At 38.2% G+C, this 288,358-nt stretch overlaps 1 protein-coding gene across 1 annotated transcript; it reads right to left on the reverse strand.

The window, feature by feature from the left end:
• Positions 1 to 13,202: 13,202 nt before the first annotated feature.
• HCN1 (hyperpolarization activated cyclic nucleotide gated potassium channel 1) lies at positions 13,203 to 217,347 on the reverse strand. Its single transcript, XM_062018655.1, has 8 exons — positions 216,965 to 217,347; positions 195,438 to 195,861; positions 108,722 to 108,883; positions 83,752 to 83,970; positions 54,387 to 54,533; positions 31,519 to 31,759; positions 15,709 to 15,873; positions 13,203 to 14,020 (listed from the first exon to the last, which is right to left on the reverse strand). The coding sequence occupies exons 1-8, from the start codon at positions 217,345 to 217,347 to the stop codon at positions 13,203 to 13,205; spliced, it is 2,559 nt and encodes an 852-aa protein (XP_061874639.1).
• Positions 217,348 to 288,358: the final 71,011 nt, after the last annotated feature.

Raw genomic sequence — 288,358 nt, forward strand, 5'->3', positions numbered from 1 at the left:
CAGAAAGTGTACTTTATCCTATAAAATGAAACAAAGGTGATAACCAAAAGCTGTTTTGAAGTGTAATTTAAGTCATTGTCTGAATGAAGAGCAATGGCTCTAACACAATCCAGGCACACCTGAAAGAAAGACTTGCCTCCTCATATAACCATATTTGCAGGTATTATCTCTTCTTCCTGCTGGTAATTTTTCAGTATTGTTCGGTCATGAACAATCATTGCACATGCACACTATCAGATTAATTTGTAGCTGAACAAAATGACTTATTGCCTTCAACACAGCATGATCATGTGGGGCTGTATTCAGCTTGTGTGAAAACACTGACAATGCATACCACATAAGTAATCGTTGGTTTCTGTATTACAGGTGAGAATGCTGGGCTATAGTCCACATGGAAGCACATCTTTACCCCTTTAACTAGAGGAATGATTTAATGAAACTCCAACTCAAAGTTCCGTGTGAAAGGGCTGCTTTACAACTTTTATACAAGGAAAAGGCTCGATATTAACAACAAAGACATGTGGGCTGCAACTTGATGTTGACATTGAAATCATACAGTCATAGAATAATTTAGGTTGGAAGCGATGTCTGAGGTCTATTCAGTACAATAACCTGCTCAAAACAGGTCTAATCAGATCAAGTTGCTCAGGGCCATGCCCAGCTGAGTCTTGAACATTTTCAAATATGAAAATTATACAGCCTCACACAGCTCCTATTCCAGTGCTTGTCTGCCCTATTAGTGAAAAATATTTTTCCTTTGTATCTAGTCAGAATTTCCTATGTTCCAACTTACGTTAACCACCTCTCAATCTATTGCTATTCACCAGCAAGAAAAGTCTGGCTTCACCTCATCTGTATTCTCCAGTCAGGTATCCATAGACCATCAGCTTTCCCAAGCCAACCCAACTACATCTTAAGGCTAAACAAGCCCAGCTCCCTCACTCTCATCTCATACAACACTTACTCCAGGTCCCTGGCTATCTTACCAATTGTTTGCTATACTTCCTCCAGTTCGTAAGTCCTTGCACTGGGAAGCCCAAAGCTCAACACAATGCTCCTGATTCAGTCCCATAACGGAGGGGAAATATTACTTCTCTCAGACCACCAGTTGCTGCCTTGCTAATACAGTCTGTTATATGATTGCTGCTTTGACTCATGTTCACCCTGTACTTCATACAATTCCCAGTCTCTTAGTTTTTCTGCAAGGCCTTTTGCTACATAGCCATCTCCCCACCTGCATTGAATAAGGCTATTCCATTCCTAATGCAAGGTTTTGCACTTGCTTTGTTGATCTTTGTGAGACTGTTTCTCCATCTTTTTGAAGGCTCATTCAAAACTTTTTCTCCACTGTATTAACTGCTTCCACCCACCTCACACCCCATCATTTCCAGTCAATTGTTATTGTTTGCAAACTTGCTGAGAGGACACTGTCCCAACATCGGTGTTAATGAAGACATTAAACAGTATCAGCCTGAATAGTGACCCCAGAGGGGTCCTGCTAGTTACTGACTGTCAGCTGGTCTGTGCACCAGGACCTTAACCCATGCAAGAGGTGTATGCACGATTTAAGAAGCCTTAAAAGTCTGTTAGTCAATGTAAATGGCCTCTTTTTCGGCCTGGAGAAAAGAGGAAAAATTCAGTCTGGACTTGGGAGGACCAGAAAAAAGGCTAGTGGATGAACTAGTAAATGAACAATCTCAAGCAGAACAGATGCACAAAAGCTGAAGGGCTGGTAGCAACAGGTACTCTAATGAAACTGTGGGAGCAGAGCTGAATAAATTTTGGTCATAGTGCTTTGTAGAATGTTAGACTTCTTTACTCCTGCCTTTAAAGAAATCCTTTTGTTCAGTGCCTTTAGGTTAAGGGTTTTCTGTTGCATTCAAACACTGTTCTCTAGAGCCAACTGGAAGTTCAAGAAATAAATGTAATAATCAAAACTTATGTCTACTGATAGAATTTCAATCATTGTATATAGTACCTTGATATATGATAAAAATGAGAATTCCAAATACATTACTAAACTATTACATTTAATAATTTAATAAGTGGTTAATTTTGCCAAAACATTTCCTTTCACCTAAAGTTTGTAAGCAATCGCTTTGATTCCTTACATTTTTCTGCTGGCTGAAAAACTGTCCCATAAGCCACTGTTAATGGCATCGCATCCACTTAGCAGTTACTGGAGATCACAGATGTTTGTAACCAACTTAAATTCCAATGTGTGTTCTTTGGATTCAAGATGGCTGAGGTGCGCTGTTGTCTGCATAAAAGTCCAGCAGGAGATATGGATATATGTAGGTAACTGAATACATTTCAGTTAGTTACATTCTCCACTATTTAGTTGATTTTTGTTAGTTTGTACACTACTGAATATCTTCCTGTAAGATGTATCTTCAAACTTCTAGTACCAAAAATCTTTTTACATGATGTTTATTGAGATAAGATGTTCCATCCCAAAATACAATTTCTATCTTTAAGCATTAACAGTCTTAAATATTAATGGTTAAATTTCACACCTCGTTTCCTCCCAATTTTCATTTGTTGTAGAGTGATAAGCATAGTCACTAGCTAGTACATCTAGTATCCAAGACTTCCTGATACTGCCTATCATGAACTCACCTTTTCCCAGCTGTACTGTTAAAACAAAACTTCATATACAAATAGATAGAATTCAGTCATATTCTGAATATTTTCATCAAGATGGACTTTGAAATAACCTATATCTCTATTACCTCAAATGTTTACAAGACACACTATGAAGCAAACAAGCAACCTTTTCTGATTATAGTCTCTGGCTGACAAAGACAAGTTTATCAGAGTTTTGTGGAGTACTGTCACAATTTTTAGCCTTTCACCAGTACAGTGATATTTTGGTTTCACTCCCAGATACCAACAAAATCTTGTATTTGTGACAGTATTCTCCTTTTCTTTCTGATTTCTCAGTACCCTCATGACAGGGCTGCTTGTCAGCCTTAAATAGGACATGACGTATTGTCATTTTTTGTCCCCTAACTCTTTCCTATCCTTCAGAGAATTGCAACACAAACACCTTATTTCAAGGAAATAATTTTCTTCTGCCTTGGGCACTACTCTTTTTCTTTCTTCTACTCACTGCTATTGTCACTCCTGCTCTTTTCACTGCTCCTGGCAATGACATCAGTACGCCCTATTACTATTGAGAAGCTTCCCCAAATTTCTGAGAAAAAAAATCTCAAAAAACAGAACAATCATTCCACTTGACACAATGTATTTTATCATCCATGACAGCTGAAATTATTAAAAAGTTCTTCTAGAAGACAGAGAAATTTCAGTATGTTCCAAATATTCTGTATCTCTGTCTTGCGCAGAACTAATAGGGACAGGATAAGAGAGCAAAAAGTGACTCAGAAGAGTATGGCAACAAAAAATATGTGACTGCATTGACAATCATGGGTTTAAAACAGTGAGTGTAACTTGGACCATGACATATGGTACTCTGTGCTCAGCGCCATCTCCTCTAATAACACTGCCTGCACTATAGATGTTCATTCAAGATACATCAGGTTTTGTGAGTTATTAACAATGCAAACATTTGTTTTCTTAGCAAACTCTACAATAAATGAAAGAACAGTTAAAAACATATCTCCTCTTTCACAGAACACTTGACTATCATAGACTCAAGTGAAAACATAAAGTTTTAATTTTCCCAAACTCCAAATCTGAAGTAAGTCTTATATGAGACATTTTCTTTCAGATAATTCAGTTCTCATGGAAAGTGGAAAAACAGTGGATGTCATCTCCCTGCACTTCAGAAAGGCTTTGGATATAGTCTCCCACAACATCCTCATAGGAGAGCTCAGTCAGTGTGGCTTTGATGAGTGGATAGTGAGGTGGAAGAAGAACTGTCTGAATGATAGAAGCTAGAAGCGGTTCTGTCCCCTGGATGAGGGGACAGAGTGTACTCTCAGCAAGTTCGCTGACACCAAACTGGGAGGACTGGCTGATTCCCCAGAGGCTGTGCTGCCATTCAGTGGGATCTCAACCAGCTTGAGGGTTGGGCAGAGAGGAACCTCACAAGGATCAAAAAGGGCAAGTGCAGAATCCTGCACCTGGGAACAAACAACACCATGCACCAGGACAGGCTGGGAGTGTCCTACTGGAAAGCAGCTTTGCAGAGAGAGACCTGGGAGCCCTGGTTGACAATAAACTGAACATGAGCCAGCACTGTGCCCTCGTGGCCGAGAAGGCCAATGGCATCCTGGGATGCATCAAGAAGAGTGTGGCCAGCAGGTCAAGGGAGGTTCTTCTCCCCCTCTACTCTGCCTTGGTGAAGCCTCATGTGGAGCCCTGTGTCCAGTTCCGGGCTCCCCAGGTTCCTGAGGAACAGGGAACTTCTGGAGAGAGAGTCCAGCACAGGGCCAGCAAGATGATCGGGGGACTGGAGCATCCTTCTGATGAAGAAAGGCTGTGGGATCTGGGGCTATTTAGCCTAGAGGAGAGGAGATTGAAGTGGGACCTCATTAAAAGTATTTGAAAAGTGTATTTCAAGAGGATGGAGTGACACTTTTTTCTGTAGTGTCCAGTGATAGGACAAGGGGTAATGGACAAAAGCTGGAACACAAAAAGCTTTTTAAGGAAAAACTTCATTACTGAAATGGTGATGGAGCCCTAGCACAGGCTGCCCAGAGCGGATGTGGAGTCTCCTTCTCTGGATGTTTTCAAAACCTGCCTGGACATGTTCCTGTGTGATCTGATCTAGGCAGACGCCTTGAGCAGGTATTTTAACTAGATGATATTTAGAAGTCCTTTCCAACCCCTACTGTTCTATGACACTATGAATACTTATTCACAGAGGATCAAAACCTAAGGGATTCATATTTATCTATTTTTTAAAATTTTCATTTGGGTATGTTATTCTGGGAGATTTAAATGTATATAAATAAAACAGGAAATTAAAAACCAAAATATGTAGTTTCTCACTTTCCTGCTTAGAGGTTATCTGTGATCTAACCCACACAGATTACACAGTGTTTAGAGGCACATACTGTTTTCAGTGATGTATACAGTGGTGAACATTTTTTTTCCCCACTGTCTAAAAGCTTACTTTCTGATGTGCTAGTTGACACAATATTATCATTCCAACTCCCACCATTCTATGATTCTCTGATTCTATGATGTGCTCTATGAAGAAGTTTATTTCTCTATACATATTAGTTGTCAGGATTTTGACAAGGAGTTCTGAATTTTGTCCACCTCTTTTTGTCTTGCAAAGCAAAAAAGCAAAAGCCTTGAGCTGTCTCATCTAGAATGTGATTTGTCTGGTAGATATTTTGAACATCTTGTAACTGAAGAAAAGAAAGATGTCTAAATCTCTATGTTGGATTTTTCCACAGCATTCACCATTTCTGCCCAGGACAGCACTATCTGTTATATAATACCAAGGGTCCAAGTGAGTTATTAAAATTACTTGAGTCCTTCCTGCAGGAAGGCATTAGCATAATAAACAGCAGGTAAAGTGCACACAGTGCACTTCCTCCATCATGGTGGTCTGGTTTTTTTTGGTTTTGTTTTTTTTTTTAATTTTTATAATGTATATCAACAGACAGGTAACAGCTAAATTGAAATACACTTCTGATACAGCACTGACTCCAAATATTGGCATACCTTTCTGTTGCCAAGATGACTCAGCAAAGAATGAAGACAAATCATAGGCAGAAAGGATATTGATTAGCCCATTAAAAAAAAACCAGAAAGCAAGGTTTGTAATGACACTATAATCTACTTTATCATAGAGGACTTAGATGTGAATTGGTCAACCCAGGTGATATCTAGGAATACTTACGGTTCTTTGTAGAGCACCTCTAATATTATTGCGCATCTCCTCTCCCTACCTTGGAAACTGTCTGTTACAGTGGACAACCATCTGGCATTAGTTATTGCTCAGACTGCCTCTTGGCTGGACTGGTGAAAATATATCACTGGATGTAAATCCTTCATCACTTAGAAGAAACTAATGCATAATGCTGCAGGGTTAATGTGATGAAGGCCATAGAAACACCTGAAAAAGGTTGTGTGGAGACCAAGACACCTCTCCAAAAGATGGCCAGATTGGTCACCTATCTGAGGGGCACCTACACCAATGCACGCAGCATGGGTAACAAACAGGAGGAGATGGGAATCATTGTGCACCCAGGGAAGTGTGACATCATTGCTATTACAGAAACGTGGTGGGATGAGTCACAGGACTGGAGTGGTGTGCTGGATGGCTACAGACTGCAGATAGGCAAGAGAGGAGAGGCCAAGGGGTAGCCCTCTATGTTAGGCACAGTCTTGACTGGTAAGGATAGGGCTGAGTTGTTTATGGGTAACAAATGGGGAAAGAAAATAAGGCTGATGTCGTGGTAGAAATATGTTATAGATCACCCAATCAGGATGAGGAAGTAGACAAAATGTTCTTATGGGGGATTTCAAATTACCAGATGTCTGCTGGGAATATAGCACAGCAGAGAGGAGACAGCCAAGGAGGTTCCTGGATTGTGCGGAAGACAACTTACTCATGCAGCTGGTGAGAGAGCCAATGAGGGAAGACACCTTGCTGGACCTTGTGTTTTTGAACAGAGGTCTTATGGGCATGTGATGGCTGGAGACTGCCTAGGGCAGAGTGACCATGAAATGATTGAGTTCCTGATCCTCAGAGAAGCAAGGAGGGGGGTCAGCAGAACTGCTACCTTTGATTTGCAGAGGGCAGACTTTGACCTGTTTAGGAAGCTGGTTGCCAGGACTCCCTTGGGAGGCAGTCCTGAAAGGCAAAGGAGCCCAGGACGGCTGCACATTCTTCAAGAAGGAAATCTTAAAGACACAGAATAAAGCTGTTCCCATGTACAGGAAGATAAGCTGGTAGGGCCTAAGACACTTCTGGTTGAACACGGAACTTCTGCTGGAGCTCAGGAGGCAAAAAAGAATTTATGATCTTTGGAAGAAAGGTCAGACAGCCAAGAGGACTACAAGGACGTTCTCTCAAGGGAGAAAATTAATAGCGCTAAGGCACAGTTAGAACTTAAACTGTCCACTGCTGTAAAAGACAAAATGAAAAGTTCAATAGATTAGCAATGAAAGGAGTGCTAAGGAGAATATTCATTCTTTAATAGACACAGAGGGTAGCACAGTGACAAGGATGAGGAAAAAGCTGAGGATGATGAGGAAAATGCCTCCTACACCTCAGTCTGGAATTGTAAAAACATCTGTTCTCTCACTGAGCTGGAAGACAGAGGCAGGGGACAGAATGAAGCCCTATTAGTACAGGGGGAAGTGGTGTGTGACCTACTGCTGTATCTTGATGCACACAGGTTTATGGGGCCGGAGGGAGTCCATCCGTGGGTGCTGAGAGAGTTGGCAGCAGTGCTCGCCATGCCACTTTTTACCATCTACCAGCAGTCCTGGCTCACTGGGGAAGTCTCAGTGTACTGGAGATTAGCAAATTTGACACTTGTCTACGAGAAGGGCCAGAAGGAGGATCCGGGGAAATACAGGCCTGTCGATATGTTACAGAACAGATCATCCTGAGTATAATTATGAGACACTTACAGGAGAACCAAGGCTTCAGTCCCAGCCAATACAGCTTCATGAAGACCAGATCTTGCTTGACTAACCTGATCTATGACAAGGAGACCTGCTTAGTGGATCAGGGAAAGGCTGTGGATGTGGTCTTCCTGGACTTCAGTATTCAACACAGTCTTCCACAGCAACCTCCTGGAGAAACTGGCTGCCCATGACTTGGATGGACTTACTCTGCTATAAGTGAAAAATTAGCTGGATGTCTGGGCCCAGAGAATGGTGGAAATGGAGTTAAATCCAATTGGCAGCCAGTTACCAGTGGTGTTCACTAGGGCTCAGTGCTGGGGCCTGTTTAACATCTTTATCAGTTATCTCAATGAGGGGATCGAGTACACCCTCAGTAGGTTTGCAGATAACACAAAGCTGGGTGAGGGCAGGATCTGCATAGATCTGCTTGAGCGCAGCAAGGCTCTTCAGAAGGCTCTTCAGAGGGACTTGAAGAGGTTGGATCAATGGGATGAGGCGAGCTGTACAAGTTTGAAGAAGGCCAGGTGCTGAGTGCTGGACTTGAGCCACAACAACCCTGTGCAATGCTACAAGCTTGGGGCAGACCGACTGGAAAGCTACCTGGAAGAAAGGGACCTCGGGGTGCAAATAGACAGCTGGCTGAACATAAGCTAGCAGTGTGCCCAGGTGGCCAAGAGAGTCAATGGCATCCTGGCTTGTATCAGACATAGTGTGACCAGCAGGACCAAGGAAGAGACTGTTGCCCTGTACTGGGCACTGGTGGGGCCCCACCTCAATTGCTGTATTCAGTTTTGGATCCCTCACTACAAGAGCATTACACTGAGGTTCTGGAGCATGTCCAGAGATAAGCAATGAAGCTGGTGAAGGGTTTCGAAAGCAAGTGTGATAAAGAGCGACTGAGGAATCTGGGGATGTTCAGTCTGAAGAAAAGGCGGCTGAGAGGAGACTTTCTCACTCTGAAAGGAGGTTGTAGTGAGGTAGGGGTTGGTCTCTTCTTCCAAGGAAAGAGTGATAGAACAAGAGGAAATGAAGGTTTAGACGAGATTAGGGAGAATCTTTTCACTGAGAGGGTTGTTAAACAGTAGATGGAGTGGTGGAGCCACTAGCCCTGGAGATATTTCAAAGAAGCATAGATGAGGTGCTGAGGGACAGGGTTTAGTGACAGGCTTGACAGTTAGGTGAGTGGTTAGACTTGATCTTAAAGGTCTCTTCCAACAAAAACTATGATTCTGTGAAATGTAACCATTAACCAAAAATCATGCCATCTGCTCATATGATCCCCTATACCAATCAAAAAGGTGACTCGAGTTGCTAAATACTGAGAAATTAGTTAAAATGTATAGACTCAAGATTCACAGGATGTATTTATCAGAGGACACAGTCCAGGGAAATTTTAATGCTCTTATTTTTCCCTGCTTAATCATGAGAACAAAGGCTAAATCCACTAAACAAGTTTGCACATCCAATTCTTATGATGTGTTCTAAACTGTACTAGATAAGTTTTTGTAGCTCAGACCCATGATTTCTAAACAAGCACTTTCTGTTCCTATTCTGTTCATAACTTATTTTTTGCTTTTTTTTTTTGAACCCCAGGACTTCAGAGCAACAGATATTACTAATGTCACTGCATACACCCAGAGCACCTTAATTGTAGATTTGTTTAAACATAAAACACCTTATTTTTAAAACAAAACATTTTTCTTCATTGGACAATATCACCAATAACTTAGAAAGTACCTGGGTAGAGATACTGAAGCCAGTGTGAGAACTTGTAAATTTTGAAAACAGTAATATTAAACTTAACTCTCAATGGCATAAGATATTTAAAATTAAAATAAAATTTTAAATATACATTTAAACACCATTTACTTTGTTTCCAGTTCTGCTGCTGCTTTTTATATGAAAACTAAGGTAAGGTGGGAAGTGAGCTGAGGTAGATATAGATATTAGAAATGGACATATTTTTAAAATAGATACGTAGATGTGTACCATACATAGTGATACGAAACATCACATTTAAAAGCCCTTTTGCTTCTTTTGATTCTATATACAAACATGTATGAAATGAGAAGACTGGACTAAACAGCTAAGTATACCCTGTTTGGTGGTCAAATGTAGACAGGAGAACTGAATATCGCTGCTAAATAGGAATTTTCTAGTATAATGCTGGTTCATTTGGAAATTGTTTAATTGACTAGAATTGAACTGCAGCCACATCTTAGTAACATAAAATAAATTAAAATAAAAATTAAATACCACTGAAAAGAATTTATAATACACTTTGGGGTGTAATTTGAAAATACAACTACACATGCTTGCTAAAACTCAACAGTTTATTGATCTAGGATTATGCTGATCCTACTAAGTTATTGAAAAAAAAAAAGTCTACTAATGTTTTGAACAGACTATCCTTTTGCATTTACAATGACCTAAAATGTAATTAATGAATGGTACTTCTACATAAATGTGCCACTGAAATCTCAACTATTACACACATGTTCAGAGGTACATTGTCTGGGACTGGCACACAGAGTAAGACAAAGTGAAAATATGATAAAATTTCAGTTTCCTTAAGTTACACGACAACTGCTTGGGGTTCTTCCCCAGGATATTTAAAATTTTATACAAAAGGAAGCTCCAGTTTCAACTATTTGTACTCAAGAAATATTACAGGTTAGTGGTAATGGCTGAAGCAAGAGTTTTGTGGGGAAAATGTTTTTAGCACAACAAATTCCTCCAATCTACAGTGGAAATACAGGTTAGGAATTGTTGAGTAAATCATGCAATATCCTCAAGTTTCTAAGGCTTCTTCTTCCTACAATGAATATATATCATCAAGCAATGTTTCCCCCACCTCCCCATACATATAATCTCTAGACTTAGAACAAAGAAAAGAGAAAAGGAAACAGTCCTTCTTCCATGTTAAAGCAAAATTTGATCAGTTATAAAGATATTGTAACAAAAAAAATTCATTTTTTATAGATTATTTTCAATTTATTAATAATCGTTCATATATATTTATTTATGGCTTTGAGCAAAGACAAAAGAAAAAATCTAACTCATCCCCAATGATATAATTATTGTAAGAATCAGCTCTATAGTCTTCCCAGCAGCAGTAAGATCCAACCTTTTTCATTAATACATTTCATCCTGTACAGATGCGAGATTTCATACTTATGGGCTTACTTATGTACAGAGAAAATAGGTCATGTCTGAAACTAGCAATAGACCTTTATATTACAGGAATGTGAGTCATTTGTTTCTTAATCTAAGTATATATACATTCATACATACATATATATACGTATATAATTTTATACCCTGTACCATTTTTTTTTAAATTAACATACAAATCCTAGATATTGTCCACTCTATTACAAAGTCATTAAAAATTATTTATGGTTTCACTGAAAGACCATGTGAATTAATATTTCTTCATAGTGCTTAAAATAAAATAAAAATATATATATAAAAATATTTTGCTACTAACCCCATTTCTCCTATTAAATGTAAACCTTAAACAGTTTGAAAGATCAGTATATGATCTTAATTAACTGACAGAATTTGTTAGTATTAAAGTAATATAACGGGTATTGTACTGATAAATAAATGGTCTTGCAGCGTATCCATAATATTCCAAACAGTTTTAAACAATCATATCCCCATATACTACTCTGGGACACTTAAATTAATGGCAGCAGCATGTTAATGGGTTAATTACATCAGTTTTTACCGGTGAGTGGGAGTCAGCAAAAACTGGAATATTTTTAAAACTTTTTATTTGATGTATCGCTTTAGTAAAAGGCATAACAGGCAGCATGAGTTTGAGCTCTGTTAGCTTTAGAATATTTACTTGACTCTCAAGTACATCTGGATTCACTGCATTACATAGTTTGTGATGTTATTAAATTTTTCCATGCATCGTTAAACAGCAATAATGTTAAAAGAACCATTTTGCATTCCCTCCCTTAACATGAGTCAGCTGGGTTTTAAGGAACACAATATATGTTTGTACCACATCTATAATGCTGATTTCTCAATTATGTTAAATTATGACACATTTAGTTTCAATTTCTATTTAATGTGATAAATCAGGCACAAATGATTATGAAATAACTCTTCTTTGTGGATAAGGTGAAGGTTTGAGCAAACAAAACACAACATTCACAAAACAGTATGCTTTAACCCTGCTTTCTGTCATCATTTCCTTTCTGTTTTGAAGACATAAAAATAATAAACCTTGTACCTATGGGCTATGTTTGACACTACATGCTTTAGGATATACTATCCATTTAGTTACAATATACACAGAGCAAATCGTGCATTTCCAGACAGACTTGATGCTATATTATATTTATTTTTGTAAATTAACACCACAGTCAACTACAAAACTACAGTGAAGACACAGAAAGCACCTGAAAGCCTAAATCAAGCTGTGGTTTACAAAGAATTCTTTAAATGAAAAACCTCACTTCTAGAATTAAACCAGAGATTCAAAGTCAGCATTATAGGAATTTTAAGGTAGACACAATTAATGAATGGTTATTATTTTCTAAGATACTGTAAAGCCTTTTCCTACAATGGCTGACTGAACTTATTTTTATCATCTTTATTTTTTCTTTTTTCTTTTTTTCCAAAGCATGCATGGAATATTCTCAGATGCTATTGAGGGCAAGCAGAAGAAAAGTGACGGGATTGGTGAAGTACAAGTGGTTTGCAGGATCAAGCGTACAATTTTGCATAAAACATTGCATGTAAAAGTAACATTGTAGGTTTTAAGCCATTGCATTACAATTTAACAGTTGTGTTGCACTTAGCTTTAACACATTTTAAAACTGTAAATTTTCAAGTGAAGAGCAGAACCTAAATTCCTAAACAAAGACCTTGCAATGGTACACCACACAGTAGCTACTTTAGTTTGGGACTAAGGAGTTATTTACAATGGCAATATTCATAGTCTTTGTAAAAGTCTTTAGCAACGTGGAGATCGAGGTCCACCCAGTTTTCGGAAACAACAGAAGGGTTGACATGTTGTGAGGTTACAACATATCCAGAGGAGTGCTAGTGGCAGCCTTTGGATTGCAGGTGCTTGCAATTTACTTTTCCAATCTAATTCCTAATGGGAAGTGCTAACATATGAAGTAAAATTGAAGATAAGAACTGAATTCTACAAGAAATTGAGAACGTGTATGCAATAAACGAAATAATAAGGGTGTCAGAATATTACTTGGTCAGTGCTATGTGTTAGCTGGTTTGATATTTCTGGGGTTTTTTTATATACTTGTTTGAAATTGTGGTGTTGACAATTTTCCCATGAAAATAGCAAATCTCATAAACAGATGAATCTGTTAGACTGATTTTAAAGTTGACATGTTAAAAATAAGTAGTATTATAGCTGAATTTAGACTGCTTTAATGATTGCAAGAAAGGAAGACATTAATTTAAATGTTTTTTTAATTCCTTTTTAATATATATATATATGTTATATATATATATATATTTTTACATTCGTTATGTAGGGAAAAGCTGTCTAAAGTATTTCTCTCATAGTAGACTGCTGGGATAAATTAGGAAACAGGCTAAAACAGTTCTGGGAACGGTGCTTAGTTTGTTTCAAGTCTATTGCTCACAGTTACCAGGGTTCATAAGTTTGACGCAAACCGCGGCTTGTCTCCCTCAGGCTCTGTGCTTAAGACTGTGGAAGGATCCCTTTGCAGGGAAGCTGGGGGTGGCACAGCCCCCCGGTTTGGGGGGATGGCTCCTGAGGACATCTGTCGAAAGAGTGAAACACGCTGGGGAACGGTGGCCCGGGTGGCCGGGGGCATGCTGGGACCAGGGGCAGGCTGTGGAAGGGAGGCGAGGGACTCCCCCACAGTGGGGTGAGGCCTGGCAATCAGGGTGGAGATCTCATGGGGCAGGGATGGCTGTGAGGCGGAGAGGGGCCGCACCTCTCGGGTCAGGTTGGTGTTGTGCAAGGCCTGGCTGCTCTTGTGGACCTCGTTCTTCTGTGCAGCCCCAGTGGGCTGTTGGGGTGCCTGTGCTGGCTGCTGCTGCTGCTGCATGAGGGAGAGCTGTGAGGCAGTGGGTGAGGAGTACTGGAAAGTTCGGCCGGCCAGAGGGCTCTGCACAGGTGGGCTGCAGACTGCGGTGGTGTAGGAGCAAGGCGAGAGGATGGCAGCTTGCTGGGGTGTCTGTGTGCTGGGTGAGGGAGAGTGCAGGCTTCCATGAGACAGGCTGCTGGCGGTGTACACAGGAGGAGACTGCATCCTGATGCGTGATGATGAAGCAGAGGTGCTGGAGTTCAGGGCAGACATCTGCTGCAAGCTCACAGGTGCGATGGTCTGCACCATCTCCCTGTCATGCTTCACAATCTGCTTTAAGATCTCATTCTCTTGGTTGTTGAAAACCCCAGTGTTGAGGTCCTTCTGGAATTTCTGCAGGAGGATTGAGTTCTTCTTTCCTTCACAGAGAGGCAGAAGAGTTAGCAAGCCTAACATGCAGGGAAAGACCCCTGCTCTGACTTTGTGTTCCAGTACCCATCCCCAGGATGTATATATGCAGCTCCTGATGGCTGGCCTTCACACACACCTTGTACTAATAGCAGTCTGTGCTCAGACACCCAGACTTTCTGTGCCTCTTCTATTACTACAATTTTTCTGAAAATGTAACCATGGTAATTTACTGAATTAGAGGTTGGAAAAAGCCATAGGGCTCTGCATGTATAAGGACTTTCTCTCTCATTGCAAAAACTGTCCTAATTTCCAATAAACTGTTACATAAGTTATAAATACATCTGCCGTTTAGTACTTTCCCTGGAACTAATTATTAGACATTAGTAACTAGTGACTGCTAGCTTGCAAGAGATCACCTTTCTAAATGTTTATGAACTAATACAAACTCATGGATAACGCAACACCTGTTTGTACAATAGACTGCTGTACATTGTGTCCTGATGTCTGATTGATGGCTCTCACTGTCTGCAGGATGTAGACACTACATCATTAGATGCACAGGAACACAATTGCACTTGATCCTTTTTTGCTAAAGCACAGCACTTCAGATGGCATTGCTAATCAAAAAGCAGATTGGACTTTGCTACTAATATTATTTAAGCACGTATTTCCAGAGATTTCCAGAGAGATAAATGGTAAGAATCTGAAGTCTTGATAAGACTTGATAAGAAAAACTAATCACTCACAATCTACTAAATACTAGGTCTATTAAATATTAGAAATCTGTATACCTATGTTTGACTTCTTTACTCTTGCTATATTGAAGAAAATATGCTTTCTTCAAAATCACATCTTCAGCTTAAAACAGACAACATAGCAATACTGCCCGTCAATTCTTACTGTATTCACTTTGAAGAAACTGCCATGAAGTTGAGGAAACGTCATCAAACTGAATAAATGCTTTGTTATGCATTGCTGTATTTTATAACCAGTGACAATACTGATGATCAGAATGAAATTCTCCTAACCAAAGACCCTATACTTTATGCAATGTGTCCTATTGGAGGGGTTGAGAATGTCCGCAGACTTCACACTCCATGTTTTGATAATCTGACACAACCTTCTACCTTTACTTGGATATTGTTGACCTGCTTTCTTCTGACTGCAAGCAGACCTGAGTAATGCTAGTGTGCTGCCATCAAAGCTAGCAGTGCCCATGTTGTGAGTAGAATGAAAGCCCTGCTGCAAAGGACTCATTTACTCAACAAACATGGGTTTTGTGAGTGCTAAGAGGCTGCAGTTCTTCCCAGCATTAGAGATTTCATCTGTAAGCAATTTATGTAGGAAAATTTCATCTACTGCTCATGAAACAGCACAAAATCTACCAAGTGCTGAAGGCAGCAAAAGAAGCACACAGGATTAATAAATAATACTAATGATAATTAAAGTACTCCAAATAATTCTCAGAGGAGTATGAGAGCTTTCTAAAACTCAAATTTTTTTATTATTTAGAAGTGACATTGCAGAATTTCTTGTCTGGACACATATCTTATTCATAGAGCAACAGAACATTTACTGCAGTGTAAGGGATACAAGACTTTTAAGAAAGGTTTAATCTGAGTACTTTATCCTGCAACTCAAGGAAAAGAAAAGGTAGAAAGAATTTAAGAATTCCTAATGTGAAAAAACACAATACCTATCCTGTCAAGTCTATCGATTGCCACTGTTTCGAAGGCTCGTCTCATCATGGGGTACTCTTCTAGAACCTCGTTGAAGTTGTCCACTGAGAGGGAATACAAGCGGCAGTATGTGTCTGCTCGTACACTGGCAGTTCGGCGGCCCTTGGTCAATAGACAAATCTCTGGGGAGAGAAAAATTCAGCACACACAGAGAACAAGTTAGCAAACCATAGGAAACTTAAAAGCTAGGAAGTGACGCAGTGCTAACAAAGTAATAATTCGGTATTCAACAGCAATTTTTCCATTGTTGTTTACAGAAGGTTGCAGGGAAAATTCTGAAGGTGATTCTATTTTTGCTGCTCTGAAGAAATAACTAACATCCTTTAAGAGCCCTGCTTACAGGGTTGGGGTTTTTTTCAGTCTGGGCTCTGATTTTATTAAGACTTTTAAAAAAAAACAACTTCACATTGTAAGAAACGATTCATCAGCTGTCAAACATAGCTTGCTGACTCAATTAACCCAAGTGATTGCATTGATTTTTTTGACACAGAGGACAAATTCCTTTAATCATTCACCAGACTTACCAATTAATTTAATACAAGATATAATGATATTTGAATATAAAAGCTGTCCTAAGAAAAAAACATTCAAACATGAAAATGATTTCTGTCTACTTGGGTTATTTGCCCAAGGTATTCTGGGAGAGTAAGATTACACTTTCAGACTTTTTTTTTTTTTTTTCTCATTAGGCTAAAAACCAGAACCATTTTAACCTCTGCTTACTCTTTTTGCTTAGTCTAGTAGCCTTTCTCTGCAAGTGCCTCAAAACAGAAATTCATCATTCTGGAACAGAGGAGACAAAAGTCACAAGCAGAGTCATAAGAAACAGCTCTAAACTTGTAACTATGGATTCCCACAACTACAGGAAGATTTATTTTATTAAAATATAAAAAAAAATTAAAAGTTAAATGCAAAAATAAGTGTTTTCAGTCTGAGGAATAAGAACACACTTAGAAATCACAACAATTCTTGAGTTCAGGCAGGATGAGATAGTTTCCTTACGTAGTTTTAGGAGTCAAGAGTAGTGAGTTCATAATTCATATTTAAATACTAGCTAGGAAACTGTCTCCTGTCCTCCTTGTGTGTCTACCACAAATGTTCGTTCTCAACTTCAATGAAGCTATCATTCTCAAGTGTGGAAAACCAAATAATCTTCATTAACAAAAATAAAGAATTCTACAGGCTTTACTTCAGATCTATAGAGTGCTATTATAGTTCTTTCTTTTTTTTCATGTATGTCTTTAACAAAATACATTTTTTTTTAATTAATCCAAAATGTAAACAACTTTGATGGTTTTCCAACTTTTTGTTGAAGAATTTCTTCATGACACATAACCCTGAACGCTTAGGGGCTAAGAGGCTTAAATAATAGTGGAAAAATTCTAACTAAATTAACATGGGAGCAGTACTAGCACAGAATGTACTTAAACCCCAAGAGCTCTCGGGAGAATTTATAAAGACTAATGGGTATTGTAAAAGTCTTGACCTAATGTCCCTCACAAAATCTGATCCCAATGAAATAACGAGAGTTTACTGTAAAGAGTCAACTAGGTCAAACAGAAGTTAGCCTTTTCTTTTTTTATCCCTCAGCATAACCTGACCTCTTCTCCTTTGATTCAACCCACTGCACTTCAGTTAGAAGACTGAGAAGGATATTTTGCCCAAAGGGAGAAGTTAAATGTAGTGAATGCCTGCTCCATTTCCTAAGATATTCTTTAGATCTCATGCAGAATAAAGTTTTACAATACATGGTTGACTTTAGACATAACTAGATGGAAAATCTGTGTGACTAATAATCACCTCTTCATTTTCATTTTTCCTCACTTAAAATTGCTGCAAACAACATTCGAGGTTCAAGGAGGTGTCTTCTGCTACACACAACAAATAAAAGTACTTGATTTCAATAAGCATGACATGCCCAAACCAAAGCAAGCCTTGACTATGGATCTCAACCATTCTGAAGAGTGCAAAGAAAAAAAAAATGGAGAAAGTACTTTTCTATCACTGTAAATTTAGAACACTGTATTTTAAATTACTTCAATGAGAAGTATGGAGAGAAAACATAAGACACAATTTTACATTTTGTCACAGGACAATGGGACCGTGGAATTCATGGATATTACTGCAACAAACGTAATTATTTTTTCCCCTTCTTTCATCTTCTATTATTGTTTTTGAGTACAGGGAATGGAAAGCATCTCTGAAAATAATACATTATATTCTGCAAACCTTGTCAGCCCACAACTTCTGATTGGAGAGCATAATATTTAGAAGGCTCTTAATAATAAAAATAGACTTCCAGTTAGGTAAGACAACAAAGGATGGGTAAAAACAAGATGTCTCAGTGCCTAGAAACTGATGAGGAAGTGCCACCATGGAGTCCACCTGGTTGGAAGCAGAGAAAGCTTTGTGTTCTCAGCTTCAGTTTAATGGTCTCTTTCACAAGATGGAACTACAGCCTTCTGACAGAAAAGGTATAACATTTCCCACAATGTTTCTTGACTGAATAAAGTTGTATTATAGTCAATGATGTCATCTCTATTGCTTTATTATTTGTATCAGTAACATCATTTGTACTCTGGCCACAAGTCTAATGTGATCGTTAATTTTCTGTGTTCTGCATTTAAGTTAATTTCATCTTTTAGCTATTTGTTTGGAACAAAGTCTCAAGCATAGTGAGACATGATATAAGAAATCTCATTTACTTGTGCCAGAGAGGAAGAACACAGAATGTCAAAATGTGTTCCCATCAAACACTTGTGTTCTTTTCAAAGCAATTATTTATTTATTTACAAGTGAATAAACAACACATTTCATAACACAGAGTAATTAAAATATCTATGACATATTTAAAATTAGTCTAGTTGCATCAAATATACCTGATGTCCTCAACAATTATGCTCTCCTTGATGTTCAACTGGTTTAAACAGATGATAAAACACAAACAATAGCACAGGAGTGTGCAGTGAAACACAAAGGGCAAGGTTCTCTATTAGCCTAAAAAGTGGCAGCAGTACATTACTCACTAATATTCACATCTGCAGCTGGCATGGTGTGTTGCCTTCATGCTGACACTTTCAAAGTGTCAAATACTTCTACCTTTCCTTTCCAAAAAAGAATATCTTCAGTTTCAATTAACAGTTATATCTTAGGCTACGATGAACTTGTAATTCAACTCTTAATGCAAGTTTTCTTTTCATTATTTAATCTCTTTGGACAACTGTTCCCCAGAACATTCTGAAACAAATGCCAGTCACTGCATTAATGAAAACTGACTATTTGAATGTGCTGAATGATGGTAAAAACCATTAATTCATTCTAACAGTCCATATTCAATACAAATGTAATTAATTTGTGAAAATCACAATGTACGTTCTACTAGCACCAGGTCTTTCCCACAGAACAATGCAGCTCTCGAGAACATGGAAAAGGATTCAAATACAATGTACTTTTTACTGTCTATATATAGATTAAAAAGCACAAAAGTTTAAAGCTAAGCCTGTTCTGGATGTTCTAACAAAACTGATAGCCAATGTATCAGTTGCACACATATGTGGGACATGGTTTACTGCGACTTGACAGTGTTAGGTTTACAGTTGAACTCCATGATATTAAAGCTCTTTTCCAACCCAATTGATTCTATGATTCTACAGAAGTATTTCAAAAAGAGCATAAGGTTCTACTTTTGGAACACATGATCTTCTATAGAAGCTTGTCTGTATCTGTATCTCATAAAACAGAGGATGTATAGATAATATTTTATTATTGCATAAGTGTGACAGAACGCTCTGGATAGGAAACTCTACATAAGTGAAAGACAGCACAAAGAGTAATTCTGAGACAAGCTGAATGAATTAAGGTCAATGATACAACCCATAGGATAGCCTTTAAAAACATTAGGATCAATAGGACTTTTGCAAGGGCCATAGTTTTGCTTCTGTGATCAGATTCATCGTTCTTGTGAGCTCTACAGATATGACAATGTAGGTGACAATTTTCCCTCTGCCCTGTTGCTATGTGATTACTAACACTTTTTTCTCCAAGAAAATAATTGCTGGGAATGTGAGAGTAGTTCATTTTAGCAGCATTTGTGATGTTGCTCTACTTTATTAGTCTTTGCTGGATGGGTACATAGAACGTCTTCCCTAGAAATAATTTCTTTTTTCCACTTTATATAGACCTAGAAAGTAGTACTTCAGAAAAGTAGTAGAATTTATCTGACAGTGTGGCATCAACTATCATTCGTTTTCCATGTACATTACACTTCAGAGGTAACTATGTTACTTTCTATGTCACATTAACATTTGACTTGAGACTGAAAAATTTTAAACATCAAAACCACAATATAAAATTGCCTTGGAAACAAAATGTATCTACCAACTGTGAAACTGTGTGGATAAAGGAGACATTTTTGAGTCCAGTATTTAGACAGTTCATTAAAGGATAACAACCTAGTCCTGTCTCCATGGAGTATAGTTCTTATCTTAGGATAGTATATAGTAATACAATTATCACTGTATGCACAGCTTTGTTTCGTAAAGATGCAAAGACAAGAACCGAAGAAAGACTTCATTTTACTAAGTGCAGGAATTAATTTTTCTTAGTAATGAATAAACAAGTTAAGTAGTATTTTAGCCACTTGATGGTCTTTATCCATGTGTTCCTGAACTACAGAAGTGTATTAAGTGCTCTGTCCCATTGCAAAGCTGTAACAGGTTTTCCATCAACTGTCAGATTCAGCATTAGAGGTTCTAATGAAGTGTCCTTACAGCTGAGGATAGCTGAGTATTGCTTCAGTTTCTCAGCAGGAAACTTGTTTCATCTTGTATCAGGCATATACAGTGCTGTGCAAACAGGCAACCATCTGGTTACTTTCAGCAGCATCAGAAAGATGGAAAATCAAAGCAATTCAATGGCTTGAGTCAGTTGAGCTAACTTATCTGGGAATGTTTTATGAGGATGGGACAGTAGATTAGAACATTGTTTATTTTAAGGAGAGCATTCAGTTACTAAGCTATCACAAACAAAACTGAGAAGTACAAAAGCTCTTTCCATCCATCTATTTTGCAAGTCTTCAGAATAAGTTTCCCAGAACTTCCAGGGTAAGGTTATTCTTCTTTTCTAACGTAACTGTTCTTAACAGCAACTCTGTGACGTGGTGAAAGATCAATAGTTCTTGATTTCCTTCAAGCTACTGAAGCTGTTCACTTATCAGAAACAAGCTAATAGGTATTTTCTTTATGTGCTAGTCCCAGGAAAGAACCTTCAACTTGGGGTGCTCTGCTCTCAGGTTTACAAGAGGTTATTTTGAGTGAAGATTTTTTTGGTTGGTTGGTTTTTTTTCTTTAGGAAATTCAAGCAATTTAAAAAAAAAAAAAAAGAGTAAGCTTTTAGACACCCCATTACTTCAGAAATAGAGCAATTTCCCTGTTCCATGTGGACTTTGCCATCTTTTAATACAGAAAAGATTCCAGTCGGGGACTGGAACATCTTTCATGTGAGGAAAGGCTGCGGGAACTGGGGCTGTTTAGTCTGGAGAAGAGGAGATTGAGGGGTGATCTTATTAACATTTACAAATATGGAAAGGGTGGGTGTCAGGAGGTTGGGACATCCCATTTTTCTACAGTAGATAGTACCAGGACAAGGGGTAATGGGATGAAGCTGGAACACTAAAAGTTCCACTTAAATATAAGAAAAAATTGTTTCACTGTGAGGGTGAGGGAGCCCTGGCACAGGCTGCTCAGAGGGGTTGTGGAGTCTCCTTCCTTGGAGGTCTTCAAGACCCGCCTGGACATGTTCATATGTGACTTGATCTAGGTACACCTGCCTCTGCAGGGGGCTTGGACTAGATGATCTCTAAAGGCTCCTTCCAACCCCAACCATTCTATGATTCTATGAAAACAGGGAGAAGCTGTTTCATGTGATAAAAATGTGCATGCTTTAACACATATGTCTGCATTTCTCTCTCCTTTTTCTTTATGAAATTCTGGAAAACATTAAATACATCTATCCATTTTTTTTTTCATTCAATGTATTATCACTAGTGCACAAAATCCCAGGGATATGTTGCTCTTTTGTTAAAGATACTAAGATGACCAGCACGAAGCCTTATGATTAATCAGAATAGTCCATAACAATCTGTAGTAAAACTCATATGAAATGCTACGCCACATAGTTATGCACATTTGATTTTGCAGATGTTTTGTGGAACAGTACTTAAATTCACATCAGTCATGACTTTGGAGGGAAAAAGGAAATTAAATCCTCCAAATCTAGATCTATAGAGTGGATGGAAATGAAAAGTCTCAGGTAACATTTAGCTCTGAATTCAGTCCTATATTTAAGAAACCTTAAAATACAGTCACTGGTCAACAGGAACATTCCTGCTGCAAAGGAGAGGATTTACATTCTGCCTTTTAACAGCCAGGTTTGTAATCTAGACTTTCCAAAATAAAGCTTCACAAAAATTACACCTCTTCCCACCTTTTTTACACTAAATACGAAACTGCAGACAAGACAGTTTGAGTTTATCAGAGTGAGCAATAGCAGATACCATCTGTATGACCTGTTCATCTAAAATATGCCAACAATTATTTGTAAGTTGCTTTCAGAAATCTAGGTTTATCAGCTGGTGAGAGGGCTCGTGAAGAAAGCCTGGATACACTGTTGTTTATTTACTATTTTGAAGAGAGAGTGAAAACAGCCAGTTTCAATTAAGGGTCCAAACCAACTTCCTCAATGCCTTGATTTCCTATCACTTTTTAAAATTATTTACCTAAACTTAATTTAAATGCATGTATTTTTGATATCTTGCTGTTGCCCTTACATGGTTATCCTATTTTAAAAAACCCACAAAATCAAACAAAAAATTCAGTAAGTTACTTTATTTTCTATTTTATATATTTTTAGTAATTTTAAATTTCCGACAGAAGATCCTGACACATGAGCTGTCAGCACGTTAATAGTTTAATTTATTTTATTTATGAAACAGAATGAATAAAATAAATAGAAAATATGTTCTAACCAGCAACGTTGAAACTGTCAATTTTTAAAACATAAAAAGATTACAAAAAGGTGCATTACACCTCTCTTAATATAGTAACTACAAATGCAATAATATTGTCATTCAGTAAGCTAGAGATTCATGCTTACTGACTTACAGAATTGTCCCCTCATTGCAAGTTAGGATCATGATTCTTTTCAGCAAATATCTTGTTACTGCTTGCAAGCACTCTTACTGGCTGAGACAATTTCTCCATCACTTAGATAGTCTTGTAATTTTTTACAAGCTTGGGTGTTTTAATTCTTTAATTTAACTGGATGTTTTTAATTCCTCATATTTTCTCTAAAGTTAATGCTGACACACTATCAAGTATATTCCAGTGTAACCTACTGAATATATAGACAGTATAATTTAATAATTTTCTAAAGGTTTTCTACTCATAATTACTTTTACATTATGAAAGACAGACAAATATACATTATTAGAACAAAACTGCCTTCATAAAAAGTGGCCTGCTCTCTTATCAGAGACATTTTATGTTGCATCCTGATCTCTCTTTTCTTTTTTCTATCTGAAGGTACTGAAAATAACTGTAGCCAAGTTTTCATGACTAAAGCAAACAGGCCAGTAACATTTCTTATATCCTGTTTATTTTCTGCTGTTAACTGAAATTATTTCAGAAAGCACTTTTTGATAGAACAGAAACCTAGGATCATTGCATAAAACAGACCTGTAAGCCCTTATCTTATCTTCAATGCTATTTATAAGACAGCATCTTTACATTCTACTGTAATGGTATTCTTTTCTACCATAGGAGATGAAGATTTTATTTATTATCTTACAAAAGCTAATAATTTGATTGCTGTTAATTTTTCCTTTTTTTTTTAAAAAAAAAAAAAATCTTAGATTCTAAGATAATGTGCATAAATATAGATTTAGCTTTTCCATTGGCTGAGTCAAAGACCAAAAGTGTGTAACTCATGGATGCCTATTCCCTGTTGAAAAAAAGCCACTTCATTCCTTATGTAGACTGTGTTGTCTCATTTCCATTTGAATTTGGCATTTGAACAAATTTGAACATTTCCATTTGAACAAATGATCACAGACTGTCAATTGTAAATGAAAGATTTAGATTAAATCTTTAATCTAAACTCAAATATTTAGTTTTAATTCTACTGCATAAAATTGAGGGTACATACAAAATCATCTTCTGGTTTATCTGTGTCAGGCAACTTCAGATTTCAAAGCTATACTAATCTGATAGTTCCCTTGTGTCTAGTTCTTTCCATATAATTTAAGAATTGATACCGTTTGTGAATTCACAGAATTATCATTAAAATTATTATTAATATTGTCATATTTATACATACATTTGAAAAATAAATAAAATACCTAAACACTTCTACCTTTTAGGATGATAGAGTTATTTTAATTCTGTCTTCTAAAAGAGCTTTAGACTTTGAAAAACAATATTCTGTTTGAATAATAATTAATTCTTCTGCAGAGTATTTTCTATATAAAATATGGTGTCAAAAAAAGAACACAATATAGAACAAGAAATTCTGCTATATAATGAGAAAATGCTCCCTCAAAATCTGTACCAAAAAGACATTTAATTTTTAGGGCCTCTTGCAGATAATACCTCTAGAAATATGTCCTATATTGCTCACCTGAAAAGTATTTTACGAATGAATTAGTATGGAGTTCTGGAGATGTTGCTCCTTTAAAGCATTTAATTGTGTACTTGCCATTAAGAATGTGAATAGTCATACCTCAGGGAGGCTTCTTATAATTAATTCTTTGGATTTGAGTATGAGTACTGAGAGATTTAACTCACTATTACCTTGAATAAGGAGTAGCCACACATTATTTTTGCAAAATGTAAAACTGTGTATCATGTCATATTGTCCAATGTAAAGCAGTAAGCGGACAGGCACTTAAATGCCATTTTCTCTATTTATAATCAGTATTACAAGGTAAATCTTTAAAAGTAGTCTACCAAAAAGAAGTACTTAAGAGTATATCCAGGAAAAGAAAAAAAAAAGTGGCAAAACATGATCTAAAGTGACTCAACATTTCCCATGGCATTATTTTCTACTGCATTGGTCTAAAATATACTGGTAGGTGCTGTTCTGAAATGGAGAAAAGCTCCATAAATAATTAAGTCAAAGAAGTTCTGTCTAATTGGTCTTCTTACAAGCAGAAGCAAATGCAAGATAGAATTTATTAAAATTTCAAGTGTGGAAGGATAACTGTTAAAACACAGTAACTCTCATACACACATATCGCAAAAAAATTTTTGAAGTCACATGCATTTCTTCAACATACCTGGAAGTTCATAGAAAAAAAAATATTTTTAAGCAATGTGAATTTTAGATAGGCTACAAATTGATTTATTGAATGACCCCAAGTCTCATGATACCATAGGGATTCTCATGGACTCATCTCAAATTAGGTACCATGAATTATTTCATCCTTGACTCTTAGAATTAGGAAACTCCTTTCAACTGCAAACACAATGAAACCTCCATGAGGCCCCCAGACCTACTTCATAAAAAGATACCTACACTTCCTACACATCCAATTCAGATTTCCCTAGCAATATACTCCTTCAGTTGTAACACAGTATCTGTTAAAACCAAAAAAAAAGGGGGTTAAATTTCCTGTAACATAAGTCTGGATTGCTGAATGAAAGAAAACCTTTGTAAACACAGGTGGGAAAACAGATGGAGAAAGGAAAAGATAGCAAGGAGACAAGTCTTATCTTTTGTCCTCTGAGGCTGAGAGGAATTTTGCCAGTGACTACATCTCGAACAGTATGAGACTGTGGTGAACAATCAGTTCTCCATTGCACCATGAAGACAGCAAACAAAATAATTGCAGTCTTGAATGCTCCCCGAAATCCTACTTTTAGTAAGTTGTGCAGAGCCTTATTGGTTAGGTGGTGCTGGATTTACTCCTTCCTTTTTTCTGTCAACTCCACTCTAACGCACCAGTTAAGCACAAAGGCAGTTCTGCCTATGCTTAGCTAGATGGGAACAGCACGCTGAGTACTTCCTCTGACTTCACAGGGCTGGCATCTGGAGTGGAACAGGACATCACGAAACCACTTATCAAAGCACATCCTGCTTATCAAAGTGTTCTGCAGTAGCTTTGGGACAGCTTTAACTTTTATGTTTGTAGGGATAGCAATCTGAGATGAGTTATAAAATGGCAAAATAACTCATTTTCTCCTTTGCTTTCCAAGTAGCAGCTTGTGCCTGTAGCTGAATGCATGTTAACAACAGTCAGCTGGGGTTAGGGACACAGAGAAGTGAAGGGTTACAAAGCATCAGGGAGTAATAGGCCTTTGCTGGAGCACAAGAGAAACTGAAGAGCCAGATCTTATTATAGTCACAACAGGAGCCCTAAGAGCCACATGTAGAACCAATTGAGTAAAAGGAAGGAAACTTGGAAAGGAGTTATTTTACTAAAAGAAATTTCTCTCTAGTTTATTACACTCCTACATGTTTGTTGTTGTAATTAACCATGAGACATTTTGAATCATCAACAGATACAATACTATTATGGAGTGATTCTTATTTTGCTTGGTAAAAATCAAAATTGCCTCATAGCAATGGTCTAACAACAGTTTACATTGTTGTTATCAGTTATATCACAGAACCACAGAATCTTAAGTGTTGGAAGGGACCTAGAAAGATGATCTAGTCCAAATCCCCTGCCAGCGTAGAACTACCTAGATATCAATAGAATGTAAATTAGAATAGTATTGGGCTCATTAGAAATGTCATTATTTCTGCTCAGTAAAGCCTCAGTAAACGACAACCCAAGCTTCTCTACAAGCAAGAGATTCACATTTTTGTGCTTCATTTGTAAAGATTTCAAAATCTTTGCATTTAACCAATTCTGTGTGTATAGTGAAGAATTTATATACAATCTATTCAATTAATTCCTCCTCTCACACAAAGCCGTTGAGTAAATTCTAATACAATCACCTGATATTCTGAAGAAAAGATTCAGTAGGACTGAAATCTGGCAATTTCACCCCTAACATTTACTACTGGTATTACAGCACAAGTGAGTTTGAATTATCAATGTCTTAAAGAAGGGAAATAAATATGAACTGAGACAAAAAATTCAGGAGCTCCTAGTCTCTACTGCTGTGTACTTAACAAGACTACATTTTTAGTTCTTTAAACTGCAGATACTCAAAACTATGGAAAATATGTAAAAAATTTAAATAATTTAGCTATCACAACTTCCTCAACATACAATTGCTTACATTTTTCATTTATCTCTTCATTTTTATTCTCCATTCCAGGAAAACTAAAATCAAATATGTTCACCTCAAAGTTGCAATTCAACTTAGCTGCAAACAAACAAGCAGACATGTTTTCCTACTTACTGTTCAAAAGAGATAGGTTTAAGCACCTTCTCACTCCTTTCCACCTTCTGAAGGTTTTCTTAGTCTTGCTCAGATGTTCTCTTTGCCCTTGCATCCTCTTCATCTTCCCACCAAAATCAGGCCCTGGACATTACCCTGCACTTGCAGTTCCCGTGTATCGTGTTTCTTTTCATCACTGACAACCTGACTCCTGCTTGCACAGTCTTCTCTCTGTTGACCTCCATCTCACTCTTCAGGCTCTTCTGATGTCTCCTACGGCTTTGTTCAATGTGTTAACAAAACCCTAACTGTAAACTCTCTTCTGACCTCCTTCATTCATGTTTCACTCTCTCTACAGAAGCAGCTAGAAGGTGGTCATAAAGCTAGAAGGTGGTCATAATTTCCACTGAGACCAACCTTTTTTCCTCTTATACAAAAACTGTGTCAGTCTCAGTTGGAGAAATTTTGCTTTTATTTGTAAAGAGAAAAGATGCATTCACTGCTTTGCTGAAAGTAGCAGTAATCCTGTTCCTTATAACAGGAAACTGAGTGACATTTTAGAAAACAGAGGGGAAAAAGTGAAGGAAGACATAAAAATATACATAGATGTTTAGGAATAATGAGCATTGCTGTATTTCCTCAAAAATAACAAGATATGGTCCTGCAGAATCCTATTAAAGCAGCTACAGAATGTCATTGCTAATTGTGTTTACATCATTGCATTGATATTGTAGTGACTGTATTACAGTTCAATCTACTGAAAATTTACTTCACGTATTCTTCATTGCTTAGTTTCTGTTTCTTTAAGGCAAAAGAAAGTTACTGGGTTTTCTAAATGCCAGAAAAAGGCAAAAGAAAATTGATTGCCCTGTATCTTTATAAAGCAATCCTTCCACTGATCCATGTCTGTTCAAGACATAATTAATGGTACTCTCCTTAAAACATAGCCTCTGTGGTCATAACTGAAAGGTTTGAGAGAACACAGTCAACCTCAAATCATACTTTTTTTCTGAACTTATAATCTAATAATTGGAGGATAATGGGGCTTTGTGTGTTGGCTACAGATCTCAGGGTGCATAGATTGGCCAGTATTTTTTCATGCATTCCTTTACACGTTTTGTGTATTAGTGAGTCAAGGGTAGGCATGCCCTCAGGAAAAGGATAACAACAGAAATCACTTTCAAATTTCTACTAGCACTTGGGAGTAGATAGTAAGATTATTATTCAATAAGCAGTCTGAAAAAATCTTACTGGGATGAAAATTAGCATCCTACACACCACTTGGCTACGTAATTCTCCTGTACACAAAGTTCAAGTACGTTAGACTTATTAATACACATGAAGGATATGGGATAGGATGCTCTTCCCACAAGGACACCAATGAACAAACTACAAGTTCTCTGCAGTTACTGTCTTGTGCTTAGTTCTTCCCTCCAGAAAGGAGAAATCAGTGAGCACACATGAGGAAAGAGACAGAGAGTAAACAAGCCCAGATCTATGGAGGGCTCTCTAGAAACATCACTCTGCACCTCATTCAAAAATTAACAAAGAATATAAAGCAAAAAAGTGTAGTCTGATTAATCGATTCCATTGGCCATTGTCCAGAACCATTCTTTTTGAGAAGAATTTCCAAGCAATTATAAGGATTATCTAGTATCTTATAGTATCTATTCTAGTATTTAGAACTTATAATTCCTAGATCCATAAGGAAGCCTGTTTTTTAATTAAGAGAAAAGATCAGGCAGGAGAATTTAAATGTTCAACATCATCTCAGCCTTCAAACCTCCAAATACTTCTTCTCATTATTGCCGCAACTTTTAATTTTCCTGGCTCTCACTTTCCCAACAGCCTCTTTTCAAGCCTGAGCCAAATACTGGTGACACTTCTCTGGTTGTTCTTAAACTTTGGCTTTCACATGAACCTCCAGTTCTCCAACAATTCCAGGGCATCCCAAGTTTCCTACTAATACAATGTTGTCGATAATCAAACATTTTACATGTTGTAAGCCTGATAAACATTTTTCAAATCCAAGGCAGGATGTTGGTGAAATTCTCTATGACTTCCAGAGACATGCTTGCCTCTCCAGGAACATTTCTTGAATCTCCACAGAGCCAGTGCTCTTGTGAAACTCAGCTCTGGGATATTCCTGACACTGAGCTGAGACTGGGACCTTTCATTTCTAAGACACCTAAAAATTGAAAAAAGATCTATTTAGATATGACACACCCACCTGTGTGTCCTTTGCTTGCTTGGGGAAGCACAAGTGTTGATATTGATTTACTGTGTCAGACCTGTGAGCTATAAAGTTCAAGCTGAAGTTTTAAGTTGCAGCTTCTTAAATGGTATCTCAGACTCAGACTATGTGTGTCTCCGTTAGGCAAAAAAAGGGTTATTGATCCTAGGATTTGTACACTTCCAGCTTGCCATTTTATCACTGTGCAACACTTCTTGTGTCTGCTTTGGTCAGGAAGCCTTACTCAGATTCTAATACACATTTAAGGGAAAAGGTGTCTTCTTGTGAGAGACAAGACCACTGTAAATATATTTGCTTTGACAAACCCAGTCTTTTCAATTCACAGTTACTCTATGTGCAGTTTGTTTTCTCCCTTTTCAGTTGCAGTTGAATAGATCTTTCTTCTCCAGGGTCTGAACCCACCCTCTGGGAATTCACAATGCTATACGAAATGTAAATCACACTGCTTTGGATCTTACTGCTCGTTCCAGCAGCTGTCAGGCTTTGAATGTATTTGCCCCAATTTTTGCACCCCTTGTCTCATCCCAGCTGCAGTTTGGATGAGCAAAACTGCTTTAGTATGCAATGTAATAAGTTCTTGTGGTGCCTGGATATTGCAAATAGCTTATTTTTTTGTCTGCATTCCTGCTAAGAAGGGTATTCGGTGAAGAGGGTGAGCTAAGCAGTCATTTGCCCTGCAACAACAGGCTGACAGTTATGTAAAATACTTCCATGTGCAATCTCCTCTGATCCTCTGCGGGTTCAGAGGAGTATTATGGTCAGATCCAGTATGCAGGCTCTTACAAACTCATTTTCATAAACTGGGACACTGCTTAGCATAGAGAAGACCACGACCAATGTTGCTCTGTTTCTTCAACCTCAGCATTTACCTTTTCTTTCTCCTTAATCTCCTGACTTCAGCACCTACAGTTTAAGCCCTTGGGATAAGACAAGACCTATTTACTGAAGTGCTTCTACAAATACTGGTACGAATCACCTTGCAGGGGTTACTGCAGAGTGACAAGGCCTTTTGGACAGACCAACAGGAGTTGCTTTAGCATATTATTCTAAAATGAGATCAGTTAAGTAACTCTACAATTTAGTTCAAACACTGAACTGAATTCACTTTTTTAAGCTTCCTACTTCCATATACCAGCGAAATGGCACAGATTAGGCTTTCAATTGAACATTTTCTGAAAGCCTTTTGACTCAGTTCTGGGATGATTCATGGGATTCAACAGAAAATTAATACAGTGACCAACTAACTGTAACCATCATGAGCACCAGTGGTACACACAAATGTGCAATCAGTTTCTGGAAACCAGCCTTGCTGCTACTCATAGAATCAGACACCTATTCTTTTGCATAAAAACAATTTAGAGTTGCAAGGAACAAAATTTTCATACCAATTATTTATTATATGTAATAAAAGAGATTGCTTTCATCTAAATAAAAATATTCAGATGCGTTCATCTAAAGGAAAGCCTATTTTTTGTTACAATTACCAGATGAATTTAATTTATATTAAAATTCACGTCTGGTTTTTATCAATATACATCTGTTGGAGAGCTATCTAGTCAGTCAGGGAGTCTAGTTTCTCCTAGCATGTACTGAAAGGATAAACACCACTGTGTGCTAAAACTCTGTGAAAAAGCACTAATAACAGCTTGAAATATTCATGAATACAAAAATATCAACAATAAATAACAGTGTTTTATCTACTGACTAATTTTGTAATTCTTACAGTGGTTTCTACCTTTCAGAAGTACTTTACATTCATGACTCAAAAACTGTATCATTTTCCAAAGAAGAGGAATCTTGTTTATTTTACCTATTAATAGTTATAAAATTACTATACAAATTATTATATTATTATTTAAATAATGTCTATTAAATAACAGTGCTCTTAATTTAAAATAACTTCAAAATTCAGAAAGGTCATTCTGCATCTTTAATATCTGTCCTCACAATAGCAAGCAGACTCTGAATACCTTACCCAGAAATATTGTGTGCACTCCTCATTGCAGCTGGCATTGTCTAGACAAGAGATTGTACACTTACTATGATGTCTCTATGTGTCTGATACCTGAACACGTTTTGTTGTAGTGTGCTCACTCCAGTGTTATCATTCATTTTCTCCTACTCACCTCCAAAGTAAGAGCCATCTGTCAGCTTCAGTTCCTTGTTGGATTTGGTGATGACACCAGCAACACCATGCTGAATGAAATACATCTTTTTACCCACAGCCCCTTCTCGGATAATATAATCTCCAGGTTGAAACACCTCAAATCGCAATTTGCTTAGCATGGCAGTCACAAAATTTGGATCTGCATTAGCAAAAAGAGGCATAGTAGCAACCAGCTTCCGACAGTTGAAGTTGACAATCTCCTAAATGGGAAAGAAACATAATGATAATAATGGTCAGCAAATACATACAACACGATGGACATAGAAAAAAAGACTTTCAGGTTTCTCCACAAAAAATATCTTCGTGCTCATACTGGACTTTTCTCCATCTCTGTGCATAATTTTTCAATTTTTTCCATCTGTTTCTAGTGAATAATAAGTGATTGAAACAACACACCTGATCTGTATTTCTGAGGTGAAAGATTGTGTTCTTCAGGCAATTTTTATATGTTATTTATTACTCCCCTTGGATTTTAGGGGAAAATATGACAGAAATATAAAAAGTAAATAGGATTTACAGTGTCTGACACCCAGATTAGCTGTTGCAGCAATTGTATTAAGCCTAGTGTTTTCAAATATTATAGCAGTAATATCTTTCTGATCAGAACAACTCCAGTGGTAATATAAATGTACATTACAGTTAGCTGCAAGGCTAGCTGAAATCAACAGGAAAATTGCTTGCCCAGAATTTAATTCATATTACAAATATAGGAACATACATTCCTGCCCTTCAAAGAAATGCATCTATAGTAGATCCTTATATGCATAAAGCCCTGGTGTTTTCCTAAGACTGGTACAGGGCATTTCCCACAAAGAATATTTATGTTTACAGAGACAACCATGAGCACATCTACATGAAAACATTAGTAGCAAAAATCTACAAATGTCTTATTTGCTTTAGGTTAATTTTAAAAAAGATTAATTTCTGAAATATTTTCAAGCTTAATCTTGCAGACCTTACTTTGTCTTTGGAAAATTAACGTGGTCAGTTTTCATACAGACACAACAGGGTATTGAAGAGCTAAGAATAATCAGTATTACACGTGGTGAGGGTTTCAGGCAGGCAATATCTGAGTTAGCAATCCAAACATAACAGGAAGAGCACATATGATAACCTGTATATAAGTGCACAGGGAGCAAAAAGAAAGGAAAATACAACCAGCAGTCACCGAATAAAACTAAATATAACTTCATTGTCAGACGAGTGTCTCTAACATTTTTTACACCAAGCCAAAGCTTTATAGTCGATATAAAGGAAACTTCCTACCCATCAGTGCTCTGACTCCCTTGACTGAGGTTCACTGCATTCCTGCTGGAATTTGCGTTTTCAACTTCCCATGCATCTGCTGTCTCATACATCTCATACATCCCATGCAGTGATCTCTCTGATCAACAAGCTCAGATATATTTGTTCACAGCTCAGATAAATTCTTTTCCTCTTCTCCAGTTCCCAACATGTGATATCCTAGTTTCGGACATGATGAGTAATTTCAGCTAATTCTACTCTATAAACAAGAAAACAATTTCTTCAAATCAATTCCCTTGCATCTGGGAAGGAGGTGCTGATCTCCCTTTGAAGGGAAGCTATTGGCTACCGGGGGAACTAAGAAACATTGACATGATCTGAAAAAGAAGAAACAACCACATTTATCCAAGAAATTATGTCCTTTCAAAATAAATCCAGTGGAGCTTGGAAAGATAATGTGAAACTAAATGTCTCACCAGACACCTGGGAGGAAGAAATATATTTTTGTTTTCCAGAAAGATCTTATTTTCTATTAAAGAAATAAAAAACTGGACAAAATTACTTCCTAATGCTACTCTTAGGACATATTATCTATTGATAACCCTGCGAGTTATGTGTCATTACATAATAGCAAGATGAAAAGAGCAGTGTCTCTAACCAGAAATGAACATTTATTGTTCACAAAGAGAAACACAGCAATTCTTTTTAACCTTGGTCTCAATAGCATCACATCTATTTACTTAGATAAACACTATTGTACCTGTCTCCTTTTTTTCCTTAAGGAGATGAAAAAAAAAAAAAAAAATTCAAAATGTAATGCACATTTAATTCCAGAATTATTGAGTTAAAGGTTGAGTTAATGAAGGGTAGGAATAAGTACTACATAGAATCATAGAATGGTAGGGGTTGGAAGGGATCTTTAGAGATCATCTAGTCCAACCCCCTTGCAGAAGCAGGTTCACCTAGATCAGGTCACATAGGAACATGTCCAGGCAAGTCTTGAAGACGTCCAAGGACTGAGACTCCACAATCCCTCTGGGCAGCCTGTGCCAGCGCTCCCTCACCCTCACAATGAAATAGTTTTTTCTTATGTATAAATGGAGCTTTTTGTGTTCCAGCTTCATCCCATTACCCCTTGTCCTGTTGCTAGATACTATAGAAAAAAGAGATGTCCCAATCTCCTGACATCCACCCTTTAGATATTTGTAAATGTTAATAAGATCTCCCCTCAGTCTCCTCTTCTCCAGACTAAACAGCCACAATTTCTGCAGCCTTTCCTCATAAGAAAGATGCTCCAGTCCCCTGATCATCTTGGTGGCCCTGCGCTGGACTCTCTCCAGGAGTTCTCTGTCCCTCTTGAGCTGAGGAGCCCAGAACTGGACATGGGACTCCAGATGAGGCCTCTCCAAGGCAGAGTAGAGGTGGAGCAGAACCTCCCTTGACCTGCTGGCCACACTCTTCTTGATGCATCCCAGGATGCCATTGGCCTTCTTGGCCACGAGGGCACATTGCTGGCTCATGGTTAGTTTATTATCAACCAGGACTCCCAGGTCTCTCTCTGCAGAGCTGCTCTCCAGCAGGTCAATCCCCAGTCTGTACTGGTGCACGGGGTTGTTCCTACCCAGATTGCAAGACTCTGCACTTGTCCTGTTGAACCTCATGAGGTTCTTCTCTGCCCAACTCTCAAGCCGGTTGAGATCCCACTGAATGGCAGCACAGCTTTCTGGGGAATCAGCCAGTCCTCCCAGCTTGGTGTCATCAGCCAACTTGCTGAGGGTACACTCTGTCCCCTCATCCAGGTTGTTGATGAAGAATTTGAACAAGATTGGCCTCAGAACTGACCCCTGTGGAACTCCACTGGCCACAGGCCTCCATCTTTGAAGCCAGTCACTAAACTCCATTTGAATTCATCGGGCATATGCTTTCACCATGAATGTTTTATCTGAGAATTATTTATATGTGATGGAGAAAGAACAACACTGCTCTTCTGTCACTTTTCACTGTACAGCCTCATTCTCCCTCATCCTCTCTGATTGCCATAACTTCCCTTATTATGAGTGTTCTGGCATGCCTGAAACACTGCACCATGTATGGACTTCACAGTTAAGCATAAATGGGATGGATTAAGAGCAGAAGAGACAAGATTTGAGACCGAGAGAAGATTTCTTTATGGTTGCACAGAACTTGAAAGGTGTAGGAATACACGACAGGAATCAAAACACAAAAGATGTAAAGAAAAAGAGCACTGAGATTTATAGAAACTGTGAGATTCTTACTTACAGAAAGACAGAGCAGTTTGACTATGAGTCCCACCCAGGGCAGGTAAAGACATGGATGGTACTGGTGCAACACTACAGGACAATACTACCTGTGCACATGACATCAGAATCAGAGCTTAAATAAACCCCAAAAACTAGTCTTGCTTGTAAAAATACATGGAAAATTTTATATAAGATCTGTATTGTTTGCCTGAATCTAAATATTATCTCAAGCAACAGCACTACAAGGTGTGAATTACCATAGCTGCCTTGGTATTCACGATCCTGCCTGACAAGTCATTAAGTCAAGAGGAGTAATCACAAGCTAACCCTTCAAGTATAGTCTGTATAAGGGTATAAATATAATAACAAGATTCCAGCTGACCGTCTTTCTAAAGGATGAGGAAAAGTTCTTTTTTCTTCTTGTCTAAACACTCCATTTCTCAGTAAAACTTCAGCCACCACCTCCAAAGTAAAGGAAAGCTATTCTCTGGTCCTGCTGTTTCGCAGAACACTGACATCACATGAGGAACTCCAGATTACATTGTCAGCTCTGTATGAGACTGTCTTACTGCTGGCTTGGCTGATGCTGGAAAGATGGCCATAACTATTACTTGCATGGGGACTTTTCAGTAGACTGGCTACTTGTTTTCTGTTTCTGAAAGTGAATAGCTTCTCTTGCATGGCCAGGAGGCAGAGAAAGGAAATTATTAAAGAAAGTGAAAATTGATTGGAAACTATATGGAAGCTGGTGGGGAAGCACAGAAAAGGCTGGGAGAGTAAAAGTTCAACTTTTCACAATCAGGAAGAAAGAGTAAAGCAGACCTAGGTGGAGTAGCAGTAATAAAGAGAGAATGCTGGGAAAATAAAAAGAAGGAACACAAAGACCTAGAAGAAAGAGAAAAAAGAAGGCAAGACGGCTGACTTTAAAAACAGATCAAGAAATGAAATTCCTGAAAAAGTGAGGGCAACTGGAGCACAAAACCTGGAGAAAACATGCCTAGAACAAAAAGTGAGCTGTAGGGCTGATAAAACAGACAAAAGGGAAGTTGTTTTAAAAAAAGCCAACAGAAAAGTGATCACTAACATAACTTAATAGCACCACAGGAAGGCATGATACAGAGGAAAAGAATTCAGATCTCCATTATTCCTTTTCATAGACCCAGTCCAGCCCAACCAGAAAGAAATCATTCTTGGGAATCACAGCAAAATATACATTTCTTACAGGATTTGTACCGTTGGAATCTCATGTCCTCTCACGGCTCTATCTTCTGCCCAACTTTCTCTCTCGATATGAAATCTATATCTGGGTATACCCATGTACATACACATTACCTGCTCAGTCTGAGTTGCCTAATGACAGTACTAACACAGCTACAAAACCACCCTGCTGTGGTAATTTCAGCTGTTACATACTAGTTATGCATTCTTTTTGTTGATTAGTTTCTGTGAAAGTTTATGTTAAAGAACAAACTTTCCTTATTTAAGATATTAGAAGGTGGAAAATTACTGGGGGAGAAAGAAATGTGTCATTTTTAAGTGCTTTGTTTTTCTTTAAGTGTTCTTTTATTTAAATATGAGATCATTCAGAGCATGTAAAACACATTTCCCTGCATCTTAATAATAGGCAGTGCTGTAATTTCAGATTCTTGCGTATTACTTTAAATATCATCTTGAGGGGAAAGAAACAGTAAAGACTATGAATGTGGTTTATGTAACTCACAAAGTACTAGGAGAAATAGTTCTGTGTTTTCAAAGTAAAATAATAAAAGAACAAACTGCTAAATTAAAAGTCGATATTTTGTGCAGAGAAAAATCTTTCACTTGTACTTTCTTTGAGTTAATTCTTTGGATCCAGAGTAGAACCAGATTATGCTGCCCAATATGGTACCTTAGTTAAATAAACTCATAATGATTTTGTCTCGCCTCTACATTAAGAAAATAACAAGTTAAGCCTGAGGAAACAATTAGCAGTGTATTATATAGCTGAAGTGGTTAAAGGGCAAGAGTCATTCAGACTACATGGAGCAAGTGCCAATCTAGTTCAAGAAGTACGTCAGAGGTGCAAGGGTCTGCTTTATATAGGAGATTGGTTAGTTAATTGCACTGCCTCCTGCTGCCTTATAGTGTACTGCTGCTACTACTCATGTTGGCCTTCCTGGCTATTTTTTTCCAGCTAACATTACAGCATCATATATTACCATTTTGTGTGGGTTCAATAGTTCTGGACAATTGCTCCAATGCATCTCAAAATGTCACATTTAGTCTCAAGGCCATCCTAGCTGTGATTAGGGCATGGTGGCATCCAGCTTCTCTGATTGCATCTGTAAGAGCTATTTAGGATTTTTCTTCAGGAGAAGATTTTTAGATAGAGGTAGTTCTTTCAGTTACACTGACTGCAAAAAGCAGACGAAGTTCTTGAAAGATTTTTGCTTTTTCCCACTAATCCAGTTGAGCTAATGAAAAGTATTACTTCCATAGACAAACTCTGTCCTTATGTGTTCACCATCAAAGTCTACTCATGAATATGTTGAAAAATAGATTAGTACCATTAGGTTGCTTCTGCATACTATTGTAAAAATCTAGTACATAATTTTATCAATTAATTTATTTTTCTCTGAGTGGCCCTTCTTTACACTCTGCTTTTGAAGGAGGAGAAACTACATCAGTCTTAATTTCCTGGCCATTTAAAGGAAGAAATCACTATATTGAGAAAGGTATTTTTCTTTTAGAAATAACTCACAGAAGAAAAATAACTGAGCAAGTGACTATGGGAGAACTTTAGGGAAAAAAAGCATGCTATTTAGGGATTTGGGGCTGTTTATTCAGGTTATATAAAAGCAAATATATTTGCTTTTAAGGAGTCATATTCTGTACATGTTCATGATTTCCTGTAATTTTTTAACCTATTGTGCAATTATAGCTGACTTTTGGACTAGGCTTAGTACCCCACTGAGCGAATGACTACATCATCAACCTGTTTGATGCCAGAAAATCTACATGTGGCAACAGGATGCAATATTCTTCCTTTCTAGTGCACCTGAAATTGTTCAAATTGCCCTGACACATTCTGCTTATTCATCTATGGACAGTGTAAGACTTACAAATAAATTTTGCTCAGGGACTTCCATATAACTCATAAAGACTATGTAAATTTTTCTCTTTAAATGGGATTTATGTAGTTTTCCATTTTTTAAATACATTGATCAATTTTGACACAGTGACTTGGCCTAAATTGTGTTTACAAATAGAGTAATCCTTGGTTAGCATCTTTTATGTCCACAGGTGTATCAAGAAACATAATTCTTTTTTCTATAAGCCTTTTTAGAAAATATCACTGCCTAGCCCCTTTGGCTATGTATTTCAAATCCCAAGGATCCTCTGATCTGAGACAACTTGCAGACAAAGCACAAAATCTGAAAAATCTCAGAGCTCTAAGGCAAAGACAGTCCACATGATCTCAGCTGCTCTGAAAACCAGTAGCCCTTAGGTTCCCAAGACCTTCAGTGTATCTGTATATAGATTGCCCAGATGCAGAAAATTTTCAAACCAGCTGTGAGACAAGAGAAAGAAAAGAAAGAGATGAATAAATAGGCTTTCCAGTCATATGATGAATGAAATCCCCTGCTTGGATTCTACCACGACTGAGTTGAAGAAGGTGGATTTTTTGTTTCTAGCTTTCTTCGACTCAATTTAAGACAAGTCAATATTAATGAGAGTATAAAGTAGCTATTATTGCTGTCTCCTAAGAGAAATATTTTTAATGCATTTGAAAACAAAAGAGATAGATATTTGACCAATTATATTTTCTTGTTTTCATTAATTAATGTTAGCCTGCACACTTTTCTGCATTCCTTACTTGATTAGAATTTTCTATTCAACTCCTCATATGCATTTTTTATCCTTCAGAATTATTACTGCACTAAATTCAAATGTAGACAAGATAATCCTTTTGAGAATATATGGTTCAACCAAACCTCCAAAATAGTCTGAAGGATATCCATCTTTTTCCCAGGTTGTTAATTGATTTAATGGTGCTTAAGGGAAAGTAGTTCTGTGTATCTCATGCTTCTCTTCTCTGGATTTTCCATTATAATTAGACAATTTAAAAAGAGAAAAAGAAAGAAGTGACAGTGAGTTTCACCAAAGCAGCCTGAGTTCCATTTGTGTGATCTCTTGGGTAAAATATTTTGCTTTGAGTGCTTTCTTGTTTAAAATATGCAAGTCAGAATGCAGAACAGCATGTTCTGAAAAATACAGTATCACTGAAGAAACAGAAGGCCATGAAGAAAGTAACTTCTTTGTGGAAGCAGGGAGAAAAAAAAAAAAAAAATCTGTGTTTGAAGCTAGCAGGGGGCTGACTGGGAGCTAAAAAAAAAAAAGTATTGAAGCAAAATTAATTGGCAGGAAAAATATCAACATGCCTTAGCAGAACAGAAAGCTGCAGCTTGGATATAAATTTTTGTGTTGCCTAATTTCTGATTTGCATTTGGTCAGAAATTGAAGCTAGGAATGTTCCCATGGAGAATTTATTGTGAGCTCTGCAACAGGCAAGAAATTCCTTCTGCCATTATATCTCTCTCTCTTTGTCCCCTCCTCCCTTCTCCAGTCTTCAGTCAGAAAAGAGGTAGTTCTCAAGAGAAAGTGCTTTCTCTGCACCCTATGTATATAGTTTAGCTGAAACAGTAACAACAACTGCAAAAACAGTTATTTAAAAATCACTAGTGATTTGTTCACTGAATTATTTTAAAGCTCTCCAAGAGCTCTGGATCAGAAATACTGTTATCTTGTTAATTGCTAGGTTAACACTTACTTCTTATTATGAATTAAAAGCCCATTGGTTCAAAGCCTCTCTCTGTAGAATTATTAAGTGGCTTAAATGAAATCTTACTGATTATAGTGGGTAAATCCCAGTTAGCTGAGCTTGAAATAACCACACTGAAATTACATTTAGAGTTTGTAAGTACATTCCTGTTTGTATCTAATTTGATTTGTAACTATTTAGTGAAGGTCTACTCCATATTATGATTTGGGAGAAACAGTAAACTCCCAACTTTAATACATAAAATCTAAACATTGCTACATTATGTATAATTCAGATCTTAAAGTGGTGAAAAAGTGCATTTGTAAATAATAGGAAGATTTATATAGGTTTCTTAAATGTGTGACAGAATGCCTGTGTGTGTATGTACTATAATATTTACAACGTCAACTATAGAGATACACATCCATATATATATCTCCATATATAACAGATGGATATATATATCTATATATAACAGAAGGCTATAAAAAGAAAGATTAGGAGGATGCACAGTCCTTTTCTAATTCTGAACCAGCCTTCGTCACTGCTTTGCTATGTGAACTGGGACAAGCTAATTATGAGACCATTTGAATTTGCCTTCCAAAGGAAACCATTGAAGAGGGTGCTGGAGTGGGATCTGGTGCAAGGGACCAGGGATGCTTTGTTGTGAGTAGCAACTTGCAACGTCAGTGTAAGGAGCTCATCACCCACATTCAGGCTGCTGCACCAAGGCACAAGCACATGGAAGCAGAAAAATACTGGAAGTGCTGATTCTAGAGCCCAGTTTTACAGTGAAACATGCGGATGGTTCTTAGTTGTTAATGGTGAGACATGAGGAGCTGGCTCCACAAGAAAGATCATTGGACAGTAAAAATGAAGCCTCTGGGAAGAGTTTAGCAGAGTGATGGCCAGACAGCCCTGGAGATAGAATTTTGCTTGAGAGTGCCACTTTGGTTAATACAGGTAGCTGCCAGGGAAACAGATGGATAAATGGCAAGGAAGATGTAAGGAGTGGAAGAAATTCTGAGGAGTGCAAGTAGGCATAGTGACAGCAAGAACAGTGTCCATTGCAGATCACATGGAGGAAAAAGCAGGCAAACTGTCAAGAGTAGAAATAGTAACAGCTAGAGTAAAAGTAATGCATCAGACTCTTTAAACATGCAGCAGTCAGACATGCTTAATGGCATGGTATCAGAGTAACAAAGAGTCATATCACAACTACAGGCCAAATCATTGCCAAGACTTGTCGGATCAAGGATGCATAGGTCATTGTCACATTTGTACACCCTAAAAATTTTTGTTCTAGGGAGCATGGAGAATAAGCAGCTACATGAACAATAAAAAAGAAACCAGGGGAGATACCTGTAGCCTTCTGTTATCTATATCTAGTAATTATGCGGTGTTTGCTCTCTACTCACAATCACTAAGGCCTTAGGTATTTGTGCTTGTGTTTTCTCTCCAGGACTAGACATGCCCTAAAAGTAAAGGGGCCTGATGATGCAAAGCACTTGGGAACTGCCATTAGCATCTCTGCATGAGGCCAGGAAGCCACAGGATGCAGGCTCATAGGCAATGCCATGGTCTTCACGTCAGTTAAATATTCCTTTTCAAGACAATTTCAGTTCATTTGCTTGCTCAAACTTTTACATTTATTTAACCATTAATAGCACTTAAGTATAACTACATTACTGACTTCATGAATGAAATGTGGGCTGAGGAATATTTCTGTAAGAAATATGTTCATATAATTTATTCAGAAAGACTTAAAAATGATTTTAAGACAATACCTTAATGTCTACTTTTAAGAACAGAATTATCTATATTGATTTTGTCTCATAGGAGAGTCTTTAAAATCCCTGTCATTACAGTTTCTTTTAAGGTAGTATATTATAAACACAGACTGGTAGCATATGGAATATTTGTAAAGATACACTGTAACAGTAAGAAACATAAAGACCATATTGGAGTACATAATGAAATGTATGTACCTAGTACCATGCAACGATATCACAGAGTATTATATAATACTCTTCTCAGACATACATCTTGGACACATGTATTTGTACGTATGTGCCTGAAAGTCTGTGTATATGGCTATATATATGCATATGTGTGCTCTCCCACACAGAGATTTCTATGTATACATGGACATATCTATAGATGTACAAATGCATATATTTGCACATCTAATGTATGTAAATTTAACTAATTAATGTGTCCCATTAGAACCATATTTCAAATTCAGTTTAGTTAAATATTTAGAGGCTAATGTAATTCATGTAAGAGTGTGTGCTTATATAACTGAAGTTATAATCTACAAGCAAAAAGGCAAGAGGAAAGAAGATTCTACTCCCAGTCTCAATTATGTTCTTTGGAAATGAAATGTCCTGATGTTCTATATTCTGCAAGGACACATGATCTGTATCTATTTTCAACGAACATCTCCTCACATGGTGGTCTAAAAATAGGCCAGCCATGAACTTTAAATAATGGCTCAGGAAGGGTATTAACCTCTTTCTCACATTCTAAGTTTGTCCCATTGCTGTAAGTATCAATATTATGCAGCACATATCTGGTGTTAAGAAAATGATGAAGCAAACTACATACACCTCCATTTCTGCTTCCCCAGAGATGTCACTGCCTCTTAATTCATTTCAAGGTCTGTTACTTACTAAGCTGTCCACACATAGCATTGACAGAATTTCTCTTCCCTTCGGTGTTCAATCTATTTTGTGCCAGATGGTAAATCATGACCTATTTAATTTCCAGCCCCTACTTATAGTAGACTTCCTACTCTTGGTAAAATGTGAATGATCAGGAAAACTGTATTTACATAAACACACAAGGTTTTACACAATATCTGACAATGACTAGTACAATGACTAGCTAGATTTTTGTTTTGGGGGCTGTGGACTAGCCACTGTATTTCCCAAATACTCCAATAGTATAATGCTCATATCAGGTACATTTTAAAAATGATTCTTAGTAGTTCTACTTTTTTCTCACTTTTAAATACACACAGACCCATCTTTGCTTCCTAATTTTCTATTTAGAACAAGAAAAAAATGCTCACTATGAAATAAACTTATTTTTAATATATATGATATTCATGAGATCAAAGGTATAAATAATAGTTTTCAGTTGCACAGCTAACTAATTACTGCAATCCAGGCTAAAATGAAAACTGTCAATTACAAAGAATGTGCCTTTTCTTTAAAATGTATATAAACACATTGGTATCTATTTTATCTACAAAATAGTTTAGCCTTCTAGCAACGTACCATCCATTGCTTCAAAAGTACTGTAATGATTAAAGTGTGCAAACATGCAATGATCAGATCATAAAACTTGTAACTGTATGTGCTTTAGGGCACCTTATTAGTGTCCTCTCAGCCAACCACAGAGTTTTTGCTTCCACAAATGAGGGAGAAGAAAAATGGATTTGTTCAGGAGAAACTGAACAGACATAGACTTCACTGAACATGCTGGGAGAAGAAAATCCTCTTTGGGGAACTCCTTGCCAGTCAGCAGTGTACTTCTAGGGCCAATATGGAATCTAGTACTACTGTTAAGCAAGACTGTGTGAAGGTAACATGAAACAGACTGAGACAGCAGATGAAAAACATTGCCTTGAACTCAGCTCAGGAGCTACTGGGAAGTCTGTATCTGTGCTCAGTGCGATACTTTTTACCAGCTTTTTAACTCCACTCCCAAAATCTTAATGATTTCAGTGGGAAGAGTCCAGCTTCTGTCCCAACCCTATCAACCACTAGACCATTTCCCTAAGTGCAACATCCAACTGACTCTTAGACACCTCCAGGTACGGTGACTCCATCACCTCCCTGGGCAAGTTATTCCAATACCTAACAACTCTTTCAGTAAAGAAATTCCTCTTAATATCCTCTTAATATTGTCTTGTAGGAGAAGGAAGTATAATTCAACACCTTGTGCATCCATAACTATACTAAATTTCCTTATCTGTCCACTTACAAGTAAATTCAAAATGTTTTTGTAATTCTCACTTCACAGGATCACAGCGTCACAGAAACATAAAGGATTGGAAGGGACCTTGAAAGATCATCTAGTCCAACCCCCTGCCAGAGCAGGATCACCTAGAGTAGGTCACACAGGAACTCATCCAAGTGAGTTTTTATAGAGACTCACATCAAAAGGGATCACACATTCAAAAGATTTAAACCGAGGAGGAGACACTTGAGAAAAATAAACAGTATTTCACTTTTGGCTTACCTACAAGACAATTTTTGAAGAAAAGATTGTGTTTGCTTATTGTGTTTGCTAGACAACAGCAACAGCTCAAAACTACAGATTAGACAGGTTTGTGCAGGTGGTTTTATTTTAATTGAATTAGCATCAGAAAAACAATTATCTACCATTGCCATGATGTGCAGAGTTGATATCTCCCACAGGTTTAATAAGATTTGTTGTCTTAAATCACTAGTGTACCAATTGGAAATCAAGTTAATAAATGTGCATTCAGGACAGATTTTGAGTTCTGTTGTTTTCTGTTCTCTTTGCCTGTGAGATCACATGCTTTTAAAAGAAAACTCAAATTTTTGCATGGGGAATACTATGTACCTTTCTGTATCCTTTTACTAACATAATCACGTGCAACTGAGTGCCTAAAAATCCGCATATGCATTTGTTTCTGCATCTGATAGTTCACAGCATATTTATCTCCACTTCCAGGTGGTGAGACATAACTCTTAATCTTTATTTTTTGTGACTTTCATGTACACTGGCGTCTTTAAAGGATGCCTACTCAAGACAGAAACTTTTCTATTTCACGGCCCCACAGCATTTCTACTGATTCCAAACAAATATGCTTCAAAGGACTTTATCCTGCTCCTGGATCCAGAAGTGTTATTACAGTCTTCAAAGACAGAGAGAAAGAGGACCTGGAAAACTACAGCCTGGTCAGCCTCACCTCCATCCCTGGAAGGTGACGGAACAGCTCAACCTGGATGTCATCTCTAAACACATGAAGAAAAAGATGGTTTTCAAGGGCAGTCAACACAGATTCACCACACTGAAATCCTGCTTGACCAACCTGCTATTCCTCTGTGACAGTATTACTGGCTGGCTAGATGAGGGGAGAGCAGTGGATGTCATCCACCTTGACTTCAGCAAGACTTTTGACACTGTCTCCCAAAACATCCTCATCAGAAAGATCAAGCAGTGTGGCTTGGATGAGTGGACGGTGAGGTGGATTGAGAGCTCGCTGAATGACAGAGCCCAGGGGGTGGTGATCAACAGAGCCAAGTCAAGTGGCCAGTGGGGTTCCACAAGGATCAGTTCTGGGGCCAGTCTTGTTCAATATCTTCATCAACGACCTGGATGATGGGACTGAGGGTACCCTCAGCAAGTTCCCTGATGACACCAACCTGGGAGGACTGGCTGATTCCCCAGAAGGCTGTACTGCCATTCAGTGGGATCTTGACTGGCTTGAGAGTTGGGCAGAGAAGAACCTCACGAGGTTCAACAAGGACAAGTGCAGAGTCCTGCAACTGGGGAGGAACAACCCCATGTACAAGTACAGGCTGGGGATTGATCTGCTGGAGAGTAGCTCAGGGAGAGGGACCTGCAAGTTCTGGTAGACAGCAAACTAAACATGAGCCAGCAATGGTCTCATGGCCAAAAAGGCCAATGGTATTCTGTGATGCACTAGGAACGGTGGGGCCAGTAAGTCAAGGGAAATTCTCTTCCCCCTCTCCTCTGCCCTGGTGAGGCCTCATCTGGAGTCCTGTGTCCCGTTCTGGGCTCCCCAGCTTCCTGAGAGACAGAGACAGCTTCCTCAGAGACAGGGAACTTCTGGACAGAGTCTAGTGCAGAGACACGGAGATGATCAGGGGACTGGAACATCTTTCTTATGAAGAAAGGCTGTGGGATCTGGGACTGTTCAGCCTGCAGATGAGAATACTAAGAGGGGATCTCATTAACACATCCAAATATTTAAAAGGTGTATGTCAAGAGGAAGGTGAGATGTGATGGCAATTCTTCTCTTCTCTCAAGTGGAAGGACCAGTGGTAAAGGACAAAAGCTGGAATACAAAAAAGTTCCACTTAAACATAAGGAAAATCTTATTTGCTGTGACAGTGAGGGTGCCTTGGTACAGGCTGCCCAGGGAGGTTGCGGAGTCTCCTTCTCTGGAGGTTTCCAAACATGCCTGGACATGTTCCTGTGTGACCTGATAGAGGTGGATCTGCTTTAGCAAGGGGGTTGCACTAGGTGATCTCTAGAGGCCCCTTCCAACACCTAACATTCTATGATTCTATAAATTTAAATTCCACAGTTTAAACTGAAGGAAAATATGTTCCTTCTCACCACCTCCAAGGATGAGATATACTGGAAAGGGATGTGTGCACATCCATACCATGCATTCCTATCTTGTCTACACCGCATTTTCTACTGGAATGAGCTTCCTCCTCTCTGATTTTCCCCTTCAATTTCACAAGCTCCTCTTAAAGAAGTGCCATGATTTTTACTGGAGAAGTGGATGAGGCAGAAATAGAGAACCCTGTCAGGTACTAGGAAAACAATAGACAGATCTTGCATCTCTCAATCTTCAATCAAAAACAGATGTGCAGCTTCCAACTCAAGAACATCCGCTTATTTATTTTGTTTGTTTACAATTATTCTCTAAAGGGTTTAATTGGCTGTTTTAATGTAATGGAGTCACAATCACAATTCAGAGATTAGGGAAAAAAAAAAATCAGTTTTAGCCAAGTAAATCAAAACTTTCCAAATCCTACCAGCAGGAACACTAGCTAAGTCAAAGCAAGTACAACGTTAAAAGAATGTGTTTCTAAAAGGAGAACTCAGAAGTCATCTAACGTTCTTTGTTATTATTTTTAACCTAAAAATCAGCAATGCCATTTATACTTGCAATAGCATATTCAGACACAATCGGAAGGAACATGCTGTGGTAAGCATTGCCTAATATGTAGTAATCTTTCCTCAGTTTCAGCAGAAACTGCATGAAGTAAAAAAAAACCCAATAAAAAAGCTTGCCTTTTTCATCCACTGCCCCTTGAACTGCCTGTGTGTCAGCTAGCTGAATGCTTCTTCAGTCCATTAAAAACTGAGACATAACAGACACTTGGAAGCATGATCTTGGATTGAATAAGGCAGTGATTTGAAACTCTCCTCTGCAGGACAGCACTCCTGTTGCATTAGCTGTTGTTCTCTCAATGCATCAGAGTTGGTGCCCACAAAAACATTTCTGTTTCTGCTCTTCAGAAGCCTGAATAGCAGTTTAGACAGGTGAAGGTACAGACTGGATTTACTTTTCTGTAATAGGATTTGACATCTCCCCACAGCGCTTAGTTTGCATCTAAACAGTCTGGTGCTTTCCTCAAACTATGAAAACCTTTCTATGAATAACAACTACTGCACTAAGATTTGAGGATCCTATTTGGATTAGTGTCTTTGAAGAGCTCATGAAAGAACTGTTATATCTGAACTGTTTATTAAATAATTAGGACAAAGGATTTTCATAGGTTCAGTAACAAGCCTTCAAAATCGTGACTATGTGAACTGCTGTTGTATTATTATACGTAGCCCATATTTGTGGTTGGGATTGCCCCAACTCATCTGCAGGACCTTGCACTCAGCCTTGTTGAACTTCACGAGGTTCACACAGGTCTACCTCTCAGGCCTGTCCAAGTCTATCTGGGTGCCATCCCTTCCCGCCTATGTGTCAATCACACTCCACAGCTCGGTGTCATCTCCAAATTTGCACTTCATCCACTGTCTGTGTCATCAACTAAATTGTTAAATAACACCAGTCCAAACACTGACTCCAGAGGAACGCCACTTATCACTCTCTCCATTTGGATGTCAAGCCCTTGACTGCAACTCTGAGTTTGACCATCCAGCCAATTCCTTACCCACAAAGTGGTCCATCTGTCAAATCCACGTATCTCCAATTTAGAGATGCAGATGTTGTTCAGGACAGTATCCAACACTTTGCAGAAGTCCAGGTAGATGTTGCCAGTTGCTCTCTCCTTATTCATCAATGCTGTAACCCTGTTATAGACTGAGGTCAAAGTTTCCAGACTACATGAAATTGCAATGCGAGTGGTTGACAATCCAAAAGCTGTGTCTCAACTGTATCATATACAGTCAGGTATGTGAGTACACCAAGGAGCACAGACACTCTTCATGCTCCAGAAAATCAAACTACATTGTCTAATGTCTCTGGGAAATAGATTTGAGTGTGCATAAAGTTTGTTACTATTTTACACCTGCGGGGGCAAGCCATTTTAAAACACAAGAATCGAATCACCTGGTGATTGTTTACTCATTTCCAACATTAGAATGGCCCATTTGTTACTATTTGCAATTTTAAAACCTTCATTTTAGTCTTTTCTAAGAGGTTTTCAAGGCTTTGCTTAAGCCTGTATACTTGGACTACTATTTAAGCCCACCTTACGCAGGTTTCTGAAAAATACCAATACTTTCTCAGCATTTGTGAAGTAAACAACATGATATATCAGCATTTCTTACTCAAGATTGACATGCTGCATAATTCATTCACGACTGCAGTCCTCCACAGTATGAATTAAAGATATGTCTTATCTGGATCTACTTGAAAAAAGTAGAAAAAACAAAAACTGCAAGGTTGGGGCTGGTGTATTTAAAAAAAAAAAAAAAAAGAAAGAAAAAAAGAATACTTCAAAATTATTTATGTCTGCTGAAGAGACAGAGATGATACTTAGAGAACGGGCTGCCCAGATGGGTTATTGAGTCTCCTTCTCTGGAGACATTCAAAACCCACTTGGATGAGTTCCTGTGTCACCTACTCTAGGTTACCCTGCTCTGGCAGGGGGGCTGGACTAGATGATCTTTCAAGGTCCCTTCCAACACTTAAGATTCTGTGAAGAGAAACATGGTAATTGCTACCAATTGCTGATTACTACCTCAAGAAGTGAGGGAGATAATTCAAATGCTATTAAAGGCAGAATTTATTTCACATTAACTTCTGTTTGAAGATGTAGCCTTTTTTTTCCAAGCTAGTCACCTAAGTTTTCTTTACAGTAAGAGGGTGGGGTGGTATGTACAAAAAGAGACTAATGATTAGCTCAGATATTGCAGAACTTGTAGGGAACTACAGAGTTGATGAATCCAACTGTGCATGTCCTGGAAGGACCAATTTAAAACCTTCAGTGTCTACTGAAATTGTAACTGTCAGTATTCTCCTGACTAATTTGATTCTCAAGAAGGATGTACAGTTACTGTTGGATAAGTCTAACTGGGAAAAAGTGGATCTGATTTTTGGAAACAGCAAAAATTCTGTGTGTAATAAAAGAAGGCTTTAATTCTTTAGTTTCATTCTTTACTTTTATCAGAGGTAAGCAAGGTAGTAGCACACCACATATGGTGACACACAGTTAATTCAGTTTGAGAGTGTAGAGCTGAAGATATTCAATTAACTATATTACTATAGGACTAAGATACCCAGGTTCAGCAACTAACCTAGCCATTGAGAAGATAAAGTTTTTAAATCGCGCTTTCTAATGTGCCTTAGTTTTCAGTCATTGAATGGAATCTCTTTACAATACAAATTTATCATTGAATGATACACAGCTATTGATTGCTTTACTTAACTAGAGTGTGTCTTATATAATTTAAAAATTTTCAGGCTTATCTTTTTACTTTTCTTATTAAGCCCTAGTTAATTCCACACAAAAATCAAAGCTAGCCACTCACACATATGCAACAAAACCTTTTCTTAGTACTTCATTGTTTTAATCATTCATTCTCCATAAAATAAGCATCTATCCTTATATGCAAAAGGTCTTACTTCTAGTATAAGCATACACAGTTTCATTAGTAGTATTTTTAAAGATTGAGTGACCATATTTATATAATACATTATTACTTTCCTGCTAAAAAAGAGTCAAAATTTTAAAACATGGATGAAAAAAATGTCATCACTCACAAAGAGAATCTAGCTGTGAAAACTTTCAGCCCATACAGTAAACTTGAATGGCTAAAAACAAGGAGAGAACTGAAAACATCGTAACTTTTTAATAATATTTGATGATATTTGTACTATAATTGTGCAGCAATTTGTGTAGTTTCTTTTGTTCTGCTTATTCTAAGTGAGGAAATAATGGCTTCAGTTGAATATCTTCATGAGAATCTACTTTTATTAAGCTAATTATGCCTTATGGAGACTGTTTAATTCTTAGTCTATGCCAAACTAAAAGTACAATAACAGGCATGATTCCCTAAAAACTTAAGAAATCCTTCAGTCTTTATGGCCAAGGCCGACCCTCGGGAAGCCCAGTCAGGCAAGGATTATAGAATGGCCAGGACAGCAGAGGACTTGCCCTGGGTGGAAGAGGAAGAGGTTAAAGACTTGTTGGCCAAGCTTTAGGCTCATAAGTCAGTGAGTCCTGATGGGATGCACCCTAGAGTACTGAGGAAGCTGGCTGATTTGATTGCTGAGCCTCTCTCTATCATTTTTTAACAATCAGAGAGGACAGGTGAGGTGCCTGAGGACTGGAGAAAGGCCAATGTGATTCCAGTCTTCAAAAAGGTCAACAAGAATGACCCAGCAAACTACAGGCTGGTCAGCCTCACCTCCATACCTGGAAAAGCGATGGAACAACTCATCCTGAATGTTATCACTGAACATATGAAGGATAAGATGGTTATCAGGGGGAGTCAACATGGCTTCACCAAGGGGAAATTCTGTTTCACCAACCTGATATCCTTCTATGAGTGCATAACTGGCTGGCTTGATGAGGGGAGAGCAGTGGATATCATCTTCCTTGACTTCAGCAAGGCTTTTGACACTGTCTCCCATAACATCCTCATCAGAAAGCTGAGGCAGTGTGGCTTGGATGAGTGGACAGTGAGGTGGATTGAGAACTGGGTGAATGACAGAGCCCAAAGGGTGGTGATCAATGGCACAGAATCAAGTTAGGGGCCTGTGGCCAGTGGAGTTCCACAGGGATCAATTCTGGGGCCAGTCTTGTTCAATATCTTCATCAACAACCTGGATGAGGGGACAGAGTGTTCCCTCAGCAAGTTGGCTGATGACACCAAGCTGGGAGGACTGGCTGATTCCCCAGAAGGCTGTGCTGCCATTCAGTGGGATCTCAACCGGCTTGAGAGTTGGGCAGAGAAGAACCTCATGAGGTTCAACAAGGACAAGTGCAGAGTCTTGCAATCTGGGAAGGAACAATCCCATGCACTAGTACAGGCTGAGGGTCGAACGGCTGAAGAGCAGCTCTACAGAGAGAGACCTGGGAGTCCTGATTGATAATAAACTAAACATGAGCCAGCAATGTGCCCTCGTGGCCAAGAAGGCCAATGGCATCCTGGGATGCATCAAGAAGAGTGTGGCCAGCAGGTCAAGGGAGGTTCTTCTCCACCTCTACTCTGCTCTGGTGAGGCCTCATCTGGAGTCCTGTGGCCAGTTCTGGGCTTCTCAGCTCAAGAGGGACAGGGAAGTGCTGGAGACAGTCCAGCACAGGGCCACCAAGATGATCAGGGGTATGGAACGTCTTTCATACGAGAAAAGGCTACGGGAACTGAGGCTGTTTAGTCTGGAGAAGAGGAGATTGAGGGGAGATCTTATTAACATTTATAAATATTTAAAGGGTGAGTGTCAGGAGGTTGGGACATCCCTTTTTTCTGTAGTAGATAGTAACAGGACAAGGGGTAATGGGATGAAGCTGGAACACTAAAAGTTCCACTTAAACATAAGAAAAAACTATTTCACCGTGAGGGTGATGGAGCAGTGGCACAGGCTGCCCAGAGGGGTTGTGGAGTCTCCTTCCTTGGAGATCTTCAAGACCCTCCTGGACATGTTCATATGTGATTTGATCTAGGTGAACCTGCTTCTGCAGGGGTTTTGGACTAGATGATCTCTAAAGGTCCCTCCCAACCCCTACCATTCTACGATTCTATCATAAATAATTATTCTTTAATGAAGTAGCTAGAGCAACAGTGCTATCATCTGGGTTTTAGAGACTTGTGCAGTTATTGGTACATAAAATGGTATATCCCATCGTATATACAAACAATTGTGTTCTTCCTTGAAACAGCTCTAATTTATTACCTATTAGTAACCTCAAATTGACACTACCTCTACTGCAAACTGCACATGCTGAAGCAGTAGCTAATACAGAATTTGAAACCGCTAAACTATGCACAAACAGTATTTTCAGGCGCAGTGCATTAAATAACACCAAAAATTGCACAAAGTCATTGTGAAAACTGTTCTGGTATTCACAATGTCCAGTTCTTGCTTCTTCTTTAGTTTTTAAAAAATCTTTTTCTAGAATAACTACTTCCTTGTCATTCAGGCAGAGTGCAACCTGTGTGTGGCTGAGTAAATAAATGTTTCTTATATAATAAAAAGAAGAAAAAGGACATGCTAAGTACAATGTGATCATAGCAAAATAAGAAGCCACTCTTTCTGTGAAAGTCTGTTCTTTCCCCATGTTTTTAGCTGCTCATTAATTTTTGAAATTTTCCATACTTGATCTCTCCCTAGAAATGCTTTTTTGTTTTTTTTATGCTTGACCAAATTTGCCTTGCTGCTTTTAAGCAACAAGAAAGAAGGGAAGGGGATTGGACTAGAGAGGAGAGAGAGGAAGGGAAGAAACATGTAGGGAGGAAACAAGACAGACAATTAGAGCTCCATAACTGCAAATTGTTAATAAATGAAGGGTTTGCAATGGATGGGTATTAGACTTCATTTATGGAGAAATTTCTTCTTTCTTAAAAGAAGAAACAGATTAAACTGTTTCTGATGTTACTGACTGATGTGTCTGTATATGCTTCTGTTTTTTTAATAAAACAGAAGCTCCACACTGATCAAGATTCATGTTTTGACTGTCATTGTACTCTAGGGATAAGTTCCACACTTTTCCTGTATTATATGGTTTTTGTAGCATGTTTTGTTCTTGACATTTCAGAAGCTACCAAAGGGAGCTACAAGGTAAACTGGCAGAGGCAGTGCAGAAGCCAGACTCCTCCACCTGCCCTCCAAAACACAAATTCACCATACAATGAAAACACTCAGGCTACATTTCTGCTAGGGACTTAATGGGTGCAAGCACTGGAATTTAGTAATTTGTACTGTTCATTTGTTAGAAAAATCATGGTTTGGCCAGATTTTTACTTCAACTGTCTAGCAATGACTCAGCAATTTTGGGCATCATTCACCATTCCCAGTAGTCAGTTTGTAAGGAAGGAGGTCACTATCATAACACAGAGGTGGTTAATATGTGCCAGCTGCCCACAGAGCCCATTCAATGGCAAGGCACTATTTTAAACACAGAACATGATTGATTTTGGCAATGGATTGTATGGCATGTTTACCCCGCCCCATAACAAAGAGTAGGATGGAAAAAAAGTGCAATTTCCAAAAGTTTAGATCTCATCCTGTGCTCTATTGGGTTTTACATGTACATTATGCATATACATATACATATATATATATATACACATACACAGACATATATTCAGCACCACACCTCCCATGGTAGAGGATACCAAAAGGCACCGCTTTGTATCACTAAAAATTACACAGCTTTCATCAGATATTAGACTACTCCTTTATTCTCCCCTTTTCTTGTTTCTTTTCTCTTTCCCTTGTTCTTTCTTCTCTTTGAATTTTTCAACTGTGTTCTTGTCTTCTGGGTGTTGTTTTCCTCCTTTCAGTAGAGGATGTCAGCCAACCATTAATACAAACATCCTAGAGTATGTCAGGCATGAGCACATCCAACCAAAGACAGTCAGACTGATATTCCCATTAAGTAGCTACCTCTGTTAACAGCAAAATGAACCCTGCCTTCCTCACACAGAAGAGCACCTTTCCAAAGAAAATTCCAAATGCTTCCACATGTAACATAACGTAAAATAAATAACATAACATAACATAACATAACATAACATAACATAACATAACATAACATAACATAACATAACACACATAACATAACTAACATAGCATAACATTACATAACTGGAATACAGACTAGAGTTGTACTGAAAGAGATTTTTTTTTTAATGGCTTGTACATAATAATCCAGCTTCCTCATTTCAAGTAAAGGATGCTCCTCCACAAAATGAAACAGAACGGGTCTCCTTTACCTTCACTGTTGGCTTTAAGCGGTTTTATCTGCACAGATGTGTGGGTAGCAAGCAGGGAGAGCAGAAAAAAATCCCTTTCATCCAGGACCACTCTAGTATAGCCCCTCTCTATTGTAAAGAATGTCAGAAAATCTTGAGTTTCCTTCAACAACTCTTGGATGTCCTTGTGCGGCAGTGACTCTGACAGACTAGTACAGAATAGAGTGTAAATCTATTTTCTTTGTGTTGATCTAATACAAATTTCATTCTCTTGGTCATTTATTGACTAGGTCAAACGAAATTAAATATTACAAAATAGGATCAGAAGCAGTATTTCAACACAGAAACAGCAGACATGATTGTTTTTACATACCATGAACAACTGCTCAAATACTTTAATCTTACCTCCCTGAGGGGATCATTGAGCTCATTCAAAATATTTTCTTCATCAAAGATCTTGCCTTGGTAGCGGTGCTCGTAATAATCATGGATCTTCTGGCGCATTTCAGCAGGTAACTTGTGGAATGACATGTACTGTTCCACTTGTTTGTACTGTCAGGACAATAAAAGGAAGAATCAGGAAAAGTCACTTATTTACTATCTTTTTTTACTACTATGACAATTAATTCATGTATCCACTTAAGCTTTATGTATTCTATAAAGATAACATTTTGTTCATACACCAGATAGCCCTCACACAAATATTTCTTAATGTAGTATTACTCATGTGACAGAACAACCATAAATTACAGAAACCATCTGTAGTGGTGATGCTAACATCCACATAAACAAGTTTTAGGAGCAAAATCCTCACACTTGTCATGTGTTCCCTAAATTCCGAGCTACACAGAAGTGAAATTATACCAACAGAACTCAGAGAGATTTTAAGGTATGAAATTTCAAAAACTTGCTATGTTGTGTTAGTACGCAACATATTAATGTTGTGTATGCTTATAAAGTGACTGAAGAACGAAGTTAAAATCTGTGGAGATAATGAAGTAAAAAGCATTCCTCAGGAATGAAGCGAGAAGTTAACTAGAAAAATAAGCATGGCATCAGGAAATAAAAAAGTGGGGGAAGAGAGTAATGTCAGGATTCAGAACACTGAGAGGTCTTAATTTGATTTATCTTGTGCATTTTGTTTCCTTGTTTGCGCTAGTCCTCTGCCCTGTTTTGTGCTTTGTTTGCTTCCCTTCTTCAGAAGCCTTTTGGATAGCATAACTTTCAGAAAAGAAAATCCTGAACTAAAATACTCAGAGTTATACTGTTCTAACTGTATGATACGACTCAAATATACAAAAGAAACTGATTAAACAGCAAATGGACAAGTACTGCCTGATCAAGGCTTTTGCCACTGAGAACACCCTTCTTTCTCTCAGTTGAGGAGGCTAAAGCACTGAGATATAGAGGGATAAAACCCCTCCCAGGCTTACAGGTAACATAAATCTTAGCAGAAACTTGGTTTATTTATGTGAAGTCTCATTTTTTTTTTTTATTCAGCTTTTCATGCTTATTTAGGCAATTTTAACCATTTTCAATGAAAAAGCCAATGAAGTCTTAATTAGGACCAACATCTCTGTAAAGTAATTAAATTAATTTATAATGTACACTTACTTCTTACAACTTGTAGCACATATCCTTTAACTTGCATAATTGAAAGCTGCTCCATCCTCTGGAATTGAAATTAGTTCTTGCTTTGCAAAGGGGCAAAACATTAGATGAAGCCATGTGTACAACATGCATTCCACAAACAAGAAGATAGTAATTTTGCATGGCACTATTTAATAATGAATATGTAAGTCTGATTTAGCCACTATATTGCTATTTTGCACCTCTGAAGCAAGAATTCCTCACTCCCTCTTTTCCGAGTGAGATTTAAATTTGTGTGCTCATTGGTTTCTGGTGTGACATGGGGAAATTGATCCATATACTGTTGGTTTGAATCAGCATTCCAGGTCACCAGAAGACAGACATCCTCTACTATAAACAATGTATGGCTTCTAAAATTACACTCCTAAACAGTTACAGCTAATCTAGGCATAGATTTCCTCAGAGGGAAGGGACATGAGATTGCCTAATGCTCTGTATATCTCACCAAGGTGTTCACACTGTTCCAGATGCCATGCAGTGCTCCAGCCTTTCTGCAGCATAGTCAAGGAGATGTTGCACTGCATTTTTCCCTGTGTATCTTGGGTCCAGCCTTCCATTGCTGCAGTCTCATATAAGGATAGACATTATAGCACACATGGACAGGGAAAGGACTTTGTTGTGCTCCCTAGCACAGAGGCTGCACAAATCCTACCCAATCTTACAGACAAATGTGCTTGCACTACACTAATAGAGTAATCACTGCTAATAAAAAGTATATATTCATTGAGATGTATAATGCAAGAGAGCTAGAAAGGACTTTTATACCAGAATAACCTCAATGAAGAGAACATTTACACTAAAAGCAATTTGCTTTGCCAGTGGTTTACACTGTCTCCTCTCACAGGTACTTTCTTCCACACAAGCAAGTTCTTTTTTTCTACCAGGGCTTATGTGGATAATTTTAGACAAACAGAAAAAATAAAATAAGTAGGAATGTAGTGCTTATCACTGGCGTGTCTCAAAATGTTTCAAATTAATAGCAGAATTGTAGTGACAGCCATGTATTAGAACATTTTCTTGACAAGAATCTACAGCCAAGGAAGTTAAAGTTTCCCATGATTCTCAGATATATTTAGCTATGTGAAATACTATCAAGGTCTCTTTCCATGTCAAAATGTTCAACCCTTTGAATGTTCAGTATACTACCACTATCATCCTGTAATAAATATTTTCCTAATTCTTTCTCACTGTGATTTTGATTCATATTGTGTATCGTTCTTCATAGTTCTATTATCTTCTTGACATTCTGTCATAGCATTCACGTAGTGTTCCCTCAAAGCTTTTATTCTTTTCTCCAGAAACTGATATCTTTCACTAAGTCAAAGTAATGTCTGATTTTTTATTTCTCAGAAATGCAAGTCAAATTTTTCATCCTCCTATATGTTATTGTCAATATTGAGGGTTTCCCAGATTAGTTCTCATTTTGGTGTGTAACAGCCCTGATGCAAAATTAATATGGTCATGTTAATTTTGTGTAATAAACCACTAATTTTTCCAAATAATTTTTGAAGACTGTTTTCTCTGTGCGCATCAGAGAAAACAATAATGGTTATAAATTGAGATATTTTTCACTTTTAAACAATTATACTGATTTTTGTTAAGTTTTTTGTTGTTTTTTTACTCATGAAAAAAATTTGCAAGAGAGACTAATGATTTTCTGGGACAAAATTATATGTCAAAAAGGTTTTAAAAATTCTCATTAGCACTGTGAATCCTTTAAATATGAAAATTCTGTAGCTTCATTCCCTGATTTTTCTAAGTGAGGCTTAACATATGAAGTTTATAAAATTGACAGTGAAGTCAAATTTTGTGAAAACTTCAGTTTTTAATAATATTTAAAAGAACTGTAGCTAATCCTGCGTCATCCATCAAACCTGACACTTGAACTTGCATCTTTCTTCCATATGAATGGAATAATTTCTCTCTAATAACTATTCTCATCACACCTTTCCCATCTAGATTGAAAATTTTGGCATACTTGGGGTAGGTTTTTCTGCTTGTTTGTTGTGTTATTCAGAAACAAGATGTCTCAATTCCATATTCACAAGAGCAGCTCCAGTGCTCGTCTTACATCTGTGTGAAATAACTTGCAGAGCCACAGTAAATTCCCTCAAAATTGACATTAACTTCTTTGTCTTTCCTTTTTTTTTTTAGCCTTCTTATGCAATACAAGAGGCACCAGATTATTCTAAATGTAAGTAACTGCATTACAATTATCTTTTTTTAATTAGAAGTTGCCTTTCCATCCTTGCTCCTGCTGAACACTAAGGAATATTTGATTTTACAGGGAAGATTATCTACTAAGAGGTTTTACATATACACATCTAAAGGCATGTCAGATGGCAAACTAACTCTGATTCCACAGTTCTGAGGAGAGAAAGAGGCATCCCAGCAATTCATCAGAGCAAGTACCAGATGAAGACGCAGCAAAAGAAGGGAAAGCTAAGATAAACTTTCTAAAATGAGAATGTTGTTTTGTCTAATACTACTATACACAAGTTTACTTCCATAAAAATCTGAACACAGTCTAGCTACCCTCAATTTCCTTTCTGGTAATCAAATGCTTTCAGATTGCTTTAAAAAATTTACTAATGCAGAATGATGTACCTGACTGCAATTAAATAAAAAAGATTGTAATTTGTTTTTTTCTTTACCTGGATCAGTTGGTTTATACTCAGAAATACAGACATCACAAGCCTTCTAATTGCACTTGATGAAATTTTAAATGCTTTTATTATCCACACAAATGCAAATGTTCTTTTTATCCCTTTGTACTTTATACTATGTACACTGATTTTTGCACTTTAATCTTCCTCTCTCTGAATTTCATTACATGTTGTCTTCTATTTTCACTAAAATAAACAATAATTTTGAATGATGATGCTGTTTTTCATATCTGTTACAACTATGTATTCCCGCTCTTTTACTGAAAGGAAGAAATACCGTGCTCTTGACCACTTCACATCTTTCTTTTTTAAGATGAATATTGACTTTTTTCATCCTAAAATTAGTATGCATATGAATATGACGTATATATGGCACTGCCATATCCCAGAGTTTTATATTCATCACTGAAATGATAATGCTCACAAATGCTAAACAAATAAACAAAATTGCTGAAATAGGCAAGAGCTAAGTGGATTTCCATGTTAAGTAATATTTCACAGATTTTTACTGCAAAGCACAATTCAGTAAAAGCTGTGTTGTTTCAGCCATAATCATGGCAATAATTCATGGGCTCTGTGTACACAGCAAAATTTTGTTATTGTGTTCCTCCAGCAAAAGGTGAGCAGTATGACATTCACCGTATCAGGACCTTAGTAGAGTTGGTTAAGAAACTACAGTTATCAAAAAAAAAAAAAAGGCAAATAAGTGAGATCTTTTTCATACTGATTTGAAAATGAAGCAGGGAAAATATTGTAAAATTAAGATAGTATCTCAGTACATGCAATATCCCCATGAAACCAGTAAAATAGGAACTTCAATGTTGAGCTCTCACAAGACATTTTATATCCAAATTGAGGCTACTAAGTCCTTTCCTCACTACATTTCATAACTATCAAGTCTCTTTCAGCTGCAATAATTCTCAGAGTCCTAATAATATTTACAGCTCATAATTCAGTTCTTGATACCATAAATCATGAAATACACATGAAATGCATTAACAGTTAAGAAATGTGAAACTAATGACACTTGTGTATTGTACCTGACCTAGACCTGGACCTTGCTGCAGTCCAGCTACCAGAGTAACTTTCAGGAACAAGTGCCAATGTCAGACTTTTCCAAATATATTCAATAACTGACCAGTTTTTCAAAGGACCTAGTTCCTCGTACCTTCACTTAAAAATCTAGATTGAACAATACACCTTGTGTGATATTTACATACAATGATTTTTACCTTGGCAACAGAATCTCACTTCTAAGAAAGTTCCCTCCAAAAATTATAGGCATTTGAAAAATGTTTATATTCTCTTTCCTTTTACCAAAAGTGTCATCCTGGTCCTTGAAGTACGTTAATGGAATGTTTTATTTTTAACATCCTGTATCAGATGTCAATATAAGATGAATTGCATAGAGACAGGCTAGAAAAAAGAGAGAAAATAGCACTTCACTTTATACTAGAGGTTTCTGACAAGTCAAAGTCACAGCCTTAGAATTCAAACCTTTCAATGGGATCATTTAAAAAGTCCTATATGCTGATTACAATTAGAAAGCAGAAATCAATTGTAAAATCCTTCTGCTGAATTAAGGAAGATCTGTCCCAGGATTTAGATGCAATACATTCATCTGTATTCTTAAAATGGTTTAAAATGCTTGCTTGTCATGTATAAAAAAAGAACCTAAGCTGCATTGTAATATGCAGGAGATTTAACTCAATGAGAACAAGAAAGGTGAGAGGAGGGAATTTAATCAAGATGAAGCGTTTCTAAGTAATGAATATCAGACGAAGAGTCGTCATAATTCTGAATGGTTTCTCAGCTACATTAGGAAACATTGATCCCTTGAGTTATTTAAGTTATTCCTCTACTATTCCAAAATCTGGCACGATATAACTCCGTATAAACAAAACAAGCTATTTCAAAAAGTTAGACTTTCTCTCTTTCACCAGTCCTTTACGAATATTGTTTCAAGAAGCTCAGTCATATATAGCTTTGAACCTTATTTTAAATTTCAGTCTCAATGAGTGCAGATGCAGTTTAAATTAACTAATGCTCAGTATAAAATTACCTATAATCTCCAAAAGTGTCTATCCTTTTGCTGTTTCTATCTGGAACATTTGCAGACTACTAATTCAAGTAGTCTATTCTAATTTTTGGTCAGAAAACAGTATACTGTCTCTCTTCCTTTTTGATCCATTCAAATGAGCTTGAGCTCATTTTTGTCCAACTGCAATTACTAATGCACATAATATTTTAGAGGAAATGTCATTGTTTCATAGTTCACACTATTATTTCTTTCCCATCTAGTGGAAAATCAAGATGCATTGAAGCATTTGTTGCAGTAATTCTGCTTCTGCTGAGCAGCTTCATTACTCACATTCCTTATTTTCTCCTTGCTACTTTCACTTGCTGTGCTCCTCATCTTCCAGTTTATAGCACCTACTTGTAGTAGTACATGACTCTTTGAATTCTCAATTTCTGAACATCATCATCTCAAAACTCAGCTTCTTCCTTCTGTAAGGTACTTTGACCTTACTACAATACCAGCATCCAAAGCTTTATACAATCCTAAACTTCATACTGTAATTAAACCCATCAGCATGCTCCTGAAAGTATTATGCAAGCCTAGTGTCAACGTCACGTCTTTAGGTGTATTTCTACTAAGCTATCTTAATATCTGGAAAACTTGCAATGGGATCACAACCATTCTGCTTGTGATAGCAGAATGAGGTCTACATAATCTAAAGCAAACCAGTTTTGTACAGATGACATGTTACTGTCTGCCTTGCAAAAAACACATAGAAGAGCTTCTTGAACATCCTAATACTTCAATGGCTTTCATCGTCTACTACTATTTTAAAAAAATCAAATGAATCAAAATGCAGCAAACTTGACCATCAATAAAATTGGACTTTTAAGAGAAACTTTCAGAACTGTAGATAAAAGACTGCTCATTTCTATGCTAGTACAATAGCTTTGTTCATCTTTCTAGAAGTCATGTCTAATTTAAACCAGTTATCCTGACTCTCTCTTGTAAGCAGAGAGAGGTAACAAGGGGCAAATTAATCTCACTCCAAAAGTCATGTCTCATGTAGATGGAATAAACTCATCTTTGTTGGCTTTATTTCTCTCTCTCCATTGATCCCAGGGGAGGTGAAGATGACTAGCACTGACCAATTAGCTAAATATCAGTTGTAACCACATGTTTTAAAGTAGTAATTTATTCACTGATACTAAAATATGACCCTTTCAATTGTGATACATATATTTACAGCATCTGATCCAAAAGGAAAATACTGAAGGATCACTTTGCAGTTTAATCATTCACCATTAAAACTGCGCTTCTAAAATTTTAGAAGAAATGTAATAAATTTAGTTTTCAAAAGAAGAAAATCAATGCTACAGGGAGGCACCAATTAATCTTTTGTTATCAAATGCCAGGTGAGGATTTTATACTTGAGTTTCAGATACCTTATGGAAAAAATCACATGGATGCCTTGCATTGGAATGGCAATAAATGAGGTTCTCTCTGAATCATAACAAGGAATAGGTAGGTAGTGTGCCAAGACATCACTGAACAACTGACAAAATGCACTGAATGAAAGAACTGTCTAATGTATAAAGGGTTTAGTTCTAATAAAGCAATATAACTAAAAAAATTTCTCTGCTGTCTAACTGTTTAGTACTGACTAGACTCACAATTCAGGTGCTTGTCAGTTATCTTACCTGGCAAGAGCATACGGCACTTCAGAAACCAGCTCATCTCAACAGGTGTTCAAGTAAGTGATAAACAAAAAGGCACAGCCCAAATATTTTCATGCTATTCAAGTAGCTTTTTCTTGATAGAGTGTTTTTATAAACACACAATTTGCAATGCTAAAAAACAATTTCCTAGTATTTTTTAATGCCTGTGAAAGTTCATTGGTTTTACACCTCAGGAGTTCAAATGTTATTCCTGCATTTTCCAGAAAATGTAAGCAGGCAATCACTGAAGTCAAAACCCTTTTTCATTGTGCTATTGCGCTGTAAGGCCTTGAAACAAACTGAAGGAACTGCCTCTCCTTTTGTCATTCATTTTACTGGGTGGATTGTATTTTTTCTATAAAGGACTTAATTATTTTTTCAGTGAAGAAAAAGGTGAAAAAGTTTGCAAAGATAGTTCAGGAGAAGAAAGGGGAGTGAAGGGGAAAATAAACTGTTTCAAAGGATCAAAGCACTTAATGTTGTCTCAGTTTGACACTAATTTGCTTATTCATGGGGTTTGAGGCCCATCACTGCAGGAAACATCAGACAAACTTTCACAAAAAGAAGGGAGGTTCAACTGGGATCTTGAGATACAGAACAGGAGGGATGACATTTGGAATGTTTGTTTAAGCAAATACAGTTTAATACTGAAGATATTCATCATGAACATTAATATGTTTTAAGTGAAAGAAAATTATGCATTTATTTGGCTTTTTGGTTGGGGGGGGTGGGTTGGTTTGTTTGGGTTTTTTTTCCGTGGAAAATGGATATCACATGTGGAAAGGTTAGTGTTTTTGGTAAAAAAAATTGCATTATGCAAAATGTGTTTTGTATAAAAAATATGTGCCTCCTCCTCATTCATAACTCTAGAGATAATGAGAGCTGTATAGACAGACAAAACTGAATTATGATCACACATTTGCAAAGAAGTGCCACTGGAGAGAGGCTTTGCCATATTAACTACATGAGGGGTTTTATTGCCTTATGTAGTTTTACTTTCTCAAAATTATGCACAAAATTATTCACATGGATAAGTGGATTTGAAAAGAAATAATTATGGAATTATACAAACTATTAAATATGCAGGAAACTTCAATTCCCAGTTAAGAATTAAACACATCAAAATAACATTCTGGTCTACAATTCACAGAAATATCTGTAATGTCTCTTCTGCTTAAATTTACTATTCAACTGAATGCTGATTTATCACTCAAATTACATCGATGAAGGAATATAAAAATGCAAACTGAAGCTTCATCTGACCAAAAATTCACAGGCAGTTAACTTTTAAGCAATATATCTATATTTCATTTGTTGAGATGTCATTCTGTAGAAGGATAACTGCAAGTGCAATGAATGAGTACTGAAGGAATATAAAGGGGAATCGTTCTTCTCCTTATGAAAAAGTGGTATTGTCACATTCTAAAAACAATCTTTCAGCAAAATATACTTTTTAAGAACAAAAGAGCAGGATTTTGAAAATTCTGTGTGAAGAGTACCTTATGAAAATACATAAATGTTCATTTAAAGATATTATTTTGTGTGAAAACAATGTGTATTTTAAAGCACACACTTTGATAAAACATTTTATAAACTGTTTCAATTGAATTCTACATATTCCATTATGCAATGCCATTAAAATGCTATGTGCAAATTCCATATCATATCCCCCTCCCATTAGACTCTGTAATTTCACATGTCATGTTTCGCATTTTCATGCTATCTATCTTCCTTCCACAAGAAATAACAAATTAATCTGTTTTATTTACTCTCTAATTTGAGAAATTAGATAATAGATTGTTTGAAAGCTTTTAAATATATGTATTAACCTAGTATTTCACAGTTCCAATGCACTATCTGAGCTGTGTAGTTTTATGTCTAAATATCACACGATATTGCTTCTGTTTGCTGAATAAATAATCTACTCTGTACAAATAGTGTCTGAAGAAAAGTCCCTGAGGCTTGATTCTCCTAGCAAGAATTTGAAATACATGAGACAACTATAGACAGCAGACTACATTTTTTTTCATTTTGCTAGTACTTAAAAGCCTAACTTCATTAGTGGGTCCTATGTTAAAATAATAATAAAAATTCATTAAATTACAGATTAATGGCAAAGGATTGAGAAGAATTCTATATCTTATATTTATTAATGTCTGTTTAACAGATTTTCAGTTTAATTTTCTCTGATTGGATTTATTCCATCTACCTGGTGTTTTTCTCTTCTTTAACTCCTAAACATGTCACCAGTGTCAAGTATAATTCCTGATACATAGTGGAATAAATGAGATAAAACCAGTATTCTCTGCTCACAAAAGATGAGGAACCCCTACTTTTGGCCCATTCACTGACTGTGGGAGTTGGTGGAGACTGAAGGATACTGTTACACACATCTTTTCTGTCTCAGACTGCAGACAATACTACGTAATGAACCTGTCAGCTGGGTGATAAAAGGTCGCCAAAGTTATTATCTCTTCTCTGCAGTGACTGTCAGTCATACAATCCATTCATCAACTGTTTATGTGCTTCGATTCACAGTTACATAACCAAACAATAACACACTTGGTCAGCTTATCTGTATGAGCTTTGCTGATGTGTCTGGTCTGGAGCTTCAGCTACCAGCAGCTGGAATGGAGAACATGACCACCAATCACCTCTCTTCTACAGTAAGGGAATCCTACCTTGTTTACAAGGCTTCCAAATTACTGCAAAGCCCTCATGTTACGCAAACACCTGCTGGCCTTGGTTAAGGGTCTGAATTTAGATTAATGGCCAACAGAAAGGAGAGAAAGGTCAAAAACATCTTCCCAAGCTATAAGAATTCTGGATGAATATTCCTAAAGTGTTTAAGATCAACTTGTATTCTGTCTCACCCATCACTTAAATTCATTATCTTCAGCAGCTGCTACTATGTATTTGCTCCACACATTCTCTTTTACATGGCATCTTTTTCATCTATATAGAAGAGAGATACTGTATGTCTGGTGTGTATACAGTTTATCCCTTTAAAATTCTTTTCATCCTAGCTATGATTGGGAACATTAGGAAGAGAAAGAAAAGAGAAAGAAAAGGTTTGCACATTGAAATATCTCCAATATTTCAAACAAGGACAAGACTGAAATTACCATCTCTCTCTTGTCTATCTTCCCCCAAGCACACTGGGAAAAAACCCCACACTTCCATTTCAAATAAACCTGTCATTTTTGCCTAGTCCTCCAGACTAGAATGGCAGGTTATTTCATGACCTAGATGAATTTTTGACCTAATCATGAAGGCACCAAAGGACAATCTCTAGATGAATATTTGGTCAACCTTGACATTAGCACTAACTTTAACATCTACTCACTGCATAATAATCTGTGAGGATAATTGTATATACAAAAAATGAGTTATCAAATGATCACAGATCTGGCTGTGCTCAGAAAAGGCATCACACAGTGAATCTGCCAATCAACAATTTGGTTATTTTATTTTGGTAGGCAAAGTAAGAAGCTCACCTGTCTATTCCATAGTTACTGAATGGCCGAATTCACTGCAAATCCAAAGATACTGCTACAGTCTGCATTCTTTACTGCTACTGTGCTTAGCATACAAATATTTCCATAGAAGGAAACAGTTTATAATCAAGCATAGATAAAAAGTAAGCTTCCTGTTAAAGGGTGTGATAGGCTCGCTTTTATAGTTCTTTATCTTGAGATAGAACTGATTTGTTTAGACTAAAACCTATCATCTGTTTACTATTTGTTTTTCACTAATTACTCTCCAAAGAGTACTGCTGCATACAAGAATGCTTTAAACTGTCTTTTTACTTACATGCAGTAATTAAACATTTCCTTTCAATTGCTACAAAATACACAACCTCTTATTATTGTTCTTTTCAATTACTGTAATTGAGAAATTAATTAAGTTATAGAGAGCTTTCTGAATAGGATTTGTCTTCTTTGTCTGTTCTTTATCTTGCAGAAATTTGCTTTTTACTGTTTGAAAATGGGAGGGAAGAAGCATGAAAACCAGTTTCAGTTCCTCTATTCACAGAGGCAATGACAGAAGTCTGATTTAATGAAACAACTATCAAAGCCTCGAGGTATGAAAAGAAACCCATCTCTTCTCCATGCCACCGTGAGTGAAGCTGTATCAAGTCTAAGGCATGACTATTTTCCTTTTTAATGAGAAAAATACTGTAGAGATGACAGCTTATTTAAAAATAGCAGATATCCTGTATTGGTCTCCTTTAAGTTGCCAGTTTCGAAGTGAAATTTAATACCAGTCATCTTGTACTATTTTCCTTATCTTTTGAAAGCTTTGGATTCTATTTTTTTCAATTGGCCCAGGTCAGTAAAAAAGAATATAGATTAAATGAGGTGCCTAAGGTGGAAGGATTTATTCCCTACATGCACTCTGTAGGAAGTGGTGGGTGAGGGAAGTCACCTCGTCTCTGCTCAGTCACTCCTTCAGTTTGGTTCTGGGCATGAGAAGCAATTTGTGGAGCTGAAGGACCCTTGATAGGGATGTTTGTCCCTAAGCACCAAAAGCACGCTGCAGCTACCTTTGGTGCTGACTCTGAACCCAGGGTGACAGATGTCAATAACATATTTTCAATTAAACAAAATTTTTTGAGATGTGTGTTGCATCTGCCTAAGAGAAGCATTAGTGTTCTGTGGCAGGGGTCTCATCTCACCCCGTTATCCAGCAATACAAAAATTTAACTCCTAATGCTCAATTCAGCATGTGCTGCAATGCCTTCAGCTAAATGGGCATGCTTAGTTGTTAGGATCTCGCTTACAGAAAATCCAGCTATTTCAAGAAGCCATTTCAAGTAGTAATTCAGAACATGAATATAGGAAAAGGTATAATTATGTTGAAATGATGCAACTTTATATCCACTGTTTAACATTATAATGAAAAGGAGAAGAAAAAAAATTACTAGGACCATAATTGTCACATCTGCTTGATGTTATGCCAACAGCTATGCTACTAGCAGTGCCAGCACAAGCAAGACAGAAACACTAGCATGCTATAGATGCTGACCCTGGAAATTTTTGCTCTGATAAGGCCTAATTATGGTTTGCCAGCTCTTTTTGTATTAATTACTTGAAAATGCCAATTCATTAAAAAGAACTTGCTTTTAAAATGGATCCATTTCAAAGACATTTGCATGGGAAGGTCTGCTAAAACCTATAGTAAGAGATAAAGAGATTCCTCATTAAACAAAAATAGCAAAACAAAAATAATTGTTCAGTTATTTTATGTATTGCTTTTCTTGACCTCTGATCAGAGGCCTGAAACTGGCCTTCCCTCATTCCACAGAAGTGCCCTCATGATGAGGGAAATGGTTCTTCTAGGCTGGGCATCTCTCATAGTCTTTTTTGCTTTGACAAGTATCAAGGAAGAGAAAGAGCAAGTCCTCTTGTTCATGATAGCAATAGAAATAACCATGTAGATGATCACATTTAGCCTTGATTTCCTAATACGGTATGATAACTTATATAGAATCAAGGTGATTGGAAACACTGACAAAGACACATCCCATGCAGGTGCTCTTGCTGGGAAAGAAGAGCTTGCACAATGCCATTGGCTACCACTAGTCTGCCTCCTTGCAGGCATTTCACATTCAAACATTGGAGTCAGTGTCAGGCAGCACCAGAACTAACATTTTTTTAAGAACCACAGGATGTTACAGGAGACCAGAAAACTTCTTTTCTGCGCAAGTAACGTCAACTAGCTAGCTAGATGAGGGGACATCAGTGGATGTCATCTATCTTGATTTCAGAAAGGCTTTTGACAAACACAACATCCTCATCAGAAAGCTCAGACACTGTGGGTTGGATGAGTGGATACTGAAGGAGATCAAGAACTGGCTGAATGGCAGAGCCCAGAGGGTGGATTCAATGGCACAGAATCGAGTTGGAGGCCTGTGGCCAGTGCAGTTCCCCCGGGATGAGTTCTGGGGCCAGTCTTGTTCCACATCTTCATCAATGACCTGGATGAGGGAACAGAGTGTACCCTCAGCAAGTTGGCTGATGACACCAAGCTGGGAGGACTGGCTGATTCCCCAGAAGGCTGTACTGCCATTCAGCAGGGTCTCGACCACTTGAGAGTTGGGCAGAGAGGAACCTCATGAGGTTCAGCAAGGACAAGTGCAGAGTCCTGCATCTCGGAAGGAATAACCCCATGCACCAGTACAGGCTGGGGATCGAACTGCTGGAGAGCAGCTCTGCAGAGAGAGATCTGGGAATCCCAGCTGACAATAAACTAACCATAGAATCACAGAATCATAATCATAGAATCACAGAACCATGAGCCAGCAATGTGCCCTCATGGCCCAGAAGGCCAATGGCACCCTGAGAAGCATTAAGAATGTGGACAGTAGGTTGAGAGATGTTCTCCCTTTACTCTGCCCTGGTGAAGCCTCATCTGGAGTCCTGTGTCCACTTCTGGGCTCCCTAGCTCAAGAGGGACAGGGAACTTCCAGACAGAGTTCAGCACAAGACTACCAAGATAATCAAAGGGACTGAATCATCTTCCTTATGAGGAAAGGCTGTGGGAACTGGGGCTGTTTCGTCTAGAGAAGAGGAGACTGAGGGGGGATCTAATTAATATTTACAAGTATATAAACAGTGGCTATCAGGAGGTTGAGACATCCCTTTTTTCTATTATATCCAGCAACAGGACAAGGGGTAATGGGATTAAGCTGGAACACAAAAAGTTCCACTTAAACATAAGAAAAAACCTATTAATTACTGAATTACATAAATTACTGAACTATTATTACCTTATGACCTATTGTTTAACATATAGCATCTGAAACCTTCTTCCATATTGTGAGCATGCAGCATGTTACTGCATGAGGGACGTGGGGCCACCTGAGGGCGCAGCTGCAGCCACAGGGTGGGGTTTCAATGCCTCAAGAGCACAGGGATTGAAGATCACTGAGCAAACTCAAGCACAGGGGCATGCTAGTGAGTCACCTGGGAGAGACTACTCACTGTGAGCAGTTGATGGTGCAGGCAATTATGGTATCAACTCAGGCAAAACATGTTTTTCAAAGAAATGTGGTGACCCAGACAGAGGTCCCTCATAAACATGTAAGTGTCCAGGTTTCTGGCTGCAGGGAGTGCTGGGGTCTGGCAAATGATGTTAAGCACAACACCTGTGTTCAATGTGATCAGGTGAATGACCTGCTTAGCCTCATGGTTGAACTCAAGGAGGAGGTGGAAAGGACTTATCCTGGATGCTGTCTCCAGGCATTTAAAGGACAAAAGGGTCATTAGCAGCAGTCAACGTGGTTGTACCATGGAGAAAAGTTCGACCAACCTTATAGCCTTTTATGAAGATGTAACCAGGTGGATAGATAGTGGTAGTGCAGTGGATGTGTTTTATCTTGATTTCAGTTGAGCATTTGACACTGTCTCCGACAGCATCCTCGCAGCAAAACCAAGAAAATGTGGGCTGGATGAACAGGTAGTGAGGTGGACTGTTAACTGGTTGAAAGGAAGGAGGCAGAGAGTGGTGATCAATGGGGCAGGGTCTAGTTGGAGGCCTGTATCTAGTGGAGTCCCTCAGGGGTCAGTGATGGAACCAGTACTGTTCAATATATTTGCTAACGACCTTGATGAGGGAACAGAGGGCACTGTCAGCAAGTTTGCTGATGATACTAAGCTGAGGGACTGGCTGACACACCAGAGGCTGTGCTGCCATCTAACAAGACCTGGACAGGTTTGAGAGTTGGGTGGGGAGAAATCTAATGAAATTCAACGAGAATAAGTGTAGAATGTTGCATCTGGGAAAGAATAACACCATGTACCACTACAGATTGGGGAATGAACTGTTAGAAAGTAGTATAGGGGAAAGGGACCTGGGGTCTTGGTGGACAGCAGGATGACCTGAGCCAGCAATGTGCCCTCGTGGCCAAGAAGGCCAATGGCATCCTGGGGTATATTAGAAGGGTGAGTAGGGTGGTAAGTAGGTTGAGAGAGGTTCTCCTCCTCCTCTACTCTGCCTTCTTGAGATCACATCTGGAATATTGTGTCCAGCTCTGGGCCCCTCAGTTCAAGAAGGACAGGGAGCTGCTGGAGAGAGTTCAGCCACAAAGATGATGGAATAGAATTTTCCTTCAGATGAAAAGCAGAGGGAGCTGAGGCTCTTTAGACTGGAGGAGACTGAGGGGTGACCTCATTAATGTTTACAGCTATGTAAAGGGCAGGTATCAGGAGGGTGAAGCCAGGGTCTTCTCAGTTATGTCCAATGATAGGACAAGGGGCAACGTGTATAAGCTGGAACATAAGAGGTTCCAAAGAAACATAAGGAAAAACTTATGTTCACACTTTGAGGGTGAGGGAGCACTGGAATGCGCTGCCCAGATGCGTTGTGAGTCTCCTTTTCTGGAGACACTCAAAACCCAGCTGGATGAGTTCCTGTGTGACCTGTTCTAGGTGGTCCTGCTCTGGCAAGGGAGTTAGACTAGATAATCTTTTGAGGTCCCTTCCAACCCTTGAGATTCTGTGACTCTGAGTGATTCTGTGATGGAAACAGTCCTTCCATTTACAAAGAAGACTTGAATTTATTTATTTATTCATTTACTAGATAATCTAAAATTGTCACTGCTCAAGTATCCAGTTTCACCTGAATCACTGAGGTTAACATACAACCTCACAAAATACTCATGATTCTGAGCCTTGTGCGCCAACTACTGAAACAGTCCAACAAACTGCTCTTCTCCATTTTCCCAGCCCTTGTGTTTTATCATTCTTAAAAACTATCTGTAATCTTATTTCCCTTTTTTTGTCATTATTTAGTCTTAAAGTATAAACATTTCAGAGATATCCTTAGGGAAATTAATTTCTAGCCTCTGGAGGCTTTTCTGATAACTGACAGCAACAGCAATAAACTTTGGTAGTCCCTTGAAAAGCATCATTACAGATCTGACTGTTCCAGAGCAACTGCAAGCAACAGGATATATCTTCCTGTATTCCAGAATTATGGAGCTTAATCATGAAGTACAGAAAAAACTAAGTTTTCATAAGACAGTAACAGTATAACAGATAACAGTATAATTAGAATAAAAATGAGAAATGAGAGAGTTGGAGAGTCTATCAGGGATAGAAAAGCCAATGGGGCACATTCTGCAAAGAACATCTTTTAAGCCAATTTATAGCTTTCTTCAAACAAAGAGATTAACAATCCTTGTGATATTTCTGGTTGTGAAGAAACAGTTCATTGCATCAACCATTCAATCACCCTAATGCATCAAATCTTACATAGAGAGTAATTTTTTTATTTCCTCTCAAAAAAGACAGACAAAAACCTCTTAGTAATAGTGAATTACTTCCCACATATCTTCGGAGATTTAACTCTCAAACAAATGGTTATTGTGTATTTCTATGCTGATTATTTCCGCAGAAACACTTAGGTAAAGTGTTTTACTCAATATCTCTGGGTTCATCCAAAGGTAAAGTTCCAAAGCTGTAACTGCTAAAGAGAAATAATGGACCTTCTGTCCAAAAATACCTTTGTTTTCTTTTTTTCCTTCTTCTGTAATGAGAAGGAGAAATATAGAGAGCTTTGGAGAAGCAGGAAAAACATCTATAAGATGTTATTAAAAAAATGTGAAAGAACCGAAAGAGTATCAAAGAGTTCTTAAAAAATTTTACAGACAATTCTAAAGACCTAAGGATTTCTCACATTTTCTTTAACTAAAAAGAATTCAGAGTTATAAAAAACACATCTATTTATTCCCATGTTAAGTATTTTTAAGAGCCCTTGGCTCTGCATCTGAAATTTTTGAAAAAAATACCTTGGTTTTAAAGTAGAATAAAGAAGCCTTTACTTCATGGCAAGAGCAGCACTTTGCACTATAGTATCACTGGCTATGCGTATGACAGCTCCACTGGCTATTGTTTCACATGTGCAATGGATGATAGAAGTCCACTTTTATTCTGAACTAGTACTCTAGACACCATTACCAGCCGTGACAATGGCCTCCTGTGAAAAGGCTGCAGGATCTTTGGTGAAGGCAACATGGCACCTGAACAGCACTGTCAAGCAGGGCCATTCCAGGTGGGCAATGCAAAGTGTCCAGGTTTCAAGCATGTGATAAAAAAAAAGATCACCAGGCCCTTTTTCAGTCATCAAGAGACATGTAGTCTAGACCACAAAGTTTTGTGTGATAGACCTGAAATTGTAGGGAAATCTTCCCAAGACAAGACTAGTGCATCCTCCATAGAGAAAGCAACACAGAAGCTATGTGAAAAACACAGACAACAAGTTGCTAAGGCAAGGAAAGTATTTTCATTTTTGTTTTGTTTCTCAACAGAATGTGAAAACAGAGCCAGAGAATTTTTAATGTCTTCACAACAAATCAATATATTTTAAAGCTGTAAAGACAGAGAAATACCATTATGAGTAGCCATAGTTACAGATAGCACATGGGCTCTATGATGCCAGTTCCTGAGAACTACAGAAACCAAATACTGCTTCAGCTAAAATTTTAGTGTTATGTAAGAATCTTGTTATAAATAATAATCACCTGGAGTAACCTAATGATTTTAAGGGCTAAAGCTGCAGCCACGTCAAGTATAACCCGGTGTTTCCTTTTTTTCCCAGCTGATACTGCCATTTTCTCAAACCGATAGCCAGAACAGAAGCTCTCTGCCACTCAGGGAATGTCAGAAGTTGACTATAATATAAATTATGCAGTTAAAATCTGTTTTGAGGAATTTTGTGCCTTTAACCCTGGTGTGGCATGGAAACCCAGGCCACCTTAACAAAGAATTGCCTTCAGGCACTGCATATCATTTTCTCAGCCTGCCACAGCACTGTTACTGCTCTGTTTATAAATCTACTACAAATTAAAATGTCACGTGCAATGGGCCATACATCTAATATTAATGGATATACCACAGCATGATTTTTTCGTTACTCCCTGTTTTCTCCTTTTTCCTGCTTTGTCACATTATTCTACATAATTACATTGCCACACCCTCTTCAGGGGAGACTCTCACTTCGTTGGCCCTTAAGAGAACAAAAGCTTTCTTTTCCTGCTGTGACAAGCCTAGTAGAATATTTAGATGAGTGTCTTATCGTCTCCAGATCCCACAAAATACAGCTTCTTTGCAGGATTTTGATGAAAAAGAGGACAATTGTTCTCTGTCTAATGCAGAGAAACTATGAAAGAAAGTAAAGCCGAGGTAAAAACAAGGTTAAGGTTTACTTCCATCCCAAATAATGTCTGGGTCTGACACTGTTTGGCAAGGTTACGCTGCTCTTTGCTGTCTTCTGCAAATCGTGAACTCTTAGAGAGCAAGTGACACTCATATATTTTAAAAACACAAATTTAAAAAACAATCTTTCAGCAATAAAGAATTATATTTTCGTTTACCAAGCTACATATACTAGTGGTTTTATTGTGCTATTGCTTTTTGGTCAGAGTTACTCACTGCTTTTTATAGTTTTGCTTTAAAACCAATGGTCCATTAGAGACCATTACATATTTAAACTATTTTGGTTTTTTTTTATAGTAGTTCTTTTGCTTCTTTTTAGAATCTTTTACTAGCAGAACTAGCAGTAAATACCATTGTTGGCCTTACAGGTGCACATGTCAGAACAGGGATTATCAGTTGCAATGTTTCTCTGCCCATGCAACCCAAAACCTTGCACCTGGCTGACAAGGTGATATGAGATGGTACCCAGGTAATTACGTCTATTGATCATTCTTGTTTTGGGTCTCTGCTCTTATTTTCACTGTCCTCTTACAGAAGCTGATGATGCTCAGAGTATGAGGGGCAAATGCAGGTGGAAATAAAAGGTTCCTCTGTATCCCTTTGCCCAAAAGTGTGAGGTCACACCAAATTATTTCCAAATTTATTCCAGACAAGGTCACATACTGCCCAGTGGAGGATCTTCTCAGTAGATTAATTCAAGGGTCATTAACCAATCCTTCAATACAAGCACCTATGTCTATCACGGTTCTTCCCTACAGCAAGCCAACAGCCTTTCCCCCCAGTGCAGTTCAAGTTCTTTTTTCTCTTCATCACTCCATGCCTCCCACGGCATATATCCTTTGGCTCCTGCTACTTTCAGCTGCTGTCTCCCTCATAGGCCTGTCATAGGAGAAAGTCACAGATGTCTTTCCAACTTTTGGGGCTCTCTGCCTCAACTGCCCTTTGTGTTAGCCTTTTAGGCTGCCTCTGGTGTAGGTAATACACCTGGTTGTGGAGAGGTAATGTCTATCTTCTGATGCTGTATGGGAGTGAAGCAGCAACAAAGAGAGCTAGACTCTGTTGCCAGGTGATCACCCACTCCTCTCACTTGTTTACATTCTTTGCAGAGGACAAAAAGGCCTATGCTTAAAAAAATTTTTTAAAAAAAAGAGATATCTTAATTAGGGAAATTAATTCCATTAAACTCTGGTTATCAGCTCCTATCACATGTCTAATAAGAAGTACCCAAAGACTTGCCTTCACTTTTTGTTTAAAAAATGCTCATTGTTTTCTTCAAAACTTTATAAAGTAACTTTTACATTTCCGTTAAGTTTTGTAATGAAGACGTGTTCAGCCATCTCTGCCTGAACATATGCAGCCATCCAGCACTGCCCATAATAAAAAGCAAGTGATGAACAAATATTTTGTCTAGAAGAATATCTAACTATGCTTACAAGGACGTTTCATTTTCCCGACTCCAAATTCTGCAATGCATTGTGCATTGGCATGAAAAAACCCACTTTCACTATGCTTTCAGTAAATATTTTTTATTTGGAAAAATGTATTCTGAAGGTTTTCTGGATTTTTTTCGGTTGCAGAAATCTATTGGAAAAGGTAAGCCCTGTGCATTTTATGAAAACGCATGGAGATAAAAGCAGTTTACTTCTATACTCATTACCAAGTCTCTGTTCTGATAGAGGATTCTTGAATTAGTATTAACAATATTTTTTCAACATCGGTAACTAAATGGACAAAACTGTTGATTTAGCATACATTAGAACACAAAGGATTGTTTCAAACGTTCTTTTGAAGAGAAGAGGTTTCAGTCTTACTGCTATCCTCTGCACTCCAAAATCTATAAAACTCTGTTTTGCATGACTTAGTTACACAAATTATCTGTTTTCAAAGCAAACCTGCTTTAATTACTCAAACTTCAAGAAACAGGGTGAGGTCAGGAGAGAATTATGTTTTAAAAGTCAAGATAAAAACAAACAATCTTTCTTCCCTTCCTCCCTAACAAGGCAATGGAAAAAAAAATCTACACAACATTTTCTCACTCACAGTATTACATTAGACAGTATTGAGTGCCATTTTTTCCTACACATATAAGGCACTAGCACAATCATTCTAGTGTAATTGGGATGATTGCTGCCAGTTATATCTATCTAGTGCAAATCACAGATTTTTCCTCTTGGTGAAGGGTAAATTGGACCACACTAGGAAAGAGACTTTGGAAAACACAAGTTTATTCCTTCTTGTTTGTTTCCCTTTACAAAAGAAAAGTCTATTTGATCTGTAACTGTGAAAACAAAGCAGATTGTGTGTAAAATCTGGCTCTAGTATAACTTCATGCCTTCACAGCTAATTTTATACAGTCATCATGAACATGGCTGAACTGGTAACGAGCTTGCTCTGCAATTTCACATGGAAAACTGTTAGAAACCTCATCCATAATGCAAGACAGCCAAACACTTTATAGGTAAATTATCCACAACACAGCAATAAAAGAAAGTAAGTCCCATCTGTCATTTTAGAAGCAGTGTGAGTCTATTACAGTTTTGCATAAGTACGATGCTGCTGGGTGGACTGGACTTGGCTTGCACAGTACCTGCTACTGGGAGGAAGCAATTGCCTTTTTAGAGTTGCAAGCCAAAAATAACCAGCCTGATTAACCCAGCAAGACTGACCATAACAAGAAGCTAAAACACAATAAGGAGCTAGAAGGACAAAAGAGGAGAGCACTCTAGAGAGAACATTCTGACTGATTTATATTCCTCTCCTAAAGTCTTACCTTCATATTCAATGTACTAATCAGGACTACTTGAAAAGAAACAAACATTTTAATTTTATTACTGCTGTATTGTTAAAGGTGAATAACTTTTGATTTTTTATTTGGAGGAGAGGGGGAATAGTTTTCGTCCTTGCTTCTTGCAGTAGGACTTGTTATTCTTTCCCATTTCAAAATTTGGGAAGATCAAGGTAAAATTTAACATCACAACTATGTGCAGCAAAAATTCTGGTAACTATAATAAACACAAGCTGATAAAGATGAGCTTACAGAAAGAGAAAGCAAATGATACAAGTAGAGTCCCTATCTTGACACAACAAATATTTTCATGTTCTATGAATAAGTCTCTCTCTGTGCAGCCCACACTGGCTCTTGTGGCTGCATTTACATATTTATTTCTATGTCAGAGGGCTGAGTTCACAATGGTCTTAATTAGGCATTAAAATATTTTTTTAAAATGCAAATAAATAAAATAATTAATCTATCTACAAGTTCTATTATGTGCATGTTCTTTTAAATAACTGTATGTACCCTGTGAAAGAATATCTGAAAAATTTTTTTCTCACCTGCAGCCATTTGGTTTTTCCCTTTCAGAATGTCTTGTCATTCAGTTATACCAAGTATTTTTTAATAACTTACTTTCACAGAATCATAGAATGGTAGGGGTCAGACATCATCTAGTCCAACTCCCCTGCAGAAGCAGGTCAATTTAGATCATGTCACATAGGAACATGTCCAGGCGGGTCCTGAAGACCTCCAAGGAAGGAGACTCCACAACCCTTCTGGGCAGCCTGTGCCACTGCTCCATCACCCTCACAGTGAAGTAGTTTTTTCTTACATTTAAATAGAACTTTTTGTGCTCCAGCTTCATCCCATTACTCCTATCCTCTTGCTAGATACCATAGAAAAAAAGGGATGCCCCAACCTCCTGACACTCACCATTTAGATATTTGTAAATATTAATCAGATCTCCCCTCAGTCTCCTCTTCTCCAGACTAAACAGCCCCAGTTCCCGCAGTCTTGCCTCATATGAAAGATGTTCCATTTCCCTGATCATCTTGGTGGCCCTGCGCTGGACTCTCTCCAGAAGTTCTCTGTCCCTCTTGAGCTGAGGAGCCCAGAACTGGACACAGGACTCCGGATGAGGCCTCATCAGGGCAGAGTAGATGTGGAGCAGAACCTCCCTTGACCTGCTGGCCACACTCTTCTTGATGTATCCCAGGATGCATTCTAAGAAATCTCAGCACGTGCTACAAGGATCAATAAAGGTCACAGAAGATAGGATACTACATCTAACCATTTATCAGTCTGTCACCTGATGTTTGCCAAAAGACCATAAAATGGTAAGATTAATCAGGAATAGCCCAAAAGTCAAGACTTACAGACTCTTTTTCTAATAAAACACCTGGGATTCCCAACTAAAACCACAAACCCAAACAATCCACGAGAAACAATCCACAGGTATCATCTCAGGCAATGACTCTTAATTTAGGCATAATTTAGTTATAAAATAATGAATTTTCTACTTCACAAGGCTATGATGTCTGTAACACTTTTGGCACAGTCAATACACGGTCCCAAAGGTCCAGGACTGTAAAAAACTTTTAGCAACTTTTGTATCTGATCATTCAACATACAATTCAAAAATTGTTTACTGTTGAAAATATTGCCCTGTGGTTATATATCTGTGCAAATTGATGAGATTTTTTTTTATAAGGACTGCTTGCAAAACCACAGGCTGATTGCCAGTGACAAGATTTTGTTTTATTTCTCCTTTTTTTTTTTCTTTTTTTTTTCTTGTGAATACATAGAACTACAGGACAAGGTAATCCATCCCTCATTCTCCTAAATAGGTAATTCCTTTGGAGTGGTAAGTTTACTGTAGCCAAGTTGCACAGAAAAGACAAGATTTATCTGTCAAGTAGCTCACCTTCTCCAGCAACCTGACGACAATGTGAATTGTTCCTAAAACTGTGCTGTATAAGTGAACACAGACTACTGTTAAGCAAAGAGAAGGAGCTGAAACCAGTAACAGAATACTTTTGTGTTTCACTATTTCCAGGCTTTCTAAAAACCACTAGCAGCATCGGAAAAAGCAAGAGGTCCTTCTAAGTGAACTTAGAAATCAGTATTTCATAGCAAACTGTAGATCAGATTAGATTAAAAACTACAAGCTAAAAGTCTATTATTGCAAGTTCAGTTGAATGTCTAAAATTCAAGTTCTGCAATTTGTATTTTGCAGCTTAAGTAAAAAAAGCAGTAACAACTAGATCTTGAAATATTTTTATGGATTATATAAATAACAAGTAGGTAATAGAAAGTTTCTTCATCTGCATCACTCTATCTCATCTAACTCTCTACTCCAGCAAGAACAAAATTACATTTGCATGTATATAGATATTTATATTTAGTTTAATAAAATCTACCAAAAGCTGATACAAGCCTTGTTAAACACTGATGTGATCTGGAGTTTACCACAGCTCTTTCTTTGCTATGCATCTTGACCAGAATTGCCATTTCCTAGGCTCCTGTGGAAACACACAAGTCCCTGATTCTTAACAAACAAGATACTTACAAAGACTTTTCAGGAAAGTGTTCTAGGCAACAAAGCAGTACTAATGAACATGCTGAAAGAGTGATAGTTACTTTGTGCCACCTTCAGTTTAACAACAAAATGCCTCAAACTTAGGAGAACATAGAAGAGCTGCCTCCTATTCCTCTCAAGGCAGCAGTGGCTGAATGAGCAGCAGAGCTCCTCCACACCTCTAAAATAACTGCTCAGAGAAAGAAACACAAAGTGGTGGTCCTCCTTCCCAATTTTTGAAAGGGAAGATCGTAGATGTCTCACAGCACAAGGTGCTCCAGTGTTTACCACAGTCTTGTAGAGTGGAAGGGAAATGGAAACATGCTTTGGACATGGCTGCCCCAAAGCTGCCCCTCAGAGCTTACTGCCTCTTGCAAGTACATGTTGAGTAAGTTGCTTTTAAGTTATCTTTATATATGACATTTTTGTTTATCTCTGTAAAGGAAGTATATTTATGTCTTTTTCTTCCTTTGAACTAGACTGATTTAACTGAACATGTGCTAAATATAGAAGTTAAGAAATAAGATAAAAGTGGAATATAGGGTTAGAAGGAGATGTCCTTTAAGATATTTGAAGTTGATGTCAATCCCAGAATTCTTTCACATCCTTAATAACAATTTAACATATCTTCACATGACTAGGACAGCATCCACTATACAGAGGTGTAATTTTTTCCCCATTTCCTATGATACATATAAAGTTGAATTGAATATATTTTATGTCTCCTTACTACTTGCAATTGGTAAAATTGCTTTGATTACTTTTTCTATTTTTGAAACCTTGTGTGGTTGTTTGAATTACTTACCAATAGAGAAAAACTGAAATATACAAAATGACATCATAATGACAAATGACCTAATAATTGATATTTTATCAAAACAATTTAAAAATCTTTATGCTATGAGACAATCTGTATGCTACCATAAATCTTCCCTCTATTAGATTGTTATGAGTTTGCTACTGGATATTTTAAATCCAGAACAGAGTGGAACAGAGGAAATATCAACCTATCTTCAATCAAGATTATTCAATGACATCCACAGTATTAGGTGAACATTTTCTTATTAGAAACTGCCAACATCTAAAGGAAGAAATATTTAACTGATGATCTTCACTTCCTTGTCAAATGACTGTTCATTTAGCTGCTTTGTTTTACACTAGTCTGTTAAAAAGCTCTGCATATGCATTTCGGGTTCTTCCAAGTAAACATTCCTTTGGAGAGGCACATCTTTGATATGTTGTGACTACCTAGATATTAGAAAATGTCAAAGGTTTTATCACTTAAAATATTACTTTATTTGCTATTACATTCATCTTTGATGTATACCAAAGATGGGAAGGAGAGTGCTAAGACGACATTGATCCATTGATTTATTCAGTACTTTTATACAAAGTAGAATTGTCTGACAGATTTTCTTACTGAAAAGGAAAAATGGATTGAGCATACCTAGCTTGGACATGTCTTTCTCCTTTGTCAGTTATTTGCCCTTCACTCATTGATACTAAGATCTGATACACATATTCAATCTGAGAGGTATTTTTTCTCTGGGAGCAGTTCCACTCACTCCAGCAGAAACACATCAGAACTTCCTCAAAGTATCAATGTATGACCAGAATGTTTCAATGCACTTTTTTTTTTTTTTTTTTTTTTGCAACATTCCTTGGTATGCGATTTTATTGTCACAGAATCACTTTATGTTAAGGGTTGGAAGGGACTTTAAAAGATCATCTGTCCAATCCCCCTGCTGGAGCAGAACCACCTAGACTAGGTCACAGCTTCTGCATTTGACAGATCATAATCACTGTCAGTTTCCTCTGTTAAATGATGTCTTTTGTACAAACGGTAAACACGTGGACCTGTATATGCCTTATTACCATACTTTGATTTCTCTTGGCTTGGCATGATTGGCACAGGACAGATTCTTAGCTGGTGGTCTTAGATGGTGTTTGATGCATTTGGTTTAATGAAAGCTCTCTCTTGTCTTCCTGTGTATATTTTTTTCCCTTTTTAATTACGCCTATTCTAGTTTTGCATTGCCTGAGCTTTGGGAGGATCTGAGAGGAAAATACAATGATTTGAAAAAATATGTTTCTTCTAGCTGTTTGCAGCATGCAAAGGACCAGAACTCTCCTGTTAGTTGCATTCCACAAACACATGTATGAAATATTATTTTAGATACAGGAGAAAAAATCCAGACAAAGTAAAGCAGGAGACTTTGGAATGATGAACCACCTCTTTCTTCATCTCCTCATGTTAATTACATTAGTTTCTGTAACTCTTACAAATAAAACAATGGAGCCAAGCAATACACAATCCTATGTATGTAAAAGAAGTTTATCTGAATTTAAGCTCAAAAAATCAAAATGAGTCCCATTTTTCTAACTTTTACACTTTTTTAATTCCAGGATTAAAAAAAAAAAAAAGGCAATGCACTAGGTAAAAATAGGTATTGCAGCATATATATTAAAACTTGTGGCTGGAGATATTATTTATCTTTTTCTCAAGTCTCACTTAGGTGAAATATAAGCTGTTTTTATCTGCCAATAATTTAGAAAATAGGCTGACAAAATGGATAGCATGAACTGGTCTTTGAAATAACCATTATCTAGTTTGCAGAGTAAAGAAATTACACCATCTTCATTAGCAGTATATAGTAACCACTTATAAATCTTAGGCTATAATCAAAGATTTATTTCAAAATATATATTTAAACTCCATGGACAAGAACATCCAAACACGGTAGTAAGTTCTTACAGCTGGTAAGATAAATATGATTTCATGGTTTCAGAAATTACTAAAACCAAACTCTTTACTTAAGGCATGCTTTAGCTGTAGTCCATAATAACTGGCACACAAATGGCTGCCAGACAAAGAGAAACTTTTCTCTAAAGCATAGAAACACACAATTTCTAACTAAGTTCTTTCATTCCTGATTGTCAATGTCATGATAAACTTTTGCCTCTCATGTCATAAAGGAGTAAAAACAAAAAGAAGAATGAAAATATTGGGAACTGCAGGAACTGAAAAATGCCAGGCTTTTTTTTTTTCCCAGAAAAATTTCTATGCTAATGTTTAATAAAGTGTGCACATCGAAACAGAGAAGGGGGGGGGGGGGGGGGAAGCTTTATTTGCTGTTATTTCAAATCATGAGAAATGAAATACCACTTGACTGCTGCTGGATTTTAATTTACACTAAAATTGCAAATAAAACAGTCTCTGCTCTACACAGGGTAAAAAAATATTAATATCTTTACACATGCACTAATTTTCTGAATGCACAAAATATTGGGGTATCATATTGCAGCCAGGAAGATCTCAGGAAAACAATGTAGATCTCAATTGGATGGTGACATTTTTCCTGATTTCGTACATCTGTGTATGTATACACATCAACCTAATTTCTAATGAAACTGCAGTTATACTAGGGTTGGATTTCCTTCTCTCCATCTTTCTTCACATCCATGGTTGTTTATGTGCTATAGGTCCCTACAGCTGTCCCATTTTGGTAAAATTAATTCTCCTCCAGCTCGCCTAACAGACCCAACAAACCAGTTAGTTTGCATTACAGGATCTGCCTAAATTCATCCCATGACTAGTGAGATGGATTAAGGGGTTTCACATGGTTACTGACAGAGCTCGCTGTCAAAATATAACATCCTGAGAGCTTTCTTGCCTACAAATCATAGAATCATAGAATCATAGAATGGTAGGGGTTAGAAGGGACCTTTAGAGACCATCAAGTCCAACCCCCCTGCAGAAGCAGGTTTACCAAACTTCTGTTTTAAACAGCTGTGTGATTAATGTGCCAGATACTGGCTAATTCTTCTGTTACTAGTCTTAGTTCACTCCTTACCTCTCTCTATCTTTGATATATTGGCCCCATGGTTGTTGCGATTTGAGTTTAACAGAACAGGATGTAAACTGTTACTCCCACAAACTCTCATTTCCTTTCTCTTTCCCTACTTCTAAAGAAAACACTCCAGTCCTTCCTACTGAAATCCTTTATGGACTTTTACCTGTGTCTTGTCCAGTAGACATGGGCCATTTCAGCAGACAACACGGTCACTCTCTCCTTACTCTCTGCCAGGTTTCTGCCCCAGGGTTGCATGACATCACACTGGGATTTTTGCCCAGTTTGCATTTCTGGACTTTCTTATGGACATATGCCAAATACTATTGCTTAGACTGTCTTTCTTCTTTGCTGATGTGAGCTCTGACTTCACTAGTTTTATCAGCTGACCCCTATCCTGGCATGGCCTCTCCAGTTCCTCATTTACTGTAATAACTGACTTTGGCTTCTTTCAAGTATCTCAGTAACTCTGCATATCCTTATTGTCCATTGCTGAGGTTTATTCTGATCCTTTCTTCTCCATGCCCCCATACCTAGCCTCACTTCCTGGTTTCACAGTTTCACCCACACTTGCTTCTGGCTTTAATTACACAAATGACAGTGTTAATTAGTACTTATGCCACAAAGTTCCCACTTGTATCTATTTATGTCTTTTTAATTCCAATCATATCTACAAAAAAATCATGCAACATTTTTACGTTTCATAGACAATTCCCTCTCTTCCACTAAATTCTTTCTACTTTTCTACCCTTTGGTCACCATTTCCTTTTGTCCTTGGAGACGACTTAACAGGTCATGGACTAGCGTGTAAATAGTACCATAATAAAGCAAAGTCCTCTTCTGAGCACTTGTCCGTGATAGTTTCAAACAAAACTAACATATTTTTTCTGATCCTCTTTTAAAGGTCATTGTTTTGATTTGTTTCCTATCATTCCTTTGGAAAGATAGGAAACTGTATAGACATGCCAAAGCTACCGAGCTCAAGGCCCTTGTTCAAGCTACATATACCAAGTACCTACAGAGAGGTACAAGTGTACCTACAGGGGTACAAAGCATAGTTTCATATGAGAGTTTAAAGCAAGTTTAACATCCAAGGTATCATTCAACATGACACACAGAACCATTTGCTCCTTAAGGTATATAGTGCATTTATGAGGTGTTCTGAATTCCTCAGTGTTCAATGAAATCTACCACAGGATTCAGATGTTACTAGACAATTTCATAAGGCCTCTTCCAGAGTTAAAACATTCCACTAATCTATTCCCAATTTAAGAAGTTACATTAAAATGAGTTACCTTTTCTTGATATTGTCGCCGTGAGGAATCCAGAGACTGAATGAGGGCAGTGGCGTGACCAACAAACATGGCATAACAGGTTGCCCCCACAATCATACTCAACATGGTTATCCAGAGGTCGGACATGCTGACGGGGGCACGGGCCCCATAACCAATGCAAAGCATATGGCTCATGGCTTTGAACAGTGCATATGAGTACTGCTTTCCCCAGGAATCATTCTGCAAAAAAAGAGACAAGTGACTGAGCCAGCAAGCAGCTGAAGAGAAAAAAACATTTGTACCTGTATAGTGGGGTCATAGGTGACTGGCTTTGAAAGTGCAGTCTGCTAATGTATCCTATGTGCAGGAGAAGAGATACTCTTTCCAAATGAATTGCTACGTAAAACATCAGAGATTCTGCATGATAATACTTAGCACAGTGAGATTAAATAAAACTGACTATTTTTAATATGTGATTGTATTCTTAAACGGAAGGAGACTAATTCAAAAGAGACTAAAGGTCAATTTTACTTTACAGTCAATGGCAGATGAATTAGAAAGAGCTGAGCATGGGACTTATCAAGGATAAGGTAGTATATAATTTTAATATGCATGAATATACTCCTATGGCCTCATTTCTTTTCAGAGTTTTCCATTTTAACACACAACCACACTTCATCTTATCAGCTATTTTACTTCCTCCGGACAGAAAAAAGAAAGTGTTATTTGTTGTAATGTCTGCTTATCCTCTTTTTTTTTTTTTAATTGTGCTTATACCAGAATCATTTCAATTCAAAAGAAGTCTGCTTATTGTGCAGCCATAGCAAACTCATGTTCACAGACATGATCTGTGAAAAACAGCTCAAAAGAGGAGGTGAATACTTGAGTCTTGCATTTCTGATGTGTAACTACCCCTTCATTCTCTGGGTAATTAGGATCCAACAGCTCACTCACAAGACTCACAAGCTTTTAAAATTGCAAAGAATAGAAATGTTGTCGGCATTCTCCCTTTAGCTTTACATAGTCATAGTCAAAAGGTCTGTTCCCAGAGAAAAGCAGATACTTTAACACATTCTAAAAAGCCCTGGGACTCCTTGTCAGATTTTTTTATTTTCCTTGCCAAAGGAATGAAATGAGAACAGGAAAACAAATTATGCCTGGAGGTATGCAGCGTACATGAGAAAACACAGGATTTACCACAAAAAAAAAGGGAGAATAATTTCAGAAATGAAGAAGGAAGAACTGGGATGACATTAGTAAGATTAGGCAGTTATCCAATATAGTGCCTAATATAAGGGATCAAAAATAAAAATCTTTTTAACATAAACAACTCTCCAAATCAGCAGTAGCATTTATATATAAAATTTAGAGAGGATTAATCAATAGTGGTGTCTGTCTTACAGCCATGCAACCTTTGCTCAAATGCTCTTGTTTCTCAAAGAATCACAGAATAGTAGGGATTGGAAGGGAGCTCTAAAGAAGAGCTCTAAAGACCTTCAGGCTCTCTCTCTTGCCATTAAAATGCCAAGTATTTAAAAGCTTCTTCTAGCCTGCTATTAGCTATAATAAGTGGTAGCGAAAAAAGTCCACAACTCTTGGATTGCAAATGAAAGTTACTATTTGTTCACTAATATAATAATTTACAAATTAATAGTTTCTCTGTATATCTGCCTGTGTCTTAGACTTGGAAGCTGCTTGTGTCTTCACGAGTGAAAACTTACATCCATAAATACCTTAGACTGTTAGGAATCATGTGAGTTTTACTGAGTAATGAGGATGTAATTTTCCTTTTGTTTTGGAGATGTAATAAACACTTATAAAGTTAAGTACTGAAGACACTTCCCTGAAAGATCTCCAGTTCCGGATTCAAATAGGCAGCTCGAGCACAGAAACTCCTTGCCAGTTGGGTCAGTACAGGTATTTTAGTGCAATTTGTCTCTTAATGCAATTGAGATGTGGTTTATTTTGAAACTTTCCTTCCAGCTGCTAGCAATCTCCTAACAACTAATGAGATACAAACTAAACTAAATAACTAGTGAGGGAATTGTTAGAGATCCATACTAAAATCATTATCAGTTGCATCTTTGTATAGTCTATATTAGGGAAAACAATAAACTAATTGCTGCAAAAAAACACATCTGTTTTTAAGGCTACAAATAGCATTATTAAAACCACAGTATTCAAGAGGTTGTAAGATTAGAACCTTCACTCTTGCAGGCTCCATACAATGGATCTTGCTTCTAAATGGTATTTTTTAGTATTATTATCATAAATAACTAGAAAGAAAAGACAATCTGATCTTGTCTGTGAATTTTTTCTTTCGTACCCTTCACGTGATAAATCTCAAAGAAAATTCTTTCCGTAAAATGATTTTTTTTTCCATCAAAGTCTTTGAGTTAATCCCAGTTCTGGTTGATTTTATTTTTTGACTAAGAGCCTTTCAAATCTGTGAATCTCAGTTTTAACTAAAATACCATTTCATTTAAGAATTAGAAAATTGAAGTGCAGAGAAGCAAAAATAAACAAAATACAAGGAGAGCTTGCTACTAAGTACGAAAGAGAAAGAGTGAAAGAAAAATAAATTACATACTACTTGAGAAGTATCACCATTAGAGAATGTGAGCTCTAATGACAGAAGAGAAATAACTGCAAATGTACAACATAGTTTAACTATGCATTTACCTTTACACGTATAAGTTAAAGTAGGGTCCAACACCTCGAACAGACATGATTGCACCTGAATCCCAACTGGAGGTCAAGGCCATCTCAAATGGCCATTTTGCTAGGCAATCAATATTATGTACTACTATGCAGCTTGTGATAGATCTTGCTACAGGCTAGGAACACTTCAGACATTTGTGAATGGATGGTCCTGAGCAGCTGGTCCTCAGATGCATAAAACAGCTTAGCAGAAGGAGAAAAGACTTGACAAAACATTTTAATTCAACTTGGATTTATTTGAAGATTTTGCTGCTGAAAATACATGGAAATGCTTTTTTGTTTCTTTTCCTTAGCAATTGACTAGTTCTTGTACAATCAGTTGCAAATATTGGTCTTTTTAGTTTCTATGAGGATGTTTCTAAAACTGTTGTAGACGGAACAGTTTTCAGTACAGTTATTTTTCTTGTTTAATGATTTATTCTATATATAAACTATTTAAAACCAACATTGGTTTTAAATTCAAATTCTATAAACCATGTAAGCTACTACCAATGTTATGATATGAAATAATAATTATCATTATTTAATTATTTATCTGGTTGTATTGTATAACAAGGTTTTCTGCAGGAGAAACTCTAACTCTGTTTCAGTGGGAGAGGTCGGAATTTTCCACAACCCCTGTTCTGAACTGCTCTTTGCTGAACAACACTGAGGAGTGGCCATTCCTCTGCTACTACCCTATAAAATTATTGTTTTTAATAAGAAGCACTTTTGCACTTCCATCATAAGATATTTTTACATTACACATTCACAAATAATCCTGAGTTAATAAAAGCTTATTCTATGAAATAATCCTGTGTTTACACAGCCAACTTTTCTTAAATATTAATATTAATATTTATATAAATACATGTTAAATGTTTCCCTAAATGATCATATTGTCAGGTTTATGTATAGATTAAAAAAACTCAAACCAAACCAAACCAAACAAATTCTATGAAGTAAAAAAAAATCTAGCAACTAGTAAAAAGGGACATTTAATTTCTTAGTTGACAATGAGTTGATCACTGTTTCCAGATTAGCAGTAATCGGTTTAAAATGTTTTAAATGAAACTACATTAGTTTGGAAAAACTATTAAAGACGGCAATTGTGAGAAACAGTGAAGCTGTTTATCCAAGGACTGATTACATAATCTAGCTTGATGACATTAGGAAATCCTCACAATCATGAAAGTAAAGATCACTGATCATTTGCAATTAGTTCTGTAAGTATATACATTAATTTAGCAGTTATCCTGACAAATACATTAATCACAGGGCACTTCTGATTTCAAAAGTCTACTTCCAAGCCTCTTCCTGTACCACAGGATGTTATCCTTTGTCTCATCATTTCAGATAAGTCAGCAACAGATATCTTTTTGTAACATTAACTTTTCAACTCATAAGAAATAAATCATAGAGAGGTCACACAGCATTTCCCATGGAACAACAATAAAATGAACATTATTCTTCTCAGTGGATTAAGAAAAGGTTTCTATTTTACTGGAATACATGGAGTTTTTCACCAGGAGATTTTGTTGTCATCAGACAAATCAATTCCACCATCATATTTTAGCTACTGCTTCAGGCACAGTTTATCTTCCCTCAGCCATACCCTTGAGGTATAATTTGATTTAGAAATCCTGTCACAAGCAGACTAGTTACAGATACAAGTAGTTTCCACATTTTTGTCTCAGTTCCACATTTTGGTCACTATACGTGTCACAAAAATGGTCTGCTAAGTTTGAAAGGCCATGCTTTACTGCAAAGATACTTAGGAATTAAATGAAATGGATATAAGCATATTAAACTCACACTCCTGATTCTCCTTTGCAAAACTGTAGTAGGACTAAGGAAGTAGCCTGTCCCTACCCCAAAAAGCTTTCCTGGTAACCACACACATCCATTCTCACTCACCATTGCCTTTTGGTCCTTCTTACTTACTTAGTAATATCTGAAGAAAGTAGGACGGATGCAAATCTAAGCTTTAGAACATGGTTCACAGGGGTATGCTGTTAGAAATACCTCTTGTGGCACTGGCCACATAGCACTCTACCAAGCCATTGCAGATTTTGGAGTTGTTGTAGGTGAGGAACTATTCCTTCTAGATAGCCAGCATGAGCTTGTCCTTTGCTGGAACTCTATGGAGATTACTTACTGGACACAGTAACTAGCTCCAACCCTAGTCCCACCTCAGTGCTATTTAAAAGTAGTCATTTTTATGAGTATTGAGGCAGCTAGACAGTCCCTAAGTAAGCCTTTTGGTTTTAGCATTGTCACAGAAAGTTATTATACATAACAAGTTTAAAGTTCAGGATGGGGCTTAAAAGATGGAAGAAAGCACAAAGCCTGTCAGCCTGTTCTCAATGCTGAAGGTTATGGGACAAATTCTCCTAAGTGCCATCACATGGCACATATAGGACAACCGGGTGAAGAGACCTAGTCAGCGTGGGCTTGGGGCACTGTGGCTGAAAAGCTGCCCAGAGGAAAAGGACCTGGGGATGTTGATCAACAGCTGGCTGAATATGAGCCAGCAGGCAGCCAAGAAAGCCAAGGTCTTTCTGGCTTGTATTGCAAATACTGTGACCAGCAAGACCAACAAAGTGATTGTATCCCTATACTTGGCACTGGCAAGTGCTGTGTTTGGTTTTGGGCCCCTCACTACAAGAGGGACATTGAGGTGCTGGAGCACATCCAAAGAAGAGCAATGAAACTGGTGAAGGATCTAGAGAGTGAGTCTTATGAGATGCTGAGGAAACTGATGTTGCTTAGTCTGGAGAAAATGAGGCTCTAGGGAGACCTTATCACTCTCTACATCTACTTGAAAGGAGGTTATATTGAGGTGGGTATTGGTCCTTTTTCCCAAGTGACAAGTAATTGGATAAGGGATTAGGTCTTCAAGATGTGCAAGGGAAGGTTTAGATTGGATATCAGGAAAAAAATTCTTCACTGAAAGGGTTGTCAAGCATTGGATATGGCTCCCCAGGGAAGTGGTTGAGTAATAATTCCTGGAATTATTTAAAAGACCTGTAGATATGGTACTTAGGGACATGGTTTAATGGTGGATGTGGCACTGCAAGGTTAACAGTTGGACTTGATGATCTTAAGGATCTTTCCCAACCTAAACAATTCTGTGGTTCTACGATCCTTGCTTGCATGGTAGCACATACCATACTGCAGCAGTGGCCCCAGAGAAAACATCTGTTTACAATATGGAAGACATGCGCCACTGCTGCTTAAAATTACTGAAAAAGTTAGTCTTTTCCAACAGGAATTCAGGTAAATTGTATTTGTATTTTATAGCCATAACATTAATTACTTGTATATATTTATTTGCAAGACATTATTTCTGACAATTTCCTATTATTTAAAATACAATATAATTCTTTTTAAAAGTATGCTAAGAAAAGGCTATATCTTTATGCTAATGACATTTCTAATAGTTATGTCAGACAACGCTAGAAAAGAAGACTTGAGATTCTTACCAAATCTCATATCATCTCAATTCTATGGCCAAATCCTCACTGCTGTTACACTTAAATTTGTATATAAGTTTTATTGTCCTTAAAAGTATCTCATGCTTTGGATTTGGCATCTACACATCTTCAAATTCTGGCTCTGCTTTCATATTTCAGAATCCAAACTATATCCACTAGCAGTAATTTCTCTGCATTAACTAGCTAAAATGCGTAACACTAAGACTAGAACGGGATCTCCATATGAACTCTTACCATTTTGACAGTAATCCATATATATATGTTTTAATATAGGTTCATAGCTTACATACTTCTATCAGTCAGTTGAATAATTTAATGCATCTGGCTTCATACAGTACCTTAATGTGACACGAGCTAAAATCTCAGACAGGAAATTGAAAAAAAATCCTACCTCAACATTTCAATTTTCAAAGAAATGGTTTGAATATTGCAATGAATAACCCCTTTTGTCAATGGCAAAGTTGTGAAAAATTTACTGTTTTAAAACTCATGCAATGGTCAATGTACTATTATGCAAAACTGCTCATTCTTGTAACAGCTTTTATTACTAAGAATCTCTTGTTTTTTGAAACTAGTAAAGAAAGGCAATGTGGGATCAGACTTAGAAGAATTGTAAGACTGAAAATTGTGCTAAAAATCTTAAGCAGCACAAGGAACATTAGTATATTTTAGGAAGTGTGTAAGCATATATGATTTCAGAAAGAAAACCTGAACCGGTAATCTTAGTGGAATAAGCAGATGTCTTCAGAAACTTCTCAACATTTCTCTCCGACAATACATGCACAGATAACAGATGGTGTGAATGACTCGGCATATACTTTCAAGACTAATACTGGCAGAAAAAAATTTTGAAAGTGTTTGGCATTGCATTCCACAGGAAAAGAGGCTTGACTGGGGGAACAATGACTAATATTACATATTTACTTTGTTCAGAGTTGTTACATGGCTTTGCTGTCACTACAGTATATTCATGTTTTGGTGCTATGTCTGTGGCACTAGCCACCAAACAAAAACAATGTAGCATAACAGCTCTTTTTCTTTTGATTGTTTTTTCTAATGCAGAATAAAAGGTAATATTTATCTGCTACTACAATCCCCCATTTAAAGCAAGCAGGAGGAATATATAACTGTGATCACTCTTTTGTGACAAGGACGAAGAATTTTCAGTGTACAATCAGTGTGGTAATTAATAAAAAGCAACAGAAATACTCATATTTGGCTTATGCACACAGCCTGGTCTTTCCCACATATTTGAGTTATTACATTCATATGAACTGGCTCATTGCATTCAAAAGGACGGTGATACAAGAAAATATGCTCAGAATTTCATAGGGGAGTCTTCCATGTTCACTGCTTGGTACTGCTTTGTGTATCTGTGTATCTGTACCTAATCAGAGATACAATCCTGAATTCCTACAGCTGCATATAGAAAGCTAGAAAACAATAAATTAACCCTTATGGGAAAAGTACCTTTTCTATTCTGTTGCCTATGAATCAGCCTGCTCTGACTCCTCCTCTTATCTGGTCACTGTGCTCTCTGAACTGAACCCAGAAAGCTGAAGAAACATATTATAATGCACAAATCTCATTTAAAATTACATTACTTTCCAAAGGATTGTTTTAAGGAGATTTTTTTTAAGGAAGTTTGTTACAAAGCTTTCATAAATTTTAAAGTGTTAAAAGTACAGATTATGTCTGTTTTTTCTACTTTAAAACATAGGTGGTAAGAAATGTTCTCCCAATATGGAATTTGATTGTCTGTACTTTTATTTTTTCAAAAAGCAATCAGTTGGATTCAGGCCAATTAATACTCTCCAAATCAACTGCTAAACATAGCCTGAGTGTTCAGTTCAAGTACAGGTTCACTTGAGGCCACCTCACTTTAGTAACTAAGAAGCCGAGTTGTATGGAAGTAAGATATGGAGGCAGTTGACTTCCGTCAGAGAAAGTAGACTTGGGCATGTTTAATCTACTAATATTAATATAGCCTCCATGTTGATCAGTCCGTGACAAAAAAAGGGATGACTACTGGTGACAGAATTTTCCTAAATTTACCTGTTGCTTTGTCTCATGCTCATCTGCTGGAAAAGCAAGATCAGAAAGCAGTGAAGCAGTCAGAATTTCTTAAAGGGTTTGTGTTTCAGTGCCTTAAAAATCTCTTGCAGGACATGAACTGCTTCAGCAAGGGGGAAACTTGGGGGGCTCTAGACTTCACTTACCATCTATTTTCAAACTTATTAGGAGGCGTCATGTTTAGTAACATTTACTACCACTGACAAGCATTCCTTTATTCCTCCTTTGAAATATGTATGAAAGTAAATTTTTTACAAAGGCATATCTTTGAAACTGCCGGTGTTATCACACCATTCTATGATGATGAAATTTTTCCTTCAAGATTCCTGTATTGAAATGTATCAAATAATCTAAAAATCTGAATAAGACATTGTGTGGTCACAATAAGTGATTACAACAAGTACATCTACAAGTCTTTAGTAAACATAATTTCTCTGGGCAAACAATGCATCCCTGAGAGAAACACTTTCTTACACGAGAGGAAAAAAAAAAAAAAAAAGTGAAAACAAAGGTATGTCTGATAATTGAATAAATCCTGTAAGGAAGCATTTTTTATGAGAAAATGAAGTTCTGCTCAGGAGATAAAAAAATCAGAGTGCTTTAAAGACACCATATCTTTTTTTTCTGCTCTTTTTAGTTTGTAAAAGGAGCTGGATATGATGCACAACAGTTTACTTAACAAGCCTCAAGCACTGAATCAAACCACTTACGAAATGCTTTTATAATTCAACGAGTGAAAAAAGCTTTGGATTTTCAACAGTAGTTGACTGATAGTCAAGACCAGGCAGATGATAATATGGGCTTAATATCTTAATATAGTGTAGTTACGGGAGACAGCTGAAGGAGTGAAGTGACATAAACCTGACTCTTGAATTCACAGTGTACTGCTTTATGGAGAACTTATATGAAGAATCTCCACTATCATAAACGATACTTTCAACCAATTTAGAAAGTGAAACTGAGCAGAAGGAATTGCATCTCTCTATTCTATGAACAACTCAGACTAGACAGCAAATTACGTGAAGCACCTAGTTCCAAATAACGTGACAAATGATACATTCTTGGCAGTGGACATTTAGTTTTCCAACTATTATCACCACTGTCTTTGAAACAAAATGACTTTAAAGACAAGAAAGGAAAAACTTAATTTAGCAAGTGGCAGAAAAGGCTATTATTAGGAGAAGGCTAGGCAGACCTGATATATAAATTGAAAGGTACATAGACAGACATGCACAAAATCATAGTATCACAATTCTTTCTCATGAAAACATCTCAAAACATTCAAACACTGATTTTACCAGAAATATTTTGATTTTTAAATACTCTAGCAAAACACTTTATCTTTCTATGTATTTGTTGGGATGCATCCCTACAAAAAAAAAAATTAAACAAATGTGAACTAATTAAAACAGTCTAATATAAGAAAATATAAGAAAATGTGTTAACATGGGATCTGCATATGTTTTAACCTGCATAAAAATTAATCAAAGTGAACTGATGTTATTTTCACACAGTGAATCACAGTGAGGTTCACCATGTGACTCAGGGGTTCCAGTGCTTTGAAAAACAGGTTCTTTTGCTTGGTACCACACTGGCAAATTAAGATATTTTTCCCCTTATATATATAATTTTTATCATGTTTTTCTCTTTAAGTAGTGTAGTTTTAATGGCAGAAGTTCAGTGTTTGGTTTTAAGCATTCTTCTTCACTTAGCTGGTATTGAAGGCAAAACTTTTCTTCTCAGTTTTTAAATTTATTTCTTAACTTCAGGCCTGTCACACTTTAGGCTACACCTGGTTAGTCTACAGTTCTTTTTCTTCTTAATGAAATTAATGTACTAAATGTCTGAGTATTCAAGAGCCCGGTCTGCTTTTTTTGTAAACCACAGTCCTTCAGATACTCTGTGCTACAAAAAGCTGTGCATTATTTATTTATTGGGCAGCAGAGCAGGAAGCAAAGATGTTTCACAGCTGAAATCCTATTTTAGCTCTACAAAAAGAACAAACTTCAGTGTGAAAGCAAGTAGGCTGGAGCTAGGATAGAGGCTTTTCTTTTTCTGAGAATTCACCTAAGTTTTGCTGATGACTCATTCTTAAACTCAGACACCCTATAACTCTACAGGTGTCCAGACCAGAGTTTGCAAGACTTTCAAAAAAATAAAATAATATTAAAGAAAAAATTATTCATTGGCCTAAAGGCTGCTCATAATATGATGTCTAGGTTTTATATATATATTTAAAAAAGTGATTGATGCCTAAAAAATTAATTTACTGCCTTTATCAAAGCGAGGTTACCTTAATTATAGAAGAATCTCCTAACTTTTGGGGTGCCACTTTAATACTCTGAGGGGAACAAGGGGAACATGTTCCTCTTTTAAGGCCCTTGAGGGAGTTGACAGGGCACTTGAGTGACCCTGTAGCACTTGCGCAAGAGTAGAGTAGGACCCAGGTCCCAAGTTCCAGCTCTATAGACAGGGATGCCCCTGAACAACCAGCAGTGTATGTCAATGTCTTCACTCTGTGCCCTCTCAGGTAAAGTAATGCCAGCTACATCCCCAAGGACAGCTAGCAAGGCCAGCTCAAAACCACGACAGTATGGCAGTCACAATGCTGTGATGCCTAAAAGTGATTGGACAAAATACCGAAAGAAACACACAGTAATGGCTGTTAAACACATTGTTACCAGCTCTGGATCCAGAAGTCCCTCAGCTGCAAATTTCTCAAGGCTTGTAGGATATGCTAAAGGAAACATCACTCTACACTCACTGTGCTTTGATCCTCCCTGGTCATCTGCTCCTTGTCACCCTTGGAAAAGGGACAGATAGACTGTGGTCCGGACTTCAGATGGCCACTCCATCAGCCTGCAGCTTCACCTGAATGCAGTCTCAACACCTGAATCATTAACTTGGATGTAGCTATGCATTAATTTTGTCTTTAGTTTATTCTTTTCTTTCGTCTGCCTACCTTACTACCAAAACCTCTTGTATTCTTCATCTGAAAGGGCTGCACTGAAGCTACTGATGCATAATTCTAATTTGACATACAGTCTTTCATATAGACTGTTTCACTGCATTATTTTTACTTGGTTAGTGATTATATGGGATACAGTCTCTCTTACTATCACGTGTGGTTTTCAAACAAATACAGTTATTTATTGCTGATCTGAGAAACAGCAGTTCAAGGATGTTAATTCCTTGTTCTAAACTACTGATCTCCACTAAGATTTTTATTACCTGAAGAAAAGGGAAAAAAATATGCTTTGAGTAAGTAAAATTTAAAAGAGTTACGGCCAAGTCATAAACAGTCTTCATTTTTCTTCACTTAATTTCCACAGATTAGTAAATATGGGAAAGAACTAAGTCAAAATTACCTACTTTTCTTGGGTTTAACTTTAGCCAACCTGCTAAAGTAAGTACCTGGTTCTTTAGCCAACTTATCTTCTCACATGTCCATAGTAAATATTTATGAAACTGCTGTTCCATTCACAAAGCAATGATAAAGCCATTTAACTGTACAGAAACGCTTGGAAAGCATATGAGATACCTTCACAGCTGCAGGATAAAAAGAAAGTCTCTCATTGCGATTAAGAATTAAACTGCAAACTTTGATTACAGGAAGATCCACCATATTATCCCGCAGAGTAACTATAACATCCACCTGTTGAGTAGTTTAAAGGAATTCCTAACTCTATATAGTAATGATGTAAGTGCTCTAACCAACACAGGCAAGGCTAAGGCAGATGGCCCAGCCCAGAATACAAATCCTGGGGAGAGACCAGTCATAGAGGTCAAAGATTGATATTCCAGAGGGACAGAAAGAATACCGTGATTCTAAGTGATGGAGGATGAACAGTGCATTGGATTTTGTATTGTTTACATAAGGAGCACCTACAATAACCATTGGCCGAACTTGTCCTGCCTTTTCTTTGAAAGAATAGGCAATAAGGGAGGAAGACATAATCAAATTTTGCCTCAGCTGATTTCAGGTACTTCATTTGATGGCTAAGGTGGCAAGTCTCCCTAGGCTCCCTATACTGTCAGCAAAAACCAGACTCCTGCAGATGGTGATTCAGAGTGGAAAGATAATGAAGGTACTCTTTATCATCTCCACTGGAGAGTTCAGCAAGATCTTACTCAGCTAAAGCTGCCATCATTACCTTCTGAATGAGCTCTCCTGCTGTACTTGTCTCTGTATTCATGGATAGACATCTCTCCCCATTTCTTCCTTGCTCAAATCCAGTGGAGAAAATAAAATTCCCAAGGACAGTCTCTTTTCTCAAGCTATGATTTTATTTTATGATCCATGGTTTTGTCTTTGCAATTAAACTTGACATTCAGATTAGGACAGAGGTTTTTCCTTGCAAAGATTAAGAAAAGTCAGTGAGATTCTGTAAGAGATGCTGGAGATTTGACTAGGTAAACTCAGTCCCAGCACAGTGGTTTAATGTAAGCATATTACAGCAAGATGGTATCATAAACCACAGATATGAACAAGTGAAAGAAAAACAAAGACATCTAATGAGAACAGGAATGCTTAGAATGCAAGCTTCATAATTATTAACTTACACAGATAAAGTTATACAGCAGAGAGCACAAAATGAGAGTAAGAGTTCTTGGACTCAAGCATATATTTGAATATCTGTATCTTCAAGGCATGGCATTTACTTTGAAAAAGGTTGAGAAGGACGTTAAATTGGAAATACCATCAAGTATTCAGATTCTAATGAAAATAGCATTTATTTACTCAAAAAGTATGTTATCTAATTTGCAAACAGTTGGAAACCTTTCTCAATTAGAAGCTTTATATTTATCGGTTACCTGCTAAATGATTTTAAAAATCTGGTAATCCACTGCATTGTATCTTAAGCCTAATCACAATAATTATCTTTTTCACTATTAGTTGGTCGATTGAAATGAAACAATCAACCCATTCACTTAAGAGAAATTCAGTTGTTTGCCTTGAAGCCAATAGCACGTCAATCCTTGATTACGTTAATACATCTACCCACCCACAGCATTATAAGGCACGCTGTATGAATAGCAATAAAACATAATATTTTAATTTTATTACAACCATGTTTTGAACCCTCCAAGCACAAGTTTTCGCTGACTTACAAACAAAACTAATTTCATATTTTTCATCACAATTTTAATGTTCTCATTTAATTGAAATTAGATTTTAAATGGTCTTGAATCTAATCTAATTTAAGATCACATAGGTATTTCCTCCCTCTGAATTTTTAAATTCATTTAAATTCATTTAAAATCCCACCATTCTTTATAAAGATATAGATATAAAAGTATTTTTCAGATCCAATCTTTAGAATCATACTTGTGAATAGGAAAAACATCACTCTATGGGAGGAAGTTCATCAGAGGACATATAACAAAGCATCTTTTGTTTATCAAAAGAGCAAAATGACATGTTTTTCTATCATACTTTAAAATAAAAATGAGAGACAATATTGATTAGAAACATGGGTTATATTGTTTTACTTGTTAATACAGTTGTTAACATATTTAGTTGTTAATTCAGATGACACATTCAGTGTCACCACTATGTGAAAAATTTAAATGGTATTTGTTCTGTTTTTAACATTATTATTTATGAGTAAATATTGAAAAATATCTTCTAGATTGTCTGTGTGCAGATGTCTGTGTGTTATCTGTATAAGCAAGCAGTGAGCACTTTCTCATATAAAGTCTGAAATATTTTAAAAGCAAGAGAGTAAAATCAACATGCTTTGTTAAACTTTAGAAATCCTTCTACTTTTATCTATTTGTACACGTGGTGACTTTATGTATCTTCAGATCATGTTGAGATGGATGAGTGCATTGGCTCATACTTTTTATTAAAAAGAGAGTTCTACTTCAGATCTTCTATTTCAACTGTCTCATTCCTTCTTTTTTCCTCTTCACATTATTTTTAGTGTGTGTGTGTTTTGCCTTTACAATTCAGCTAAGCTAGTTTGGAGTTAATCTGTTTTATTGATCTGCAAAACACATTTAGTTAGCACCAATGCAGTCATAACATTATTTCTGAGGGCATGTGACATTTCCAGGATTCACTTCTTGTCAGCATTTATACGTTGCTCTTTCCATAAACAACTGCTTTGGAAATTTACTGAGTGCAAAAGCCTAAGGGAACCTCATCCTTGCATATTCATACAACTTGGAAATAAAATAATTTACTTTAAAATAAGTTTTACACTACTCCATTTAGGCACAAAAACATACATAGCAGCAAGGTCTTGCTGCAAGAGAAAAGACATGACAATCAATGTTAGAGAATAACAAGAAAGCAAAGGCATATATTATTTATTCTGCATTGCACTTCCATTTAATATATAGAGATGAGAGTAAGGGACAGGCAGCCTTTAGGTGAATAGTATGGACGACGAGAGCTTATAGAGAGATCTGCATAGGTCCAAAAATTCCAGACCCAAATCTGCCTTCACCTCTACTGGAAACAGAGTGCCTGCTAATTGCAATTGAGTGTACCTTCCCAGGCGAGCTCTTGTACCTTCTCATCACACAAATCAGAGTTAAATTTATATTTTGCTCCCACCAAGATTTTTTATCATGCACCATAAACTTTATTTCTGAACATCTGGAAAAAGCTATTCAAAACACACATAAAACTCCCTCAAATATTCTTCTGTCAATGTTGTTTCAGGAACATTTAACTAAGTTTATATTTGTTATAATTTTCTTATTATCTAAGTGCTAAATTTATTTTTTTTTTCTTAGTATTAGACATAAGCATAAGGATATTACATATTTTTGCAAAGAGTGACAAATGATTGGTGCTATGCGTTTGCTCCCGACAACTACTGAATTAATCTCTGTAAAACCAAACTGGTAGTCTGAGTAGATTCTAACCAAAAATAATCACTTCTAAGTAAAAAGTTCTTCAAAAGGAGTCAAGTAAGTGGCTTCTTATCTATATCAATACAGATAATCCTCTTTGATTATATATAGTACTGCAAAAGTGCTGGGCTACCCTCAAATGCCAGCTAACTTCATTCTCTTCCAAATACAAAAGATCAAATACAAAAGATCCAATACAGTGACTAAACTCTACTTGTGGTTAAGATAATGGAAAAATATAAAAAATATTTGATGTAAATCCAAAATAAATTGTATGATCTTATTTTGTTACAAATTAAGGGATCTTGGAGGGACTAAAAGATATGCGTGAGTCATCTGTGAAGAGCAGAGTATCTGTTTTCTTGTCTCATTCAAATGTCAATTGATGATTTTCAAAGATTTTGTTTTAAAGTATCTTTAATTGTATTAACAGTAGTGAAAAAATGTAGATAAAATCATGTTATTTAACTAGACTTGTTAGTGTACCTCTCTCTGCTCCAATCGTATCAAATGTTAGACTGTCATGAACCTTTTCTAATAAACCCCAGTCATTCAAAACAAAAAGAAAAAAATCTAAGTCAATGACAACAATGTGTGTTTCTTTTTGAAAAAATAACAGGAAAACCTGGTTTTATTCTTGCAGCGAGGTTAAATATATTAGGAAATTATTTTTATAATTTCTAAATATTTTAATCAATTTTTTAGTGTAAAAATTGCTAATTTTTTAACACTAAAATCCGACCCACTAAAAAAAAATCAAATACAGAAAATTATTAAAAGTGATCTACAGTCCACAGAAAGTTTCACAACAGCACCTTCTAAACAGTAAATGAAATGGAAATAGAAATCCGGGGAGCAATGGGAAAAAATATATTTAACGAGCATTTAAAGTAATTGACCCAATAAATTGCTTACTGCTTGCTCATACAAGTAATGTGTATTCATCTGTACACACACTATTTAGATTACATTCTTCAAAATTTACTCATGAATAATAATGCTAAAAAAGACATGAACATTTCAGATAATATAAAATTTGTGCAATATTACTGTATTCCTCTTATAGGAAATCCTTTCCATCGTTTCTATTCAATTACATTATTTCCTGAAACTTTAATACTTCTATTTGAATTACTTCAGTTGAGTCTGCTCAGTGAGTATATATGCAGAAAGCAGTAAGACCAGGGAAGGGAGCAGTGTTAAAAAAATTATCCTAATCTTTAAAAACAGGCAGAATACATGTAGCGTAAGGCCAAATGAATGGCATACATGCCTGGCTTATCTGTATAAAAAGTATGAGCACAAACAGTTCAGACATTAAGGAAAATCAGTAGACTAAAATAGATGAAAGAAAACAATAATGCCATATATTTTCCTACTTTTTTCATATTTCTGTAATCATAACCAAAATCAAGCCTTTAAGTTCTACAGGGAAATACTCCTTCCATATCTTTAAGCTTCATTCTGAACTAAAGTAAAAATACAAAATATTTAAATTTCCATGGAAGGAGAAATTCAGAAGTGATTAGATTTAAAAACACTGTTATGATGCCCTCTTGCCTCCCTCTAGGATTTTAGGAATTCATATAACAGATTATATAGACTTCTGATGTAGGTCTGGTGCACACAGGCCAATGGAAACAAAAAATATCCCAAGTGTCTGATATATGTGAAAGTGGCTTGCTTAGAACAAAATATCTTGTTTTGATTTTTTTTCTAATATGAAATGTAAGTAGTCTAAATGCACACTGTCAGGTGGCCCGTTTTTACATCTAATTGCACCTCAATAGAGATATCCCTGCAGATGTATTTTAGATATTAGGATGGGTCAGGTGCTGCATAGCCACGTGCAAAACTGTCAAATATAATATGACAAAAGTCCTTAGTAAAAAGCAGTAAAATCAGTGCTCTTGAGAAAAACTGATTGTGATATTGTCGGTAATGACCTCTTGGCAATAATAGGTGGCCTGTGCAAAGCTAGTTCTCTTTACACAACTTCAGAGCACACAGATCAAGAATTTAACTGTGCATATTAATAAGAGTTGCAATGAAAAAGATAAAGATTTGCTGAAGAACTACTGTATATAAACAATATTCAGCTGTATGTATAATTATTCTGGTATGTATAATTAACTTCCTCTGGTATAAATATTCCAAGGGATCAATTTTTGGATATTCCAGTCACAAGAGAAAAAGGGAATCCATGGAGATGCACTTCAAAGGAACCATTCCACACTCATATCCCAGTTCGACTGGAATAACACCATATGGAGATAAATACTTACTGTTAAATTTACAGAGACAGAGCAAAGGAGCCTGATAGAAGTCCCCCAGAACAAAGGGCACACTCTTCTACAACAGAGAAGCTGCATTTGGCCACAAGAAACTTCTAACTCCTACTGAATATTCATTTTAAGGCAAATGACAGATACAAGGTTCTAAAATATGACTGTTACAACTTACATTTCTGCTTCACTTCATAATTGTTATTAAATAAATGGCTTAAAGTATGCCATATAACACCTATTATTTTTTCCTAGAATGTTTGTCAAACACATTAAACATATTCATATTATGTGTAGTTTTTTGCATTCTGTCAAGTTTAAGGCTCACATAAAATATTTTATAATTTACAATTATCAGAAATGTTTTCACAATACTATAGTGTAAGCACTTATGAGTTGGGTTGATTATTGAGTGAGAAACATGGAAATAAAATGTTGATGATAAATAGTCAAGTCACTCCTCATATCCACATGTAGATAATTTTTTGCTAGCTCTTACTATACTAATGAAAAAGTGTGAAAATGTTAGTATCTTTTAAGTACATTATTCACATTTGAATACTTCCTCTAACTCATTGTTTCATTATTCTCATCCTATATAAGGAAAAACAGCATTCTATCTGAAAGAAACATAAATATGAAAGGCATACTAATAGCTAATTATTACAGAAGTCCTCTTCTTTAGCACCTATTATCACATCAGTACCACAATGGTGCATTCAACACGTAACATTGGTGTTTTAATTTAGATTCCTTCTCCATGGCACTGAACACCAGTATCTACTGAAAGACTTACCAACAGTGGTATTAAGCAGGTATTAAGGTATTAAACACTGAGTTTACAGTATTTAGTGAAAGTATGGTATCACGGCTTATGACAAAAGTTGAGTTTATCATGCTAAGCAATTTCCAGAGTTGGTGGAGCTGTGAGATTACAACTCAGAATATCTTCTTTGAAGGTTTTGTCTCAGTTGCAATCCAAATATTCATTGACAACGTCAATAATTACACTAACGTTAAGCCTTTAGGAAGTTTTAATCATCCCAGTAAATGACTTTGCATCTTTTTCAACTTTTAAGGTTGTTATCTCAATCAGTTCATGGTATTAACATGAGCTCAAAATTGTAACCTGAAAATATATCAATGGTAAAGTCATGAAGATGAATGTATTTGTCATTGTTTTAGGTCAAGGACGCAGTGAGGCCTGACTTTCACTGAATCTGAAACAGTTTCTGCTATATTTCACATTTATAGAAAGAAGAAGAAAAACATTGCTCTGTACCAGTGTTTCATGGCTTGAAATTAACAATACCAAATCTCAACAAGAAAAAAAAAGAAATGTTTTTTAGGACAACAAAGAGCAGTCGTGATGGGAAATAACTTTTAAAGCATACTGTATAGATTCTGGGTTTGACCACAGGAACTTCCTTATTACTTGGAATCATTTTCCTGTTGGCAGAAATCAACAGGCAGAAAAAAATAGAAATAATGAAATATCATCAATAAATATGAGGCACAGGCAATCTAGTAACCATATTTACATAAACATATCTGAATTCCTCTGTCAAAAATACACAGTCCAAAAGCATCAAGAAAAACATAGAGAATATTACACCAAAGGCAAGCAGTTGGGAAGGAAAAGTTATTATTCCTTTCCCTTTCTAGCTCTTCAAAACTAGGAAACTCATTAACGTTTACAAATACCTACATGGTGGGTGTCAGGAGGTTGGGGCATCCCTTTTTTCTATAGTAACTAGTAACAGGACAAGGGGTAATGGGATGAAGCTGGAACACAAAAAGTTCCACTTAAACGTAAGAAAAAACTATTTCACTGTTCAGGTGAGAGAGCCCTGGCACAGGCTGCCCAGAGGGGTTGTGGAGTCTCCTTCCTTGGAGGTCTTCAAGACCCTCTTGGACATTTTCCTATGCGACCTGATCTAGGTGAACCTGCTTCTGCAGAAGAGTTGGACTAGATGATCTCTAAAGGTCCCTTCCAACAACTACCATTCTATGATTACATGATTCTATTAAAAGCACATGACCTGCTAACCTTTCAGAGAACAAAAAATGCGTAAGTCAAAAATTATGTTGTCTTCTTAAAGCTTCATCAATTGTTGTGAAAATGGTAACTTGGTTTGGTTTCCTCTTCATTGATCACAGGGCACTGAATTAAATCTGAGTACCCTCAGTTACTTCATTTCTATAGTCCTTGGCGGCTCGGCATAGAACTTTGGTATTGCAGTTAACACATATTCTCAGTCTGCATTAAACATAACTTGTCATTTAGCACTGCATGGCTACAAGATTTCCCCTGGAAGTTTCTTACAGAGTCAAAACACATGAACTAATATATTCTCCTTAGCTGACATATTTTTAGTCCTAACAGTTGATTCCAACCCATTGAAACAAGTCATTACATCATCATCTTGATGCAGGGGAAATGAACTAACCTCAGTGACAAGGCCAGTGCTGTGTGCAAGAAAGAACTTTGAACAGCCATACATACTAGAAGTGATGTTATTATTCACTTTAGAGTCCCCAAATATTGCTACCTTAGTCCAAAGAATGTCAGTTACATATTGATGTTAAAGCTGTATTTCTAACATGTGTTCTCTGAGTTGTTCAGTTTCCCTTATTTTAATCACAATTCATCTTTGATAGGTAATTTCAATCTTTTATCTGTTCCTGGAAGCATATATATAACTAAATAGAAATATATAGCATAAATTCATGAGTATTAAATACTCATCGTCATCATCGTCATCATCATCATCACAAACTGCACAAAAACAATTGCATAATACAATTACTCAGGACTCATTGATGAATGCCCATCCAATCCCCAAGCCAAAGCATCTCCTAGCCAACTCCCCCAAGTTGGCTAGGAAACAACTAAAACATCATTGTATTTTCAACATCATTCTCATCCTAAATCTAAAGCACAGAACTTACACCAAGCACTAGGAAGAAAAAAATAACTGTATTCCAGCTGAAACTACAAATATTCATTTAAGTAATTGATTTTATAATGAGAGGGACTTTCACACTCCATGGAAGAAATTCCCATATTCTTTTCTTAACAATGTTGATACTATCAGAGGTGAAGATCAGGACAGATGCTCCTGAGGAAACGACATGAAAGTGAATTAATGTAATGCAAAAATCCCACTTTACCAGATCCAAAACCTAAAAATCCCCAAGACATGGACAGTAAGGAAAAGTTAAAACAAAGAAACCTGAAGGATCTTTCCTGAGCATACATCAGCTGACTGCCAGAAGAAATGCCATTACCAAAACTTTTACCATCCCTCTTGGCTTTTGAAAAACTCTTGAAGACTCTTGAAGTTAAATTTTATGCTTCTCTGCTAGATTTTTATCTTATTAAGGAAATATTATACATGAAAAAATTTGGAAATGCCAGGTTAAATATCTTGCTTAAAGAACCATATGTTTTCCTAACCTATACAACCAATTGTAAATATAGACAGAAAAATCTAATTTGGGGATCTTCAGAGACTGTTACTTCAAGGACTAACATGAAGTCCTTTGAGTCTTTGCCATAGGTGACACAAAAAGCCAGAGCAAACTTCCAATATAATAAAACCTACTTATCTACCGCAAGGAATGCTTTATTGCAGGCAATCATGCTTAGATGACCAGATGGCATCAATGGCAAGAATGCCATCTCTTATCTCCGTTTGCACAGAAACTATGTATAAGACCTGGCTATAACTGCTCATCAGTTGTGACTTACACACCATGTTTTTGTATTTCACTGCAGCTGAAATCAAATGTAAAATGCAAAATATGAATTTGCACAGACTGATTGTAGGAAAGAATCGTTGTGATTTTTCTGCTCTTTCTGAAACTTCCCCTGGTTTCAGCTGCAAATTTTAGTCCAGATTTTCTAAAGAACTGTTGGCTCAAGCTCAGAGGTATGATAAAGATGTTTGGTCTATGAGTCATTCTGGAAGTATTCTAGTCTGAAGCAATGCACCAGATCTGAAAGCTGAAGATAAATCACACAAAGAGCCATAGATAATAGTCTTTCTGAGCCAAGGAGAAATTAGGTAGCATCATTAGGAAAGTTTGTGAAACTTCTTCAGAAAATACTTTTTTAGAAATTAAACTCACAATCCTAGTGTTACAAAAACCTAGGGACTGCACCAGAGTAATTTACTCTTGTAGAAGTAATTGACTGTTGTCTCTAATAGATTGGTTGGAATGTGATTTGAAGTGAGTGGGGGAAAAAAGAGCTGCTGCTGCTTACTTTTATATTGTATTTACTGGTTTTCTTATTTTTAAGGTAAGTGCATTGACACTTTGGAAGAGCACAAGATCCTGCCTGTCAATAACAGCTCAGTATTAATAAAGCTGGTGCAATCACAGAAGTGGGCAAGCGGGATTCCATTTGGAAAAATAAAAGGAAGGTATCAGGTCTGGCTTTCATTTCACAACAATACATTAAGAACTGGCCAAGAAGGTCAATCTGAAAGTACAGATACAGCATGCATTCATTACTATTATTGATGAGAATATCCCAATGTGATAGGAACAGTTTTGCTGAACTACTTAGGCAACATTAACCAGTGGTGATCTTACTCTCTTTTAAACAGAAGGGTTTCCATTTCATTTCATAGTCTGTTTCATGATGCACCATGACATTTTTATCATCACTTCAAAGACAAGAATCCAACCAATTTATTGTGCTTTAATTGCATTGAGAGGCATTGTTGAGAGAGGCAGTAAGCAAAATGCAGCTTGGTTTCAGCATCCTATTTCTTTGTGATATTTAACAAATGATATTTTTTCTTGGCAGTACTTACAGGGTAAACCTATGAGCATGCCCATGGAACTTTAACACTTTCATGTAGCATCTCATAAAGAAGAAACAGCTTTCAGCAGAGAGCTTTTAGAAAAATCTCTTGCACTCTACAGCCTCAAGCAACTAATGTGCAAAGGAACGGTAGTCTGGAAGAGTATTGTTGGGCTGTGTCAATTGAGGAGACAGCATGTCATTCTCATGGCATCCTTACTTCCTTTAGCATCCGGTTATCTTCAAATGCCCTGGCTTTCAACTGTCTTGCATACTGGAAAACTAACTTTTTTCTGGATGAGCACACATTGGCTCATCAAGTCAGTGGTCACCATGAACAAGTGTTAAAATTTTTCTTCAAAGCAAAATTCATGTATTAGCCTGAGGTTAGCCCTTGCAACAATGTCACTTTGAAGAATGCACATTAAAGCCACATTCTGAAGCCCAGAAAATGGTCACACAAACCCTCCACTACTAAAAAACCATAAATTATTTCAATTCAAGGAGAGAAATTTTTACTTTTTTTAGAACACCTGTATTTCAGAGTTATTTGACTCAGAAATCTGAACCTAACCTTCAAATGTAAGCAAGTGCATGGAGTTATCTTTATTTACTGATCTACTAAAATCTGGGATTAAAATCGGAGTAGAAGGAAATACTTTGACAAACAAGTGCACTAGCTGGGGATAGGGAAAGATTCCCTCTTTCTGACAATATTGACCCTTTGCCACTGCAACTGCTACCAGCCCATAGACAAAGAACTTAGGGGCAGAAGAAACAAAATTCTTATCTGTCTTCATGTCTAAACAGCATTTGAGTTCAAATCCCAGTATTAGGTACATTCATTTCAGAAACAAAAGTTAAAAAATTCTGAGTAGATTAAATTGTTACATGCTACAGTATACAGGAGAGTAAGGTAATCCACTTCCCAAGGCCCTTGGAGTATCAGGAACATAAAGCCTTTCAGCAGTCAGTTAGATTACAACAGAAAAGTATATAACCATCATCACCATCATCACCAGCATTAGCATCACCATCATCCTTCTACTCCATCTGCCATTTCAGAGGACTGATATTCCACAATGGCTTCTCTGTCTGTATTCATTGCTAAAGAACTCACTTTGAGACCCTGGAAAGCAATCAGGAAATGTCTTGCAACATCACAACAGGGTCAGAAAGGTCTAGCTCTTTCCCAGTGGCCACAGATATGCTCCTGGCTGGTAGTCCACAACTCTTTCTCTTGCCTTAGGACTAAAAGACTGCCTATGCTGTGAACACATTTTTGCTCAATTTTCAGATCCCCCTACAATGTTCGTTCAACAGCAACAGACTCAGCTGCCAAACCACAGAGGCACAACTTTCTAAAAGGATCTTTCCAATAGTATGAGAAGTATCTTTCGGAACATGTGCACAGCCTTCTTAGATTAAATGTAATTCTTCTTAACAAGCGAGAGAATTGAACAGTTCAGTGTTCTGTAAAAGTTAAATACTTCAACACAGTGTAATCCAAGGTTTCCTTTCACTTGCTAGAATAGTTCTCATCCAGATCTTTGACAAGCTGGTAGAAAATGTACCCTTTGTAAACGTAAATGGAAGATGTTACAAAGCAGAACCCAGAATGCAGCACAATGCAAAGACAAGCCAGTCAGCATCCCAGTGACCTACTTTTATTGTAGCAATCTCATGTTTGAAGATATGTCACTAGTTTTGGAGTTTTTTTAGGAAAGCTGCACAATGAAGTGTCAACATAGATGCTACTTATCATTAAAGATGTTGTTTGATGACTGTGTATACTTGTCTTTACGACTGACAATTTTAGTCAACGAGCTCCCACAGTAATGTGCAGTATCATCCTCCTAAAGGAGCAAGCACTGTTATGTTTCTGCAATAAAATATGTGGCAATGAGCATGATCCCACTTACATTAAAGATGCTGTTTTATGGATTGTAAAAAATGTAAAAACAGGAGAGATGTGTTTTCAGATGGTCAATGTGAGAGCTGCTTGGAGATTTTTCTTTTGATATAGGCACATTTAAACAACTTTTAAAGTGTATTTCCTATTAAAACATTCTATATGCTAACTCATTATCTGACTTGATAAAAACTTAGTTTTTCAAAACCATTGATCTTTACGGCACATGTCAAGCAAGCAAAACACAACTCCTCTTGCTTATAAATAGAGAACAGACACCTTCTGTCCTTTATCTGTTCACAAACTCAAAAGTATTATAGAATTAAATGTATTTCTCTTATTTTACAAAGAAAAAACTCCCATTGACTGTTAAGTTGGGAACAAATTGGTAAAGGGATGATGAGATGTATCAGAAGTTATTTACAAGCTAAGCCAAGGGCAACATTAGATGAAATAAACAGCAATAATATACCTTCAAGAGCATTTTGAAACTACAGCTTAAATTGAAAGCACTAGCAAACTGAGCATTTTCAAATTCTGTTTGGTGGCTTTTTTGAGATAATGAAGGTTAATAAATAAAAATGACCTTAAAACTTGAAGTATTTTATAGCTCACTTACTGACAATGAGTCGGTATCACTTTATCAGTGATGAGGGTTAGAAACCAAAAAATTCTGTAATTTTGTGATTCTATAACAAGCTAGCCAACAAAACTCAAAAGTAACTTTGAATAAATTGCAGGGCAGTGTATTACTAGATGTGTATTTTTACACTCTGGTCTGAAGCTAAGTGTTTAGAAAAATAATGTTTAGAAAGCACAATGAAAAATGAACAATACTTACAACCATACCGTTTAGGGACACCCAGCAATCTGGTGGGAAATCCTGGAGTAATGGTACTAAAAACTGCAGGCAACCGTCCCAGTGGCATAGGAGCAGCATCATTCCAATCAGGTTAAAGATTCTCACCACAGCACTGGCCAGATCATATGTCATGTGGAAAATCTGTGGGCAAAAATTACAGGTGATGTATGTGATGCAAATAAGAAATGCAAACCATTTCATTATCATTGGGCAGATTAAAGGCAAATTAAAAAGAGATTTCTGAGCAAAGACCACTAATTTGGGCAGATTCGTTTGAGCAGGGAGATGTACTGACACATCTGACTCTAGGCTACATGCCAGTGTAATATAGGCTGCTGAAGAAAGATATGTTTTTGTATATGAAGTGTTTCCTTACAGCCTAAAACTCCTTTCAATTGAAGCAATTTTCACAAATTAAATAGCTTAGTAAAGGTAGCGAGACCATTACTTGTCTGTGAAGTCAGTGTTTAAATACTCATAACATTGTGGAAGATATGAATTCAATGAGCTGCTCAGAAAAGATTCAGTTTCACATTTCTTACCTTCTTGAGCGCACCCAAATTTGAGTGAAGAGACAACATAAGTAATTTTATATATTCTTGGACTTCTATTTCTGTACTGTTAATCCAATTTGTACATAGCAGTTCATCAAGCAAAATGACAAAAAGGTAGTTCATGATTTCTAATCATTAGCAGTTTTACTAAAACACTGAGAATCCTGTAGCTGCTACATCTGTAGTAACTAAGTTTATATCAAACTTATATAGTCATTTCAATTTCAAAGTAATTTTCGATTTCATGGGGGGGTAAAGCTTGTAATTTTCCCACACTGAAAAGTGTCTTACTGAAAAGCACACATATACTCTTAAAACAACATAGACATTTTCAGGTTTGTCATTGGCAACTTTGTTTTGAGAAAACTAGTAAAAACAGCAGCAGTCAGGTGCCAAATACTATGGAGAAAAAAACTCTATTTAGCACTTTTCTGCTGTGCTGGTTTTAAAGCACTTCTGAACTACAGATACTGGCATATTCTTTACTATTACACAAGTAAGTATGTTACATCTTAATACGCCTAATTGTCACTATGCAGGAGTTCCAGTTAGAACATGTAAAATGCCCAGTTGGTATTCCATGGAATTTTAGGACAACATTATTATTTAATTTTACAGATAGACATAGACATAGACATCTGAGGCTTTAGTGCTGAAAAAATCAGATTGCTAGAGGTATACAGGCATATTGGAGTGTGGAAGTACAAATAATGGAGAGTGTGTTACAGCACATTTCAATATAATTTTCTGTTGGTGGGAGTTTCTATTTGTTTGAAAATGATGGTGTATGTTTTGAGTGCCAAAATGCAAGACCTGCATTGTAGAAACATAACTCAGACAGAAACTTTATGTACAAAGCATTTTTTCAATCTAATGCATTTTAAGAGACTATGTTCCACATCCCAGTCTGATAGATATGGGAAACAGATGCTTGTAACATTATCCAAAATGTCCTATCTTATCCATATACCGTTTAGCTCCTCTCAAAATTCAGGAGATTACACTGACATTTAGGAGATACTCTAAGTTGAAAGAAACAGAGAAGTGTCACTATTAAACGTTTGTTAAGAAATTTGTTACAACTATTACAATACCTCCAAGTTTCAGTACCATATGAACTGAGAGAGCAGATGTGTGAACTAAATTAATTTTATTTTAAAGAACTGGAAAAAATATCAATGATTGCTACTGTTTTGGAACACTAACACTCATTCAGGCTACACATTTACCCACATGGTTATTATACTAAGCCACAAAGTGTAGACGAATTCATGATCACATGAAAAGCTGAAAAAGTTTTTTCAGAGAAAACAAGATTTGCCTGAAAAAGTCAGAACATCAGAACAAAACAATAAATATTTTACATAGATATCACAGTTTCCCCAGGATTTTTCTATTGTTCCAGAAAAGCAAGTTATCACATATCTGTAATACAGTTGGACAAAAATCAAAGTTCCTATGCACATTGCTTTCATACTGCCTCAAGCTTCCCACTAGGCTTTACTGTTAAGAGATGAGGTTTTCAAAATAATACATCCTATTAGGTAATGAGTGGTTGGTTTGGTTTGTTTTTTTTAATGGCTCACAAATATGACAACTAGAGCCAAACTGAGCATTAAGGTCTTTGTTTCTATACTTAGAAAGAGAACATTACTAAAAACTATGCACCTTAAGTGTATGTGACAAACGATCTGGGTCTCCAAGACTGTCCAGAGTTTTGCACTTGCATACCCAAAGTTTCTAAATCATTATCTTGCCTCTCCAATGAGAGGCTTAAACACCATGACATGATTTTGCACATATATGTACATGATTGTAACTGCATAAAAAAGATAATTCTATGGCTCTTTCACTTGGATGGAGACCATTTTGAGGCATCAAACCAAATTACAGAGATGGTCTACAAAGCTCATATCTTAATAGAGAATTTCCAAGGTTATAGAGCATTTTGTGCTACTGTCTTGTCACAGTGGTACGACTATGTTATCTATTTTTTTTCTTCAAAGCCTCTTCATTATTAGTGTGCCTCTGCAGAAATGACCAGGTACTACAAGAAGAATAACATGTTAAAATATTAATGTGGAAAAAAAAACCCTGCAGAGGGAATTACTGTAAAAGTCTGTATATAAAACAGCACTCTTCCATCATTTCTGAAACCTTTCACTCCAGAAATAGCTCTTGTGCAGCTTAGCATTCAGGGTCAGTATTATTAAAAATTCATGAACGTATTCTGGATTCTGTGATATTAGTTGGATCACTTAACATGGTAATACTGTATCAGCATTTGAACTATACCATACTTTTACCACTCATCCTTTGCTCATACAGTATTTGTGTAGCCTATTTAAATAATAGTGATAGCTTTGTATTAAAGAAAATAATCCCATAAGAAAAATCTTGAGCAAATATTGAAAACACCTCAACAGCTCTGCATATTCTGTTTTCAACAAATAAAACAGTGATTTTATTCTCCTAGAAAGATTTTATCATTGAAACACGTGCTTGGTCAGAAAAAAAAAAAAAACAAATACTCCAAGTTTAGATGGCAAGTGATATGGTACTTGTACACAGTATAAATATTGACATACTTATATTTGGAAGGGAAGGATGTTGTTACTTTTTCATTCAGGAACTGACTGTGATACATTGAAAGATACAAGAGCAGTAGAAGTTGTATTTTTATAGCTTTTTCACTTTGTAGTCACAAAGTACAGGTCCTGTATTAATTAATTAAACCTCATTAAAACTCTTAGAAGATGAGTGAAGTGTTTTTTCTTAAGAGAGAAACTGGAGGGTACAAAGCTAATGTCACTCATTTGAGAAGATGGCTGCTGGCCCACCAGCCAGTCCACCAGTGGGTTCGGAAGAAATGCAGGAAGACTACAAATCAATTTACCTTCATTTACTTTCATACTTCTAATTTCAAATACTTGCATACAGTTAAAGTTAGACTCCTAAACCTGTTACTCACATATATAAATGGAAATAGCCTGGTTCTCATTAAACACTTGCAAGCCACAAATGCCACATAAATGAGCAGGAATTGCTGCTGTAAAACACATTTGAAGATCTGGCTACATTATTTAGAATCCTCAGTTCATACCTACACATTAATTTTAAACAGCAAGACGTGCAAATTTTGGATAACATACTTGAAAGAACTACCAGAGTGATATGAGATTACTGCAGCTGAGAAGAAAAAATAATCCCTTGAGAACTAACTCTTTTCACATCTTTATTTTGCATAATAGTAAAGACTTAATAGCTATCTCTCCTTTTTGCTTTCTATTTAAGTTTCATTTCAATCCCACATTATGCTTTTTATTATCTATAATGTTTGTTTGGAGGTAGATAGCTCTAACACTCATTTTTCATATACTTCAAAGTCATGTTCAGTAAGAAACTTTGTTGATGAACTCAATCCTGAGAACTTGAAATATCTCCCTATATTACTGTCATAACCTTCTCTGGAAACTTTAAATTTTTTCCTAAAGAGCTGACATTGCCTCTGACAATGGCTGAGATGTAACCACACACTAACAGTTTCTAATATGTTGTCCAAATATTGCTCTGACAGAATATGAAATTGATGAAGTTGGAGTTCACATGTTTCATCTCAGTTTTTACTCACATTTTATTTAAGACTTCTTTTATTCCCACATGTAAAGCAGAAAGCTGACTATTCCTTCCTAATATATATAATAAGGGATATACTTTAAATTGGACCTGCTAACTCTCATTTCTGAGCCTGAGACAGAAAAAGTGTTCCATTCTTGAGGGCTGTCACATTATGTCAATAGTGCACATACAGTTTAACTAAATTAGCACAAAACCTGTTGAACTGCTGTCATTGAATGCCTAGGTGACCTTGTCTGCCTTAAGATAATTGGCATATAATAATTGTCTATTCATGCTTTTAAGTTCAGTTTGATTTGGGGGTTCAGCTTATATACAAATTGTTCTGTTTTAACTATCACAATTTCATTCAGAGTTTTTTTTTTTAAAAAAAAAGTCTCAGTAATTCCTTGAGAAAGCATTCAAAGCTCACATCAATTGATTTCAACCAAACACCTGTTCTCTCACACTCAGAAGTTCTAAAGGTGCTCAATATCACAAAGTTAATTTGGGTTTAATCTCCAAATTAGGTTTTGCATCAATCCTTGGGCAAGATGAAATGACACTTGTACTAAGAGAGTTGCATGAAGTCTGGAATATTAAATAGCCACAGTGGCGAGACTGAAAGCACTGCACACATGCATAGAGGCATGTGGAAAGCATACTGGAAGCTATAACAACACTGGAACATCAAGCTAGACTACAGGGCAAAATAACAGTTATAAAAATGACAAGGTTTTTTTGTTTCAGTCTCTGGATCAGTCCAGAATTATTAGGTTTACCCCTCAGAGCACCAACTAGACAGAGATTGTAAAGCACAGGATCCAAAATTTCCTACCTGAGCTAAATGTTTGCTTTTAAGATAGTGGATGAAACAAGGCTCCCTAGGAAATAAAATCATATCAAAGGGAGAGAAGAGCACAAGGCCTCTTCTTTAGTATCTGCCTCCCAATCCACTTTAAACAAGGAAAGACAATCGTGGCTTTTTATTTACCCATTTCACATTCTATAAATCAATTTCAAAATACATTCTCTGTAAATATCACTTGGAATACCATGGGTCTGATCCAACTTCTACTAAAGCCAATTTCTTTGGGAGTTGCAAATTACTGCTCTCTATACTGGGTACTTCTGCACAAGCAGATGTATACGCAAATCGATTTAAATGCCTGGCATGCCCTCAGAGTAATATTTTACACTCAACTGGCTCCTGATGTGTGTGCTTAATTTTATGATAAATAATTCAGCATTGATAATTCAGTAGTGGGGAAAGGTATATAGCACTATTTAATCTACTTGTATTTGTGACCTTAAGCTGATGACAAATGAAAAGACCTGCTTCTGCTTTATTTGGTCCTGAAGGGATAACCTCAGTGATTTAATAAACAGAACAAACTATTTTTAATCAAACATATCTGGAAAAAAAGAGCTGAGAATGTCCTATTTTATGTGACCTTTAAAATCTGTTCTTTTCTAGATGGAGTCAATCTGACATTAAGTTTTATAATAGAAGTCCCACTTATTCCAATTCAAGGCATGTTCAAATGGAAGACAGCTTCTGTGGAGCAAAAAGAACAGCACAACAACATATAAATGTGACTGTGCACTACATCCAAGTTAAACTTGAAGGCATGGATAAAACTACTTTGTTGAAGGAAAATAGGCAAGCCTTGGAAAGGTCACATATAGCCAGGAAACAAAATTTGTTTCTTATATATAAAGTCTACAATATATATTTTCTAATGTAAATTGGCCAATGCCATACTAATGCACTACCTCTCACACAGAGGTCATGAGTTCATTGCCAAAATGTGTGATTTTATTAACCTGTTGAGATGAATGTGTGACCTGTCAGAATGACACACAAGCATGCAATACTAACAGTCTGCCTCTGTGACAAAGCTTAGCTGAAGCTCTTCTCCTGAATTCATAGTACCAAACTGCGAGTAACTACATGGCACAAAATACTTGAACTGTACATGAGCACACAGATTGAGGGGTTTGTCAGCTTGAAGTTTAGTCCCGTTTCCATTTCAGCAGTATTCCAAGCATCAGCATTCCCTGACCTTCAGCTCAAGCTGCTTGTAGGGCTAAGTATCTCAAGTGACAGCAACACTGAACTGGTGATCTCTGTGAGTGGAGCTGAGCTAGCAAGAACATTTCATTTATTATCTTTATAATTATTTATATCTTACAAAGAAGGCAGCTTGAAGATATAGCCAGTCTCTAAATGGCCAGAAATATTATACTTTTTCTTACTAGCTGAGTGAGAGGAACTGTTTCTTATATTAACTTGCAGATGTACTTTGGTGGCAACAAAAGAAAATAAGTTATTCACTGTCACTTGTTTGCCCTGAGAAAGGCCATGACAGATATGCCTACAGTGCTGAAAAGGGCAGCAAGGCGAGCAATATGAATCCTAAAAAATATTCCCATCTACAACATTTTAAATGTAAGACCATAAAGTCGGATATCTGACTGCATTTCTAGGAATTAATATCAGCTTCTGAAACCTATGTTCTGCAGCTTTAAAACAGTTACATAATCAAGTTTCACCCTTCATGAATAACAATAAATATCAGAGATATATTTATAAAGAAATCTACCATTAAAGATGTAAAAAATGCTGATACAATTTAAGGAGAGCCTTAGGAAGCATCAAAGTCTTCACAAAAAGTACCATGTCCAATAAAATTGGTTTACAGTATTATTGATCACTCAGTTTCCATTTTAAAATCAGAACTTTGGAGTATACACACACTACTCCCATTGTGCTAGGTCTTTTTCTCTGAGCTACATATCTAAAAGAGAGGAATAGAGCAGTGCCCTGACTGCAGCTGCCACCAAAATTGGAATGACATGATCCAGACTCCCAAACTCCCAGTTCCAACACTGAAATTTGATAAAATTTAATAAACACAAAGTGGAAACACAAAGGGGAAAAGTACTTATAAATACATAGAAATAACAGCACATCCCAGAGCAATTTTTACATTTGACATTGTATCAATGAGATACATGTAATCAACTTCTTTCAACTTCAGTATTTTCCTAAACTATTTTTTTTTAATTTTTCAGTTTATCTAATTTAACTTCCAGATCCTGTAACTACAAAATGAAATCAGATATTTTCTGACAGTAGAACAAGCACCATAAGACTGGTTGCACACATAACATGAAAGCTTGTGCCATTACAAATTTGTAAATCAATTCTCTCAGTGTTTTTTCTTTGCACTAGACCCGTATGCCACACAAATACCACAGATACTGCACAGTTTCTCTTGTCTCAGCCAGAACCAGGCTTGAAAACCAAGTTAAAGTGTGTGAGTAAAAAGAAAGTTTTCTCTTACATCATCCTAAACCCCTAAAAGAATCAATTTGACATTTAAAGGGATGGTTCATTAACATTATTAAATCACTAGTTCTTTTTACATGATGCCTACTCTCAAAGTCACACTGTCATGTATTTGAGTTTCAAACTAATTGTCCTAATTATAGTACAGCAACATAACTATCTAATAGCAAACAACTGAAATAATGAGGAATATGTCTCCTGGGGAATTCAAGCTGGTGTCTTACTGAAGTTATTGAGAATAATCTCCTAAACAGAGACATAATGGGCAAGGAATTGAAAATGAAAGTCATTATGTTACATTTCCTGTGGAATAAAAGTTCTGATACTAAATTGATTCACAATGCTGTCTTTTAATAGTATGTGATGCCTTCATTTTTCTTATGATGTACAATTGTACATGTTAATGTTTAGCTTAAAAACAAATTATATATATTTAGGTTAAGACTAAATTTAAGCTGTGAATAAAACATGTAAAATTCCATACTGTATTAAAACTTAAATTTTGCTTTTTATAGTAATATAAAGAAAGAGTTCTTAGGCCAATCCCAAAAATCCCATGACTGTCAGTGTAAGTCAAGGCAGATGATTAGTGCACAAAACTGATTGAAAGTCAGAATTCTTCAAAACAGTTGAACTCTTAAAAGTCAAAACACAGGAAACCTGTTTACTCTTTTGAAAATCTTGATAGTAGCAAATATGATAGTCATACATCATAATCACAAGCACACATAAAAAGCAGAGAAATAACATCTAAAAGTATATATGTCAATAAATTATTATGCAAATTAAATATCAATGATTTGAGGTCTAAGTCAATGTTTCACAATATTGACAAAGGATTTTTTTAAATTATATGGCTAATTTAACTGCATTATATAAAAATTTTTGGGGAGAGGAAGGGCAAATGAAGTCTACAGTTTAAACCTTACTGTCACTCAAAACCACATAGAGTATTTCTTTTGGGGTTTTTAAAGATAAATATCAGAAAAGAATCAATGTCTGGGCAGGCAGAAAAAAATACACCAGAACTGTAGAATTTTTGTTTCAAAAATTGACACAGAAATTAAGAATTCCTTTGCCTGACAAAAACTTCATGTAGTTATGAAGGCTCCATAATTCAGGTTGCTCTCTTACAGCTTATCATTTTCAAAAGCCAAAGTAACAGAATTTTGTCTGTTCTCCAGAGCACTCCATGCATCCTTTCACTGTCTGATCCCCACCTCCAGACCCTACCAGCCACAAGCACACCAGCAATTAAACCACTCTTACAGCACTGTAGTCAGTGCAGGCTGGTGCTAGCATTACCTCTTCCTTGATAATGCAGCCCTATGGTTCAATGCTGTGTTGCAACACTGCACAACGCTGAGCAATGTTTGTCAAGAATTCAAAGGAAAAAAAAAAAACCTCGTTTCACATTTTCTCTTGAAGAGACCACAGTCACATGTTGGCTTATGAATGGGTTTGGTATATCCTAGTTCCCTCACAGCCTCTTTCGAGTCTCCTGGAAAGTTTCTGTTTTCTCTGACTACTGACACCAAAGCTAACGCCACAGCCCACCTGGAATTAAGCTGGCTACTGAGCAATAATATAACCTGTATATGACAACCAAATGATTGGTAGCCAATGAAGAGTACACATAGGGAAGCAAAACTCAAAGCTAGGAACATAAACATCCTCTTCTTCTTTGAATTATCCCATATATCCCTTCCATTTTCATTCTTCCTAAAGCAGCAGGAAAAAAATGAGATGTTTCTTATACTATATTTAATAGTTTTATCCTCCTTTCCCTTTACATTGTTGTTAAAAGATTGAGATGTTTCTTGCTGATAGAGTGCATTCCTCTACAATACTGCTGCACTCTACTGTTTTCATGCTCCATCAGTCTGTTCCTGTCTAGCCTTTATTTTGTACAGCTCTAACCGGAGATATTTTTTTCCCTGCTTTCCATATGTAGTTCACATTTAAAACTAAGGAAAGATTGCTAAAGCAGTAATATGATTTTTTTTAAAAAAGAAAAAAGTATCCTTTCTTTGTGTTTGGGGATTAAAAGCAGTTCCAAATTGACATTGAGATTGTCACTCACTTGTATTTTTAAAGGCAAGCTCTTCTGTTACTAAACATCTGGAGGAAAAGGATTTACTTTCAGTAAGCAGACTATAATTTCCCTCTGGTTTCTGTGCCTTCTCTTTTTCTTGTTCCCTAGAGCATCCCTGCAGTATATTTTCAGCCCATCCATTCCATATGTTCTAATTTTTCTATACCCTGTCCCTGTGCCATACCCTTTTTTGTCATTTTGTTTGGTTGTTTTGCTTTTTTTACAGTCCCACAAAGAATATAAACACTATATCCAAAAAATAACCAGATAATGATCTCTAATTTAAAGCAAGTGAGTTTGCCCATCCTTTTTCAGTGTGATTATAACCAATAGCTGCCATTGAAAGGTTTGTATTTCCACTACCACATTCTGGCCACATTGCCAACTTCAAGCCAACATAATTATGCATTAGGTGACCCTCTAAGACTTGAGATTAATTTTAAAATATGCTTTGGGTTGTTTGTATACCTATCAAACTTCCATCAGAAATTGGTGGGAGTCTAAAAATAGCTATAAAAAATAAAATAATAATAAATTTGAGACATTTACAACTCCAAAACTGTTATGCAGAGAGAAAAGCAATACTGTAAGGCTTACAATAAAATTGATAGAGTTTGCAGATTTGCAATGATATTTCAATCATTCTACTTTTACTAATGCGGCCCTAAATTACACAAATCCTTTGTTTCCAGAAGACTAAATCCTGGAAATGTTTATTTTGTGTGTTCTCAGTGCTGAAGTTTGCATCTCTGAGACAGTGCTGTGACAGAGAGTGAGTAGCAAGAACAGTATTTACACAATTATAGAGTGACAGTAAAATGAAGAGTTATTTTTATTGTTGAGTTGGCAGCACCAGATAAGCACTAGGTGATTAGAGTGTTTCAAAAAGCCTAGTTTGCACATGGTAGAGCTAATAGTCCAGGAAAACAACAATAAAAAATGCAGAGGTTGCAGGAGGGAGGAGGGCCACTGTAATCAGTACATGCAAAAAAACAATTTAGCTTGCATGGAAATGGGCTCAGTCAGACTGTACATTGTTCAGGCAGCATCCATAGGAGCACTGAGTGCCAGCACATGGTCAACAAAGATAGTAGAACTAGCAGCCTTCCCAAACCACAAAACTGGTGAGTGTCAGAAGGAGCACCAGTCTGCCACCATCAGGCATGTGGGCTAATAACCCCATCCCCATATGCCTCTTCTGAAATCATCTAATACAATGAAAATGCCAGGATATTCACTTTTTGAAAACTTTTTTCCAGTTGACTAGGTTTGCCCTTATGCCATGATTGCGCATGTAATCTGAGCCCTTTGCTCAGAGAGTAATGGTATCTTGAGGCATTTACGTGGAGATGATGGCAGACCCTCGTATTCAACAGCCTCTCTTATTTATCAGTCCCTCTTATTTCTAGCAAGGCAGTGAAAATAAAATACAAGAGCTCCCAAACAACTCTATCATGCAAGCCAGATACTGTATTATCTCTGAATATTTTTTCCAGCTGCATAAATGTGTGCCTGTGGGGTGTGCATGTATATCATATCCCTTGAGGAAGGGAAAAGGGCAGAAAAGAAGGAGAAGCCATGGTTTTATAGAACTAGTGAAAATTATTTGCCTACCCAGTCTTTGCCTTGCAGACACAGTCTGCAAGTAATGAAAATAGGCTGCTGAGAGTTTTCTGAAAGACTGCTGAATGTGGAGTACCACTTACTCAATTCTCTATGAAGCAGTATTCCCTGAAGTAAAATTTTGAAATTACCCTGGACAATTTATCACCTGCTTAAATGACCCTGTCACTTGGCTAGTCTGTCTGCCTGGAACTTGCCCTCACACTCCCAGCCCCAGAAGCAGCAATAAACAACTGCCATTTTTTTATAAACCAACCTGCCAAATACAGTTGTTCCTTCCTATCTGGTGCCCGAAACAAATAATAGTAATTCCTAGGTCACCCACATGTTTTTCAGACATTAAAAAATCATAATTTTAATTGCTAAATAGAAGAAGGCAAAAAAGAACCAGCCCACAATCACGGTCATTCCAGAAAATCCTTTATAGGTTGACCAGCTACAATCTGAATTCTATTTCTGGAATAAACACATTAAAAATAGATAAAGAGGTTGTTTTACTTTTTTTAACATGCCTCATGTTAAACATTCATGCTGTGCTCTGAATAAGACCTCCACTTACTCTGCACACTTGTGTGTCTTTTCTATACTAACTGCGGAACAGCTTATTCTTGAGAAGCAGAGATCATTGGCTCATCCTTAGCTCCTCACCAGCTGTCTGGAGAAAGAGCAGCTGCACAGCAGACAGAAGATCTCTCTGGGGTTGCTAGACCCATTCTTCTGCACCCAGCACAACAAGCTTGCCTATTTCCTACATATAACTTCCCACATATAATTCTCACCCCCATTACTCTCCTGAGATTATGGAGTGAGAATACTCTGCCCTTACATAAGGAAAAACAGTGATAAATATTATTGGTATTAAAAAAAATAAAAATTACATTCTTTTTCTTTTTTCAAGAACCAAGGAGTTCATTACATCATGATAAAAATACAGTGAACATTAACTCTGAAAGTTAAAACAACTAACAAAGTGCATAATTATTTTCAAAAGATGGAAAAGGTTTTGTAATCACAGAATGCAGTCAGTTATCTGCATCTTCCTTTCAAACTTTTTACTTTTCCTCTCAACTGATTTGTCTTTCCTTTGCACTTCAGTGATTATTGATTTTTCCTTTTTGAAAGAGCACAATTATAAACCAATTATCTGCTCTCTCAATATTTTCCTGTCAGCTACAAGCAGAATGTTATCCCATTAGTATACTGTTAGATCTTTTCATTCAAGTACAACTGCTAAAATTTAAAAATAGTGTACAAATTCTTTTCTGATATTAGATATAATATAATATACGTGCATTTTAACTGAACAGGTGATCAAGCATTGGAATAGGTTGCCCAGGGAAGTGTGTAGATGTGGTGCTTAGGGAGATGGATAAGTGGTGGGCATAGCAGCACTGCTTGGAATCGATGACCTTAAAGGTCTTTTCCAACCTAAATGGCTTGTGATTCTGTGGTCTATATATATCTGTAAAAATATATGCATACATAAATAAATACAGATGACATGACTCTGACATATGCTGAAGTAACATTAGGCTTTTGATACATACCTGAAGCTCTTAAGCAACTAAAACCTCATCTGCTACTTTAGCCACACTCTTGGCTACAATGTTTCACTATGAAATTCACCATTTCTGTGTATAAACACGTCAGCAACCAAAGCCAGACTCAACTCACAATTATTTTCCACCAGTCCCATTTCTTCTTCTTTTTCAAAAAGCTCTTAAGAATTCACAGAACTCCTTCAGAGGATGTATATATCTTAGGTAAATACTTATCTCTCAGAAGTCAGTAGGAGTTTGCTACTGCCTTCAGTAGGTACAGCAATTCACTTAATTTTTCTTGTTCTCTTGTGGATGAATTAAATTAAACAGCAGTTAGCATGTCCTAACCATACGAGAAGAAAGGATTTTGGAGGCATGAACAAAACAGACAGCCAAGAGAGACAACCGTGTGGTAAACGTAAGAGCTGCAATTCATACGGATTTTACTTTGGTTCAGTTATTATTCCCTGTTTTAGCAGATGTATATATTTTGGTCTTATGCTTGAAACAGCAAAAAGATCCATTAACATTTCCTCTATATCTTCTACATCCAAAGGAATGGTACTGAGAATACACATCTTTCAGTTATCAATAAATAGCAACATTTATACCAGCCTGTATACCATGTTCTTGCAGTAAAATTGGCAATGCTGGTAAACATGCAATTGTCAAAAGGATGCTTGAGACAAATTAGTAGCTTTTGCATCATTTGCCATCTACACAGAATTCACATGGAGACTGATAACCAGCTGAAGAAAAGTGCTATATGAGTATTTGATACTCTTGTGTCTTTACCTGATGACCTAAGGGAAAATACACTGATACTATTTTGTCCTTGCTGTGGACTTACATAATATTTAGCAGGAAACTGAGAGAAAAAGAGATATCATTGTCTGTGTATAGAAGTATCGAGTTAAACTATAGCTCAAATCATCAAGCACTGAAAGCCAGCATAGAGAATGTGCACAAGCCAATTACAAAGCTGCTTTGATATTATTATTATTATTACTTATTTTATGCCAACTTTCAAAAAGGCACAAAAACTGTGCTGTTAAGCAACTTGCAACATCACCTAGACCCAGACAGTTAAGGATTCATTTTATGCCACTTAATGTGTAAAATAAACATCGAGCATGTCTGAACATTTAGTTCTTTTCCAACACATACCTTATTTCATTGCAGTCCACTAGGCTTTTGAGTGACTCTTAATATTTTTTTTATCCCAATTATTTCAGCTTTCAGACTTATTTTTCCGTTACTCCACTTACTGTGGCAAAGGTCCCAGGCACTATTTTGAAATATTGCCTTAGGTGTAAAGTGCTCTGTGAGTAATATTAGCGATTTTAGGACACAGTTAAAAGGGTTTTTTGTTTTTCAGCTTTGACTACGTTGGTTCTTCAGTCACCAGGTGTCACAGAAACAATTATTTCCAAGCAAACAGGACTGAAGATACCTTCCCCAATGCTTCCCACCACTTCTAATGACTGCTAAGAAATGCTATCAGAGAGATTACTCTTTGGCATCACTAGCAATGCAGCTGTCGTGCTTTGCCTTTAAAGCTTATTAAAACAGTTGATATTTGTGATCATGCAAAACCTATATGTATACACTAGTTGGAGCACAACAATAATGGTGATTCATATGGAAGGCATCTCTTCATAAAAAGACAAAAGAATGAACTAGAGAAGATTTCTCTCATCTGATTTTCAGCTTCTATCACACAAACAGACCAACTCTAAGCCTCCTGCCTTTGTCACTAAATAAGCCAGCTGGGCATCCTCAATGGAAAAATTCTCCAGCGTTGCTATAGCAGGAATTCTGCTTGATGGAAACTCTGGAAGAGTCTCTCTGTTCTAGAGAATTTAAAAGACATCTGGGAAGACTCACTAAGACTCTAGTCTTAGCACCTGAATGCTCTTACAGAGGTTTTTCTAGGTTATTTCACTGCAGTTGGGTTTCTGGCTCTCCACTCTCCAGAGGGGCCTGCAAGATCTTTATTCCCCAAAACAAGAAACTTAAAAGAGGGTTGCAAAAATCTGCAAGAGCATTTCTTCCTGGCTGTGGGTGATAGAGAGGGTTGGAAACAACAGAGGAGATACAGCTCCTGTGCTTCTGTGACAGACTCTTTTGATACCTAGACCCTATACAACAACAATATGAGTAAGAGGCAGCCTGGGTATTGACACAGCAACACCCTGGTGTTCCACTGCCCTGTGTTTACACTGATGAAGAGCTGACATAGGCTCATGGGGTCATTTATCTGCATACAAACCCACAGGGCTATCATGCCCTGATCTGTGTTTTAGGATAGAGCCTCACTAAAAATAGTCAATAGATTAAAAAGAACATAACAACTAGCATACTGCAACCCTAACTGGATGCTAAAAAAGATAATTCACACATAATGTCCTAATTTCATTTTAAAAGCCTTAATATGGAGGTAAAGAAATATATAAACAAATAATTTTTTAAAATGGCATCATCTAGGTGGACCTGCTTGAACAGGAGGGTTGGACTAGATAGATGATCTTTAGAGATCCCTTCCAACCCCTACCATTCTGTGATTCTGTGATTTCTTTCTTCTAGATGAATAGTTAAACAGTTTACCAATTTCCTGTTAATTTTAATACAGTATGACTAACCTTGTCTTACATAATTCCTGTTATCTACCTTTAAAAAGTGTAAATTTCTTCAAAAGCCGCTGAATATGTTAGCTTATTAGTATCTTAAGATACATGCCTTACACATGAGGTAGAAAAAACACTGTAACATTTTCAATTTGCTGTAACTGAAATTTATTTTAAGAGCTTGTCTTCTTATCAAACAGGTCAGCCACTTAGACCCACTGTACTCCTCTTTGTCCCTCCTGTCACTGTTGGCAGGGATTTTCCACGGAAATTTTAAAATATGTTAAAATCTAAGTAAAAAAACCCCACACATATTTTAGTGATTGTTCATACATTTTTAAAGGAAAAATCTATATTCAAGCCCTTGTATATATTTTTTCACAACAAAATTCTAAATAAGCTGTTGTATAGTATCAGGCAATCCTCGCACAAGAATAGTTTTATTCCTTAAGCCGTATTTTTTTTTTACACTTTTATTAGAGAATATATGGAATCTATTATACAACTGACATTTTTTGAGATCATGTGTATTAAGATGTTGTGATTTTGCTTTTATTTACATATAAAATATTTGATTACTTCTGAACCATAAAAGCATGTAGTGCCACCTAGGGGTATTTATAAGGTTATGAGTTTGAATTTTTGACAGCTTACATATTCTGAACTAGGCTTATTCTTCATAAGTGCATTCCTATGGATAAAAATATGTATTAAAGGAAGTTCACACAATTTGGTTTTGCCAGCCTGGGAGTAACGCGTATGCTAATTCCAGAAATACCATTAAATTAAGTTTTTTTCTCTGTTTCAGACAGTAACTCTAAAGTAACTGGCTCCAATAGAAATTAAAAAAATAAATAATCTGCATATTAGAATCCAATAAATAATCAGGAAAAAACCCACTTCTTCTCCCACCTTAAAACTCCCACCTTACCAACATAGTGGAAAACTCAGAATCATGGTAATTTTTCTTGTCAGTTTAGTGAGCCTTCATTTCATACACTTGAGGTGAACTTCCTCCAGCCCCAACAAAAGATGGGGCAGATGGGAGGATTCCTCAGCAGCAGCTTGAAGCCGAAGGGAATATCAGCCACGGCTTCTAGTTACTCACAGTAGTTTTTTATTGTTGGGTTGTTTTGTTTTGTTTTTATCTGTGCTTGTTAGTTTTGCCAATGAGTGATATATTGGTGTTATCATGGAAAGACCATGGATAGAAAAGATGTTATAGACAGCTTTCAGACACAGTTAATTGATCATAAGTGTACTGCTATCAAAATGAGTCTTAAATGTGTCATACTGATTACAGATAAGGATTGCTTCATTTTTCAGCCAAGATTTTCTACAGAAAATACTGCATTAAATATAATATAGGCAGAGGACTAATCCTTGCTATTGTCTTTCATGCCAAACTCAGAACAACCAAACCAACCATACTTATAAAAACATTTTAATCAGGTCGCCTTAGTAGTGCAAATGCCTCACCATCTTCTGTGAATTTGGTATGGATTCACACCACAACAGTACCCCAGCACTTCACCAAGCTGGAACTTTATATGTTAACTTTTTCAATAACAACACATGCATTTGCAGGTGATGTGGCATGAGATTTTTCTGTCTAATACAGTAAAGCATTTAGCAAGTATTTGATTTTTAGTACAAAAGTTGTCTTGATTCAGTGGAAAAATAAGTAACCAACTAAACCAGGGTCTGTCCATCATTTTAACCTTTTCTATGAAAGTTGGCATCACTGGAGAGTGTGCAGTGATTTGCCTTTTTCAACTGTGCCTCCTCTGTCACATATCAAACAGGCCAGTGTGCACTCGGCCCAACCTGTCACTACCCTTACAAGATACCCTGATATCACTTTCACAAATACCATAGGAACATGAAAGGCTAATTTTACAATTCTGAATTAATTTATCATCAACTTTCAGTCTATCTGATGCTTCAGTCATATTGGATCAGAGTCATAGAAATAATTTTATTTTACTGGATATAACCTAAAAAAACCCCCCATCTAAGTGCATAAGTGGTAGAGTCTATTCAGTGCAAGCTATAAGAAAATCAGGCGAGTAATTTAACAAACAATCTATGTTCCACACAGCAGCGTTTTTTTCACAGCTTCCCCTCTCTACCAAGCACACCCACTCATCTCCATACTCAAGCAATTCAAAGATGTTTATGAGGTTTAAAGAATTTGTGAAACAGTATGGATTATTTAGAAAGCACTGTTCAGAAACACCGTATTATAACGTATTTTTCCAAAGAATTTCTTCAACATTTGCCTTAGAAATCTGCAGGAAGTACAAAAAAAAAGCACAAGAGAGAAAGAAAGCAAGCAAGCAAGCAAGCAAGAAAGCAAGCAAGCAAGCAAGCAAGAAAGAAAGGTGGGCTAATAAACTGTCCCTGTTCCTGACAATATTGTTTTTTTCACAGACTATATGCGAGATCAATCCTGCAAAATGCTGATTGGGTTCTCTGATCCCAATCCAGGAAAGCAGTTATCTTGTCACCTGTTGAAACATAGATTCATTCTAGTTTTAGCTCACTCTGTTACATTCTAGTGGAGGACTCTTTGCTTTGTATCATCTACCAGAACTGAGAATCTCCTCAATTATTCTTTTCTCTGAAGTTGGTACTTCTGCATTTATATCCTGTAAATGTTATTTCACCCTTCAATGATGGTCCTTGCATAGAATTCACCAAAGTAATGTTAGTTCCATAGCTGCATTTCATTCCAATTGAATTTGATTTCCTAGTGGAAAGATTTAACCATCTATTTGGAAATAACTCCTCTCTGCTTTACGCTATTCATAGGCTACTCTGCCCTGCATGGACAGACAACAGTTACAGACCATCAGAATTGAATGGTAATGGAAAACCTACATGTGAAACGATGTTCAATAACTATGAGTTTTTTAAGTTGACCTGTCTGAGTTACAAAAAGGACTAAAAATACAAAACAAATTAGTATCGCTCCTTGAAACGCTGTTTATTAACTTTCTTGTTCTTACCAAAAAAAAAAAAAAAAATCAGAGGTTATTAGGTTTTTTTCCTTATAAGTTACTGCCTTAATTTAACCAAACTGAAATCTTTATGAGTCAGAGACAATCTAGGCCAGTCTATCTCCACTATATTCCCAATCTGTTATATTTTTCAGTCTGCCCAGAAAGTTATACAATGATCCCAGTTAAATCCCAGTTCTGTGATAAATCTGTTTAGTATTGTGTTTGCCACCCTTCTGCTCTGTACAGGCAACGTAACACATTGAGTAATGGTTTCTGAAGCAGTGCTTTTACACACCTCCCCTCTTCTTTTGATTATTATTTGAAATATTTTGTGTGTGTATGTGTTTAGTTTGCCTGTAGTCTGAGTCCACATGGTACTGATCAAACCACAAACTTCTCCTGCATAAAAAAAAAAAAGGAAAAAATCCTCCTTGTTATAATCTTTGTGGACTTCCTTACATACACAACCTCTTTTCTCTCCTGAGGCAATCCACACTCAGACCAAACTGAGAACCAACAGAAGGTGATGCAAATGTTAGTGTGTGAATCTCACAAATCATCATGGACTAAACAACAAATGCCTATAAATAACAACTGTGGAGAGCTTTGTAAAAACATCAACACAGAAAGACACAATGGGCTCAAACTTGAGAGGAGTCAAGCCACTCCAATTAAGCTTTTGAAGGACTGGTGGTAGTAAGCAGGGGCATTTAGCAAAAGCAATATGCTTTCTGACTGTGAAAGAGACTATTAAAGGATGGAAACAAACACATTTTTTTAATTCTTTCGTAGAGCACACAAAGAGTTCATGAGGAAGTTGTCCTGCCTGAGTGCCAGTCAACATCCCAGATCTAGGGACCTAGTAATCTGCTGAGCAACACTACTTGATGTTTAATACATGGCTCGACTTATTTTGATATCCTGTGAAGCCAGCTGTACAGTTTTAGGATGCTCTGTCCACAATGACAGCTCTAACACCACGTTTCAGCCAAATATTGCTTTTCTATGTGTCATATAGATATCCAGGCTGTCCCTGGCCAGCCATAACACAGAATAATTAATGATTTTGTACACTCCTTGCAAGCTACAAGGAGTCCTTTCGCACAGTCACAGGCAGTAGAAGCCAGATCCCTTCTTCCCACCACCAGTTCACCCAGCCCCAGAGATAGGAAACAGGATGGCACACCAGCACTTCACCTCCATGCTTTTTTGTGCAAAAGCCCCTAGCATATCTGAAATATGTGAATTGCAATTCTCAGTTTAATTTGCAAAGCCAAGGCAAATACTTTGGCATCAGTTAGACTTCAAATAAAGTATCAAATGCAGCTTTGACACTTGAATTTGGACTTACAGGTCACCTGAGGGTTTTAACAGAACCGCCTTGTACACACTCAAATAAACACAAATAAATGAACCTATGTGACAAAGACTCAGCCAGGCTGTCACATGAAAATACAAAACACCTAAACCCACACATCAACCCCTGATATTAGTTCCTAAGTGTAAGAAAGTTAGGAAAACATAAATCTAAGAATAAATAGGTTAGGAGAAATAATTTACTTCTTTTGGTTCTTAGCTCATTACTGCTACAGCTTAATTGGCCTGTCACTTTCTATGAAACTTTCCTCACAGATTCACATTGTGTCCAGAATGTCTTCTGCATTCAGAAGTCTAATCTGTAAGTTCCTTTCTTGGGCCTCGCCTGAACAATTGCAGTGCTTTCTCAGCTGGTCTACCAGTAAAGCCGATTAGTAGACTCCAAGCAATTCAGAATCCAGTTGCAAAACACATAGCTAAAAAGAAAAAGGTATTTCTCATCTGTAACTCCAGTATAAATCTTTTGAACAGACTTTTAGTTTTCACTTGGAAACATCATTTTGCACAGAACACAATAAGATTCTAAATTACCATGCTAAATTGCTCATCCCATGCTTCACTCACTCATCACTTTCCCTTTGGCAATAAGGAAAACAAGGTATCAGCAGTCAGTTTCACTTAAAAAAAAGGTTGCTATTATAATCCATATTACCACAGAACCCCACTGTGATACATTAATCAGAATAAACTCCTGATCCGTAAGGCTTTCCTCATGACAGGACAAATAATATCTTTAGAATGGAGCACAGAGACATATACAGGACTTTTCTCACCATGCAAGGAAAGAGGTGTCAGCAAGAGAATCCCTCAAATTATCTCCAGCCAAGTCATGCAGGCAGCAGTGCTGTTCACTGCTCTCCTGCAAGCAAATAAACCAAGAGGAGAGAAGAAGAGCAAATTGGGGGAAGCAGCACAGACCTACTTGTGAGCTTGTGCTCACAAGTCTATGCTCCAGGTATGGGAGCTATTCCAATATGTACCCTGAAATGCACCAGAGCTTGCAACACAGGGTATGTGTGGATGCCTCTGTCTTCCCACATGATGCACTCTGACTGCAAGACACTGGAAAATGGTTTTCAGGCAGGGATATGCACAAAATGACCTTTGGACCTGTATCTTATCTTTTTTTTTAACTGTGAAGTTGTAACATAGTCTAATGGCTAATAAATTTTTAGCTAATTCATATGAATCTCACACAACAAAGCACACTGATTTGAGACAAGATTGGGATAAAGACATTCCTATATATCTGCTGATATTTTTTAGACTCTGGTATTTTCTATATCAGAAATCGTGGTTACAGTATAAAATTCATTTTTAGACTAGAAGAATATGCATTCCAAATTAGAGAAATACAGACCATTGAAAATTTGAATTTAGACTTTTTTTTAAAAAAAAACAGTAACACACACTAGATTTTGCTAATAGTTTTATGGTATTCAAGATCACACACACCATTATTCTCACTTGAACAATAAGTGCCTGATATTTCATGTTCTGCCTTCCAAAAGTTGAAAATAACACTTTTTATGATGTCTCATTGTTCTGAACTTACAATTGGCTCATTTTAAGGTTCCAAAATGGTTACATTGCCATCATTTTTCTGTGTATGAGAGACAAATTTTCACTAAAATCTGACTGTAATGTATTCATGCTTGGCAATAAGGTATTAACTAACGGAGTCCAAGTTTTCAGGAATAACCATATAAGTAATGTTGCAATCATTCATTTTAAGTGTTATTTACTAAAATCCTGGTTTGGATTCATTTACATTATTGAGGAGCGTTTTTCCCTGGGAATATCTGCCAGTTTTCAATTCAGTTACACAACCTCCTGCTTCCTCTTTTGAGTCATCAGTGCAGAGGATAAGAACATTGCTTTCATTGCTATCCTTGGAAAAGCTGCAGAGGACATCATGACAATGAGGACACATACAGGCACGTTTCATTTGGATTTGTGTATTTCTGGAAAGCTTAGCTGTGAGGGTAAATAAAGAGAAAGGAAATAACATTCTTACAGTTCAATGACCACCAGGGTAAGTGAAGAGGGTAGAGAAATATGCTTCCCTCTTGCAGTTTCCCACCATCTCATTTTCCCAAGAGGACAACAGAGAAAGAGAAAAAGCAGGTAAATATTCCTCCACTGCTGTAGGGAATTCCAATTTTTTTTTTTTTAAAACAGTGACTGTTTTATGAAAGAATAAACCTTTGCTACTGCTATCAAGGACACTCATTTCTTTAAACCTCATGCCCGATTTTTTAAGTGTCTTCAAAGATATGTGTGCATGGGTATGCACAGAGTTCTAAGTGCCAGGAACTGGGGTGTGAGCACAGATGTGTCCATGGTGCCAGCAACAGGAGAGCCTGCATGTGTGCATAGCACACGGATGTGTATGCCATTGCATGTTGGGGCCTTAGTGGGAGCATTTGAGCTGAAACAAATGTATCATAAGTTACCTTAAGATAAGAAGAAAGAATGAGTGCAAAAACTGCAAGTACTAAGGAGTACGTGCAAAGAACCCAAGGTCGCCCTAACCCTGAACTTCTAAGGAAGTAAACAAGGCCATAAAACATCTCTGAAGGATGCACAAGAATAAAGGACCCCAGACATCTGGAAGATATATCTGGACAATCAATGTACTGACTCTTAGATTATATTTTAGCTATTTTTGTTAACCAATCAGTGTATGCCACAATGTATGCAAGGCTTGTGAACAACAATGTGTAACCAATCATCTGTCCCTATTACCTGCGGACTTTAGCTTGAAACAGTATATAAGTGATCAGAACAAAAGAATAAATTGTCTCAGTTCCAAATCATATTGGTTTGATGTCTGAGTCCATCCTCTCCTACCCTTGGTCATTGGCAATTGCGTAATCACTGGCAAACACCAAGTTGGAATAGCTGGTGAGCAGGATGAGAAGCTAGGGAGTTAACTATCGAGATACTGGAGAGATTGGAAGGTCTCTGAGCTGGCTCCTGGAGGTGCCAGGCATCCAAGTCAGATACGGGAGGGACTATGGGTTTTGGTTAGTGGTAAAGTCATATATCTGGACCAGCTACTGGGAAAAGGTTTTCATGTATCCTCACATCTGTACACATTGTAACCAGGAGATGGAGATCCAGGGGCAGCGAATGGGCAGACCAAGGTTCTATGCCCACTGGTTGCAGGGAACCATTTTACATGCATGTGTGCGTGCATGCACATCTCTGCATGTTTGCCTCTATGCGTGTAGGGCCCAGGGCGCCGGGATTTGTGTGTCCAGGTGTCACCAAACGGGGAGACACAGGACACAGTGACAGCTATTAAGCATAACGAGTGGCTGAGCAGAGCTCCTGTTGAGATCCATGTTGTATACATGTATTTTTATACATGTATGTTTTGCAAGAGATAGGAATGGGCTGTTCCTGTTTGTGTGAAATCTGTATTTTCTACCTGGGTTGATTTGTGTGGCTAACTACATACATACATATATGTATATGTGTATGTGTATGTGTACATGTACGTGTATGCATGTGTGTATGTACTGTGTGCATGTATCACCTGCTTCTGCACAGGGGTTGGACTAGATGATCTCTGGAGGTCCCTTACAACCCTACCATTCTATGATTCTATGTGTAACCTACTTGGAATACATGTTCTGCATTGCTATTGGCTGGACCTGTATACGTGGAGTTGCAAAAGTCTGGACCTTTTTAGGCTACAAGATTTGAAATCTTCTAACAAATACTATTGACACAAATGCAGATTCTCCAAACAGCACTATGCACCACTCCAACTGAATAAAAAGAGCTTAATACGTCTGTTGCTGTAGCTGCACAAAAAATACACAAAAATACAAGGCTTGCAGATTAGTAGATACAGACGCGGAGGTGCACAAGCTTTTGGAAATGTAATTTTCCAGGCTGTTCACAGTCTTTTTCCCAGATGCAGTATGCCCCAGGCCTCACCCTCAGGAGCAGGGCTCAGGCAGCAGCACCAAGCTCTGCCGAGCAGCTATATATCAATACCAGCACTTCTCGTCGCAGAAATGACAATGTTAACTACTGCTCTGGACAAGCAATGGAGCATTTGCTCAAAACAGTAAAATCTGGGGAGGGGAAAATCTCTCAAATCAGTAAAGTGTTTACATACCTACTACGTTTACTGCGTAATAACTGGGTAATTTTCCACGAGCATCCCTCAGTCACTGGGAACACCAGAGTCTTCCGAGATGTTGAAGTCTTTTAATATAGTTCAGGTGGATTATGTGAAATGTATTACCTTGCTGTTTCAGTATTCATAATTTACGTTAATTATCCCTCTTTACTTTCTCCAGAAAGTACTCCATATGTTACTCATTAAAGCATGTACCCCATTAGAAATACTTAAAATAATATCTGAAAATTCCCAGGCTCCAAAGCATGAGTTTCTTTTCCCAAGTAACTATCAATAGAACAAGAGGAAACGGCTTTAAGTTGTGCCAGGGGAGGCTTAGATTGGATATCAGGAAAAATTTATACACTGAAAGACTTGTCGAACATTGGAACAGGTTGCCCAAAGAAGTGACTGGGTCTCCATCACTGAGGTATTTAAAAGACATGTAGATGTGGCTCTTAGGGTCATAATTTAGTGGTGGACTTGGCAGTGCTGAGTTAGCAATTGGACCAGATGATCTTAAAGGTTTTTTCCAAGCTAAACAATCTTATGATTATATAATTATATATTGAAGAACAACAAAACATGTCTTCTTCTAAATTAGAGAATTTCTATTTGCTTCATTCACCTTCACAAATTTATATGAGCCAAAAAGGAGATGCCACAGTTGAAATGCTAACAAAAGTAAAATGTTTGTCATCTTAAAACAAGGTCAAGCTCATTGCCATATTTTAGATTGTACTTCAAAGGCCTGCTTAAATTGAGAAAGGTTTTGTTTCAAATCTGAGTGCACTTCAGAGACATGAATTAAAGGATCCAACATTACTGTTACAAGGCCATATCTGTCTGACATACAGGTCAAGTCAGCTTTAAATAGAAAGTAATGATTCTGCCCAGAAAACATTTGTGATTCAGTCTCAAAAATTGCCTCTTGTCATAAAGAGGGAAAAAAAAAGTATTTTGGCTTGCAAAGAAACGTTCTAAATCCTTGCCCAAAACTTCACCCACTTTTACATTGTTTCTCAAAACATAAATAATAGGATTGTGTGATAACATTAAAGCCAAGTTTTAGCCTGCTTTCTCAAGGAAAAAAAAAAAAGTAACATTTTTTCCCCTGTAAATTTCATAGTGCCCCTTTGTTGCGAAATCCAACAGAAGGGAAAAGAATGCAGGATCTAATACATGCCTATCCTACAACTTCCAGGAAGACAGCTGTCTGAAAAGACAGCAGTTCACCTTTTCTGTCCCATTTATTCTCCTCATCCACAATGTCAAATTTTATTAGATCCTAGCAAATCCATAAAGAAGTCCTAATCCCAAAAGAAGTTCAGATATTATGTCTTATTAAATGTAGGGGGATCCAAATGAAACAAATCTACAGGAAAACAGATGAATAAATACCACCATTTCCTAATCTTCTGCTTGAAAAAGCAGCAAGTCACTTGCTGAAAAAGCAGCAAGTCACTGTCACAACTGCCCTGAAAAGCTCAGAAAAGCAGAACCTGGGGGCTTGTAAACTTCAAATAAACCCTAAACAGCTTGTTTTTCTAATATTATGACCATGACATGAAAAATAATTGTTTCTAATGCTTCAGTTTGTATTCAGTTTCTAGAATCAATTATATGTGGTTTCCTATAGTTGTGTAACCACAAGTAAAATCAGTCCTGAAGGCTCTGAATGCTTTCCCTTGGAGGATGCTAATGGCACGGCTGAAATGAGTTCCTCAGGATGCTGTAAGCTTTATGAATGCATCTGAAAGTATTATTTGGCACATCTTTTATTGTGAAAATTATTTTCTGTTTTGCAGCATTTTGAGTGAAAATAGTAAAAACACTATAAATTCTGTAAAAGTTGGCGGAAAGGGGAACTCTTCTTTTTTAAGAGAAATTTGCTTTCATGATATTGGGGAAAACAGGAAAGCCACTGCCTCAACGTTTGGAAACTGTTGCACTTCAGAATTTATTTACAAAGGAACATGTCCAGGCAGGTCTTGAAGACCTCCAAGGAAGGAGCCTCCACACCCTCCGTGGGCAGCCTGTGCCACTGCTCCCTCAACCTCACAGTAAAATAGTTTTTTCTTATGTTTAAATGGAACTTTTTGTGTTCCAGCTTCATCTCACTACCCTCTTTCTCAAGCGAGAATCTCCCTTGACCTGCTGGCCACACTCTTCTTGATGCATCCCAGGATGCCATTGGTCTTCTAGGCCACAAGGCCACATTGTTGGCTCATGGTTAGTTTATTATCAAACAGGACTCCCAGACCTCTCTCTGCAAAGCTTCTCTCCTGCAAGTCAATCTCCAGCCTGTACTGGTGCATGGGGTTTTTCCTTCCCAGGTGCAGGACTCTGTGCTTGTCCTTGTTGAACCTCATGAGGCTCCTCTCTGCCCAACTCTCAAGCTGGTTGAGATCCCGCTGAATGGCAGCACAGCCTTCTGGGGAATCAGCCAGTCCTCCCACTTTGGTGTCACCAGTGAAATTGATGAGGGAACACTCAGTCCCCTCATCCAGGTCATTGATGAAGATATTGAACAAGACTGGCCCCAGAACCCACCCCTGGGGAACTCCACTGGCCACAGGCCTCCAACTTGATTATGTGCCGTTGATCACCACCCTCTGGGCTCTACTATGGGAGACAGTGTCAAAAGCCTTGCTGAAGTCAGGGTAGATGACATCTGCTGCTCTCCCCTCATCTAGCCAGCCGGTTATGCACTCACAGAAGGCTCTCAGGTTGATCAAGCAGGATTTCCCCTTGGTGAATCCATGTTGACTCCCCCTGATAACCATCTTTTCCTCCATATGTTTAGTGATAATATTCAGGATGAGCTGTTTCCTCACCTTTCCAGGGATGGAGATGAGGCTGACTGGCCTGTAGTTTACTGTGTTGTCCTTCCTGCCCTTTTTGAAGACTGGAATGACACTGGCCTTTCTCCAGTCCTCAGGCACCTTGCCTGTCCTCCATGCATCTTCCAACTGAATTTTATTTTGTTCCAAATGCAATTACCAGACAGTCATGCACAGAACTAAGCATTCACTTTACTTTGTCTTCTCAGTGTAAAGTGGGGGAAATACAGGAGAGGAAGTTTTATCCCAGTGGAAATATGCATTTAGTGATTTTAAAAATATTTTTAGAATCACAGAGTACTAACTACACATAAATATTCTTGTGTGCTCTGGCAGGTATTCTTTACATTACAATTGTTTCTTCAATTATCCTTCTTACCCTTTCTTAGAGCAGAGACCCAGATATCAAAAGGAGGAAGATGGTATATGATCTTAAAGCCAGGCCTTTCAAAATTGGGTGCCGTATTTAGGCACCTATATATAAATGGCCTGGTTTTCAAAAGAACTGAGCACTCATCAGTTCCCATTGATTTCAATATGACCTAAAATTGATCACACCTCTGCAAATCAGGCCATTTCTATTCAGGCACAGGCATATGAATATACCAGGACCACTCTGAGCATCTGTGTTTAATAGCAACAGCCAAACAGAGTTTTCAGATAAAGCCTATAATCTAGAAATTAACTCACAGCAGCACAAGAGTATAAACAGTGACACCCGAGTTGTGGCACTTCCTATTGCCTAAAGGGTGATGGTGAGAATATTGCTGCCGATAATGTCTCTTCAGAACTCTCCAAAATATTGAACTTTTCTATTTATGAAGACAGTGGATCAGAATAATCTCATATATTCATTTTCTTTCCTAACTAAAATAACCCAGTTCTGAGTTTCCGTTCCACTAGCTGCCTGCTGTGACACCAAAAATTATGTTAGTTATGTAACAATAGGATCTTTGTAGCTGCAGAATAGCAGAATAGTGACAGGGCCTGGGACAGTGAAGTCCCCACCTTTCAGCTTTAGATATTTAATGTCAGCAGGTTCCAAATGAACTTTGCTGAGCTGGAAGGAATTTGCTTCTTTATTCAATAGAACTAGACAGTTTCAGGTGGGAAAAAATGTATAAATTGTATGAACAAGAGGCATTAAATTACTTTTTTAACGTTGTAATTGTTAGGATTAAGAGACCACACACAAATGAGTTTTATCTGAAGTTTCAGAGACACAGAAGCCATAAAGACAACCTTACCATTTCACAGAAAACGACAGATTTTCTTTAGAAACCTTAACAATCACATTCTGTGATGTAAACTGCTCTTCTTAATAGCTACTTCTTTAAATGTACTCCTTTACAGACTTTAATCAATGCACAGGGGCAAAGACCTCCACAGCACATTGACTCAAGCCAGTGAATTCACACAACCCTGAGCTGTGTTACACAAATAGAGAAGCTTACATCTGGAAGCAGTGCAGGTTTGTGTGATGCTGTACCCAACCGCATGCATCTCTATAAGGCTTATCTGCTAGGTTATGTGATAAAAGCTGCAAGATCTCAAAGAAGCACATAAAAACAAGGTCCAGGGGAGAAGCTCGGAGAAGGCCAAATAATACCTTGTCAGTTTTCCCATGAAAACTATCAAGCCAAGTCAACACTATCACAGCTTACAACTGAAGGGGGTGGCTGCCTAGAGGGCATGAGACACATGACAGGATGCAGGGGAAGAGACAGTTCAGACATCTTTTTATTGCTGTACTCAGTAAATCTAATTCCAACATGACTCTGCAATTTGATAACCTTGCAATCAAGATAGGTGAGACTGGTAAGGAAACAAATGCTAGCGATGAGCTCACAGCATGAACTTTCATGTGGAAGTTTGTAAATACAAACTCTCTGTATTGTTTATGGGGTAGCAGTAATTTTACACAGCAGCCCTTGCAGTTCTGTGCCTTCTGTTGGTAGTTAAAAATGTATATGGACGGCACATCACTGCTTTAGCTACTGCTCAAGTAGCATCAAGGCTGCCCCTCAACATCCCTTCCCCCATCTTCACCGGTAGATGTGGGTGGGCAGGATCTTGGGAGGGACCATGGACAGGACAGCTGACCCAAGCTGACAAAGGAGATATTCCATACCATATGACATCAGCTCAGCAACACAAACTTGGGGAGAGGAGCAGGAAGTGGGAGGTATGATTCACTTTTGCCTTCCAAAGCAACTGTTACGTGTACTGAAGTCTTGCTTGTTGGGAGGTGGCCGGACACTGCTGCTGATGGGAAGTAGTGAGTAATATCTTTATTTGCTTCGCTTTGGTTCTCACACATGGCTTTGCTATTTCTTTATTAAAGTGCTCTTATCTCAACCCATGAGACTCCCATCTTATTTTCTCCCCTCCTTGCCTTGCTGAGGAGAGGAATGATAGAGCAGCGTGGTGGGCATCAGGCATCTAGCCAGGTTCAAACCACCACAGCCTTTTTCGTGGCCAACTTGGGGCCCAATAAGAGCAGTTTTACACTAAATGTGCTATAACTATAGTAGTTATTAAGTGCAAATCTCCTGTGCAGGTCATGGAGTCTTGCTGTTGTGTGGCTTATCTTTTGTTTCACAATGTATAAGAACACGCTAATACCAATACTGGCTCTGTGCTGTGCTCTGGCATTGATAGCTTTGCTGTGCTGGTTGTGCTGCTCTGTGGGATGTATGAAGGGACACGATGGTCTAAATAATGACTATGGGTTTCACTCTGAATCAAACAACAACCACAGTGGTTGCCCCAATAGTGAAAAAGAAACAGTGTATAAGGAGGTCAACACGTCTGTATCAGAAGAAGGAGTGAGAGAAATTGAAAAGGAAATGGAAACTACTTGGTCCCTGACCTCATAGGAATTTCAAGATATGTGGAAAGATTACAGTCGCCAGTCAGGTGAGCGGATTGGTGCCTGGCTGCTCCGATGCCAGGATAATGGGGTTGAGAGTCAGCTAGAGAAGTCCAACAGCTGGGATCTCTTGCTTGAGACAAGGGAATTGAGAGAAGCATTGGAAAGAAGATCTCAATTTCCAGTCTCTGGAAACAGCTCCTCTCAAGTGTAAGGACAAGATACTCATTCAAGGAAGATCTTGTAAATGCCCCAAGAAAGGGGACTAAAGAAGATGAAGGTGTCCAATATCTAAGGGAATTAGCAGTGCTGGAAGTCATCTATAGTGATATGGATAATGCTGAGGTCTCCACAGATCCAAACGATATCCAGTCTACCCGGGCAATGTGGAGAAAGGTGATTCAGAGTGCCCCAGCTTCATATTCTAATAGATTGGCCATGATGTATCATCCAGAAATAGATATACCAACAATGGAGAGAATACCTTCCTGGCTTCAAAATTTTGAAAAAAGCCTCTGTACTTCCTCACCACTGTGGGACAACAGCCTGACAGCCAAGAATGCCCCAAGAATTCAGTCATCCACTGCCCTGACCAGGGAAAAGGAAGTCTCAGACATATACTATGAAGTGCACTCTGCCTCTTCCTGCATGGCCGAGGAGCGGATATGAGGAAGTGGGATGGTGAACCCACTTTTAAGCTGGACGCCCATGCACATGAACTAAGGAGGAAGACAGTTGTTAAGAAGGGGTCACCCAAGGTTGTCAGCATAATAGTTTTTTTAAAGACACAAGAAAGCAATCAGTGATCTCCCAGACACAAAAGAACAGAAATCACCTGCTTTGATACTGATGAGGGGACTTCAGGTCTGCAATTGCAAGGATCAGATACTGAACACTGATGATGAACAGAAACAGAGAGTCCCTGCCTCCAGTCAGGAGGAGGAAAGGGTTGAACGAGTATACTGGACTGTGTGGGTCTGATGGCCTGGCACATCAGACTCACAGAAGTATAAGGCTTTAGTAGACACAGGAGTGTAGTGTACATTGATGCCATCAAGGTATAGAAACACAGGACCCATCTGGATCTCTGGAGTGACAGAGGGATGCCAAGAATTTTCTGTATTAGAGACTGAGGTAAGCTTAACAGAGGATAAATGGGAAAAACACTTCATTGTGACTGGTCCAGAGGTCCCTTGCATCCTTGGCATAGATTACCTCAGGAAAGGGTGCTTCAAAGAGCCAAAGGGGTATCAATGCGCTTTTGGTATAGTCACTGTAGACGCAGACAAACTCAAACAACTCTAGCTTGCCTGGACTCTTGGAAGACCCTTTTGTTGTGGGATTGCTGCGAGTTCAAAAACAACAGGTACCAATTACTATCAGGACGGTGCACCGGAGGCAATATCACATGAATAGAGACTCCCTGGCTCCCATCCATGAGTTGATTCATCAACTGGAGACTCAAGGAATAATCAGCAAAACTCACTCCCCATTTAATAGTCCCATATGGCCTGTGAAAAAAATCTGATGGAGGGTTGCACCTCCTTATGGGAAAATGTAAACCCATTTGTGGGACTGTCTTTGCTCAAAGGCCTGGGTGTACTTGGGAAGACTTGATGTGTACCTCATGAAGATTTAACCTGGTAGGAAAAATAATCTGTCTGTTGTAGGAAGTAACATAGAAGGAAGAACCTGAGCTGATGAAGAGTGAGCTTCACAAGAAACCAGATGAGTGCAACAATACAAATCAATCCAGTGCTGGTGCCCAACACTGAACACACTGTTTCCCCTGGCCTAGGTGCCCATCTTGATGGATGAGACTCAAGTCATGGTTTGCTTCAATGAACATCTGTAGAGGATGAAAGATGCAAAAATGTTGTTTGTTGCATGCAAGATGGAATGCAAGAGTTGTATTTATCTGTTGAAGAGCAGGGGATAGTGCTTAATGAGAACGTATAAGAGTGTATATGGGTTGTTAAGATGGTTTGTCTGAGCATGACGCAAATGGTATGGAATAAGGGGTGGAGAATGTATTGGGTCTGCAGTGATGATGATTTTCCACAAGAGCCCTTGTAGTTCTGTGCCTTCTGTTGGTAGTTAAAAATGTGTATTGATGACACATCAATACTTTGGCTACTGCTCATGCAGCATCATGGCTGTTCCTCCAGCATTCCTTCCCCCACCTTCACCAATAGTTGTGGGTGGGCAGGATCTTGGGAGGAACCATGGCCAGGACAGCTGATCCAAGCTGACCAAGGATATATTCCATACCATATGACGTCAGCTCAGCAGTATAACTTTAGGGAGAGGAGCAGGAGGTGGGAGGTATGATTCACTTTTGCCTTCCAAAGCAATCACTACACATACCGAAGCCCTGCCTCTCGGGAAGTGGCCAGACATTGCTGCTGATACAAAGTACAGAGTATCACCTTCATTTGCTTTGCTTTGCTTCTCACTCATATGGCTTTGTTATTTTTTTATTAAAGTGCTTTTATCTCAACCCATGAGTCTTCTATCTTATTTTCTTCCCTCCCTGGCTTGCTGAGGAGCATAGATTGGCATGGTGGGCACCTGACATCCAGCCAGGGTCAAACTACCATGCTGACTCAGCACAAAAATTATCTACCACTCTGTTTACTCCTTTCAGCTAACTGAAGCACTACTCTTAAACCACAGCAACAGGGCACCACAGCACTCTGTATATGCCTTCACCCTTCAGGGACCTTGATGAGTGTCCTTCACCACTCTTCTCTCCTTACTTTAGGGAGATGCATGTACCAGAACAGTTTCTGTCTCACTGACCATAAAACATGAATATTAAGGTGATTTCTCTTTTGATAGTCACAGATCTATAATTTAAATCAAGTTTTTAAAAACATTTGCTTTACTTATCACAGGCTCACTGAATCTTAATGCCTTTGCAATAAACAAAAAAGAAGAGGATTCAGAAGTGAAGCTGTTTCACTTCAAGCTGGTAGTTGGCATGGATGCTGCTGCTCTTTTATGGAGGTGTTTTGGGATGAATGTCATTTAGGTGACAGTGACAGAGAAGCAGCAGCAGCAGAAAAAAAAAGTTACGTTCTGACCCTGTGACTCAGATTTGGAGGTTTAGATTGAGAACTCAGAAAAGCATTATGACCCAAAGATATATTAAAGGAGTGGTTAAAAGCTGGATGAAACTGTATTGTGAATTAATGAGGGAGAAAAACAGGCATCTCTGATGGCAAATGGATCTGGTTCTGATCGCTGAATTCATGCCATAATGGGCAGTTCCAAAAAGGACAAAGGAGCTTCTGCAACCTGAGACTCTACTGCTCTTTATAACACTGTAATTCCTTATTTTGTATGAGTTGAACTGTGCCAGGGATACTTTCCCCTTGCTATGGGACGAGATGCAGAACATACTGTACATAAGCACAAAAAGCTAAAGGGTAAAACATTTAAACTGCAATAGTGTAGGGGAAGTTGAAGCCTGATTTCACTTTGAGACTAGACTGAAATACAAACTGCTGAGACAGCTTGCTGACTTGCTCTGGAGCAGAACTAAGTGTCCATGAACATACAGAAATCTTTCAAGAAGAGTACAAAACATATATATCCTTGCACTGTGGCAGGGGAAAAAGTGCTCTTCAGTAGCTCCAGACAAAACACTGAATCCATTCAGATTAACAGCTGCGGAGTGTGTGTGTGTGTATTGTTTGGGTTTTTTTTTTTTTTTTGTTCAAATGTAAATTCCATTCATCATTTTTCCCTACTGTAAAGTTACAAATATTCCCTTGTTAGACCTAATTGACAGCACTTTCACATACTCCTAGAATAGGACTGTGGCATCATGTTTCTATTCTGAGACTTCCTTGCACTTTTGACTCACAAATTGCTGCCTTTGTGACTGTTCTTCTTATAAATAATTTCTGTGTTATTGCATATATACAAAAAGAAACTCAGTACCACATTATTCTGAACTCCCAAATCTAAGGAGGCAGAATATAATAATAAAATGTGAGACTGATCCTGGAATCCTGAAAGAATAAATAATGGGACGAGACAAAAATTACAGATGATGCAACTATCCACAAATTAGGTTGATATCAAGAAATCGTCTATCTGTCATATTAAATCTGATTTTGTTAGATCTTCTTATCAGTTCCCAACTATGTGACTTGACATTTTTACTCAGTGTATCCCATTTGTTTTGTTTTTTTTAAATCTACGTACTTTAGTAATACATATGTATCACTGATTTCATATCTCCTTTTGACCTGGATGTTTTCTGACCAAGGTCAGAAAATGACGTGTCAAAAAGATATTACAGATGCCTTTACCCTGAATATAATAGGTTTTATTTCAATAAAAATTAGAGGAAATAACTGCAAAGATACACTATCAACCAATGACTTCCCAACAGCTAAAGGGATGTACACAGCTAATGGAGGGGTTTTTAATTATGTTATTTATATAAGTTCTTGCTGCTTTTCTCAAGACAACTATCAGGTATTGCTATAATATTAATTGGGTAAATTATTAGGTTAAAAAAAAAACATATAAAAAGTCTATTTTCATTTTGAGCTTTGACCCTCCTTCTGATCTGCTTTAGCGAGTGACCTGACAAACAACTAAACTGGTGCAACCAAAGAGCTGAATTCAGGTAAAAGAGGTCAAGACAGGCACTTCAAACTCGCTTTTCTAACAAAACATGATTCTCTGAAGTACACTCTCAGCTACAGCTTTTGAGAAAGAGGCCTTCCATATTACACAGGTATAGCCTGTGCTCTTTGCCTCTAGGTCTGGAATGTTCCTTATTGCTGGACTGAAATTATTGATCAAGATCAGGCTTTAAAAGCAGAAGTTTTATTTTTTCATTTAAGTTGCTGATAAACACATGAGGCAGCACTGGACAATGAGCAGTTTCTTCTGATAATCTGGTAACTTTCTGAGTTTTATAAGTTTTCTTAATTTTCAGTGTATATTTCTAATATTTATGAGGAAAGGCTGCAGGAAATGAGGTTGTTTAGTCTAGAGAAAAAGGGACTGAAGGGGGATCTCATGAATATTTACAAGGATACAAATGGTGGATGTCAAGAGGTTGGGACATCCCTTTTTTCTGTTGTAGCTAGCAACAGGACAGGGGTAATGGGATGAAGCTGGAAGATAGAAAGTTCCATTTAAACATAAGAAAAAAACATTTTACTGTGAGGGTCAGAGCAGTGGCACAGGCTGCCCAGAGGGGTTGTCGAGTCTCCCTCCTTGGAGGTATACAACACCCACCTGGATGCATTCCTGCATGACCTGATCTAGGCGGACCTGCTTCTATAGGGGGGTTGGAATAGATGATCTCTAAAGGTCACTCCCAACCCTACCATTCTATGATTCTATGACTTGGCATGTTCAGACCTTTTAATCTTGATCTCTTAAGCACTTCTTATAAGTTTGCAGCTACCTGAGTTGACATTTTTATCCAATGCATTTCCCTTTTGTTTTCTTTTACATACTTCTTAGGAATATATACGTATCACAGATTTCGTATCTCCTTTTGATCAGAACAGTTTCTGACCAATTTAGGTCTGCCCAAGTGTAGATCTGTGGCTTTCTTGGTACTCAGCAGGATGTCCCTGAACAGATTCTTTGCTTTTTGTTGATATGGCCTAATAAAATGCACAGTCCTTCTTGGTATAGTTGCAGAGTGTTTTGGTAGACTAGTCTCATACATGCCTAAATTCTGATCATCTCATTTGCATATGGAAAATACAGCTAAATGATAATGACTGCAATCAGCATAATGACAATTTCTCAGTTTCCATAATTTGCTGTTCAGAACAATGTCTGACATTGGGTTTGACCTGTTTTTTCACCCAGGACTTTATGGTCTGAGACAGTTTTCTTGATTTCTGAGGAACTCTGAGAAGGTTTTCCTGGATTATTTATTAATCATACAATCACTGAGGTTGGTTCACACTTCTGGAGATTGCCTAGTTAAACACATTGCTCAAATCAGGATCATCTACAGCTGGTTGCTTAGGTATGTATCCAGCTTTGGATTTAATACCAAGGATGAAGTGGTCATTGCCTCTGTGCAACCTGATCAATTGATTATAGATTAACATCATTGATTAATTACAGATTAATATATTCTATTTACTCTAGAGTAACTTGATTAATTCAGTATTATTAGGTTACTGCATTATGAATCTTTGCAACATCCACCCGTGCACAGAGTTTTCCTTTTGTCTTGTGAAAGCTGAGGACACTGTGGGGGGATCTCATTAATATTTACAAGGATACAAATGGTGGATGTCAGGAGGTTGGGACATCCCTTTTTTCTATTGTATCTAGCAACAGGACAGGGGATAATGGGATGAAGTGGAACACAAAAAGTTCCATTTAAACATAAGAAAAAACTAATTTACTGTGAGGGTGAGGCAGCCCTGGCAGAGTGACAACCTTACCATTTCACAGAAAATGACAGATTTTCTTTAGAAACCTTAACAATCACATTCTGTGATGCAAACTGCTCTTCTTAATATCTACTTCTTTAAAGGTACTCCTTTACAGACCTTAATCAATGCACAGGGGCAAAGATCTCCACAGTACATTGACTCGAGCCAGTGAATTCACACAACCCTGAGCTGTGTTACACAAATAGAGAAGCTTACATCTGGAAGCAGTGCAGGTTTGTGTGATGCTGCACCCAACCTCATGCACCTCTACAAGGCTTATCTGCTAGGTTACATGAGGATTGGATCAATCCAAGTGAAAACTTGGCCACGAACACAAAGACTACCTGCTGCTCCTCTGAGTTTATGAATTGTCATCACAACCACAAATATGAACAAAAAAAAGCCCTCAATCCTGCCTACTCAGTTCCACAAATTTGAAAAAAAAACCAAACCTCAACCCTGCCTACTCAGTTCCACAGCTGATAATCCTTACTACATAAACTGGAATTACCTCTGACTGTGTAAGAATAAAGATCTAGACTTCGGTGTTGAACTTGTTTGACCAGGGTGTTCAAGTTTAATGCTTTTTACCCTCAACTATCCAGAACAGGTAGCTATGAAATATACCTTTCTTACACAGCTTCAAAATTAACAAGCAACTGAAACCTTCTTCCTTAAAAGTGTAACTAGCCCTCCTAACTTTTCTTCTTTAAAAGTATATTAATATTTATTTGCACTCACAAAATTAAGAAAAATTAAATCTGATTGTGGAAGGACACTCCTCTTGCTCTGCTGTTACAATTCTCTGCCATAATGTACATTATTGATAATTATATCTTCTGTTGGTACCATTCATTAACTCAAAAATAATTAGGAAAGTTGGCCAATACAGATTTAAACTGTAACAAAAGTCCCTTCAGGATTACTCTGAAAAGCTTGCTAACTGCTGTTTCTCTTTTAGATTTCAAATGGAAAACAAATCATAAAGTAACCAATATTTAATGTGAGGACTTACTAAATTTGTCTTTCCACTAAGATTTTTCACTATTCCAGGGATGGCATATAAAATCATAGAGCAGATGATACTGATACTGCAAAGAGGAGAAAGTGACAACCAAATCAAATAAGACCTTATGAGTTTAATTCCCCTTTCTTTGATATTTCTTCCTCAATTTAATTAGTCTCTCCTGAGTCTCAGTCTTAGTTGTCTTCCTATGCAAAAGAAAATTTGCTTGCCAGGGAAAATATGTCTGAAACTCTCCCAACTCTGCAACAGTAAGACTGTATGCTATAAATAACTGCATAAAATCTATCATGTTCTCAGCCTGCAAAGTCAAATGATTAAACCTGACATCTCCATTATATACAGCTGTAGCACAATTCCTCTCTTCTGTCTGAGATCTGCTACTTTACCTTGCAGACAACAGAAGTGTTGCAACTGTAGATCATTAGCATTTCCTACAAGACACTTACAGGAATACTATCCCCTTAGATTTAACAGATGAAATAGATTGATACAGAGTATCCAGGACTTTTCAGCTTTCAGAACAATAGACTTGATTTTAACAAGGGGATTTTTCTTTTTTTAATTCAAAGTTTAAAGTTGATTATATTATTGATGCTAACATAGTATTTTAGCAGTTTTATTGTTTAGTGGATGTGACCCCGTTCAAAACAAGAAAAGACTAGTGAAGTTTATTGCCCTTATTAAGGCTTGACTCTGCAAACTTTCTCCCAAGCAACCTTTGCATTGCAAGTACTCACAAAGTCTTGTGGGAGCCATGGTTTCTGCTCTTTTAAACTTCATACTCTAACAGCATAGCCTGCAAGTGTCTCATTTTTAGTGTCTCAATTTCTACAGATATCAGGAAAACCTGAAAAAATATTAGTCTCAGAGGCTCAGAGTCTAAATGTAAACATTTTTGTCTCAAGGAAAGTATAATGATAGCTGAGGGACATTAAGTCCTGAGTTACTGGCAGGTGTGGAAATCTGTATTCTTATCAAGTAATTTCTCTACCCTGCAAGCACCATTAGTCATCCAGGAAAAGAACCTAGGTTCAAGTGGGGTTTTTCACTGCTGTTGTGCTACTCAGTTAAAAGCAGAAAGAGGAACCATTCACCTTGTCATATGTCTCTGTTAGTAGCTCTGATGTGCAATCTTTGCATTTGCAAGACTAGAATTTAATGCTAACAACCCTCCATGGCATTGTTCTTAATGATGTGCATTTTAACAGCCTACAGCTGTCAGTAGAAAGAACAAAGCACAGATACAGAAATCTATCCACTTCCTTGGCATCATGATTAAAGTAGCTGAGCTGGTCCTAAGTATTTGTAAATAAATATATTTCTCTTTATACACAAGCAATATAAAGCATGGTTCAATTAATTTACCATTTCAGAGTCCTGATTTTCATGATGATATACTGACAATTCCTCAATATTTCCATATACTGACAACTACAAGCACTTTGAGAATATACCCCACCAAATTGTTACAAATGTGTACAGAAAAAAAAAAGTGGTTTCAAATGTGTAAACCCATACTGAAGGAACAGTGACTTGCTTTCTAAATTGACCTTAAGGTACTGTCTGTCTTTCTGTGAACAAAGAGGAGGAAAAAAAATACGTTTACATTAAAAAAAAAATGTTTACATTGAGATTCTATGATTATGCAAACATAATTGTGCCGGCATTACACACTCAAAAGTAAATGTTTGTCCTGTTCTATAGCATAAAGAAAAGAAACTTCAGACTCCTTAAGCAGACAGATCCTTTTGCAGTGAACAGTTGCTTTGTTTTGAAATTAAAGTTTAAAACTTTCATCTTTCTTTAATCTTCTGTGGTTTTATTCTGTGTGTTGCTCGCTTTTTCCAGGAGACTTGGGCTGACCTAGAATCCCAAGTCTATAAAAGCTTTATTGTAATGCAGAGATGAGCACACAGCTTAGCCAGAAATAAGCCCACACTTTTGGCGCTCACGTCAGCAAAAAGGTTTGGGGCTTTCTTCACCTTTACCAACTGTGTCTCTTCTGTTCTTCACTGTTGTACAGACATTGGGCTAAAATGATAAGCTTTGCTTCTTTTTAGCTCGTATCTTTTTTCTTTGTTGTGTGTCATTCTTTCTTACAGTATCTCACATCAGCAGGGACCAGCGTGGTCAGGCCATGTATCATTCAGGTCAGAAAATCTAGCAGCCAGCCAGTTGTCTGAATTTTTATTTTCTGAGTGGTGTTTTCAGCACTTTTTAAGATGCTGCTCAGTGTACAGAAAATTTTCATCTCTATCATCTATTTCTAGTTTTTCATTTGCAGGTCAGATGTTACTAGACAGTCCTCCTCACTGTTTGTCAACCAGTGGCACATTTCTTAAGACTACTGTGGCTATGTGTTACTGTTCTGATGGCAAAAGTCATCCACAAAACACTGGAAAATTTGTCTGTGAAAGGCAAGTTCACAATCTCAGAAATGCAAGTTGTTAACATAGACCACAGCCCTGGAGAAATTATCTTCTGTTCCACTTACAACCCCCTTCTTTTAATAACCATTTTGGATATCCAGTTTTCACAAAGATTTCTTTCATCTGCACTTTCAACTGTCAGTGACAAGTCTTATTTGTCTAACTTCTCTGTCCTACACTAGTACTAATCTTGTTTCAAAGCCATCCAAACTAACCTGTGGAGTGGTTAAAAGGGCTGTGTATGTTTCAAACTTCTTATGGAAGAGGCTTCTTTTATTATGGTTTTGGAGGTGAAAACAGTGTGGTTCAGCCTGAAGTAAAAAAGTGGTGAGGAAATTTCTGTTCTTGAAGTAACTGTATTTGAAAAACACAAAGAAGTTTAGTCCCCTGAGAAATTTCTTGAGGCAGGATGAAGATAGCACACATGAAAACAGAATTCAGTAGTCAAAGATCTATTAAACAATTAACAATAAACAATATGGAAGTTAATTTTTTAAAAAATGCAACACAAAACGAACTAAAGAATCCTACAACTACATAAGAAAAACCATTAATTTCTCTGCAGAAAGGCATCTATTGTGTTATCTTACCAACACAGTTACAGAATTTTCAAAGACTTTGAACCGTATTGGAGCACATTGCAAGAATAACACAAATTATGATAATTCATTTGTGGAACAGCTTTTATCATCAAAATATTGAGTCCTTTTTTTCTCCCCAAAATATTGAAGTAATAAAAATGGTACACTAGTAAATCTTGACTCTTTAAACGTTATTAATTCCATGTCAATTTAGCTTTTGGAAATGTTTCTCAGTTACATACATGTAAATCACCAAACCAGCATCTGATTGACATGCATTTAGTGCACTCACAACAAATTCTATATACAACAACCTTAAAGCTTGATAGCTTAAATGCTAACTTAAAATTTTATTTCAATTTGTCATCTAAGTAAAAAAAAAAAAAAATCTACCTTAACTCTTGTTGTTCCAAAACATCAAATTTTTGGAGAGTCTAAAGGCATGCATAATTCTAATTGATGTATAATTTACCTTTGGTAACAAATCATGAAAGAATGAGAATTACAAGAAACTCCAGGACACCACTGCTCTTTCAAAGCAGAGCAACAGAAAGTGCTGTTTTCACTTTCTTTCTTCTGGTATGAACTGTGAGATGCCTGCTTCACTTTGCTAGTTTCTAGAAAAGAAAGCTACTGACTATAGATGATTCATGCAGGAATAAAATTTTAGTTAATTCAGTATTTCTTGTATGTTTCTTTCATATGTCTGAGCTTCCAAGTAATCTGACTATAAACTTTCCTTAATCTTGGTTGAGCAAGTTTTTAATCTGTAAATTTCTGTTGTCAAATGGTGCTCATTTCACTTGCATTTTCCATCTTGATTTCTATTTTGCCCTCACTCAAATCATTATCAAAGTTGCTAGCAACATCTGTGGAGCTGTGGTTTTATTCTTCATGTTCAGTTGCTAGTGCCAAATTAGTTTGTTTGCATATTAAGTGCCATTAAATCCACTGGTACACGTTTTTTATTTGTAGAACAGCTTAGGACAATTACATATCGTCAGCACTAAACTGCTGCTCTTATTTTCCTTATAATAAACAAAACGGTTACACCTGAAAGTAGCTAAATGCACACTCAAGCTGTACATGTCTTAGCCTAACAGGATCAGGGTCTTAAATCTGGTAGTCCTAACTAGGCAACATCTTATCCTGTGAAAATGTGTTTATATTTACTGATTGTGACAGCTATCACTAAATAAAAGGAAACAAACATTTGGCATTAGGAAGGAGGGCAAATATTGTTTCTATAAAATCTCAGTAACAAAACTGCTAGACTAGACACCAAATTAGCTTTTTATACAAGCACTGATTGTTCAAGATGTTTCAGTAAGTATCGCTTAAAATGAAAATCTTTTTGAGAAATGTTTTTCAATTAATGTTTAGTTACACAAATCTTTATACAGTTACATGTTTAGCAACCGGATTTATGTTGACATTGTGTAAAGGAATCCAAAAAGTAATTAACAGTAGGTCACTTTATAGCTTCAGTTCCTTGAGGGAGGACTAAATAGTGGCCCAGGAGAACAGTGGTTGCATTGTGGCTTCCTCAAAGTTGTTAACAGAATGTCTCCAGGAAGACCAGAATTTCACCACAGGAACATAAAATTTAAAAGGTGAGGTGAGAAGTGCAATAAGGGCATTAAAGTGAGGATGAAAACAGTGGAATTCCTCTGTTTGGGCTGTAACTAAAAAAAAAATATATAATATGCCCAGTGATTCATAGTGCTCAAACTTTGGATATTTAATTATATTCCATCAACACAAGGTAAGCAATTCATTAATCCCACAATGAAGTCTTTAGAAGGTATTTTTAAATAGAATGAATTTCAAATAACAAATTGTGGGGTTTTTTTCTTAATTTATAGGCATGTGTATGCAAACATCCCTAACTACTGAACAAAAAATCCTAAGCCTAAAACAATCACTGCAATTTACACTAGGACTAATAAGTATTTTAAATGAGAAGAAAATGTAGCAAATTCTAATCAAATTATAATGATATGCCTTCTGTATGCCACAAAATGACAGTTTCCAAGACTGAGTGACAATCTAAAAATAAACCAAAACTATCTTTTTTAGTTATTATATAATCAGTATATGCACGGCATGTTTCACAAAAAACAAGGAAAACTAACGTGCGTTCTCAAAATCCTGGAAAGTATTAAGGGTATAAAAGTCAGATTGCTTTAAAATGAGAAGTGGGGGTAATGTTATTTAACCTGGGGAATGGAACACAAGGGAAGAAATAAAGCATGATCTGGTATTGAATAAATGTGGGATAGGTGGTGAGTTCACCTACAGCTGCTACTACACTGTCTTGCAAAACAAAGTCAATGGAGAAAGATGTATGGATTTGTGGCAACTACAGGACTTTAAAAAACACCTTTAAAACTACTTTTGGTTTTTTCTCCTTTGTAAGAGACTACCTTCTACAATATGGCCTTGTAATTTTTATGTTACTATGCTTCTCCCACCTGGCCCAGACATTGATTAAAGAGCAGTTCAGCTTGTCCTTTGGAAATATTATTGAAAATATAAGGGAAGGAAATAGCATAGCAAAAAGCAGATGAGTATTAGATAGCAGAGTTCCCAGTTCAGATGGAATTACTGTATCAAGGAGGATATAATGCAGAGTATAAAAAACTTTCACCTTTCAGTGATTATCCTATCACAAAAGTAGCTTGTATAGTATGAGACTATCTGTCCTAGATGTGGACTCTCAGTTTCCAAATATATTTGAGTGTCAGCCTAAATGCAAGCTGGGGATGTGTTGCATTTTTTTCCCATCAGGATTCTCATACAAAACCAAATTTCATTAAAACTTAAATTATTTCCATTTCCAAATTGAGGCTATATTACATTTTCTTTTATCTCAAGTAATTTCTCCAAATTATTAAACACTATCACTGCTGCAATACTGTTCCTTTCCACTGACATTCTTGAATTGTCTTTCATTTATGCTATATTGCCTGCTAAAATATCCTCAAGTACATCTTCAGATTTGCACCTTTGAAATTGAAAGAGTTTTGAATTATAAAGCAGTCACATGAATCCTTCCTGTCATACTGAAAAAAAAACTCGAAAGCTCAAAACCAAGCCACAATAAAACATTTGTGTTTGTTTTAAGAATATTGAGGAACTGTACATTTCTTCAAAAAGCTGAAAGATGCAGGAGGTGGTGTAACATTTCACTTGCAATTTGCTCTCAAGTCTTCAGCTAGAACTATATTGCAATACAAACATATGTAATACTTTGTACAACATTGTAAGTACTCAAATATTTTAACTCTTGATTAAGATTTTTGAACAAGCTTTCTATTTTATCTAAGAGACAAGTGAGGATTCTCTGAGAAGAGCTATTTCTGTACTGAGCTTAGCAAGTCATCACTTCTATCTGCTCCTGCTTTCACTCTCTCAGCTTACTGACTGACATTTTAATGGTATATGCAATAGTAGTCATCTTCAAAGTATACAATCTTTAGTGGAACGTAGCATATAAAAACAAATACATCAGCTTACCAGAACAACTATACAGGAGTTACTATCTATTGCAACTTTATTTAGATATGCAGTATAGGTAAAAGAAGAACATCCTAGAATTCTTTCCTGTCATTTTGAAATGATGTTGAATAAAGAGGCTAGAACAGACAAAAATCATCCTTGTTTGTTAAGACATTTGTTTCTGAACACAAAATGTATTTCATCTTTGCATTTTAAGCAGCATGTTACAATACTGCCACAAGACCTGATTGAAAATGAAAGAAAACTCTCAATCAGGCAAGGAATAAGGTGAAACCTTCCAAGTATAACCTGTTTTGTGCCTCTTGCATGCATATGCATACTGTCAAATTACCTGAGAAGTGACACAGTATTAAAAAGAAATCTTTTTTCTCATGATTGTAAATATTAATATAAGAAAACAACTAAGTTTGCAACATATTTACAAATTTGAACTGTCAGATCACCTAGCATGTAATGCTCTAAAAAGTCAGAGGATGATTCTTGATTTTTCTAAAGAACACCTGCAAAACAGTTATAAGCCTTCCAGCTGAGGGGAAGAAAGATTTCCAATACTCAATAATGACACTTTCTAGTTGCAGAATTTCTAAGTTTTTATATGGCTCTCTTGAGAGATGAAAGAAGATAAAGCCATAACTACAGGATGCTTCTATTTAAAAGAAGGTTCTACTACTGGAAAAAGTAGCATTCGAACTATAAAGAGCCAGGCACTGGCATATAGCTGAAATGCATTTAAGAGCACAGCTGTGCTTGCTGATCAAAGAAACTGAAACTGCATGCTCTCTGATATGAAGGGCGTGTGTTGTGCCAGCCAAAGGGAACAGCATGAGAAAGAAAGGCTGAGGACAAGGCTTTCCAGGCTTCTGGGGAGAAGCTGGCCCTGTTCAGAGACAAGGGTGGCAGTTCAGAAGCCTGAAAAGCAGAAAAGTATTTATCTTGCAGCAAACCAACTGCAGAAAGACTATTATCAATGACATCTTACTATTTTCAGTACATTCTGTGAATATTTGTGCCAAGGAACCTCTATCAATGACAAGCAAAAGACAAAACCAGAAGAATGATTACAGAGGGTGGCCTGGCAAGGATGCAACCAACAAATTAGTTCACATTTTATAATAAATAGTGTTTAAGTAATCTCTGCTTTCACATACTTTAACATGTGTATCGGATCAGTAAGGATCAGCTACTCTTTCAATCCCATCTTATTTATTTACGATGTATTTTCTAAAGAGGATGCTTTTTAAAGCTTTTTATAAGAGCTTAAATTAATAGTGTACTGGAAAGAGTATGTTACTACCAATGGGCCTGAGGTATTTTGTGGCAATATGGGGACAGAAGCTAGTGAAAGGTATTATCCTGACCAGAGACACCTCTACTTTACAAAGATATTTGATCTGCTAATTAGCACAAATTTTAGATTCTGTGCAAATACCAAAAGCACTCTAAAAGTTATTCTAGTGTTTGCTAATTATTTCCCAAGAGCTTTTCCTATCACCAGTTCAGAACCATTTTGCTTATTACTTTTATGCTTCATTTCAGATAGCCATTCATCTAGAATTCATACTAAATAGTACTCATGCTAAATACATATAATTTTATTCTGCCTAACCAAAGAACTGAGCAATCAAAGGATAAATTTTGCCTCTGAGCATTTTCTCTGAGGATTTCAATAGCACAATATGTTGCTGTTACTTGTGGTTGGAAAACAGCATACAAGCAGCCAGAAAATGTGAATTTTTAGTGCTCTGCAATTCTGGATCAGCTCCAACTGCAAAAGTGATACTCAAGAGAGGACAGAGAAGCAATTCATAGCATTTTGACATATGCTCAATCCTGACATAAGTGTTTAGAAAATTAAAACTTAATTAACCTGAATTACCTTATTTAAAGGAAAGGCAGTGGTGGAAAGGATTAATGAATACTTGAGAAAAACAAGATCAACCCCAATCAGCCCTGGCTACCTATATGAAGACATGGCTCTGAAATAATTTTACATTGATTATGATATAGAAATCCAGACATAGTGTCAGACAACTTCATATTTTAAAGCTTACTTTTTCCCTATGCTATCCAGCAGACAGTGATAGGCACAGAAATTATGATGGTCCTTACTTTCAGATTTAAAAAGATCTGAAATACTCTCAAATCTAAACACATAACAAAAAACAAATCAAACAGAACATCAGGTAGAATTTATACTCCTCTGTACTTCATGCCCAAGTCATCGATAGGCCAGGAGAATAATATTTAGAGAAGTGAGAGTCATCAGCAAGAACCTCTTCAGACCTTACGTTACATCTTCTCAATTCCACATGAGATCTCCAAACTACAGGCACTATAATCTTCTCAGGCCTCAATTCCAAAGAATTCTTATTTTGAAGGAAACAACTTCTACCCTGAACTCTAGGAGAATAATAAAACCTTTTCACTACATTAATTAGGAAATTTCAAGCCAACAGCATTCAGTGCTAAGACATAATATTAATTAAAATATAATTTCTTTCAAATTTTTACACTCACAAGACAAGCAGTTATTTTTTTAAAGTACTCAGAAAGAAAGTATAACTTTTTAATTTACATCATATTTCCTTTGGAAAAAATGTCATTCTGTCCACTAACCTTACTCATCTCCTGTCTCTCCTCTGTGATTGTGGACAGCAAAGAGGGATCATTCCATTACACAATTATCCTAATTTCTCAATATTGATTATTCTATACCTGATGTAGGCAAAAAATGTTAAAGTAAAAAGGGAGCAGCAGGAGTTGTGTTAACAAACTATTTTCTGCTTTTATTAACCTTCAGTCAACAATACAGCTTGATTCTGGCTCCATTAAAATCGTCCACTCCGCTTTTGTTAACTTCAATGTGCATTGCAGTTAGGAGACATTTTACATGCAATTTTACTTGAAATGCAAACGTAGAGGTCATAAGATCATAAGAAAAATAAATTACAGATTTAATATTTTTTCTTCTGTATGTGTGCTTTTTTGGGTTTTTTTAATTAAATTATTTTGGTTATTTCATTTTGAGAGTTCAGGTATAAAACATAGTGTATAAAAGTTCATCATCAATAAACCCAAATGTAAAACTTTAATTAATTACATTTTTTACAATGCACCAATACTTATATTGTTATGCTAAGACGAGCATTTATAATTTAAACGATGGTTCCCAAATATGTCATACATCTAAGATATACATACATTACTATTATCATGAAACTATGCTTTGGCAACTTAATGACAGTATTACACAGCCTAGTGCCACAGCCATTAGTTTATATAAACAGTAACCTTCCTTCCCTTTTACACAGACAAAAATTAAAGGAACGAGAGTCTGTGATGTGCAAAAAAAGTTAAATGCAAGTCACAAGAGTAACAAAGGGGAAAAAATGTTCCTAATTCATTGACTGTTCCTTTGAGCTGAATAAGCAAGAAAAACTAGAAAGGCATAGATCCACGACTGTTATGCAATGCATAAGAGCCCATCTGGGAACGTCTCTGAAAATTCAAAGTGACATTTTGAGCTCATACAAACAAATTCTGAGCCTGTAACAGCTGCCTATTCATGGATGATGTTGTGCTTCCAACAGCCCTCAAACACAGAGGGAAATAATGGAGAGGAGGGTATCCTGCATCAGAAATCTCTGAAGCAATGAGTCAAGGGAAGCAAGAAAAACAGTAGTGGATTGCCTTGGCCTTTCGTCCATTACTTCTTTCCTGGAACAAATAATGAGGAAAGAGGACTTTCATAGTCCTGAAAAGTCCTGCTAAAGTTAGATATTTGTCGCAATGTACCTCACGGAAAATGGACATGTGACCCACCCAGACTTTGGTTATATGAAACCATAAGCTGCATTATGCTTAGACACAGGCTTCAGATGCAGGCCTCAGACTTTGGCTATATCAGACAGTGAACAGTGGGCTTGAAGAATAGTCAAGGACAAGTTGCTAATTAGAATGTAGATATGAAGGCAGCTGTGTGTGGGAAAGAAACTGTGTAAGCTTAGAATAAAAATTAGACAAAGAAGGAATTAGGTAAAAGAATGTAGAAACTGCTACTATCAAGATACTAACATAGTTAAGCTTAGCAAATCATAGTTTGCTATTAGGTGTATGAACAGAGCATGATAGACTGAGCTATCCAATCACAATAGATTACATCATGTATTTAAAAAAGAATAACATATGTAATGTGATTGAATGCTAAAATAAATGGCTTCTGCATTGATCATATTGGTCTGATGCGTAGTCCGTGAATCCTGTCCCACGAGGTGGTCCCTGCAGATATTTCTATTTAATACTTCATTTGGTGCTAGTCCTCAAGCAAATATACAATTTCTGTACCTAAGTGAGGCTCGGCACACCTGCTAATAGCATAGATTTTAGGATACGTGCTATCTCATCCTGATGCTCAAAAGCTCACAGTTTAAGAACAGAGGTGGTGTTCTTTCCAGGAACAAATACAAAATTCAGATTTTTTTTTTTAATCAGCTACTTGTAGCAACATCGAAATCAGAGGAAAGTCCTAAAATTCTCCAACCTTAGCTCAGGTGAGCTAACATTTTCTTTTCTCATAGCATCAAAACTGAAAGTATAACTGTTCAATAATGAATCTTTTCTTTGTGAGGACTGAGACCATCATTGTTCTCCATTTCTCAGCACAGTTCTATGTATTTATGTGTTTTTTATGAAATAAACAGAGCTTTTCAGACTCAAAACATTCCCATTAGGGAAGAAAATACTGAACTGATTTTAGTGACTACAGTATATGCATGCATCTATTACAATTGTAAAAAGCTGATTTTTTTAAACTGCAGCCGCATCTCAAAACTACAGTGCTTTGATATTTAGATATTTTTTTCAACTGTATATTTTTATATATTTTGCTTAAAATAGTCAAAGTAATGTTAGGAGGCTTCAGGAACTCTTTGTATGATAACAAAAAGGAATTCACTTTAGAAAAGCATGCAATTTATAAACTAAAACTCTGAAAAAGTGAAATTTAATTTTAAAAAATGAAAGAATACAGATGAACATTAACAGAAACAAAGTAATATACACGTCTCTGAAAGAATTAAGGCTTCTTTGAGCCTCAAAACACGATTAGGTCAAGAATGACAATGGAATAACATTTGAAAACATGTTAAAATCATTATTCACAGTAATCACTGATTTACAAAATATTATTGTGTTTTCATATTTTAAAAAATTATTTTATTATCCTATTTACTACATCTGGACATCTCATAGTCACTGTCATAACTACGCTTGAATTCTTTCTTATTTAGTTAAAGTGGCTGAAAATGGTTTTAAATAACAAACCCTACAAATAAAAAACCATGGTTTTCACAGGTCTGTATTTTCTTGTAGAAAACCTAAATTCAGCAGATCTCTACCTCCCCACGTCACCATAGTTAAGAAATGCAGAGCCACAGGCTGATCAAATGAAGCACTCATAGGATATATAGTATCTTGCTGTAGAAAGGATGTGGAGTGGCTGGACATTCAGATGCACTCAATGAATATAAGGTAATTCTTGATTGCTTTTAAGTAAGGTAACGTGGTGGAGAAATACAGGGCAAGGAACGAGGACAGACAAAATACCAATAAGGGTGCCAATTGCATATCTATTTGAACAGCAAAAAATAACATCAAAGATGCAATCCTAAATTAGAAAAGTATGAGTTCAAAATACAGTGAATGACCACAGATTAAAGAACAATGAAAGATACAAACAGATTGATTTCTCTTTTACTGCAGCCAACCTTTTATAAAGAACTTGTCCGGTTAAACATTAAGATTTGTAGGAGCTGAAATTCAAGAAATAGATTGCTCAATGGTAGTAAAATACGAATGGGTAATATAATGAAGTCTAATCAGTTTTGGTTTTAGTCAAAAGTAATGCTGTGGGATATAACAGTGGAGGAACAAAGTCCTACTTGCTTAAAAGGCTGAGATCAGGGAGTACTGACTGTAGTGCATACCAATACTAAACAGTTGTTGGGAAAGTATCTTACAGGTATCACTTTACAATGGTTATCTTTTGCCACAGTTTCAAATGAAACATAATGAAGGTATCCAAACACTGGAAACGTGCATAGGTGACATATCACATACCATATACTATTTCTTTGCTACACATGTTCTAGTCTCAAGTAACTAGTTATTTACAGTTGTATATTCTTTGTAGCAACATAAATCTGACATATATCAATTTTTCATCATAGTCAGTGGTAAAAAAAGGTTTTTTTTTTAAATGCACACTACTGCTTATTAATAACTTTCATCCACGTTTGAAGATTGCATTCTGTCATATTAACACCTTCAAATAGAAGTCTGAAGTGTGGAAAATGAAAATGTGCTCAAGTGGTAAAAACTTCTTCTTTGCTGATGGACGTTTCTTGACTTGATCCAATTGTCAAGCATTGGAGCAAGCTCTCCAGGGAAGTGTCTGAGTCATCATCCCCAAAGGTATTTAAAAGGCACGTAGATGTGGCATCCTGGGACATGGTTTAGTGGTTGATGTGGCAATGCTAGGTTAATGGTTGAACTCAACGATCTTAAAGGTCTTTTACAATCTAAATGATTCTCTGTGTCTATAATTTTAAGGGGTTTTTAACAGCCTGTTACAATGACATTAACAACAACAGAACTGTCATTTCTCTCAAGAGATACTACTCTATAATATAACAAAACTAAGCTTACAGAACTAAACTTTGTGAGCTATTTCAGACTACTAAGTCCAGCCTTTCTACAGTGAAAGGAATGAGAAGAATGTGCAAAAAAAATTTTAACATTCACTAGACGTGAACTGATACATTAACTCATATCTGGTGTAAATCTTTTCAGAAATCCGAAATGTATTAAACACTGTGTTAAAGTGATTAATTATTGAATAGGAGATATAGCATGGACTAGCAAAGATCTGGTCTGGCCAGAAATCAGGACCAATAATATTACGTTGACTTTAAAATGTTGAGGCTTAAAAACATATTTTCTTTTTATATTGAAAAAAAACTATACCTGGAGTAGGAAAAAAAATTAACAAACACAATAGGAAAAAACAAACAAACAAAACCCCACAACAAACATGTAAAAGAAAATACAGCTAGACAGAATAGGTGAGGCTGGAATATTAAAAGCCCTATATCAAGCTACTCAGTATATGAAAGACTGGATTTGAGACAAACCTTCTAAACCAAAATACTAGTTTTCATGATGTTTCTTTCATGCTTCTATTTAAATATACTTTGGCTTTACACACTGTTCTTGATTGTCTCCTGTTTCTGCATGTTGAGCAAATGTTTAATTATCCTAGCATTATCCTTCTCCTGTCTGTGTGATGACAAACAACTGAGTTCGTGAAGCTTGAGAGACCTATATGCAAGTAGATACTATTATGGATACCACATCAGCCATTTCAAGCTCTATCCATCTTCACTACTGACTTCAGAAAATTATCCAAACAATTTCTATTTAAAAGTGCAACCAACTGCAACAGAAACCAGCAGAAGGTAAGATATGCCAAAAAATATTTCCCAGTAGCCACTTCTGAGCATGAGAATGATTTTTTTAGTTTTGGGTTAACTCATGAAGAGGTCAATATAAAATTGTGAAGAAGACATTTGAGATAACACCACACATAAAATGAAATGTGATCAAAAATGTGATGCAAAACGAATGAGAAGATAAAGGAACAGATAATTGGTTAAACGCTGAGTAAGTCCAGCATATTTTTGAAGAAGTAGGGGAGAGGAGGCTTATGATGTGTGGGCAGTGTTCTGACAAATAGACATTTTTAAAAATCCAGAAGTAGAAGAGAGAAAGGCCTCTGGACTACAAAATTAAAATCTACCCAGAACTACAGAACTGCATAAATAGTTGTGGTAATCAACTGAGTATTAAAAAATATCCTTATCTTACATGACAAATGCAAGAAAGGAACAAATCATAGTGCTTTGTGAATTTGCAAGCAGGGACAACACATTCAAATTGCATCATCTGCCATAATGTCATCTGTTGAATTAATGGAGATAAATTGCTATCAGTCTGACAGCACAAAACATTTTTTTTAGTTTTGACTTGGACAAAGATGAATAAACAACTATCTTGCCAGGAAAAAATTAACTGGATATTAAGACAGTAAATAGACGAGAAACTTTGGGAATGTCATATAAATGAAAAACAAACTAGAAAAGTAAAGTTCGTAAAATCAGATCAGTTGGAAGGTTGGACTTCTGGTCCAACTCCATGCTCAAAGAAAGGTCATCTTCCATCAGGTTGCTCAGGTCCACAAATAATGAAGTTCTGAATACCTCCACAAGTGGAGATGCCACAAGTTCCCTGCTCTGTTCCAGTGTTCACCAGTCTCACATTAAAAAAAAAAAAAAAAAAAAAAAAAAAAAAAAGATACATCATGCCTGTTGCCTCTAAGAAATATCTTTGTTCTGTTGTAGATCTTCTTGCTATCAGCCTTTCTACAGTGTATTAGTATTTTGCTATCTTGAGAGTCGGATACAGAAGATCAGTGCACCTAATCTTCCTTTTTTTTTTCTTTTTGCTATCAGTATATCATACTTTGAAGAAGCCTATCTATGTCAAAGTCTATCTGGTACCAGGGAGCAAAAATTGGACCCAATACCCCAGATTAATTCCCACAGGTGTCAAATAGAGGAGAAGGATTAGTTGTGCCCCCGCTTCTACAGCACTGGGTGCTGCTGGCTCTTACTACTCCCAAACAAAGGGTGGTTCCTGTGCACCTCACTGTCCCTCAAGGCCATTTCTGCAAAGCCACTGTCCAGGCAGGCTGCACCCAGTGTGGACTCTTCCTAACAGTACCAGGGGAAACTAGATAAATTAGAACAATTATGTATCATTGCACTAACTTGTGTCTTCTAACTGCCAAGATTAAGCAGCTGAGGGAGAAGTACATGTTGCCATACATAAAGACTCTGTCAGCAGAGCACCATGTTTCAAAATTAACAGATCAAGCAGCTGAGAGATCAGATAAACATTGGGAAATAAAAATATTAGAGGTGAAACCATAGCTCATGATCAGACTCAACTGAAAAGGAAGATGGTTTTGGAGAGAAGTGAAGCAAAGATCAATAAATGAGCAAATATTTACTGATGAAGCAAGTGTCAAGAGCAAAAGAGAGCAAACATTTTTGCTTAATTAACCCTTTTTACAGAGAACACTGTCCTTGAATCTGTGATGGACAAGAAGCTCAGAAGAACGGCTGAGGGTTTATTGTTTTCAGGTATGTTCACTGCAATTACAATACATTCTTTATTCCTTTATTTATACATTTGTAAACCACTTCCATATGAACTATTCAGAATGTACCAGCTGTTATGAGACCCAGCAGGCAAATGACCCTCTGTAGCTTGCTGTGTGTCTCCATGATCATGTTCAGAAACAAACTGCCAGTCTGCCAGAGAGGAATGGTTTGCCATACATTTACAGTGACATCTTGAATTGGACTGGGTACAAAATTTGTCATAATTCTAAATCTTAACTGAAAGTAGAAAAACATTTTCTTGCTCATACTCAAGAAAATCTGCATCCACCTCCTCCCTCTACTCAGATAAAAAGTTGTGGAAATATTTTTTGAGCAAAGACTGGCAAGATTACTTCCAAATATGCCTGAAATGATATCTACTCTTTTGCCTTTATATTTTCCATGGCAACTTAAGACAGAACAGAGTGTACTAAGTTTAGTCGAAAGCCTTAAATATTTTCCTGTCAAGTCTGAGTCTAGTATCAATTCATTGTCAAAAAAGCATGAGCTGTAATCACTCTCTGAATGTGCTCTAAGTGTAACTGTGACATTCTTAACACACTCATGAGAAATATATCAGCTCATACTAGGGATCTTCCTCATGCTTGTAACAATTGTTTGTAAGTGATGTAGCCAAAACTGAAATAATGTCAATTAATTTTTGCAGTCATTTTGCATTTTAAGGTGTCATTCATTTGACAGATCCAGAGCAAGGATGATTAAAATATTCCTTCTATTTGAATAAATTTGCATATGCAAAATAAAGCGTGAATCGAAACTCTAGCCATATGATTTGGGAAGGAAGACTTACCATGTTTTGTTTATCAACTTTTGAGTCTTTTATTTCCACGTAAATCTAGGGGAAAGACAGACAGTATGTATATTCTAGGTAACTTTCAGGTTCAGGATGATATATTCTATCAGGAGTCACCAAGACTGAAAATAAACCCCCAGGACACGTCCACTAAATATTGGCAATTAATATTCACGCATTTCAGAAAATACTTAGCTGCCTAGCTGTGCTCACAGCCACAAAGATGATCAGGGGACTGTAACATCTTTCATACGAGGAAAGGCTGCGGGAACTGGGCCTGTTTAGTCTGGAGAAGAGACCTGAGGGGAGATCTTATTAACATTTACAAATATCTAAAGGGTGGGTATCAGGATGTTGGGACATCCCTTTTTTCTATAGAAGCTAGCAACAGGACAGGGGGTAATGGGATAAAGCTGGAACACAAAAAGTTCCACTTAAATGTAAGAAAAAACTATTTTCACTGTGAGGGTGAAGGAGCAGTGGCACAGGCTGCCCAGAGGAGTTGTGGAGTCTCCTTCCTTGGAGGTCTTCAAGACTTGCCTGGACATGTTCCTACGCGACCTGATCTAGGTGACCCTGCTTCTGCAGGGGGGTTGGACTAGATGATCTCTAAAGGTCCCTTCCCACCCTATCATTCTACGATTCTATGATTCCATGGTCAGTGGTCCACAAAATTATATTTAATTGCTACAAAATCTAGAGAAGCTCCTCAAGCTTAAAATATCATAAACTACCCTCCAAAATAAAATTAATATGAATTTTATATTTTTTTTCTTTTGAAAAAATCATATCAATCCCATGCAACCTCATATTGAGCACTTTTTTCCATTTTTCACAGGAAGGTTACTTCCCACTCCGTTAGTTTTTATAGCACACTTTTAACAGTAGAGTAGCACTCACACCCAGATATGCAGCAGTGTGGTCACATTAAGCAAGTTTCGTGTTCATTTTTCATCAGAAGTTCACTTACCCTCAATGAAGATGTATGTTAATGAGACACTAATGCTGGAGCTGCAGCCAATGAGCAACATTCTAAGGAACTGGAGAGTGTGCTGAGAAAAAATACTTTAAAATCTAATTGGTATCTTTTGTGTAAAACACAATACTCAAAAAATCAGAGGAAAATGCTTCAGTCTAATTATTACCATACCACATTCCAAATGAAACACACTCCTATGCAGAAAAATATTTATTCTTCTGATGGGCAACAGGAATAACATTGCTTCAAATCAATCAATCAGGGGAAAGGTGACGCTTGAACAATTATAACAAGAGAGCTTTAAGTATTTTTAGTCTTAGAGGAAAAGAATGAACAGGTAAAGGAGCAGAGAAAAGCAAGTGATTTCAAGGACCTTGCAATTGTACATCAAAATACTAAAACAAGACCTCATCTAGTTCATCATTATGATGACATCAAAAAAATTTTTACCAGGAAGCCATTTGAAAATGTCAACACTTCCATGTCAGAGTACTCTTGAGTCAGAAAAGCTATTCTCCTTTTGCTAAAATGTCTGAGATTGAATTCTGATAGTCAGCTGTTTGCAGCTCATTGTTTCATAATGCAGACAATAAAAAGGATAGGAGAGAAAAGACATTCCAAATTCAGTCCTAGTATAAAAAGACTGACTCAGGTCTCTTGATTTCATATTAGTCCAATTCACTTGCCTCCAAATTAAATCAGTCCAATATTCTTAACAGAAATGATAAGAAGATCATTAGTTTTTATCCAGTAGATGTTGATAGTTCTACGGTGACTATTTTTTAGATCAGTATATTTAAGTTTCAGAAGCTCCCTCTCTCCAGGAAGGTTAATTACTCTAATGTGTTTATCTAGTTCTTTAACAGTAATGCCCTCTGTCACATGGCAATACCACTTTAAAAATAGGGCAGATTAAACAAATCTCTTTACTTGTCCTGTAAAAATATTGGTTGTGGTTTAAAATGCATTCTCATAAGTATGCCATTAATGGCTTGTCTTCTAAAACATTAGGCATATGTAACTACACTATTATGTTCTTCATAAACCCCAAGGCAATACTGAAAGAAGATAAACAATGACTTAATTCAAACTGCTATTCTGCTATTGGCTAAATCAAAATGTGCAGTGAACAGATAAGATCAAAATTAAGCAACACTGAAAATCTGCTTATAGAAAGCAATATGCACTATGCTGCAGATTATTTCTGCAATTTTCATGTTTAACATATTTGAATTGGAAAAAGAAGGATACTGGTGTGAAAAACAAGATGACAATTTATACCATGCTTTTAACATTTAGGTCTGTTCTGCAAAGTGCTATACAGTCTTGCCTTAACAAAAGACAATTTTTTGCGGGGTCAAGACCAAATCTAGCGTGTAAATAACCCAAAGCTTAACACATATGCCTAGTTTGTGATTCAGTGCCTTGAAGATGAATGGAACTGGTTCATGAGCTTAATTTTTATCATAGTCTCAGGGTTAGGAGGGGCTGCCCACCACTGCAGCCCTTTCTTGTGAAAAACGCCCAATTCTCATGGCAAAGTGAGGCCATGGCCTCTGTTGGGACTGTGCTGATACTCATTCTCATGAACAGCCTGGAAAGCAGGTAAAGACATTTGTTCATAACAATTAGTCAGGGTAATAAAGGCAAGGACCACTTGAGAACTGCAGAAAGACACTATACAAATGAGCAATAAAATAAGAAGGACCTTATATTTAAGTGTAAAGAGACACACAAGGTTAAAAAAAATTAACACCTTTAACTTAATATCCAAGATGATGAGGACTGAGCTAATTACTACATCAGGAGCAAGATCTTGGGTGATGATAGTCCCATGAAAAGAACAGCTTAATCCTCAGTTCTGGTGAAAAAAAATAAATAATATGTTGGAAGCTATTGAGAAAGAAATAGAGACCAAAATAAAGATTACTGTGCCATGGTATAACTTGTAGCTTTCTTGCATCTTAAACAGATATTCTTGCCTAAACTGGAGACAGAATAACCAGCACTCAGCAAGAGCTGCTGTACAACATCTGTTGTCCAATATTACTCAGAAGAGTAATACTCAGAAGAGTCAGACTTGATAAACAAACACTGGACTGCTATTAGCAACACCAGAAAAAAAACATGAGAGTCTCAATGAAAAATTGTTTTGAAAGAGCTCTACCTTAAAAACTCAGTGATTACAGTACTCACATTTTCCATTTCAAATAGCAATTCATTAATTTTCTTTTGAAATAACTAAGTTAAAAGAAAATGTTCTTATGAAAAGCAGACAGAAGTTACGTTAAAAAAAAAAAAAAAAAAGGAAAAAAAATCCCAGTGGATGAGTAGATGAACAGTACTGACTTTGACAAGGGGCAAACAGTAAAGTGACAATCATTTATTACGATCATTTTATACAAGGCTGAAGGTTGACCAGAAGTAGATATCCCCATATTATAAGATGAATTTTTTCCTATGTGTCCATACAACTTTAATCTTGGCTTGAGTCTCTAGGCAATAAGAGGAATAGAAAATAAATAGTAACAACTATTAACCTTGGAGGTTACATTGATATCTCAGTGAGTGAGCTATTGCAATGCTGATCAAGTTATTAATAGTAGTTATTAATTATGTTAGTCCCTGCAAACCCCAGATGAACACTAGCACACTATTGTGCTGGTATTTTAGAGGCAGCAATAAAATCTTGTTCCTGCTTTATAGAACTCAAGATCTGAAATTTAGAGAAAGCAGAATAAATGGCCAAACTAGACTTGATGGATGGAAGGCGAGCCAGAATGGTAAGTCAGTAATAAAACATGAAGCTTAGCAGAGTGAATAGAGACCTGGGTTTCTACTTGCGTAAACAAATTCGAAAGATAAGAAAAACTGTTAGGGAAATTGAATCAAAACAGAGTAAAAGATGTTCCTGAAAACCTGGGTGCCCTCCAGTAGTGTCAATAGTTTTCAACATACAGCTTGCTTTTGTTTTCCCTCAGCTACCTCATAACACCCTTGCAATAACCTCCACAGCACCACAGCCTGTGTGTCTTCATGGTATGATGTTGCAGCAGGAGAAGCATGGATTATGATAGCATCCCTCTAAGTACCCTCCTCAAAATGCTTCTTGGGAAGGAGGCATCAGAGAAGGGTTATTGGAAGCAGGGTTTTTTTATTCACAATTTTTAAAAGTGAAGTGGTTCTGAAAAGGTTAGTGAAGTGACTAAATTAATGTGGGATTAAAAAGACAAGTACAAATGAATGGCTTCAGGAAGAACATTATGTCTATAAGCAGGTGAATGCTAAGATATTTTCAGGGAATATCACTGTCAAATCCATTTAACTTCTATTCACAGCCATCTCTTTGCATTGCACGAATGATTTGCCACAGCAGGGCATTTTAAATTTGTACTAGAGAACACTAGAAAACAGAATTATTATTTATAGCTGGGAATACTTGTACCAGAAATATGACCGATTATTTTTTCTGGCCGGGGAACACAAGAGCACGACCCATTTGTTCAGTCAAAATCAGCTGAAATTTGAAGACCAGATTCACTTTCTGATCCAGTGGATGAATAATTGCTTTCAGAAATAATCCAGTAAACAGTTTCTACTCAATAAATTTGGGAAAATGCCACCTAAATAGTGAACAGGGAAAATTAGTTTTGACTGCTTAATATTAATCTAGAGAAAAAAATCTCTGTGTCAGAATCGTTAAGCAAGTAGAAATGCTTACACTGTAACTTTACTGTTCTTCAAATGGCAGCACATCCCATCTCATCTATAAGTTGTGTGTATCGATAACTCCAAATTTGCAATGCAGTGTAAACAATCACAGCCAGGCATTAAATAAGAAAACTAGCATTTCTGAGATCATTTACAGATGAGGAAATTAGCATTTCTAGAATCACCTACATTTACATGAGGAGGCAATAAAGAACCCATGAATTATTCCATGTGGAATGAGTTTCTAACAAAATCTATCCAAGGTAATAATATACTACAAAATAACAACACAATGGTAGGGATGAGAAGTAATTTACAGTTCTGTGACTTGGAAATCTATGCTGCTTCTAGTGTGAATGCCTTAAGTATTGCTGGAAGAAAAATTTTGGCTTGTCTCAGGCAGAGGAAAGAAGACAGAAATCTCAAAAGGCTATTCTCTACACCTTGCACAGCTTTTCCCATGATACATACAAGCATATTCCTTGTCATTTGTTATTATAAACTCAGCATTGTTTAGAAAACTACCTATGACTAATTTCAAAATCATAAAAACACATTTCCTTTCTCAGAATAGAATAGCGTACATTTTAGAGCTATGTATTTACTGTATAAAAACTTTGAAAGTAGTAAATACAAATAGTAAAAGTTCATATGTGATTTGAAATATTGATTAATAAAAGCAAACAGTGTGTACACTAGAAAGTAAGCATTCATCAAAATTCTGAGATAAAATTCACATATTTATGCATTCTAAGTGGAGCTTATACTAGCTGAATCGTAATTAAAAAAACCCAGAAGCTTAATTTTCCAAATTCTGATGTGCCAAAGATAAAATATGTGTTAGATTAATCTAACAAAACTCTTCTGCCTACAGATGATATCGACTTCTCTGTTTTCCTTTCTCTTCTAAGAAAAACACAGTAGTTCCTGGCTTGAAAATAAGTGAACAGTCACAGTCATAGTCCTTATGTTTCTTTGCTGTTAGACTACAAAAACAGAAGTCTACATTGTTCTCACTTGCAAGTGGAGCAGAATATCGATGAAAAGAACCAACTTCGATGCAGAGTAAATTATTGGCACTGTCCTTCAAACTTGTTGCTGGAATCTGACCTTGTGTTTCTTGCTCTTTATTACAAATGTGCATGAAATTAGTACACAATTTCTCTATTTCCACTGAAAGGCAGCAAGCCTTGTCAGCGCCATTCCACTGACTCTACAAGTAAAATTATCAAGAAGCATGTATTTCAGCTGGGATATGGTTTTTTTAATTGTTCTGCAATGCTTTATAATTATGCTCGGTTTTATATAGTTTTGCCTGTCATCAGTAATTTTCATTATGCTCGATACATTCAATCTAGCTTGTAATACCATACATAAATAGAAATATCAGAAGTATATTAGAGGAAATGTTTGGATGTACTGAAGAACTCTCTCACAGTGAACTAAATAGGCCAATATGATACCCTCCCTTTGCCTCTAGCAGCTAACAACCTTGGGCAGACTCTGGCTGCATCTGAAACAATGTGACTTCCAAAATCAAATAAAGTATTTCAGGTAGCACTATAGTGCAATTAATGAACAAATATAGAATGACATTTGATGCGAGATTTCTTAAGAACTTGTCAATGGATTGTATAAGATGTGAATGTCTTTGTCCTACTTAGCTGAGACAAGGGCACAGATTGCATTATCCATTATAATACGAAAACTGAAGAAGGTCTTTGTTGCCTGCTCTTGCAATTTAACCGTACTGCTTCTGACATTAGCTTTTTTTCATCTTGCAGTCTTGTGACATTGTATTTAAATCCATTATTAGTCTGGAATATCATCATCTGGGGGCTTAGATTCATTTAACTGTTTGAATGGGGCAATAATAAAACTAGATAATATGATTCTCCCCCAGTGTCTCTTAATGAGCTAATGTAATTTTTTTAGTTACTTCTATGAAAAAACTGATAAGTATGTTCGGTTTACTCATAGCCAACTCACTTGCTTCTCCATAAGATCAGAACATACAGATTTTATTCCACTTATTGAAAAACTGATGAATGATGAAGTTCATGACTCAAGTAAAGGCTGTGACAAAATTTGGCCTTATATATTGTCTAACAATACCAAATTGCTTACTGTGCATAAATCAGAACAATGTATTCTCCCCAAAGCTTTCATGTTGCTATCTTTATGAGCAGCTTCCATTTTATTAATTAGAAAATATCAATCTTTAGTTACTGCATTTCATGATTAGCTTAGTAGCTTAATAAAGAAGTGACTGGAACTCAATGTTAAATGAATACTGAGCTACCAAAAAAAAGACTTTAAAACCAGTAATGGCTCCATTTTACAAAATCTCTTTACAGACACAGTCAAATCAGCTTACCCTTTCTCACTGACTCTTACCAGTTGTAACACAAAAGATTGTTTGCTTCCACCTTGTCCCACAGCACAGTGTCATGGTAAAGAGAGATGTCACATCAGTGAAGCTTGTGCAAAACGTAGTTGAAAGACAAGCCAACAGCAACTCCTAACTTCCAATGCAATGGATATGCCAGTGAAAGTGAACAAGGGAGCAGACAGAACAAAATGTGAAAAAAATAAGGCGTGGCAGAAAAACACTTAATAATAATGAAAAATTAAAAACTAAAACAGTAGAAGCATAAAGACTCAGACTCAACTTTGGATTAAGAGCAAAAACAGATAAAGAGTGAAAACAAAATCTCAGGCTGAGGACACAATTCTCATTACACCTCCAGAATCATAGGCTGGAGACACTGCAAGAGATCAGACTATCTGAAGGTAGGATTACCTACACCTACAGCATTTACTTGACCTGGATAGAGCCAGGACAGGATCCTGTGGAATACCTATGGTGATGTATATATATATCTCTGAAGCACTATTAATTTCCTAAGGCTCTTTTTCCTGACCAATTTAGTTCCCATACAATTATACTTTGCTCACACAATTGTGTGACCTCCTGTTCCATGCAGATGCAATGTAAAGCACGATCAAAAATAACACCCAGATGATGGTACCTATTGTCAAGCAGAACATGGGAAACTAGAAATGAACTTAATTTGAAGTACAGTGGGTGAATAAATATATCGTTTAACCTTAACTAAACACAAATTTTAGCTTTTCAGCTTTACACCATTTCCAGTGTTACTTGCCATCAAGTCAAAACTAACGCAGTGAGGTGCATGCATGATCCAGAAAAACCATACAGTCAGCTGGTGGCAAAGCTCTTGTCACTTTAAATGAAACAAAATTCAGTGTGGTTATGGACAAAATACAAAATCGAAACTAATACATAAATTTATGATGGATAAGGTCCCTCCAAAGCTGCTGCCTGCTTCCTTAGGTTCTTTAAGGATGATAATAAAACATCAAGATCATAAGGTTTTGCAACAGCCCACAGAGCTTAATGCTAACTTTCAACTTGGCAAGGTTAGAGTATTTAAAAAAAAATGCTACTTCTTCTTCTAATTCTCTGAAGGCCAGTATGGTAGATTTTCTCAAAGCAGAATAATACAAACCACCGGGAGTCAGTACATCACAGAATTAATATGTAAATATTAATGGCACTGGTTTTAATAACAATATAACTAGCTTTTACATAATAGTTTAGTAAACTTCATGACAATAAAGTGGGCCCATTTCAGGCTGAGAGACCTTCCCCTATCCTCCAGGATGTGTGCCTGAACCACCATAATATAGAGTGTATTGAATCATAGAATGGTATACTGGCCTCTGCGTTTAACCAATCCCATCTGGTTCAAGATGATTGTATGCATTTGGGGGCATAGCTTTAAGGATCATTTTGAATCTTGTTCTGAAATAAATTCCTTGGCACAATTAATGGCATAAATATTAGGTATCACAAATTCTCCCTTGGTAATTTCCATAGTAATGGAAATATGCTTTCCATATTATTAGCTTTTTATATTCACAAAGAACAGAGAAGGTATTTAGAAATTAAGACAAGAAAACTATTAAATAATGTATGCTATAACTGAAAAGTAAAAGCCAGATAACATCAAAAGTGTTCCAGGCAGTATAATGATTTTATGTGTTCCTGAAAATGAGTCATTATATTCCAGCAAGCATATGGTCATCGATCTTACTCTGCATAAAAATCTGCTATGGTTTTATGTGATCCAGTAGTAGATCTGGTAAAAATTGTTTAAAATATTTCTTTGGAAATGTATGAAAACCACTTCTTCCAACATTTTCTGGAGGAGGATCCTGTGAGGGGAAGATCAAATAGTTGACAATGTTGAATTACACTGTCTTTCAACTGAAACTAATAACAACTGCATATATAATAATGCAAATGAAAAAAAAAAAAGGCAAAATCAAATGTTTATAAAGCTAAAATGTTCTAGCTTAATTGAAGAATATTCTTGATTCTTCCTGTTGGTAAGCTTGACTTCACATTGCCATATTTTGTTCTTTATTGAAGCAAAGAAAAATGACAAAACCATAAAATCCTCACAAGACAGACTGCCTGAACAACAGACCACCATGCAACTGTAGCTGCTGTCTCTTAAAAGTCATATATCAAACATATAAAATTGCAGTCCCACATTCACTTAGGTTTCTTTGCCATTATCCTCTACATAAAAAAAAAAGCCCAACCAAAAGCTGGCTTTGAGAAGTGAAAGTGAATTAATTTCATTCAGAGTGTACTGGACTAATAAATAATCACAAATGTGCACTAGGAAGTTAATCACTGTTAAAGAGTCATTAATAAATCTTTCCTATATTGTCTTTCCTCATTATTAGATTTCACTCTAGATCTACATGAACATGCAACCACAACATACATATATGTCTTTTGTCTGTACATAATTCAATTCCCCTAGCTTATGTTTCCAAACTAACATTTTGCTTGAGATAATAAAATAATACTGTCTTTTATCCAGGGAAGAATTAAAAAAAAAAAAAAAAGATAAAAGAAGGCAACAACTGGAGAGCAGAAAGGGACCTGGTTGTTCTGGTGGACAGCAGCAAATTAAACACGAGCCAGCAATGTGCTCTCATGGCCAAGAAGGCCAATGGCATTCTGGGCTGCAGCCAACAGGTCGGGGGAGGTTCTCCCTCTCTACTCTGCCCTGGTGAGGCCTCATCTGGAGTCCTGTGTCCAGTTCTGGGCTCAAGTGGGACAGGGAACTGCTGGAGAGAGTCCAGCACAGGGTCACCAAGATGATCAGGGGACTGGAGCATCTTTCTTACAAGGAAAGGCTGTGGGAACGGAGACTGTTCAGCTGGAGAAGAGGAGACTGAGGGGATACTTCATTAATAGTTAGAAGTATTTAAAAAGTACATGTCAAGAGCATGAGACAACAATTTTTTCTGTAGTGTCCAGTGACAGGACAAGGGGTAATCGACATAAGCTGGAACACAAAAAAGTTCCACTTAAACAACGAAAAACTACTTTCCTGTAAGGGTGATGGAGCCCTGGCACAGGCTGTCCAGGGAGGGTGTGGAGTCTCCTTCTCTGAAGGTTTTCCAAACCCACCTGGACACATTCTGTGCGACCTGATCTAGATGAAGCTGCCTTAGTGGCAGGACTAGATGATCTCTAGAAGTCCCTTCCAACCCCTACCATTCTGTGATTCTATGATTCTGTAACTGGAAAGGGCAGACTACGAAAGAATACAGAACAGCCAAAGCTACTGTAAAGACAGTGGTTCCATGTGCTGTTATTTTTATGACAAAAGACAGATTTTTCAATAATAGCAGCTGAAGGAAGTCTCCTGCTTCTTTTTTCTAGCTGCAGGCTGAAGAAAGCAGATAGCCTCTTTCTGACTGTTCAAAGTTACAAATATATTTATACTCTGTATCTCTTTTGTACCAGCAATCAAATACTATCTGGACATCAATTTGCTTAGATATGAACTGGTATTAGTAAGCAAACATTCCATTAAACCATGTATGAAAAAGCCTGGCTAGTTTGCAGAGTTCACTCATAATAGAGAGAAACAGAATTATTAGAGTCCATTGGCACGAACCATTTTCTCATCAATGAGCAGCTGTTTTGTAGCAGTTAGTATTATCTTTTCATGAGCTGCCAGTATGGACACTTTAAAAGCACCTGCTTCCACCTTTTCTGTCACTGCTGGTTATAAACACTTTAGAGTAATGTGACAACTGGCAAGCCTCAAGAAGGTAAACAGAGAAAAGTTAATTTTCCACGGAAATAAGATGGAAACATCAGGGCAGAAAAACTACTAAGTGTACTTGGTTCCATTTAATATTGAAATTTTGGAGTCAACCACAAACACAACATCTGCTTATCTTTATGAATGAGCAGGAAAGTTCATGATGAGTTCTCCTCATCCCAAAACTTAAAAAAAAAACCCCACAGACATTTATATGTGCACTCTAACAGGTTGGAGACATTTTTGCAATATAATAAAATATAAATAGGGAGACTTTCCTCATTGCATAGCCTAGAGGTCAGAGTACTTATCAGAGATAAGGAATAGATTAATTATTTCCTAAGTAGTTGCCTAGTGAACTAAATGGAACTCCTTCAGCAGATCAAAAAAGGAGTAGACAGTCATTTGGGCCACTGACTAGAGAGTCATAGTTAGGCAGGGACTTTATCTGATTCTCCTGCACCCAAGATGACTTATCTCATTTACTGAACATTATTCTTTCTGGCATATCTCTCTCTACCCTCTCATTACCTACTCCCTGCTTTGATGAAAAATATTCAGATCTGAAGTTTTCCTTCACTAAAGAGCTATTATCAGTAGCATCACACTTTCTTTTGTTTATATTATTATTATTATTTTTGGCAACAATCAATGGGCATCCTCTATTGAAAGCTCATATTTGCAGAAAATGGCAGCTCTAATTATCCTAAAGCCTTAACTTCTCACCGCCAAATTGAAGGCAAAACTGGCATACTACTTGGGTGTGTTACAACACAAGGTCAGACATTGCTAATGCTGTTACTGGAATTGTCTACAGTACATAAAAATAGCAGAACAAGAAAAGAAAATCTGTAATAAGAAGGAATATGTAATAATCTAAATGTGGAATTTTCCTTTTGTTGACTACAGTAACCTCCCTATTCCCTCCTCCCAAATAAAATTAAAAGTCAGACAACATTCAGGCCTAAACAACATGGAATGTGTCATTCATAAAAAAAAGCAAAGATATTAATTTTGTTTTTCCAAGAAACTGAATCTTGCTGACCTTATAGATATCCAGTACAACTGCATTTTTTAATTATATATCACTCACAGAATTTTAAAATAAAATCACATCATGAAGCATCTTCAAGGAAATCCTGGAGTTCTCCAACTCTAATGGGAAGTGTTACAGCAGAGAGAACTCCTGGGAATTTCCCAGCATCCCCACTCTCCCTATACACCTATTCATGAGATTACTTCAAATTGTGTCTTAGAGAATTACTGAATTTAAGACATTAAAAAGAAAAAAAAAACCACCTCAGACACAACAAAACCTTGTGTCGTAAAACTCTGAAAAATATCTTAAAGTAATACTATATGGCAGATGATATGCCTCCACAGAAATATAGGTTATTAAAAGCACAAGGAGCCTATCTTTTTAGAATTTGCTATATTTAAATTCAGGTCTTCAAACAGTCTTCCAAGTATTCCATGTTCAAAGTCCTGAAACCTAAGAGTCTGTCATACGCTCAAAAATTAAGACTGAAGGAAGCAAGTCTCCCCAACAAAAATGAATGCTTCACAACATTAGTATAACTTGCAATTTTTAAGATGTCTTTAACAGAAAACATAACAAGAAAATTGATGTTACATATTGTCCAAGAGGTTCCTACAAATTGTTGAAAACTTCCTGTCATGAGTGACTGAGGAACCAACGAGGAAGGGTGTGCTGCTGGACCTGGTACTGATGAACAGAGAGGGCCTGGTTGGGGATCTGAAGGTTGGAGGCAACCATGAGATGCTGGAGTTCAAGATCCTGTGTGGCAGGACACAAAGAGGCAGGACATAAAGCAAGACCGTGACCCTGAATTTCAGGCAAGATGACTTTGGCCTCTTCAAAGACCTGCTTGGACAGAACTCATGGGATAAGATCCTAGAAGGCAGAAGTGCCCAAGAGAGCTGGTCAATCTTCAAGCACCACTTTCTCCAAGCCCAGCATCAGTGTGTCTCATATGTAGGAAAGCAGGAAAAGGAGGCAGGAAGCCTCCATGAATGAGCAAAGATCTGCTAAGACAACTCTGGGAGAAATCAGTCGTCTATGAGAGGTGGAAACAGGGCCTGATTTCTTGGAAAGAGTATAGGAACTTTGGTAGAGCAAGCAGGAGTGAAACCAGGAAAGCTAAAGCCCGTCTAGAATTAAGTCTAGCCAGAAAAGTTAAGGAAAATAAGAGGTTTTTCACGGACATCAGCAGCAAAAGGAAGATGAAGAGGAATGTGGACCCACTGCTGATCACAGAGGGTGCCCTGGTGACAGGGGATGTAGAGAAGGCTGAGCTACTGAATGTCTTCTTTGCTTCACTCTTTACGGACAAGGTTGGCTCTCAGGAAGCCCAGTCCAGCAACAATAGTAGGAAGCCTGGACAACAGAGGACTTGATCTTGATGAAAGAGGAAGAGGTTAAAGACTTGTTGGCCAAGCTTAAGGCTTGTTAGTCAACGGGACCTGATGGGATGTATCCTAGAATGCTGAGGGTGCTGGCTGATACAGTCCCTAAGCCACTCAACATCATTTTTGAACATTCATGGAGGACAGGCGAGGTGCCTGAGGACTGGAGAAAGGCCAATGTCCCTCCAGTCTTCAAAATGGGCAGGAAAAACAACTTGGGAAACTACAAGTCATTCAGCCTCACGTCCATCCCTGGAAAGGTGATGGAATGTTGTCACTAAACATATGAAGGAAAAGGTGGTTATCAGGGGAGTCAACATGGATTCACCAAGGGGAAATCCAGCTTGACTAACCTGAGAGCCTTCTATGAGTGTATAACCGGCTGGCTAGATGAGAGGAGAGCAGCGGATGTCATCTATCTTGACTTCAACAAGGCTTTTTGACACTATCTCCCATAACATTCTCATCAGAAAGCTCAGGCAGTGTGGCTTGGAGGAGTGGACAGTGAGGTGGATCGAGAACTGGGTGAATGACAGAGCCCAGAGGCTGGTGATCAATGGCACAGAGTCGAGTTGGAGGCCTGTGGCCAGTGGAGTTCCACAGGGATTGGTTCTGGGGCCAGTCTTGTTCAACATCTTCATCAATGACCTGGATGAGGGGACAGAGTGTTCCATCAGCAATTTCACTGGTGACGCCAAACTGGGAGGACTGGCTGATTCCCCAGAAGGCTGTGCTGCCATTCAGTGGCATCTTAACTGGCTTGAGAGTTGGGCAGAGAGGAATCTTATGAGGTTCAAGAAGGACAAGTGCAGAGTCCTGCACTTGGGAAGGAAAAACCCAATGCACTAGTACAGGCTGGGGATTGACCTGCTGAAGTGAAGCTCTGCAGAGAGAGACCTGGGAGGCCTGGTTGATAATAAACTGAACATGAGCCAGCAAGGTACCCTTGTGGCCAAGAAAGCCAATGGCATCCTGGGGTACATCAAGAAGAATGTGGCCAGCAGGTCAAGGGAGATTCTCCTCCCCTTCTACTCTGCCCTGGTGAGGCCTCATCTGGAGTCCTATGTCCAGTTCTGGGTTTTCCAGCTCAAGAGAGACAGAGAATTCCTGGAGAGAGTCCAGCGCAGGGACATCAAGATGATCAGGGGACTGGAACATCTTTCATATGAGGAAAGGCTGCAGGAACTGGGGCTGTTTAGTCTAGGAAAGAGGATACTGAAGGGGGATCTCATTGATATTTACAACTATATAAATGTTGGATACAAGGAGGTTGGGACATCCCTTTTTTCTGTTCTATCTAGCAACAGGACAAGGGTTAATGGGACGAAGCTGGAAGACAAAAAGTTCTATTTAAATACAAGAAAAAACTGTTTCACTGTGAGGGTGAGGGAACACTGGCACAGGCTGCCCAGGGAGGGTGTGGAGTCTCCTTCCTTGGAAGTCTTCAAAACCCGCCTGGACACATTCCTGTGTGACCTGATCTAGGTGGATCTGCTTTGGCAGGGAGGTTGGACTAGATGATCTCTAAAGGTCCCTTCTAACTCCTACCATTCTGTGATTCTGTGATACTAATTGTGAAGTAAAAAAAAAAAAAAAAAAAAAAAAAAGAATCAAATCAGCTCTAAGTAGCCTAAGAAATAAGACTTAAGAAGTAATATTTTATTCTCTAGGATTAGACAGTGCTCACAGAAACATTAATAGAAATGAGTAACTGATCTGCAAGACATGGAGCAATTGGTCTGAGCACAAAGGAGCAAGTCCAGTAGAGTATCAAAAAGAGCCCATCTCCTAACAGCCTATTGAAAATGCATAGCAACTTGCTCTCTGTAATGTGTAGAGATTGATGTAACCGCATTCATCTTAAGGAATAAACAGGTATACATGTATGAATACTGATGGATCAAGAATCTATGACAGCCAACCTCCACTACAAAGAAAAAGAACATTTAAGGGATCTGTTTTGGCCACTGCTGAGTATAACATCTTATCAATGGCATACCTAACAGGCTATAACAAAGTTCATTTGCAACGGCTTGTTACAAAGAATCATCCTACAGCACCAGGGAAATCACTGACACCAATTAAACGGAAGCAATGGTATATATTAAATACTATTTTGGATTGCTGTCAACTATGTCAAGGTTATAAGCCCATTTGCATTACCCTGAGAATGCCAAAACCCAACTGGTTCCCAATTTAAAAGGTGCTGACTGTCTAGGAATTGGCTGAGATGGGACAATATAAACTTGTACGTTACAACACATTTTTATATGCCAAGGACATCATAGCAAAGAAGCAGCTGTGAAGCTCTTCAGACCAAGGAGGGAACAGATTCCTGGTGTCCTAGTTCCTTTCTTCAGACATTAGAGGATAACGTGGTGGGCCTTATTGGGTTTGTTCTCTTTTATAAAATAAAGTACTGTGACTATAGGAGAAAAATTTTAATGGGGAATAAACTTGATGACTGGAAGAACTCTAAATTCTGTACCTTCTGTGATGGCTTGCAAAAATACTCTCAGTCAGCAAATATGACAAGTTTAGAAAACTGGTTTTCTCTTTTTTGTTTCCAAGTGTAAGAAAATAAAGAGAAGCATATGTCCTCTTGGTATGCCTATTTGTACAAGCATAAGTAAAAACTGTCACTAAAACCCCTCATGTTTTGCATCTTCAGTTATGGAAACAGACTTGAGGGACTCAGAGCTCTGAATCTGGTAATAGGCTCTGGTCCCCCAACAGTCACTGCCTGTGAGCTCTGAGCACAGAGCACAGGCTTTCTGTTTGCCCAAGATACTGAACACAACATTAAGACAGAGGTGGGGCACTGAAGAAATGTTGGAAATGTCTGGGGCCATATTTCTCAGTGTGAAAAGACAGATGGAGGTCCCTCAAGTATATTTGTAGCTCAATTTAAAAATAAGCTAAAAAAAAAAAAAGTTTGGTAAACTTTATCCATGATATGTGAAAATGCTAAAAAATATTTAACAGATTTGTATCTCTGTATTTTTAATTCAGATTTTCAGGCATAAATCATCCAGGGAAAAGAGCAATGTCAGGCCCCAAAATAATACCAACCTACTCTGCTAACCAACTGGAAACCTCCACATGCAAAATGTTACTGTATTGGGTTTGTATGGAGTGGTTTTTTGGTAACAGGTGAGGGGCTGCAGTGGTAGCTCATTTAGGAAGTTGCTTGAACCTTCCCTACCTCTAAGTTGGACTCACCTGTGGCTAAGTCTGAGTCAATTGGAGGAAGAACTCATGTGGGAGAGGTTTGTGAGGGACTGTCTCCCATAGGAGGGACCCTATAGTCCCATGTTGGAGCAGGGGAAGAACACAAAGGGTCCCCTTCTTCCCAGGAGGAAGGAGTGGCAGTGACAGTTTGTGATGAACTGACCATAACCCCCCTTCCCTGACCCCTGTGCTGCCAGAGGGGAGGGGGTAGACATATTGGAGCAGAGCTGAGCCTGGGAACAAGGAAAGGGTGTGAGGAAGGAGTTCTCAGGGAGCTGATTGTATTTCTCATTATCCCACTGTTTTGTTTCAGGTTTTGATTGAGTGCAGATTAAATTGATTTTCTCCCCCAAGCTGAGTGGTTTTGCCTGTGACCACTCAAGGTGAGTGACCATTCCCTGTCCTTGTCTTGACCCATGGGGCCCTCTTCTATTTGCTTCTCAATTCCACTGCAGAGGAAAGGGCTAATGAGCAAGCAGCTGTTCCCAGCTGGTCTTATTCCATGGCAGTCCTACATAGGCAAACAGAGGGGAAATGGTGCAAATACTGCACTTTAGACATTTCAGTCGAAAGCAGAGTGATCACAAGAGCCCAGCTCAGCTGCTGCCTACCACTGACAGGGTCTGCATGTCTGTGATTTGACTGAAATCCTCTAAGTAGCTAGAAATCTGCTACTGCATCTATCCCAAACTTCCCAAACTACAGGTGCATTACTGGTCAGAAAGCCTGTTGTCAAAAGATAGAAGAACTAAAGGAAAATGACACTCCTCAAGCCTATATAATAATCCTGGAATTCAAGCTTTAAATATCTCTTTGAAGACTTATCAAAAAGTTAAGTGTTTTTTATTGGTGAGGGGTTATTTTGCATTGCTTGGGTGACAATCCACTACTGGGTTAAATTTTCTAATTCTGAATGAGACAATGAGTGCTTCTAAAGAGCACCATGACAATCTTCACATCAGAGAAAACTTTTAGAAAATGTGGCAGGAAATTCATAGGACCATGTTCATGTGGAACTGGAAGTTTCAAAACTGTTTAAGTCAAGGGAGAAATAAAATTCTGTACTCAGATAAGTAACAACTATAAATTTTAATTTTAATTGCTTTGTATTTCAGTGCTGAATTCATAAACCAAGTATTTAATTGACCATCCTTCTCTCATTGTTAGCTCAAAAATATGAGAAAAAAACTGATTCACTAGATGAAGCACCTTAAAATAGCTGAGAAGTCAAGTAAAAAGACCTTCATATATCTCTGTAACAAACAATGCCAAGAATTTACGCTGGTGTACTGTCAATATGATCTTTCAAAAATTCCTAGCACTAACTAGGTTGGTCAACACAGACAGATATAGTTTAAAAATTACAATGTAGCTAAGAGTTCATGTCTTCAGCTGCTTTTCAGATCAAGTTCACTTTACACAAAGGATACATACACATATAAAGGGAAAGACAGAGTTTCCCAAAGGCAAAATACAAAGTTGTCAACTTTGTCAACTTATTTTCTCACCCTAAAGAGCACTAATAATTGGCTGAAGCATATGGCACGGGAATTGCTGTGTTACAAGGACAGCACCCAATACAGCTGCTGTGAAATGCTACCATTTCTTAACACTCTATTGAGGTAAAAAAACCTCTGCTTCTATCTGAGACATAAACTTACTTAACTGTTAAACACAAGTTGCCAAGAACAAGTCAGTCAAGTACATTAACAAACAGAAAAATAGTTTATGTAAAAATTTTGGTGTTGATGAATTTTATTTTCACTAGCTTCCATGCAAGTAACAATGGGAAGGTTAAATGAAAAGCAAGAAAGCATGTGAAGTTCTACTGCAATTTACTTTATAATTATTTTTAAATTAACATATCCCTTTCATGGATTTACTTTGAGAAAAAAAAGGTACAGTGATAATATTAGTTTTATACATGAAAAGTATTTTGACACCTTCATTTCCAGTGCCTGGCAGACTCTATGCCAGTTAAGAGCCTAAATGAACGCACTGCTCTTTATTAAATGTTTTTAGACTACCAATAAACATACATATTTATGACATGCAAACATTGACAGATATACAAATAAAAATCCAGTTAGAGCTATGCTATGCATTAAGCTATGAAAATTGTCATGTATTAAAAAAGACAAAAAGAAAAACACATTTATTGTACAGGTTGGTTTTGCCATTGTTCTAGTTTTGCCCAGCTAGCAAAGAAGCACTGGGACAATCTCTTGCTCAGTGCCCCGCATTCATCCACACCCTCGTTAGGATGGCAGAGACCCCAGTGAGACGGGAGGAAAAAAGACAATCAGGGTCGCTGTGGATTGAGACAAGGGCAGGGAGGGCTCACTGTCAATCACGGCTCTGGGCAAAATACACTCCAGTGCTCAAAAGGAAAGCAAGGAAAGTTTATTCTACTACTACAAGAGTAGTAGAGGAGCCATCAGGATGGCTCCTGATGATGGACAAAGAGCTATTTGAACAACCCCTTGGATCCCTGGATACTTGGGCAGTCTGGATTGTGATTCGCTGTTTGAACACTGACACTGTAGAGTCCTTCCCCTTGTGAACAAGTCTGTCAGAAACAGCCTTTGGTTCCTGCAGTGGTGAGACAGAAAGGGAACCCGTGAATTAGATTTTTTTTTCAGTGTGTTCTAAAAAGAATGACAATTTTAGGGTATGTTTTAGCAGGCTAAACACAATCCATTCAAGTACCTGCATTTTCAGCACTGTAGTAATAGTGTCCAGTTCAGAATGACTGTTTACACTTCTAAATTACTCAGCAACAGTAATCTAACTAAAAGATAGTCTCAGCTTGTCAGTAAGGCCTTGCAAGATCCTTCCCCTCTGTGTTTGTTTGCATAATATTGATCTTCACATGTGAAGAAATCAGCTGAATAAATACATCAGATTTGTGCATAGATTTTAATTTGTCTTGGTACTCTCTTATCTATCTGCTAGGGCAAGACATCTCTGGAGATTATTAGGGATACATTACAGCCATTTTTGCTGTCTTAAATGGACTGACTTTTTAAATTTTTTAGAAGACAAATTTGAAGCTAGGTTGCTATATGGTAAAATATGCCCAGTTGTCAGCTGAAATGAGATACTTTCAAACTGCTGTAATAATGTTCAATATATGTTTGCTTATTTATATATTAAAGAAAGCAATAATATGTCCTTACAAGGCATCATTACTATTTGAAAGCTGAGGAACAAATTATACAGGAAAAAGAAAGTGTATGGGCAAAAGCTGGGTATAAACACTTTAAGCTTTTCCTAGCATTTGGCTACAAGAGGCATTTAATTCTTAAATTATCATATGTTAAAAGGTTGAAAGACAATTGGATAAATTTTAAGTTTATATCATTCCATGTTCTACTTTTAGAAATAAGTTGTCAGTGGCTATGAATAGCTTTCTAAATTACCCATGCTGCCCTGTGTTCTCTTGTACAGAGACAGCGCAATGGTGAATTTTGTGATATTTTTATGGGGGAGCATTGCATCAGTTATGTCAGAAAGGTCTGAGAGGTAGAAAAAGAGAAGTTCTGGAGAGCTGTGCTGGACAGACATCTGTGCACTGCTGCCTTTATGTATTTGCTCCGTCACGTTCCTTAGGTCATCTCTGCATTTTATAAAATAAGATCGGGATTGGAATGCTACAGAATTCACCACATGTCAGTGGGTTGCGGACCATGTTCTGAGTGTGATTAGATTCGACTACTTTTGCCATGGTTTAGCAAGGCGCTGTTTTGCTTGGTAACAGGGGGAGCGGGTTGCAGTGTAGACCCAGTAACGGGTTTTTGGACTCTCCCGGGGCTCCTGGGTTAAGACCAACCTCCAGCCTGGCTGGGCCAATCTGTCGCCTCTGCCATCACTATTTAGGGAGGGGATTTTAAAGTGCTTGCAGGGAAGTGTAAGTCCAGTACAAGATGGAGGTGACCACCACAGTCAGAGAAAGAGGAAGGAATGAGGAGCACCAGGCCAGAGACACATCTACAACCCATGTAGGGCAGTGGCAGGACTGAGAGCCACCAGCAGCTCTATGTGAGTGCACCTAGACCAGCAAGAGATGGTGTTAAGAGGCGGCCATGGCGCAGGCTGTGCTGCGCCTGTGTGCCGCAGAGCAGACCCACACAAGAAGCAGAAAGGAGCTGCAGCCTTTGCAATGAACGCACGTCGAGCAGCCCGTGCAGGGCTGCCGTGTGTGTGAGGTACCCCATGGACTTGCAGGGAGGACTGGTGCAGAGTGCACCTGCCCTGAGGAGAGACAGAAGCTATCAGGAATAGACTGACTGAATTCCCCACTCCTTGCCCCCCTCGGCCATTCAGCGGGGGATGAGGTAAAAACATTGGGATCAGGAGTCCAGGAAGAGGAGAAGAGTGGGAAGAAGGTGATCTTAAAGGGCTGGTTGGACTCCTCATTGTTTTACCACTCTGTGTTGGTTTTTTGTTGGTTATGTTTTGGGGTTTTATGGTTATGCTTTACTTGGTGTTGCATTAAATGATTTTCTGTTTTCTTCCCCAAGCTGAGTAGCCTGGTCTGTTTTGTCCTGGGCCTTAACTGACAATTAAGCTCTCCCTGCCCTTTGGCAATCCTCAGGTCTTTGGTAGTTGAGGCTAATCGTGGTCTTTTGTTCCCTGATGGGCCTAAACCAGGACAACCTTCTAATACAATAAAATACCTGGGACACTACTTAAGTAGGTTTCTGTTGTTAAAGCTCCCATTGGGACAATGGAATAGGGATTTAATAGTCAACACCAAGGTTCTGCTTTGTAAGGATAAAATAGTCTGAATTAACCACTTATGGAGTAAGATGTGACTATATAAACCTGTTTAGACAGGGCTGGGGAACTGAGGTGGCCGAGCAGCTTTTCCATGGCTTTTCCAGCTGCGATTTATATTTAATGAGTTATTTCTAGCCTGAATCTTACAGTTCATTTCAAATAACCATGACATTATCCCACATGTGTAATGTATGATTTAAATATAGATGTGACCTGAAAAGAACAGGGAAATAATGTAAATTAGAGATTGTCAGAGATGCGCACCATGCTTCCAAGCAGAAACAAAGACTGTGATTGAACTGTTAGGCTCTCCACACCATGCTGTATGGGAGCATGCTCTATTTCGCACTACTATCATCTTTCTTAACTCCATATGTGTGCTTTGCCATTGCCTTTTCATGTGTCTAGGCTCATAGTATTTTCCTCTTTGTTACTTATCTTCTTAAAATAGCTCTTTTTTTCCCAGCCTCTGTAGTTTCAGAACCAATAGCAGCAAGCCTAACCATACACCTACAGTACCATTTTTTCCAATAAATGTTGCCACTTGTTAGCAATCTGGCAGGAACTTCTGTGGTGGAGTATATACGGTGCATTTAAATCTCGGTTTTGTGTGAGAAAACAGTATTCAGCATTGGAGATCTTGCTTTGCATCCAAGTGGATGCTTCTAGGTGAGTAGCTGTGGCAGCAGAGCCCGTGTACCATGTGTATATTCTCCTCGCATATGCATGGGAGAAACCATCTAAAAAACTGGAAGTGGTTAAATGACTAATTATAAGCACTGTAATCTTTGACAGATCCATGGGCCTTGCCCAATTGACTGCTTGTAGAAGACAGGAAAGATGTGAGGTGAGAGGAGGTGAGAAAATGATGGTAATTCAAAGAAATATGCATGTACATATTAATATGAACATCTCTCCAAGTGTGAAGGTTCCTAGCAGCATCTCTATACCTCTGTAGAAACCAAAGAAAATGATCCTGTCAACAATTTTTCTCTCTCCAGATCAATTCTCCATGCATCATATGCATGGAGTTTACTTTCAAATTACTGGCAATATTTAAAGGCTCATGATAAATAATCTTTTATCTCCACTAAAAACTGTAAGTTTTGCTGATGAGTTGATGCTGTGTTCATACAAGTGGCATAAGATTTTTAAGATAGTGGCATACAAGATCTGTGGCCAGAATCTGAACCTGGAGAACAAATGTTACTGTGTGTAATTTAAAATAAATCTTTTTAAAGAGTCCCTTCCTATGGGATTTCCAATGAACATTATTGAAAAAGGTGTAGTAATTTGCTTCAGAATTATTCCCTCAAAGACATGAATTATGTCTTTATCAGTCTCAAAAATGACTGGACGTCCCACATGAGAATTGTTTTCCAGTAGGGGAAATTTAATGTCAGATATATTTTAACAAGGAACTCGGGAAAAAATACAACTGAAATGTAATTTCAGCAGGTGAGGGGTAACTTCTAGAACTGATAAAATCTTTTGATCACTGATAATCTTTATTGAGACCAAACAAGTATTTTTTTTCTTGCAGAGTCTTTCTCATTAAAAACTGGTTTCCCTTCAGCATCTATCACAGGAATATTTTTTGGCATCATTTATTTTTCCCATGGCTGTCCTGGAAAATCTAATTCACAGGTTCCCTTTCTGTTTCACCACTGCAGGAACCAAAGGCTGCTTCTGACAGACTTGTTCACAAGGGGAAGGACTCTACAGTGTCAGTGTTCAAACAGCGAATCACAATCCAGACTGCCCAAGTATCCAGGGTTCCAGGTGGCTGTCCAAATAGCTCTTTGTCCATCATCACCTTTTCTGATGACTCTTCAGCTCCAGGGAGAGAGGACGATATGGTGAGTAGCCAGCAGCTCTGTCTCACAAGAGGACTGCCCAATTCCAACCACCTCCCTTGCCTGACATGGTGTGTATCCATCAGGCTATTACCCTATGAAAGCTAAGTAGGCTTTCTGCTTCTGTTAAAAGCTCAAAATGGAAGAACAAGAGGGCTTTTTTCTTTTTTTTTTTTTTCAAAATCTGCAGCCAGGAGTAACGTGTGCAAGCTCTATCAATTATAAAACAACGAATTATCTCCAGAGTGGCTTAAAAAATAATGAACAACAAAACAGATTTCAAAAACTTTCTCTACAAAAACTGTTACATTTCACTGTCAAAGACAAATTGGCACAGTTCTGATCATTTTCAAAAGTGATTGACTACCATTACCTAGAAATGCTACTGCAGGGGTGAACTCACTTTCTTGGGTCTACAGACAAGGATCCCGGCAACAGGCTCATCGCTATAGATGCCAGACAAAACTCATATAAAGAAGAAAACATTACATTCCAACATTTGAGTTCAGGGAAATGTATCTCAGGCTATGTTCTACATGGTTTGTATCCCAGTGAAAACATCATCACCACACAATTACTCTCTTGGCATAGGCACACGAGAAAGGCATCTCAGTCTGAACAGTCTTAATAACAGGGTAAAAAGATGAAGTGAGAAACTTAACACTCATAGCACTTCCTATTTACTCTAGTGGGATGGACTGTTCTTTCCATGAAAGTGATTATGCATAGACCATAAAATAGGAAATTAAAAACAAGAATATGTGTCGCTTGTGTTTCAGCGATTGCCTGATATACATGTGCTGTTCTTTTTTGGCATTAGTTAGTATTCTAGTATTAGGAGACCATGGATGATAATGCCTTTTAATCATCTCTATGGGTTATGTGTATTTTCATGCAGCTGCACAGAATTTAAGAGAGTATGTAGATGTCGTAGATGATGTCAATGCCAGTGATATTTCATGCATGATTTTTGCTCTTAGAAAAACATTTCAATTCACATGTTCTTTCATATAGTATAATTCCTCATTTTGGAATTCTAGTGTTATTTAAATAACTTACCTACCACTTCACTTCTACCCATAGAGGCATAATATATTGAATAAATTGCATTGTCGAGATAGAACATCGACAGCCTCAACGGTATCAAAGAAACTGCCTTACGCTCTCTAAGTGGACAAAGAAAAAGGCTAGTCCAAGTTCTGGCTCTGTAGGATCAGAGTTTGAAGATAAAATACCTTGCTCTCAACTGCTGTCATAGAGACAGACTATTCATTAGCCAAGATAAAATTTGAATTAGGGAGGAGTATCAACACTGTAAGTTCCCCCCAGTAATGAACTGGGAGCCATCAACACTCCTAGGTACAAACAAATGCAACAAGTTCCCTCTGAGGAACCAGGCTGAGTAAACCTCTGCTCCAGTGAAGCTAGAGAGCTCAGCTTCTACCATAGCTATGTTTAGCAAGCAGCACTCTATACATTTTGTAATTCAAATTGCAAGTATAGCATGGGGTTTTTTTCCCTTTAGCTTATGCGAGAGGTGGAGTGGGTCAGCACATGTCAAGCACACATGACAACAGCTTAATCTGGCTGGGAAGACTACAGAACAAGGAGGAAATGCTAAGGAAATCTCTCAAGTGTCTGAGATAAAACTCAGCACAAAATGGAGGCCAGCTGTGTAAGACACAGATATACAAGCATCTGCACAGTTAACATGAATAATTTGCTATGGTTTGCATACTTAGTTAGCCCTAATAGAGAACACTTTTTAGGAAAAATATGTGCCAAACAGCTTGGGCTTTTTTATATTTCTGATTGATCCAAACAACCAGATTCCAGCCATAAACTTCACATGCGAGACACAAATTTACTAATTTGAAAGTAAGAGGCATTTCCAAGTCCGACTTTCCAAAAGAGCACAAACTTGCTTTTCTGTTTCCCTCCTCCAGAAACTGGCAGCAAATTGGGATTTTCTTCTACTTCCAGCTCCTTAATGGTAGGAAGACAGAAGAAATCAATACAGAGGCTTTGTTGCTGAATTCATAAGACTTTGTGCCAATATGAGAAGGTGGACTCTCCTACGTTTTCTTCGTTTTCTTCCTCTCAGAGTTAACAAATTTCCTCCTCTCACTCCCTATGAGCTAGACAACTCATATTTGATTGATGTATCTGTAACAAGCAGTAAAAAAGTGTGTCCTACTTTCAGCTAATTTACTTCAATATTGCCTCTAAACCTATACTCAGCCTAATGCTTATTAGCAGTACTTTACTATTGTTGTGGGAGCCTCTGCCGTCCTAATGAGGGTGGCGATGGATGGGGGCAGTGAGCAAGAGACTGTCCTGGTGCTTCATTGCTGGCTGGGCAAAACCACAACAACTGTCACACAACTTTTTAGGGTCTACAAAATATATTTTGAACTATCTCCATGGGTGACAGGAATTAAAACAGAATGGAAAGAAAGAAGTAAACGTTATGTCACCTCTCTTCTTTTGTAAGACCACTAATTTTTTCAAGTTAAACTGTATAGCACCACAGGAAAACCCTATGTCTCATAGACACATATACCTGTTAAAATAATTAAAGAAAACCCAATCCAGTCAGTAAAGACACATGTATTCACCCAACACTGCCACACATCCACCTAACTCATCATCTCTTCCTTCCCACAGGAAGGAAGTGGGCAATTACAATCATAGAATGGTAGGGGTTGGAAGGGACCTTTAGAGATCTAGTCCAACCCCCCTGCAGAAGAAGGGTCACCTAGATCAGGTAACGTAGGAACATGTCCAGGAGGGTCTTGAAGACCTCCAAGGAAGGAGACTCCACAACCCCTCTGGGCAGCCTGTGCCACTGCTCCCTCACCCTCACAGTGAAACAGTTTTTTCTTACGTTTAAGTGGAACTTTTTGTGTTCCAGCTTCATCCCATTACCCCTTGTCCTGTTGCTAGCTAAAATAGAGAAAAGGGATGTCCCAACCTTCTGACACCCACCATCTAGATAATTGTAAATGTTAATCAGATCTCCTCTCAGTCTCCTCTTCTCTAGACTAAACAGCCCCAGTTCCCGCAGCCTTTCCTCGTATGAAAGATGTTCCAGTCCCCTGATCATCTTGGTGGCCCTGCACTGGACTCTCTCCAGCATTTCCCTGTTCCTCTTGAGATGAGGACTCCAGATGAGGCCTCATCAGGGCAGAGTAGAGGGGGAGAAGAACCTCCCTTGACCTGTTGGCCACACTCCTCTTGATGCATCCCAGGATGCCATTGGCCTTCTTGGCCATGAGAGCACATTGCTGACTCAAGTTTAGTTTATTCAATCAGGACTCCCAGGTCTTTCTCCGCAGAGCTGCTCTTCAGCAGTTCGACCCCCAGCCTGTACTGGTGTGTGGGGTTGTTCCTTCCCAGATGCAGGACTCTACACTTGTCGTTGGTGAACCTCATGAGATTTCTCTCTGCCCAACTCTCAAGCCGGTCAAAATCCCACTGAATGGCAGCACAGCCTTCTGGGGAATCAGCCAGTCCTCCCAGTTTGGTGTCATCAACCAACATGCTGAGGGTACACTCTGTCTCCTCATCCAGGTCGTTGATGAAGATGTTGAACTAGACTGGCCCCAGAATCAATCCCTGTGGAACTCCACTGGCTACAGGCCTCCAACTCGACTCTGTGCCATTGATCACCACCCTCTGGGCTGTGACATTCAGCCAGCTCTCGATCCACCTCACTGTCCACTCATCCAAGCCACACTGCCTGAGCTTTCTGATGAGGAAGTTGTGGGAGACAGTGTCAAAAGCCTTGCTGAAGTCAAGGAAGATGACATCTGCTGTTCTCCCCTCATCTAGCCAGCTGGTTATGCACTCATAGAAGGATACCAGGTTAGTCAAGCTGGATTTCCCCTTTGTGAATCCATGTTGTCTCCCCTTGATAACCATCTTATCCTTCATATGTTCAGTGATAACATTCAGGATGAGCTGTTCCATCACCTTTCCAGGGATGGACATGAGGCTGACCAGCCTGTAGTTTCCTGGGTCATTCTTCTTGCCCTTATTGAAGACTGGAGTGACACTGGCCTTTCTCCAGTCCTCAGGCACCTCACCTGTCCTCCATGATTGTTCAGAAATGATGGAGAGAGGCTTAGCAATCACATCAGCCAGCTCTCTCAGCAGTCTAGGATGCATCCCATCAGGACCCATTGACTTATGAGCATTAAGCTTGGACAAGAAGTCTTTAACCTCTTCCTCTTCCACCCAGAGCAAGTCCTCTGCTGTCCTGGCCATCCTGTTATTCTTGCTGTACTGGGCTTCCTGAGGGCCGGCCTTGGCCATAAAGACTGAAGCAAAGAAGTCATTCAGTACTTCGGCCTTCTCTACATTCTCAGACACCAGGGCACCCTCAGCGTTTAGCAGCGGGCCCACATTCCCCCTCACCATCCTTCTGCTGCTGATGTACTTGAAAAATGCCTTATTGCTGTCCTTAACTTCCCTGGCTAAATTTAATTATAGAAGGGCTCTAGCCTTCCTAGTTGCACCCCTGCATGCCCTGGCAATGTTCCTATACTCTTCCCAAGAAGCCAGCCCCTGTTTCCACTTCTCATAGATGACTGGTTTCTGCCTGAGTTGTCCCAGCAGATCCTTGCTCATCCATGGAGGCCTCCTACCTCCTTTTCCTCCTTTCTTATGCACTGGGACACACTGATCCTGGGCTTGCAGGAAGCAGTGCCTGAAGACTGACCAGCTCTCATTGGCACTCCTGTCTTCTAGAATCATATCCCATGAGATCCATCCAAGTAGATCTTTGAAGAGGCCAAAGTCAGCTCGCCTGAAATCCAGGGTCATGGTCCTGCTTTGTGTTTTGCCCCTTCCACATAGAATCTTGAACTCTACCATCTCATGGTCACTGCAGCCGAGGTTGCCTCCAACCTTCACATCCCCTACCAGGCCCTCTCTGTTCGTCAGTCCCAGGTCCAGCAGCACACCCCTCCTTGTTGGTTCTTCAATCATCTGCGACAGGAAGTTGTCGTCAGCAATCTGTAGGAACCTCCTGGACTGCGTGTGCTTGGCTGAGTGGCTTTCCCAGCAAATATCAGGGTGGTTGAAGTCCCTCATGAGGACCAGGGACTGTGATCGTGAGGCAGCTCTCAGCTGCTCATAGAAGGCCTCATCCACAACCTCCTCCTGATCAGGTGGCCTGTAGCGGACTCCTACAACAATATCACCTGCCTTGCCCTGCCCATTAATTTTTACCCATAAGCACTCTACTCTCTCCTCATCCCCACCCAGGCACACTTCGGTACACATTAATTGCTCTCTCACATAGAGAGCAACTCCACCTCCTTGCCTTGTCAGTCTGTCTGTCCTGAACAATCCATAGCCCTCCATGGCTGTGCTCCAGTCATGGCAGCTGTCCCACCACATCTCTGTGACCGCAATGAGGTCATAGCCCTGCATCCGCACCCACATCTCCAGTTCCTCCTGCTTATTCCCCAGGCTGTGTGCATTGGTGTAGAGGCAGCGCAGGGGCTTACTCAAACACACAGGTTTCCCTGGGCGGGTGCAGGAGGTTCCTCCCCGTTTGGCTCTTTCTCAGGGTGGTCAGCCTTCTGTATCTAAGCCCAGTGTGCAGATGAAGGGCACTTATTGCATTCCCTGTCCTGCCCTGTTTCCCAGCTAGAGGGGACAGCTTGTTCTGTTTTGCTTCTCCCCCCACCCCCCAAGGCCCTTAGTTTAAAGACCTCTCGATTAAATTTGCTAGTCTACTCCCAAATAATCAGGTGCCTTTACGGTAGAGATGAATCCCATCCCATCCTATCAAGCTGTAGTCCCCAAGGAAGGATACATTGTCAAAGTACCCAAAGCCTTGACTGAAAGGAGACAAAGAAGTTAGACTTTTCACCTGGGTGTAGCAGGCGGGAAAATGGGCTTGATTTTCTCCAGAGAACAAATGTCACCTGTATACCTACCACAGAAAGAGCAGGCCGCTGGAGCAAGCGTCGTCCCGAGGCGCCGGCGGCAACGGGACCCTCGGCGCGCTGCCGCCGGGGCGCGGCGCAGCCGAGAGGGGACACCTGGCGGTCGCCCGCGGTGACAGCGGCCGGCAGCGCGGGCGCGGCGGCTGACGGCCGGCAGCGCAGGGCCCGCTTCGGCAAAGCGCACGCGCTCCGGCGGGTATGTAGGTACGATGTTTTCTGCATCAGCGTCGCTGTGGTCATTAGAAATAAAACAGCAAACGCTCACAACCCTGTTTCATTAAACATGTGAGCTTTATCGCCTGCTCCGAGTGTCAACATCTGTGTGGGCTCATGAGCCTTCAAGAGGCTTGGCAGATTGAAAACCAGTTCTCACTATATGTCTAAAAAATAAGACGTGGCTGCATTTTATAATTATCACGTTTTACTAGATGATTTAAAAAAAAAAAACAAAAAAACACAAACTCAAAGCCTGTATTGCACATCTTGCAGTAAGCATTCAGTCACTTTAAATTCGAATTCTACATAATCACACGTTTCAGGATGATACAGATTTGAGATATGGTTTTAGATACAAGCACCACTTCTGATTACTCATGTATCTACTAGGCCTTGTCCTGTGGTTAGAATAGCTGTAACCAAGGCTACAGAAATCTGGGGTTTAAGCATCTTTTTTATATTATTGTTTTCTGAAAGAGTGAGTACATCTATAGAAAGACAAATGTAAAGCAAAGTGGCCTGTCATTTGACATGTAGCAATATACTTCTTAATTGTTCACATCTTTTATTTTTAATTGTTCAGTTATCGATGAACATATTAAAGGATAGCCAAAGGATAACCAAACCCACTGTCAGAAACTACCGCAAAAGTAAAATTTCTGCAATCACCAAATTTCTTTTTATTTCTTGCATGTTATAGTAAATATAATTTAGTTTAAGTACCTGATCTATTTGTCAACATCTGAGTTGTAAAGGGCTGGAACATTAGATATTGTAGCTAAAAGGTTTTAAGACAGCATGAATTTGCAAATTCAAGAAGTTAATTCCTGCCAACACATCTCCTATCTCTCTGTTAAAGTATTTCTTCATCGTTCCACTGAGTCATTGAATTGGATAAGCTATTAACATCAGACTCATATGAATACAGCAAAGATTTCATATATATTCCACCCTGTCTCCTCATAACAGTTAAAGGATCTTCAATGCATACATTATTACCTCAGTATTACTCCATGTGACTGTTAGCAGCTTGATCTTAATTGACTTAAATGATGGGGAAATAAAGGAACCATGTTTCACCAGTATCACATAAAAGTCTTTTAAATTTTTGCCTACTCATCATGAAGTTCGGGATACTGACCAGTGGAAGTCCAAGTATGTGATACTAAAAAAAAGAAAAGCTCAATTTCAACCTACCTTTTTTTGCCAGAGGACATGTAGATATCTCAATGGGATAAGAGCCATCTTATACAAACTGGTTTGATCATCAGTCAGTTCTCCATGAAGTATCCTCTTGGCAGGTTATGAAGAAAGAGTTTCCTGGCTGTCTTCTCAATATAATGCTCATTATTCTGGATCCATATATATATAGTATTTCAGATTTGTCTATACCACACCTAAACCAACATATCTGAGCATATGCAAAAAGTATTGAATCCTTTTAACTATACACTAGTAGGATCCAGTTCTGTGTCATAAAAATTAATTAGTTGTTTCCTGTTATACATGTGCAAATATGCATAATGCAGAAAAGATTAATATCAGCAGCAAAGGTCTCACTGACTACTCCTAACTATCAGACTATCATCTAACTATTGCTTCCTAATTCAGCAAAGTTTATCCTCAACTGTTTTTTTTTCTTTGTTTTAAGACATTACAGTGCTATAACACACAATTTCTCCAAAGTATTAATGGATGACCATGCAGAACAGTTTCACAGGCTACATCAGTGTAACAGCCAACTACTGTGGTAACAAAAGCCAAATATACAAATCAATGACCACTGTCATTTCTGGTATCTGTAAAATGATCAAACAAAAAAAATCATTTGTTTTCTTGCACATATTTCATTTTGGTCTTTATCAGACCTGATTCAGTCTACATATTTATCACCTGTCCCTGCACGTTCTCAGTGATCAGAAATCTTTTTTAAAAAACAGACAAGTTTTTTGCTTGATCACAGGCTCAAAAAAACCTCAAGCCTTCAGAACTTCTTTCACCTTCCTGAGAACATCCAGGTAACATTACAAGTGTTCTCAATTACAGGAAGATGGACTTCATCTCCTTTTCAATACTTGACAAAATATCAAGCAAGAAATATTTCCCAAGTTTTACTAGTGGAATCAAAGGTAAAGTTACAATCAAGCAGTCATTAGCTGAAGATTAAATGAACAAAACACCAGCTAGTGTGGGTTTGAACCACATCATCTGATCACTTCTAGACCCACTTAGTGGCCGATTCAATTTTTGATTTATAATACCTGGTTTATCTTTGACAACAGATAGAAAAAGGGGGTGGGGGGGGGGGAAGGAAGTAATTTATTTCTCTGCTTAGTAAGGCTCTTAACTCAAGCTGCCAGAAACTAATGTCATTGAACACATTTCAGAAGGTTGTCTCTCTGTAAAGCACTGAGAAGACAACAGCACAGCTCTATAGTAGAACTGCAAAATATGCTTAATCATTTGCTTTAGTTAAATTGAGTACAAAACTGCAGTGGTCTACAGTTACACTGCATTACAGGGAGAGAAAAAGAAGTAGCATTTACAAAATACAGTAATAAAAATAATTACCTATTTCAGAAGCTTGTTGAGAAACAACTACAAATTTATTAGACATTTGATACTTACTGCCATTCAGCATCATGCAATTTGAATACAATCTGACTTTGTGAGATAGCTTCAGATTTAGAATTCCATTAAAATAGAAAGTGAGTATAATACTGGAAATAATCAGGAGAAAAAGCACCAGAAATGGTACCAAATCATCCTTCAATATTCATTTAATCAAAAAAATCTTTATCAAAGTAAGTAAATAAATCTATTTTTAAATTGCTTCCATAAAAAAATGTTTTACAATATGATTCCCATTATACTTGCTGCAAGAAAGGGATAGAAAAAAGTTATTTTCCCATGTTTTTAGCACTTCCTTTTAAAATATATAATATTTAGAACTACAGCATTGGGAGCAGACAAGAAATGAAGTAACTGAATCATGGTAGTTTGTGTCAAAGCATTAAACACTTCCTAAGCCCTGAGCATGCCAAATTAGGGAAAGCCATAATTTCCTGGAAATGCCACCATGCCTAACTGGCAGGCAGCATAAGGTCGTGTCTGGAAATAGTGGAGCTGACGGTTTAGAAGGCAATGACTCTAAATTTGAACTACCCAGTTTTATAAGGAAGACCAGTATTTTATATATTCAGCCTACATGTGGCCTTCAAACGATAAGCATCTAGGAAACCTACTCAGTCATAAATTATTTCAATTTCCCCTGAAACAGGAAAATATGAACATGTATTTTAAGTCCTCTATGAAGTTAAACTAGTTACCAAACTTAATGGCACATTTAGGTGGTTGCTAAAATTTCTAATATTCTCAATAGAAGCCCATCCATGCTTATTATGCTGATGGTCCCAAACATACTTTTCATCTCTGTTGTTAGAAGAGAGCATATGGTTACTCTGTGGGTTGGCTATTTTTTTTTCCCAAAAAGGCTTTTCCACTAACATCTGTATGTAATTACACTAATTAGCGAGTAAAACCTCTTTATTCCATTCTGCTGCTTGTGTAGTTCTACAGAGAGACCTGACTAGTTTTTTGTAGTAATAGTGAATGATGTTATAACCATATAAATCTTACCTCTTCCCACTGGTGTATGTATCTAATAAGTCTTGAAAGGCGTAATAAACGTAACAGGCTGAGGATTTTTGTAAATCTCACAATACGAAGCGCTCTTGCTGTCTTGTAAACCTCCGAATCCATTCCTTTTTCTACAATGAGAAAGATATAATCCACTGGTATTGATGAGATGAAGTCAACAACAAACCAGCTTTTTAAGTAATTCATCTTAATGATTTTAGGGTCCAGTATTATTTCAGAGCTGTCTTCATTTACAGTCCCAGTTCTAAAATTCATTATCAAGTCCAATAGAAAAACAGTGTCTGATGCCACATTGAAAATAATCCATGGTGTTGTTGTTTGTTCTGTGAAGAATGTGATTCCAACTGGTATAATGACAAGGTTTCCAACCATCATTATAAGCATGATTAAGTCCCAGTAAAACCTAAAAAAAAAACAAAAGAGGAAGAAACAGGATGGTTGATGTAATGTGGTAAAACATGCTTAGAAAAAAAATGGCCTAGCACATCACCACCTTCACTTCAAGACATTTAAACATTTGGTTAATGCTAAGAAATCTCTCAGTGTTTTAAGTCATTCAATATAGTCAACAGAGAAGACAAACTAATCAATACATTTTGGTTTGTGCCTTCCTTCTCAAAAATATGCATCTATGATAAAGACAGTACTACGGCTTATCATGCTGTGGCATATGTGTGCATGTGTGGCAGTCAGCAGACTTATCCAAACTCCTGTCAAAACGTTTTAGTGGTTTTATCTAACTAAAATTGATGTCTGGTGCCAAGCAGAAGTGCTTTAGTAATGCAATATATTTTTAAGGCTTCTATCCAAATGGAAATCCAAATATATAACAGATAACATATTAAATGTAAGTATCTCTTTGCAAATGTACTCATACCATTACAGTGCTGGAATAAAATTACAGGAAGAGTGGGAAGAGAAAAAAAGCACTGAAGCAAAAAATAGAAACAAAAATTAGATAACATCAAAACTTCATCCAGTTTTACAACCTGAATTGAACTTTCATGCATTTTTACAACCTCTTAGTTTATCTTCTTTCAGAGCTAGCTAAGAAGTCTGGATAATAATAGCTGCAACTTGCATAGCATAAAATGGGTATTGCATTTCACCATTTTTTTTTCTTCAGAAGTATCTCAAGGCTGTCCTCTAACACTGTTAGAATGCTGTTTGATACAGATGGCAGAGAGGCACACTCATAACTTTAGTATCTATTATAAGAATGGCAAGTAAACTGCCTGTAAAAGAGAACACGTCTGTAACACATCTATTCTGACAGAAGATATTCCGGGGGATGGTAGCATATATCCACTGGATTGTAAGAAAATTATGGTAACTCCTAAATTGTCAAAGTCATTATTGTTTAACAAAAGAACTGAAACTCAAGAAAAGTCTGAATCTAACACGTGACCTCTTGTTCTGCTTGAGAACATGATCTGTTCAACTAAACTTGATCTGGATGGGCACAGAAACAGTTGCCCATAGACTCATTAGACTTTCTAGAGGACTAGAAGCAAAAAGGGTTCCACAACTATCTCTCTGATTCAGCCCACTGTTGCAGTGGGGGCACACACAGCAGACATGTGATGGACGTGCCACCAGCATACCACTCCAAGCACTGACCTCCAGGCCTTTTCCATCACACCAGCAGTAGTCTCCTTGCATGCAACTAATACCCTCATCTTGGTAAAGGCTCAAGATGATCAAAAATAATAATAGTTTACCTGGCCACAAAACATTTCAAAACCACAAGTTTTGGGTTTGCTAGGCTTATACTGAGCATATGGCTTACATTAGATTTCAGAGATTGCTTCTTATAGCCACCAAATGATCCAGATTTATAAACTCCCTTTGTTGCATGTTTATCCGTGACAATACATCTGAGTTCATAAATTGCTGATCTGAAAATATAAATAATTAACTTTAAAACACACTAAAGGAAGAGCAGCATAGGACTGAGAGTGGCATAAGAATTCAGTTTAAAAATTCTTTCTTCCAAGATAAACCTATAGAGGTTACGCCTGACTATCATTTGAGAGAATAGAGGGCAAAGTACCTTTCACAGATACTCAGAAATTGCATGAAATAGGTTTTACAAGTAAGTCCCTGTGAAACACAATGTGATTTATATCTTCTACATTTTCAGTCTTACAATAAATGTGAATACTAAGTGCCATACATATTTTGTGTTATCCAGGCTGTATGTATTTTGCTTAGCAGATGACGGTATTCACCATATCTGTACCACAGCTGGCAAAAACTTTCAGATTTCTCTTGTAATTTTAAGTTCATGTAATAGGCTTCTTGCTCAGCTAGATTCCTTCTACAATAATTTACAGAAGGAACTACTACAGTCATGGTACAGTTACAGGTACGACTACCACCAACACATTTACAATGCTGTTAACTGAAATATTTCAGAAAACTGTTCTGGGAGAATAAACATCTTCAGGGAATCTTAAAAATTAGTAGAAAACAACTAGGAAATAATCGCAAGAGGCATACTTGTAGCTGTGGCTCTAGCATTTTCTTTTACACTTTATATATCTGACCCACAGAAGAAATAAGTCTTAAGAAAATTTTAGCTCCCAGTTAGTTAATCCTCTGCCTAATTTAATGTATATACAACTATGCATTAAAAAAAAGGTAATTCAAATTTGCTTTCTTTATCATTTTCTGGTTGCTGGTCATTGTCACAGCAGTCTCAATGTCCTTAAGTCAGTGCAGTTTGACATATGATTATTCTATCAGTACATCAAGATTGGCCCAGGACAAGACCTCAGCAGCCTCACAAACCACACAGCAGAGTGAACAGCATGTCTAAGGCACTGAGTACTGGGGACTGAGGCTGCAGAGCACTTAGGGCTTTGCTTAAAATTGTTTTCTGTGTTTCTGGAAATATCATAAAAGTCTGATGATTTAATCAGTAAAACTTTATGAAAGTCAGTCAAATTCACAAATACTTATCAGTCACTTTATAAAGTAGAAAGTCTTTGAAAAAGATACTCAAATTGCTTTTAAAATATTTTTCAAACTAACTGAGATGTTATTTTACTCTACACATTCAGAGAATCAAAAACTGTAAAAAAATTGATAGGCTTTCCATGGAAGGCTATTTAATTAAATATTTTGATTGACTAGCAGATGCTCAGTGAGATGAACACTGACTTTTTTTAATCTCACTTTCAAATAAAGCTTTATTTCTTCTGCTTTCATGGGTCACCCATTGACCTAACAGAGAAATCAATGTCCTATATAGAATAAAACAATTTTAGTAGACATAACAGTAATTTAAAACATTTTTACAACATGCTGTAACTCACACTAAATTTGGCATTATCCATGTCAGAATTTGATTCTTATAGGACATGCAATCTTTCTCTTGCTATGAAACTATCTTATCCATTTAGTAAGCGACAGAAAATCGAGACACATCTGAAAACATCTGGAACTTTTAGATAATTACTGGTATGTGTTGGAAAGGACAGGAGAATGAAAAGGGGAAGGTTTTCTTCAGGGGACTGACATTCTTTTCATGATTGCAGAGGTGTTTATGCTTGAAGACTTTCTGAGAAATTACCATTTTTTTTCACAACCTGAAAGTGAGGATACCCCCATCTGCCCAGCTGTCCATTTTCATTCTGCCCGTCTGTCTCTATCTTATACATACACACACCTAGAGGAAAATATGCTGCTTCTGTGAAAAAGGCATACAAATTAAACATTAAATTCCTTCTGTTTTAACAAGAAATGTTGCATTTAGCATCCTCCATGGAACAAATTCTGTTTCAGTGATGCAAATTATTTGAGAGCGCTGCCATGACTTTGTCTCAAGCAGCGTTTTTAAAAATTGTTAAATTTCCAAACTTACAATTTACTCTAAACCATCTGCATGATCTCATTAATACAAATACATTAAAATTGTCAGCTAAGTGTCACTTCTTTGCATTGACAAGTTTTGCACTAGCAAACAGGTTACTTCTGCTGCTGTATTATCCTTGTGTATGGATAAAACTTTCATCTGAATATCTGAATGTTCTAGTTTTGCAAAACTTTAGGAAGTCAGAGATTGGATTTGGTTTTTTTGTCTCGTTTTATAAGATAAACTGTTCTGCTAAACTTGCTGATTTATATTATTTATTCTCCTTTATTTCCACTCTGACAACTCTTCGCTTATGTTAAGTAAACACAAGGGAGGAATCTTGCAAGGCTCAAATGGAGTAAGTCCCTTTTGTGGCTACAGAAGAGTACAAACAGCATCTCCTCCACCTCTATAGAGTGCTGAGGTTGAAGGGCAGAAATAATACTAAGTAGAAGCCTGTTACACTTTCTCAGGTGAAAATGTCATAAATATTTGCTATTCTTTTTCTAATTTAAAACATATCACACTTAAGGAACTTTTGCTGACTTAGCAAGGTAACTTCAGCTGAAGCAGAAAAATTACTTTCTCTACCGGCCTGAGACTGGTCAGTCTGGAACGAGGCAGAGGCTGATGATCTGAAAACTCAGTTTCCCTGCCTGAATTATGAACAGTGTTGGACCTGGGTATCTTACAGCATAATGGTTTCATTCTGATTCAGGCTAAAAGTGATTAAAAATAAAATTATGTTTTCAAACCACAAGAAAGCTTAAGATAAATACTGAGGTATGGCAGTTCAACATTAGCCATGAGATCCACTTTACATGCCTTGCTGTTATTTTTAAATATTGATGCAACTTTCTGGTAGCTAAAGAGTAATTCAAAGGAAGGTTAGTACAACTCATCAATACAGAGTTCTTTTTGATACAGCCATAGACCATATCTAAAAATTACAAACTCACACCATTTCAAAAAGTTTTTTGAGTTTTATCTGAGAAGTAAATACACTCAGAAGTGGAGATTGATTGCTCAGTGGTGAATCTATGCACAGATGATTACATAAATGCAGCTCTCAGGGGACCCGACCAGAGCCCAGTGAAGCCAAGGAACAGCAATTTACTACTTTCAAAAGGCTTTGGTTACAACATTTAGTTTGGTTTAAAGCTTCAGTGTTTCAAAGGCTTGATTAAAAGGGGGGGAAAAAAAAAAAAAAAATCACAGTACTGTCCATGGAAAGTGACTATAAACTAACTAACATTGCACTAATATGTATATATGTGGGTTTTTTTTAGTAATTTGACTAATATTTATACAGTGGAAACTTTATCAAAATATTTTTAATTGTTGGTATTTATTCAATAGCTTTTGTCTAAAGCTTTTATAGTATTTTACACACATTAACTAATTTAGTCTCAGATTTCTGAGAAATCAAGGTTCAGGAGTAATGTTGCCCTCTGCATACAGGAGGGGAGGAATCAGAAGAAAAAGATAAATTTAACTATGGCAGTATTATTTAATAATGAGTCTGTTTGGTTTTAGTCAGTAATCTTCTACAAGTGCTCAAATACATTTGATGTTTTCAGCTGATTTTACTGCATAGAAACTTTTGAAACTAGAGTAGAAAGAATTGGTCAAGAGCAGTGCACTGCTGTCGGTGGAGCTCTGATACTGCTTTTGCACTCCCTCATCCTTACACAGTTCCTCCCTTCTTCATGCTCATTCCTTGGTGAAAAAAGCAGGATAGTGTTCCAGTCCAGATAGATACTACTTAGGAAGAAGTGCTGATGAAGAATCAGGACTTAGATTCTGAGTTTTCTCCTGGAAAAAGCTGAATCTGTCTATACTGATCAAAACAGGTGTATTTGAGATCACTATTATTGCTTATTCATCATCACGCGTCAAAGCATGAGTAGCGTATCTTCCTCAAATCCACCTCCCCCGTTCAAACTGTTAGACCACAGCCTTTCAGTATCAGGCAACATATTGTGTAGTGACAACAACTGGAGGGAATACAGCTGTTTCAGATTCATGTTATCAACTCTTAAACTAATTTCAAATTTCCACATACTGATTTTTAAGTGTCAGCAAGTTTCTGTAGTGGATCACTGTAAAATACACATTCACGGTCTCAAAATAGAAATGATCACTTTGCATGCATGAGAAAAAATTTCAAAGCGACAGATCTAAAAATATTTCAGCTGCAAAATAATCTTGCATCTCATGTTGGAACACTTGCATTAATTAAGAAGTTTGTAGTGACAGTAATTTTAAGAATGCCATTTAGAAACATGACATTTAGGATGCCTCCATACTAAATAAAAATTCAGAGGCTTAAATTGGGAGAAGCCTTCTGTAATTTTTGTCAACAAAGCATCTTATGAAAAGGAAAGCAACTTAACCCACACCTCCTTGCAGAACCGAGAAAGACAAGACAATATCACCTAATATTATTATTTAGTAGATTTTTTAAATCAGTTCAGTCTCTCAATTATCAATGTAATCGTTAATGCTTCTGCTGATGGGAAGAAGTCCTTTTTCTCAACTTATTTTCAGAGAAGGAGATGATCTGGAAGGCATTGCTCAGTAGCTATTCATAGACCTCAGTCACAGGGTTTGATGAGGACGATGGATAGAAATAGTCCATATAATACTTTTATCAATGTTATATACTTTTAATGACTTTATAAGAGCATAAATAAAATATTCATACACCTCATGTATTTACACAGATGTACAAGAGATTCTGTGCAAGAACAAGTAATCAAGGTATTTCAAGTTAAATTATTCATTTTTGGAAGTATTTATGGCTGATCTTTGTTTCTTCAAATAAAAAAATAAGTACTGAGATTTCAACCCTTTGTAAGAAGTGCAAGTACCATTTCAAGAATCAGTAAGTTGTTTTTTGTAATCCACAAATATCACATGTTGCAATAAATCACTTGTATCAAAATATAATTAAATCTAATTAAAATACTCATGTGTCTTAGAAACATACTAATAACGTGTTGTCAAAATAACAAGGGAAACAGAGGAACAGTGTTTAAAATCAAATCAATTTTTTAAAAAATTTTATTTATACTTTGATCAAAAAGAATATTTCAGACACTTTTTATAAAAGCAAAGGAAAAAGAAAGAGCAACATGATAAGTAATTAGGGTCACATCACATGCGTCCCCCTTTTGCAAAACAGCTCACTAGCTAGAGCTCCTATCAATGTCTAAGAAAATCCATCTGACTTTACGCATCTGTCTGTAGGCAGCTGAGCCCAGGATCTCCCACTTCTCAGGCAAATTCATTATCCCCAAGCACTACTGTGTCTCCCGAAGTAAGGTGCACTGCTGACACCTAAACAAATATAAAAATTTCCCTAAACAAATATAAACATATATATAATATAAACAAATTCCCCTAAACAAATATAAATTAGAGCAGGAACTAAAATCTTCCTAGCAAAGGCAATCACTAGGCTAGAGGGGCATTCTCCCTTTTTTTGCTCCACCAAAGCAGGACAACTCCACGGCAGAAGTGCAATGTGAAGTAAATGTACAAGTTGAAATTCTCTCCAGCAGAGGATGGAAAACACTCTGCACTTTCAACATATAGCCTGAATGGTTTTGCTTTCTAAGCAGATACAGGAGCCTTTCACATACAGACTCAAATATAAACACTGAAAATTATGTGATTATCAAACTGTTATTTTATTAATTATATTAACTGAATTCATCATACTAATTTATCTAGAAAGTAAACTAATTGAAAATACAATCTGCCCAACACTAAAGATATTTAAGAAATGAAAGAATTAATCTTCCACAAGCTTGCTTATTCCTTTCTCCATGTATTTTTATTACAAATTCCTTTTTACAGGGTGGCACACTTTGGGAGCACAGCCCTACTGAGCAGGTAGGAAGCAGAATGCTCAACTAGGATGTTCAATATTCAGATTTACCATTGTCTTTCAAAACATAACTTTATACTTCATTTACTGAAACACCTGTCCCTAACAGAAATAAAATACAGCTCTTGCAGGTTCCTTCTTCCACTGGCCACATTCAGAAATCCCCCTTCTTTCATTATTCTGCTTGCGTCTGGATCTCTCAGCTAGCCATTTGCCTTCCACTGTATTTATACAGATGCAATGTAATTTTAACCTTTTTTTAAAATTTCTCAATTTACATACTGCAAGTTCCAGTCTTAGCATCCTTCTGACAGCATAGCACTCTGTCTGCATTGCTAAAAGGAATCAGCAAATTATGCAGTTAGAGTGGTGATCAGATAGACTTGATACTCATTTGTTTAAAGCTGAAAGACAGAAAAGCAAACAAAACAAGAAAGAGAATACATGATGTTCAAAGAGGTACTGGCCTAAGTAACTGTGAACTTCTTAGTTTTACTTCCATTTGTCTGGTCGCCTTTTTATGCTATTTTACCCTCTAATGCTCCAGGAAGCGCCACAAAAGCAGGCCTAAAGCAAAACCTCCTTTACTGCCATTGCAAGCAGCTGAGCGAAGGGTGAAGGTCTGAAATACAAACCAAGATTCTGGGGATGTAAGATCTGCCTCTGACATTTATCTACATTGGTCACTGTGGAATGCAATTGCTAAATGGCCCTTTTGCAATTTAATTTAATCTAAGGATGCAAAGGAATTTTTTTTTTTCATTAAAATGGCTTTGGTTGCTCTTTAAAAAACAATCAAATGCCTTCCAAATGAACCTAACAAAACAACCTACATGTATGCATGTATGTATGTATGCATGTATGTATGTATGCATCGGAATTTTTTTTTAATAAAGTCAATTTTTTTTTTTTAATTTGCAAAACAGGAGATAACGTGCAATATGGATCATTCCAAGAGATTGCTTTTACATGCCGTGAAGCCTTTCCTCTTTCCAGTACAGTTTTACCAATAACAGTACCACGGGTCATATCCTTCACTCGGTTGTAATTAAAAAAAGTTCCATTACATTTTGTCATAGGTATACAAAACACTGAAACAGATGACCAAGGTCAATTTCTAAAATCAATATGTATTAAATTTGTAGACTATATTTTGAACGTATTTACTGAATTATGCTAGATTATTGACTGGAAATACATTTGTTAATTATTTCACTTTTCTTTAGTCATATGAAATGGTTGTTGACCACTGGAAAATATTTGTTACCAATATACAGATTAATTTAAAATTCTATTCTTTGAGACAGAACCATCTAAAATAGAGTTGTTACATAAAATATGCATATTAGATAAAGGTTTTTTCCTCCACAGTTGCCATCTTTTCTTTTTTTAAATAAAAAGAGAAGTCACCTTAAGCTTCAGAAAAACATGTCAGTTTTCAGCCTGAAAAATAAAAGACTGATAAAGGTACTAAGATCTTAAAATCTATTCAGACTTATCCACAGGCTTTGTTATATCCTTTACCTATAAATATTTATTAAAAAAAATATAAAAGGGAATTATTTAGTAATCTACTTCCTCACTTTAGATTTTGGCAGAGTTGCTTGTTTGTTTTTTTTTTCCCCACAGTTGACTCTGAAGTCTCTTGGTACAAAAATTATCTTTCTCTGATCTTCAGGCCTTCAAAGTCAAGTCCATATTCCTAAACAATGGCACAGCCCCCATGGTGTTCTCAAGATCAGCCACACGCTACAGGTTAAGGGTGACATGGGAAGGTGTTTGTCTGTAAGTAAAGTTGCCTGCAATCATAGCCATTGATAAGCGTCTCTAAAATAAGCACTCAAAGAAACTTTGGTCAGGCACCTATGACCTGAACTATAAAGAACAGCAAAAGTACCAAGGAAGCTATTTGCTCCCACACAGACTGTGGCTTTGTTACAGCTAAACAAGAAAACCTTTCCCTTATAATGGTGAATAAAACACCAGATGTCTATCTTTTCTTCCATCCATATCCACTCAAAAGGAAGTTGTATAAATATAATAAATAAGATTCTGGCTTTAAGCAAATTAAAACTATTTACTTTGTAGATTTCAGAAGAGATTTTAGCCACAAGCCAGTTTTCCTCTGACATAATTAATTTAGCCAAATATTTAAGTTTCATTTTTGGAGGACAGTGAGCTATGAACTATGCAACCATGTTGAAGCTAAAGATGTGTAATAATTAGAACAGTCAAAGAGAATGTTAATGATTCAGTGGTGGAGAACAGCAAGAAATTGAGGGCAAAAAATTATTAATAGAACTTTTCATCATGATCTTAGAAAACATATTGATCTGTGAACTGCAAATCAAAATATACAATATGACAGAAATGGAACATGAAGCATATTCAAATTATCTGATACACTAGTTTTGCAAATGCACAGCACCCATGGATGACATTTAAAAAAAAAAAAAAAAAAAAGCCCACCAGGTTTACTATTTACTGCTCCTTATGGCTATAATTCTGAAAGATGTTCAGGCACAAGTATCTAGGTCTCTATCTCATTCCGAAATCCATAGATAGGCTCCTGACTTCCATCTAACATCCTGTAGATTTGTATACTCTGTGCAGAGTACTAGGTAAAACTGACATTTTCAAAGCCATTCCCAAAATGGAGATGTTTGTACTGGAAACACAAAACCAAATTAAATATCATATTCTCCTTGCTCATTTTGCCAGTTAGTATAAAATCAGTGTGTACATTCAGTGTTAAGATGAGCTGCTATTCAGTGACATTTCATGGAAGTAGAAGTCAGTAGCCTCGGCAGGAACATCTGCTACCATTTTACACAGATTCATGGTACCTGCATTCCTGGGCTACAAAGCTAGCTCTCCTTCCCTGAAGCAAGTCTGAACTCGGTAGCATTGTGAGGAACAAGTGTGGGAGTGGAAGCTCATTGCAGCTCTCCCTTCCAGGGAAAGATAAATTTGATCTAGCCTCTGGAGAATGTAAAAGTTGGCTACAGCTTAGAAATTATCGAAAAAAAACATGGTCACATTGAGCAAAGTTCATAAGAGTCCTGGGGAATGAAGGTGGTAGAAATTGCTAATAACACTAACAGGTTATATATAACACTGAAGGAGTATTCCTCAGACCTGTCTTAACAAGAATCATTTCTCAACAAAAGAAAATTAGTTTGCCTGTGAACAACAGAGCATACAGGCAGACTACAGGAAAATCTACATTTAGGAAACCAGAACTTTAAAGAGAATTAAAAAAAAAAAAAAAATCAAACTGAGACCTAATACCTTTAAACAGCAAACTGAAACCAAAGAAATTTAGTTGGATTCAGTCATCATTTACTGAAGTCATAAATACATTAATAGTAAATACGTAAATTTACTGAAGTAAATACATGTCATATTTACTTCACAACTAAGTAATAAGCATGTGAAATCATGCCATTATTAGGTCCTGGATTTAATTACTTTCAATATAAAAAACTTTGAAATTGGTTTTAGATTTCTTCTTCTGTTTCAGAGTTCAGTCATCACAATAAATCCACTACTTCAATAAATACACAGTAAGAACATGTACAAATCATACTCAACTTTTCAACACTCATTCAACAACAGCATTTAATACCCTATTCCAGATTTCTAAAACTACCTTTTATTAAGTAAAAGCATGTATTTCAGACATTTACTGACAGAACGCAAGCAATTAAAAGTTGATTTTTTTTTTTTCATGTCCGCACCTAAATTAGGTTATTTTTCTCTCATTTGTCCCACACATGCAATGTCTATTGCTTTACAGGCCATTAGGTTTCGGGCACGCATTTTTTATTCTGACTCCTTTAAATGCTTTGTTAAGATTGCCTACCATCTGCCAGTGCTTACTCTGATACCACACTCTCTTTGCATTACCAAAGTGTGCTTCTTTATAATTATATCTTTAATGTGATAGATGTATGCAACACCAGAATTCCCAGGCTGGCAATAAACAGGCTGAGGGGACAATTTTGTCTAAGTACCTTGTTACTAGGTCTATGATGACCACATGTTCAATTGCATCGGGTTGCAATTCTCAATAGAAAGCTTCTAATCTTCCCAAGTCACGTGAAATAGAAAATGGGGGTGCAATTTTTTTGTTATTGTTTTTACGATGTATTTATTTACAAATTCCAAGACATTACAAAGAAACTTAGGCTGACTTCTCCCTGCTAGTTCAAACAAACAGCTGTGTCCTAGATACAGGGTCTGTAAGAATGGAAAACTACGTAGCAGAGCTAAGTAATAAATTTTAAAAGAAATAATCAATGCAGCATTTACATTTATATACAGGAATTTATTATATCTTCAGGAAGAAATGCAGGAGACAGAAAGAAAACTAGAAGAAGAAAAAAAAGTTGTTTAAAAAAAAAATCTGTCAAGGATTATATCAACTTAATATACCATCATATCTTGCTAACCTTCAAATGAGAACTGCAAGTTACCTATAGCAGGGTTTCACTACCTGAAAATGAGACCATAAGAAATGCTATAAATAAAAGACAGAACAAATAGGGATTCATTATTTAGAGAGTCACCTAGATAACAGTTTCCAGGAACGCTGGACACAGGACTCTCAAAAACAGGACATCTCTAAAGTATACTTGGTAATGTGGGTAACAAGAAAAGTATCAAATTAGTAACTGAAGCTTGAGATACATGCCAGATTTTTTTTTTTATTGAAGTTTTGTTTCAAAGTTTGTATCTAACAGACTAATCCTTAGTTGCAAAAAGAAATCTTTGTGTTATCATTGAACTTTTCTGGCACTAAAGAGAAGGTGAACCAGACTTACAAATTTGCCTGTTATCTTCATGAGAAATCAAGTGCAAACAGGCCCATATGCAGCCATCCCGAGGATGTGTTTGGGGAACCCAGAAGCTTGCAAGTGTGTACTGTCAGGCAGTAGTAAGATGTTTTAGAGTTTGTATTATGCACTACTGGTTTCATAGTAGTTTCTCTGTCAGACAGAAATTGTGGAACAAACAGATAGAAGTCATTCAAGACACTGATGGAAAACCTCTTAGTAATTCTGTGAAAGCCTCATTGGATCCTCATGGTTTTGCAGCTGTATGTTTATTTCATGTCCTGAGTAGAGCTGGATAGATCTTCTTTTATGTATCTAATTAACTTCTGTATATTTTCCATAGCTTTGACCTAGAGCAAGTTAGAATAATCATTTATCATTAGAATCCTAAGTACACTGCAATGTACAGATTTGTTCAACATCAGATCATATTAGAACCACTCTGCCTGTGGCTGCAGTTACGCCATAAAGAGATGTGCTTCTTGGACTATCTGCTAAATTACTATAATATACAATCAAACCACCCAGGGAAGCATCAATATTTCCATACTTTGCTGACAGGAGGGAAAAAAATAGTAGAGGCAACCAGAGTGCTCCACAAGTAGAACTGGATGATTTGTTATCCCAAGGACACATTTTATTTCTGTAAGGTTCTTTAAATATAGCAACTTCAGTGAAAGTGTAAGCCTCAGTGGATGAAAACAGTTCTAGTACCTAAAAAAACAAACCTTTGCAGTCAAAACCACTTTCGTATATATCAGCTATTTTAAATTACAACATCTAAAAAAAAATGAAACCACCTCCCCCCTCCAAAAAAAAAAAAAAAAAAACCCAACCTAGCTTCAACTGTGCCTATAAAGCAACTTGTGCTTTTTCAGTTGAAAACAAAATATCAATTCAAATTTTTAATAAATATGACACTTTTAGAGATGGAAAATTTATTAATCTCAGCTACATGCTAAATTCCAAAGTGTATCAAACTATTTGTTAAACAACATGCTTCCTTAGAACTTCATTGACATAAATAAAAAAGGGAGGTTTTTTGTTTTTTAAATATATGATGGAAACAGACTGCATTTCTTCTGTAATCAAATGAACATTTTCTGAACACAAGTTTACTCCAGACTTATTTCAGTTACACTACAAACCAAAGCAATAAGATTATTGCAAAATAACGTGCAGCCCGCCTGAATATGACAATCATCAGATTAAAAGATATTAGCAGAGGTTTTATGGAAGCTAAATGCCAGTGTCCTTGAGGTAGTACTGACATTGACTCCAGCTGATACAGTTTTTGGTCATTAACATACCTTACTATATGTCTAGAACAAGCCCTCCAATAATTAGAACTGAATACACTATGATTTTTAAAATTAAATCATGCCTCTGGGAAAGAATCAGGGAATAGACAGCTAAAGGACTTTCAAGCAATTAAGGAAAACTGTACTGTCAGGTTAAAAATTAAACATTGCAAAGTAGGTTAAAAGTTTCATCTCAAAAATTGTATGTTGACATAGAAGAAATATCTCAGTCATCGTGTTGAGTGAAAGCTCAAACAAGAATGGATGTGTCTTATTTACTACTAGATGAAGTAAATTTCTCTAGTAATTTTCATATTCTACTCTCCTCTATAAAAATGGTATTTTGCCTTCTAGTCCTTCCAAAATAAGCCTCTCAAAAAGAGCTGACAAAGTTTAAATGAATGTTACAATGTCACCGATTGTGAGTAGGCAGAAATGCAGACGTAAAGATTCATACTTTAAGTGCCTTTGACTTCCTACATGTCTATTTCTGCTAACCCAGGCCGAATAATTTTAACTTGATTACATAACATAAAAAAGCCTAAGCAACATGTCAAACATTACACATTTGTTTATTTAGCTTTGTAGCCATCAAAACTCCCAAACAAAATCCTAAATCCAGACCTTTATTTACTATTCCATGCTACTACCTAGTATTTAAATCCACGGTTTCCTACATATATTCAAGTCCAAGAATCCTAATATGAAGAAAAAACTACTTGATTATAAGCATTGCTTGTTTGATAAGCTAAGAAAAAGTGCCAGTGCACATTCCAAAATGTGTTGTCTAGCTAAAATAATCAATAACAAAATCACTACTTTTTCCCCACGGGCCCAAGTATGATGTTGATCTTATGAGATCTGAATTTTACTAAGTACATAAATAGATAATATTAATCAAGAATATTTTTCTCACTGCAGTATTTTTTTTTAAATGAAGACAAAGTCTCATGTTAATGAGCATCTCAGGTCAAAGTTTAAAGACTCACATATAATTTGCCCAAAACATTAGCTTTTAGAGCACTCACAGGACTTCTGTAACATTTTGGTTTGATTTTGTTTTGGATTTAACATATCTCAAAATTATGATGAACATATTTGCCTTTACTTAGGATTTGAAGAAGGTGAATATTCTAAGCATATTGCAGAAAAAAAATGTGTATGTCTTCACAGACGCTGACAATGATCTTCAAAACATACCAAATTAAATGAAAAGCACCTCAGAAAATGGAGAAATTACTGAGTTGCACTTACTGAGCTCTTTCCCTGCTCTAAACTTTATTCTATGTTCCAGTACGTAACATGTCAAAAGTGTGAAAGAAAATGGACTGTTATTCCAGGACTACAATGGGCATAATATAAATTAGGAAAACTTCAACATACACATGAGCTTGAATTATGCACTAGTATCTACTACTAGTATCTAGAAACTGAAGGATGTCTTATCAAAAAAATTGGTTTTGATGAATGAACAAAGGTATAGTCCTTCCCATGTCTCCTACAGGTCTGGAAGTTCAGTAGCTCCTGTGCCAGCCTCTGGTGGACTCAGCTGCCTTGCTTTTGTAATTCTTAAAAAATACCTCAGTGCAGACAAAGGGCAGGCACGTGGTCCAAAGCAACAACATTCAAATCTACATAACCATTTTCACTCATACATACTTGCAACTAGTAAAAAACAGAAATATCAGTAGCTAGCTTTTAGTGAACGGGATTTCATAACGAATCAGTGGCGGACAAAGAGGAGACATTATTCAGTATTAAAAATAACAGGAGCTGAAGTTGAAAAAACAATGCTTTCTGGTCCATATTCCACATCAAAGCATAGAATATTTCATTTCTTATTTTTGGTCTTGCATTCTAAACGTCTAATTTAGATACTTGGTGCTGCAATTTCAACCCATTACTTCTGTGTAACTTCTTTCCTCTTTGTAACATCAATTTATTCATTTGAGGAATATTCTCCTATTTCTCTTCAGCTTACCTTTACGGAAGTTGCATTTTACCTGGGGAACTATTACAAAGCTTAATATAAGACTGTCAGAAGGAATGTTCAGACATTATAAATTCATTATTCAGATTAATGCTACAGTTTTGTCATTTTATCCTTTGAGGCATTTACAGAAATAAAGTGCAAATACTGTTGGAATTCAGCAAATAAAAAGCCAAGCATTACTAATAATCTTTTCAATACTAAATGGTTCTCTATGTGTAGTCATTTACAAAGAGTGAATGCTCAAGTAATACAAATAGTTTATCTGCATAAAGTTTTGTTTTAATAGAAATAAAAATTATAGTCAGCACAATAGTATTTGAAAATTACATATGAAAGATAGCCCTAGCTAAAACTGTGCTTCAGTCATAAAAACATAAATAATTGAAAAAAAAAAGTCTGTTTGTGCAAGGAATGTATAATTCTAAATCCCTGATTATCAATTTATTCGTAAATAATTCAAAGGTCTCAATAAAGTAAGAAAACCTCATGACAAGTCCTGTGCAATAAGACTGATTATATGACTAACTTGAGAATCCAAAACTAGACATTTCATACTCCTACACTACCGATGACAGAACATATCCATTACAACCCACAGTAATTTGTATCTGATCTATTTAATATAAACCAACACGACTTATATACCTGATTTTACATACATAGATCTGTATCAATTACGTTTAAGTATAATACAGCATATTTTGTCTTCAGTGCATATAGCGTTACCTTCAAACTCTGCTGCTCTATATAAACCTAAGTGTGTAACAGCCCACAAAAAAATAAATCTCATTAGCTTCAACTGAGACATTACAGACATGTGACAAAAGACAGGGACAAAGTGCTTATCCTAAGCTTCTTAAAATATAATGACAGGTATAACACATAGAGCTAAGACCAGTCCCAAAGAAGAATAGGTTTGAAATCAATGCATGCACGAATTTTAGAAAGTTGTACATGAGCTACACATATAATACACATAGTCTACCATGTTAGAGTGATGGCTAGTGGTCAAAGACAGGTCCAAACAATAGGTACAAATTGGAAAGAAAATTGATTCATAAGCCAATGTAAGTTCAAAATGGACAGAGGTACTATAAAAAAAAACCTCAAATGAGGCACACTAAACTGTTACAATTATGATATAGTTTGGCATGCACTTAATTGAAAATTTAAGCTGCATGTGTGCATGACAACATGAATGGGTCGCATAAAGCTACACAAAATAACAAAATGGAGTTTAGTAGCAACAGACACAAAAATATTCTTCTATAAGTGCTTCAATGTACACATGCAAATATTATTGTGTCTTTCACTCTGATTAAAACTCATTCAAATCCGACATGAAACTTACTTACAAGGTAGCACTGACAGAGTTCTCTATGATTTGTAAAGAATTATATGGTAAATTCATACCTTTATGCAATAACCTTCAAATGCGTATGCAAAAAAGTTTTGAAACTGGAATGTCACCTGTTAAAAAAATCTGACATCCCTATGCTATGAATTTTTCTGTTCAAATTTTAGAATTAACACTGCTTTTACTTTTTTCTTTTCTTTAAAATAAGGTTTTGTGCTGCTCAAATAGATGAGAAGTTAACCAAAGACACTCTCAACATGAAATGTCAATAGTTTTTTGCTATTGTTGCAAATCAGTTCATACTCTGTGTTCATCTACACAGGGAAAAGACTTTCAGCACTCTGCACTGCACCTCCTTATCCACTATTCTGCACACAACTCCACAACACAGTCACCATTCACTTCATCTTGAAGCCAATTTAAACTCACAGTCAAGGGCTGTTACTGAACAACAGAGAACTGTAACCATCACTTGCAAAGGCTACAGTTACCAATACATGCGTTATTCCTACTCAGTCTTTCATATACATTGCTATCTCTACTCAAAAGATGCCTCTCCTGTGTGAAATTGGAGGTAGCAACTCTGTTCTCTTTTTAGACTTCTGATGACAGATGCCCCAGCTGATGCAGTAATAAAACCATGACAGCACAAGTTTCTCTGTGTACCCTTAGGAGTGAGAGAGGGAGGCAGATGCTACAGGGCTGGACTAACAGCCCTGGCATGCAAGTGAGCCCACAGCATTGAAGAAACTCTTGATGTGCCAAAGGATACTGATAATTAATCATCTGAAAAATCAGCCTCATACACTTCCACTAACACCAGGAGGCTGTAACATGCAAAAGTCACTCAAAGCCCACATCCACTGTAACCCTGCTCTGAAATGAGTGAAATGCCTATGGCAGCAGCAGAACCATGTGCAGTTGCCCCCATCTCCCACTGCCTTTGTTCTGTTTGCCTCTGGCAGCCATGGGACCACAAGGCTGCACCTGTGATTCTCTCCTATGAGCTCAGTCTTCCACACATGAGCATAGACCGCAAGAGACACTTAGCAACTCACAGAAAGCAAACAGGACTTCAATAAACTCTTACCAAAACACTAACAATAAATTCACTTTTGTGAGTCATGCAATTACACAGAATTGTTGTCCAAGTTTAGAGATGCAGTGGGCACAGCTGCAAAGAGATAAACAAAGTTCTTGTGCTGGGTTTGATGTGCATTAAGTGCTCGGTTTACATAACAGCTTCCAAATTAGACATTAACCTCAGAAGACTGGGGAAAGACAACCAGGAACAAAATGGTCCCCTTGTGGAAAAATTATGTAACACTTATTGAATTTAATTCTCCAAGGGTGTGTCTGCTTGATGAAGAGCCAATTCTTGCCTCAAAAACAGGTAGGACAGAGAACCATAAAACTAGAGACCAAGCCCCACAAGAATGCAAGTAACCAACTCACAGAGCACTGAGTTTACAGATTCTGCTTCCATGCCCTGTACCAAAAAAGTGGGGCAAGAGGGTGCAGGAACGCTGCCTGCCCTCCTGCACTACATGTCAAAATATTTTTCAGTGTAGATAGACATACAAAGTTTTACAGAAATCATGAGAAGTAGGTCAAGAAATGTAACTGAAGTATCCCAGCAAATGCATACTAGTATCCAGTACTAGAAAACCAAAAATAAATGAGAGTCCATAGAAGCCTGTACCAAAATCTTCCCATGTTCTGCATGGTTAACCCAATACAGTGTGCCTATATTTAAAATTTGCTGTGATGTCCATTTTCAGATGTGTCACCAATACCCTAATCATAGCTAAATTTACAAACTTACTCTAAATATTCCCACTTGGATACAGTAAAATATTGATCTTTTTCATCTTTTTACCTTTTTTTTTTCTTATTTTGCTAGAAAATTTAGTTCTTTCCCTTGGTGGTATCACCAGTTAACACAGTGAAAACAGACTACTCTCAATTCCTTTAGATGTTTTAAGGTTTCTCTTCTTACAAGCATGACGTTGTTACAAAATCACATGCAAAAATAAACCAAAACAATTCTGTCCTTACCTACACATTTATTCTGGTACAGAGATACTGTTAGCAGGCACTTACTATCATTATCGCAGTTTCCATATAGGAAGATGAACACATGATATAGTACAACTTCTTCACCTGTTTCTGCAAATGCTGCCACTCAATAATCGTAATACCATTATACAGTTGCAATTATTTCAGGAGAAACAACAGAAACATTTCACACTGAAACAGTCCTACATACTGGCTAAAAAATTGGGTCCAGATCAGGTCACATCATCCCAATATTAATGAAAGACTATGAATTTTATTTAAAAAACAAACACCTCCATTCTAATAAAATAAAAACATACTAAAGCCCTCAGTAAATAGCTAGTCTAAGAATTTTCAGGCAAAAGGCCTGAAAAGGATGCAGTGTTGTTTAATTCTACTGAAAAAAAAATGAGTAAACATATGCTACGATCTCTAAACTTCCCTGCAGGAAGAATTAGATGAAGCAGAACCAACGTACCTATCACTTATTTCACATATCAGCTTAAAAAGTTACATGACAAACAGTATGAGGCAGAAGCTCCTATTGCCCAAAACATGGTTTGTTTGTACACCTCTCTCAAGGAAACCAAGGTTACAACAAAACGAGGGAATTTACTTGCAGGAATAATGTTATTCATTTTAATGGAATCCTCATGTGAATAAAGTTACTCATGCATACACACAAGTAAGAGGCTATCAGACCCTGCTAATCCCCTGCGTATTGCTACCACCACAGCAGATGTGACCTGCTACATCCCTCTCCAGCTGGCAGAAAGGGAGTGGATAGACTCTTGGCGCTCTCCCCCCTTAATGTACCTGGCTAGTGCAACTGAGCTGGCATGCAAGGGGGAAAAGGTACTCCAGGGAAAGAACAGAACAAGTGCAGCTTATTGCCTCCAGGGACCCAGGAAAAAAACAGATTTGAAGTATGACTTCAAGTCATAGCTGAGTGCTGCCCTGATCCTCCACTCCTGTAGCTGTACTGCTCTTGGGCTTGACTGCAAGGTGCTAGCATAGGTCACTGTGTAACACCACACACTGAACAGTCCCACAGAAACTTGGGCTTTGGAAGTATTTCCTCCTGTTCTCATTGGAAGCATGTCCTATTTAACCTACTTTTTTCTTAGAAGATCCATGTAACTATTGAACCTTCTGGATTTTCCTTTTTTAAACATGATCTCTGGTACAATTCACCTACTGTATAGATATAGGCAATTCAATTCAAGCCATTGATTAAATTAACAACATTGACAGTTCTTCAGCAAATATTGTAGAGTGTGTGAAATTTACAAAGACGTACAGCCAGCTGTCATAGAGTATATAACGAAATAATCCTTTACATAAAATGTAATTTTAAAAGGGCAATATCTCTCTCCGAGAATTTATTTGCATTGCCTTTCATGTGAATATTCTAATTCTGCATACGTTCAACTTACTGCTAATTTCACACCACATTCACCCATCTACCTATGAAAACGTGGTATCCCACACAACGTTAGCTTGGATAAAGTTATTTTTCTGCCACTCTGACCAAGACGTGCTTCCTTCACATTACGCCTTGGAGTATTTTCTCCGGGTTACACGGGAAGGGGCCGTCTTGAAGCCCAGCGCCGACCCAGAGATTTTAGTGAGATTTTAATCCTGCTGCTTCTGCTCCTGCCCGCGCCCCACCGAGCTCTCCCACCCTGGGGCACGGCCGTGCCCCGACACGGCGGCGCTTCCCACCCGACGGGAGCAGCGAGTCAAGAACGGACCCGCAGACTCCGCGTCGTCCGGGCGCTGCCCGCAACCCTGAGGGACGAGGCGGAGTCTGCAGTTCCGTCCCGAGTGCAGCACGCTGGAGAGCGCCGGAGCGGGCCAAGCCGAGTCCCGCGGCCGGCTCAGCGGCGGTGGCCGGAGAGCTGAGTGGGCAAGGCAGCCGCTCGGAGCCGGCTTCCAGCCCCTTCCCCGCCGGCCGAGACGGGAGACACGGAGAGGGGAACCAAAGTTTCAGCCGCCGTGCGGAGCGGCGAAGGGAACGTGGGAGTGAAGGGGTGAGGGCGGGCGCGGGCCCACCGCGGGGGAAGCCCCTCACCTCCGCGTGGCGTTCCCCCGGGCCCGAGCCTGCCGAAGTTTGCGCCGGGCGAGGTGTGAGGCGGCACGCGTGCCGCCCTGGCTACCGCGGCAGCGCCAGCCCCGTTGTCGTGGCGGGAGCCCCGCGCTCACCTGAAGTCGCTGTAGGGGTGGATGATCCAGAACCCCGCAGTTTTAACCCTTTCCTGCTCCTTCTCCACCGCCTTCTGGCTGCCGAACATGCGGAGGGAGAATTTGTTGACCCCCGGCTGCAGCATGGAGGTGAACTGCCGCTGCATGAAGCCGTACTGCCTCCGGGGCCCCTCGGCATCTTCGAAGCCCACCACGGGCTCCTCGCCCCCGCCGCCGTCCACTTTGAAGCACACCGAATTGCCATGCTCCTTCACGCTGCCGCTGCCCCCGCCGCCGGGGCTGCTCTGGGCTTTCTCCACTGGGGCCCCTGGCTTGGTTGGGAAAGCGTTAGCGCTACCATCGTCCCGGCTGCCGGCAGAGGAGCTGCTCTTCGCAGCCTCCATGCTGCGGGACAGGCGCGCCCCAGCCGCAGGAGAGCACGGGGAAGCCTGGCCGCCGCCGGTGCCCTTCAGCGGCGCGGCTGGGCTCGGCAGCCCTGGGCTGGGCTGCGCTCAGCTCCGCGCCGCCGCGCCGCCCGGCATGGCCCACGCCGCCGACTCTGAGCAGCGCTCCGCGCAAGGCTGCTGCCGCTTCCCCGCGCTCGCCCCCTTCCGGCGGCCGCGCTGCGCCGGCCGCCTGACATTGAGCGCCCCCGAGTCCTTGAGGGGCCGAGGAGGCCCGGCCGAGGGGCGGGGGGAGAGAGAGGCGGGCGCTGCCCGTGGGCGGTGGCGCGCGTGGGCCGGTCGGCTGCTTCGAGGCGCGGACGCGAATGCGGTGGCCCGCGGGGCGGGGTGGAGCAGGGCGGGGGCGGGGGTGGGGGCCCGGCTCCTCTCCCGCCAGCCACACGGCGGCGGCCTGAGGCGGCTGCCGGCGGGCGGGCGGGCGGAGCGGAGAAGTGCGCGGGGGGGGAAGGATAGGGGAGGCGGGGTGAGGTGAGGTGAGAAGATTTTAGCAGCTCAGCCTGCGGGCCGGCAGAAACTCAGTCTCTCGGGTGGGCTCGTATTTCACCTTGGGCGAAACCAGTACTTGCAGCCTCCGCACTCAGAGTGTGAAAGTGGTGGTAGAGAATAAAGCTGAGCAGAGGTCCTACAAGCTCACCTGTCTGTTGCAACGTCTCTTTAGAACTCGGGGAGCAGACTGACTGGAAGAGAGCAAGTGGCAGGGGGTCTGCCTGGTTGTGGAGCCGAGTGATGACACCGGAGGTGGCAGAGGCATTTGGGGTTCGTAATGCAGAAAATGAAGTCAGAACCTGCTCTTTGCTGGCGTGGTGGTTGTGACAGCAAGAAAAGAGAAGGGGGTGTGAGTGAGGAGGGAAGGCCACTTTTTGAGTGACATTTGTTTTCACGCAGAAAACAGTTTGCTCCAGTTAGAAAGCATCTCATGCCCTCTGAGTGGCTGATTCCCTCTTCCCAAGCTTTACTGATTAAAAATGTGGGGCTGAGTGCGAGCGCAAGGGCGTGCGATGCTTAGACTAATGTGGATGCAGCTGGCACATGCTGGGGTACCATCCCTCACAGGACACGTGCTGCCGTGGGCACCTGCCTGGCTCACTGGAAAGTGTGAAATGGCAGGTACACCCAACTGCAGAAACAAGCTTTTCACCTATGCTAAAAGGTGATTTGGGATTTGTTTGTATGTGAACAGGGATATGCAGTCAGTGCAGCTCTCTCCACCTGACACTGGTCTACATCAGTTATGGTGTAGTCTTCAGGAGATGGAGAAAGGGCTGTTGGATAGAAAGGAAGCAGGAGGTATTTCTAGCTCAAAATGTTCTAAGTACACTGAAAGGAAATTGGATGTGTATTGCCTTGGGCATCTCTACACATATTACCTAGCAACTGTGTATAGTATTTGTAGAGCTGTGCAGTGAGGTAGGATCTGAGAGAGCAGTTTTGCCAATGGTAGCCAGCTGTTACGAGCAGTGAGTGAGGAGGGCTATGGCCTCTGCTCTGAAACCACTAAGTAGCCAATACTTATCTCTGAAGGGGTGATATTAACCTCTAATGGGTGAATTTCAGTTACAGAATCATGGAGAATCAGTATCTGCAGATGATATCACAGGAGCTATAGTATTATGCATACCGGCAAAGCATGAAGACATATAATACAGTATACGTGTGTAGGTCCTGGGGCTCCATTTGGCTTGACATGGGTTTGTTTTTTCACATATTCTTGACACACTTTTCGTTTTCCACATTAAAAATATAGTGATAAAAAAACTGGTAAAGTCTCTCGAGTTTGGCTCTGTTATTTTCAGTGATATTTGTCACTTTGTTGTTACCCACTTCACCCTTTACAAAACCAGATGGTTAGAACAAACCTGATACAGAAACAGATGTGCAAATCAGCACACCACCATGTGCAGATCAGGTGCATTGAGAGATCTGTGTTTCAAAACTGGATCTGAGGGCATTTCTCAGCAATTCTAGCTCTAACAGAATGTTTATGCCTAGCGCACACAAAACACCTGAGGTTCAGGTTATGTTGGTGTGTTGAGCATGGAAGATGTTAACATGTTATTAGTGGAAGAAGATGGCAGTTGTAGATGCAGCACGATGGATTGCTGGAGGCTGAGCAGTGAACAGCATAGGAAGTAAGTCTCAGTGTGACTGGTTGAGGGCTGACGTACATAAACCTTCCCCATCTGGAATGATACTTTTCTGTATGATTTTATCCTAAAACAATGAAGTGTGTGCACAGCTGCTGATGGCTCATGCACAGCTGCTGATAGACAAAACCCTCTTACTGTTTTATCTCCAGATGATGTCCGCCTCCTTCCCTTATCCAATGTCTGTAACCAAATAATAATTAAAAAGTAAGAAATCATTACTGTTTTGCAGCTTTGTGAAAGAAATAGCTCACATCGTATTTGACAAAAACCCACAAAGGCAGGAGATGAAGAGGCTAAGTCACACAGTGCTGTTCCACATGCTCGCACCATTTACCTCATCAGCATTGATCGAGCTGACACTTTCCACACTCCAGCTCTGTATACATTGCAACTTTAACTTTCCTCTCTGAGAGCAATCAATTTTCCCACTCTTCATTTTAGAGGACTTTTACATACAGCCCTTGACTTGCATGATCTCCCTCAGCAAAAGCTAAGCATCTAGTGATGTACAGGAGAAAATAGTAGTGAAGTGAATCAGAACAGTGAAATGGAGACTTACAGTGAGCTCACGTACAGTGAGCTGCAGTAAGTAGATACCGATTTACATTTGTTTCACTGGAGAAGCAGTGAACATTGAATTAATGGTGATGGTCCTTCATTTCTGGCTCTGTAAAATTGTGTACCACAAGAACTTCCAGTTTATTATTTTATGAAATTTTGCTTTTGGCTGTACTTAATGTCTCATTTGTCAATGTTTATCCAGCCTTACTTAATGAGGACTAGAAACCTACAAGAATGGCTAGCCCTGCCTGGTTTGCCTCTCTTTCTTCAGTACAAAAATCCTGGAATATTTTCCTTTGGTGGCATTATATAGATCCAGAAGTGGTTTATTATATCAAATTGTCATATGATTTAAGAGAAGTTCTTAATGAGAGAAAATAACCTGCATTTATGTGTAACATATCCTCTGCATGTTTCTGAAACTCAGCAGATATCTATATATATATATATTTAAAAATACAGAGGTATGGATCTCTTTGTAAAAGAGATATTTTGTGATTCCTGTGATCAAATATTAGACTTCAATATTTTCTTATTCTTTTTAGGTGAAATGTGTGTTTATTTGTGCATGTTCGACTGCTATTTGTCTTAGGTATTGACATGGCCTAAATGGTGTTGATATTTCATAGTTTTGCAATTTTTAACAGTAATCCTGAGACTATAAGGACGAGAAAGGACTGGCCTGTCTGTGCCAGAGTTTGGTCCAAATCTCAGAGGCAAGGGGATGTTTTGGGAACTGTTTACAGGGGCAGCACCGCAGCACCTCCCTCGTTACCAAGGAAAAGCAGCTCCACACAAACCTATCATAGTGTTTATAAAAAAGGAAAAAAATCTTACTTTTGCAATCACTAGCATCCCCTAAAGAAAGCTATCAACACTTCAAGTGTGAATGTTGGGTAGTAGCCAACCATATAAATACTGTGGTTTTTACAGTCTTAATATCCACATCAAATATTAATATAAATATTATCACAATGATTTGTATTAAGTGCTTGACCCGCAGTAGTTTCAAGTCCTACATTTACCTGACTAGGTGTCATGGTTTGACATGACAGCCTTTTCTGGTTAAGGGGGAAGGGGCTGTAAAAATGGCTCCCGTAAGAAGTTGCTCACAACTCTCCCCAGCTCTGAGCCAGACTCACTGCTGGGGCTGAGCCAATTAGACGCCTCCACGATCACTTTTTGAGAAGACGCTGGAAGAGGAGGTTTCTTCCTCCATCTTTTTCTTCCTTCTTCTGCCTCTTCTTTTTCTTCTGGTGGTGGTGCAAGGAGTAGGAACAGTGAGAGAAACAACCATGCAGACTCCAAGGTCAGTGATGAAAGAGAGGAGGAGATGTGCTGGAGCAGAGACTCCCCTGCATTCTATGGAGAGAACTGATGAAGCTGAGATTTATTTTCATTTCTTTAAAGACCCCACATCAGTGGTAGAGACTCATTTTGATAATGAGCCCGCATCAGGGGCAGAGACTCATGTTGCTAAAGCTGGCCCCAGACCAGGGGCAGTGATTCACTTCATTAAAGGCCCGGAGCCAGGGACAGTGACTATGGCCAGAGGAGGCCGTGTCCCATGGAAGGGACCCAGTCACTTCACTGCAGACTCTGAGCCAGGGGCAGTGATTTTCTTCTTTAAAACTATGGCCAGAAGAGGCTGTGTCCCGAAGGAGGGACCCTTTATCACTATGGCTGGAGCAGGCTATGTCCCGAGGAAGGGACCCAATAGCCACAGCTGTAACTGTGGGGAGGAACCCACGACAAAGCAGCTCATTAAACTCATGCCCAGAAGAGGCCTTGTCCTGAGAAACGGGCCCTGTAACTGCAGAAATTGCAATCATGGCAAAGAATCCACGCCAGAGATATTCACCAAGGACTGTGTCCCGTGTGAGGGACCCTGTATCTGCAGAAGCTGCAGCTGCTGGAAGCAACCCACACCAGAGAAGTTTGCTAAGAACTGTGTCCCGGGGGAGGAACCCCGTGTTGGAGCAGAAGAAGAGTGAATGCCAGGAGTCATCCTCATCTGGGAAGACAGAAGCGGCAGAGCCCATCTGTGAGAGACTGACCACATCCCCCACTCCCTGCCCCTCTGAGCCATTGAGGGGGGAGGAGGTAGAGATATGGGGAGAAGTGATCTGGGCCCAGGAAGAAAGGAGGGATGGGGGAGGGAGATCTTAAAGTGCTGGTTGTAATTTTCTCATCGTCCTACTCCCTTTTTACTTTTATTCCATTCTGTTTCTTGTAGTATAAACTTTCCTACTTTCCTCTCTAAGTTGAGTACTGGAGTCTGTTTTGCCCGGAACTGTAATTGGCAGCGAGCCCTCCCTGCCCTTGTCTCAATCCACAACAACCTTGCTTATCTTTTTACTCCCATTTCGCTGGGTCCTCCGCCATCCTAACGAGGGTGGGGGTGAATGGGGGCACCGAGCGAGAGACTGTCGTGGTGCTGCTGTGCTAGCTGGGTCAAACCATGACACTAGGTAACTGATTTAAATTTGCTGTAAAGTGTGAAAGACAGCTTCTTTCCTGCTGCCTATTCTCAAAAGCAGTTATCTGATGTTTTCCATAAACAAGTTTTGTGGGAAATGTGTGTATCAGAGAGAAAGTTAAAATCATGATTTAAAAGAAATTCCAGGCAGTGCTTTACATACCGTGGAACAAAAAGTATGGCAAACATTAGTACAAATAAAAAATGAGTCTGAGACATAACCTAGGGTGCTAGACACAGTTGTGTATACAGGTAGGAACACACCCTGGTACATGTGAACAGAAGCTTAATCTTCCTACAGATAATCTGCTGGGTCACACGAAACTCTGGTAGCCAAGAATATATTGCCCTGAGATCTACTAAATTGTCTACTCAGTTACTCTACAGAAATATATGCTTATTTATTTACTACATGCCACAGCTGCCTTTTACCTCATTGAAAATCTTGGCTTTCAGTGCTGTCCTGGTGCTAAATGCTGGAAGTTCCAATACAGCAGCTGAGTGTGGTGCTTCAGAAACAAGTGATAATGTGGGACAGGGAGATTTTATTGTTGCCCATGTGCCAGGGTGAAATTAAAGCACAGAAAGTTCTTACTGTTTTTACCAACTTTCCGGATTTTTTTTTACTTATGCAAATTACTTCTAATTTGATAGCATATTTCCATGTTCCAAGTGCTTATCTTTTTTGAACAAGATATTAATGCTGGTGTTTATTACTTGTTTAATCTCTAGCCAATCTTTATGGAGACAGCACTGCCACAAGAGGAAAGCAAAAGGTGGAAAACATCCTAATTTGCACTTTTATTTGAGTCATAGGTGGATAAGTAATTGTTTATTAATCTCAGCTACAGTATGTTGTTGAGTACTTGCAGTGCTTAGAAATCATTAAGAAATCACATTCCCTTCAAATGTTCAGCTAACTAGGTAAATGGCTTTGCCAATATACATTACATTTTTGCAAGTGGACTCCATAGAAATTTTTATCTTTCTTTAAAATTTATCTTATTATTTTACTGATTTGAAGAACCATGATTTAGCACAACAAAGATATAGACATTTCTCAATAAATTCTGTGTAAAGCGTGATATCTGTTTACTACAGAGCCTAATCCTGTGAACATTTCTAAAATTACTGTTGTGCTACTCATTTCTGGGATAGAATTAATTCTCTTCACAGTAGCTAGTGTGGAGCTGTGTTTTGGATTTGTGCTGAAAACAGAGTTGGTAACTGTCATGGTTTAGCAAGGAGCAGCGTTTGCTCGGTAACAGGGAGAAGAGGTTGTAGTGAAGACCCAGTAAAAAGTTTTTGGACTCTCCCCCGGCTGCTGGGTTCAGACCCACCTCCGGCCCAGCTGGGCCAATCTTGTGCCTCTGCCATCACTATTTAGGGAGGGGAATTTGAAGTGCTGGTAGGAGGTGTAAGAGTGATACAAGATGGAGGCGACCACACAGACCCCAAAGCCAGAGAAGGAGGAAGGAGAGGAGCACCAGACCAGGGACTCCTATGCAAGCCATGGCGAGAATGCAGGCTGTACCCCTGCAACCCATGGAGGGCAATGGCAGGACTGAGAGTTACCAGCAGCTCTGAGTGAGTGTGCCTGGACAGGCAGGAGTCTGTGTGACAACGCGGCCATGGCACCAGCTGTGCTGGAGAGCCTCTGGGCTGCAGAGCAGACCCACACGAGAGGCAGAAAGGAGCTGCAGCCTTTGTGATGAACACACGTCAAGCAGCCCGTGCAGGGCTGCCGTGTGTGTGAGGTACTCCACTGACATGCAGGTTGGACTGGTGCAGAGCCCACCTGCCCTGAGGAGAGACAAACAGCAGAAGCCATCAGGAATAGATTGACTGAAACCCCCATTCCCTGCCCTCCTGGGCCATTCAGTGGGGGATGAGGTAAAAACACCGGGATCAGGATTTTGAGTCCAGGAAGAGGGGAGGAGTGGGGAGAAGGTGGTCTTAAAGGGCTCGTTGGACTCTTCATCATTGTACCACTCTGTGTTGTTCTGTGTTGGTTATGTTTTGGGGTTTTATGGTTATGCTTTAGTTGATGTTGCATTAAATGATTTTCTGTTTTCTTCCCCAAGCTGAGTAGCCTGGTCTGTTTTGTGCTGGACCTTAAGCGACAATTAAGCTCTCCCTACCCTTTGGTGATTCTCAGGTCTTTGGTACTTGAGGCTAATCATGGTCTTTTGTTCCCTGATGGGCCTAAACCATGCCAATAACTCAGGACAGTTTCCCTTACTGCTGAGCAGGGCTCACAGCCATGGCCTCTTCTGCTTCTCTCACCACCCCACCAGTGAGTGGGCTGGGGATGTACAAGGAGTTGGGACACAGCTGGGACAGCTGACCTCATCCCACTTCAGGGATATCCCAGACCATCTGGCATCATGCTTAGCCTATAAACTTGGGAGAAGAAGGAGGAAGGAGGGACAGAGTTCAGTGATGGCCTTTGTCTTCCCAAGTAACCATTCCACATGATGGAGCCCTGCTTTCCCAGAGATGGTGGATCACTTACCTGCCTGTGGGAAGTGGTGAATGAATTCCTTGTTTTGCTTTGCTTACGTGCACAGATTTTGCTTTACTTATTGAACTGTCTTTATCTCAGCTCATGAGTTTTTCCATTTTTACACTCATGATTTTCTCCTCCATCCTATCATGGGGTTGTGATGTGTGAGTGAGTGGCTGTGTGGGACTTGATTGTTGTCTGTGTTGAAACCACTACAAGTGTATGCAGCTGTGAAAAGTCGCATTTCAGAGCGCTGAATACTATGCTGGGCAGCAGTCAGGTATCTTCAGGCTTTTTTGGATCCATCCTCTGTCATACGAAAAAAACACACCATTTCTCAAAAAAAAAAAAAGCAAATACTTTTAATTCATCTGGACTGCAACTTCACATTAGTAATAGCTTTTTCCTCTTCTTTCACACAGGTTCCTACATAATTATGTAATCACAAAAACAAGTTCTCATGATTTAAAAATCTCTTCCCTTTGGAAGTCCCAGGCCCAAATAAAGAAATGCTTTCTTAAATTTGTAGATTTCAATAACATGTGAGTGTCAGCATAAAACAGAATGACTAAGTATAGGTTGTAAACTGTTTGGCCACTATGTGTGTGTATTATGAGAGATACTACGGTACCTTATAAATAATTTTCTTTGCATAGCCCTGATTTTCCAGAAGTCAACAGTCTTGTTCACCTTCTTATTCTGGCTTTGCTCAGATTATCAGAACTGGTATGGTGCTTTTAGAGGTAGCTGGCAAGTGTAGTCTTGTTGACTTTTAAGTTCATTAATTAAAGTTTTAATAGTTGTCAGTTTTAATCCTGCAGGCTACTCTTGTGTGCTGATTGGCTCAGTTTAAGTACTTAAGATCCATCCTTCCACCATCAGTTTTAATGGACGTAGACACTAGCAGCAAGAAATATCCATAAGGCGTGTCTTGTATTCAGTATCTTATACAGAGCAATGTCTTGCAGGACAAATGTCTGTCTTCAATATAATATTCATCAAGGTAAATATACGGCTTTTGAAAAAAATATGGGAATCTTTTTGAAAGGAATAACCTAAAGTTTTAAAAGCTGATAGTTGCTAAGCACTTACAAAAAAAAGGCCTATTTCAGATGTTTCTAAGCTGTAGGTACATCTTCAGATTACTGAAAACCAAGAAAATTCAGCTATTAAGCCAGCAATGGGGAAAAAAAAACACACACACACACACAAAAAAAAAAAAAAACAGTTCTTCAAATCTACACTGCTTTTTACAATTTTCCAGATTTTTTCTTTTACTAAAAAAGGTACTTCTTATTGCTCATAGTTAGCTATGCTGGTGGTAGGTGCATCTCAATTAGTAGTGCATGTAATTAGAAGAACACACAGCACTATTCCCTGATGATTGCACTGCCTCAGATATACAGTCTAGATGGTGACTTTGAACACACAACTCTGGAAGGACTGTCCCAGTTTTTGCTGTCAGGTTTTCCGTTCCCCGGTTCACATGAGCAACTTGCTTGCAGCTAAGACATTTCTGCTGCAGAGGAATACGTTATCACAACTGGCAGGAATGAACAGTACAAAGTGCACAGCTGAAATACGTAGCATCCTGAATTGCCACAAATACCTGGAGGCAAGTACTGCTACTGCAGACACTGGCTGTTTAGGTATGAAAGCAGATTACCATACTCTTTTTACTTCTCCTGTTTGTAAAGTCAATGAATTAACAATTATAAAGAATTTTTACCTCTAAGATTATTTTTCCCCTTACTAGTTGTCATATCAGCACATGAGGAAATAGTAAACACCCATAAACAAAAATGCTCATTACATGCTTAATTACATGTCCTTTTATTAAAGAGAGATAGGAGCAAAATAGCAGTCTAAGTCATTAGCAGCAAGAACGGAAGATAAAGGTCGTTGCTCTTTTCTTTCCCTAGGCCACTGCTGGGAAGTAACACATATGACTGTAGGTAAACACCCTAAAATCAGATGATTGGATAACTGATATGAAGTCATCATTTTGACAGTAGTGGGACTATGGTGATTGGTGACAGATGGCTCTATGTATAGCCAATAAATCATGAGGAGAGGGAACACTACCAGCCTTTGCAGTGCTCTGTAAATGAACTATTGGATGTGAATTCCATGCCTGTGGAAGCCTTAGACAAGACCTCAGAGAACTATAAAGGACCGTGTTTGTAGCAAGTTCAGGTCTTCTGGAAAATTAAGAATGGACAGGAAATCAAATTGCTAGGAACTGAGGGATGTGCTAGTCAGTTTCCCAGGGCTGTTGTAGCAGAAGCATTAGGAATGTGAACCGTAAAGATGTTCTTAGCCACTATAACATACTGCCAGTAATTATTAATGTACTTGCAAGTATTGCTAAATTAGTGATGTCAACTGTGGCAAATTAAGGAAAAGATGATATTTAAGTGATACCAGGAAAAAACATAGGAATATTTTTCTCATTTTAAAAGGAAAGTAAGTGGGAAAAAATGCATAAAAATTGGGACTTTTATGAAAGAATATACATAGTAAGTATTCTTGACAATATAGTAAATACACATCAAGCTTCAGTGAATGAAGGCATTTTATGTATTTCTTTCCTGTAGCCTTTTCTAGATATTTGTTCTTTTATTTAAGAATATTTTTTTTAATTACTGAATTCTCCCAATTGACATTCAGTCCGGTAAAAATTAGTACTCAAGTCTATTTTGCAGAAATTAAATAAACGTGAACACTTACAGGGAATTTGTTGGACACTGATTTGTCTTCATGCCTATGCATACACAGAGTTATGAAGAAGTGTTTGTTTGACACTAAGAGCAGTGGAGATTGTTGTGCATGGATAAGTGCCTTTGCTCATCTCTGTTAAGTAATGGAAGAGCTGGACTCAAATGTTAAACAGGAAAAAAACCAAAACCACTCTAAAAGCAGTCTTTCTACAGTATTTAATTTATTTTAGCAAAACTCAGAGGTTTTTTGTTGGGGCTTTTTTGTGGATTGAGTATTTTTTTCAGGGAAAGGAAGGCAGATCTTCAACAGTGAACAATCTCCATTTGAAAATAGGATGATGCAAAAGAGAGAAAAAGAGAAAACAGAAGGAATGCATATTTTCCTTCAAACCTTACTGGAAAAATTGCGGATCTTAGGAATTATAAAGGACTTTGTCAGAGCTATTACAAATTAAGCATCAGGGGAAGCAAGATATTGCAAAAAGGATAAAAAATTCAAAATGTCTGCAGAGAAACAGGAGTAGCAGTCTGTGCAAGATGTGATCGGTCAACGTGGTTTCAGTGAGATACTACTTGACATAAAAGAAGCATGAATTCAAAGCAAAGAATATCTTCAAAGACTTTCAAAGATTGTAAGTAAATTCGTGCCAAGTGCAGCAATCACAGATAAATATAGGAATCAGGTATCTGGCACTTTATTAATAGAGAATTCTTCAGTCTTGAACAACAGCTTTCTCTGACAGCAGTGCCCTATAGATAGTAGATGATGTTGATCTCTGACAATACAATATTATCTCAGTTCCTTTTGTAAGAGAGACATGGAGTTTCAAAATATATTTTGGTCTGGAAAATCAAATCTGACACGTAGAAGACTGTAATACAACCTGAAACTTATAAAAAAGGACTGGAAAGCTCTGTATCGAAATTTTAGTTTTTCTGAACCATGGGAATCATTTATACACTAGGTGGCAAGTTGTGAAGGGTTTGAATGATTTTGCAGATGAACTGTGATGTCCTAAACTTGGGTTTGGTGTTTTGACTCATATTTTTTCTTGTCTTTAGACTCTCTGGGCAGGAACTGTAATAGATTCTGCTTGCACTCATTTTGTGGCCACAAAAGGGTGAGTCTTTTAAAGCTCTATTTCAATTACAAAACTGGTGCTCAATATTCTGATCAAATTAGAATATTAGCACTATTTATCATCTTGTAGGTGATCTAGTAGTACATTCTTTGAACGTCACTTGTGTGACATTCAATGTGTGACATTCCTAGTTAATGTTCTGTAATCTAGCATCTTGGTTGATTTAATTCTTGGATTCTGTATTTTCAGAAACCTGGATAGATTTGTGTCACGGTGTAAACCCCGCCAGCAACAAAGCACCATGCAGCCAGTTACTCACTCCTCCCTGCCGGTGCTGGAGAAAAGTTAACAAAGACGTCATGGGTCAAGACAAGACATCTATTATGGTCACAGGCAAAACAAACACAACCTGGGGAAAAAATAGTTAGATCTGTTGAGAATCCAGAAAAAAACCCACCTCAGAGTAGGATGATGAGAAATGCAACCAGATGTAAAAAGTAACCTTCCTCATCCCTCCCCTCTTCCTGCACTTAGCTTTGCTTCTGATTTCTTTAAATCCTCACCACCCACCAGCACAGGAGGATAGGGAATGGGAGTTGTGGTCAGTTCATCACATGTTGTCTCAGCTGCTTCTTCCTCCTGCGAGGAGAAGAGCCTCACACTCTTCCCCTACTTCAGCATGGGGTCCTTCCCATGGGAGACTGTCTTCCATTAACCTCTCAGAGTAACTCCTTTTCATGGACTGCAGCTCCTCACAAGCTTCACAGGTCCTGTCCGCAGAATGAAGTCCTTCAGAAATGGAACACTCCATCACAGCCTTTTCCCAGAGTCACAGCCTTCTTTGTGGGCTGCTACCTGCTCTGGCATGATATCATCCACAAGCTGCAGGTGGGATGGGTTCTGGGGCCAGTCTTGCTCAATATCCTCATTAATGACCTGGATGAGGGGACAGAGTGTACCTTCAGCAAGTTTGCTGATGACACCAAACTGGGAGGACTGTCTGATTCCCCAGAAGGCTGTGCTGCCATCCAGCAGGATCTCGACTGGCTTGAGAGTTGGGCAGAGAGGAACCTCATTTGGTTCAACAAGGACAAGTGCAGAGTCCTGCATCTGGGGAGGAACAACCCCATGCACCAGTACAGATTGGGGATTGGTCTGCTGGAGAGCAGCTCTGCAGAGAGAGACCTGGGAGTCCTGATTGATAATAAGCTAACCATGAGCCAGCAATGTGCCCTCATGGCCAAGAAGGCCAGTAGCATCCTGGGTGGCATCAAGAAGAGTGTGGACAGCAGGTTGAAGGAGGTTCTGCTCCCCCTCTACTTTGCCCTGATGAGGCCTCATCTGGAGTCCTGTGTCCACTTCAGGGCTCCTTAGCTCAAGAGGGACAGAGAACTTCTGGAGAGAGTCCAGTGCAGGGCCACCAAGATGATCAGGGGAATGGAACATCTTTCATATGAGGAAAGGCTGCAGCATCTGGGGCTGTTTAGTCTGGAGAAAAGGAGACTGAGGGGAGATCTTATTAACATTTACAAATATCTAAATGGGGGGTGTCAGAAGTTTGGGACATTGTTTTTTTCTATAGTAGCTAGCAACAGGACGAGGGGTAATGGGATGAAGCTGGAACACAAAAAGTTCCACTTAAATATAAGAAAAACTATTTCACTGTGAGGGTGAGGGAGCAGTGGCACAGGCTGCCCAGAGGGGTGGTGAGTCTCCATCCTTGGAGGTCTTCAGGACCCACCTGGACACTTTCCTATGCGACCTGATCTAGGTGAACCTGCTTCTGCAGAGGAGTTGGACTAGATGATCTCTGGAGGTCTCTTCCAATCCTATCATTCTATGATTCCATGATTCGGTGCCATGGGTTGCAGGGCAACGGCATGCATCTCACCATGGGGTGCAGGGGGGTCTCTACTCCTGCACACCTCCTCGGCTTCTTCGCTGGCCTTGATGTCTGCATGGTTATTTCCCTTCCTACCTCCTCTCATCACACTTCCCTCTTCTGCTGCAGAGTTCCTCTTTTTAAATAGTTATTGCAGTGCCATCCAATTGTTCAAGCTTTGGCCACAGATGGGTCTAACTCGGAATCAAGGTAACTTTGAGCAGCTTCTTATGGTGGCCACCGCCTTAGCGTCTCCCCATCTACCAAAAAAGCTGCCATGCAAACCCCTCCAAAATTTGTAATCTATGTCTTCATTAGTATTGCCTATTCATGAACCATTCTTTCAGTTCTCTACTGCTTTTTAATACTGCTACATTTGAGCACTTTCTATTTAACATGAATATGAAAGTCCCCAAAGTGCTATCCATGACTGTTTTTCTCCATCTAAAAATTATTAGAAGTTTCTACTGCATCCCTTCTTGCATTGAAACACTGAAGTAAAAATCATACTGTACTTTATATTTTACATTAAGTTTAATTCCTCTAAGTATTATAAGCTTAACAGATTTTTTTTAAAATCCATGTGTTATTGATATGCTTATCTAAATCCGCATGAGAGAGAGGCTTCCTAGAGCATCATGCAGTTTGCAAGAACTATGTCTTCTGAAAATCACAGTAAGCAGTCTGTAATTCTTTAAAATATGCCATGCCATCATTTATAAACAAAATCCAGGATTGTGTTTAGGCTTTGTATATTGTGCTTTGTGAGAGATATTTAGTGTAAACGTGAGTTTATTCACATGTATGCATTTCAAAAATTGCCTGCATTCAAAGGATACATGAGCTATCATCTTTAAACCATGCACAACCTGTTCCAATGTTAGACAATGCTTTCAATGAAGACAATTTTCCTTAAAACTCCTCTGGTGCAACCTAAGGCTGTTTCTTCTTGTACTACCACCTCACTACAACCTCCTTTCACGTAGCTGTAGAGGACATTAAAGTCTCCCCTCAGCCTCTTTTTCTCTAGGCCGAACAATGTCAGGTTCCTCAGCCACTCCTCATAAGAGTTGGTAACTGTCATGGTTTAGCAAGGAGCAGCGTTTGCTCGGTAACAGGGAGAAGAGGTTGTAGTGAAGACCCAGTAAAAAGTTTTTGGACTCTCCCCCGGCTGCTGGGTTCAGACCCACCTCCGGCCCAGCTGAGCCAATCTTGTGCCTCTGCCATCACTATTTAGGGAGGGGAATTTGAAGTGCTGGTAGGAGGTGTAAGAGTGATACAAGATGGAGGCGACCACACAGACCCCAAAGCCAGAGAAGGAGGAAGGAAGGAGGAGCACCAGACCAGGGACTCCTATGCAAGCCATGGCGAGAATGCAGGCTGTACCCCTGCAACCCATGGAGGGCAATGGCAGGACTGAGAGTTACCAGCAGCTCTGAGTGAATGTGCCTGGACAGGCAGGAGTCTGTGTGACAACGCGGCCATGGCACCAGCTGTGCTGGAGAGCCTCTGGGCTGCAGAGCAGACCCACACGAGAGGCAGAAAGGAGCTGCAGCCTTTGTGATGAACACACGTCAAGCAGCCCGTGCAGGGCTGCCGTGTGTGTGAGGTACTCCACTGACATGCAGGTTGGACTGGTGCAGAGCCCACCTGCCCTGAGGAGAGACAAACAGCAGAAGCCATCAGGAATAGATTGACTGAAACCCCTACTCCCTGCGCCCCTGAGCTGGTCACGGTGGGGATGAGGTAAAAACACCGGGATCAGGGCTCTGAGCCCAGGAAGAGGGGAGGAGTGGGGAGAAGGTGGTCTTAAAGGGCTGGTCGGACATTGTTGTACCACTCTGTGTTGTTCTGTGTTGGTTATGTTTTGGGGTTTTATGGTTATGCTTTAGTTGATGTTGCATTAAATGATTTTCTGTTTTCTTCCCCAAGCTGAGTAGCCTGGTCTGTTTTGTGCTGGACCTTAAGCGACAATTAAGCTCTCCCTGCCCTTTGGCAATCCTCAGGTCTTTGGTACTTGAGGCTAATCATGGTCTTTTGTTCCCTGATGGGCCTAAACCTGGACAGTTCTCCTGACCTTTCATCAGCTTAGTTGTCTATCTCTGGACACACTCAAGAACTTCAATGTCCTTGTAGTGAGGGACCCAGAACTGGACACAATACTCAAGGTACAGCCTTACCAGTGCTGAATACAGGGGGACAATTGCTTCCTCAGCCCTGCTGGTGACATTATTTCTGATCCAAGCCAGGGTGCCATTGGCCTTGGCTACCTGGGCACACTGCTGGCTCATGTTCAGATGACTGTTGACCAACATCCTGAGGTCCTTTTCATCCAGGCAGTTTTCCAGCCATACATCCCAAAGACTACATGGGGTTATTGTGGCCCAAGTGTAGGACCCAGCACTTGGCCATGTTAAAATTGAGCTGGCCTCAACCCATTAATCCAGTCTGTCCAGGTTTCTCTGTAGAGCCTTTCTGCCTTCCAGAAGATCAACATTCCACCCAGCTTGGTGTCATCTGTGGAGTTGGTGCTACACAGGGTTGAGAGACATTTTGTTAATAGAAATCTGGCAACAGAAGAACAGCAGGTTCAGTTGGTTCCATTCCTGTCTCTGGACTCAAAACAGAAAAGTTTGAATACATACTTGAAAGAAAGACCATTTCTTATTTCCTGCTCAAAATCACTTCAGCAAATGTGGAATTTTTCTTAAAATATTGGGTATTCTGGAAATACTAAAAAAATTACCACAACTCTATACAGAAGTTTACTTTGTTTTATCAAGCCCTTAAAAACTCAAAACAAATTCTGAGCAGTTTTGTCCATCTGCTTAAATTCAGCCCAAGGCAGATTCCTGGCACAGAAAAATATAAAATTTTAAATCTGTGCATTTGTACAGCTGGCAAAATTTATGCCCCCTTTTTTTTCCAATTCCACTTCAAATGTATTTCACTCTTGGACAATCTTATTAAGAAAGGAGGTGTTAGTCCCATCTATGATGTGATTATGTTGTCACTATTGTCTGATAATATGCCAGCAGCATTTTTTTCTCTAGGGAGACAAAAAGTAAGAAAGAACATGGAAACACTACTGAATTAGACTTTCACTTTTATTTGCTTAGCCACCTGCCATTTCAGATCTAGGTAAGGAATATGCCTGCCTTGCAGCTAACAGAAAAGTACAGAGATTGTCAAGCTATTGGCACAGTTGAGCTTGTTTTTATGAAGACATCTAGTAGCAACAGTATAAAGTCTTACTTGAGTCAGGGTATTCAGGTGAGAAATAAGAGTTGATTAGCTTCTGCACAAACAGAATTGCCTCTCTATTGCCTCTGCTGTTTTAAATCTGTTTTTCTGCAGCCCTATACTGAACTGCAGCCATACTTTTAAAAGCAATGATATTTTACTTGAGAAAAAAATAAGTAACTTACTCCATTTTCCAGATGTATTTAGTTTAAAATACCTTATATTTCTTGCATTCTATCTCCAAGTATTTGAGTACTACAAGCTTGACTGTATTTGTATTTAATATACCACAAATATCTGAGCTGCTCAGGAAGAAACGGCAATATTTCTTACAGTAACTATACTTTCTTTTTCATGTTTCTTGGTTTACCCATCTACGAATCAACTCTACTTTATAGACATGCTCTTTCGTTAACAGAGACAGATTGTCTTTTCCTCAGCACTGCTGCCCACTCCAAGTAGATGACTAAAGAACCATAGAGAGCATATGCTCAGCTATGCCAGTGAATGCTACACAAACACTTTTTCTACTGCTGTGAAATATGGCTTTTAACCATCTCTCCATTTTTCTCAGTACACTCAAAGGCTTATTCAGTTGCTAATGCTGTTTGAGTCATGGAATATCTTTGCCTACCACATGGAGGCGAGAGGAGGAAAAACGTGGAACATATACTTTTAGAAGAAGACTGTAAGAGACAATAGCAATGGCAGGATTCTAGTAATACCTATAGGACTGTGGAAAAAATCTTTCATGGGAAAGAAAACATTCATTAAAATTATTTTGTGACTTTGAGAATTCAAATGTTAAACACAAAGCTTGAATTTTAATCTACAGAGCAATCTAACAGGTCAGAATTTCTACTGTTAATCATACTGTTCTATCTTATCTAATGTTATCTTTAAAGCATCTAGTCTTTAAAAATGTAGGTCCATTCATTTTGCACAAAAAGATGTGGATTCTTACTTTTAAAGTGAGTCATGTATGCTGCTTTTATTTTGAAATATGATACTGGTTTGAGACTACCTATATAGAAATGATGAGTGAACAGCTTGTATCTCAGAAAACAGTAGAAATTCATTCTTTTCACTTGTAAATATGGATAAATGGGCTATTCATAATTGTTAAGGCTGAATGTTATTAATATAGAAGTCATGCAGGTTCTGTTCTGTAAGCACCGAGTGTTTACATTGCACAGTATTAGTTGTGAGATTCAATGACTGCTGGAAACAAGTCAAGGACTTTGATTGATTGGAAAGGTTAGAGCAGGTTTTGGAGTCACCTAATGAAGAAACACAGCCTGGTAACACTTTTAACTATCTTTAAGAGTCCTGTTATGATAGGAATTCATATATTTCTGCTGTTTAAGTGAGATCCCATTTGTTTCAGTTCTGTAGGACAGATAAGATCTAAATCCTATATATATGCTAATCATTCTTAAGCAAACCTGTTTCCCTGATCCCAAGTGTCAAACAGGATAAACACTTTTTCACCTTTATGGATTGTTATGGGGCATCAAACAAACTGTTTGACCAGTGACTTTTATGGCAGTGCTTTTCCCACTGTAAATGTTCTTCAACTTTTATCATACGAGACCTTGAATGATGCTTATTGAAATTAAAAGTAGTCTTTTGAGAAGTTATAAAAGAAAATGCAGTCATACAGGTTTCCTTACTTTCAGTTATAAGGCATTCTGTGAAAAAAAAAAATCTCATACTGCACAAGATTATTTATCTTGCTTATGCAAGATAATCAATTAAAACCCCAGAGAGAGGTTACTGTCTGTGGTCATACTTTTAAAGATATTACACTGGCATCTAGCAAGAGCACATAACACTGCAGAGCTTGCAGGATTATTTCTGTAACTTTTAGAAATAAGCAATAAAGCCATTTTTAGTCATGTTATTCTAAAACAAAGTTTACAATCTAATAAATTATTAAAGCCTAATCTACCTGCACTGATAAGCTGTTCTCTGGAATTTTTAGGTGACTATTATATTCTTCATTTTGCCTACCAAATCTACTTTGTCAATTAAGCTCATATAATCTTTTTGATTTTACAGAGGACACACACAGGCTCAGGTTTTGCTATAAACCTCAATAACCTGGGGAACTGAGATCCCAATACTAATCTTAGAGTGTTGCATCCATCTTTGATTTGGTTTAGGTTTTTGAGTACACAGTTTTCTCTACAGAATTAATCTTTTGATTATACCCAACCATGGAAACTTAAAAGTTTCTCTTGAACAATGGAAAGAGAACCAAACCAAAACATTTATCTGGAACTCTTTTTCAATAAATTAAAGACAAGTCAGGACATGGTCAAATCTAAGCAGGATATCTGATGACAGTTAGTCCTTTCTGATTGTTCAGAAGATTCATGTAATTATTCCTGCTCCTCAAACCGTTTTTTCTAAACATACAGGGGTAGACGATGAATATAAAAATTTTCCATGCTCTGTAGAACTACTTTCCACTACAGAATTACAGAATCACAGAATCTCAAAATCTGGAAGGGACCTTGAAAGGTCATCTAGTCCACACCCCCTGAGTTTAGTTTCAGTTTCATTTCGGATCAGTAGTCTTTTGCCATCGTAGTGACTGTCTGCATACACTGATGCCCATTTGTGGACATCTTTTCAGTCTTCTGCTTTAATTTTCCTTCTAAACTTTCCTTCAAAGTGCACTAAATTTAAATTTTAATAGAAACTAAAATTCCAAACATTTTTTTAAAAGGACCAATAGAATATTTGAAAAACAGGGTTGCACATCCCTTTTGTTATTCTGGGTAACCAATATAGCTTCCATATCCTGTCTCATGTAGCTTTACAAAAGGCCGCTAATAAGCTGCCAAAGCTGTTGATACCAATAAATTAATGAATTCAATGTTGAGATTTTAATTTTCACTTTTCTCAACTAACTCAGCACACCCTACTGGCTAATCTGAAAGTTTTATAAAATTATGTACTGTAAAGTGTGATTTTAGGATTATACTAAGTATACCACAAAGAAAAACCAAATCCAGAGGATTCTCCTTCAGTACCTGTAATACAAATCATGTAATATTTAGTCATAAATGTAAATATATATATATTTGAAATTATTGTACAGAAATTACTGGTCTCATTTCAATACAAGTGGCATAAAAAGCTAATTCTGACACACTTCTGACACATTTCATCATGTCTCTGAGTCTTGTGCCTTACTTAAATTTTACAAATTACAGAGTCAAATTCAAATGGATGCTAAATTTGATATGCTAAACTCTATATTTAAAAGATGAGGATGAAAAGCTTTGAGCTAATACTCTTTGATGCAGATTTAATTCAATCTAGGCAGAATACCAGTGCCAAAAATTGTTTTGAGAAGTATTGCAGCCTTTGAGTTACGTTACTAAAACAAAAGGCTTTTTATATGTTTGTTTGGTAGGAGTTTTGTTTTGTTGTGTTTTGTTTTGTTTTACGGGAAATAATTTAAATGTCATTGAATTTTTTGAGTTATGGTTAATGATAACATCTGCATGATTCAATTGCAGTAGCATCAGTAGGTCTTCTTTTTAAGGTTGCCACATGGAAGTTTCCTGCTGTAACAAAAAAGACTATAACTTTCTCCCCTACTTGAGTAAAATTATACCAAAAATGAAGAAATGCCCACAAAATCTTTCTTCTGTTCTATTTGGTAAATCTCAAGTCACAGAAAAGCATGTGCTTTGTCCTTACATCAGTGATGGCAGAATATGTATGATTGCTGTAAAACAGTAAAGGGCTCACAGTACAGTGAAATAGCTTTTTTTGTATGTTTCATAAACTTTCTCTTCGACATAATAAAACTGGAAGTAGCTGAGGACATTGGCTTGAGAATGAAGTCTGAAAGGGATTGACCAGGCTATGTGGCTTGATATTATCGCAGGCTGAATAAATCGTTCAGGCCTCTCTTGCAAAGCATTTCCTTGAGGACAAATGGAAGCTGATGTGCCAGCTGACATAAAGTTTTTCATATGAATAAAGCATTACCTGGTATTCTTTAACATCCTGTAGTCTTTTTTATCAACTGCTAGCAAATGTTTCGAATTAGTCTATCACATTCTATAGACAGCTGAGACAAATTCTCCTAACATGGCCATTCAGGCTAAATAATGTAACATATTTTTTTAAAAATTGATAGATTGGAGTGTGTGGGTTTGATGTCTTATAAATCCAAACAAAAAAAATACATTATAAATAAAATTCAGCACTAGAAGTCTATGAGAAAAGTCCACCACGTAACAGTAATTATTCATTTACTCACTTTGTGCTCTCTTGCCATTATTTCCTGTTTGAAGATTTCTTTCTTACTTTACCACTAAGAAGTCCTGCTGACGGTTGTTTTCAAAGCCTTTTCAGCATAATTGTTTTCTAAATCATAAGCAAAACATGGAACAGAGTAAGTGAATGTCAGCACCTTCTAAAACCTGATTTGTAGACATACTATCTTTTCAGTAAAATGTGCACTCTTCTTCTGTCAAAAGGTTTTTAATATCGATCATATAGTTACCAAAGATATTTTTGAAACATAATAAAATTGCAGTGTCATGTGCATTCCACTACAAGTTTCTCTACAGAATGGATTGAATTCAACAGCGTAGCAGTTCACAAAAAAAAAAAAAAAAAAAAAAAAGCTTACCATTTCCCAAATCACATAATCTCTTCCTGTATCATTCCTCCAATTAAGATTTTGTTCTCAGAACTACCTCACAGAAGGCAGTTCCACCTTGTGCTGAGATCCTCAATGGTGAATTCTGTGCAGATCTTGCACTACTGTCAAAGCTTTTTGGATTTCCTAGACATGAAACTAATTGAGTTTTAAAAATCCACAAGCCAGTGATAAAATAGTTGAGGACATGGAGATTAAATTAATTAAAAGAAATGTTTGAGCTTCCACCCCTTACCTGCTTCACTTCAATGGAAAATTGGGCAGATCTTCTTGGAAGTAAAATACTAGAAGGTCAGTGGATGAAATAAAGTACTAATTCTGTGAATAATAGTAGAATACAGATTTTTTTTTTTTCCTTAGTCCCTCAGGAATGACAGCCCTAATCACTGACCTACTCCTTGTTTCTTTCTGTCTTTATAAAGTTTGAGTTCTTTTTTTTGGAAAATAGGTGCTGACATCCTGCTTTCCAGGCAGGTAGCAAATCTTAAAGGGTTTAAAATCTCATCAGGTTGAGAAAATATTTTTACTTGGGTCTCATTTTATTGTTAAAAAAATGGACAGCATTACATTTGGCAATCAGACATGCTTAGAAAAGACATTGTTTCACAAAATCTGATTGTTTTTCAAGAACGAATACCGTCTGTGAAATGATTTGAGAATAATTCCAGATGAATTTGTGAAATCTGTTTGATATTTCCCCACTCATGAAAGAAAACTGAAACCAAACAAATAGAAAGACAACCAAAATAAGTAAAGACATTTATTGTATTGTATAGTTTTGTGCTTTGTTTGATATTGTAGCCGGAGTATTTTTTGCCAAGAATGCAATAGGTCTTTGAGGTGATTCTTCAGGTTCAATACTTCAACACAGAATGTCAAGAGAATATAAGAGATAAGGTAAAGACAAATTTCAGAGGGAGAAAGATTTTCCAGAGTATTTCCAAGTGTTGGAGTATAGTAAAGCAGCAAGTCTTTGAATTTTTAATGTGATTAAGTTAAAATTATGAGTCTAAAAAATAATCATCAATCTCTAAGGTAAAGCCCTTAAATATTTCTCTTTATTTGTTTACCAGGTTTGGAATGATATTTCATTTCTTTGTGAACTCAGGAGGCTCTAACTTCTTCTGTAATTCTAGTTCTAGCTTGTAGAAGGACAACATAACTTCAAAGTATTCTTCTGGAACTAAAATCAGTTTGTTTTAAGCTCAGCTTAAAATGTGAGAATATATATCAAGTCAAGAAAGGAAACATGTATTTCTAAAAGCTTTCTGTGAACTTTCCCTTTACTCAAGCTGTTGTCCAGCCTTGTTTTGTTTAGGAAGCAAAAAGTTAATAAGAATTGGCATGTTGAAAGAGAATTGCACGTTCTTATTTGTAGCTTCCCCTTACTTCCGTACATTAGTGTGTAATTCAGGTCTTGGGCATTACCACCACTCAGGATGTAACCCTAAATTACTGTATGGTTGTAGCATCTCCTGTTCATGTTGCTGTCCTTACTGAAAAGAGTAAATTAAGTCAGTGTAGCTGCTTGATCTTATTCGAGGGAAAACAAAATCTGGCTGCAATTTTAGTATGACACATTTTTTCCATTCTTATCCATAATTCATTTGTGCAAGTGGGCTTTTTTACATTTTAATAAACAATATGAAAGACAGAGCTATTCTCATGATATTTACAGAACAACAAAGACCTGTTGAAATTATTACAGTAGCCGTTTCTTGTTATATGTTTAGACTAATTTCTCTGATTAAGATGTTTAGTCATCCAGTAAACACTGATTATTTAATGTTACAGCAGCATTATTCTTTTATTCTGTAGAAAACCAAAATACAAATAAAAATATTTTATCAGGATAGTGTTTGAATTGGTGATTTTTTTTTAATTGTTTGTGTTAGTTTCACAATGGCAAGATCTGTAGTTCCCAGAAATTCTTTCTCATCTGAAAAGTGGTGTTCATACAAAACAAGAGAAAGAGGAGATAATAGCTACCAAATCGTATAGATAAGCCTATGCAGAATCCAAATAATTGAATCTTTCTTTCCAACAGATGCTGCAAACAATGTTTAAAAAGCAACTTGTTTACTAATGTTTTCAGTAGTGGCTGTTCAAAGGTTTTTGTAGAAATGCTGACCACTATATCTCAGTTTTTACACTTGTAATATCAGAGGGTCTTTTTTAGTTATATTGCCTCTAATATATCGTTTTTTAACAAAACTAGGTAACTAAAGAGAAAACAAACGGGTAGCAAACACAGTTCTAGAGCGCTCTAAATAGTGAATGCATAGTACCTCTGCTGCCTCCCAGTGGTTAGGAATAAAATTGTCCCAATTATAAGTATTCACATGAAGCTATACTTTCAAACGAAAGGCTTACAAATTTGATTTTGATGATATTAAAAGCCCAGTGTTTTTACATTTACTTTAATTTATTGGACTTGAATACATGTGGATTACAATTCTTCTTTATTCCAAAATATAATGGTACAAATTAAATATATCTATTAAAAAGACCAGAAAGCAAATAACTAAAGGCAACTTATCTACTGCCCTTTGTCCAATAAAGATTGCCTGCAAATTTATCACTGATATTTTGCACATTTTCTCAGATCCTCGAATGCACTTGAGCCTGTACTGAACTCACAGTGAGTTCAATGCATTAATGAGTCTGGGATCTTCAAAGCAGTTACAAGTATTGAAAATTAAGTCTTTTGTTATTCCTGGAATCTGCTTCAACATCCAACTCTTTTCTGAGTTTCTCGTGAATTATAGGGAGGTATTCAGAGTCATGTGTAGGACTGAGATCTTTACCAAGATATGTTCGCCATGTACTTTGTCATAGCGGGAACTGATTATTCAAATGCAGAAAGCAAACGTTATCGTTATTTATAAATAAATGGAAATGCCTGTCTTCAATGTGAACTTATTTTCTAATAATACAGTTTCAAATGCATTCAGAATAATGTTTTCATTATGATGTTGAAACTTAGATGTTTAGCAGTCTTGAAATGCAAGTGCTAGATGCTCAAAAAGATTTCCAAGCATCCAGTAAATTCCTAGTGGGAGCATATAATATTGTATAAACAATTCTGTCTCACATAACTGATTATTTTAGCACAGAAATAATGCATTGATTGTTACAGTGGATAAACAAAATTCCACTGGTTTTGCTGTCAACTTGCTGAATACTAAACATACAGGATTTAGCTTAGTTGAAATGGTTCTTTGAGACACAGTGATAATTTTTTTGTATGGTGCAATACTTCAAATGCCATGCTTCCTTCCTAATGTCTCTTTAATTTCCACCTTTGGCTTGAATAGTTATTGCCTGATAACTTTCAGTCTGGCTTTGGGTTGAGATTTGGGGATATTTAGTTCAGTACTTTTATTACAGTAGGAAAACAGAGCTTAGTTTTTCAGGCTAAATGAACTGCAAGACTACTTTCTAACAATTTGATAAAATATAGTTCAAGTTATTTGTGCTTGTGTTGACATGATGTTTGCACTAATTATGTTCATGATGGGTCTCTGCCTGGTATTCCAAAAGCTAACATAAGAAGTACAACATTACATAAATGAAGAAAAAATAGTATTTTCTGATTTTTTTAGGCCCATGTTGTAGTCTTGAAAAACAATGGATGAATCTGTAGGTATGCTTAACTACTAAAACCTTTCTCTTATCCAAATTTTCATGAGGAAAACCTTATCTGCCTTCCATGTTTGGAAAGTATTGTGCATGCTTAACACATCATTAATAAACACTAAAAAAATCTTGAAACATTTGCTGGAATAACACCTGACAACTTTGCATTTTGCAATTTGAGGATAAAAACATACCTAAATCATAAAAACTATTATGGTAGACTACTATAATGAACAAATTAAGTAACTCACAAAACCATAACTTACCTTAAGGAGAAATAAACCAACATACAGACTTTTTATTGCATGTGAATAGAATGGTAATGTCACAGAAATTATTATTCTTTGTGAGAAAGTGTTAGTCAGATGGTAACACTGATTTGCTTGGATACCCTACTCTGCTAGTACAAGCTTCATCCACTCTTGCTATTCTTATCATTTAAACCACCTGCCTTAAGGTAATGCTTTAAGGAAATTGATTACCATCATTTTCATGCTTATTCTTTTGTTTTTTTTCCTAAAAGTGCATGCAGTTAGAAAATATTTTCTATATTTTTCTATATTATTGATGTACATAAATAGATATATCCTGATACTAATCTTTATGTCAGTCCATCTGGTATAAACCCAGATTACAGGAACACATTTTGCAGTTGAAGCAGGTAATGGTGAGGTTTGTGGCAGTCCATAGGTCCTATAGTCATCTCCTTTATAGTCATAGGCCACTCTTTGGGAGTATCTTATCTTCAGAAAAGGAAAGCTCTGCCTTTATTTCTAGCACACCATTGTTCAAATCAGTGAAATACTACTAAATTCAAAACTGTGATTATTTCGTTTCCAAATGAAGGTATTCAATAAACCATAAGATTTTTTTTTAATTCTAGATTGTGAGGTTTTAATTCAAATGTCTATAGATTGATTTTTAAATCTGTATTTAAATCCACATAGGGGTGCTGAGGGAGCTGACAAAATTGCTTGTCAAGCCACTTTCTACTATCTACCAGAAGTCCTGGCTCACTCTAGAAGTCCTAGTGGATGGGAGGTTAGAAACTGTGACAGTTACCTACAAGACAGGCCTAAAGGAGTATCCTGAAAACTACGGGCCTGTCAGCCTGACCTCGGTGCAAGGGAAGGTTATGGAGTAGATTATCCCAGGCACCATCACAAAACACATACAGGACAATCAAAGATTCATGCCCAGCCAAAATAGTTTTAGGAAAAGCACATCCTGCCTGATTAATCTCTGTTTATGACAAGGTGACCGATTGAGTGGATGAGGGAAAGGCTGTGGATGTGATCTACTTGGAATTTAGTAAAGCCTATGACACTATTTCCCACAGCATCTTCCTGGAGAAACTGGCTGCCCATGTCTTGGAAGATGGTATTCTGTGTTGGGTGGAAAACTGGCTGGAAGGTCAGGTCCAGAGAGTGGTGGAGAATGGAGTTAAAGCCAGTTGGTGGATGGTCACCAGTGGTGTTTCCCAGAGCTCAGTGCTGGAACCTGCTTTATCAATGACTTGAATGAAGGCGTTGAGTGAACCCTCAGCAAATTTTCAGAGGATACTAAGTTAAGTGAGAGTGTTGATCTGCTTGAGGGCAGGGAGACTCTCCAGAGAGACCTGGACAAGCTGAAGCGATGGGTCAAGACCAATCACATGAGGTTCAACAAGGCCAAATGCTGGCACCTGCACCTGGGCCACAACAACCCCAGGCAACACCACAGGCTTGGGGCAGGATGGCTGAAAAGCTGTCTGGCAGAAAACGACCTGGGGATGTTAATCAACAGCCATTGATGAGCCAGCAGAACACAAGCCAGCAGTGTGCCCAGGTGGCCAAGAAGGCCAATGGCATCCTGGTTTGGATCAGAAATAGTGTGACCAACAGGGCCAAGGAAGTGATTGTCATCCTGTACTTGGTGGTGGTGATGCTACACCTCTAATACTGTGTCCAGTTCTGAGCCTCTCAGTACAAGAAGGACATTGAGGTGTTGGAGCGTGTCCAGAGATAGACAACTAAGTTAATGAAGGGTCTGGAGCACAAGTCTTATGAGAGATGACTGAGGGAACTGGAGTTTTTTTAATCTGGAGAAAAAAGAACCTCAGATGAGACCTTCTCACTATCTACAGTTACCTGAAACAAGGCTGTAGTGAGGTGAGAAAGTATAGATCCTCTTGTTTTTCTACATGATTATTTTTTCTCTTTTGAATGGAGGAAACAGCTGTAGCAGATTGTCCTCACTCTGGTGTATGTCATTACCTCTTGCACTGGTAATGACATACAAATATTTATTTTACCCTTATTAAATCCACCTGTCTACTTCAGTGTAGCTACAGAGCTGACTGCCATAACTTTTTAAATGAAATAACATGAAACCATGAATCATAAGACTGGCAAATGAGTATCACAGAATCATACAGATCAGTAGGATTTGGGGGAAACCTCTAAAGATCATAGAATCCAAACCCTTGCTAAAGGAGCTTAATCTACATCAGGTCACACAGGAATACATCCAGGTGGAATTTGAAAACCTCCTCCACAACCTCTCTGGCAGCCTGTACCATCCCTTCCTCATTCAAGTGGAACTTGTGTGTGCCCATTACCTCTTGTCCTGCCACTGGGTGTTACAGAAAAAAAGACTGTCTCCATCCTCTTAGCACCTGCTCTTTAGGTATTTATATGCATTGCTAACTTCTTATAAGCATCATATAAGCATCTCAGATTTCTTTTCTCCAGGCTAAATGGCCCACATTCCAGCACCACCCTTTGATAAGACCTTGGCAAGTACCTGCCTATCAGTCAGAATTAAAAAGAGCTGATTCCTTCACACCTCAGCCAAAAGCCCCAGTTTGTACATAACAAGCTCAACAACTTGCAGCTGCAAATTGCAGTGGAGAATAGATCACTCCAATTGCAAACATAAACCACAGTTACTACAAGAAAGAAACTCACAAGTAGATGAGCTAGAAATAATGAATCTTCTTTACAGAGAATAGGTTCTGTGAATCCTCTCCTATTGACTGCTATGTCCTATTTTTGAGACCAAACTGTTCCTTGTTTATGCTGAAATGAAATCATTTGATAGAGAGATGACAGGAATACTGTGTACTAGAAGAGCAGCTGTTTGTAATATCATAAAAAATACTGGTGAAAGCAAGAATATTGCAAACAGCTGCTAGACGCTTTCTAAAGTAATGTTATTATGTTTCTATACTAATTCTTGAGATCACAATTTGTCGTGGTTTGGCCCAGCTAGCACAGCAGCACCACGACAGTCTCTCGCTTGGTGCCCCCATTCACCCCCACCCTCGTTAGGATGGCGGAGGCCCCAGAGAAATGGGAGGAAAAGGGTAACCAAGGTTGTTGTGGATTAAGACAAGGGCAGGGAGGGCTCGCTGCCAATTACGGTTCTGGGTAAAACAGACTCCAGTACTCGACTTAGAGAGAAGAGTAGGAAAGTTTATTCTACAAGAAACAGAAGAGAATAAAAGCAAAAAGAGAGTAGGATGACGAGAAAGTTACAATCAGCACTTTAAGATCTCCCTCCCCCATCCCTCCTTTCTTCCTGGGCCCAGCTCACTGCTCCTGATATCTCTACCTCCTGCCCCATCAATGGCTCAGAGGGGCAGGGAGTGGGGAATGTGGTCAATCTCTCACAGATGGGCTCTGCTGCTTCTGTCTTCTCAGATGAGGACGACTCCTGGCATTCTTCCCCTGCTCCAACACGGGGTTCCTCCCCCGGAACACAGTCCTTAACAAACTTCTCTGCTGAGGGTTGCTCCCAAGGGCTGCAGCTTCTGCCAATACATGGTTCCTCACACGGGACACAGTCCTTGGTGAATATCTCTGGTGTGGATTCTTCACTGCAGTTGCAGTTTCTCCTGTTACAGGGTACCTTTCTTGGGACAAGGCCTCTTCTGGGCATGAGTTTAATGAGCTGTTTTGTCGTGGGTTCCTCCTCACAGTTACAGCTGTGGCTATTGGGTCCCTTCCTTGGGACACAACCTGCTCCGGCCATAGTGATAAAGGGTCCCTCCTTCGGGACATAGCCTCTTCCGGCCATAGTTTTAAAGAAGAAAATCACTGCCCCTGGCTCGGGATCTGCAGTGAAGTGGTTGGGTCCCCTCCATGGGACACGGCCTCCTCCAGCCATAGTCACTGTCCCTGGCTCAGGACCTTTAATGAAGTGAATCGCTGCCCCTGGTCTGGGGCCAGCTTTAGCAACATGAGTCTCTGCCCCTGATATGGGGTCATTATCGAAATGAGTCTCTACTGCTGATGTGGGGTCTTTAAAGAAATGAAAATAAATCTCAGCTTCACCAGTTCTCTCCGTAGAATGCAGGGGAGACTCTGCTACAGCACATCTCCTCCTCTCTTTCATCACTGACCTTGGAGTCTGCATGGTTGTTTCTCTCACAGTTCCTACTCCTTGCACCACTACCGGCCAGAAGAAGAAGAAGGGGCAGAAAGAAGGAAATAAATGGAGGAAGATGGAGGAAGAAACCTCCTTTTCCAGCTTCTTAAAAAGTGATCATGGAGGTGTCTAATTGGCTCAGCCCCAGAAGTGGGTCTGGCTCAGAGCTGGGGAGAGTTGTGAGCAACTTCTTACAGGAGCCATCTTTACAGCCCCTTCACCCTTACCAGAAAAGGCTGTGATGTCAAACCATGACACAATTCAATCTCTTACATAGTAAAACTTTGTACTTTATTTCACAGCAGCTGAACTAGGCTCCTCATTTTATTGCAAGTTTAGAAAATGACATAAACTTCTGAAAATGTATTGTTTCCAATATAGTTTTCCAATGCTTAAAATAAGCCCCAACAAACAGTGGGAACTTTTGTGTTAATTTACTTCTGTGTCTGTTTGCATGTTGCCTATGTTTCTCATTAAGAACTAAATGAATTAGCGTAACTTTGTGTACTTACTTTCTTGAGATTCCTGTGTGATCAGTAGCAGAACATCTTTTTTTACTTTGTTATAAAAGTAATTACATCACAAAACCTCACTGTAAAAGATTTTAAACAAAAAATTATTAAAAGATTGAAATGAAAACACTGCATGTATAAGGTAACCATGTATTGCTTAATGGATAAATACAAATAGTATAGTTTGACTCATACAGAATTCTCTTTGCATCTGTCTAGAAGATTAAAAGCAGGTGCTGAAATACTCTTCATCCAGGTCCCACGATCAAAGTGTCATTCAGAAAATCTGTCATGTTAATTTCCAAATAATAATTAAGTTAATTCCTTCTGGCTGAAACTCATTTGTTTACTCATATTTTGTATGCTAATGTTAAGGCTTTAACATTGGGTTAAGATCTTCATCACATTAACTGCCTTCCATGACAGATTTGAAGTCAGTCCATCTCTGTTTACAACAGGTTCTACAAGTACAATTTTTAAACAGACCAGCCTTGAAATATGAATTATTTCCATGGATACCATGTTGTACTTGCAAATGACTATATCCATGATTACTATTGGGGTTATCCCTGTGAGCTATCTGAATAGCTTAACAAATCAATGTATCTGTGAAATCTGCTACAGCTTGCTTTCTTAAAAGAGCACCTGCAAAGCTGAATTCTGATCTTCAGTGTCATCTGAAATCCTCTTCCTTTTCTCTTTCATTACATGGAATGTATCTTCACTTACATTTAGTCTTGTGAAGTGAGTCTCTGGTTTGTTCGTTGTCTAGGTTCTCTCAGTGGTCTATTGCAGTTCAAATTACAAACATGGTAGAACTTTTCTTCAGAGATATCTTTCCCAGTGACTGTGACAGGGGCAGCTGGGGTCGCTTACACTATACAGCTACAGTGTAGAAAGCAACGATAAGGAAGGATGAAGCCTCTACTTCAAATTTGTACCTAAATGTACTTTCCAGCAGATGAAGACGTTGATTTTGAACATGAGGACAAGTATTCAGAGTTAGCTGAAAGTCATCCATTTAAAACATTTTAAAGCTTTTTTTTTTTTCCCATAAAGGGAATGCTCATGTTAAATCTGCGGGAGTTAAGTAATAATCTAAACTGGCATTCATTTTTTTCCCCAATGTAATGAGCAAAGTAAGTAGATTTTGCAGCACTCCCTACTTGTTCACAATGTTACCCTCCTGGATTTTTCTATTGAGGTGGTAATGAGTGGTAAATGAGTCTGTTTTGGATGCTAGTTACTCAGAATCCACATTAAAGCTCTCTTCCAATTCCAGCTATTCCTTGTTGTAATGTGATCAAGAAATGACACAGTTGGAAGTACCTCCATATAGTCTGACATCCATTGCTTTCATGTTGAACTGTAATGGTTTATCTCTACTAAGAAGATAAATTATAATGTAAGCCTGTTACCATGGGAATAAAAAGCACTTAAGTTAAAATCATGATAACTAGTTATGACATAATCCTATGCTTACTCAATACAATCACCATTGTGTAGCATAGTCTGTGTTGGTTTTTTGCTTTTTTCCAAAATGCTGGAACCCTTCAAAATCATATTTATGACTGCATCAATTTGCTGCGAGTAAAGTATAAACTTTCTCTAAAGTGTAAACTCATAAATCCACAGAAAGCAAAATTTAAATTAATATGATTCAGCATTCACAGTGTAATATTTTCAGTAGAAAACATTCTAAAAGAAAGAATCTGTAGATAAGGAACTGTTCCACAGTAACAATAAGTTCTTTATATGAGCTACTATAGAAATATTGTCTAAATGAAATATACTTAATGGATTCCCACATTAGATAACTTCTAAGCTGCATATAAGAAATGAGGGAAAGGATGTTTTATTCATGTGATGTATGCAGCATTCAGCTTTGGAAACAAAGTGGAAAAAAAGGTTAAAACTTTGTGTAGATGTAGGCAATTCTTGTTGTAGTTCAACGGTATAGAAGCTGCTCAGATTATTTAAATGTCATGGAAAAATTCATATGAAAAATCTCCTTTTTACTCTTTTAGCATATGTTGTATTCAAAGGATATTCCTGGGTGAGTATTACCAGATGTGTTACTGAAGGAGCATCAACAACGCTACAGGCAGGAGAAGGAAGTAATAATCTTTCTAAATTTGTTTCTGGATTCACTTAATTAAAGTCTCTGACTGTTCATAGCTTCTAGCAAAACACATTTTTGACTGCAGCTTCTTTTTGATGCTGTTTTCAATGAGCAACAGTATAAAACTGAGTGCTAAAAGCTGGCAGAGCTTTTGCATACCTCTCCCTGTTGTGCTATGACAAGAGGCTTTTTGATATAGTTTCAGTGAAGTCCGTTCAAATCCTATAGAATGCATGAGAAATCATTCTTTTGCTAGTATCCCGATAAAAGTTGTCTGTGGTCCAGTATATAACCAGCAGAGAGATTTCTCCTATTCTTCAATTTATGTAGCCAACCTAGCTTCTGGTGATTAGGATTTCAGGAAGAGTAAAAGTTGAAGTCACGCTAGGTAACCAGGGCAGATAATGTTTTTTAAAAAAGCCCACTGTATCTGCACATACAACTCACAACAGACTGTTTGCCTTCATCACTTCAATGCTACCTGCTCTTCATAATCATCATATTATAATTGCAAATCTGCCTGCTTTTTGCATTATAAAAGTAATGGGAAAGAAATATTCACAGCTTTTTCTGATCTAATCTTCTAGTCCATGCCCTCAGAGGCACTTGCAATTTAACCTAGTAAAGAAATGTTTGAAAGGTATTAACCAGACTAGTATGTCTGACTCTTGCTGTTGAAAACTAAAGATGCAGCACTTTGGCTTATATATGGATCCATAAAATATTTTAAAAGTATGTTGACAAGGATATGTGCAGATATTAGACCGACCTCTTCCAAGCAGGGCTAGCTTCAAAGTTAGATCAGGTTGCTCAAAGCCTTGCCCTAGGGAGATCTGAAAAACTCCAAGCAATAGCAATTGTGAAAAACTAAAAAGAGCAGATTGTTCTAACTGCAAAATTACCATCCTTGTGGGGAACTTGGGTTTTTTGATGTCCAACTTGAGCCTTCCAAGCAACAGTTTGTGACCGTTGTCCCCTTTTATCTTATCTGGCATTTCTGAGAAAGACCTTGACTCTAACATCTTTGTAACAAACTTTAAAATAGTTGCAGGGGCCTGTGAGATATACAACAAGCTAGAATCCTGAAGGTTTCTATGTAATTTTACACATTCCATAGAGAATCGCAGAAAGAAACAGTGTACTGATAAATGGGGTAAGGTTCATGATCACTTTTGAAGGGAACAAGTTTGTTAGAATTTTTTTTGGAAGGGATATCTGCAATACCATGTAGAGATTCCCTTGTCTCACGAAATTAAAACTAATAGAGTTATTTAACTACTGCTAAAACCAGAGAAATTATGTTTCTTAAATTTTGGCTTCATTAGAGGTTGGTAATGAATTTATTTTGTTTATTACACCTTGATATTAACTTTATTTTATTCATTAGAGGTTAATACTGAGTTACTGCTTTTATTCATAGCAATTATGTATTATGTAAGTTATAACATATGACGGGGACCTCCTCAAAGTACTGTAAGCTGACAGCTTGTTCTTGAGCAAAGATGGATTTAGGTGTAAAATTGAGGCCAAGGTTAAAATAAAGTGACTGTTCCAAATGTTGTTTAAAGGAATTTTGACAAACTAAGGTAATTTAAAATTGCAGATTGCTCGCTGCTGATGATAATATCTTTTGTGTGCCCTGGTGAACTGGTTTGGTGAAACTCATGACAGCTGATACTAGTTGTAATGAAAAGATACTAACAATATAAAGAGATGTGGGGTCTGTCTGTGTCTACAACTCACTGTCATACAATTCATTGTCTGGGAAAGTGACCTGCCAGAGAAAGTATGAAATAAATGCTAGACATGAAGAGCAAAAATATTCAGCAGTTTAAAGGAAAGTCAATGACCTCAATGAGTTCAATATAGAAAATCAGCACAGAAATCAATATTCAAGAAAAATATAGTCCTTGTTCTGTGCAGACTACAAAACATAATTATGACAGCAGAAAGCTTTGACTATATATCCAACTGTAAGATCTTAATTTTATTTTACCTAAATGGGTATCTTTTATAAATTTTGTTTGGATAGAATAAGGAATTTCAATTCAGACTTGCTGAAATATACTGTTTTGTGATTTATTAGGAGTTCTTGGCTTTTTAGCACAGATTTCAACAAAGTACTAGATATAATAAACTATTTATATTAACCGTATAAATCCAAACTCCCCTGTATTTGAAGCCCTCAATGAAATTATTCAGATTTAAAATGGAATTTTAATTGGTACTCTGCTTCAAATCTTAAATGTGAAACATGAGGTGCCACTTTTTTCTAAAAGTTTTGTAGTCCTTTAACTTCTACATCTGCAATTAAAAAAGTATGAACAGCTAGGAGTACAGCTTCCTTTCTTGGAGTAGACTTGCCTTAAGATCAGCACATAGCCTACAAAACTTGGTCTTGTAAGATCCAAGAAGGATATCATTCAAAGCAAATAGAGCTTAAACAAGAGAAAATTTCAAAAGGATGCAGCAGTTGCCTGAAGATTACATTTTCAGTTATAAGGAAGTACAGATGAAAATCAGAGCAAAATTACAGACTGAAGATTTTTATATTCAGTTCATTTTGTGATGAATTTTTTTCAGGAGTAAAGTATTCTGAAATATTAAACATTTTGGTGCAGTATGAGATGAAAACATGACCTTGAAATAATGAGTTAGCTAGTTACAAATGAGGCCACAGCTTTAGGATCTGCCCAAACTTATGAAAACTACACCAGAGTCAAAACTGCTTAGTTTATTGTCTTCTACTGTGATAAGATCATACCAATCTGAAAGTGAATCTTTAACACATTAGTGACATTTACAACCCCTTCAGTCAATATCATTAATAAAGATTTCATACAATGTAAAGTCGGATTAATTACATTTGGCCAGTGTAATCTGTTAGATTTACCTAAATTGTAGTTTAACCCCAGCTGGCAACAAAGCCTCACACAGCTCCCTTTGGGATAGGGAAGAAAATCAGCAGGGTAAAGGTAAGAAAACTTGTCTGTTAAGCTAAGAACAATTTAATAATTGAAATAAAAATAATTAAAAAGTGTAATGATAAGGAAAATAATAAAAAGAGAGAGAAACAATGCATAAGCACATATGGGAAAAAAGAATTACACAGAAATGCATGGAACTACCTTCTACTTGCACTCAAGAGGAATTAATGCCTGTGAGAGGGTGAACTGTAACTTGGGGTTGAAGAAAAGATTTAGGGGTGTGGGAGCTTCATGAGTATATCTAAGATAGACACAAAGTGGTTTGTTTTTACAGGAGATAAAGCTTTTGTTTGATTAAGTATGATAATTATTGTTAAATGGGAGATTTGGAATGGGATCAGGGAATCAAGTTACTCCTAGCTAGTTCAGAAGACTGAATAGAATAAAGAACAGACTTTCTTGAAAAATAAGTCTGGAAAGGATGTAAGTGCTAATGGTTTAGTATTTCAAATATTTAGGGATTACTTGACGGGTTTTTTGGTAATTTATGATGGCCAAGTTCTGCCCTCACTGCAGAGACGTCATTCAGTGAGAGTTTCCCCCAGTAGCTGATTTTGTACATCTCCTGGAGCTGTTGGTTCCCAACAGTGAATACAAGTTTGGAGTCCAGTTTTGAGCAGAACTATGACTTAATATGAGTTGCTTCTGTCTTTGAAGAATTTAAATGTGTTTGTTAATATTGCAAATTGCTGTCTGTAAATATAGGTGATTTCTCAATGCACTTATAAAGAGTGCTCCTTGAGAGACACATAACTTAAGAAAACAGCGACAATGTCTACTGTACAGTAAAGCATATTTTAATTTCAGGTTCCTCAGATCAGCGTGAGAAAATATCTGCTCAAGTTACAGCAGTACCTCTTTTGCAACAAGGTACCTTTGTGTTCATTTTAACTCAGCCCCTACCCCTTTAACTGCTCTGTGTCCTCCAGCATAATCAGCTCCAGGGAAGAAGTATAATTTTTATTGATGGAACTCATGATCTCCTTTTGACTGAATTTACACAAGTGTCTTGTAATTTGTGTTCTCAGTCTCAGCATGAGGCTCTCTATCAGAAGATACTATCCTTTGTTTTCTGGAACATGTAACCCTGAAATTTCCTGTAGTCTCCTACCCACACAAGTAAACTGATAGAATGAATTTGAAATATTGCTACTGTCAAAACTGAAGCAGCATCACATTCTCTCACAAGCTGCTGTTTAAGTGTGCCACTTGTATAGTTTCCGTTACACTATCAGGTTTCTGCAGGAAGGTCCAAGAATTCAGTATTGCTCATGAACAAATCAATCTGTCTGGATAACAAGTCTGGTATAACCTGAATGCATTTTGCTGGCTTCCATGTATGTTCATCCATGGTTTCTTGTTTAGTTTAATACTGTATATTTTTAACTACACTAGGACCATTTTTTAATGTAAAACCACAACTCCCACCCAAAATTAAAGGAAAGATGTTTTCCTAACAAAGTTTTAACTGGAGAGAAATTGTTAAGTCAAGTACTTCATAAATTATCCAGGAAGAACAAAAACAGGCAAATTCCTGTGCAACTCCCAGAAAGGGATGGATGGGGACACATAGTCAAGCTACTGGGTCTGTGTCTGCAAATGATGCATTGAAGGGTGAGCTTAAAAGCATGACTGCTGTAGCAAAAATAAGCTTAGTTTTATTTGGTAGATCTTGTTTGGGGATTTTTTTTCAACAAATAGAAGCAGAAGCCATTGTATCACATATTTACCCTGTTCTTTGGTTTTTGAATAGAAGTGCCTTAGTTATACTAAACTGACTAACAGTCCTGAATCATACTGACACCCTCTTTGTTGGTACTCCTAACACAGTAATAGTCCTGTCCTGTAAAGTTGTTCAAGACAAAGCAGCAAGGGAATGGAAAGGTGAGAATAGATAGCCAAGTTGGGGAAGAATGTCTTACAAATTCCCCCTGGATTACTGCAAACATCTACTATAATATGAAGTGTCTTGAAAGAGAAAGTCATCTCATATTTGATCACTTTGAAAAAGCTCTTTGATTCCTGTCCAAATACAGTACCTATGTCCCACAGGAATTTGCATATAACCAATTTGATTGTCCTTTGCAGTCAGAGAAGATTCTTTTCTAAAAAAAAAAAAAAAAAAAAAAGTTTTTTGCAGCCTTTTTAAACGTTGCTGTACATTGTGTAGGTTAGTAGTTATTCCAAATGGCTTTTAAAATGGTGAGAAACACTGCTGGCACATATAGTGTTTCAGGACCTGTATACAGTATAACAAGGTAGTTTCTGCTACTAGTCACATCTTATATAGAACACAAAGATAGGGAGCAAGAAGGACAGTAGAAGCCATGTTTCTTTCAGCAGTAGCTTTTACTAGCTATAATTCATTTTCTGTGAAATGCTGGATATCCTCCTGTGTCTTACAACATCTCAAACCTACTGATAAGGTCTGAGCTTTTGACACTTGCTGCCTCTGCAGGCAAGCAGGTCAGTCTGGGTTGTAACCTTAAAAACTTGGGGCATTAGTCATGCTGGATGTGATCAGGACAAAAATGGGTCTGAAATGCAAAGGAAGGGTTTGTTAAAGCCAATATCAAAACCAGCACTGAATGTGCTTCAGAGGGTGGCACTGAAAGACAGAAAGAAATGTGTAAGCTTTGAAGATCCAAGTCAGTCTGATTGTATACATTGAAACTGATAAATCTCACTATGGTGTATCTTTTACTTCATTTTCTGTGAAAATTACAAAACAGTCTTTAAAATGCCAAAACACTGCTGTCCAGATTAGTGGCTGTAGAGTACGACCCCGGAATGTCTAATCTTCATCTGTCCCAGTTTTGTCAAAAATTACAAGATTTTTGGATATTGAGAATTAAGTACAGCCTATTTCTGAATGGATATATTCCACTTAATGGACTCTATCTCTCTAGTGCATTCATGTAGCAAGGTTTTGGTAGTGGAGGTGCTAAATGGTTTCTGTGAAAAGCTGTTAGAAGCTTCCCCTATATCTGACAGGGCCAGTGCCATCTATTTCCAAGACGGACTCAACACTGACCAACACAGAGACAATTAGCAATGGAGGTAACACCTCTCTGATTAACATGTGAGAACAACGTTTCTGCAGACACCAAGGCCAGTGAAGAAAGAGAGGGAGGAGGTGCTCCAGACTCACTGCAGATGTTTCCCTGTAGTTCATGGTGTAACCCATAGTAAGACAGGCCCTGTCCCTGCAGCCATGGAGGCCACATGGGAGCAGAAATGCACCTGTAGCTTCTGGAGGTCCCCATATCGAGGTACAGGGATTCCCAAAGGAGGCTGTGACCCCAGGGGAAGCCCACATTGGAGCAGGTTTCTGGCAGGACCTGTGGCCCCATGGAGACAGGAGCCCACACTGGACCAGATTTGCTGTCAGGAAATGTGACCCTGTGGAGGACCCACAGTGGGGCAGTTTGTTCCTGAGGGACTGCACCCATGGAAAAGACCCAGGCTGGAGAACTTTGTGAAGATCTGAAGCCCATAGGAAGGATTTACATTGATGAGGTTCATAGAGGACTGTCTCCTGTGAGATGGACCTCATGCTGGAGCAGGGGAAGTGTGAGGAGTTCTCTCCCTGAGGGGAAGCTGTGGCAAAGACCACCTGTGATGAGCTGACTGTAACTCCCAGTCCTTTCCCCTTGCAACACTGGCAGGGAGGAGGTATGTCATAGGTTTGTGTGGAGACACTTTTTGCTTTGTAACAAGAGGGCTACAGTGCTAGTCCCAGTAAGCAGTTCTCAAAACTTCCCCCTGGCTATGAGTCAAACCCACTCTCAGACTGGACAGGCCAATCTGGAACTTCTGCCATCACGATTTAAGAAGAGAAGTCTGCAGTGGAAGAGAAGGTGTAAGAGTGGTACAAGATGGAGGTGACCATGCAGACCCCACAGTCAGAGAAGGAGGAAGGAAGGAGGAGCGCTGGACCAGAGACCTCTTTGCAGCCCACAGCAGCAGAGCAGCTGTCCTGCTGCAGCCCATGGAGGACAATGACAGGACTGAGAGCCACCAGCAGCTCTGAGTGAGTGTGCCCGGACAGGCAGGAGTCTGTGTGACAATGTGGCCATGGCGCCAGCTGTGCTGGGGAGCCTGCGGGCCCCAGAGACCCACACAGGAGGTGGAGAGAAGCTGCAGCCCTTGAGATGAACACACACAGGAATGGCCCATGCAGAGCTGCCCAACCTGTGGAGGACCCAGTGCTGGAGTATGGGGGGGCGACAAGGAGCCCATCTGCCCTGAGGACAGACAAACAGCAGGAGCCTTTGGGAAAAGTTATGGGGAAGGTTATATCATTGTACTACTCTGTAGTTTTTTGTTTGTTATGGTTTTCGTTAGTGGTATATTAAATTAATTTCTGTTTTCTTCCCCAAGTTGAGCAGCCTCATTCGCTTTGCCTGAGACCATAAGCAGCAATTGAGCCCTCCTTGTCTTTAGGGAGTTCCAAATACCCTTGGTACTTCTGGTTGATCATGGTTTTTTGTTCCTAAATAAGCCTAAACCAGGACAAGGTAGGAACCCTGGAAGAAGGGAAGAGGGGGGGCAAGGTGTTGTAAGATTTAACTTATATTTCCCACTATCTTTCTTTGTTCTGATTGGCAATAAATTAAAGTAATTTCCCCAAGGTGAGTCTGCTTTGCTTGTGACAGTAGTTGCTCAGTGATTTCCCTGTCCTTATCTTGACTTGTGAGGTTTTCATTATATCTTCTCTTTTCTGTCCAGCTTAAGAAAGGGAGTGATTGAACAACTTTGGTGGGCACCTGGCATCCAGTGAGGGTTAACCCACCACAATTTCTCCGGTGGATCTCTGAGATAAGCTGATTAAGGAACTAATGAGGAAGGGTGTGCTGCTGGACCTGGTACTGACAAATAAGGAGAGCCTGGTTGGGGATGTGAGGTTGGAGGCAACCTCGGCTACAGCAATCATGAGATGGTAAAGTTCAAGATCCTATGTGGAAGAGGCAGGACACAAAGCAGCACCGTGACCCTGGAATTCAGGCAAGCCAACTTTGACCTCTTTAAAGACCTGCTTGGATGGATCTCATGGGATAAAATCCTAGAAGGTAGAAGTGCCCAAGAGAGTTGATAAATCTTCAAACATCACTTCCTCCAAGCCCAGGATCGATGTGTCCAAACATGCAAGAAAGGAGGAAAAGGAAGTAGGAGACCTCCATGGATGAGCAAGGATCTGCTGGGACAACTCAGGCAGAAAGCAGCCACCTATGAGAAGTGGAAACAGGGGCTGGCTTCTTGGAAAGAGTATAGGAACATTGCCAGGGCATGCAGGGGTACAACTAGGAAGGCTAGAGCCCTTCTAGAATTAAATTTACCCAGGGATGTTAAGGACAGTAATAAAGCGTTTTTCAAGTACATCATTATGTAGGTTAGTAGCAGAAGGAAGATGAGGGGGAATGTGGGCCCTCTGCTGAACACAGAGGGTGCCCTGGTGTCTGAGGATGCAGAGAAGACTGAAGTACTGAATGACTTCTTTGCTTTGGTCTTTACAGCCAAGGCCAGCCCTCAGGAAGGCCAGCCCTCAGGAAGCCCAGTCTAGCAAGAATAGTAGGATGGCCAGGACAGAAGAGGACTTGCCCTGGGAGGAAGAGATTAAAGATTTGTTGGCCAAGCTTAACACTCATAAGTCAATAGGTCCTGATGGGATGCAGCCAAGAGTGCTGAAGGAGCTGGCTGATGTGATTGCTAAGCCTCTCTCCATCATTTCTGAACAATCATGGAGGACAGGTGAGGTGCCTGAGGACTGGAGGAAGGCCAATGTCACTCCAATCTTCAAAAAAAGGGCAGGAAGGACAACCCAGGAAACCACAGGCTAGTCATCCTCACCTCCATCCCTGGAAAGGTGATGGAACAACTCATCCTGAATGTCATCAGTAAACATATGAAGGAAAAGATGGTTATCAGGAGGAGTCAACATGGCTTCACCAAGGGGAAATCCTGTTTGACTAACCTGAGAGCCTTCTATGAGTGCATAAACGGCTCGATAGATGAGGGGAGAGACTTGACTTCAGCAAAGCTTTTGACACTGTCTCCCATAACATCCTCATCAGAAAGCTCAGGCAGTGTGGCTTGGATGAGTGGACAGTGAGGTGGATCGAGAGCTGGCTGAATGACAGAGCCCAGAGGGTGGTGATCAATGGCACAGAATCGAGTTGGAGGCCTTTGACCAGTGTAGTTCCACAGGGATGGGTTCTGGGGCCAGTCTTGTTCAAAATCTTCATCAATGACCTGGATGGGGAGACTGAGTGTACTCTCAGCTAGTTTGCTGATGACACCAAACTGGGAGGACTGGCTGATTCCCCAGAAGGCTGTGCTGCCATTCAGCGGGATCTTGACTGGCTTGAGAGTTGGGCAGAGAGGAACTTCATGAGGTTCAACAAGGACAAGTGCAAAGTCCTGCATCTGGGAAGGAACAACCCCATGCACCAGTACAGGCTGGGGACTGACCTGCTGGAGAGCAGCTCTATGAAGAGGGACCTGAGAGTCCTGATTGCTAATAAACTGAACATGAGCCAGCAATGTGCCCTGTGGCCAAGAAGACCAATGGCATTCTAGGATGCATCAAGAAGAGTGTGGCCAGCAGGTCATGGGAGGTTCTGCTCCCCCTCTCGTCTGCCCTGGTGAGGCCTCATCTGGAGTCCTGTGTCCAGTTCTGGGTTCCTCAGCTCAAGAGGGACAGAGAACTTCTGGAGAGAGTCCAGTGCAGATGATCAGGGGACTGAAACATCTTTCATATGAGGAAAGGCTGCGGGAACTGGGGCTGTTTAGTCTGGAGAAGAGGAGACTGAGGGTAGATCTGATTAACATTTACAAATATCTAAAGGGTGAGTGTCTGGAGATTGGGAGCATCTCTGTTTTCTATAGTAGATAGTAACAGGACAAGGGGTAATGAGATGAAGCTGAAACACAAAAAGTTCCACTCAAATATCAGAAAAAACTATTTCACTGTGAGGGTGATGGAGCAGCGGCCCAGGCTGCCTAGGAAGGATTTGGAGTCTCCTTCCTTGGAGGTCTTCAAGACCTGCCTGGACATGTTTCTATGTGACCTGATCTAGGTTGACCTGCTTCTGCAGGGGGGTTGGACTAGATAATTTCTAAAGGTCCCTTCCAACCCTACCATTCTATGATTCTATGATCAGAAGCAGTCCGTAGACTGTAATCTGTGTGAATTTCAGGTTGAAAGATTTCCAGAAATGCTGTAGTTGAGGAAGTCCCCTGATATTGTCAGGTATTTGTACAGTAAAGTGTATGCTCTCTTCCATGTCATCTGTTTCTGAAAAAGGGAAAATCCATTACCAGGTGATAGCATCCTTAGAAGTTAAAGCCACTGGATCAGCTTTACAGATTCATCCTGAGTCCTGGTAAATACTTGCCTCAAAATTCAGAGGAGAGCTGTGAAGACAACTTAATTTGACACTAGAAAATTTTTGTTCACCAATCTTGAACCCCCCAAACTAAAATTTATTCTATGCAGAAAGAGGTGTATAATTTTCATTCTGAAAATAAATGCTTAAAAGGGAATAATTTAAAATTATGGCTGTCATTTATAGTGTAAAACTACACTTTTTTCTTGTAGCTTAGATCTTTTTGGTAATGATTTGTGTTTGATATCCTCATGTCTCACATGCCAGAGAGAGTTTCTTTGTCATGGTGCATAGTATCCATGCTTCTATCTAGACAAAACTTTCTTGACAAATTTCATTACGAATATGATATATGAAATGGGAACTTTAATATTAAAGCAGCTTAAATTATATACCATAAGTAGCATGATTATGCGGCCCAGATGAATAATGGATCAATATTATCTGATAGCAATAAAAAGAGGTTTTATTCCATAGTATTTTCCTAAGGTAAATTTTACAGTTTCTCACTTGTCTACATACATGAGTACTAATGAATTTCAATGTGTTAGTTTCTACTTCTATAAGTTATACAACATAGCTCTGTAAATGCAAAATATTATAAGACACTTGGAGCTTTAGATTTAAGCAGCTCTAAAATTAATGAAAGTGGTTCTAGAATTAAGCAACCTCTAGTCATTTGATGAATTTGTCTCTGACATAGTCTCTAGTCTCACAATTCAATACAGTCGAATGCTAAAACCTAATTTGTAGGAAGAGGTGAATGATTTAACAGTGACGTAAAAATAATAGTCTCAGATTCTGCCTAATCTAAAGCTTATGTGGAATGCCTGACCAGTCAATAGTACTGTGTTTCCTGGGGCCGTACCATGTTCTACTCATACTTTGACCTAATACTAAAACTATTAACCTCTATTTTCCAGAGGTTAATTTTCTAGAGGTCTCTTTTCTCTGACCATGACTCTTGTAACCTGTTAGGAGTTTGAATCTTTAAATTGTTAATCTCTTCAACTTTATGTTCATCTTGATATTTTTCATCATCTTGACATTTCCTGCTTCACATACCTTAAAAATGTTACCTAATGTTTTAGTGTCACATTTGATTTTACAGTGGATTTGGAGAAGACTACTACTGTTTCCAGGAGTCCTGCAAACTTTATCTTAGGCCATATTCTGTCACTTGTCAGAGTAAATCTGAATTACTCTTGCCTCATGTTTGCTGAAATTCCACTGCAGCTTTTTTTTGCCTTTATGAATAGATATTAGAAAATATGGGCTTGAATTTAAGAATTCTGAAAGTCAGATTTCATCTATTCGTTCCCTTAACAGTCAGCCCAGCCCACTTTCAGCCTGTACACTGCAAGAAGCCACATAAAAGAGCTGAGAATAATACCTGGGGAAAACACTGTTTCTTTACACTGCCACCAAGTTTTAATGTTTCTTAATATTTCTCCCTTCTCATTTACTTCATGTGCTCTACGAAAATACTGATCATAAGAACTATTATCACTGCAAGGAATTTACCATATATACATAGGGGAAAAGTAGTTAACACAATTGTAACTTGATCAAAGGTGACAGCCAAGCTATTGAGAAAAAAGCTCATTGCATTCAGTAGACTTCTGGTTTTCTCAGTTAATGTGCTTTGAGGCTATTGAAATATTTTGTTCCTCAAGAAACAGGTGAAAATAATAAAGGTACTATGATAGCCTCCTCCGACTCAATAAACACTAAATGTCACATTTTTCCCTATACTTTTGTAATATTTAGGCTGCAAACTTTGTAAGTGCTCTTGATATTCCCATTCCAAATTAATTCAGACTACTTATCATATAGTGTGCCAGTTATGAGAACCCTTACTTGGTTAAAATAATATCCATAATGCAATGGTTGGCAGGCCAGCTGATAAGGTTTGAAGTTCTTGTTTTGAAATGGGAGGTGCCCTGTGTGGGAACAATATAAGAATTATTCTTACCTCTTTTTGAAGGGGAAAGAAGTGTATTTTTTTTTGTTTTAAATAATAGTTTGCTTCAAAAATTTGTCAGTGAAAATACTTAATTCATACAACCTCATCCAAAAAGGTTTTATATTGATCTAATGAACACTTTTAATTTGTCATCTAGGATCAAACCAAATTGTTTCAGGAGTTATATAGTTTGAGAAATTATATAGTTCTACCCATAGTCTATGATTTTTATTGTATTGGAGGTGTATTTTATTCTGTTTGATAAAATGGACTTAGTGTTTTACAGGTGTATTCAATGGGCTATTCAAACAGAAGAAAAAAGCAAGATATTTTGGGGGTTTTAATCCATAAATCTAGTACTTCCTAATGTCAAATTCTTGTTTTAAAATACTTACAAACTCTTTCTTGGCAATTTAACAATTTGCTAGAGAAATTATATTTCAAGAATTGTTCAATAGCCCCTATTACTACTGCCTTAGAAATGTTACATGACTCTTACATTTCTCATTTTGATTACGATGGTTTTATGCCTTAAGTTGTTTCAAGAATTGTATTTGTTTGCTATACATTTAAGTATTATTTGCACTTTGTTGTAGTTTGGCCCAGCTAGCACAGCAGCACCACAACAGTCTCTCGCTTGGTGCCCCCATTCACCCCCACCCTCGTTAGGATGGCAGAGGCCCCAGAGAAATGGGAGGAAAAGGATAACCAAGGTTGTTGTGGATTGAGACAAGGGCTGGGAGGGCTCGCTGCCAATTACGGTTCCTGGCAAAACAGACTCCAGTACGCGACTTAGAGAGGAGAGTGGGAAAGTTTATTCTACAAGAAACAGAATGGAATAAAAGCAAAAAGGGAGTAGGACGATGAGAAAATTACAACCAGCACTTTAAGATCTCCTTCCCCCATCCCTCCTTTCTTCCTGGGCCCAGCTCACTGCTCCCCATATCTCTCTACATCCTCCTCCCAGAACAGCTCAGAGGGGCAGGGAATGGGGGCTGTGGTCAATCTCTCACAGATGGGCTCTGCTGCTTTTATCTTCTCAGATGAGGACGACTCCTGGCATTCTTCCCCTGCTCCAACATGGCGTTCCTCCCCCGGGACACAGTCCTTAACAAACTTCTCTGGTGTAGGTTGTTCCCAACAGCTGCAGCTTCTGCCGATACATGGTTCCTCACACGGGACACAGTCCTTGGTGAATATCTCTGGCGTGGATTCTTTGCCATGATTGCAGTTTCTGCAGTTACAGGGTCCCTTTCTTGGGACAAGGCCTCTTCTGGGCATGAGTTTAATGAGCTGCTTTGTCGTGGGTTCCTCCCCACAGTTACAGCTGTGGCTATTGGGTCCCTTCCTCGGGACATGGCCTGCTCCGGCCATAGTGATAAAGGGTCCCTCCTTCGGGACACAGCCTCTTCTGGCCATAGTTTTAAAGAAGAAAATCACTGCCCCTGGCTCAGAGTCTGTAGTGAAGTGATTGGGTCCCTCCCATGAGACATGGCCTCCTCCAGCCATAGTCACTGTCCCTGGCTCGGGGCCTTTAATGAAGTGAATCGCTGCCCCTGGTCTGGGGTCAGCTTTAGCAACATGAGTCTCTGCCCCTGATATGGGGTCATTATCGAAATGAGTCTCTACCGCTGATGCGGGATCTTTAAAGAAATGAAAATAAATCTCAGCTTCACCAGTCCTCTCCATAGAATACAGGGGAGTCTCTGCTCCAGCACATCTCCTCCTCTCTTTCATCACTGACCTTGGAGTCCACATGGTTGTATCTCTCTCTCACTGTTCCCATTCCTTGCAGCACCACCAGGCAGAAAAGGAGAAGGGGGCAGAAGATGGAAGGAACAGGACGAAATCTCCCCTTCTGGCTTCTTCTTAAAAAGTGGTTGTGTTAGGCATCTAATTGGCTCAGCCCCAGAAGTGGGTCTGGCTCAGAGCTGGGGAAAGTTTTGAGCAAGTTCTTACAGGAGCCATCTTTACAGCCCCTTCCCCCGTACCAGAAAAGGCTGTTATGTTACGCACTGAAAGGCTCTCATGTATTCAGTAATTAGGAATTTGCTCTTACTACAGAGAGGACTGGTGAAGCTAAGACTTGTTTGCATTTTGTTAAAGGTGCTACATCAAGGGCAGAGACTCATTTTGCTAAAGAAGACCTGTGCCAGGGGCAGTGACTATGGCTGAAGGAAGCTATGTCCCATGAGAGGGACCCCATATCCACAGCTGTAACTGGGAGGAGGAACCCATGACAAAGAAGTTCATTAAAATTATGCCCGGAAGAGGCTGTGTCCTGAGGGAGGGACCCTGTATCTGCAGAAACTGCAACCATTGAGAAGAACCTATGCCAGAGATACTCACCAAGCACTGCATCCCGTGTGAGGGACCCTACATCAGCAGAAACGGCAGCTGCTGGGAACAACCCACACCAGAGAGTTTTGTTAAGGACTGTGTCCAGGGGAAGGACCTCGTGTTGGAGCAGGGGAAGAATGGCAGGAGTCATCCTCATCTGAGAAGATAGAAGCAGCAGAGCCCATCTGTGAGAGACTGACAACAGCCCCCATTCCTTGCCCCCCTGAGCTTTTGAGGGGGGAGGAGGTAGAGATATGGGGAGCAGCAAGCTGAGTCTGGGAAGAAAGGAGGGATGGGGGAGGGAGATCTTAAAGTGCTACTTGCAGTTTTTCTCATAATCCTATTCCCTTTTTGCTTTTGTTCTATTCTATTTCTTGTAGGTAGTAGAATGAACTTTCCTACTTTTCTGTCTAAGTCAAGTACTGGAGTCTGTTTTTCCCAGAATTTTGCTCCCTGCCTTTGTCTCAATCCACAACAACCTTGGTTATCCTTTTCCTCCCATTTCGCTGGGTCCTCTGCCATCCTAACGAGGGTGGGGGTGGGTGGGGGGCACCGAGGGAGAGACTGTCATGGTGCTGCTGTGCTAGCTGGGCCAAACCACAACAGCTATCTAAGAACTTAGGTCCATATAAGTTTAGGTATTGATAAAACCCTTGCATATGTACCTAACACCTTCCTCCTTCTGCCCACTACTTGCAGTCATGGATAATATATGCATTGTCATGCAGTTAACATTGTATAGCCCATCTTGGTTCTTTCTTATTTTTATTCATTTGAGAGGAACAGTACTTGATTTTTCTTCTAAGGAATGTTTACATATATTGAGTCACAGGATAATTTAACACCTTCCTAAACAGTGCATTGGAGGGACTGTTCCTGTCTGGTGAGCAGCTGTGCTTATTCAGGTAGTAACACAGTTTGACAGGTAACAGCAGCCCAGAGGTGGGAGACTACAGGGAGCTGTTAGGCTGCAGAGGCAACAGCAGGGAACCCTCCAGGATGAAAAAGGACAGGGAAGAGTTTTTTTACTACTAATTTAGTGTTGAAAGACATTGAGAGGGAGGCTCTTCCTGAAAGTGTGTAACAGGTAGAAAGTTTACAGGCATCCTACAGAACTTGGATTTTATCTCTGTGCAGGCAGGGTACTCTTTGTAAAACAAGGCTTCCAGGACAGTGACCATGGCCACCTTTCTCTGCATGGTGACCACCAGTTCCCCCTTCATGCTGTTTCTTCATCCTGGTTCCTTAAGTCTGGTCCTCCTTTCTAGCTCCCAGGGTCATGCAATGGATTTTAAGCATAGGAAACAGAACTGGAAAGATAGACTAAGACTGCAAAATAGCATGTTGATCATCCTTACAAAGCCACCTGGCCTTCTGAGCACTGGGCGTTTGTGCAGCCACTTTCATGTTCTCTTGCTGGTATTTTTTTTTTTTTTTGACACAACTATCTCCTTCTGCAGCTCATTAACTTCATCACTAAGTACTTCATATCATGGTGATATACTAGCTTTTTAGTAGCTCTGTAAGCTCATAGCAATTCACATGCAGTAAGCAGTAGGCTAAGATTCCAGGCTGAAATCACTATAAGGCTGAGAAGTTCTAACAGTTTCCCAGTCCTGAACTGAGGTATTGTATTCCTTAAGTCATTAGTAGTGACTGGATTGGCCTGTACCTGAACTCCATTGCTGAAAGATTCCTCTGGATTAACAGATGTCTTAGACTTCATTTCTTTTCTCAGCCACACATAATAATGATCATCAAATGAATGTCCATCAAAAATACTAGCATAAACCTAAGATGATTCTGTTGATTTCAGAATACTCAGTGAAGCCAAACCTTGGAAAAGTAACAAAAAATATTGTCTACTATTTTGGAACATGCCGTATTTTTCAATTAAAAAGTTTATGTTTTATTAACTATTAAGAATAAGCTACCCATTGAAATAAAAAAAAAATAATGAAATCCAAAGTAAGATGCCTTTTGTCTTCTTTGGCTTTTTACTCTATAGGTGTTTTGGTATGTCTCACTTTGCACTAAGTCCTTTTTTTCTGGAATAAATAAAATGTATCCCAGATATTTTTTTCCTTAAGTTTATGTTACAGTGATGTGTTTTGTGTGTATAGACACATATTATCTACATATATTTAGATCTAGATACTGAAATACTTTATCTAGATAAATGTATAGCTATACCTACATAATATAGGTGTATATACAGGTACATCTAGCTATATCTATATACACATATAGATAGCTATATAGAAAAACAAATATCCAATATATCTACTTGTATATGTATCTCACAAGTCTACTACATCTCTAATGATATATATTTTTAATACAGATCTCTATGTAGATATGTATTTTCTGTTTATATCTGCATCTATATAGATAAATGTTATATTTTTATATATGCATACGTCATTTGCTATGTGTCTATATACACATATTTTCCCCTTATAAAATTTGTCTTGCAGTTAGCAGCGTTTCACATACTCTCATTTTCAGTTAACACAGAACTATATGTCATAAAAAGAGAATTTGCGATAGCATCATTAGTTATTGCTCTGAGATTCCTAGGCCAGATGTAGATTTTGACTATTCAGTGGAGATGAAGGTTTTGTACTGAGATTAATTTGCTCATTAGTGCTGAAGTATTTCATTACAGCTCAAGTACTGTTAGCCAGGTGCAGCTTCTGGTGCCTCTTTCTGACCTGAGAGCTGATTTCCCCTGGATTGGTTACAAAGCCCAGATGTGCTGAGAACGAGACTTTGTTCAGCTGCACTCCCCACAGTGAGGGCCACTCTTGAAGCCGCAACTACAGAAGGACTGTCACTGAGAAGCAGTTGTACTTTGTGCATTGCAGCCAAGGGGTCTGCCTCAGATACAGTGCTTCAGTGCAGGTAAGGTAGAGAGCACAATGTTTAGAGGTGGCAGGTTCCTCACCCTAACTGTGGCAAAGGAGCTGAAGCCCCTCTTTTGTCAAGGGAGAGAAACACTTTCTACCAGACGAATTATGCTTATCACCAGAAGCAGAGAAAACAGAAGCCATTGCTCAAATAACCTAGGCATTCTATGGTTTTTACATGTCATTAGTGTCATTTAATGCTGCAAGCACACATGAGACTTATACAGTTAGTAGCTTGTACTGGTATGAGTTGTGTTGTTCAATGTAAAGAGTAGCGCTGAAGGATATATACTTTAAAACAAACAAATAAACAAACAACAACAAAAAAAAAACAGGCCAGGAATTTATAAAGGGTTGAAAATGGAGAACTAGGATAGGGAAAGTTTGTTATTTGTATAAAACTCTTCTGCCTCTTTCAGAGAGATGATTGATTTAGCTTGGTTTGTACTAATGATGGAAGTAGTCAAGATCAACCAAGAAAAATGCAGCTTCCAATTTTGTCATACCATAAACAGGACTGTTCTGTCACCTACTCAACAAGGATGTGCTTAGATATTCCAGCAGGTAGCTCCCTCAAATTGTGACACACTAAAGATGCAAAAAATGTTTACTATTTTCTTTCCTTGGTTAAGATGATCTGCTTCTTGTTCTTGGCTCTTCTGAAGGTGTAGACAAAGAGCCCTTTCTTCACTTTCTAGGCCTGAGAAAGCAAACTCTTTCTTGTCTCAGATTCCTCTTGAAGAATGCTGGAAAGATAAAACAACCTGAAAATCAATGAGTCATAATCGATAATTTAAACATAATTCACCGTGACTCATTCATGAAATGCTTTTGTAAAGTTTTGTCATGGTTTGGCCCAGCTAGCACAGCAGCACCACGACAGTCTCTCGCTCGGTGTCCCCATTCACCCCCACCCTCGTTAGGATGGCGGAGGACCCAGCGAAATGGGAGTAAAAAGATAAGCAAGGTTGTTGTGGATTGAGACAAGGGCAGGGAGGGCTCGCTGCCAATTACGGTTCCGGGCAAAACAGACTCCAGTACTCAACTTAGAGAGAAAAGTAGGAAAGTTTATTCTACAAGAAACAGAGCGGAATAAAAGCAAAAAGGGAGTAGGATGATGAGAAAATTGCAAGTAGCACTTTAAGATCTCCCTCCCCCATTCCTCCTTTTTTTCCTGTGCCCATCTCACTGCTCCCGATATCTCTACCTCCTTCTCCCTCAATAGCTCAGAGGGGCAGGGAGTGGGGAATGTGGTCAGTCTCTCACAGATGGGCTCTGCCGCTTCTCTCCTCTCAGATGAGGATGACTCCTGGCATTCTTCCCCTGCTCCAACACGGGGTTCCTCCCCCGAAACACAGTCCTTAACAAACTTCTCTGGTGTGGGTTGTTCACCGTGGTTGCAGTTTCTGCAGTTGCAGGGCCCCTCCTTCGGGACACAGCCTCCTCCGGCCATAGTCACTGTCCCTGGCCTGGGGCCTTTAACAAAGTGAATCGCTGCCCGTGGTCCGGGGTCAGCTTTAGCAAAATGAGTCTCTGCCCCTGATGCGGGCTCATTTTCAAAATGAGTCTCTACCGCTGATGCGGGATCTTTACAGAAATGAAAATAAATCTCAGCTTCACCAGTTCTCTCCATAGAATGCAGGGGAGTCTCTGCTCCAGCACACCTCCTCCTCTCTTTCGTCACTGACCTTGGAGTCTGCATGGTTGTTTCTCTCACTGTTCCTACTCCTTGCACCACCACCAGCCAGAAAAAGAAACAGAAGAAGGAAAGAAGATGGAGGAAAGAAACCTCCCCTTCTGGCTTCTTCTTAAAAAGTGATTGTGGAGGCGTCTAATTGGCTCAGCCCCAGACGTGGGTCTGGCTCTGAGCTGGGGAGAGTTGTGAGCAACTTCTTACAGGAGCCATCTTTACAGCCCCTTCCCCCTTACCAGAAAAGGCTGTCATGTGAAACCATGACATGAGTGACAAAACAATAACCATAAGCACAATCATCATCGCCTACTCAATCCTCTACAGTTCTGCAATTCTATGATTCAAAGGATTTTGGAGAGTCTTAGCAGATATAAATTGGCACAGAGGTGTCAGAGGCAAAAGAATTCAATGATTTAGAGTAGGGTCATGCTTTTTTACGAGTGCAGTAAGCTCTGCTGTCACCAAAGTCTTCAGTTACTACACAGGGAAACAAAAATCAAGCACTGCTATCAATTTTGACTTACATGTAAACTGTGCTGCTGTTAGTCTGCAAGAACAGATCATGACACCTTTGTTAGCAATAATTTATTTCAGTTGTGCCTGTGGCTAGCTTGGGCAGTTCATACAACCTTTCCCTGAATGCAGTTTCACCAGGAGTCCCTTCAGAAAACAGGCTGCCACCATTCCCACTCACCCTTCCTTCAAATACCATATTATCAAGGTCCTATTCCACAAGAAGGTGGTGACAGGAAGCAGTGGGACTTCTCCTAGCAAGGGCAGCCTAATCCAGGCTAGTATCTCAAGACCTACCTGAATGCTTCCAGAAGATAACGGGCCTTTGGCAGTGTCACTCAGTATTGTAGACAGGGCTTCCACCTTATTGCAGATTTGTCCTGGAAAAAGATCTATAGGTCCACCTATTAACAGATGTTGGTGTTGTGGCTTCAGTGATGTCTGCAGAATAGGTAACTGCTGCACAGCTCTTGTAATGAGTGTGTCTTTTGTTCTAAGGTCCTGATTTGGTGCTTCATGTTCCCATTGCTTCTTATCTGAACTAGCTAAAAATCTAGAAGTGAAACTGATAAAAATTAATAAACAGATTTTCAATACAGATAATGTTGAAGGGATTAAAATAAGGAGTTATACCCCCTACATTTTCAAATTCTTTTATCAGTGTTTCTGTTAAATTATGAGAGCTCCAGCAAATTACTAAAACAGAAGCTTGTACGGAAAAACATATCACAGAATCACAGAATGGTAGGAGTTGGAAGGGATATTTAGAGATCATCTAGTCCACATAGAATATAAATTAATCCCCAGTTTTCCAGAGGAAGCCAAGGTAAAGAAGAGTTTGCGAAACTGTGAAGTGGCTTCATTTATTACTAAGGAGGGAAGAGAAAGAATATGTCTGTTCATCTATCATAAATCCAAGATGCTAGACAATGGACCAAACCTTCTCAGTGGTTGTTAGGAGTACTGTCCTCTTAGGGGAAATATGCATGTTGTGTCTTAGATTAACAATCTGTTGTGTTCAATCCTTGACACAAATGTGTTCCAATTTATTAAACAGCACATAATTCATCACATGCTGATCCTTCCTACAGAGTCACTGCCCCTCAGAGCACAATCACCCACCTCCTGTGGGGCCCTCCCTAGACAGGAAAAAACAATTAGGGAATTATCTGTAGAATCTACATATAAATATATTTTTAATAAAAATTCTTAAGCCAATAAGACTGCATTATTATGTATTCATTGTTGTTAATTACATTATTCATTCTGCTATGTTATTGTATAATCAATCATTAACAGGGGACAGATATGCTAAAGGAGTCTCAAGTATTCAATATTTAATCCTTAAAATTTATTTCAGCCTTTAAACATAATCTGCTACCACCAGAATATAAAATAAACCAGCCTAGTATTGAATTATTCACTGAAAGGGAACTAAAGAACTTGTCTAATGCCTTCATATACAATAACAGCAGTAATCTATAGTTTTCTCTTGATATCTATGAAGTATCTGTGAGGTATTTAAGAAACAATGGATACTCCACAACCTCTTTAAGTAGAGTCTTCCACTGGTCCTGTCTTCACAGAAACATTTCTAATATTGAATGTATGAAGTATGAATGTTTTCAACTACTAAGTCCCTTATTACTTTTGTCCTACTGTGATCATAAACTGATGGTTTCCTTTCTTCAGATATATAAAAATATGCTAAAAGAGAATTATGAAAACTGTGAATAGCCTGGGATATTCCATCTATATTATGGAACAATCTTTGACACAGGTTCTGCATCAGTCCTTGATCACTCTTCCTGCTTTTTTCCTGCCTCTGAAGTTAACCTATACTTAATTGCAACTGAGGTCTTACTGTTGCTGATGTAGAGCACTTGTGTGCTTTTCAGATAGCCATTCTGACTACAGTCTTTTCTCTTTGGCAAATGTATTTTTATATAGATGATAAAAGAGAAAATGCAAATGTCTTGTGCAAGGTCCATACCAATATATTCCCCAGAAAAAATAAAGCAAAACAAAATAAACAAATAAACACAAAGGGTATATTTGTAAAATAATAATATTCAAACTTTTCCTTTCAAAATAAAGATACATAAAAACTACTTGTAATTTTTTGAGAAAGTGGCATTGATTATAGTCTTGTTTATGTTGTCTTTATTCATTTCTCATTATGAAAGCCTTTATGAAGCCCATGTCACAAGAAACACAAGCATACCTCAGACATCTCTCTGTAACTGAATTTGCTGTCTAACACTAGACATCTTGATCATGTGGACTGTATCAGTTGATAATTTTTTTTTCCTGTATCATTTTCCCCTTCCTGTGAGAATTAAGAACCGGTAATTAGCAGAAAACATCCTCTGACCTTCAGATTATGAGACTGATTGTGGGCAAATGAGGTAATATTACAGAATGCCCTGTTGTGAGTGTGAGAAGCAGCAGTGTGAGAGTGGAAAACATGAAAAGCCTGAAGGTCAGTAGGATGTAAAAAAAAAAAACTGAGATGATGTAATTCTTTACAATAAATTGGAGGCTTGCATACAGCATGGTAGCATTTGCTCATGGCAATGCTCCTCCCGTTCAGCAAACCTCAGCAGGTTTGGTATGTTTCAGCATGTCACCCCAATCCCAGCTGGCCTGAGACTAGCACCTTCCTGTTGCTTACTTGGTACTTTCACCTCAGCACTTCCACGCAGTTAGATGTGTGGTGTCAATTCACCTTCCAGAGGAAAAACAAAGACTTGTCCTGGAAAAGATGACATTCCTGAAGGAAACAGAAAACGAGCATGTTTTCTGAGGTGGGCTAGGTTAACTGCTGTCTCTGAAATCAGGTTGTAAGTGGACATTGTTTCAGTTGGAAATTAGATTGGTTTTATAAGACAGTTGCTTTGATGTGACTAACTAAAAGCTTCTTTGTGAGCTATTTAAATTGATGTACAAATCTAGTACCAAAAAGAAAATACTTTCTGAGGATGTACTTAATTTGCCTTGATCTATTTTGTAGTTTAAATTGAAATCAAGTATAAAGATCACACTTGATGAGCTTGCTAAGATACAAACTGAACTGATTAATAGACTTCTGGATCAAATGTCAGCTTTTTTCCTAAATAAAATAAATATCTTAATGTAGAAAAACAAAATATATGTAGTGTGGTTCAACATGATCCATTAGGTGCAACCCACGGCAATGAAAATTGAAGATCCTGTGTGCTTTAAGTTCAACCAAGAGTCAAAGCTTAAACAGGGCAATTAGTTTGTCCTAGGCTCCTTCCAGCCCAGTTGAGGATGCTTTCTGATAAGCATATATAATCATCTGAGAAGCTCTGTGTTGTGAAGTTCTCTTTTAGATACAATTTTAAATAGATTACGTTTTGTATTTTGTTTCTTAATTCTCAAGACTGTAAATACATATGCACATAAATTATTATCGTTATGACAATTTATATTAATTGTTATAGATATCATTAATATAAAATATAATTAATAGATATATAATTAAAGTTAAATCTCTTTGGGCTTGGCTTCATTTTTTGTATTTGTAACATACACAGGTTGTCATGCAGCTTTTCCTGAGAGAAATATCAGATCCTAAAAAAGTCATTTGAAGAACCAAAAGAACTATGGTCCATATACGACTTTGGTCTTTGCATATTGCTTCAGTTATGTATTAGAACTTGTTTCGGGTTGTCTTCCCAATTTGAGAAGAGACTGCCACATCTTTTGTTTATTGGGTTGCTTAGCTTATTCTGATTCAAACTGCTGTTACTTGATCTTAATCATCACATAACAAGCTTGCAAGTCTCCAGCTGTTTGAAGTTAACCTGTATGACTTCAGTGAGTAGAACAGGAGCATCCTGTGTGAAATTGCATTGAAAACTGTTGAAGTTTACAATCGGTTTTCTTCATGATTGGTCTGTCAGTATCTGACACTGTTCACTTCCCATAAGCCTAAACCGTAGCCTTCAATAGTGGAGATGATTAAAGTATAAAGAGACAGTTTTGTACCGAGGTGTCCTGACTCTGTTGCATATTCTGCATTGCAGTGGGCTCTTCAGACTTCACTCACAAACCAAATTAACAGGTCTCAAATCACCTTAATGTAGGCTGGGTACAGACTAAATATATGGTGAATACAGATGACCATCTTTGGTCTTCAGAGTGTATAAAAAGGCTGTGTTTTGAGAAAGTGATCAAAGAACTTTTTAAAGGCAGACAGTAGAGCTTTGATCAAGAGTCTGTTTTGAGGTTGATTTGATATTTATACAAATACTATCTTGTACACTCTGAATACTCTGAATCAACTTTTGTTGATTCTTTTCTTTTTGTCTTCAGTGAATGACGTTTATGAGTTTGACTTTTTTTACACTTTTATGATTGATTCAACAAATGGAAGTGTAACGTTTCACACTGCTTCAAATCAGAATTTGGCTATCTGCACCTGAAGTAAGTTATTGTTGCACTTAATTTTCAGGAACATCTGCCTTCATCACAATTTTGTAGAAAACACCAGGCTTTTGGCCTGTAGAAACAAAGCCTGCTGTGGTCTGAGAGCATAGTGTATGTTAGTTTGCAATTGTTGATTTTATACTTTTTAGATTCCTGAAATACTTCACCCAGTAATATTGTAAGGCCAGTGAAACTTCAGTATTCAGAACATACTCAGTCTACAAAATACATCATACAGCATTTAGGGTGAGAACCTGCAACTTTATAGTACACTTTCATATTCCCTGGCTGTGCTTTCCTGCATTGGTGAATGTTAGAGATTCTTGTTCTCTCTTACAACTTTAGCTGCTATAGTTTTAAATTGTAAGTCTTCTCTCTCCTACTGTACAGAGGTGTCTTGGCAGTAGAGTAAAACAGAAATCACTGTGACAAAAAAATTAATCTTTAAAAAGTGAATAATTGCATAAGTCATTTATTGTAAAAGTCAGCAATTATGCCCTGAATTTTCTTTCCAGATCTTCTTTATATTCATTGCAAAGAAAATTGTAAGCTGTAATTTATGAGCTAAAAAGGCTTTGATGTTTTCCAGGAGTCTGTATAATCCCTGTTTTCCATGACTGTTGTTCAGCCAATAATTAAGGTAAGCCTAACGTAACTAACAATGTAGCTAAACTTGCTTTATTTGCCGTGTATCAGTCTCCACTGCAATTATGAAGCTTTTGCATGACAACCTGAAGGACATCTGTTTGCTTACATCTTACTGTGAAGAAAGAGATCTATATATCTGGTGTATTCCAGGGATTGTTATTGTTTGTTCTTTCTGATCCATTCTCTTTTGTCAAGTAAAGAACCAAATATGTGCAAGGAAAAAAAAAAAGCAGGAAAAAAAATTAAAATGTCAGAGCTCTTAAGAACAAGAGAAGACACAGCTAAATCTATTAATTGCATAATAAATTCTATACTTTTTGCTTTTCAGGAAGACAGTTTTGTCTAAAAGCTTTTTGTGATTCATCTGCAGAATAAAACCCAATATGACAAATATTCAGTTCTGCCCTCGAGACATGAGAGGGCAGAACTGAATGAGACACGAGACATGATAAAATGTTCAATCTTTAAAAAGTAGCTGAAGACATCAGACAAACTCAGGGCTTGTTGGATAATGTAATTGTGTATTAGGAATAAAAGCAGCAGGAGTAAAGATTTTAATGTGAACTCTCCCTTTATTTCACCTCATGCTCAAAATTATCCTCAAAAACACATTGGATTAAGAACAAAGACTAAATAGACAGTCATCAGAGGCTCCATATCAACAGAAGTCTAAGTCATCTAAATAACTCAGCAGGCTTCTGATGCATTTTGTCTATTAAGTCTTACAATCATTTCACACAGCTATGAGTTTATGTTGTATTTCTCCTATTTTTCCATATGATTATGCATGCCAGACATTTTGTTTTGCTATTAGAGCAAAGACAAGCATGATTCCATGTATAGGCATTTTCCTAGGTTTAGGAATTACTTTGCATTTCTGAGAGTTTTCTTGCCCTCTTGAATCTGTTTAGGCTGTTCGGTCAATTTTTTTTAAAAAATAAACTCGTCCAATTTCCCATTTTCAGTCCCAGTTCACGATAACGTGAGCAAACAATCACAGTTATTTAGTGGGTAGGCATACTCACAGCTTGAAAAAATCAGTACTTACTTCTGAGAAGTTAATGTGTATGTGACAAGCTACTCATTACACATGTGAAATGTCAGTCCATGTATCTCGTGCTTTACAGACCAAACTATTAAAGAGTAGTAATCTCATGTACTCTTGTTGTGCCTGTCACTACTGAGAAAGCTCTTATTACCAACTTCGTGCGTCCTGTTGTCTCTCTCTTTGGTGCTTGCTGTTTGGGAACCTGCCTTGTTTCTGAAGTGGCCGGCTTCATTTATAATCAGTGACTGTCAAACTAAACAAGAAGTTGACTATCTTTTGGCTAAGACACTTTTTCTGTGTATAGGGGCATGCAGCTGGTCCTTGCCTGAGACCATGAAATGATGGTGATGGGAGTGAAACAAAATCCAGGTGCCAAGAAACTTCATTGCTGCTCATGCTGGTTGCAAAAACTCAAGTGAACAGGAAGCTATAATATCTAAATTTGGGAAAAATACCCAGCACAGTCAGGACTGTAGAGAAATATTCATACAGCTGTAGTTTTATATTATAATGACAAATGTGATAGGAAAAATATGTATTTCTTCATATTAGATACTTTCATATTTTTTTTAAAAAGTAAAAAGGCACAAAATCCTTTTCTCTCCTTCTCCCTAGACTGTACAGATTACATTTAGTTTGTGTGATTAGATGACATGAAATCACTTGTGACTACTATAGAAGAGAAAGCTATGAAGAACTCAAGGAGTATAACAAAGTTAGGTGCCTGGAAGGCAGAATGACAGATGAGATTGACTGTTTTCTGTACAAGCTAATGCACAATAAAAAAGTGAATTGTAACTGCAAGCATACCTTGGGGGAGGTTTTAAATTAACTGTACCTTTAAGGGAAAGGATCTGTGCATGAGTCCATGAAATCATTTGCATAAAACATAGTTGTGCACTAGGAAAGCAAATTTTAAAAAAAAAAAACCTGGAATAAGGAGAGAAAATAAAGATAAGTGAGATAAAATTAACTCTTATATAATAAAGAGAATAATTAAATTTGAATACCCTATATTAGCTATAAAACTTAATTATTATCCTTTATGTCTGATCCTTGTTATCATATTTAGAAAGAGAAAATACATTTAGCATGGAAATATGTTTTTTATACATGCTTTAATTTATATGTGTCAACAGGACTTTCTGTAGCTTAAAAAAATCTTTATTAAAATAGCTTGTTTATACTTACAACAGCAGAGAGAAATATTGTTCCTGGGGAAATATAATGAGATAAAGTGTAAAATAAAGGGAACCTGTAGGGGAGAAGACTGTTCCAGTGTTACCTGATTTCTATAAAGTCATAGAAGAACTTGTATGGATGAGACTTTGCTAGTTATGGAGCAGATCCTCTTGAGTGCTATCACACAGCACGTACAAGATGACCAGGTGAACAGGCTCAGCTAGCATGGGTTCAGAAAAGGCACATCCTGTCTGATCTCCTTCTATGACAATGTGACTAAGTGGAGGAAGCAAAGGCTGTGGATGTAATCTACCTGGACTTTAGTAAGGCCTTCAACATAATGTCCAACAGTATTCTTCTGGAGAAATTGGTTGACCATGGCTTGGATGGACCTACTCTGACATGGGTGGAAAACAGGCTAACGCCAGGCCCAGAGACTCATACAAAACTGAGTCAAATCCAGTTGGCAGCCAGTTACCAGTGGCATTCCCCAGGGCTGGGGCCTGTTCTCTTTAATATCTTTATCAACAACACGGATGAGGGGACAGAGTGTATCCTTAGCAAGTTCCCTGATGTCACTAAACTGGGAGGACTGGCTGATTCCCCAGAAGGCTGTGCTGCCATTCAGTGGGATCTCGACTGACTTGAGAGTTGGGCAGAGAGGAACCTCATGAGGTTCAACAAGGACAAGTGCAGAGTCCTGCACCTGGGAAGGAACAACCCCCTGCACCAGTACAGGCTGGGGGTGACCTGCTGGAGAGCAGCTCTGCGAAGAGGGACCTGAGGGTCCTAGTTGATAATAAACTAAATATGAGCCAGCAATGTGCCGTCATGGCCAAGAAAGCCAATGGTATCCTGGGATGCATCAAGAAGAGTGTGGCCAGCAGGTCAAGGTACGTTCTTCTCCCCTTCTACTCTGCCCTGGTGAGGCCTCATCTGGAGTCCTGTGTACAGCTCTGGGCTCCTCAGCTCAAGAGGGACAGGGAAGTGCTGGAGAGAGTCCAGCACAGGGCCACCAAGATGATCAAGGGACTGGAGCACCTTTCATATGAGGAAAGGCTGCAGCATCTGGGGCTGTTCAGCCTGGAGTAGATTGAGGAGGGATTTCATTAACACTTACAAGAATTTGAAAGCTGTATGTCAACAGGATGGGGCAATACTTTTTCTGTAATGTCCAGCAACAGGACAAACTGGAACATAAAAATTTCTACTTAAACATGAAGAAAAACTTCTTTCCTGTGAGGGTGATGGAGCCCTTGCACAGGCTGCCCAGGGAGGTTGTGGAGTCTCCTCTGGATGTTCTCAAAACCTGCCTAGACGTGTTCCTGTGTGATCTGATCTAGGTGGACCTGCTTTAGCAGGGGGGTTGGACTAGATAATCTCTAAAGGTCCCTTCCAACCCTATCATTCTATGATTCTATGATTCCAACCTCTACCAGTCTGTGATTCTGTGGAAGGAAAATTCTGGAATTTCTTGGCTTTTGAGTGAATGATAGAATCAGCAATGTTACGAGACTCTAAAAGAATAACTAATAGTACAGTGCTATCTTCTCTGGACTTTTTAATTTCAAAGCATTTAAAATCATAAATTAATAATTACTAAATCTTAAATTATATTTAAAGTTATAAATTAACTTTTCAGATTTGTAAACCATTGCTTTCATGTGTCAACTTGCCCTCTAGTATTTTATTTACTTTAGAATTCTCAGTTGAAGATGATGATTTTATACACTATCATAGAAAAAAAAAACCTGTGACCGCTTTAAATCTTTGATATTTTATTTTGCTCAAAACAAGTCTTGGAACAGTCAGGAAAATAACTTTAAGATAAAGTTTGAATTTTAATGAGTATTCTTGGAGACACAACAGTAGATGAAATCCAGCATTTGAATGTCAATTTCATTTCCATCATACACTGCATCCTAAGACTGCAATTTATTCTGTTAACAAACAGTTATGTCAGTGTGATCACCATCTGCACTGGGCACAATTTCAAATCAGTGCTATTCTTTTACATTTATTTTCTTGAAACGGAGATTCCTCTGTTAATCTTATATCACATTGAAAATGAAATAATCTCCCTATGGAGTTCCATCTATCATAAAAGGAAAGTAAAATATGAACCTCTTACAATACAGCCTTGATTTGTCTATTGACACATTCATAAAGCAAATTGTTACAAGTATGAGGGATCAAAATGTTTGGATTCTGTTGTTAGCACTCAGAAAGCATCTAGACAAATATGAAAACATGTGATTTCAATTCAGACTAAGGAGCTCATCTTGAAAGAGTGTATATAGTCATTGAACTGTCACAATTTTTGTAGGATCTGATTCTAAAATTAGCAATCAGCTGGAGAATACCTGTCCTCTATTTTGTAAGAGAAATCCATAGGTTTTCTAAGGCTATGGGGTTCTGGCATTTTGAATAAATGGCAGTGTTGGCATTTCTGAGTTGAAGAGATGCACTTAACAAGAAGAATTTATATGTTCCTACTCCAAACTATTTATGAAGTAAGTGAAACAAAAGTGGATGATATTAAGAAACCTATTTATGTAGTTTCCAAGCTCTGAACCAGAAAACCTATACCCAGATTTGAATTCAACATGTATTTGAATACCTTATTAGATGTAGTGAACAAACATAGAAAGATTATTCTCTTGATGTGGCCTCCATTTGTAGGTTTTGGACCCTTCATTAATACTGAGGAGAATCTCTGTTAAACCCTGACCTTTTGGAATAAAACTATAGGAAGCATGAATATCTTTGTAGGCTGCATTTTTTTTTTAAATTTTTGAACAACAGCAAAAAGAATCAGAAAAACATAGAGGATGCCATTAATAAACCAAGAGAATAATTTAGCTCAGAACCTTACCTCTGACAGGGTCAACATGAATTCCTAGAGCAAAATAAAAAAAACAAGAAATCTTTTTTACTTTGTCTCCCAGCATTGAAGTAAAAGCATTTCAAGTGAAGAGACTTAGCTAAGGTCTATTTTGTTGATTTCCAAACAGAGTTTCAGCATCTGTGGTGTCCTGCTTGCCAAGAATCCCACCACTTACCTACACTGTGCAAACCACTTTCTCATGCCTTTTAAGGGGAAAAGCTGAAAGTTAGCAAAATGTTTATACATTGATAGGGTCAGTAGTCTCTTTAATTCAGAGAATTAATCTTAGAAAAAGAAAACAGTAGATGTTTCCTCAGTGATGCTTATAACTTTATTTCATCTCTCATTTGGAAATCTGTTCTGCAAGGGAGGGGAAGGAGCAGTGGAAAAAGACTTAGATGGTGGTTCTGATTTACTTTTGGATTGAGATCTCTGATTCTGTTGTTACTATATTAGAGACAAAAAGTCTTATTTTAATTAATCTAAAGGCTGACTTGGATTCTGTGAAAACCCTTGTTATCTTTTCTTTTGTGGATGAAAGAAGCTTGAGTTATATCACATATATATATATGCTGGAGGCTTTAAGAGGGCAAGTTTCTGTTATCACATCTATGTTTCCATAAACTGTACCTCACAGCTGCTTAGCCTTAGGCAGGAAAGTGTTGTACATAAACCACTGCAATTTGGCTGACCTCTCACGAAGTACTGGGAACAGACAAAATTCTGTGACTTTTGAGGAGCAGACAGACACTTTTTTATTTCTCTGAACCAGGTGGCAGGCTGTTTAGTTTAGCCATCAATAAAAATGGTGACTTCTGTCTTATATTAAGAATAAAGACAGAGGGTTTAACCTTAGGATTTGTGTGAAGCTTAACAAAGATAAACATAAAGTCAGGTACCAGGACAGAATAATTCTGAGTAGCGATCCAGGCTGGGCTCTTCCTGCCTGGCCAGCAGCTCTGCAGAAAAGTCCCTGAGGCCCTAGGAGAGAGTGAGCTGCACAGGAGCCACGCTGGGGCTGGCAGCAGCAAGGGCCATCAGAATCCAGTGCTGTAGGAGCAAGGGCATAGCCAGGAGATAATCAGTCCCCCTCAACTTGGCCCTTCCTGGACCACACCAGGAAACCTGTGTCTGGCTTTGCTTCCCTCAAGCTGAAGAGAAACACTCAACAAATGAAGAAGGTGTAGTGGAGGGCCACAGAGGTAGAGCCTAATTTTAATCTTCCAGTATCTACAAAGTAGTGATGGAGAAGATGGAGGAACTCTCTTCAGAAGAGTACATGATGACGGGACAAGAGGTAACAGGCATGAGTTGCTCCAGTTAAGATTGTATGTGGATATAAGAAAAGTATTTTCCACTGTGAGGGCAGTTAACCCTTGGAGAAGACCACTCAAAGAAGTGCTAGATTCTGGGAGTCAAGACTTAGCTTAAAAGAGCCCTGGAAAACCTGATATAAAGCTGTCTTCAGCAGAATGTTGAACTAAATGATCTCCAGAGCTCCTCTGCAGTCTAGACTTTTGTGATTCTGAAAATAATCCATGTCTGGTCACGTTGCTTATCTCTTTGGCAGTCAGTAATACAGGCCCTAAATGGAAGAAATCAGTGTTCAAATTACGAATTTCCTTTCTATATGTGGTCTTGTCTCATGATGGTAAAAATCTAGGAGGAAAACCTAGCTTTGAGTCAGAGCAATAGGGAGCCAGGTTACAAACATCACTATCAACTGAGCCCCAGTGTTTTAAATGGTTCTCAAATTATTACCTGCAGTACATAGTGATGTTTGAAGTATTAATTTTACTTCACCCAAAATATAAAGATATGTACCATGAGTCATTGTCTACCTCTTCATGTGACTCATTCTTTGCTACACTACATTACTTCTCTTTATTTGCCACATACTTCCTCTTCACCATCTTTGTGTTACCTTTGCTAATTTGTTTACTTCATCATAGAGGTCCATGAAGTCATAAATGGTATCAAAAACAGGATAAACATTTTGAGATTTTACACAATTCTGACTAAGTGAAAACAAATAATTAGGCAATAGACTTAATCACCAACAAAGGGGATCATTTTTCATACTGTAGAGTTCTTAGACTGTGGTTTGTAGAAATCCAAAATGGAGAGACATTTCTTTGCTTCCTGCACATAAAATGCTACTGCCACCTGTCAGCGGTGGTATCCTCAGCCTTGTGTGTTTCAGGTCATAGCTGCTGTCACAGCTCTTCTGTTCTTTAATTGTGTTCAGATATGTGGTGAATCATCTTTTGTTCTTTAGCAAAAGACAAAACCACAGCAACGTACTTGTGAACAGTTGTGGAACAAACATCCCCCAGGGAGCGCGAGCGACCAGGAGTGTGGTGAACAGGACCAGCAAACAGGGAGTGACGTGGCACCCAGGAGTGGCGGGGCAGTTTGCACGGCAGTTTGCATGGCATTTCGCACAGGCGGTGCGAGCAGGGAGGACAGGAAGGGAACAACCCCGCGGCCCTTTTAGAGAAGCAGAAGTCAGAGAAGTGCCCCAGCTTCAGCTTCAACCTAGCAAAATGGTGAGCACTCGCCTAAGGACTAAAGCCAGGGCTCAGATGGACAAAACTCAGGTGAAGGTCAGTGCATCCACCCCGACAGAGCCGGTTAGCAGAGAAGCTTCGGTCCAGGTGGAGTGCAGGGAGTGTTCAGACTGCTTAGGGACCTATGCCTCTGAGGCAAAAATATGTCATAGGTGCTCTCAAGTTCAGGAACTGCAATGCCTGGTGAAAGAGCTGCAGGAAACTGTGAGTAGGCCCTGTAGTAGTAGAGGGGAAGAAGTGGAGATAGATGGAGAATTCCACAATCAGGTGCAAGCCTCCAGTGAATCCGAAAAGTCATGGAGCCTGGTTACAAAAAAAAGAAAGGCAAAGGCTCGTCTTCAAAGCCCTCCTTCCAGAGTGTCCACTACAAATAAGTATGAGGCACTGGTGACAAGGGACTTCGACGAGCAAGCTCCAAAAGGGGAAAACCCACTAAGCAACCCATCAGCTGTTCCACCTGCAGTAGGTAATGGACACCGCAGGACGAGGTGACCGGTCCTTGTTGTGGGTGACTCACTGCTAAGGAGCACTGAGAGACCCATCTGTGGAGCACGTAGGGAGTCAAGAGAGGTGTGCTGCCTGCCTGGGGCCAAGATCAGGGATGTGGCCGAGAGAGTGCCATGGCTCATCAGGGATGCAGGCTACTACCCCCTACTTGTGTTCCATGTAGGTATGAATGATGTCATGAGGCATGACACCTCCAGGATCCTGATGGATTTTAAATCCTTCGGGGATCAGGTAAAAGGTAGAGGGGATCAGGTTATTTTCGCCTCTATCCTGTTCACTGGTGATAAAGAGGGAGTTTGCAATGGAAAAATCAGCCAAGTGAACTCCTGGCTGAGAGGCTGGTTCCAGTAGGAAGGCTTTGGGTACTTTGACAATGGATCCTTCCTTAGGGATTACAGTTTGATAGGATGGGATTCATCTCTCCCATAAAGGCACAGGATTATTTGGGAGTAGACTAGCAAATTTAATCAAGAGGTCTTTAAACTAAGGGACTTGGGGGGTGGGGGGAGAAGCAAAACAGAACAAGCTGTCCCCTCTAGCTGGGAAACAGGACAGACAGGGAATGCAATGATAAGTGCCCTTCATCTGCACACTGGGCTGACCACCCTGAGAAAGAGCCAAACTGGGGAGGAACCTCCTGCACCCGCCCAGGGAAACCTGTGTGTTTGAGTAAGCCCCTGCGCTGCCTCTACACCAATGCACACAGCCTGGGGAATAAGCAGGAGGAGCTGGAGATGTGGGTGCGGATGCAGGGCTACGACCTCATTGCGGTCACAGAGACGTGGTGGGACAGCTGCCATGGCTGGAGCACAGCCATGGAGGGTTATGTGTTGTTCAGGACAGACAGACTGACAAGGCGTGGAGGTGGAGTTGCTCTCTGTGTGAGAGAGCAATTAACGTGTACTGAACTGTGCCTGGGTGGAGATGAGGAGAGAGTAGAGTGCTTATGGGTAAAAATTAATGGGCAGGGCAAGGCAGGTGATATTGTTGTAGGAGTTTGCTACAGGTCACCTGATCAGGAGGAGGTTGTGGATGAGGCCTTCTATGAGCAGCTGAGAGCTGCCTCACGATCACAGTCCCTGGTCCTCATGAGGGACTTCAACCACCCTGATATTTGCTGTGAAAGCCACTCAGCCAAGAACACGCAGTCCAGGAGGTTCCTACAGATTGCTGACCCAGATGATTGAAGAACCAACAAGGAGGGGTGTGCTGCTGGACCTGGTACTGAAAAATAAGGAGAGCCTGGTTGGGGATGTGAAGGTTGGAGGCAACCTCAGATGCAGCAACCATGAGAAGGTAGAGTTCAAGATCCTGTGTGGAAAGGGCAAAACACAAAGCAGGACCGTGACCCTGGATTTCAGGCGAGCCAACTTTGGTCTCTTCAAAGATCTACATGGATGGATCTCATGGGATTCTAGATGGTAGAAGTGCCAATGAGAGCTGGTCAATCTTCAAGCACCACTTCCTGCAAGCCCAGGATCAGTGTGTCCCAATGCGTAAGAAAGGAGGAAAAGGAGGTAGGAGGCCTCCATGGATGAGCAAGGATCTGCTGGGACAACTCAGGCAGAAACCAGTCATCTATGAGAGGTGGAAACAGGGGCTGGCTTCTTGGGAAGAGTATAGGAACATTGCCAGGGCATGCAGGGGTGCAACTAGGAAGACTAGAGCCCTTCTAGAATTTAATTTAGCCAGGGAAGTTAAGGACAGCAATAAGGCATTTTTCAAGTACATCAGCAGCAGAAGGATGGTGAGGAGGAATGTTGGCCCGCTGCTAAATGCTGAGGGTGCCCTGGTGTCTGAGGATGCAGAGAAGACTGAAGTACTGAATGACTTCTTTGCTTTGGTCTTTACAGCCAAGGCCAGCCCTCAGGAAGGCCAGTCCAGCAAGGATAACAGGATGGCCAGGACAGCAGAGGACTTGCCCTGGGTGGAAGAGGTTAAAGACTTCTTGTCCAAGCTTAAGGCTCATAAGTCAATGGGTCCTGATGGGATGCCTCCTAGAGTGCTGAGGGAGCTGGCTGCTGTGATTGCTAAACCTCTCTCTATCATTTTTTAAAAATCGTGGAGAACAAGTGAGGTGCCTGAGGACTGGAGGAAGGCCAATGTCACTCCAGTCTTCAAAAAGGGCAGGAAGGACGACCCAGGAAACTACAGGCTGGTCAGCCTCACCTCCATCCCTGGAAAGGTGATGGAACAGCTCATCCTGAATGTTATCACTGAACATATGAAGGAAAAGATGGTTGTCAGGGGGAGTCAACATGGCTTCACCAAGGGGAAATCCTGTTTGACTAACCTGATAGCCTTCTATGAGTGCATGACCGGCTGGCTAGATGAGGGGAGAGCTGCAGATGTCATCTTCCTTGACTTCAGCAAGGCTTTTGATACTGTCTCCCACAACATCCTCATCAGAAAGCTCAGGCAGTGTGGCTTGGAGGAGTAGACAGCGAGGTGGATCGAGAGCTGACTGAATGACAGAGCCCAGAGGGTGGTGATCAATGGCACAGAATCGAGTTGGAGGCCTGTGGCCAGTGGAGTTCCACAGGGATGGGTTCTGGGGCCAGTCTTGTTCAAACTCTTCATCAACGATCTGGATGAGGGGACAGAGTGTACCCTCAGAAAGTTCGCTAATGACACCAAACTGGGAGGACTGGCTGATTCCCCAGAAGGCTGTGTTGCCATTCAGTGGGATCTCGACCAGCTTGAGAGTTGGGCAGAGAGGAACCTCATTTGGTTCAACAAGGACAAGTGCAGAGTCCTGCATCTGGGAAGGAACAACCCCATGCACCAGTACAGGCTGGGGGTCAAACTGCTGAAGAGCACCTCTGCAGAGAGAGACTTGAGAGGCCTGATTGATAATAAACTAAACATGAGCCAGCAATGTGCTCTCATGGCCAAGAAGGCCAATGGCATTCTAGGATGCATCACGAAGAGTGTGGCCAGCAGGTCAAGGGAGGTTCTTCTCTCCCTCTCCTCTGCTCTGGTGAGGCCTCATCTGGAGTCCTGTGTCCAGTTCTTGGCTCCTCAGCTCAAGAAGGACAGGGAAGTGCTGGAGAGAGTCCAGGCCAGCGCCACCAAGATGATCAAGGGTATAGAACATCTTTCATACGAGGAAAGGCTGCGGGAACTGGGGCTGTTTAGTCTGGAGGAGACTGAGGGGTGATCTTATTAACATTTATAAATATCTAAAGGGTGAGTGTCAGGAGGCTGGGAGATCCCTTTTTTCTATAGTACCTAGCAACAGGACAAGGGGTAATGGGATGAAGCCGGAACACAAAAAGTTCCACTTAAACATAAGAAAAAACTATTTCACTGTGAGGGTGAGGGAGCCCTGGCACAGGCTGCCCAGAGGGATTGTGGAGTCTCCTTCCTTGGATGTCTTCAAGACCCGCCTGGACATGTTCCTATGCAACCTGATCTAGTTAACCTGCTTCTGCAAGGGGGTTGGACTAGATGATCTATAAAGGTCCCTTCCAACCCCTACCATTCTGTGATTCTATGATTCCATGACCCTGATTTCACAGTCCTTCACATAGCATTTGGATATAGGGGACACATGGAAATATGATAACAAGCATTCAGACCCAGTCAACACAGCTTTATGATGGGCAGGTCCTGTTTGACTAATCTGATCTCCTCCCATGACAAGATGACCTGCTTAGTGGAAAGGCTGTGGATACGATCTTCCTAGACTTTAGTAAGGCCTTTGACACAGTGTCCTACAGCATCCTCCTGGAGAAACCAGCTGCCCGTGTCTTGTATGGACCTACTCTGTAATAGGTGGAAAACTCACTGGATGGCCAGGCCCAGAGAGCCATTGTGAATGGAGTTAAATCCATTTGTTAGCTAGTTTCCATAAGTATTTCCCAGGGTTCAGTGCTGGGGCTTGTTTTGTTTAGTATCTTTATCAACCATCTGGATGAGGGGATTTGAAGTAAATTTGAAGATGACGCCAAGGTGGGCAGGTGTGTAGATCTGCTTGAGGGCAGGAAGGCTTTTCAGATGTAGCTGGACAGGCTGGATCAATGGGCCGAGGCCAATTATATGAAGTTTAATAAGGCTGGGTCCTGCACTTGGGCCACAACTACTCCATGCAATGCTACAGGCTTCAGGATGTGTGGCTGGAAAGCTGCCTGGCAGAAAAAGAGCTGGTGGTGTTAATTGACAGTGGTTCAACATGAGCCAGCAGTGTGCTCACGTAGCCAAGAAGGCCAATGCCATCCTGGCTTGTATCAGAAAGACTGTGACCAGCAGGACCAAGGAAATATTTGTCCCCCTGTACTCAGCACTGATGAGGCTGCATCTCAAGTGCTGCGTTCAGTTCTAGGCTCCTCACTACAAGACAGTCATTGAGATGCTGGTGATGAGCAAAAGCAGACATACAGAAGGGAAAGGCCTGAGAAAGTTAGAAAGACACGATTTACTGTAAACTAACACCATGATAAGAAACCTCATCTCACTGGAATTCGAACCGCTCGTTAGTAAAGGCCTTGAAGACCCTGAAAGCAGATAACTAAGAAGCTGGTGTGCAGACCAGCTGCAGATAAGAAGGACTTGCAATGTGAAAAACAGAATTGTTTGCACCCTGCTCTATGCCATGGAAATCTACCAGAGACACTGTACAAGTGTAAATTGGAAGAGGACTTATTACAATACAAAACGGGGATAGGTCATGAATATGTAATAGGCGCTTATGCATATCCCTACCTGTACCCTATAAGTGGCCCGTTGTTAGACTGTAAGGTGTGTGAGCTGGGCAGAATTCTCTCCCTCCTGCCGGCGCAATACATACCTGCTTTATAACCCCTAACCATGTTATAGAGTTTGTTCTGCACGTCACTGGAGAGTGTTCAGAGATGGGCAACAAAGCTGATGAAGGGTCTGGAGCAAAAGTCTTATGAGGAGTGGCTCAGGGAGCTGGGGTTATTTGGCCTAGAGGAGTCTGAGAGGAGATATGGTCACTCTCTACAACTCCCCAAATGGGAGCTGTGGTGAGGCGGTAGTTGATCTCTTTTCTCTGTTAATGTATTCTAGGACACAAGGAAATAGGTTCAAGTTACACCAGGGGAAGGTTTAGATTGGATATTAGGGAGTACTTTTTTAACTGAGAGGGTTGTTAAGCATTTGGAACAGGCTGCCAAGGGAAGTGGTGGAGTCATCATCCCTGGAGATATAAAAAAAGACACGTAGATGAGATGCTAGTGAGAGTTATGGTTTAGTTTAGTGATGGGCTTGGTAGTGTGAGGTTAGTGGTTGTACTCAATCTTAAAGGTCTTTTCCAACTGTAATGATTCTATGATTTTATTATTCTATCAAGGATTAAATCTGCTTGGGAGGGCTTAGACAATGTGAGAACAAATTGCAACAATAAAAATAGATTTTGTTTGGTTTCTGGTTTTGTTGCAAGTAAGGTGAAGAATTCAGATAACATGAAACCTGAAATATAGTCTCTGAATCGTTTAAGCAAATTTGTGCTTTGTTCTTTAAAGTGCTCTCATGAGATTTCATTTCTAGAAGAAAGTGGTCAGACTTATGGCAAATTGTGTTGTTTTATATGATAGGACAGTACAAATAGTTATTTGCAGTGTTAAGCACATGTGTTAATTTGCTATTAGAGTTTTACTTTATATTTCTGGCCCAGTTGTCTAAAGTACTTGTAAAATATAGCCGGTTTATTGTTTAGTTTTGTGATTATTTAAAGGATTCCACTTCCTGTGGCTTCTGTTCCTTGAATTAATCGTTTTTATCATCAAGTCCTCAGATGGTCTATAGATCACAGAATCACAGAATGTCAAGGGCTGGAAGGGACCTCAAAACATCATCTAGTCCAACCTCCCTGCCAGAGCAGGGCCACATAGAGTAGGTCAC

Source organism: Colius striatus, chromosome Z, assembly GCF_028858725.1.
Source record: "Colius striatus isolate bColStr4 chromosome Z, bColStr4.1.hap1, whole genome shotgun sequence".
Taxonomy (NCBI): domain Eukaryota; kingdom Metazoa; phylum Chordata; class Aves; order Coliiformes; family Coliidae; genus Colius; species Colius striatus.

Bases quoted from the DNA above. Each gene is read 5' to 3' on its own strand.
- HCN1 (XM_062018655.1), bottom strand. From the start codon at position 217,347: ATGGAGGCTGCGAAGAGCAGCTCCTCTGCCGGCAGCCGGGACGATGGT. The intron at 195,862-216,964 runs GTGAGCGCGGGG...TTTTTTTTTTAG, and splicing joins CACCCCTACAGCGACTTCAG to GTTTTACTGGGACTTAATCA. The intron at 14,021-15,708 runs GTATTGTGTTTT...CTCTCTGTGAAG, and splicing joins CGATAGACTTGACAGGATAG to GAAAGAAGAACTCAATCCTC.